The 236,348-nt window shown below is 44.7% G+C and overlaps 11 protein-coding genes and 1 long non-coding RNA gene across 18 annotated transcripts; 5 read left to right on the top strand and 7 right to left on the bottom strand.

Annotated features, from left to right (window-relative positions):
- The first annotated feature begins 31,835 nt into the window (after nucleotides 1-31,835).
- Nucleotides 31,836-33,833, top strand: ttc36 (tetratricopeptide repeat domain 36). Its single transcript, XM_037268135.1, has 4 exons — nucleotides 31,836-32,031; nucleotides 32,187-32,375; nucleotides 32,487-32,791; nucleotides 33,741-33,833. Exons 1-3 carry the CDS (start codon nucleotides 31,926-31,928, stop codon nucleotides 32,756-32,758), a joined length of 567 nt encoding a protein of 188 aa, XP_037124030.1. The 5' UTR covers nucleotides 31,836-31,925; the 3' UTR covers nucleotides 32,759-32,791; nucleotides 33,741-33,833.
- Nucleotides 33,834-33,929: 96 nt separating this feature from the next.
- LOC119132680 (F-box only protein 40) lies at nucleotides 33,930-37,776 on the bottom strand. Its single transcript, XM_037268134.1, has 3 exons — nucleotides 37,687-37,776; nucleotides 35,552-37,289; nucleotides 33,930-34,562 (listed from the first exon to the last, which is right to left on the bottom strand). Exons 2-3 carry the CDS (start codon nucleotides 37,283-37,285, stop codon nucleotides 34,395-34,397), a joined length of 1,902 nt encoding a protein of 633 aa, XP_037124029.1. The 5' UTR covers nucleotides 37,286-37,289; nucleotides 37,687-37,776; the 3' UTR covers nucleotides 33,930-34,394.
- Nucleotides 37,777-61,577: 23,801 nt separating this feature from the next.
- cntn5 (contactin 5) lies at nucleotides 61,578-107,926 on the top strand. Of its 2 annotated transcripts, none has more exons than XM_037267980.1 (24): nucleotides 61,578-61,885; nucleotides 72,563-72,681; nucleotides 77,243-77,449; nucleotides 78,849-78,981; nucleotides 79,051-79,226; nucleotides 82,216-82,311; nucleotides 84,248-84,451; nucleotides 87,456-87,558; nucleotides 89,926-90,107; nucleotides 92,368-92,504; nucleotides 92,599-92,728; nucleotides 94,055-94,199; nucleotides 97,572-97,699; nucleotides 97,817-98,004; nucleotides 98,498-98,615; nucleotides 99,332-99,490; nucleotides 100,052-100,201; nucleotides 100,319-100,389; nucleotides 105,171-105,405; nucleotides 105,482-105,591; nucleotides 105,833-106,019; nucleotides 106,113-106,225; nucleotides 106,308-106,476; nucleotides 107,235-107,926. In XM_037267980.1, the coding sequence occupies exons 2-24, from the start codon at nucleotides 72,627-72,629 to the stop codon at nucleotides 107,321-107,323; spliced, it is 3,285 nt and encodes a 1,094-aa protein (XP_037123875.1). In that variant the 5' UTR covers nucleotides 61,578-61,885; nucleotides 72,563-72,626; the 3' UTR covers nucleotides 107,324-107,926. The 2 variants fall into 2 exon arrangements, with proteins under 2 accessions (XP_037123875.1, XP_037123874.1); XM_037267979.1 differs by having other exon boundaries at nucleotides 98,495-98,615.
- Nucleotides 107,927-117,054: 9,128 nt separating this feature from the next.
- LOC119132218 (rho GTPase-activating protein 42) lies at nucleotides 117,055-146,168 on the top strand. Of its 4 annotated transcripts, none has more exons than XM_037267286.1 (25): nucleotides 117,055-117,345; nucleotides 123,724-123,819; nucleotides 125,463-125,524; nucleotides 131,721-131,792; nucleotides 136,568-136,669; nucleotides 136,800-136,910; nucleotides 137,605-137,709; nucleotides 138,153-138,282; nucleotides 138,378-138,478; nucleotides 138,943-139,052; nucleotides 139,545-139,601; nucleotides 140,386-140,464; nucleotides 140,588-140,627; nucleotides 140,913-140,975; nucleotides 141,043-141,117; nucleotides 141,235-141,319; nucleotides 141,378-141,436; nucleotides 141,582-141,687; nucleotides 141,779-141,938; nucleotides 142,007-142,157; nucleotides 142,334-142,684; nucleotides 142,803-142,965; nucleotides 144,060-144,113; nucleotides 144,212-144,291; nucleotides 145,312-146,168. In XM_037267286.1, exons 1-25 carry the CDS (start codon nucleotides 117,192-117,194, stop codon nucleotides 145,398-145,400), a joined length of 2,655 nt encoding a protein of 884 aa, XP_037123181.1. In that variant the 5' UTR covers nucleotides 117,055-117,191; the 3' UTR covers nucleotides 145,401-146,168. The 4 variants fall into 4 exon arrangements, with proteins under 4 accessions (XP_037123181.1, XP_037123183.1, XP_037123180.1 ...); XM_037267285.1 differs by having other exon boundaries at nucleotides 117,056-117,345; nucleotides 142,322-142,684; XM_037267288.1 differs by lacking the exon at nucleotides 139,545-139,601.
- Nucleotides 145,608-151,305, bottom strand: pgr (progesterone receptor). 2 transcript variants are annotated; one of them, XR_005099816.1, is made up of 9 exons: nucleotides 150,460-151,305; nucleotides 149,896-150,005; nucleotides 149,097-149,213; nucleotides 148,692-148,997; nucleotides 148,352-148,496; nucleotides 147,872-148,002; nucleotides 147,626-147,783; nucleotides 146,760-147,552; nucleotides 145,608-146,712 (listed from the first exon to the last, which is right to left on the bottom strand). XR_005099816.1 is itself a non-coding variant. In XM_037267291.1 (8 exons), exons 1-8 carry the CDS (start codon nucleotides 151,227-151,229, stop codon nucleotides 147,397-147,399), a joined length of 1,893 nt encoding a protein of 630 aa, XP_037123186.1. In that variant the 5' UTR covers nucleotides 151,230-151,305; the 3' UTR covers nucleotides 145,608-147,396. The 2 variants fall into 2 exon arrangements, 1 of the variants encoding a protein (XP_037123186.1); XM_037267291.1 differs by having other exon boundaries at nucleotides 145,608-147,552.
- A 766-nt stretch (nucleotides 151,306-152,071) lies between these two features.
- trpc6b (transient receptor potential cation channel, subfamily C, member 6b) lies at nucleotides 152,072-157,041 on the bottom strand. Its single transcript, XM_037267289.1, has 12 exons — nucleotides 156,905-157,041; nucleotides 155,315-156,046; nucleotides 155,081-155,245; nucleotides 154,834-154,998; nucleotides 154,549-154,765; nucleotides 154,254-154,481; nucleotides 153,915-154,179; nucleotides 153,627-153,822; nucleotides 153,314-153,523; nucleotides 153,173-153,229; nucleotides 152,591-152,666; nucleotides 152,072-152,509 (listed from the first exon to the last, which is right to left on the bottom strand). The coding sequence occupies exons 2-12, from the start codon at nucleotides 156,044-156,046 to the stop codon at nucleotides 152,388-152,390; spliced, it is 2,433 nt and encodes an 810-aa protein (XP_037123184.1). The 5' UTR covers nucleotides 156,905-157,041; the 3' UTR covers nucleotides 152,072-152,387.
- On the top strand, nucleotides 152,613-162,565 carry cep126 (centrosomal protein 126). The gene is made up of 9 exons (XM_037267290.1): nucleotides 152,613-152,685; nucleotides 157,322-157,421; nucleotides 157,908-158,017; nucleotides 158,141-158,377; nucleotides 158,608-158,776; nucleotides 159,185-160,328; nucleotides 160,488-160,606; nucleotides 160,678-160,750; nucleotides 160,824-162,565. The coding sequence occupies exons 3-9, from the start codon at nucleotides 157,917-157,919 to the stop codon at nucleotides 161,030-161,032; spliced, it is 2,052 nt and encodes a 683-aa protein (XP_037123185.1). The 5' UTR covers nucleotides 152,613-152,685; nucleotides 157,322-157,421; nucleotides 157,908-157,916; the 3' UTR covers nucleotides 161,033-162,565.
- A 1,224-nt stretch (nucleotides 162,566-163,789) lies between these two features.
- Nucleotides 163,790-183,371, top strand: yap1 (Yes1 associated transcriptional regulator). Its single transcript, XM_037267167.1, has 8 exons — nucleotides 163,790-164,545; nucleotides 165,653-165,888; nucleotides 173,280-173,398; nucleotides 174,554-174,667; nucleotides 178,919-179,076; nucleotides 180,131-180,264; nucleotides 180,811-180,923; nucleotides 181,063-183,371. Exons 1-8 carry the CDS (start codon nucleotides 164,345-164,347, stop codon nucleotides 181,296-181,298), a joined length of 1,311 nt encoding a protein of 436 aa, XP_037123062.1. The 5' UTR covers nucleotides 163,790-164,344; the 3' UTR covers nucleotides 181,299-183,371.
- LOC119132164 lies at nucleotides 173,539-174,546 on the bottom strand. The gene is made up of 2 exons (XR_005099803.1): nucleotides 174,472-174,546; nucleotides 173,539-174,024 (listed from the first exon to the last, which is right to left on the bottom strand). It is a non-coding gene; the product is annotated as an uncharacterized LOC119132164 (long non-coding RNA).
- Nucleotides 183,372-186,501: 3,130 nt separating the features above from the next.
- On the bottom strand, nucleotides 186,502-208,311 carry zmp:0000001236 (mastermind-like protein 2). Its single transcript, XM_037267872.1, has 5 exons — nucleotides 207,488-208,311; nucleotides 194,597-195,694; nucleotides 188,223-188,360; nucleotides 188,031-188,124; nucleotides 186,502-187,760 (listed from the first exon to the last, which is right to left on the bottom strand). The coding sequence occupies exons 1-5, from the start codon at nucleotides 207,899-207,901 to the stop codon at nucleotides 187,069-187,071; spliced, it is 2,436 nt and encodes an 811-aa protein (XP_037123767.1). The 5' UTR covers nucleotides 207,902-208,311; the 3' UTR covers nucleotides 186,502-187,068.
- A 362-nt stretch (nucleotides 208,312-208,673) lies between these two features.
- gab2 (GRB2-associated binding protein 2) lies at nucleotides 208,674-230,718 on the bottom strand. 2 transcript variants are annotated; one of them, XM_037267717.1, is made up of 10 exons: nucleotides 230,396-230,718; nucleotides 220,426-220,726; nucleotides 214,025-214,268; nucleotides 212,273-212,844; nucleotides 211,999-212,096; nucleotides 211,636-211,915; nucleotides 211,340-211,430; nucleotides 211,150-211,252; nucleotides 210,845-210,967; nucleotides 208,674-210,637 (listed from the first exon to the last, which is right to left on the bottom strand). In XM_037267717.1, exons 1-10 carry the CDS (start codon nucleotides 230,465-230,467, stop codon nucleotides 210,494-210,496), a joined length of 2,028 nt encoding a protein of 675 aa, XP_037123612.1. In that variant the 5' UTR covers nucleotides 230,468-230,718; the 3' UTR covers nucleotides 208,674-210,493. The 2 variants fall into 2 exon arrangements, with proteins under 2 accessions (XP_037123612.1, XP_037123613.1); XM_037267718.1 differs by having other exon boundaries at nucleotides 214,025-214,265.
- A 400-nt stretch (nucleotides 230,719-231,118) lies between these two features.
- Nucleotides 231,119-234,853, bottom strand: nars2 (asparaginyl-tRNA synthetase 2, mitochondrial). The gene is made up of 14 exons (XM_037267719.1): nucleotides 234,547-234,853; nucleotides 234,211-234,320; nucleotides 234,012-234,132; nucleotides 233,508-233,648; nucleotides 233,353-233,433; nucleotides 232,947-233,041; nucleotides 232,661-232,793; nucleotides 232,310-232,408; nucleotides 232,177-232,214; nucleotides 231,967-232,033; nucleotides 231,759-231,896; nucleotides 231,593-231,690; nucleotides 231,420-231,446; nucleotides 231,119-231,324 (listed from the first exon to the last, which is right to left on the bottom strand). Exons 1-14 carry the CDS (start codon nucleotides 234,700-234,702, stop codon nucleotides 231,180-231,182), a joined length of 1,449 nt encoding a protein of 482 aa, XP_037123614.1. The 5' UTR covers nucleotides 234,703-234,853; the 3' UTR covers nucleotides 231,119-231,179.
- Nucleotides 234,854-236,348: the final 1,495 nt, after the last annotated feature.

The following is a 236,348-nucleotide window of genomic DNA, read 5'->3' as shown; positions in this document are numbered from 1 at the left end:
TCAAACTCTGGCGAGTTTTAATATATTAGATAAACTCACACAATCAACCAAGCAATCATATCTGATAACGGTCTCCAGCTCCCCACATAGGATACAAATATTCCCCCAAGTAGCCAGAGGCAGTAAAATCACGGCAATTCTTATTGGATCCTTTAGGAGTGTAGCCTCCAGTTATATACATGCATAAGCACTTTAATAATACCCACACCGACTGTTGTATCGTTTCTATGTTCACTCTTTTTGCAACACCACTGGGAAGCATTACGTAACTGCACAATGACCATGAAAGTGGCACCGCCACTTTAAATGACCAAAACAAAATGGCCAAATTGGTTTGGTAGCTCATTACAGTTGCCAAGTTTTGTTGTCTCAAATGCCGCATGGCTGTCTTCAAAACACTCACCGGGGAAGCATTCGACTATCCCACCATGTGTGCATATTGTAAAGTTTCCGTGTCGGTCGCTGTAAAAACACAACGATATTGAGGAACAGGTGAGCGAGTTCACATTATACGCCAATTGTTGCTGGAACGCAAGCACAGCACGCCGGGGAAGCATAAAAACACTTGGCTATTCCGGTAAAGTTTTTCCCCCCCAAAATATAAATGAGGCCGTAAGGTTTGATTTTATATATGAATTAATGCAGAGCTCACAAATCGTTTTTTTTTTTTTTTTAAAAAGCCGCAAATAAAACGAAAGATAAATGCAAGCCAGAGTTCATTTCAAACTAGAGATGTTCAATAACAAATTCCACATTAGATTTGAGTCAATGGGATCTCAAGGCAGCAATGGATTGTGAGGATCAAAAGTAAAGAGTTGTCAGAAAAATACTCAAACCTGAAAAACCGACAGTATTTCTTCCCACCGGTTTTTGTGGCATATATTACATGTAGTTCGAACTTTTATTTTTTCAACTCAGCCTGTCTGGTATTTTAGGAAAGAGTTTCCACTTCAAGACTAAACTAAACATTGACTTGGCAGGATCGCAGCTTCACTTTGAAGTGAGTGTGCAGAGGTGTCACATTCATTTGTCGGCGTCACGGCTTTACATTAAGATGCCTCGCGATGTTTGCACGATGTCGACGTTGAATTCCAACAGGAACATGATGTAGCCTAATTAGCTGAATATCTTTGCAAGCGCTTTGGAGGTATTTGTGTGTGTGTTTTTTTAAGCAATACTATTTGCTTTGTTTTAAGGTTTTATAATGGCTCATATTGAAACCTGGAATGAACTTAATAAGAGTGATGGCGGAACATTTCACGGAGAGGATCTGTTGGGGTTTTCCGAGCACGTTTCCAAGCCAAGTTGTAACAAAATCACGGCTGATCCAAGCAATTCTGACGCCCACTTTGTGTATTTTCACTCTAAATTATGAGCTGCGACATGTGCCACTGCATGACAAGGACACGTGTTGGACGACATTTGTGGCGCCGCCGTGTGTGCTTTCGAGAGATCAAATGTCCCCGAAATCAAGTTGCCAAAAATCATTCTTTTATTTGAAATAATTGCTCCCTACCAGCACTTGAATCCAAACTGCCATTAGCAAGGGAGCATTAGCTTTTGTGTTAGCCGTGGTGAGTTTTAGCTTTGCTACAGTCAATGCTAGCTTTAGCTTGTTGCCAAAAAAAACTTTACGTAAAATTAAAAGCTTTCAAAAAAGGTATTTGTCAAGATTACCTGCTCTTACATGAGTAACTGACTGTTATTATTCTAACTTTGAGTTAACGGCGACTAGCCATTAGCTACTAGCATTAGCTTATGAATGTTAGCTATAGTGGGGACTTTTTCAAATCATTCAAGCCCAAACTTAGAAACCCTTTCGACCATTAAAGCACCCTGCAGTGCCACGTTTACAAATATGGAAAGCTCTAATGTAAATGAACGCAAGGCACAAAAACAAGAAGCTCCGAATGGATTGGTGTCGAGATGCGGCAGGAAGGATGCGGGAGCTATTTTCGACTCCCGCCCCGAGGAGAGTCGTTTTATTTCGATTATCCGAAAGAAGCCCATCAATAAAAATATTTGCATGAAGACACTCGGCACTGTATGCCTTCCATTTACGTCCTGTGATTTATTTAGCCTCAGTATGCATTTATCATCAAGGCTCACAAGGACACTTCATAGATGGCCATGTTTGCCCACTGCAAAATTAAAAAAATAAAATAAAGCATCCTTTAGAGTTGTTACCGTGCATAGTTTCATAGGAATAATGTCTAAAAGCGCACAAATTGCTTTTAGTAGTCACTTCATGGGCACTCTTCTTGGTAGGGAGTTGTCAAGTTAAGCAATCATCCAAATCTAATCAATAGCTTTCACGTGAAGATGTCAGTAAAAGCACAGCAGGTGGCGGCTTTAATGTACTTGTTTCATTCGAGTGGGGCAGAAAAAATACCACGCAAAAGACTCGATGGTCCATTACGACTTGTTTCAAAAAAGATTGTTGGGGCTATTTTGTAAAAAAATCAAATCTCTTATGACAACACTGACAGACGATTGCCTGAACTTGGCGGCATCGGGGCTAGCAAAAACAAATCGATTATTTTTGTCCCATAGTTGATCCACTCTGTAATTGTAACTTTTACCATTTTTGTTTGCGCCTTGTTTGTGTCAAAAACACATAAAAGTTGAAAGTTTGTTTAATACATTACACAGCTTTGATTGGGCCTTGGGAATTCACAAATAAGCTCCCACCACATTTTAGCGCTGTCCTTCATATTTATTCCGAATCACATTTCCAAGAAACTGCTGAGTGAGTCCATCCGCTGCCGTTATGCAAATTTTCAGCAGGGGTTGTGTCTCAGAGATAAGCCAAAAGTTGGTCTCTTCTCTTCCGACAGAAGCCGCCTCGCTGGGCTTATTCAGTCTGTATCGAAGCATGTATCAAAGTGGATTAATTAGCCGAGGTTCACTGTCACAGCCAAAATCCGGATTAGCTATTAGCGCGTAGCGTAGCTCAAGGACGGTTTGCGAGTTGCCGCTGATAAAGAGCGTCACTCATTTCTGTGATGTGACGTTCTACTCAAATCTTGGAGTCATGTCACCACAGAATGAAATCGCTGTCGGAATTACAGCGCAAGTTTGACATTTAAACCCTTTAGATTTTAATAAGCACCATCCCTTTTTGTGGAATTTTTCATCTGAGGTTTACAGTATATCCCGCTACTCTTGAGAAATGGAAACCAAGCCCTGCCCCTATAGTCCCTAAACATTACAATTTCAAACTCATATTTGGGGCAGAAGTGATTGTGCCCCATGAAAACTGCCTAGCAACAAGTGTCCATTCACGTTACATGACCAGAAAGAAGAATATAGACTATATGTTAAAAACACAACTGAATAGTCATTCATTCAAAGAACTAAAATCCAAATGAAATGAAGGTGATATGCGACGGGCGGGTGGGCCTGAGTGCAGCCAGCAATGGGCGGATGATATCTGCAGATCTTTAATTTCTGTCTCGGGCTTCAAAGAACTGCCGAGGGAAAATGAGAGCGCTGCCGAGTGACCGGTGGGCTATCGGTAAATGGGTGGGCAGTGACACCGGGCTCATCAGCAGAACCGTCGCAAGGCGAAATGATTCTGTCTGAACGATTCTCGCTGTGGGCAACAGAAGCCTCCACCTTATTTCATGTTGAGGTCCAAGCGTCGGAAAAATACATCTCGCAGTATGAACTCATTTATCATCCTTGATAAAAACTGTACCGTGAAACATGTACATTTTTTTCATATTGCCTGACATGAATGTCAAAAAGTTTCTTTTAAGCTCTTGGTGGAACGTGCAATGAAGAGAAAGGGTGAAACCATTTCATTTCCTTAAATTTGTTAGCATTTAGCTCCACTTCCAGCAGGTTCAGGGATTCGCACGACTAAAAAAAAAAACACTATTTTTTTTAAACCATGTGCTCCTGCTCTTGGACCTGCCTCACTTAAGACTCCGGGACCAAGTAACTGCAGTCAAAAACATCTGCGTTCTTCGATCCCTTTCAAGGCCATCAAGATAGTAAACAACTCGAGTCTTGCGTAAGAAAGTAGATGACCTTCTAAAAAGTGTCTCTTTGTGCCACTGTTATCGTAGTCGCTTCCCTTTGTCCGCCTCATCTGTGTAAACCAGCAAATATTTCTTACATTTAACCTCCCCGACGACCTGACCTGACTTTGTAATGGATGACACCTAAAAAAGCACCTTCTGGTGAAGGTGAGGAGATTTATAAATATTTTTTATTTTATTCATCTTCGTACTCGTACAGGGCTACATTTTTTTTTCAACTTTTTTTTTTTTGGGCTAAACCAATAATACAAGTCGGTCCAACATTTAAATAGACGTAAATAGATTTTTATGGCCACAATGTTAGTTAAAGTCTTAAAAAAATAAACGTAACTTTTCATCGTCAAGTCTCAGTGACTGGAGTAGATTTTCACCCGAGTTCACATCTCTGGTACACATTTTTTTTTTTCCGCAATACAAAGGCTGTTTTCAATTAGCCATTTAGCCAACGCTACCCACGCAGACGTCAAGCCGAGGTGCGGTAATGGCGCCGCTAATGTGCGACATGCCGATTGAGAGCTCAGCTGGCAGGACGACGGCCTCGGTGCAGTCTGCTCCGACCGATAAGGCGCAATCTGATTCAAGGAGATCAAGCGCGCCGGAGGAATATAAGTCGCCTAACAGCAAATAAATCCCAACCGAGATGAATAAATACACGCACTCAATTGGGCGGGAGGGAGGACGAAAAAAAAAAAAATCTGTGACAGTCCAGAGCCCAACTGATCCATCCAATGAAAGTTAGGTTATCACCACTCACCTTGCTGGTAACAAGCTGTCTCATCAAGTTGACAAAAAAAAAAAGTTATTTCCACCACAGGAAGCACCGTTTGAGAATTTAAAGATAGCGGGAGGGGAATAAATAAAATGGCAATGGAGGGAGTCGGTTGATGCTGGCGGTGGGGAGGATCTGCAAGTGCAGATAAGGCACCGCTAGCCAAATTGATTACATCCTGTTTTCTTCAGCCTGTGAATTTATGGCCAAGGAGGAGGATGGATTTTTGTCTCCTTGCATCACTGATGCTTGTCTAAAAGTTGAACGGCCACTTAAGAACAACGCGAGGTGTCGAGGGCCTCCGTGATGGCTGCCTTTGGGATCATGTATTGGAACATGAAAGGGTTCCATTTGTGTGAAAGTTTAGATTTGTCATTTCTATTTTGTTGAGGAGAGCTTCCTGAGACGCAACATCACGTTTAACGGCTGTCAATTTCAAAATGGTAGATTTAAAAAATAAATAAATATAGTATATATATTTATTTCTAGTTCATTTTTTTTTTTTCTAGTCCATATACCGTAATTTTCCATGTATAATACGCCCCCATGCATAATACGCACCCTAAAAATGGCATGTCGATGCTGGAAAAAAGCCTGTACCCATGTATAATACGCACCCAAATTTTGACTCTTAAGTCCGTAAACGTAAAATTATTTCAGAAAAAAGATCATCTTTGGGAACAACAGCAGAGAAGAAAGGAACAAGGCAAAGTGTTGTGAAATAAAATATTACCTGTAATACGCATTTTGTTATTTGCTGATTGAAACTGCTAATTAAACTGTGAATTGAAACTAATAGGTAGAGAACTGAACTCTCGCTCTTTATATAGCTGACGTGTCTTGCGCATCCGTTCTGCGCATACTGTCATGGCGGCCTCCGTATGATATCCGGTCTGCGATGGAGATTAAAAAACAAACAATATTTGACAATAACACACCATCAAGGATTGCACCATCGCATCAAACGATGTGTCGTCAATTATGAATTTTACTGACTAAGTGTGTTGGGCAGGATGGCTGAATGCGATGCGCGATTGACAACAAACAAGAAGAAAGGTGATTTCAAGTTTTATTTCGAGGGAGATTTTCTTCAAAAATTGTTGTACCCATGTATAATGCGCACCCCAGATTTTAGGACAATAAATTAGTTATATTTTGCGCATTATACATGGAAAAGACGGTAACATTTTTTATGCATTTACTAGGATGAATTAAGATTCAATGAATGCAATTTAAAAAAAAAACGCTTTCAGATATACATCATTCCATGCCATTTTTTCTTCGCAGTGTGACCTAGCGGAAAGGTGAGCTTTTGATACCACACTCTCATTGTAGTCATTGTGAGTGACTTTTTTTTTTTTTTTTCTGAGGCTTAACGTGTGTGAGCAGCAGCTGTCTGGCGCTTTCGCCAACACCGGAGCCTCGCTATCTTTTTGGCCGTGAGAGCTGATAAAACGACTTCAGCCTCCTCGAAGAAAGGAGGGGGGGAAAAAAACAAACAAAAAACTTCTTTAATCAGGCCGACGCGCTCGGCGAGCGGCGAATGCGGGAATTGAATTGAAGAAAAGTTGAGGTCAGATAATGAGACTTACATCTGTAAGACACAATACCCGCATCCAGCTGAAGGAGGGAGAAAAGCTCATTATCCTTATCGCTCGTCAGGAAGGCCCGATATCGATATTATGCATGTTTTCGGAAATTAGTTTAATTCTTCTTTTTCCCGCGCTTAGCGTCGTCCGTGTCCATTTTCACGCTTGCCGCTCAGAAATGCATGAGGCCACTCTTTCAATTGGTGGCCCCGGCGTTATCGACCAGCTTTATTTCGGTCTGTCTTTTCATTCATTTTGGAGAAAAGCTGACAGTTAATTGAACAGATGGATGATAATCGTAAACGTGGCCAGCTAGCGCACCCCCCTCCCGCTTCCCCCAGGAGAGAGTCCCTCTCCCTCTGCTGTCATTTTTTTCTTATTTTCTAATATCCTCTGAAGCAACGGACTAAATAAAATGCGAAGGCTGCCGCGAAGGAACATTTTAGCGAGCCATAAAGGAGACACGCAATGTTCAGAAACGTGCTAGCAATTAGGCTGATTAGCATTTAAGCTAATGTAGCATTTTGTAGATTTTTCATATCTGTTGGTCTTTAGCCACCAAGTTAATGAGTTGAACAGTCAATCCATTAGTCAATTTACTTCCTGGGTTAAGCAGACTAAAAAGTGAAAGAAATAAAACATTAAAAGAATCCTTGTGATGTAACGAGTTGAATGTTTGCGAGACGCTAGGCGGGCGGAATGATCGGTTAATTATAAAGTACATGCCGCCCGTCGCTTGCGGCCTGACATTTTGTCTGTCTTCAAAAATGAAGCCGACGCGATGCCTGTCTGTCGCTCTCCTTTCAGACAGAGCGGAGGGCGACAGCTTGATTTTGAAAGCGCACATATTCGGGTTGATTTGTAAAAGGGCTTGTCTCGTTTACATCAAGTTCAAGCGGTGAGACGAGGACTTGGGGGGAAAAAACGAGAAAAAATGCAAAGGCCTACGCATTCGACAATAAAAGGGGGGGGCTGTCCTATGCCCCCCCCAAAAAAATCAAATAAAAATGTGGCCCCCAAAATGTGACGATGCAGGGGCAAAATTATCTGCCAATAGTACGAAACATTTGACACAGCAAAATCCCTCAAAACAATTAGCTTGCCTCGAAACACACCCACTAATTCTTTAATTTAATTTATTTTTAATTCATTTTATTTTTTCAGGCTATTTACACATTTGGTACATATTTTTTTAAGATAACCTTGTAGTTCTATTAGCTTTTAATATCAAATCTGTTTTTAGTCATAAATGCTTGAAGCGAGTAAAACACTCTTGCACAAAAAGTGCCTGGTAGACAAAGAACAAGCAGATTTGAGTTATGTAATCTCAGTCAGATTTGTACTTTCTTTGCAGGCTGCTGCGAGTCTTATTTATTTATTACTTCCACATAGCAGCAGCAGCAGACCTTGATGCTTTCGGGTTTATTAGGTTGCAGGCACACGCAACACACACACACTTCCAATTTCCAGTCGATCATGCATATGTAACGTCTCACCTACATTTTGTATGAGCAGCACTACGGTAACTCGGGAGATGCGTGTCGGGGTCGCTAAGATAACTTGCAAATGGAGGGTTAGGTTTTCAAGGCTGGTGTAGTTTATAGGTTACAAATTCAAAAGTGGGGATTTAAGACTGGGTTAAGGTTTTAAATTAGGGTTGCGAGACAAGGTTTAGGTTTCCAAGGAAGGGCTTCAAGGCAACATTAGGATTTGAAAACAAGGTTTGGGTTTCAAGTCAGAGGCAGATTTTTTTTTTTAGCATGGACTTTTTAAGTTCATGTCAGGGTTAGGGTTGGAGATTAGCGATTGAAGCCACGGTTAGTATTTCGCGGCGGCAGGCATCTCCTCTTCCGAGCGTTACATAAGAGACGTCGAGGCGGGCCGGGCTGATGTGCCGTTGATGCGACAGGCAACTCCACTTACTGATTTCCGTTCATTCATGTTTCAAAAGCTCCCATGCTACATCGGAGACAACGACCAGTTTTAAAGCTTTGAGCTTTTTAGTTTATTAATTCAGGTAACGCAATTGAGAACAGATTTTTTTTTTTTTGCAATGGCTTCAAAAGTAAATTCGAATCAAGACCCTAATATACGTATATATGCGCCCAATGAGCCAAATTGTGTTACTGGTGAGAGAAAAAAAAAAAACCGGCATACGCTAGATGATTCAGCGCACTCGTCGGAAGTGGACCCGAATGCCGAAGGGGCTCGCCAAAACCTGGCGGGCAGCATTGCTGCTTCGGTGCCGATCATGTCATCATTCGCCTCAAGCGAGGTCGTGATGTCACCCGTGTGACGAGCCACCATGTTGGATGTTTTTGGAGGGAAGGGGGTGCTGGGGTGAAGCATCCTTGTCGTCATAGCGATGGAAAGTAGTTTTGAGTGCTATGCGCCAGTGTCACCAATATTAATAATTCAAATTAAAGTCCCAAACCGGGAGTCTGTTTCATTTCTTTCACAGGGCTTGTTTGTGTGAAGAACAAGATGGCGCCCAGTGTCAAATGCTAATGTGTGTGTGTGTGTGTATCCATGAAAACCGCCAAATTTTCTGCTCTAATTCCCTCCTTTAAATTAGGCAAGAGGCATAAAATATGAACAAGGCTGAGATATTTTGGAGAGGTCATGTGACATGCAGGGGGGGAAGGGAAGTGTGGGAAATAAATCCTTCAAAGCGCAGCGGCCATACATGACCTGGAACATGCATACTGGTCATACATGTGCACGTGATCTTGGTCTAAACTAGGGCCATTGTTTGAAAATTTGGATTCAAGCCGCAGTTTGAGGTTTTAGGACAAGATTGAGGTTTCAAGTTGTGAATTTAGACAAGGTGACTCTCCACTAACAACCCAGGCTAACCTCAATATGCGCATTCTGTAGCGACCTGCTAATGTTTATGAGGTTTTTTTTTTTTTTTTCGCAATTCATTTCCCTCAAGGCGGCTTTGTGGCAGAGAGGCCGGTGAGCTACGCGGGAGATCTATTACTCTGCGGCGACGCAGCGGCGACAGGCTAAGACCCGTCGCTGTGATTTATTCCAAATCCCCCCCCGCGCCTCGGACCCGGCGTCTTGTCAATCCCGCCGGCATCACCTCGGGGTCGCGTCAGCGCGCCGGCACGGAAAAATCCCAGACAGTTGTTTAGAAAAATCTTCTACTTTGATGCCGTTGAAGATTAGGCAGTAAATTGGGGCTGATGTTTTTTCTTTTTTTACGGACAAAGATGAAATGTGAGGAGAGGCTGACATAGCGCTAATGCCGCACGGCTTCATCAACAATTTGAATCCAAGGGTTTGCTGTTGCGCTAATGCTAATGCTAATGCTAATGGCGTGCATCCATTTTGTGTGTGTTCATACCATGTGTGCTCATATCCTGTTTGCAGAGACTGCTGAAGTGTCGCATCTCCATGTGAGGGAAGTGCGGACATTAAATCTCGACCCCTCCTCTCCCCTCCCACCGTAGTGTATTCCCGGTGGGAAGCATTCATCCCAGTAAGGTTTATTCATGAGGACAGGCGAGCGTCCCGCACTTTATAAATAGCACGGCTGCAAGCAAAGAGAATCTGGGCTCGTCGTTGCCGATTGCGCCCACGCCGGTCGTGCATATTTGTTGATGACTTCCGCCCACCGCCGCTAATGGGAAACAGCAGCCTACTGCTTGCGTTGATAAGCGACAGCCAAATTTGTGATTGACGCGTTCTGCTCAGCCATTTTCTTTAATTACGCCACCGCCTTGACTTCCGCGTCTCATCGGTGCCGTGAACGCGTTTGTAACTCAAAACGCTAAAGATCACCTTTGCCAGTTCAAACGAAAGACATTTTGTTTCGTGTAATTCGCCAATTTTACAATTATCCAAATCCGGCCTTAAGGTCCCTTCATATGAATATTTTTCCTTTTGTCCATAAAATGTCCAAGATTAAATTGTAAATTGTCTTTCTATTCACCGTCGCACCTTTGATGGTGTTACCCTTTAAGAGATAAAAGCCGTTTTAATGGTCTTTTTCTTGCAAAGCATCCTAATGTGCTATCGGATTGCCATTGAAAGGCATCTTTGTGCCTCATTGGGTGATTCCAGCTGGCGATATGGAATCACGCTGATTGCAGCTACAGAAAGCCAAGGTGATTATCCTGATGGACTCCATTGCTAAAGGTAGCCTTTAATTATCCGCACCCAGGAAAGGGTTGATTAAAATGGATAAAGAGTCGATTGCTTTCTTACATACGTTTTGATGCAAACTTAAGGGCAGAAATCATGAAAAAGACTTTGGTTGTGTACAAGTGAAGCCGTAGTTCTTCTATTTCTTTCATGCTATTTTTTTTTCTACAAAATTCTGTTGAATTCCTATAAATAAGTAAAAATAATATTTTTAAAAAAAAAACATTTCTATTTCTTTCATGCTATTTTCTACAAAATTCTGTAGAACTTCTATAAATAAGTAAAATAATATTTAAAAAAACAAACTAATATTCCTGAAATATTTTGTTAAAAAACAAAACGCAAAATAAATATATATATATTTTTTAAATTATTTTAAAAAAGGATTTTTTCATAACAGATTACTGGCATTTGCATTCATTTCAATGGGAAATGACATTTTCTGCTACAGCACAGCATAAGAACCAAACGGATGCAAGCCTCCGAAACACATTACAAGCATCAGCTTTGCAGCCCGCTCTCGAGCCTACTCCTCCCTCGACGCCGTTTGTGTTTTTTCCGCCCGAGATAAATAACAGCCAAAAGACATTAGCCAGCTCTCCTATTGCAGACACTGGAGAGGAAGCGCTGCCCCCCCAGGCCATGTCACCATACGTTAGAATCATCCGCAAATAGGTACCGAGGATAGGGGGTGAACACGTCAGGCCGGCTTAGGTCAGAAGGAAGACGGCCTTTGCGAGAGAGAATAAAAAGCAGCCCAAGTGCCTCCCGATATGGTTTCCGTACTGCCCCTTCCTCTCCATATTTCTGCTTCTTAACGTGGCTGACTTGCGTTTACTCGCCATTCGAGTGTCTTTAGTGGAAGATGGCATCATTCGGGGTCTGCTGGGAAAGAGACGGGGCGCAGATGAAGTAGTGAGTGGACGCCTTCCCAACGCCTTCAAATATACAAGCCTTCAGGCACCGGAAGACCTTTATAGGCCAAGCAAACCGTATTTGGTTGTGTTAAAATGGAACACTTGCAGCCAACAAACAAAGGAATGTGTATAATATTCAATAAATCCACCTACAGTACAGAAAGTTCAAAATTACATATATTTTTTGTCGGTTTAGCTCAGGATTTTCCCGACTATATAAATATATACTGTACATATCGATTTGATGGCATTTTACAGTATATGCTGGTGGTTATTGTCATCTGTTCTGTTTAAATGTGTTGCTCCACCATTTGTGTTCAAATGGTCAGTCACTTGTAGTTGTAACATGTAATTCGCTTTATGTTTAGCTTGACAAATTTAATAATTCATAAATCATCGCCCATCATAACAAGTCGACTTGGGGTGAAGCAAAGTCGTTTTTGTCCATTATTACTAACTACTAACTGAGTCTCAATATGTCCACTGGCTACTTTGCTTCAGCTCATCATTGTACAACACACCAAAGTAGTTTCATCTCTATTCTAATATCAATCACGCGGCCCCCTGCTAACAAAATGTGACGGTCGAGGCTGAGCCAACGGCGAAACTGACTCTTTAGGCCATTCCATGAAATCGTAATTCATGCAAACCGTCGGCCGATCATCAGCCATCCGTCTTTTATAGCGCCGCTTCCCTCTGCGCAGGTTGACAGCAACGGTAAAACACTCGGCCGGCTTTTTATATTTACCTTGTTAGCGCATAGAAAGGGCCAGCAAAGGAGTCAAGTGATTGAATATGGCTTTCTATTTCACCTCGCATATTCTTAATGGGAGGCCAAGCATTAGCTTTATAGCTAATGAGATAAAAGCAACGTTTTACTCAAGTGGTGTTTTTCATTCTCGGACTGCTCTCGTGTATTTATTCGCCTCTTGCCAGCTTTGAACGCCACGCTTGCATCATTGGTAAAAAATAAATAAATCAATGCTCGGATAGAGGAATTTGATTGGCTCGTGGGAGGAGTTACAATGATGATGGTCTCTATATTATCTAAAGTTGAAACAAAAAGTATATCGATTTCTAAATATCTAATTATTTTTTATCTTGAATAAAAAGCTCCCCAAAAATAAATCAAATAAAAATGAAAGCAGAAAATTTGAATTTAAAATAAAATTTGATCTATGACTTTTTTATGAAAACATTTTTCCTTTAAAAACAAAAAATCTGCAACGTTCTCAAAAATTCTAATCTTGCAATTTTGTTTTATTGGAATCATTTCCAATTCAAGGGGTGAGTGAGTGGGAGTTGTCTCATTGCTTCATCGTATGCGTCCTGCTGGCTTCAGTAGAGCTGTAACACGTGGGATGACAATCATCTCATCAGACACGCACGGAACAACAGGATAGTCTAGCTCGCAGAACATGAAAAATGTCACAGCGCGTGTCACATGACTAATCAATGGTGATGCTTGATGGCCGCCGGCGAACGTCTCGCGCCACCGCAGACCAATCAAACTAAAACAAGGTGGAGAGCTTTAATCAGGTATCACAATTTTGTCACATAGCTTGATATGACAAGAGGATCACAAAGCCTATGATCAACATTTTTTTTTTTTTTTAAACATGCGCTTTCTGTGCCGCCGAAGACGGTTTTATTTCCTTTTAGTTAGCTTGATGACTGAATAACAAGCGACCTAATTAGTATCCATGCCATTAGCAAGTTTAGCTAGCTAGCTAACAAAGCTAGTTCGTGGGACCAGAGCATTTCCAAAGTAAATAGAGAGATAGCTAACTCCACTGGAACATATTTTCCCCTTAATATTGCTGTCCAACGATAAAATACAGTATGTCCTTGCCTCAAGCGTTGTTCCAACTGTTCTAAATCAAAACCGAAGTGGTTTATAGGAACTAAACAACCTGAACCGCTAGCAGTCATTTGCTGCTGTCGAGAGCCCCGAGCAATTTGTAGCCACTGCCTGGTGATGACCGTTATTACCGTGACACCTTAAACGGAGGGCAAAGAAAATCAAAATCACACCACGAGTGACCATTTCCCAGGTGCAGTTTCTCACACTGACAAAAAAATATAGATTTCTTAACTTTCTTACTGTGTTAACTGTCCATAATACAGTTCATTTCCTTTCAATGTTTTCAGTCAGTAAACTTGGATAGGATTCATTTTCCTTTTGTGAAGAGGCAAAAGATTCAAGAAGACTACGCTATAACTTGAAAGCAACAATGAGACATACCATCAATCATCAAAGTCTATCAATTTCAATCGTATTGATGTAGATTGTTCCCAGCACAGCCGACAGAACCCCCGAGAGGTGCGACGGCCTGCTGAAAAGAAACCAGGGAAATGCCGACTTCACTTTGTCTACTGTAATCTTCTCTCGGGGAAAGTTATTCCAGAAGAAAGTAATCCCGCCGAACCTGGACGGGCGCCCCCTCGCCGCCCCGACAGCACAGATGCTCCAGCAGGCTGCGACTGGTCATAGAGTGTCAATCACAATCAGCTTCAGAGTGCCAAAGTGCATTCAACCAGAGAATGCCAGATTCCACTGTAATCACTTTTTTCTTATTCCATCTCCTCGTCTTCATCCTCATCCTCCGGCTTTCTCGGATTCCGAGGACAGGCTGTCGCTAAGTTTGACCTTGGGGTCTGACTGACAGCCCTCGTGACAAACATTGGCAACGGTGAGCGCCAATCGAATTCTGTTGATGAAAACGTCTATACGTCGCTCTCACCTGTTGGCGTGTGGCAATTTCCACACAAATTAAATTCTCAACAATATCAGAGCCAACAGCACGAGTTGAAGCTGTCCCTGTTTTCTGGTTTTTGGCAAACGGTCTGTATGATGTAGTCTTTGTTATGAAAGTCAAAGAGGAGTCGGACGAGCTAGGAGGAGGAGTGTGTGCGCATTAGTTAAACTTGGGTTGTCCTCTGCAACCTGCTAATGTCATTGTAAAAAAAAATAAATAAAAAATAATAATAATTGTGTCCATTTTGGAAATAAACGAGGAGAACAGAAAGTCATTTTGGCATTTCTGGTGCATAAATGGCCGCCGCAAACAGACTGCAGACGATCTCACGGGAAGCGCATAACAATAAAAATCAACTCTTAAAAAGGGCGGCATCTTTATTAACGCATCCTCGTTTTTTCGGCCGTACCGCCAGGAAAACAAAAACAATGACCTTCCACCGAACCGAGTCAAGTTTCTGCAAACAAAAGTTCCCATCTGCATGCAATCTAAAAATTCAGTCTGATTTGCATAATTACAATTTGGAGCTGCGAGAGAATCCTCCCCTCGCGTTTTAAAAGTTAGATGAGGCAGCCTTATGATACCCAGCACACCTTAAGCGTCCACATACAAGCGCTGCATAATGTAACACTCCTTATCTGCAAACTAGTGCGTGCGTGATCTCGGATAATGGCGGCATTTGATGAGAGCGCAGTTGGAAGATAACGCACGTGCGGGGATCCAGCTTGTCGTCGCGTAAATCAGACAACGACATGGGCGGAAAATGCCATTTGTAATCCGACGGCCGCGGTGTAATTCAGATTATTTCGTGTACGAGGCCGGCATTAATCACGGGGAGTACGTGTTTGAAATGGATGAGGGGTAAACAAAAGGCGGCTCTTTTCCCATCCAATAGGCGAGATAGAGATCATGTGATAGTGAATAAAACATAAGCGAATGAATCAATCTTTCCACGTGTGTGTGTGTTTAGCTGATAACAAAGATAGCGCTAAGGAGACGCTGCAAAAAAAAAAAAAAAGCAAATCATGAAATATGGAGTGCCATTAAATTTGCCTAGTGAGAAATGCGCTACGCAAACTGCTTAATTAAATCTTTATGCGATTCCTGATGACGCAAAAATAAAGTTACAATTGTATCATGTCGCAAAATCTTCCTAGCAACAGGTGAAGTTAGTGACTTCATAAATCCTTCTTGTTTTGTTTCTTAACTGATTTTTTTATGCTAATAAGCTGCAAAAGTTACGACAAATATTTTGTCGTACACGCTGAGATAACCTCAAGTTTGGCAACTGAACTGCAATTTAAGAAAGTAAGTCTCGGGAATTGCTTGGAAGTATCTTTCTCATTCCGTCCTGTCGCCGCTATCGCAACAATTGTCACAGTTGGGGTGTCGCGTCGTAATAATCCTCTTTGACAAAGCGGAAATGTACTTTATGCTCCTCCGACTACTTTTCCAGGAATGCAGCGGAAAGTGCTTCCCTTCCTTTGCCGCAAACGCAGTCAGCATGATCAAAACCGAAAAGCTCACGTTGGCGTGTTTGGGAAATCGAGTTTTTTTTTGTTATGCGTTTAAATGTTTGTTTTGGCCACTTGGATTGTCTGTGTTTTGGTAAATGGCACATGAAAAAAAAAAAAAAAGAGACAAAAGCAGTAGGAGATTTTTTCAACAATACAAAGCCTTCTTCCAACCATCCTCCATTTACACAAGAACTACAAATGAACTCAGTTTACGATATTGGAGCGAGAACGCGCTAAGTACGAGGCGTTGCCCCCCCCCCCCCCCCTTCATATAAACCTCCACACGGCAGTCCCGCTCAAGGACATCCGCGACCAGATCTGTTTTCTAGACGTCTTTCCGGCATTCCGGCATTCATCATCTCAGAAGCCATCTCCAGTTCCAATACGGTGGCGATGCTTCGCCCCGCCGGGCCACAGGCGGTGATTTACAACCCGCGCCGTCGGCCTGTCACCGCGTCGCCATGTTTGCAATTCGGCGATGGAGTGCGCTAACGGGAGATGTGCCGCCGACGCGCTTGACGGCCTAAAAGTGCGCCGATTTACACGCGGGCCAGCGCAAGCGACTCGCTTGCATGATTGAAGCAATTGTTGCTCGTCGGCCGTGTCGAGTCAGCGGGATGTTTTATCACTTACGCGGGCGGGATAATGCTCACTTTTGACACCGTTGTAGTTCTACCGGTGCGCACCAATGACTGTCTTGACATCCGAGGTGACGAACGGCGTGCGTGTTAATATTTTGTCCTCAATGTAGCTCACCTAACTAATAGGACATCTTTTCTTGGAAGTATCAATCAGTTGGATCGCTTTTGTTTTTTGGAAGGCAAAAAGCCGTAATGGATTTCCAGCCACCTGTGCCCGCAGGAAATATTTCCCCTCGCCACCATTTCAACTTGGCTATTGTTTGTGCCACACATTTGTTTAATAGCCTCTTCAGTCAGGAAGCATTTGGCCAAGTCCAACCACCCCGGGGCCAACGCAAAATGGATGTTTATTTGTCTTTTTAATGAAGGAAACCACTTTTGCAGTTTGAAAAGGTGTCACGCACACCCGTGTTTAGACGGCATTATTCTTTTTTTAATAGCTGGCGTTGTTGATGTGGACCAGCTGGCCTCAGGGCTCATTTCGTTTGTTTTTGTTTTGTTCAACGCTTAAAGAAGACATGTGATTCACCCCCCCCCCCCCCCCGCCCCATTTGATGTAAATCAATGTCGCGACTCGCCAAACATGGTTGACCCGTAACTGTCAAGCGTTTTTGCAATTTTAATCTTGTCAGATCAGCAGCCATCCATTTTGCCGCGCTGACACCTGTGAATAAAACAAAACATTTGGGCTGCTGACAAAGAAACAAGAGCATCAGCATCCTTGGGGGAATTCTGACGAGCCGCCGCATATCACGCTAATTTTCATTTCCATAAAGCCAAAACGCAAGACAGGAAATCGTTTCCCTAAGCATCAAAAATGCACAACGTCCTATAAATCACACGGTGTTAATAGTAGACCTGGAATAAAATATTCCGCTTCCCAATTAAGGTGCCGCCGGCTTTTAAACTGAAATGATCTTTGCGTACGTGTGAGCGAGAGTCGTCTCGTTTTGCCGAGGGACTACAGCGCGTCAGCAAAAAGCCACAATAACGCTTTTGAGAGATGTTGAAGAAAAGGAAAAAAAACTTGTCAAACTTCACACATCAGCGAGAATCTTCTGAAACAGGCAATTACATTTTTAGAGGGCGGCATGGCAACGAGGGCTTTGCATTTACGTCTGACTATTTCGTTCTACTTAAATATATTATACATATTTGGTACGATCAAAATTGCTTTAACAGACGTGCGCACACAAAATAAATTCCTGCCATTGAGTAAATAACCGCCAATGGCCGCACCTGCTAATTGCTAACTTCATTTGCTTCACACAACTGTGAAGTCTTACCACACATTTTGCAATTCAAAAAGTTGCTATCAAGTTGCCAGCACGATCAATAAAAGTGTTTAGGACAAAGTTTAAACCGAGCGTAAATCATTTGTATTTTGTTTTTTAAATATTTCTTACGAAATATGTACTTGTAAATCCAAACAAATTTCACAACAGGTCCCAGTTTATAATTGACTTATTAATTTAAAAAATGACAATACAAGCAGATCAATACGCAATTACACACACCGAGAAAGAATCCGTACAGCTATTGTCTGTCGCCCCCTCAATCATTTTTGTCCAATTTTGTGGAGCCTTGCTGGTTAACCAGCTCATTCTTTGTCATTATGGAAATGGGCAACGGCTCTGACAATTACGCGCCAACTGTGCCAACGTTGTTCCGTCACAATGTCATCAAGGAATGAGCAAAACAAAGCATCTGCTCGCCAATTAAAAGATTGTTTTTGTCTTGGTGGCAAACAGGAAAAAAAAAAAAAAAAGTCAAAGTAGCTCAGAGGACAACGAGATATTCATTTGCAGGTTTTTTCAAGAGACGCAGCAGGTGGCGCGCTCGGAAGCCGAGTCCGATAACTTTCTCGGCTTGATTTGCGAACTGCGGAACCAAAATTGATAAGGTTGGGTACACGCCATGATAATTTGGAACAAAGGACATCAAATGCCAGACGGCCTTGTCCTATAAGATTATTCCCTTTGGTGTGAGGTGTGTTTGTCTCAATAGTTTGCTTCAAAACGAGTCTGGAATGTCAACGTTGAACATTTACAAGCCAAGTTTTAATTGACTCGGTGGACTGTGTCACATGAAAGGAATGCAACCATCCAAAGAAGAACTGTGACTGATTAACAGGAGATAAAACAAAATATGTCCTACCTTTGATGCTGTTTTGTTTGGTTCAAATGTCGGTTCCTTGGTGAGAAAATTCCAAACCATTACTTGATGATGTCGTTTCCATTTTACACCTCTGGTCCTCTTCAAAAACATCTGTTCTTGTTGTTTTTGAGTGCTCACATGCAAGAATTCTGCATCAGAGGAATGTCATTCTGTGGGACAGAATTTATGAAAAATAAGGTAAAAGACCAGAACTTAATTTTGTTTGGTCATGTTTTCCTTCTCAGCGCATGTCACTGTCTATTCCACCTGATTTCCTGAGCCCGGTTCTTGTGTCCACCAATCAGCTTCCTCCAGCCACTTGTTTCTTCTCCATGTGTGCCTCGTTGTCTCCTTGGCGTGCTTTTGTTTCCTCTTTGTTGGTTCGTCATGTTTTGCCGTTGTAAGTGTGTGAATTAAGTCATGGTATTACAGTATGTGACTTTACTCCCTAATGTTTTCTTTTATTTGTATTTTGCTGTTTTAGGGTAGTATGCTGATATAGTGATTTTTTTGCACGTTTTTTGCTTCAAAAAAACGTCTGCACTCCTGTAAAAAAAAAATTTCAAAGTAGCTCAGAGGACAATGAGATACTCAGACACAACAAAACTACCTAAAGGTATGTGTTATATGTTGGATCAGAGATGGACAACTGGCAGCGTCTCAATTTTTTTTTTTAAACATAATAAAATCTGAAAAACACTGATAAATATTCAATGTTCGATTTCCACATAAACAAGAAGAAAAGAATACGGTGGTAAAAAATTACACAGATGCAAATAGGCCGAGAACAACTGCAGCATTTAGGTGTATTTTCACCAATCACCACTAGATGGCAGCCAGGACTTAGTTTACTTCTAATGGGTCTTGCAATGCTTTGAATGTTGTAAAGAAACATTCCCGTGGTTAAAATGTCTCATAAATTGTGTTTTCATCAAATACTTCAGCCTCCGGATTAAATGTGCCACACACCGTGACGATATGCGTCTTTTGCTTGACACAGTCTCGTAGCCCAACAACCTCATCATAATAAATATCATGTCCCGAAGTCAATCCAGCATCGCGAGGAATTTAAATGGTAATGAGACCGACCGGGTCGCAGTTTTTACACAATTAATCCCTGTACAAATTAATCTTGTTGACAGCATTTAAAAAAAAAATAACGTCAGACAGCTATCATCTGATTTGCATGATTACCACGTGAACTTTATTTACCTCTGTGTCATGAACTTTTCCTTTTCTTTTTTGCTTCCAGGCTTACTTTGTAAAGTGGAAAAGTTTGGAAAGACCCGGTCAAGCCAGTAACATCGGCTTTACTTCTGGCGGGTGAGAAATGCGGCCATCTTGACATATTAGATGACATTGTAGCACGCTAATTATGGTATAATTTCCTGCTGTCTTCACTTATTATAGATACGAGGTTGTCCAATAAAATGCATTACATCTAGGTCAGGGGTGCTCACTCTTTTTCAGCTCGCGAGCTACTTTTAAAATGACCAAGTCACAAAGATCTACCCATATATATATATATATATATATATATACCTGAGTTTAGTTTAGTTTGATGACTTGCACTGAAGTGAATCAGCCAGGGACGCATAATTGACAGAAATGACGTTGTGGAAAAAAACTCCAACTCACATTCCGTATGAAAGTTTTACGTTTTTGGCTTCTTACTTAGTCCAGAAACCCCACTCACTTTTGACGGTCATAAACTTTCTTTAGTTTAAAAGAAAAAAGCGAGTACTTACTATCCGTGCGTTGATGCGTCGTGCGTTGATTAGCTTGTTAGCTTTGGCGCCGAGTTTGTGTTTGCGCGGCCAAACTGCTGGGGTGAAGGGGTGTGGTCACTGTCTACTGCGCATGTGCGGTTCACTGTGATTGCCTCCTGACAGGCTTACCTGTATGTCAATCAAGCGATGGGATGGATTCTAGCCAATAGAATTGTCTTTCTTTCTTTCTTTCTTTCTTTCTTTTATTTTATTTTATTTTATTTTATTTTATTTTATTTTATTTATTTTAAATGTCATACGATCAACAGGTCGATCGTGATCGACGTAATGAGCACCCCTAAAAACCTAAAAAAAACTATAAAAGAAAAAAAAAAGAAAGTAGCTCTGCTGTACTTTTATTGTCCAGAAATAACCCCCCCTAAAACCTGAAAGGCTCATTTTTGGTTATGTGAAACTTTTGGCTTATAAAAGGACGATATTAAACCTCCCGTTGGGTTTGTTTCTCAGGAACAGCAATAATGTCCCCGGGTCTGAACCGTTACAATAAAAGTGCCATAAATGGGGAGCCATTATTAACTCCATTACCGCTCACACATCATGTTTCGATGAGAATAATCTTCACTTCCTTTATTTTATTTTCCTTTATTTGTTCGAGAAGGATAATGAACACTAATGAGCATCTCAACAATGAAATGTAAATGCATTCAATAGAACCATAAGGCTCATTTCCATTGGGAGTCCCCGTAACAGAATGCACATTAAATTTGTTTGGAGGCAATTGTTTCTTTTGTCATTGATTATTCAAATGTGATTTATTTATTAAATAAATCACAGGAGAATTTTTTTTCTTTTCCTTTTTTTATTTTTTATTTTTTTTTAATAATTCAAATAAGACGCCTCTTCTTATTCTGGGTCAAAATGACCCACATACTCAAAATGGTGACAAAATGAACCATTTTCATTGAACAGTGATCACACTTATTAAGCCAAGCAAAAAATGTTGGGTCAGTTTGACCCGCACAATAAATATCCTTTAAAGCAAGATTAATTGGCAGGATGAAGCAATTTACAATGTTTGGATTTTTATTTATTTTCTATAAAAAAAAAAAATGCTAGGTAATGTTAGCAACCCCTCAACCCCCCTCAATTGAAAGGCACATTTTACACGTGTTTGACACTTTGGGTTTTTAAATTGGCCTATAAAATCCTCCTGTTGTGTTGGTTTCTTAGGAACAGCAACAATGTACCCAAGTTAGATTGACACAAAAAGTGTTAGCAGTGAAGACAGGTTTTAAAAAAGATAATTATCCATTACCTCTCACGGAACATGCCTCGGTAATTATTATTCCATCAAAAATGCATGTTAAAAATTATTTAAATGTACTCATTCTTTTACTCTTGTTTATTTATTAACTGTTCAATTTAAACAGGACACCTTATTTTTTCATTCTGGGTCAAAGCGAACGAAGGACTGCAAATTGTGGCAAATTTTCTTGGAATATACTTATCACACCAAGCAGACAAAATTGCGTCAAATTGACCCGCAACATAATAGGCGGTCTTTAAAGCAAGATTTCCTAGTACTGCTCTCTTGACACATTTAGTTGTATTTTTGCACAAATGAAAAAAAATATATAAAGAACTAAAAAAAAACCGTGACACATACCAAGGGGTACACAATTATGATAATTACGTTAGAACTATGAAGGGGTCTTTTTCTCCTTTCAGGAGACTTTTCCCCCCCCTGGCATAGCAACAGCTTGTTTAGATTCCAGCGTGCTGGCATAGAAATGGAGACAAATCCTCACGGTGTGTTTTGCCGGCTAAAGAAATCCATTTACCAAATGAAGTGTAACAACAAATGTGTGTGAATGTAGAGAAACAACTGTGCTGCAGGCTTTCAAGCTTAGCAGAGGCCTTAGTGAGGCGCGTGACCCCCCCCCCCGCCCCCAAAAAATGACAGAGTAAATTCAGTAAACAAATTACACTGGCAAAAAGGCAACGTCATTTGGCCCGCTGAACACCAGCCAATTTATTATTATTAATTTTAGCGGTTGCGTTTACACCAAACGGTTTTACAAGGCCGGTTGTAGGTTTAGAGGAATAAAGTGTCTGATTAAGAACATTAAATTATGGAAACCTTTAGGACTTAATTGTAATTTATGACTAGCCAAAGTATATATTTGTAACAAAGGAGAACATAGCTTTCCTCACGAGCGATGCTAACTTGGCCTTGCTAGCATGTTAGCTTGTAAGAACCTCATGAATATTGCTTACCTTAAAGCAGACAAAGGTATGCCTGCAAATTTTTGAAGAAATTACTAAACCGACGTGGGTTTATTTGGGGAAAATTAAATAAAAACTATGAAAATATTTCAATACAACAAAAGCCAAAGTCAACAAAGCACGTAGCTAGCTAAGTAGCGCTGTTGTCATGACCGAAAATACCTAGGCCTTTACGTGCTAATACGTAAATGGTACACTTTGGGCATTTCAACATTCATTATTTTAAGTTTTTTCCTAGCATTAGAAAATGAGAGAAACGTGGCTAAAGTGTGATTTAGTTGTTGTGACTAAGCTTGTCTGACTTATGACTTGCCTAAAGTAAAGTCTTAACTCAACTTGCTTGAAATTTAGTGGGTGCTCGACTCGACTTGTCTCGTTTGATTTGTGCGGCGGTAACTTGGGGATGCGCTTGAAACTTGAAGGTTAAGACTTGAGACTTACTTATGACTGGCGAATATCCGACTTACTGCCACCACTGGATAGCAGAGATGAAGCACAAGTTATTGATCAGTCCAAGAGATCAGAAGGTGGTTACATTTCAGAGAAGCTTCAGCGACTGCATGTTCTCATCATCGGAAACGAGAGTGACTTCTCAGCGACATGAAAGCGGCAATCAGCAATAACCATCTCAAGCATCGAGAAACTCTCAATTAGCGCCGAGTGCGAGGTAATGCAACGGCACTTCTCTTTAATTTTGAGATTAAAGCCTAGTGGATTCTTTCTCTCTCGCTCTCTCTCGGTCATGTCTTAACGACATGGAGATTCGCCGCGCCAGCGCAACGGTGACAATAGGAAGCCTGACAGCCACGAGAATCAAACAGATGACAAAAGAACAAAAAACATCTAAGTGCGTGCGTTGTACCTCAAAATGGTGCTTTAATCTCGGCAAAGAGAACGCTTGTGCTCCACGCGCCTTGAAATCCTTTTTCATCTTATTCGCCAAAAGACCTGAAAGGCCCATCTCTGCCCCCCCCAAAAAAAATGACATCAAAAAGAAAGAAAATGACACTTTCCTTGAAAAATCATCTCCCGTGCCTAAAAGCCCACCACGAAAGAAAGCGGTCCTAAAAAGTGTCCCTGGAGAAGTTTATTTTCCGCAGTTCTGAGCTGCGACGCCATCGATCGGCTCCGTTTCTAAATTCGTCTTTGTGATAGGTGACAGTTGCCCCTGAAAGTGCTTTTGATGAGCTTCCAGTTGCGCAGTTAAAAAAAAAAAGAACTAAAGTAAGACATTTGTTGATATACTTGATGTGTCACAGAAAGCCAACAAAAAAGAATGAAAAGCGATTCAGGGCCCAATGCACGTGTCTGGGACTGAGATCGAGTATAAGTCGGACAATTTTGTTTTGTGTGACGTTCCTATTTTAACAAACATGTAAAAAAAAATCCAGAGATGTATGAAAATTGCTCCAAATGTAAAACAGTTCCCAGTTTATATAGAGTCCAGTGCAAAAATATGTGGACTTAATATAGAGCCTTGTGGAACACCACGAGGTCTTATAATGATAAAATGCTTTTATGCAATATAAAGCATGATCAAATGAAAAACAGTGATGAAAAGCTGGGACATGGTCACAAAGAGTGCTAAAATATGTGGACTTAGTATAGAGCTTTGTGGAACACCACTTGGTCTTATGATGATAAAATGCTTTTATAAAGCAGGATCAAATGAAAAACAATGATGGAAATCTTGGATATGGTCACAAAGGCCGTCGCTTGAACCCAAAGGTCTGCGTTTCGAAATGACCAGACTCCTACTGAGCCATCCCGTCCGTCTCTTGTGCAAACAATTCAAAAATCCACTTCTCCGTAATACATTCCCTTAATGTCTAATTAGCTTCAGCGTACTTCATTAAGGCAAATGGAGGGCAGTGGGAAGCTCAGTCATGTGTAAGAGAGACGCCGTTGTTTATCGTAGAACTCAATGCTATCCGGGACCCGCCGAATCGTACCCACACTTTCCCGAGAGCCGAGGCAGGCGAGAAGTAAACAGTTATGCTTTTAACATCCCAAGAGAAGCTTTCAAGGTCAAAGCCATCCAGGAAAAATGGATTACTTTGGTGTCTAAACACTCCCCAGAAGCGTACCGAAGCTTTTATTCAATCTCTAGCCAAGTGTCTTTAAATGTTCCATCAGGGAGCTCACGTGTGAGCACGTCATGCGTGGCTTACGTAACGGCCAACATCCCCTGCAGTCGGTCGCATGGAAAATGTTGTCTTCAGCTCAGTGAGGCGTGCTAGCCTCTGACAGCCATTACTGCCGCTTCCTTGTACTACTCTGAGCACAAATACCGTTTCAATGCACTGCAAAAGTGGTCTTAAAAGCAAAATAAAATGCATCAGAAACATCTGCCGATATTTATTTGGTAAGATTCTTACAACAAGTACAGCAAAATCTAAAATCAAACCAGGATGATAAAAAGAAATGATTTGACCCTCGCCATCCTGTTGTGTGGCAAGACGTGGCCGGTTAGAAACGCTGACCTCAGCAAACTTGAAGTCTTTGACAATGACCGCCTCAGGCGCCTCCTTTGCTGCCGCCATCTTTACCGTATCCGCTCAGCAAGCCTTCGCCGGGGATGCTGACTTGACGCTCTCGCTGCTATTCTCCTTCAATCTCGCCCCCGGTGGTTCGGTTATGCAACCTTACCCATCCTCCCCTTTCAACCTGGTGAAAGCTCAGGCAGTCGGGTTGTTTGCACTTCAAAACATCCACTGGCTTGAAATCCTGACGAGCACCCCGCCCCCTCCCCCCTCCTGTCCATATTCAGGGAGCTATTACTGTTAACCCCCACGTATTTGTGCTTCACTTCTTACAAATTCAGCTATTTGTGTTTATTTGTTTTCTGTGGCACCTACCTAAAAACGAATAATGAAAAATAAAAAAATCATAAAAAATAAATAAATAAAATGAAATAAAATGAAATTAAATAAATAAACAAACAATCAATAAGCTAATTGATTTTAAAACAATTTTTCATTACAGCCTCGATGCCCCTATTTATGAGGGAACTCGGCTTCGAAAAGACATATTGCTCGTGTTGGATTTTCCTCCCTCTTTCACTCAAATGCAGCCATAAGTGCACAACTGATAGTGGCTTCATCCTCAAGACTGACATTTGTGCTGTCATGTTACTCCCCCTCCCAAACGGCATTCAGGTAGTACAAGCTTCAATTTTCTGCTCCAACTGTTCATCTACACATTCATCAAATCGGCCCGACACTTGCTTTGGCACAACGCCGTGACAAGGCACAACTAAGACACCATCTCGTTTAATAAATGTCAAAAGTTATGTTGGAAGCTGAGTTTAAATTCTCAGACAAGAAATCCAAAACATAAAGTCAATAACACTCAGAAGGGCGTTTAACATTAAATGATCTCTGAGTGCAAAAAGATGACTCGCTCCAATTCGTTAATGAAGGCTTACTAACAGCTTTTTTTTATACGACCGAAATAAAAAATTCCTAAAATCAAGCCAAAAAACTCAAAGCGAGTCTGACATTTCAGGTTGAGTTGTTTTGGTAGTGCGACGTGTTCTTTGTTTGTTCAATAAGATAAATTGCATTTTCCTCCGCAGCACACAAAGAGACAATAACATTTGAAGACAAACATTTTATATCAAAGAGCAGTTTGTTTATGAGCAATAAATAGCTGGGAAATGAAGCAGGTGTACTTTTCTGCTTCCCTCGGTTTTGTTTTCGCTCTAGGCGGTGGAGTAATGAAGTGGAAAGCCCTTTAAAAAAAAAAAGTAGTAAACTTTGCAAGTGATGACGCTTGTGAAATGTCTAAAAAGAATTGATTGGAATTCTACATCCAAATAGATTTAGATCTTTAATTAGGTTTGCCGGCGTTTGGCCAAATGTAAATGAGACATCTGACTTGTGATGGCATCAAGATGTTGATGAAAGATTCCCACGGTGCCCCCTGGCAATGGAACGCCATTATGTTAGCGAATCTGATTATCGCCACAGAATTGTGGCTAGCAAAATGACTGCGCGTTATCCGTGGCCAAAAGCAATCGAACGTAAATCTAAAGCCATTACAGCACTTTTCTCTGTTATATATTCGTTAATTGAAGTCTAGAATATTACCGCACTTTATAACTGAGAGGACTTTAAATTAAACTTTTTTATACCAGTACTGTTATTTTTGAACGGTACTGAGGTTATAAAGCCAATCTGTGGATTTCCTTCGTATTTTGGACCCGCCGGAGAGTCTCGGGGACTTACTGCTGAGAGAATTACAATAATTCAGTCTAGAGGTCACAAAAGCTTGGGCTACTTTTTCAGCATCGGTGAAAAATGCTGTCCTTGAAACTTTGAGGTGGGAGTGGAACGATAAATTTGATCAAGGTTCCCTTAGGCGCTGCTGGAGGCGAGCCCAAAGTCGTCGAGAGCAGCTATGTCATTACAGGCATCAGGTAGTCGAGGTCTATAATTCCAGTTTTATCGGAATTCAATGGAAAGAAATTGCAGGTCATCCGAGATGCGGTGGGAGTTTTGATCGTGGGAGTTATCTACATAACAGTGCGAGTTCACAAGAGTTCTTCTAATAATACTGCAGAAGAGAAACTCGTTAAGACGGATGAGTAGTGGTTCAAACACGGACCCCTGTGGGACACCGTGATTGACATTTACACAGTTTGTATTGCTGATATTTACAAATTGTAAATGGAACAAATAATGACAAATTCCTGAATTCAATTCCTAAATTATCAACAGACATCCTCTTTAACACCCTTTGTACATTTTTTTTCATTTTTTTTTTATAGAATGTCAAAATTGACGGAGAACATAAATGCAACGTACCGCGCTCCATCAGCCGTTTTATAAAGTGTCGCCGTTGTTGTTTTGACACGGACACAAGCCAACGCAGCCACTTGGGCCATTTAATCAATCTTGGCAAACCCTCAGAGGCTTAATGAATGTCCCTGCCAAGTTTCATAAATGGGGATCAATTATAATTGATTTGCCAGTCTGATACATTTATTAAAGTGACATCCATTTATTCGCCCGCTCACCTGCCCGTGCCGCCGGGCCAACCAGCGCAGCATCTCATACGTTATTCCAGCTATCACGTTCACATATTTGTGCGATAATTGGATGAAGATTCAATAGCCCATTTCTCAAAATGTTTATATGGTTCTATGATTGGCCCCGCAAAGTGACATTTGGTGATATATGGTGGCAAGATCCGACAAAGGCGATTATGGTCAACATGCTGCAAAAAAAAAAGGTCTTCATCTTCAAGTTCCAAGTCATCTTTCAAAACCCTAAATGATAAGAAATTGACTTTTGTTCAACACGATTATACGATTTGTTTGCAAAAATAAATGTAATTTTTTCATGCAAACACAAAAGTACTGGAGATGAGAAAGTGTTCACATAAAAAGTGCCGACCACGCTTCAGTGATTTCTGTGTGTGTTTTTTTGTGTGTACACTGCAAATTGTCTTTTTTCGCGCTGAGATGAGCCAAGAGCGAGACAGATGGTTGGCTCTCCTAAATCCTCTCCGACCGGACGAGCGGAACCGCACCGTGACTTGTCAAGGGCGATAATCAAGATGTCATTCCAAACGCTTTTGAATCAAATTACCACAATTTAGCCTCGTATTGGTGATTCAACATTTTTTTTATTTTTTTTTTTTTATAACACTTACCCTTTCATGCCTTGTTGGCCAGTGCAGTGAAGCACTCAAGTCGGTCAGTCCTCGAGCAAAGTGAACTGGTCAAACAAAACATAAAGCATAAAGTTAAAACATAAAGTAAGCAAAAATGGAGCACATTAAAACAGTGAAACTTTGCAGGACTGACTTTCCAGTTACCGATTGACCGTGACCCCAAATGGCCAAGAATCTACACGAACAAATCAGATTTTGTTCCAGCCGGCGAGCACCAAAGCTATCAAATTTCAAGGGTATATAACCGAGGTCAAATAATGAAAGCTGCACCTGTTCTTTTCCAGCCTCAGAAATTGTCCAATGTCGGAAAACACGGTACACAACTCGTTGCTTCAATAAGAATCAACTCATTTTGCAGTTATTCTCAGCTGACGCGGTTTTATGACATTCATGTAGTGTATAAAACCGCTAAGCGTCTGTGGACTGAGTAGCGAGCCCTGTGGTACGCCATCAGTTTTCTACTGTATCAGCGAGTGCATATACCGTATTTTCCGCACTATAAGGCGCACCGGATTATAAGGCGCACCTTCAATGAATGACCCATTTAAAAACTTTGTCCATATATAAGTCCATATATTTGGACACGCCTGCCGTAGTGGCTCAATATTGGTCCATATATAAGGCGCACCGGATTATAAGGCGCACTGTCGGCTTTTGAGAAAATTTGAGGTTTTTAGGTGCGCCTTATAGCGCGGAAAATACGGTAACACTTTGGAAGAATATAGTGCTAAAATATGAGGACCTAGTATAGAGCCCTGTGGAGCCTCAACAACAGTAAATATTTGTATACAAAAAACTGCTTAAGCGATAAATATAAAACGATCAAAATTAAATCAAAACTGTGGTAAGTGAGCATGCCTTCTTGTTCCCTTGATGATTCATCGCTCAGCAGTCATAACCTTGAAACAGATTATGTCGACACTGCTGTAAATCAAGCACCCGCTTCTGTTTGTGTTTTTGGCACAAGGTTGAACGAATGCAGAAAGCAGCACACAGTAAAGGGATGCGGCATCTTTGCCTTCAGGTGCCTATATCTGAACATCATGAAACTGCTTTCTGGTTCCCTCCCTCTCTCTGGCACCATTTTCTAAGCGTCTGCTGCCGCGTCCGTTTGTGGGTCGTCGCGTGGCTCTCGGTGATGAATTTGAGCAGCACTGAGGTCAGCGCCTTAGCCTTTAGCTGACTCTGAAGCTTCACCAACAATATGTGAGGATCTGCGGGGGAGGGCCGAGTCCTGTGAGAGATGTAAGAGCAGCATTAATGAGCATCATTCTATTAATACCTTGTTGGTTAAACGGTAGCCACTATTTATGGCTCGTGAGAATTACAGGGATTAGATGCGCACAGAAAGGAATGATTCTTCAAAACATCATTTGAATTATATGTTGCTTTTATGTCAGGAAATTTGGAAAAAGAGTGAAAGAAAATGAGCCAAGGCCAACTACACCCCATGTCATGTTGCAACTTTATATTTGTATTGTTTCCTTCCAAGCTGTCACTATTTGTAATAGCAATTTGATTTTCTTATTTCAGGCTATTTCGTGTGTTCCATCATTGTCAACTCAGATGTGTCACTTGAAATGTACAGTACACGGGAAAAAGACATAGCATGCAGTGTAAATTCAGACTAATACAAAATGGCTCCTCTCATCCAGACGCGGCTTGATGTTGTTGTATTGCTGAAAGCATACAGAAGAGCCATGTTTTATTCAAGCGCGAATGTGCGTGTGTACACGAACGCCTCATCCGGAAGATCTGGCTCAAAAGGCTCAGTGTGATAGCTCCCCCTGTCGGCGGCTTCACGTCACTGCACAGAGAAGAAGAAAGTGACCATCCGAACGTGAGGCCGTCATATTCTTTTTCGTCACGATACCTTTCTCATTTTTCAAATGCGCAAAGCTCGTAGCCGCGTGACATCAAGTGTTAAATAAGCTTCCCGGCCGCGACTCGGTTTTGAGGCGAAAAGCAGGTGAAAGCGTCTCCTTGGATTTCCCCCGTGAGCTCATTTCCCTTTCAAATGGAGGACATTCAAAGACCTGCTTGAACGCACACGCACACTCGCTAAACCCGAGAGCAGTTTCTCGAATACATCCTGCCATGACAACACTTGACTGGGGGCGGATGGAGAGGGGGCAACCATTTTGTAACACTGACTAAATGAAGCTCATCCCTTTGACTGCAACACAGTTCCCTTGGCACCTAGCTGCCACAAGGCGGCGCCAAAAACAATAGTTTTAGATTAACTCGTTTAGTGCACTTCACTCAAAATGACGTCAACGGGAACCCCGCCCCTTTCCCCATATCTTGTCACGGGAGTATTCTTGGGGGGGGAAAAGAGCTTGTTTCTTGCTAGTTGAAATTTGCTGCCTTTTTTTTTTTAAATTTCATTGGGGACAGGTGAATCCGAGGATTACATACTGTCTGCTTTTTAGTGATATTTGGTGGTTTCCCATACGGATTTCCCTCGTAAAATGTGTGCCTTGGCTTTGTTAAGAACGTCGTGAAACACCGTTTGAGCACATGTGCTACTCCTTAAATTGAACAGTAATCTGTTGTGGCGGCCTTGGCGGAGGTAACGATCCCCAGACTTCAAAGTGAACCGATGCCAAAATGGACTAAGCTGCTTATGAAGTGACACATTTTTAAAACGTCTGCTCCCTCCTGGAAAAAAACATGCAGTGTGAATTCCATCTGGCGTGTCAGCCAGTCCTTGGAAGCTCAGCGGGATTCTCGTCCTCGGGCCTCCGAACTGGAACACGGCTGACAAATAAAAGTGTGATGACACAGCTGCATGCACTGCCCGACATGCTCTCGTATGAATCATCTGCAGACTTTCTTATTTGACTCCCTTTCAAATGGAGCATTGGCTATTTATAGGCAATTGCGGACATGACTGGACAAATGCACGCTTTTGAAGGAGAGACAATACTCAAGAGGTCAACTGATGGCGCCTGACTAAACTCTTCTTAAAACGCCAACCAAGGTTTGAAACCCTAATTTGTTAATCTGGTAGTACTTGGAGAACTTTTTTTTTCCAGTCCTACTTGGTGTTAATTTTCAAGGTGTTTATGAACCGTCTGAAAACACAGTCCGTAAAAGCAACATGCTTCAAAAATTGTACTGTGCAGTGCACACTGGAACACGAGCAGAGCCCCATACGGCTGAAATACGAAAAGAAATATTGCCCTCTAGTGGTAGACGATGAAACTACGAGTGTTTTATTTAATTTTACTTTTATAAAAAAATATAAATCCTCCAGGTTTGAGGTTTATTGTCCTAATTAACTCAAATAAAATAAACTCAAATAAAACTGAAAATAAATATTAAAAATAATATTGAATGAAATTTAAAAATAACAGCTTTAAGAGTTAATCTGACATTTAATTTAATTACATTTTGGGAAGAAAAAAACAAGTTTTAATAAAACTCTCTTTGATTTAACAAGTAAAATGTCTTTAGTCAAACATTTAAAAGCCTAATTAAAAAAAACAAAAAAAACATAAGACTTTGCAGCGTCATTGCAGCTAACCACACACAGATGTGCTCAAAGTCCACCTCCTCTCTACCGCCCCCTCACCCGATTGGCCAATCCACTTTTTGTTCACCAGGCCCAAATCATCACTTTCTACTCCTGCTGCAAACGTAACTGTTCTTTTCTTTGTTTATTTCTCTCCACCTTCACGATGGCATCGGAGCACGACCGAGCGGTGCTGCAGGCCATCTTCAGCCCCAACACCCCATTTGAGGACGTCCCCGGCCTGGACCAGGAGCAGGACCTAACAGATGACGGTGAGCCTTGATGGACCAACATATTCCTTCCTTCCTTTATTGTTTATTATTCTATATTTAATTTTCTTGTCATGTTTTTATAAACCTGCCAAAATCTTTCGGGTCCTGTGTCAGAATGCCCACTTTGGAAGCAATTTATCTTCCCCTCCTGCCAGACGGCCCCTTTGACGCAGACTCACTGAGGCAAGTAAAGGACTTGGAGAGTCGCGGGGTGTCTGCGGCCGAGGCGGGGGATTTGCAAGGAGCCCTTGAGCTGTTCGGACGGGCCATGCAAGTTCTGCCCCGCCGGGCGTCACCCTACAACAACCGGGCGCAGACCCTGCGACTGCAGGGCAACACGGCAGGTACAAATAATAATACAATATTTGTCATTTTCACACAGGATACAAAATATACTCGGTACTCAGTATCAATGCAAAATATGTCTTTTTCAATATGATCTTGCGTGTCCTCAGGTGCTCTGGCGGACTTGGACCGAGCTGTTTCGCTGAGCGGGGGCCGCGGGCGGACGGCCTGCCAGGCGCTGGTGCAGCGGGGCCTCCTGCACAGACTGGCGGGACAGGACGACAAAGCGCTCCAGGACTTCCGGGAGGCGGCGGAGCTCGGCAGCGAGTTTGCCCGCCAGCAGGCGGTGCTGCTGAATCCGTACGCGGCGCTTTGCAACAAGATGCTACGCCAGGTCATCGGCAAGCTACGCAACCCCGACGGGTGCGAGCCGTCACTTTAGACGCAATCAAGAAATGAAACTTTTGATATCAAATACCGTTTTTTTCCGTGTATAATACGCCCCCATGTATAATACGCACCCTAACAATGGCATGTTGATGCTGGAAAAAAGCCTGTACCCATGTATAATACGCACCCAATTTTTTTTTTTTTTTTTTTTTTTTTTTTTAAATTTTTTTTTTTTTTTTTTTTTTTTTTAAAGTCCCAATGATCGTCACACACGCAGGGAGGCAATGGGTCCCATTTTTATAGTCTTTGGTATGGTCTTAACTAGGCTGGATGTATTTTTTTTGTTGGCGTTGATTTCTCCGACTGCCCGTAAAGGCACCACCGCGATCAGATGAAAAGAGAGGAAAGTGACGTGCGGACATGTGAAAAAGGCGGCTCTGTATGGGAGAGACGTTGAAGAGGAATAAAAACACCCTTGGAAACCAAAACTTGCCCCTCGTCGTGACTCGGAGCCGCAACAAATGTTTCGGATTTGTGTAGGGTACATTGTGACAGCAAACGAGCAGGTGATCGAGCAAGCGTCTGATACGAGAGCATTGCGTTCGTATGGAGCGTGTTTGAAGTGAACAGCAGAGACGAAAGGAACAAGGCAAAGTGTTGTGAAATAAAATATTACCTGTAATACGCATTTTGTTATTTGCTGATTGTATTAAACTATCACATTCATTGTCAGTCAAGAAGAGAAGAGGACTATTATCCCTTCTTTGACGAAATGACCAGAGCACAGTACAAACACACTATTGTTCTTTCGGTATTTATTCAACCCACATTCTTTCACAACATGACAAGAAGAGAACAATACATAAATCAATACTCGTACCAGTACCATGATTTTCTTAAAAAAAAAAAAAAAAAAAAAAAATTAAATTAAAAAAAAAAAATTTAAAAAAAATTGTACCCATGTATAATGCGCACCCCAGATTTTAGGACAATAAATTAGTTAAATTTTGCGTATTATACACGGAAAAAAACGGTATGTACTTTTTAATTGTTTGGATACAAATGTGTTAGTCCCAAGTGTGAAATCGAACAACCAAGTAGACGTTACGTGAGCTGCCGATTCCCAAGAATGTGTTCTTCATTTTGTCAAATTGTGACATCACTATCCAGCTGACTTGTATTATACAGCCCAGGACTGGGAAACTAGGCTGGGCAAAGATCCAGAGCTACTTTCAAGCAACAGCCGCTCTGTCTGATAGGCCAAAAGGTAAGCTGAGCTGCACTGAGATTTGTGTTGTTGCTTTGTGAAATCTCACCGCACTGACACTTGGTCTGTATTTGAATTGCCAGGATTTTCCTCTCATTCTTGAACCTTATTTGAACAAAAATGAAATTGAAATTATGACCACGTCTCTGTCATTTCAATGTAGTGGAACCAAGGAGATTTGTTCAAATTGCACTTTCGTTTTTCACCGTTAGATGGCAGTGTAATCAACAATTACAGGCATGCGTGTGTAGCAGTGACTAACCGGACATTTCATTAGGTACACTTGCTCAATCAATCTTTTAACACTATCCTTTAATTAAAATGTAACATACATGCACTGGTGAAAGGACATCTCGCAAAGACTAAATAATGTGGTTTAAGAAAAAGCAGGTAAATGAAAGTGGAGCGAAGAATTACTTCACTAATGATCTTCCTCCGTGCAGACTTCCAGCAGGCCACTTAAAGCCACGGGCTCCGTGCGCCGCTCCGTCTGGTAGTAGGGGCACGTTCGGAGGTGCACCGCCACGGAGGGCGTGTCGCTCAAGTGCCATCGCTCCACGGGGCAAAACAGCGAGCTGAATTCCCAAACCTGCCGAGCACATCACATGACAGGGATGAAGGATTTGATGGCTTGTAAGCGGAGGTGCACTCGAGTTTTACTATATTCAGTACAGGTATCAGGTATTTTTTTTCCCCTCAACAACGCGCAACAATTTACGACCTTGATTCGGGTGCACATGCTCAGCTGTCGGTCACGTCGCGTTATCATCGTTCCAAGAGCATCGCATCAGCGAATGCACGCGCTGCTCGTCCCGTGATCCCCGTCTATACATAAACACAATATGCCTTTGCACCTCATAAAGTGAACCCGGTCCAACTTTTTATTAAAGTCACAGCAGAACAACTTCAAAGTGTGCCACAACTTTTTCATACAGTCCCACGAGAGAAATTGTCCCAATATTTTTGTCTATCAGGTGTATGTCACGTGAGTTGGCGCATATCTTAAACATGACCTAGTGAGGTCTATAATTGTGAAGTGATGAAATGTTGCCAGCATAGTTTGTATTGTTACTGAGGCGTACCGGGCCTTGCCGAGGGTCTGGCTGGCTGCTGTTTACAATGCGGCAGCTGTTAAATATGGCTGACATTTTCCACTGCCAACTAACGAGGCAAGCGTTAGCAGGGGGGGGAAGCCATAGGGACATTTAGGCAAAGACACATTTTGTCCCAAATTAAATCCAAAGACGGACATTTTGATGCAGGGGAGTCATTAATTCTCATCCTGAGGTCCAATCGTGAGTTTGGTTTCTTTCCAACATGCAAAAATGTTCAGTTAATTAAAGAACTGCATTTTTTTTTCACAATAAACTCACTCCAAATTTTGATATGATTTTTGTCCTGCATATCATACCAAATATTGGCCCTACTCCCGTTGCAGTGTTAAAATGCAATGGATGTCTGCCCTCTAGTGGTGAGACCGCCCTCTGATTGGCTGAGGACCAGCCCAAAGTCAGCCGTGGTTGCCCGGCGACCCAAACGAGGACAAGAACTCCAGAAAAACGATGGATGGATACTTACTTTCTTTCGGCTCTTCCAGGAACTCCTCCCGTGGGAATACGTCTTCTTCTCCCACTTGAGGGAGACCATCCCTCGGCTCTGCAATAAAGTGCCGCACACCTCTCTCATCGGACGCGACACCTGTGACAACTGCGACAAGGCGAACGAGTCCAAGTATCCGGCGACGTGCCGGAGGATCTCCACAGGCAAGTGGCTCAAACGATCCGGGGGATTTGACGCTTTGGTACCCTCGAGCAGCTCCCGCGGGACGTCTGGCCGGATGACCATCTTATCCACGCCGCGGTGGTATTTGACCTCAGCCGGTTGGCCGTCCGGGCGAAACCTCGTTTGGGCAAAAGTGCAGCCGAGGTAAGCCAGGGGGCAACGTTGCAGGAACCAGCCGCCGAGGCCGGCCTGGATTTCGGAGTGCACGTTGCGGAAGTGCGAGGGGTACTCGTCGCGGCGGAAGAAGAGGCCGCACGTGTAGCTGAAGACCGAGCTGGTCCTGTTGTGTCTTCTAGTCACAGACTCGGTTTGCGTACGGACGTGGAGACACGCTGCTTTACCGGCGACCGCGTCTGCGAGCGACGCCTCGGCCTGGAACGGCGCGCCGTCCAAGTTGTACGTTTGCGTCCCGACGTTGACGTAGAGACCGTCCAAACCGGTGCTCTCCGAGATCTGATGCCCTTTGAATTCTTTCTCCAGACAGCACAGCAACGTGACGCTTACCTCTTCGCACTTTGGGAGCTCCTCGAACGAGACGTCCAGATCGGCCGTGTCGGCGCTCCGGTGCGCCACTTCTGTTTTGCGGTTGGGGTCCTTCAGGTGCCAGCGCTTGGCTCGGTAGCTGCTAGGGACGTTGAAGGAGCGGACGGACTTGACTTCGATGGGTTCCAGGCTCCCGTAAACAAAGTCCTTCTCCCTAGGGGTGCAGGCGGCCAGCTGTCCGAAGTTGATGAGCATGGCTCCGTTGTGCACCAGGTACATGTTGTACTCGCCGATGTTGGCCTCCTTGCCTAACTTCTCCAAGACGCCGTCTTGCCAAGGTGCCAGGCCGGATATTCTGTTCTCGCATGAGGAACTTTCTCTCACTGCCTCCATTTTCTTCCCGCTCTCCTCCGTTTTAGCTGCATTTTTGCTGGTCTGCTCACCGTTCATCTCCTTCTTGAGTATTCTCTCCCAGGAGCTGTACTTCTGAAGACTTTCCCTGTCCAGCTCATCACTCGCTTCCTCTTCCATCATCTTTGCGCAGACATTCTGTGTATCTCCAGCAGAAGCCGAACATAAATCCTCCCTCGTGACCCCAACGTCGATATCTTCGGGATCCGTCAACTCCGGGAAAACGCTCTTCATCTTGATGGACTTGAACAGCAGCTCTTGATCCCTCAGCGCCAAGGCGACATCGAGCTGCCGTTGGCTTTCTCGGGACACGTTCCTGTAGAACGTCAAGTCATTGTCCGGAACGGGCCAGCGGTTCCACTGCTGAGAGCAGCCGACCACGCTGGCGGGACACGCCTCCAGGTGGCGGGCCCGCCGATGCCGCGGCATGCTCAACGGGCAGCCGTAGCCGGCGTTGAGGCAAGGAACCGTCTCGTTGGGGCACAGAAGGCGGTGCTCGTCCTCTTTGCAGGCGTGAAGGGAGGCGCCGCAGTCGTTGGGGCAGCGGACCACCGCGCAGCCCAGGGAGAGCCACGACGGCGCCGGGCAGCGGATGGCGTAGCAGTGCTCGCAGTGCTCGTGGCGGACCGCTGGCATCCTCCTGAACATCAACATTGGCTCACATTCAGTGGCGGTAATCAACAGCACAAATATTTCAAATAAGTCTACTTCAGACATTTTGTTCTTGACGTGAGGATTTCGTTTCCTCACGACTTCTTACAATTGGAAAGCGATGCGTCTATTCCTTACTTTTGTCCAAATCGGCTTGCTATGTTTTTCAACCTCCGAGGCTAATGTGCCAAATGGAGCCACACTTGATTTGTTTCAGTTGTTAGTTCATCCGACACGTCTCCACGTTAGCTCAGCTACGCTATCCCGTTCTTTTGAGCCAATGCTAAAAAGCGCATCTTCAAAATGAATCAAAAGAACATGTCAAATCTTTTCCGCCATCAAAAACATTAACAGCCAGTGCAGCGAATGCAATAAATATTTCTCACCTTGTGTTCTTGAGTTGATGTCACCTCGCGTCGACTGACCTCTTGCACTGTGTGCGCTTTTATAAATAGATGAGAGTGGACCGCGATGGCGATAGGAGGGTCTGGACGGGGCGCCATTGTCACAACTTTGCAGAAGGGCTAAGGTCAAGTTACAGCCGCCAGTGGCTCTCATTTGTGTGCGATAAGCCCACCAGTCACTAAACACTACTGCGACACGCTCGTGCTGGAAACTGTCACCGCTGTGGAATTTTGGTGATGTCACTCTAAAAATAAAACAATAATATGTATTTGCATATCAAATCATTCAAAACAGTTCCTTGGCTGTTTTCTTACAGCAATAAAGGGTCTTTTGTTTTGACAAGATGAGAAGGATTTTTTTTTTTCCATAGGAACAGTTTTCATTTAAAACAAAAAACAAAAACACATTTGGTAGTAAAGCAGTTTTGTTGAGTTTTCAGCAGCCACAAGGGATTTTCACGTTTTTTTCCACTAGGTGACAGTCTCACCCTGTTAAAAGAAAGTACAAAACAATACAGCAATCATTTTTCGACCAGATCTTTTTATTTCAAAATTAATCACTATATCATTTGTATGCCCCCTAACAGATAAGTTTCAGAAGTATGTGTATGATTTCTTTTTAGATTTGGTATATTTTATGTTTGTATATTCCATGTTTTGAACATAACACTTTTTTATATAGCTGATAGAAAACCAATACTGCATATTGTACTTTATAAAAGCAAGAGAAACCACATCATTGAATAAAATGCAACACATTAAACAGTTGCGCATCACCATTGATAGCAGCATTGAATTGTGCGGCTTCTTCTGTTGGCCACCAGGAGGCAGTATAATACAGGCATGCAGACAAACGAAGAAGAATAGCACCGCTGTCGACTCAACTCAGGTGTCGTAATTAATTTGTCCTTTTTCATTAAGGATGAAGATTATAAGACAGTGAGTATTGTTATATCATATGTCTAAGTTTGGTATTTGCTTTTCCAAATATTCATATCAATGAAAATATCAATATCCAAATATTTGTTGTTTAGCGTTTTATACCCGCCATTACATCTGATTCTGATTATTGATGCTAAATGTTAGCATGCTAACGGCGTTTTCTATTTTGAGTTAGCATTGTTTCCTGGTTTTAATTACACAACGCGCATTAATTCTCTTTTGTTTCAGGTTTAGTTTTAGAGTAAATTTCAACTAGGACTGGCTTTATATAACCTGAAGCCTTATTTTTGATTAATTCTTAACTATTAGCCAAATTGCTACTTATTGTGAACTGAATTGATTTTCCCCTCTCTCCTCAAGTCAAAGCCAAAAAAAAACCCCCAAAAAAAACAGCTTGTAATTCGAAAATGTTGTACGTTGGGGCACTTGTATCTCAAGGCACCACTGCGTATGTAATACATCTACTGTGTTGGTCACATTTATGTGCTGTGATTTGAGGCAGCATGAAGATTCATCGACCCGGTCCTGTAAGCTGACTAATGGCACTGATTTGCACCGACTGCACCATCATCTATTCCCTTGCATGGACCTCCTCCTCAAACACACACACGCACACACTGGAGAGCCACAATCTACAGTGTGCATCATGCAAGTCTCCACCGGCCCCGACACAACCACAATGGAGACGCTATCAGAGGCAGATGCTTGCCTGGCTCTCCTGTGTGTTGGCGCCGCAATCGGCATATATTTGATTTTTATGGGCAGGCTTTCTTGCTGTAGAACTGCGTGGCGGTTCTGCGGGCGTCCGACGATTGAATTATGCAGTTTAAAGGTTCAAAGGCAGTAGTGGAAACTAGTCGTTTCTGAATTTGCCATGGCTTTGAAGTCGGATAAAGATCTAGCTTACGCATGTCGAACGGAGTAGAGCTTCGGGATCCAGCGGATGGCACTGTGGTACAAAAATAAAAAAGTTCTTGGCTTTTTTTATATGATTACAGAAAGCCCTCTCCATGCCTCTCTTGCGAGTTCGTAATACCTCTATTTCGCAATTTTGGTGCAACTCTTGACGGTATTGGGTTTATTTACACGGTGGACCACTAGATGGCGGTACACTGTTTAGTTTGAGGTAATGTAAATTTGAAATAACGACAAAAAAACCACAAATCCGAACATTCCAGCTTGGACCAAAATCTACATTCAGAGCCAAATTGCTCTATTAAAAAGATCTAACTACTGCAAGTTGCTAATTTGATGAGCCCGTCTGCGTTGTTTGTTAGCATTAAGCTAGCATACCTGTCAATATTCACATTGATCATTTCATTTTCAGGGCATTGGATGGACTGCAAGTGGACTGTTGTGGTTGTCTTGGAAGATGTTTCTCCTCTCATCTGAGCAGGCTTCATCATTTCATGCAACAAGGGCTAGTTCGGACTGTGCCAGCCTGAAAGAGAATTTGGTAAGTCGTGTGTATGTGTGTTGTGTTTAATAGTTTAATAGTTGTATACATTAATTAACATTATATAACCTGCCAATATTTCATTCATTCATTTATTGTCCTGTTGAAGCACATATAAACTGTGAAACAGATACTCATGATGTCATGCGCCATTGCAAAAGTAATCAAATAAGATTTTGTGTCTAACATCCATAGTGCGGCGCTAACATCCGTCTCTTGTAATGCAATTAATTTCCCCGCTCATCTCACGGAACGCGGCATCCCCAAAGGAGAATCATTCCAACAAGTCCATTTTGTAGGCCACAGGTTAAGCGCTCACAGAGGCTCTGTGTCATGTTATTTAATGTCCTGAAATATGACCGCGCGGAGTTAGTTAGATGGCAGCGAATTGCAGAAGGGGAAAAAAAAAAAGAATCCCCCTTTATTAAAATTCAAAGCCAGTCATAAGGTGTCAGCGTCACGGCAGGACTAATAAAAGCGTCTCTAGTTGAAAGTTTGGGAAGCGAGCACATCCTTTCCGGTCTGCAGAAGCTCCTATAAATCTCCTCCAATTCCTCTTATTGCCATTCCTCTTAAAGATTGGCCCCGTTTGGGAATTTCCATTTTTATTAAAGCCGGCAAACGTGTTAATAAAGGGGCCAAAGTGACGGGACAACAGAGCTGAGGCAAAAAGGAGGATGCAGGGTTGGGGAAAAAAAAGTGACTTTATCACACAGCTCAGACTTATGAAAAGTTTTTTTCTCGACAGATTTTTCTCCATATTTTCAAATCCAAATATTATATATCAAACTATCCTCACTATAAAGCCTGTAATAGTAAAGGAGAATTAACGGAAATTTGAAAATGCATATTCGAGAGGGTGTCGTCAATGATCACTCTGTATTTTGGGAACAGTGACTCTACACGCTTTGCTTTTAATTTGCATATGAAATTCAAACTATTGTAAGGTATTGTTGTTCAACACAATGTTTAAATGTTGAATTGGAGAGATATTTTTTTGTGAAAGCTCATGGCAGTTTTTTTTTTAGCGTTGTGGGTTTGTGTCGATTCCAGATTTGAAGTTAGACTTGTGAGGTTTTCAAGGCATATTGTTCCTGAAAACTTTGTCAGGATTTAGGAGTTGTACAACCACAGCTTGACTTGAAAGGCTCTTCTCAATCTCAATCTGAGAGGAGTGCAAAAGGTCTTTACAACTAATTAAAACGGGAAATCATTGGCTGATTACGGTCTATTTAACCCGCCACCATGAATCACTCCGACGCTGTTGGCTACGTTTAATAGGAAATGCTTTGAGCAGAATATGACATGGGCGCCTTCTGGACTCCATCTTGTGACATATGGTCGCCCCAAATAGGTCACAGGTTCCAGCCAGCCGACTTCCTTATTAAACACCCCCCGTCAATTTGTCAAGATGGCCTCACGCGTGTCTCCTCGCCATCCTTCTGCAATTCAAGCCTCGGCGCAAGCGAGACCGTTGACCAATTAACACGGAAATGTTTATTGGCATATCAGTTTTGCTGTCGGCTTTTCTTCGGCACCCTTGATTCGTCTTTTAATTACAAAGACTAATTAAAAGTAGCTTGTAATGAGGCCCATGTAGGTTCCCCCTTGGGGCAGGAAGTGCGCTTGTGTCACTTTGCATCATTAATGGAGAGAATGGAGCCCAAAGTTGTAAATGAGATATTTCCCTTCACTCATTTGCAGAGCTAATAAGAAGGAGCCGCCATGGAAGTTGGCGACAGCAGCGGCACGCCATTTCACGCCCGATATACCACCGTTGTAATAAATGACAGCTCTTATAAAATTCATGAAAGCAGTAAAACAACTTGTTGTGAGCGAGTCCAGTGATAAAGTGCAATGACACAATTTATCTCTTTGCTCTTGTTCCACCCCAAAGAACTTTTATATGAGGGAAAGTTGCTCAGGCAACCAGTCCAAGCAACGGCGTGCAACCGGAAGTCAAAAAAAATATATATATGGGCGTAAAGAAAATGAGTGAGCAGATCACCGTGACAAATGAAATCAAAAGATATTTTCTGCTATCATCCTGTTACTTGCGCTCCTTTAGTTGACAAGTGTCGCTCCGGTGACTTGAAGCTAATATTTGAAACTGCTAGAAGTCTCACCCAACATTGACACGTTAAGCAACGCCAAATGTGTGGCGCATGTCAAGAAGCTGCCACCCAGCACTACGGCGTTTACTTTGGAAACCATTGAGTAATGTGCTCGCAAAAGGTACGAAAACTTCCCGCTGCGTCGGCCTCCAATTACCGCCAGCCATGTTTACTCGTGAATCAGCGCCGATGAACACAGCGTGGCCTCTCGCCTGCAGCTCCCATATAGGGGCTGTGACTCAACGTGCCAAATAGAGAGGAGGGGACGGGGCGCGGTGAGGTGGCGGGGGGGGGACCGTCACTCTCACACTCCATTAGGCCTCGCGTTGCCAGCGGATGAAGAAAAATGTCTTTGCTTCCGACGTGCCGCAGCACGGACGTCTCCACGTCGGCCGCTCGTCCTTTGCGCGATGACCTGGTGACGACGGGATCCCGATTGTGGTCGAATGGGCGGAGTGAAGCGCGTTTATTTGGCACGTCATGGAAGTAATGGGAGGTCATGAAATACAAAGACTCGCCGTAACTTCACTTAATAATTCAACTTAGCTCCTCCCCCCAACATTCACATTCCAACAATCTGCTCTCATATGCACAAATGTATCTATTAACTCCTTCACTGCCATCTCATCTTAAGATAGACCTTTGACGTCTTTATCCGTCATTGGCAGTGAATGAGTTTAAAAAAAAAAAAAAGCCTTTTTCTAACTTCATTCAGCCGTATTCTCGAAATTTCAAAGGAGCGGCGCCGCTTTTTTCATCTTATACTGAAACCAACAATCAGAAGAGGTCCGTACACTGCCCGTCGAACTCGTTCAAGCCTAAGGCAGCAAAAGAGCGAACGTGACACCAGGAAGCGGATGACGGTGGCGGGCAGGAACAGCGTGACCAGAGAGCAGGCGGATGCGCGGCCAATTCCAGTGGGAAATCACAGAACGGCCCAACTCGGGCCCGAAAGCGTTCCGCTCTAAATGGGACGCATGACGGCACCAGCCATCACTTCACTGCCGCAGTATCGATTACCAATGCGAGGTGTCTGCTTTTCTTTCCCAAGCCGCAGCGCCGTGCTCCACGATTGAACTCGTGAACGTCGGAAGACCAAACTAGTCAGGCGGCGATTGCCTCGAAACAGTCGAAAACTCGCCGGGGGGCTTATTGAAGGCCCGACCCCCATGCAGTGCTCATTAAATTGATTCATGGATTCGATAAGTGGGGCGCAGGTGTGCATGTCGAGGGCTCGGCGGCATCCATCACTCCGATCAAGTGGCTTCTCCGCGCAGATCTTGCAGTTTTGGTTGCATGTGCATAGAAAGAGCCTGATAGGGAGAGGGTGTGCACACTTGTGCAACCACTGTAGTTTCTGTTCTTTATTTCTTCTTCCAATCTCTAAAATATTTTTTGCAGTTGTTACACGGGTTATAGGTTAAGTTTCGAAATGATTTCTTGATTTAAATAAAAAAAGAATAAACCAGCCATTTGATCTTTTTATATACACTGTCGCCATTGAGCCCCAAAAAAAAAAAAAAACACCGGAGTCCTCATCCTGACTTGATTACCTGCGTAGCGTTGAAGGCCAAGCGAGGCTACGGAAAGAGCCGCTTCATCTCACATCGGAAGCGAAGTGCCTAATCTAATACCTTGGCTGTTTTTTTTTTTTTGCTGGTTTTTTTTTTTTTTTCTGAGACTTTCTCGCCTCCTTTGAAGAAGTGTGAGGAAAGAACAACAAACAGCCTCCAGTTAAACCGTCGCATTTATCCGTCACCTTGTTTGACTTTTGTTTTAGCGCAACCATCGCCGCAAGAACATATTTTGGATATTTTTCTCTCTGATTGAACGGCCAAATGGATCCAAACAGGTAAAGTGAGCGAACACGTTCCAATGCCGCATATTCATCCGATATTATGAAATCTCGGGATGGAGCCCATCTGGCCCCTTCACATTTGTGAGGTCACGCTCGTTGCTTTGGCATTTCGTTGCACATTGCTTGTCGCGATCTCGGCCAGCCAAAACAAGACCGTGAAAAGCGGAAGGCCGCGACCTGCTGCCTTCATACCGGAGAGCGTTTCACCTGCCGTTCCTGCTCTTCGCTCACTTTTAATGTCACGCAAATGTCACTGACCAAGCACTTCATGTCAACGCATTCCTAATGCAGTGAAATGACGGAGGTCATGATGGTTCAACTTAAAATTCAGCATTTTGATTCGTCTGCGTTTACCGTTTTGTTTGAAAATATTTTCTTTCTTTCCGGAGCTTACTCCTGCCTTTTGCTTCCACCCCAAAAAATCGCGACAGGGTTTCTCCACTGTCAGATGTACCCCCCCCCTCATGAATATATAAATAAATCCCACAGACCATAGAAAAATGCGATATTGGAAAAAGAAAAACTCGGATAAGACAATAAATGAAACATCTGTGCATGTCAGTTACAGGGTCTAACTTTAGCTCATGCATGAAATCCATATGTACAATCAAGATATTACAAAAAACACTTTTCATCCCCTAGGAGCATATGCGCCTAAAAGTGTGTGTGTAGTCGAGCACCTGGAGTCCAGGGACACTCCATCAACATGACGGCTCTTTAAGGCGCCGTGGACGACTAAACTCTCTAAAAATATATATCAAAGTCAGCGTGCTCAGATCACAGCAAGGCGACGGGTTCTTCGCTCCGCTCGCTTTAGAGGGAGTGGAGAGGAGAAGAAAAAAAAAAAAGGAAACTTGGGCGCAATGAGAGAGAGAAATTAACAAAGTGACGTTAGCATCGCTCAGCCGGTGGCGTTGACGTGACTTGAAATAAACTCGCAGTCCCATGCTGTGAGCGTGCGGGCGCCTCAACTATGCTGGACTGAATTTGGAGTTTAACAGCTTTGCCATTTTGAGTGAGGAACATTTAAAAAAAAAAAAACAATTCTTGGGTTAAATTTTAATGTGAGTTCTGAGTTGTTGCATTGTCTCTTCCTTCATCAAGACCATCTTGCAGCATGAATGAATTACTGCTCCCTCGTGGATCATCAAGGCAATACAAGTATATCGTAGATTCTGGCTTTTCAAGAAAAAAAATAATAATTGGAAGCCTCAAAACGTATCACATTCGATTCAGTGTTTTAAAGTGTTTAGTGTTAATGAAAGTGACAGCTGATATTTTCCTCATCGCAACTAGCAAATTAGTATGCAACATAATCATAGCGAAGAAGAAACACAGTCAATAAATAAATCACTGTCTCCAAAGGCTGCCCTCTGACTTAGCGGCCTCATCATTCATGCCGGCGACTGTAACATGCGTATCCTGGCCACCATTCTGGTTATTGATGACGGCGCCACCGCCGCTCATTATGCATGCTGGGAGCGAGCGTGTGCTCTTCTCCGTGCTCTTGAAACTCATCTGGGCTCAAACAACTCCTGATAGCACTTGCGTAATGCAAAATGCCACAGATGGGCTAACAAATAGCATCTTTAGCACCGTGTTCTAACCTTACGGACTTTTGCACACAAATGGTGGCGCAACACCTGTAGACAGATTATATCTTATTTTATCCTCTGCTAAGAATAACAGCAGTTTACTCAGGGGTCACCAACTGAGAGCGACTTCTGCGTACAGTGGCTTTTCTGTATTTAAATTTTAAAAGCCGCGTCGCGACAAAAGTGTCACCGTGTCACACTCCAGAGAGAGGCGCACTTAGCATGCCCCCGAGCAAACAGCCGTCAAGGACGAAGATTAGTTATCGACTCGGTCGCAGAATGTCACGTCGGCACTGTTATACTGTAAGACGTCGTAAAATTATGATAGGATAAAAAAAAAAAAAAAGCCTTTTGGCTTTTTAGGACATCCTCTGGTAAGAATTTATTTCTACTGGCTCTCCTTTGTTTCTTTTTATGGACATCAATATGTGAATTGTGGCCTCATAGTTAATCATACCGAGCGATTCACAAAGTTTGTGGGAACAGTGCGTGATGCCGAAGGTTCTTTTCAGGAAACAGCGTGAACCACGAGCAGCTGGCGTGTCAGCACATTTTTAATCATAGCAAAGAAAAAAAAAAAACAACAACAACAGCATGCGCCTGGTGAAACAAAAGCCGTGTGAGATGTTGTACTCGTTTCAGCAAACTGTCAAACTGCCTTTCAGCGTTTGGTCAAAACGACATGCGGATCATTTTTAACGACCGGGATATGTCAGTGAGAACAGTTGCATAGCTTGTATGGCAGATTTCCAAACTGTTTTTTACACATCCACGCTTTTTCGCACATTTTTCCTCCCAAATGTGTTTTTAACAGGAAAAAGTTCGAAATAGCAATCGGGGAACATTTTGGTTGTAAATCGACATGTCTATGGCAACGGTGCAAAATTGGCTGAAGTAAATGTCACATTTGCATTTTGGTCACATTTGCAATGTGGGCAATTTCGTCTCTTGTTTTGATCACATTTAATAGAATGCCTCCCTCTAAATAATTTGTATTAAGAGTTCCATCTTTTGACAATTTTTTACAATATTGTAAGTATTTTCCTAGTTTTTGTTTATTTCTTCACCGAAGTATTTATTGATGTTATGTTGGGGAAAACAAAATAAGATCCTAAAAAAACAGAAGAGCAAACAAAAAAAATGTAAATGCATTTGCAATGTTTTAACTTTTTGTTTTACGATGAAATGTCATTTATTTTGTAATTCTCTTGTGTAGCATTTGAATTATTCAAAAATTTTAACTTTGAACTTTTTAATGAATTCCGGAACCGAATTTGTTGAAAACAAAGTTTGTCGAAAAAGATATATTTCGTAACCCCGTATCAGTAAATTGCTTTATAATAAATTATAATAAATTAATAACTGAAGAAAGGAATAGTCTCGCATCGTAGACTGGCGCAGCTATTTATTGATGCATCGTTTTGTTGAAGTGGAGGAGTGAAGTGAGTGAGCATTCAGACAAACACGTGCACTCGCGGGAGCGTGTTACCATGGGGACAACAGTCGGTACGAGCTATTAATCACCCTCGCCGTTGATTAGCGGGTTGGGAATGTCAGGTGCATCACGTCCTCTGGCTTTCCTTACACCAGAAATTTCTGCAGCGCTTTCTTTTACCGTCCCCTCCTTATACGATGCGTTCACCTCGGAGAGAAAGCAACACCCACACGTTGGCGGCCGCAGCTCCAAACCTCGACATCAGACAGGCCGCGCGGAATGCGTCGAGTCTCCGAGGCCCAATTTATTGGCAATGTGAACATGCTATCGTGTCTTCTTTGTGATGCTGTGAATCAATAGAGGGCAGCGTGTCTCCGGAATGTTGAGCGCTGAGCGTGAAACGCAAACTTCCTTCGAATCAGCAGGTTGCGGTGTTACAATGCAGCACGCCGTGAAATGTGTCCAACAAGCAAGACGAGAAAAACTCAAGTTGCTGACGCTTTTTCCAATTGTTGCTTAAAGTAGCCATTTTTAGCAATAAAAATCTATCTGGATGGCTAACTGGCTTTTTAGCTATCAAGATGGTTAACTGCTATCTAGATGGCTAACTGGCTATGTAGATGGCTAACTGGCTATCTAGATGGTTAACTGGCTATCTAGCTATCTCGATGGTTAACTGGCTATTTAACTATCTAGATGGCTAACTGGCTATTTAGCTATCTAGCCAACTGGCTTTTTAGTTATCGAGATGGTTAACTGGCTATTTAGCTATCTAGATGGGTAACTGGCTACTCCGCTATCTAGCTAGCTAGCTAGCTATATATTGTGTTAGGAGTGTGGAACCTTTTTTAGGGGGGCTTGGTGAGGAACGTAACTCCTGTGATTAACGAGGAGTTGATTTTACATATGATTATAGTCGAAGCTTCTCGAGCCGCCACAAGTGAGCGCCTCAACCATGTGACGTTCCGTGGAAGGATCTGGCTGCTGTGCGCGTCCCTCCACGGGTGTCTGCAGTACCCCTGGATGCACCAAGTTGACGGCTATTGTTGGGGCACTGGTGCAAAGCGCCTGGGCAGTCAACGGGGCGCATCGCTTGGCATTTGGACGCATGATTAATTGCTCCCCCCAACCCAAATGTCAGCCCAGGAGCATTAGCACAGACGTCAACAGCTATTTCGAAATAGTTCCGACGGGTAAAATGCTTCGTTTTTCCGTCGTATTCGCACCGTGCACCGTAAACATTTGCGCTCTGCCAGACGTGTGATTGTTTCCGAAGAGTGGCAAATTTATCCTCCCGCTGCCAACGAAGCCCGGGCCCTATTTTCTTGTTCAATGGAGTGCAAGTGGGCGGTTCAGCTCTGTTTGCCGGTGTGTTACCAAAAGAGATCTAATGCAAACACAATTAGAACAGCAGCCACGAGTTCTGTTATGCATAAAATTGATCGACAATCGGAAAGGCGGCTTTTGCCAAGCGCGCTCTGTAAATCTAAGGAAACAATCGCATTGGGTCGGAGGAGGGAAAAGCAGAGTTGCGTTGACTTCATCCTTTGGAGCTGCGGGTTATTATTCTGGATCTCCGCACGCCTCCGGGGGAATTCGACTTACAGGTCCGAGCAACCCACAGACGACTGTCGGATTTCTTGGCGCATTGCTGCATATCTAACCATTGTTAGATCTCATGTTCTTTTTTTAGAACAACTCGCGCATCGCCGCTTCCTCACACTTTTCTGTTGCGGCGGCTTAGAAAGCTCCCCCCCCGCAGTCCGAGGCTTTGATGCAGGGCAGCACTTTCAAGTGGCCCACTGATACGTTTATTGATTGTTCTGTAGCGCAAATACTCCCCTCTGCAGTTGTGCGTTCCCTTCCCCTCCGCTTGGCGGGTGACAAATAGCGAAGTTACGCTTTTAACAGCACAATCGAAAGTAGCTTTCAGTCTGTGAGTATTCTTTTGGTTCCACAATGCGAGCTGATAGATTGAATTTGGCTTTATGTGGGCTTCTCCTTTTGAAAACCGTTAGCTTGTTTGACATAGGGTTGCGTTCCTTGTCGGATCATTTCACCGTCAGCCGTCCTTGTACAGTGCTCTGCGTTTTTTTCCTCAGCCTTTATTGAGCCGAGGAGCACGGTTTCTAGATCGGTTGCCAATCGCAAAAAACAAAGACAAAGCATTCACGCCTATGTGAAATTAAAAACGTAAATGAAGCTAGCTAGCATGTACCTGAAGTACCTGAGGAAAACAAGCGGCGGGAGAACATTCAGATGAGAGCCGGAAGAACCGCTGAAATTAATTTGTGAGAGCAGCTGGGTTGTACAATATGACACATTATAACAATATTGAAAGGTAGCTAATGGGAAGAATTGCATCATGCTATCATTTTGAATTTAGCAACAGACAATTTTGCACCCCGCAGGTGATGATTGAAGTGGGGAACATTTGCGTGTTCGTCTTTGAATTATTGAGCACAGGGCCCTTCATCCGAACGCCGCCGCTGTCTTTAATTCACTCGGGCTGACCGGGAGATCGCCGTGACAACCCCAGTCAAGACGCACAGACATAATGCGGCGCTCACGCCTGCATATAAATGAGCCTGTTACCGCTGCGGTCTATCCAAATAAATTGGGGTTGACTTTGCCGGGGCCCTTTATGGGCGCAGCCGGTCAAGATGGAGAACGTGTAATATTCAGATGAGAGGCGACACTCGTGAGCGTAGGGAAAACCATCGTGAGGCCTCTTCTGTCCTTTTATTAATCTGAAACAGAAGTAATGGCTCACGTACCTCTCCTCCGATTTTTGTATTCATTCTATGACATTGAAGAGCAAAGCCTAATTGAAATCGTCATCACGTCATATCGCTGCAAATAATAACGAGAGCAGTGCAAAGCATCCTGAAGGTGATCATTAAATTTTGAGCAGACTTGCGAGATTTATCGTGATGCTCAATTAGTCATCCAAGGGCAAGGAACGTGGCTATTTAGCATTGCGCTAATTAGTGTCGTCGCAGTACTCAAATTTTGAATTTGATACAAAAGTACGTTCATATCTATAATGATACGATAACGTCGCAAAAGTCTAAAACATCCATAAAAGCAGCGATGTCATTGATGGCAAAACTTTTTATGAATACCAAATAAGTAGAGGAGCATCAAGCTAGCATCATCATTAGCATTAAGCTAGCAGCCTGGTTAAAAAACGTTATGCTCGTGAGTCGCTACGCCAGCATGAGAATAAGCGGTCAGCCGAGAGACAGAGGAAGTCCGGCTCCTGGGACTGACATGAGCCATGCGCGTGTGCCGACAGCATGATGAATGAGGACGAAAGACTGAGGAGCCCATAAATCAATATCACCTACATCCTTTGTGAGCTTTAAAATCCCGAGTGCGTCTTTCTCGTTTCGACGATGATGGCGGGACACCCGGAATGTTAGCGGCGGTATTCCCCACGGTTCCCCCGACCCGCTGTTTGCCGCTCCTCCCACGGAATATCGCGGGCTCGCGGCAAAAGCAAACTCGACTAATGAGTCTTCCTCCGGGGCCAGTCGCGTACTACCTCTAAATGCATCGCTCCGACTCCATGAATGATTTATCGCAGGAGGCTCCCATGAGCCAATGAATTGCGAGCATTAATTCCATACAGGCGGCGTTGAATATGGACGTACAATATTCATGCAGCTTTGGGTGTAATATGCACCCCTGGTCAAATGGCAGGTTTTTGTAGAGAACAGAATGAGACCAAGATAAATCATTTTACAGCCACCAATAACCTATACGATCCAATAAAAATAAAAATAAACAACTGTGTTAGTTTTGTTGCCCAATGTGTATACCTTCTTATAACTGAGGATGTGTTGCATTGAAACTAAATGTAAGCTACTAAACGTTTGAAATCTGATTTCAATAATGCTTTCGGTGTCTTGGATTCAAAATCATTGTATTGGTCGGTACCCACCTCTTTTATCCGATCCTGTCGAAACCAACACATAGAGTAGAAGTTTTCCGTTCGTCTTGACAGTCAGCGCATTTTGTTGTCGCTGCCTGATGTCAAGAGGCAGAGTGAAAAGAATTGACCCAGTGCGCCACATGACAAGGATGTGAGCGCCATTGACTGACAGCCGCCGAGTGAAGATTAAATGTAACGTACATCCCTTTTCCCGAAGCTGCGACAACAGAGCCGCCATTGAACCTCGCCGTCGGCGGGAGGGAATTTGTCACGCTCCGGAGGAGCCTGGATTGACTCCAAAGAGCTGCCTCCGTCACTTTTTAGTTACACTCCCCTGACAACATCGGAGACCAAATATTTGTTCAGAGATGAGTCGGGAGAGTGCATCGGGGAAAAGGTTCTTTCGTGGTTTTTTTTCGAGGGCCGTGGACCTCCCGCTTCAGGCTCCGAGAGAGATAGCCATCCCACGGTGTTGCTGTCAAAGACGACACGAGTGAAGAGAAGGTCAACACGGCGAGTGGAAAACACACTCCAGGATCAGATTGTTTGGGGAGGAGCTGAAAGAGAATCCAAGCTGTGACAGGGGTTAACCCCTTTTTATAGAAATAGACTGACAACTACCATGTAAATTTATACCTTCAAGTGTATCGATGTGGCAGTTAGCCGAGGCTAACACCGGTAGCTGATGCTGCATCTGTGGTTAGCTTTAGCCTATGACATGTTGTGATCTGGCATTTGGTCCAGACCCTGTCGGGAAGGAGCTTGGTTTAACCTGGGTTGTCAGTGAAAGTTAGTTCCGTGTTTTATAGCGACGTAGCATCACCTAAAAACAGATACTCACCCTAAGTGGGACTTGAACCCACAACCCCCAGCTCCGGAGGCTGATGCCTTCTCCATTAGGCCACTGGGTCATACTTTTGATTCTGAATGTTCAAAGTAGCATAACGGACAATAAAGTGGCAGATTGTCAGCCTGCTCATGGTTTTCATTCTTTCTCTTTACAATTGAAAACCATCAAAAATGTTGTTTATACTACTTAGTTGTTCTATCAACACAAATGTGTTTTTCATCCCAAAATGAGCAAACAGCATCATAGCTTCATCCTGCATGTTGAAACTATTCTTTTTCATTAACATCCTCTGCAAACACCATAAACAAGCATCTTGTCAACAAAACCTCTCGATGGCCGCCGAGTCGATTGTCTCATTTGCAATTTGGGCTATTTGACTGCGAGCGCGAGCAGCAGCAGCAGCAACAGCTGCTGCCGCATTGCCTGATTCCCAGACCGGAGAAATTCATTCAGATCTTTGCTCTGATTTTCCATCGCATCTCTTGCCGGCGCCTCCCGCCCGATCCAGTCTGCTGAACGTCCTTCAAGAACAATCCAGGGCTGATTAATGAAGCCAAGCCGTTTGCGAAGGCGCAAATTGAACCTTGCATTCTTTTCGGAATCCATCTCCTTCTCGAAAGCAACCACGCTCCTATTAAAATTTACTTGCAGATTTTCCTCAGTGCGCAAATACGTGACCAGATGTTGTCTGACAGCTTCATGGTGCCACAAACAAGCTGTAGGCATTTGAAAGCGTTTATTGCAGACAGATAGAAAACACAAAGGATCAAGCTTCATAGCTCTTAGTGGTACTGTCCGATACAGGAACCCACATAACTGTACATATTAGCATTCTACCTCCCTTCACCGCTGCTTCTGCTAATCAAACATACTTCCTGCTCAAAAAAACGGATGCAGCCACTTAATAAAAAAAAAGACAGTTAAAACAATAAATTAGGGGCAGCAACGACAATGTAAACAGCAGTGGCCCTAACAGTGAACCCTGTGGAACACCAGAAAATATCGGGGCGGGGTCCAGCGTGCCAATTAAACCACTCCAGAGCACTACCAATAAATCTAAAGATTTCTGCTGTCCACCACTTTTTACAGAAAAAAAAGCCTTTTTGGAAATGGGGTTGCACCACCCTGGTGGCTTAATCTGGCAAACCACATTCTCTTAAAAAGAAAAACAGCTTCAAAAGAATTCAACGATGTTCCAATAATAACGACAACCAGGATCATTTTGACAGCAATAATCATGTTCCGAAACGATCACCGTTTCATCAAGACTTGCAAACTAATTAGAGCTCATCGGCAAAAAAGAAAACATGGCAGGGGCCACCTGTGTCATTCTGATGGAGAGCATGTGTCTACGGCAACCCGTGACCTTCCCTCCCACGCTTCTTAACCAGATCAATTACGCGTCGGGAACAGACGCGGCGAGAAAGGCGAGACAGTAAGACCGTGACCTTGTCACAGCGCCGAGGGTCACGATGAATAATTCCTTTGGAGCGCTATCAAAAGCTAAAGGTTGAGCTCAGGGTCGGTCGGGGTAGGGTGGAAAGGAAGTCGAACAAAATAAGAGCAGAAGGGCGTGATAAAGTCGTGAACATTTTCCATCAGAGGTTTCCAAAAAATAAGTGGCTTTTTCCCCAAGGACTCCCACATAATCCTCACGCCAGTTAATCTCAACAACCTCTGGTAAATTTCCATTACAGATAAAATCAGAAAAATAAAAATCGGGCGTCAATCACATGACGCCGTAGACGACCCCTGACGCTCGACACTTAGTGTGGAAAATTAGGCCGCCACATTTGTTACAGTCCAGCCCTCCGCGGCCATGTAAACACCGTTAGGGCCACTTTCCTCGGCAATGATTAATGTCGGCTCTCAAGACTTTCACCTTCAGGTCGCCCCACACGACTGCCAACCTGCGCCTCCGACAGACCGACCGACTGGTCGTTTACGCCGCCCCGCCAGCTTTGGCGCACTATAATCACCTATAATGGCTGTTTTATACACTCATTGAAAACCTGAATATGAGTTTAAAGCCATACTTATTAATCCTAAAATGTGTCTCCGAGGCCACAAATGCTACTCGGAGCCATTTGAACAGCTTGCCGCTGTGTGAATTCTCCTCTTTTAGAAGATATTATTACCTTTTGCTGCTACATTACTGCTTAAGATGGGGTTTGCATATTTGAGATGGTTTTTAAAGGAGACAAATTATACTTGTTTTTGTCTTCCTGCCTTGTCAAACCGTTCCAGGTGTTTTGCTTTAGTGCATAGGTGTCAAACCCAAGGCCAGATACGGCCTGCCACATCATTTTATGTGGCCCGCAAAGACAAATTTTGCATCAACTTTGACATTACTACATATTGCTAGCAATTTTTTATGACCATTCATCTTTTTAAACTATTTGAACAGTTTTAACTAGTCTCGGGTTATTCATCAACTTTTTGTGTAGTCTATACTGTATGTAGACGTTGACAGTCTTAATGGCCCTCCGAGGGAAACTATGACGACAATGCGGCTTGTGACAAAAATTAATTTGACACCCCTGGTTTAGCGGCATGTTTGTGGCTTTTCGTCCCTAAAGCTTCCCTGAAGAGTCTTTGCTGCATCTACATTTGCTTTTCTCCAATAGCTTCCTAATCCATGTGCCATTTATCACGAAAGACGGTTTTGAAATGAAAATGTTTTTGAACAATAGCAGATAAGATGTTTTTTTTTTTAAAATACGGGTGGGCAGGCACTACAGCGCGAGCTATTTGTATGCAAGCTATTAGCAACTCCAATCTCCATAATTTGTCGCCTTTAAGTCTAAAAATGCAGATTAGCACAAGAGGTGTCTTTTCACGTATGGCCTTTAGCCAGCTAGTCAACCTGCTGTCTTATTTATGCTAATTGCCAACAGACGTTTTGTCTTGTTTCACAGACCACAAGCTTTCTTTTTTTTCCCCTTTTCTTCCTTTTTTCCTCCCACTTCAGATAAAGTTAAGATCATATCAGCTCGTTATTAGTACTTATTGAATTTACTGCATTTACGAGCATAAAAAATAGTAATCTGCAGGATCCATCGCCAATAATCTGGAAATTTGGTTTGAAATGCAAACGGAATACAAAGTAGCCAACCAAACTATTTGGCGAGCACGGTCATTCTGGCTGCTTGTTTATTTCCGACACATCAATCACGATCGCCTCCCGATGACTTATTCATTAACTTGTGCAGAGCGGCCCGTCGTGATGATGAGAGCGTTAAGAAGCGTGTTTTTCAGGACGCGCTATTCGCCGAGCGGCGTGTCAGCATTCCTGTGGAATTAGAACCACTGTTAATCAATTCTAGCAGACCTGGCGCACGTCCAAGATGCAAAAAAAAAAAAAAAAAAAAAAGATATTTGCCGTCAAGGAGAGAAGATGATGGAAAGCGTAATACCTTCTTCTTGACTACAAATCACTCCTGATAGTCTTGCTCAATCTGATCAACAATTAAAATCTGGAATTTGCCTCCATATGCTTTGTTACACGTTAAAAACGATTCATTTTCCAATTAGTCGATCGGCCGCGTTAATTTACCTGAACTCCATCGGGATGAAAGCTGAGACGTCGAACGTTAACGCAAAGTGACGGCTACCGCGGGGAAAGTCATGTCTTGCGTGTCCTTATCTGGAGCGGCGTACACGCGTGATCAAGGTTGCTTTCAAAGTGCTGCTGCGGGATGCCCCCCCTCCCCGTCTATTGCCCCCTGCAGGGATAGGAGGCCAACGTTTGCCCAGCTGTCAGGCGCTTCCTCTGAAGCCAGCACGACCTATTGGAAAAGTCTATAATATCAGCGGGTCTTTTACTTTGCGCCACTGAGCATTTTCTATGAAACTCTGTTTATGTCCGTAGGGGCACTTTAGCTTTCACAAATGTCCTCAGAGTGTAAACAACAGGACAGTTTCAAGTACACGCTATGACCAAAGTGCTTTATATGTAGGTCGCAATCGTGTCATGGAGCCAAAATTCTGTTTTGGCCCGATGGCATTTAAACGCCCGTGACCATTTGGGCACGGCAATTTTACTACTCTTGTGATTCAAATTGTACCGCTACTGTCCTGGATGGCAGGAACAAAGGCAGATTTGTTTGCAGGCACTTTAATTTGTCTGAAAGTCAACAGTGGTGGGAAATTGAAGTTGGATTGAAGGTTTGCTTTTGATGAACGGAACATGAACAGACGCTTTTTGGACGTTAAGTCACAATCAAGTTTGATGGCTTGACCTTGGCGGAGTTTAAAGACATTTACTACAGCACTGTGACTGGTCAAGAAGATCAAATAAATGTCAATTGGAGATACTTGAAATTCAATCTTACCTTGCCCTTGGACTTTTTTTTGTTTGTTGTAGATTATAGTTAGTCTTGCTCAGGACACTAACTCTTGAAGGTTTTCGAACAAACGGGATGGAGACTTGTAGAATTGAGCGATGGCAGCGAGCAGCGACCCGACCTCGCTCGGCTGTCTTGCGACACATCCGTCCGCTTGCAAAGTGACGGCGAAAACAAAACAACAGACCTCAGCCAAATTCAATCGAGTCGCTCGGCTTTGCCGGTAAGCGCGCTGACAATTCCTCTTGTCTCTGTAACCTTGACGACTGAGCTCCTCTTTGTCGACCCCATCCTGACTTTCATGTGCCGGCGAGACCGCCCGGCGACCCGGCGTGACAGCTCGACGCGATTGTCACCGCCGGGCTTTGACGACGACGCGGCTTCCGCTTTATGCCATGTTTATCTCCTGTGATTCGGAACTTGGACACAAGGTAGAAAGAGGGCCCCGGCCGGCTTCCATTAAAGAGGCTCTTGGCGGCCCGCTGACACGAGGATAATCCAAACAGAAATCAATCATGGCATTGTTATCGGGGTAATAGGTGAGCAAATATGTTTCCTGCTGGCCGTCCTTATTATTCCAGGCTTGGCAGGCCCCCGGGAACCGGTGAGCCAGATGGAATTGAGTCGTTGTCACTACCGGGTGAACGGGTAATGAATTACTACAGGACAAATGGGACGCTTCACAAGAGATGAGGAATCCTCCCACAAGGACTGCGAATGACAGCATCCACAAAGCCTTCTTTAGCAACTATAAATACATCAATGTTGGACCAATGGGAGTTCTTTGTCATAAACAATATTTTCCAAATCAAAACAGACAGTCCTGCCAAATTTGAACATTTTTCTCTTTTTGTGAACGAGCTGTGTTTGTGATTTTTTATTTATTTTTTTGACGATTGTGACTGTTCAAAATGTCGACTATTAACCAAGTCCTAAAGTGCTGTCCATATCAAGTTTGGCTGATCTGCTGATTATGATTACATTCAGAATAGATGGGAAATAACGATAGCCAAGAAGCTAGCTTGTACTGTCCGGTTAGCCTAGCCTAGTTGTAGCATGTCTTCCTTGACTCAACTTCTCTCCGATCATTTTTAATTGTTCTTCCTGTCGCTAGGTATAGCCTAGCCTGCTTTAACTTTTTCTCCACACAAAGCAAACCTTGAAACCCCGCGACCGAGGCTTCCAGCGGTTGACGAGCCAATTGGTGACGGCGTCCGGCTAATGGAGCTTCTCCGGTGACACTCATCGCCGCAGGATACGATTACGCCTCGATAATTATGAAGGCGATTTGCCATTCCGGCTGAATGAAGTCGGACTGTATTATTTGTGACAGCGGCGCGCTGACTGTCTGCGGACGACGAGTTTGATGGGGAGCTTCGATGATTGGTGACACAAACCTTCTGCTGGCACGAGCGCTGATAAATGCGCCCGCGTGTTTCAGAGGTGATGCCGCGCGCAATTTCTCAAGCAGACAGCTCCGCGCGTTCGCCGAGGCAGATGGCCAACTTTGCGAGTCGGTTAAGCAAAACGCTACCGAGCGGGGTAGATACTTTGCACTTTGTGTTCAAATCAGAAGTGAAAGTATGCGGGGGGAAGGCTTTCGGCATATGTTTATAACGTTTCAAGGTTGGGGAGTGCAGCGTTGATGCCGGGTTGTCTTGACAAACCAGACATACGACTGTCCTTGCAGTTTTTCATGTTACTGTTTTACGCGTATGGCCTGGAAGTGTTTAGTGTAATAATCCATTGTTATTAAGTCTCCGAGTTTTTTTTCTTCCCCATTTCCGCCATCATTGCAACGCTTGAATTATTGATGCAGCGTTTGTGGCCTATGCGTCTACTGTGCGCAATAATGTACATCGGCGATGTTTTGCTGACTGCGTTTGCGTTGTTTTGTTGACATGATGTTTATGCAAATGTTCTCGTGAGGCACACCGTTCGTTGTATTTCATAGCCCGCTTGCTAACCCAAAAGTTGTAAACAGCAACGGTCACGGATGAATAAAACAGCGGCCGCATTACTTTTACGTATGCCCATCCCTCCTAATAAACCCCCGTAATGTGAATTTAATACAAGACAATGTACAATATAATACAAAATAATACAGTTCAACTTTTTACTCAATTGTTATTTCCCCGCACGCACCCATCAGGAATATCCCTCAAAGTGACTCTTTGCAGCTGCACGTGTCGAAAGCAAGCAGATGTGGAGGCTCCCAATAATGAAAAGCATCCGTCTAGCAAACAAATTCTAATTTACCGCCGCCTATATAGTCGGCATCTGCTGAGCAATAAATATGAAATGCTCGCATTTGCTAAGCATGTTAATGCAACGCGCCATCTGCACCGGCGTAAACGACAATTCTTAGCCCACGCTTAAACGTTGAAAGACAGACACGCTCGACAAATTTAACACACATATGAGCTCACGCTGGAGTGCATTTTCACAATATTCCAGACATTTTGTACTTTTTGTTTCTCTCCCCCTCCTGTCTCGGTTTGGCACTGACACCGCCGAAGAAGCCTCACGTCTTAAATGTTGACGTTTTCACTCCCCGTAGATTTTTCTGCAAATGTGTCGCCCGTCGCAGATGTCAAGAAATTTGTGTTGGCTGGAAGTGTGAAATTGTGCGCGCGGAAGGATTACGTAACGGGGACACTCCGTGTTGTTGTCGCTTTTTAGATTGACGTGCATCTTAAGTATGCTCTGAAACATTCTCAGTCTGGAATCTGCCAAATGCCATATGGTCCCTTTGTTATTTGACTGAAATTTTTTTTTGATCAAAACTTGAGGACAACTAAACACGTAGAACTGATCTCACTTCAGAAAATCCCAAATGACCGACATTTGAAAAAAGAAAAATCGAGTTTGGTCTTCGAGGATACGCCATTGCTTCTCTGTGATGTTCATAAGTTGGGAAGAAAGTTGCTTCCCACACGCCAACCCTTTCGGTCAGCCTCTAATTTATTTCTAAGCCGCTTGCAAAATGCACGGCGCTGGCTTTAATTACGTGTGGCTGGTGTCGTCTGGCGGCTAACAACCCGCTCTATACCGCATGACAGCCTGAGCCCGAGGTTAGCGTAGCCTTCTTTGCTTGTGATATTTCAAAAGGGACTTAGCAGGTAAACTGCGTCAAAGGCCAAAAAATAATTGCGACTCGTCGGTAAGACTACAAGCTCCCACCCGATGTTTTAAGAAAGCAACTTTATTTAAAACAATCAAATTGAGGAACCCTTGCTAACAAAAGCAACAAATTTAATACAACTTGACTGGCTTTGGCACGTCTGTGTTGTAGCGAACTTTGCAAAAAGCTGCCATTACGTTGTCAACACGCTCGACAGAGACCAATTTTTGTCCCGACGTGCCAAAAAGCATGGCTACAAAAAGCGTCTCCAAACACTCTCAAGCAAAAACATTCCTTCCTTTGCTAAGATAATTGCTATTTTTGTTGATGTCAGCCAAATGTATCCTCCCTATCAGCTGTCACCTGTAATGGCGTTATTTGCGTGACGTGTCACACCCATGACACGCTGAGTCAGCAGCAATGAGCAAACAACACTGGGGACCATTTTACATTTCTGATTCTCCTATTGTCCAGTTCGACGATTCCTCCATTTTTTGTACTGGCTCGTTATGTTTGCACCACGGAGATGATGCTTTCAAAGGATGACGATACATCTAATGGAGCAGTTTTGGCGCACAACAGCAAAGGGGAAACACCGTTTCATCTGCAAGACTTTGAAAGTCGCGTCCTCGCTAACTACCAAGCCAAAGACACCGCCGACAATGCGGACCGTGATGTGTTTCTTCGCCGCCTGCGATTTGCAAAATTCTCAAAGGATATCGACGTAAAAAACAAAAAAACAGACCCCTAATTATCGCTCCTCAAAAGTTGGCATCAACTCGCCGATAAGAAAGCGCCCGAATTGGTTATTTGCGCAATAGGAAACGCGCTCCGTCGCGGGAACTGTTTAATTAATGATGGCGGACAAAGATAGGCCGTTAACTCCGCGATGTCAGTCAAACGCTCGGAGGCAACTGGAGCTTGTTAAGTGATGCCAGAAACAGAGGGAGCGGATCTACAGGATATCCGCTAGTTTGAAAGCGTTAACGATGGGCCCGAGCGCGGACTGGTGCTGTCAAACTTAAAGCCCAAGAACCAAATCTGGCCAGCCACATTTTTTATTTGTGTTCCACTCAAAAAAATAAATAAAATAGTGGGTCTACTTTATGTTTGATTTGGCTTTTGTTTTTGGTCGGGAACCTGTCCCAAAATGGCGACCGCGAAACAGCAGACCGGGCTTCCGTTTCCCCAGCCACTTCGTCGTCCAACCAGATGCCCGAGCCAGCTCCAATTTTCCGACTCTGATTTCAAATTCAATTTGTTTCCATCAATCCATCCTGCCATTCATCCAGTAGCGATGAAAACACAAGGGTAATTGTGTTCTCGCAATTATTTGATTAGGTTTTTCCATTCATGTGATTCTCATAGTCTTAAAATCCCTCTGAGGGAAAGCGTAACTACAACGGGGGCTGTGATGAAAATTAGTTTGACACTCCAGCTCGCAAAAAGTACATCAAGGTCACACTGAAGAGAAAATGAACTAACAATGCCTCGAAAACAGTTTTGTAAGACTATTACGAGCATGAATGGATTTTCAGCGTCTCGTTGAAAAATTTCACAAATATTTAATTATATGACATGTCTCTTGAGTGCCTGCAATTAGGTGCACATGGAAATTTGGGCGTTTTATGAATAGTTTTACGAGACAAAAGTACATATAATATCAATTCCAATATAGATCCATTATGACACATTTAAGTATATATTCTTTTACGACTACTACTGCAAACGTCTGTATGCCTCCAGAGTGTAATTGAAGCATGTGTTCAGCAGCAATGTTTCATTTATAATGTGACATGTTTGCCCTTAATCAAAGGAAATTAATTGCTTCACACAGTCAGGATTTTGCAGAAAATAATAGATTGATTGTGTATTAATTATTCCCCGCCCCCGTAGATCAATCTAAGCCCCTTTAAAAAGAAAAAACCGGACAATTCATTGCTTCTAAGATCCTTTTTGGAAACCTGTTGTCCCTATAAAATTATTAACACGAGGATGTGCATTATATTTGAATCATCAGTATCGACATGATAATCTTACGGTGCCAACAAGGAGTGGCCAAAGGTGTCGTTTATGCCACGCCAGACGCCACTCCTTTTCCCTCACTCGCAGCGGGTGGAGGACCACCGTCCTCCCTCGCTACTCACCCACCAACCCACCCACTCCCTCCCTACTCACCCACCAACCCACCCACTCCCTCCCTCCCTGCCTGCCTGCCTCACTCAGTCAGTCAGCGGCTGGGATGCAGCCCTGCAGAGGGACTCTAACCGGCCACAGCGGCGGAAGCTGACGAACGAGCGGACTTGAACCGAAACCGTACTAGTTGGACTCAAAAGTGGCGGAGAGCTCGTCTACTATTTCGGGAATGGACGTGGGTACCCGCTGAGCAGCTTCTCGGACTTCTCTGGTAATTTTCTCGGCTTGAGGGTGGACGCGACGGAAGCGACGGTGGAGGCGACGGAGGTCCGCTCAAGGAGCCGAGGAGCCCGGCGAAGGGAGGCGGACCGTACCCGCTGCTTTCCCGGTGAGTCGAAGCACTTTTTTGTGTGTGTATATGTTGCGAAACTGTTTCATCCAAATCGAGTAAAAAGGAAAAATTAACGATCGCGTCATGATAATAATTATTTTTATTTTTTTTACCTGCTGCTCCTGTCTGGAGTTAATGAACTTGCTCGTTATCGAATGAAAGATGGAAATGTGAATTGCTTTGAAAAGCTTGGATACACAACCGATCGTTTTCCACTTGCATCAACACATCGGAACACTTACGTGCACAATGAGAGTGGCTTGGGTGTGCAATTAATGCAGATGAGTTCGCGCAAGAGTGCTCAGGATTTTTTTTTTTTTTTGCAGGTGTTCTTGTAGTCCAACCAGTATGCAATTTGATGGCTTCTTAATTTTGCAGTGTTGCCTTGTAGTGCTATTGTTTGGGTTCCATGTTAGAGGCAGTTAGTTTTAAAGGGCACAGAATTTTTATTTTTATTTTTTTTAACCAGCAGTATTCTTTATTCCCCAGACATTTTATACCGGCCGTCATCAGGCTTGGTAGCTATGAGTAAAGTCAACCAAGACCAACAACTCGGGGAGGGTGGGGGAACCAAATTAATTATGTGCTACCAGGAAATCCTCCTTCAGCTACCATGTGGTTTTTCTTTATGTATAATGCAACGCCACCCAGACGTGCAAGAAAGTAAAAGATTAAAGACTCTTGAACGTTGTAGACCAGGAAGCTGGCCCAAACATGAAGCGGAATTAATTCGACAGCGGGGGCCTCGTCGGAAAGTCCGATCTCTTAACCTGTCTTTGTTGGATGACGTTATCAGGTCAAGGGGAAATAAAAAAAAAAGCTCACGACAGACTGCCCTTGATTTGGTTTTGAGTGTGAAGCTGCACAACTGCTCAGTGCACGGTCAGAGCCACACATTTCGTGTGATGTAGCTTCCCCAAAGAAATCCGAAAAATAGTACTGCAAGTACCTGATGCGCAGGAATGATCACGCGTGCTGGCAAATTGCACAAGCCTGACCTCCGCTCTCCACGGCGCACACGCAGCAGGTGCATCATTTCAGCGTGACTAGTGACCCTCCCGCCTGCTCAAATGAGACAAATATCGACGTGAGTCCTCTAGCGAACCGAATACGGCGACGAAAGCTGTGCCACGTGCATGAAAACATATTGCGGCAAAGAGAGCGAGCGATCCCACTGAAGGGTTGGGGAAGGAAGCGTCTCGCCAAGACAATGGCACCCGAGGGGGTCCGCTTGTCACTGACAAATCTGAGTGGAAACAGACATAAAAGTCCCCCGACCCAACAAGCCAACACGTCCCCGAAGCTTGTCATCGACTTAGATGATGGCAAGGCGGTGATAAATTGTCACGCTCAACCTCCGAGGCAGCGGGGGGGGGGGGGGGGTCTCAAACTTACTTTACGCCATTTTCAGAAATATTTAGCTTTCTAATTGCTACCATAACGTAACATCAGCGCAGCTTCAGGAATCCGGTGAGCCGCGATTGGTTGTGACTTGGCAACTGTGATGTCATATTCAGTCGACAGCAAGTGGCAAAATGGCCGCCCCCTGGGGTCGCTGATGTAGTGGTAATGAAAAGAAAAGAAAAAAAAAAAGGCTGCCCCCTGAGATGGGGAAAAATGAGAAAAGAAGATTTGGCATCAAGCTTTCAGGGTGTTCCATGGAGGAAATGTCTCCTGCATAAGAGAACCCAACAGCTTGAGATCCGTCGTTCTAAATGAATGAATGATAAATGATGACATCTGTAAACACGGTAATTAACTTTCTACAATTTGACATGACTGACATTTGTTGGCTCAAAGACCACGTTTCATAACTATTAATAACAAGACATGTCTGTCGGCCTCACTCGTATTTCTACTGTCGCGAGGTTCCCCTAAGTGCCTGAGCGACAGACATCCCCTCCAGGATTAATCTGACATCATAATTGGTATGATTGGCGAAACGGCTGACGTTCAGCACCCTCCCCTCCCCTGTCAGCCTCAGCGACGACTCCAATGCGAGCAGACAATCCTAAAGGCGACGCCGCTGTTGACGTGCTGCGGCCCGCAAGACAAAAATAGGGTGGGATAATTGTACAAGTAAAAAGAACTAGTAGTCTCGGTGCTTGGTATCGGCACGAATGACCACTCAAGATCTGAGGGCTTGAAAAAAAAGTGGTATCGGACTTCTGTATTTTTTTAGTTTACGTGTCCTTGTGGCACATGTAGTTCAAGTTGAAATCAAGTCGAGTCTTTCCCATATTTTAGTCCCAAGTCCAAAATAATCATATGACTGGCACGCCTCACCCTCTTCTCCGTAGTTTTATATTCCACCAGCCCTCCCTGAGAAACGACCACTCGAAATAAGATGGCAACCGTTATAGTTTAAGATGGAGCGACTTGTCTGAACAAGCAAGCATCCAGAACCGAATCAAATCGAAGTCCAAAACAAGCAAACGAATGGAGCTGTGCGTCCCATCAGTTTCCGTTAGCATTGCAGAGTGTACGGTGACTCGCCAAAAAACAGATTGCAGCATACACGTTACTTACTCAAGGCAAAGAGTTTGCCATGAATTGAGCGAGCGGCAGCTGGAGGAAAGACCTCTTGTTGAAAAACATGAACAGGGAGTCGGCCATTTTGTTTTTGAAGTGGCTATTTTGGGCAAATTCCAAGACCGCTACTTTAACGGAATTTTTTTTTTTATATGGTGGAGTACTAAGGTTGAGTTGATTTGAGTCATGGCTGGATCGATGTTGGCTTCATTAGGCCCATGTGCAAATGAAATTGTGTACCTGTTATGAATATGTGCGAAAGTCAACCTAATTAACACTCGTGACACGACAGCACCAGGAAGTCACAAGTCGGCCTTATGGTGAGACCTCACACTCGATTCTTTATTATTCTTTATTTTTCTCGTCTGTAAAGCTGGAACAAGGGTGTCGGGGTGTGCCCATGCGTCAGGCAGCTTCATTACCGCTAATTAAGCCGTTCTTTCATCAGTTTCCCCTTGTGCTGCCTCATCCAGTCATCTGCAAAAAACTTGATTCCTTTTGTTGTCTGCGGCAGGAAGTTGAAAGTTGGTCGTAATGAACAGTTTCAGTCCAGATCGGTCGATTCACGGCTCGAGTCTTCCAGCCTCCCTCGGGATTCAACAAAGAGAAAACACGGAGAACGTGTGTAGCGTACTCGGTCATTTGGGCTTTTGATGGAATACGTGTCAAATTATCCCAAATTAATTGGTGATCAACAACAACAAAAAATAGAGTAAGAAAAAAAAAATCTTCCTGAAGGCTTCAAATTATCCCAAATTAATTGGTGGTAAAAAAAAAAAAAAAATAGAGTAAAAAAAAAAAAAACGTCTCCTAGAAGGCTGGCTGACTGTATGGGCGGCCATGTTGACGCTTTCTGTTTTGAATTCATCATATTATATATATTTTCATATATTTATGTATATGTATATACTTTTTTTTTAATCAGGCAGATGCCAGATTAGAGAGATGAAGGTGTTTTGTGGTAGTCAGGGTCTAAAAGGCAAAATATGCAGCCTGGCTGATAGTCGCAAACCCAAACATTAGCGCAAACGAGTCTGATAGCTTTTGACATCTGAAGGCGGCTGGAACGTGATTCCTGGACGTCCTACACAATGGAGTGTGTGGAAATGAGATAAAAAAGAATATAGATGTGTATTGAGGGATGACTTGCAAATTGCTTGCTTAAACCTGAGCTGAACTTGTCGCGACATCTTTCTGCTTTTTGCCTTTGGCGGACTGCTTTAGGGGACAGGCGGGTCACATTCACGCATGTGTGTGTGTATTTTTTTACAGCGCAAACCTGTGATGTTGGCATCCTTGCTGTTGGCAGGAGGGTGATTTTTGCACATCCCGACTTCCAGATTGCTCACCTTTTTTTTTTTTTTGTATTAACCCTTCCCTCACATCTTGAAAGTTTCAACTATTGATCTTTGAGTCTGCCAGAGAAAGAATTCCAAAGAGTGTTTCTTACCTTTATTGTCTGTGATCTGAGTCAACAACCAGTACATTGACACATCAGCACAAATCTTTTTCCAATTTATCCTGCCAATATTTCGGACTATATAATTGCATACATTTTTATTTCAGAGCGAAAACCCCTTTTGAGGAGCAAATAAAATGTGCTCAAGTTGCTGCTGCAGTGCTGAGATGTTGACTGTCAAGGTCTTCAGAGTGCATTGAAAAACGAGAAGCATTTTATGGGGTCTTCTATAATGTCAGAGAACTTCTCTGTTGGCGTGAAGGGAAAATAACCTGACCGGTTACTATGATGCTAATTTGCCGTCCACGTCTGATGCGCCTTGCGAGCTGGAACAAGTTCTTGGTGACATCACAAAGCCGTTTCCAAAGACCAGCCTATTATATTAATATTTTCCTGAAATCCATTTTCACTCACTGCAACTTCTCCCTCTCACTTCTCGAGTGAAACAGACGCAAAGAATCTCGGAAAGTCCGCCTTGGCCCTCCGATCAGATGCCGTAGCGAATAATAACACCGTTTTTGTTTATAATTCTCATCTCAATTGATGACTTCCCCGGGATCGGCAGCTCCACGTCCTCAGCTCGCTTCCTGTGGCGTCTCGCCCTCCGACAGCCGTTGGATTTATTCCGCCCCGGCCGGCCGGGGGAGCGTAACTCCTTGAATATATTTTGGATATGCGATGGCAGACCCCCGGTGGAGGGATGAGTGATTTAATAACACCCCCCACCACCTCTCAGTGTCATTCCGGTGACAATGAACCCTGCGCACAGTATGAGTCCGATCCATAAAAGTACATTTATTTAGCCCAAGCGTGTACGGCGGCAGATCTAACACGTAATGCTAAGCAACGCGTCCTCCAGATATTAGGCCGATGCGAGGCTCCATTAAACATTGAGATGAAACGCGAGCGGCGAGGCGACGGGCTGGAAATGTGGGAAAAGAAAGCAGCTTTATAGCCATCTGAACTTGCGCTTGTTAGCTAGCGCATTTTTAATCAGGTATTTTTAAACACATAGTCGTCACGTTTGAGCAGCTATCTGTGGGCTAATTTGAAGATAACCTAGCTTAGCTGTCCATGTGGATTTTATAGTGATGGATGACGTTCCATAGCTCTTGAATTGGAGCTCATTAATTGTGTGTTCAGTGCCCACAGAACAGCAAGTACGATAAAAAAGAGTTTTGATTCTAAAAAGCATCGGGACATGGAGCTAATCTCCCGTTCAATCATACTTCATTATATCATCAAGTTCCCATTGTTTGCTTCTATTGTAGGCCGGCTATCACGTCACCGTGTGAATTTAAAAGCTTGCGTTGGCTCTCCGGTTCACCCGTTGGTCATTCTCACCGAGCACAATGTCGCTTTCATGCATAAGTGGGCATGTTAACCAGGCTGACCCGAGGTGTAGGAATCTAGCGCGGAGCCTTGAGACATAGCCGCATAACACATAGCTCATTAAAGGCCAATTTCTTGACGGACCCTTTGAGATGCGGTTTAAACACTGGATGTCACGTCGCTTTGTAATATGAAAAAGAAAAACTAAAAGGGAAAGTAACTCAGTAGAGCTACATAATGTTAGCAAAACTGTGGTAGCATATTTTTACAGCAAAAATGTCATGCTAGCTAGCGCTTGCTAATGACAACATGCAGCATGTCACCCCTTCATGTCTGGACTGCAACTAAACGAACCATCGTGAGATTCAACGATTAATCGGCACCTAATTAGCACATTAATTGATAAAAGCACATTTGGTTTAAAAAACTTATTACTTTTATTTTTTGATTCTGATTCAAAAAACGTCTCGTACATCAGGTGTTTGACACATTTACATTAAGGCTTACGTATTTTTCCATGTTTCCAATTCATAGCTATTTCAGATAGATAATTCCTCCACTTTGTGAACCTAACTCTTAATTGATCAATATTACTAAATATTGATTAAACCATCTTGTTAGTTCAATAATATGGCTGTTTCTTTTGCTAAAGAGTATTCTCACACTTGTGTCAATCACAATGTTTTAATAGTAATTTTCAATTCCACTGTCCCTTTTCTTCGGGCTTCCAATATCTGCCTGAAACCAAACATGAATTTCAACGCGGCCCGACTGTTTTTAAATCAAAAAGATTGCGCCATCAAATAAAGCAAGTCTCCTCTTCTTTTCTCGCTGCCTTTCGAGAGTCATTAAGTCGCCGCTATTGGATTGTTAATGGATTCTGGAAAAGGCTGATTACAGCGCGAGTAACGGGCCTTCATAATAAGGCAAATGTGTTTATATGCGGCACGGGCCGGGTAAAAGCTTCCTGTACTCTGCATTGGCGTGACATCACTCCAATGTTTTATCATCACGTACTGTTGTTTGCGTACGTGGAGATGCATTAATTTACTTTTTTTTTTAAGAGTTTCAGACAAAGGAGGTAAACAGCATCACGGAGAAGCTTGTACATATTTTCCTAGCACGTTTATTACTTGTAAAACGTGTTTGATCATGCCAGTCGACGTCGTTTTCAGCTATGGGGAACATTTTCAACGCTTTGCCAGATTATTATTATAAATCTAGCTATTATTCTATTCTATTCTCTGTCTCTCTCCCCCTCTCCTTTTAGCTATAATCTATGACTAGTGCTCTCTTATTAGAGCGCAACCGATTAATCGGACAATATTAGGGCAAAAATCGGCAGATTCCCCCCCCCCTCATTTTTTTCTTTTTTACCACGAATACATTGCAACATAAGACAAAAATAATACCATTCAAAGATCCTTCCCCAACTCCGCAATGAAAACAATTGGCATAAAAATTGGACGATTCTCCTCTGTTGGAAAGTTCAACAAATAATAACGAAATGTAAGACAGCCAACTGTTCTGCATGTAATCAACATTTTCTGAATTTATTAATAAAGTGTACTGTCTGCGTTCTCCGTCCATTCCACCCGTTCCATTCTACTTGAGTGACTCCTTGTTATTCAGACTCTCCGTCACAATGAAGAAAAACGGCATGCATAAATGTTCAAGCATGGTTAGACTATTCCCCAGCAATTTTTCTTTCCCTCTAAGGATGAACAGTATTTGCATTTTGAGGCAAAATAAATGAAATGCAAGAAGAGTTTCTTTGCATGTCGCCTCTGTGATTTGTAGAAGGACACATTGCTGTGGTGCCATAATACGTCAGCGCTAATGACAAGTTGTCTCATACGGAATTGTGCCTTCATGGGAAAATTGCAGCTCTCACCATTTGGATATTCTTTCCCCCCAGAGAGTGTTTTTTGACATATTGTGTATATGCGCCGTGCTCCCCCGGGGGAGAGAAAATGGCGCCTTATTTAAAGTAACAAAAAAAAAAAAGTAGTTCTTCCTGAAAGATCAGGTTTTTATGAATCTTTCAAAGCCTAATAGCATAATTGGTCAGTTTTCAATATTTTTATTTTATTTTTATTATTTTTTTTAGTTTCAGGCACTGCTGAATAATTACACACGAATCAGGTAAAAAACTGTTTTTGTTACGCTCCATCTATTAAATTTGACTATTTTGTCGATTAATTGCATGGATTTGAATGCATTGGATTTTTTTTATATATATATATTTTTTTACATTTTTTTTTATTGTGTTATTTGTTTATTTATTATTTATTCATCACTCTTATTTATTCATTGTTTGTGCCTTCTTCTTTTTTTGTGTTGTTTACTTGTATGTATATTGTGTACTATGTCTTGTCACCGTGGGATAGTGGGAACGTTATTTCGATTTCTTTGTGTGTCTTGGCATGTGAAGAAATTGACAATAAAGCAGACTTTGACTTTGATGTTGGACCTCATGGGCCCATGTAGGCAGTTCTTCCAATCCACGTAAAATTAGGTGGACATGTCGAAAATAGCAAGAACCACTAAAAAAAGTTTCGAGAAACCATCCTGAACTTTTTTGTTTTGAAGCGGCCATTATGAGCAAATTCCGAGGCATGAGCTTTGACCACCTGCTACTTGGGAATTGAAATTAATGAGCCCTGGAATTGTGACGCTTTTATGCTTTTGCCGTCTGTCTGATGTGGGCAAAAATGAGCGATCATTTTGAAGATTTTTCAAACCCGTGTCCGTTTGATGCATCTAAACCCGTCTCAGGACCTTTAGGGGCGCCTGGGGTGCCACGCGTGTGATCTGCGGGTGTCGTGACGGCCGAGACGATAATTGCCCGCGCTGCGCTCCTCCTTTGGTAATTGTCTTTTGATTGAGGTCAGCGGGACAATTAAAAGCATTGAGGGGTGAAAAAACGGCGAGGAGAGAGCCCAGACGCCCGACGTCGGCGACAGGGATGAGCGCCGGGGATAATTGTGCGCGGGAGCCGGCCTCAAATGTCAGCTTAATGATCATATGGACGTTTTGAATTTTTTTTTTTGTAAGATAGCCACACTCCGCCATTTGGTGACTTGGGCGCGATCTCGCTCGCAGCGGGAACAAAATCTGCTCGCGGAATTTGATGTCGCGTGACGCAGCTTTGCATAATCGTCAAGACAGACAAAGCTGGAGAAATGTGAAATTCTGCGGGAGAGATTTTGCACATTTGACGACAGCGGCGGTTTTCGGTGACGTTTTCATGCGCCTCGATGCGGCGTGGGTGTGCGTACAAAGAAGGGATTTGCGGCTTGCTGATTAAATGTCATGTTATTCAGATCGGAACATTTTTTTTTTCAAAATGGATATTTTCAATTATTTCAGCCAAATATTCTGTCTTTTTGGTTCTGTTTGTTTGTAATTGAGTCTTATTATTAAATATTTTGTGGAGGGAGGCCAATGTGAAATCACAAAATATTGTTTTGCCTTTTTGTGTCTCACGGGGTTCACAAAACCAACCAAAAAAAAGAGACAAACCCCCCAAAAATCTTCATAAAATGCTGATAATGATTCTTAATCTGTCTCCAGTGCATGGAACTTCTTGACAACGCATTTTCAGCCACGTGATCCGTCCATCGGGACAAAAAACAAACATCATCGTCAACGTGGGAGCGTCATTTCTCACAATTGCCGAGGTCGCAACAAAGCCGAGCAGCCGGGAATGCAATTTGTCGTATTCGCTTTGAGGCCCATTAGAGCAATCATTGTGATCTCCTCCCCCTCCCCTCATTGTTTTGCCCAAACGGGTCAGTGGTTTCAACACTGCTGACACCGTGAAGACACAGAGGCAGAAAATCACCTTTAAAAAAAAAAAAAAAAAAATCATTAATCTGCTTGAGCATTCACGCTATGTAAGAGTCGAGGTGTGAACAATTCTGCGTTGATTGACAGCGCCTTTTACTCCTGCATACGACGCTCGGCACTGATCTTCCACCAGCGCCAAGGAGGCTGGCGGGCACACTAACGAGCGCAGCGCTTGTCCGCTCGCCTTTGATTTATTACACAGCCACAGAGCGTCACCTCGGCCTTCGCCCTTCTCCTTCCAATTTTTTGGGACACAACTGGATCAAACGGGCTTTTTTTTTTCCCCCGACTGAATGGACGGTTGAGCATCGGGAAGAAGCGACAAGCCGACGCTCGAAGATGTGGGCCGCGTTCTCGGGTTCCTCGTGACGTCACAGTAGTGGATTTCCATCAATCCAGATTCTGTTGTGTCATCGCATTTCATTCATTAATTAGCAGCTATGTTCATGCCCACCACAGCGCAAACGCCCCTTTCCACAAAAATATGTCCGAATGTGATCTGGCTTGTTTTTTTCTTTTCCCTTTTGTTCCCTTGTTACCCAATTTGTTTGAAACTTTGAATTCAAGCTATATACCCGAGCTTTCGGTGTATTGTTGCGCTGCTGGCGGCCAATAATGATTCATCCAGTGTGTGTATACGGCGAGGCAACACTTGCAGCAGGGTGGACAAAACAATTGCAGTAATTTCAGGGCTACTATCCTTTCTCCGCGTGATTGCGATCAAAACATCCGAGGCAGAAGTAGAGCAGTGCGGCACAGGGGGAAAGAAAACAGGGAGGGAGGGAGGACAGGCAGACGAGTTGAAGCGAGATCTCTGCTTCCATAAATGATAAATGCGGGACAACTCCCGCTGGATGTGGACATGCTTGCCTCAACCTTCGGCGTTCTCTTAACGATCCCAATCACCATGCGAGGGAGGAGAGAGCCCGGGAACGAGGAGAGAGCCCGGGAGCGAGGATCCCCGTTGCACCTCAGTAGAGATAAACACACACCGTGACACAGGTGATTGACGAAAAAGGTCAGCGCTGTTTGGGAAACAATACCTGATCTTGTCTACCTCTGTCAAACATAGTTGAGTTTTTTTGGGGGGGTGGGAGTACACAAGAAATTGCTCGGAGCCAGCTGGTTGCTTTTTTGACAAAACTGCTTTTCACGCCATTCCATTTCCGGGGTACAGTCCACATGCATCGGGGGCCCAAATTGAGACGGCGACTCACCTCAAGTGGTCAACCTATTGGTGATCCTTGGGGTAGGCCTCCACTCAACTGCATAATGTATCGTGTTGTGATGCCGAGGCACCGGAGCGCAAAATGGCCACCCGGGTGTCGGAACGCTTGAAACTTGTTTACGTTAGAGTGCTGCTTTCACGGCGCCGACGGTCGTCTGGAATCTGAGCTGCTAAATTTCAAGACGATCAAGTCGGGGTGCGAAAGTGATGTCTGATGATATTGCACATCTGCGCTTATGGTTAACCACGTCGTCGTGTCGTTTGCGTGCAGGTGCAGCTTTAATGAAGAAGACCAGTTGCTGACCTTCTCACCGAAGGGACCCTCCTTAACAAGTATGGGGTCACCATGGAAACCATTTCTCATCCTCTCAGTCATCAGTGGCCTTTCAGGTGAGACAGGCTCGCAGAATAATCTCCTTTGAGACGGAAAGTGCCGTATGTTTTTTTTTTTTTTTTTTTTAACGCTGGGAGGATGGTATGCAAATGCAGGTGGGGGGGCAGTCTTCATGCGAGCAAAAAAAAAAAAAATGCATTTGCATGTATATGTGAAGGAAATATAATTGCAGTCATACGGTTTTTCATCTTTATTGAAGGATTAGGAATATTTGATGTCAGTATCCATAGCAATGCTTCAAAAATGCAGAAGAAAAGTTGATTTGTGTTGCTCAATGAAAAAATACACATTTTCTATATTGATATATATTCCAGCCACGGGTCTTTGGAACATGATTGGTCGACATGATTGGTGACTGAAAGCTGTCGAGCTGCTTTTTACTTTTAGCCTCAGCGCTACATGCAACAAAAAAAAAATCAATGCATTTTGCCTTAAGGTAGCAACATTGAGAACAAATGTGAGACAAACAATGAAGTCACACACTCTTTAGTGTGTGTGTGTATGTGTGTGTGTGTGTTTACTTATTAAAGAGCCGCCTGCCCCAGGACGCATTGATCCATCTCGCTCCCGGCCGCCTCACACGAATCGGACGGAGAAAAATAAAATCCTGGATCATTGTTGTCACTTTCAAATGCCATTGTCAGAAGTCGTGGGACAATTTCCCGAAAGTGTTTTTTTTCCCCCTCATACTTGCATACCACCCGTTGTAGCCCGTTGAGTCTCACATTGAATCATTTTGAACAGATTCAATTTTTCAATTTCGATTCCCTGAGTCATGACTTCAATTTTTATTCAAGGCTTTTTTTGGGTGAACATTTTTTTTTACAGCTGTTCCTCGACTTGCATTATATAGGAGTCACTCATAAAATACTGCCTTATTTATGTTCAACTTTATCAGAATATTAAGAAAAAACAGTAAACCTCATTTTTGGGAAATGACAATTCTTTGAAAATTTGTCTTTGTTAGCCAACTTTGACAAGTGACCACAAACCTCCCGTGGCCTTTACAGCATGGCCACACATTAGTTTGACATATTTAATTGCCATTCGGATTGTCCTTGGAACAAAACAAAAAATCTTTTTTAAGGACTCCCCGGGCCCCCAAAATGCGGAGCACCCCTGCCCGGCCAAACGGGAAAGCGGCGCCTTTTGCGCCGAGTTTAGCAGCGACAGCTGTCACAAAGGCTCCATAGGCTTGAGCGTGCCGCTTCAGACGGCCCCGGGGGTGTGATTGTACCTTTTATGCACCGCCATACTTCCGACATGACTGCCGTCGTAATGGATTATTGCCCCATTGTTCTCGTGGAACATTCCAAAATATCCCCACTTTGGAGGACGCCTGCGCCTCTCTTCTTTCCATCCCGAATTATAATTTGACTCTGTCGCTTGGCTATCCGCTCCTTGTTCGCCCACGTTTCTCCAGACGAGCGTACGGCGGCGGGTTTTTTAACGCGCCTCGCTCATGTTTACAAAGTGGCAGCAGCATCGGGGCCAGTTTGCTCTCTGGCCCGATGCCGATTGAAGCGGGAAGCATAATTGGGCTGTCCCTCGGAGGTGTCTACATTTCAAAGAAGTGGCTTCCAGGGAATAGAGACGCCTCGCGCCGCACAGCTGATGCGCGACGCCACTTTGGCCAAGGGCGAAGGTGTCACTCGCCGCAAATACGCTTTGGGAAAATTGATGGATTTTGACGTAGTACATGTGAAAGCATGATGGACTCTGATCTGCAGATGCGCTTGCGCTATTGAATGAAATCCCCCTAAAAAATCTCTCGTTAGTCTTTGCCTGTTGTTGTTTTGCTTTTTATCCACAGCGTCATCATTAATATTTTCTTCTTACATTATTTCCTTTCGCTTTTGTAACGGCCCGCATTAGATTATTCTCGCCGTGTCACGCTTCATCTGAGGCATAGAATAAAGAATCGGTTGCCATTTCCCACACCTTGGGTTCTATTTTTGGTGGCGCCACCAGGGGATAGTGGCCTTCCTCCAACTGGCAGGAGGACCCTTGTACTCACAACTTCAGCCCAGTAAATAAAATCGGCTTTGGATTCGGAATCTAACATTTTTGGGTGGGTGTCTGTGTGTGGATGCCAGCGCCGGTTAAAACATTTTCATGAGCCGCACAGCTTTCAGCTGGAGCCGGAAGCATGAAGCAGGTGTTGCCATCTTTGTCCACCATGTCGAAAACAAATTCGACATTAAAAGCCTATGTTATCTCCAGTCAGTTTATTAAAACAGAGTAGGAGTGACTATTTTCATAGTTTCTGTCTTTTTGCCCGAGGGATTACTACAACAAAGAAAGCGTGATCCGCCCTCGTCTTCTCTGTCAAAAGATGTTTGCCTTATCATTTCATTTAATGTAAATTCCCAGCTGTGTGTTTTGCTCGGCCCGGCCCGGCCTCCAAATAAAGCTCCGTCAAGCTAGCGGGGCAACCTTTAAGCGAGCGTGAGGATTGAGTCAAAAAAGATTTCAACAGCCGAGGAGCCCAGATGAAAATGATTCATGGCCGGCAACTCTATGGAGGATATTTCACTGAATAAATGTACTCCAGCCTAATCAGCTTCAGTCAATAGATTCTCCCCCGTGAAGGTCTTCATTAATCTCACGCTCCGTCGACTAATCATTCTCATCTGCTCGGGCTCCCGCCAGCTTCTTACGTACTTACTGTACGTAATTCCCATTAATTCTTTGCTCCCGAGTCTGGAGCCGCCACCTAGTCGCTAATCTTGTCCGTAGGTTTCCCCCCCCCTGACGTGCCGTTTTAGCCTCATCTCTCGCCATGGTGGCTAATTTGCATGCCTGGCTTGGATGGATGGATGGATGGATGGATGGATGGATGGATGGATGGAAATTAGTCACAACGTAATATATGTTCCTTTAGCCTTGCTAACGTTGTCATTTGCCTAGCAAAAAATGCTAAATGCGCTAATGTCTCGCTAACCTTGTTGTTAGCCTAGCTAAACAATGCTAAATGCGCTAATGTTAACTGAAGTAAAGTACCAAGAAATTTCTGTTTAAAAAAAAAGTAGCAGATATATGGTCATCAGATTTATATTGCTCAAAAAGATGTTATCACGAAGGCGGCGTTATCAAGACCTTTCGTCAACAATGGGCACAAATTGAATTCGGTGCGTCCTTTTACATCGCCATCAGCATTTTTCCACTTTGCCGCCGCTTCTGAAAGGTACGGATCGACAAAGGGTCGACAAAGGGTCGTCGCTTTTATCAGATGAAGGTAACAGTTTTCACAAGAGTAAGAGGGTGGACGTGAGCTTTAATAGCGCAACAAAAGAGGGTGTTCTTTTTTTTTTTTCTGCTATGATGTATTTGTCAGGATTTAGCTTTAGCCCACCCTGACGTTCTTGACGCGAATAAATCAAATGACCTTTTGCCGCTTGCTCTTTCACGGAACACAATGCTTACACAATAGGCGACAATCTAATCCGTGCTTGACGCCAAAGCGTCAATGTAAGAGCAAACGGTCTACAATTACAAAAGCTAAGTGATGCAATTTACCAAAGCGCTTTGCTGGTCGGGGATACTGCGGTTTGTAAGACATTTGTCTCTGGAGCTGTTTGATGCTCTTTTTAGGAAATCCAGTCAAAAAGTCGTCAAGTCGATTGGAGATAAAAGTTTGATATAGCGTTTTCCAGATTTACTATAGCACAAAGTATTCATTTCTTAATTGTTGATGTTATTTTCTTCAGTTAAAATTATTTGGTTGTGTTTTTTTGTGTTTTTTTTTCATTATTTGTCGATTGTTTTTTTTTTAATTAAACGACCGATTGTTGAAGTTATTTTCTTCAGTTCTGATTTGTTAAAATTATTTAACTGATTAATCTTTGTTAATATTTGAGAGATTAACTTTCTTATCCCTTATTTGGCCGATTAATTGTTTATTGGAATTTTATCTTGCCAAATATCGAAAACGGCATCTGTCTCAGAAAATAATATCGGTCACATTTCTTGCTCTGAACGAGCTAATTTTCTTGTCCACGTGAAGTCTCTTTGGTGTAATACACGGACGGCAGTAATCACACGCTCTGTTTTGTTCTTAGCCCAGGCTTACCCGAGAGTCTCGAGATTACTACTTGGCTTGTGTTGCGTTCTAATCACATCCCACTCCACCTCCTCACACAACTCTGACTGCGGCCCAACTCGGAATGTTTTGCGTGTATCTCGCGGCGTTCCGTGTTCCGCCGCTCATCGGCACCATCTGTGACTTTCCAGCTTAGGTCATTTATTCTTGTTATATTCATAGTGACAAAATAACACGTTTGGCGCTCTTCCACTCGGGATTGAATTTCATTGCCGTCTCGAAACAAGCGCCAAAAGGTTTAAATTGTGAAAAAGGTGTCGCTTATCATTCATTTAAGGATAACGATGTGGCGGCATATGTTGAGCGTAAAACCTTGTTTGAATTTGTAACTATTTAATCCTCTTTTTATTCTTTTGTTGCACTTTTAATTTTTTTATTAATTATCTTTTTATGATTTTATTTATTTATTTTATTTCTTATTTTTATTAATTTTATCGGGTTTTTCTTGGTGGCAGACTTGGCGTGGGCGTCGCGGCCCATCTCGTACGCCGCCGTGCTCCGCATGAAAACCGAGAGCTCGTCGTCGCTGTCCAACCCCCGCGGACGAAACCGGCAGCAGTACGGCGGCGGGCTGGCGGCGCCGCCCGACTGGCCCGTCTTCGCCGGTCACCCTCATCCGGCGCTCAGTCTCCTTGGCTCTCAGGAGGACTACCGGAGTGAAGGTACGCCTTTCAAAAAAGTTTGTAACTGCCTTTAAATATTGTTATTGTAATTATGTTCAGTAGATTGTCACGTATGAAACGCGCGGTTAAATAACGTCGTTATGATGGCGAGCCGGCGCAAAAACAAAATTCCCGTCTTGCGAGCATCCTTCATTGCATCTTCCAAGTTGGCACCACCGCCACCATCTTCAACTTCACGAGCTGCCCGCCGAGATCCGGATTTGAATCCCGCTCATCCATCACAGCCGGCGCTCAGGCTGCCGTCGCTTGTCAGCGCCACAACCGCCCGGATGACTAATATCTTGGTCGGGATCGGTCCGAGCAGGGGCCGGAAGCACTCTGTCATAAATCTCCCCGTCTGCCGTCGTAATTCATTTAGCGCGGCCCGTAATGACACATCGATCCATTAATGCCGAATTAATGGCATCCTACTCATTGCGTCTGGAGCGCTTAATTAACGGAAATGTCAAGTGGCTGCATAAAAGCGGACGGAAGTCTCCGATAATGTCCTCTCCTCGTGAACCCCCCCACCCCCCTCTGCTCTTTTGACCACCGTGCTTTTTTCGCCCCGCCGTCATGTACCTTTTAACGGCGTCTGGTGAGTGACAGACGACCACGACGTTCAACTTCAAATGAGTCACACGTCTTCTGGTGAGACCAATTAAGGTCCTTGTCAAGGAATTGTGCGGACCGGTCATTTATTGGCTCTCACCGGATCGTTTAAGTGTCCCTATTGGAGTGTCTGCTTAGTTTTAATTTTAGATACAGGTCTCTAAAGCAAAAAAAAAAAAAAAAAAAAGATTCTCTGAGCTTGTTTCAAGGGTTGGTTATCATCAATAAATAGCTGTCAGTCTGCCAGCGACGATTTGCAGGAGGCCCGTTTTTCCAGGCGGACAAATAAAAAGCCGTGTCTGTTTTCTGTTGATTCTGCAAACAGATCAGCGGAAGGAGGGTGAAAATAAAAAACAAACAAAAAAATCAGACACTTTTTTTAAATGCAAACACGGCCGTCTCGAGCGGCTGCTTCGTCACCGGATGCTCTTTAATTCCAAATGCGGAATGTGCTCGGAATGGCAAAACCAAACATTTTATGCATCTCGAGGGGGAAGTAAAGTTGTGCCGAGGCATCTATTCGCCGCCGCATACTGCAGCCCACCCAAGTAGAAGAACATCACGGGTCGGTAGAAAACCTCAAGCGGTTTTTCATTGGATTTGAGTTCCAATCGATGGTGCGCCACTAACAATCATGTCCTGCAGACTTGGGAATTACTTGACCAGTCAGAAGGAAGACGTGCTTTTTCCGCTTTGGGCTCCATTTTCTCTCGCCAGGTGCCGTGACAGAAATGTTGTTCAAAATCGTACTCGTCTTAATGTGTGTACTTCCGTCTTGTCTACATAGAGAGCGAAGAATTCGGGCCCGTTTTCATCCAGGAGCCCGACGACGTGATTTTCCCATTGGACGGCGGCGGCGGTGGTGACAACAAAGTGATGCTGCACTGCGAGGCGCGAGGGAACCCACCGCCCGCGTACAGGTCATCGCAATTTTCTGCCTCGTTGTCAGAAGGCACGCTGCGGACACCAACTTGTGCTTTCACCCGCAGCTGGTACGTCAACGGCACGCAAGTGGACACCGGGGCGGATTTGCGCTACAGGCTGGCCGAGGGCAACTTGATCATCGCCAACGTCAGCAAGAAAGCCGACTTCGGGACGTACCAGTGCCGCGCCCGGAACAACTTTGGCACCGTTCTGAGTCGGGATGCTCATCTACAATTTGCATGTGAGTAAAAAAACAAAACCCAAAGAGTCTGTTTTTACGAGCAAAGACCATAACGACCTCATTGGTGAGCCTGGAGGGTGTGTTGGACTTGCGGGAGGAGAGAGCGAAGAAACAAATGGCTCAATTAGCCTGGAACTATGTGCACAGAGGGGAAAGAAAGAAGAGGAGGCAAGTGAGGTCTTTTCTTAAAAAGCCATTTCTTCTTCAGGCCAAAAGAGCATTTGGCGCTTTCATTGGACCAAATAGCTTTTAGTGCACTGTGCAGAAATGTGGCAATCACGTTTGGGTCATATTCTGGAATACGTGCAAAGAACTTTGCTGACATTATTTTCCTTTTATGTGGGGACGGACTATTTGTACAAGAACTTGTTATAAAGTTGCGTTTTCACAGTGAAAGGCAACATTTGACGAGCGCTGCCTGGTTTTTGTCTTTGCCAAAATTCCAGACTCCATAACTTCCGCTAGCAACCCAGGCTAAATCTGGCTCCTCCCAAGACATACAAAGATCTTCTTACCATCTGAGTTGTATTTATTAAGCTCCTCTTCCCAAATATCTATATTTTTCACAAATTCAGCAGCCAATGTAGCAAAGTACACTTTCCAATTCTTCGGCAGTGGAAGAGAAGCGTGACCTTCTCAGAAGGAACGCCTCAACTGCTCCACGCGGGTTACGGCGGGTCGAGTCTAGCTAGCAGAATTTTTGCTGGGTCAGGTAAAGGCTGCGCGGCACCTCTCAAGTGACGGCTCACCGGCCAAGCGGCAGCCGGAGGGCGCCGGGAACGCTTCAGTCACGCTGCCTGCAAAAAGATGTTCTGCTCTCAGCCTTTTTTTTTTTTTTTTTTTTTGTCGGAGCTCCCAGTCGCACTTGGGCTGCTTTGAAGGCACTCAACTCAGCCCCAGCTTTCCTCCATCTGCGTATTGAGGCCGTATGTTTGTCTCAATCACCTTCGAGTGAATTGAAAGATTATTTACTTTATGTCAATGGTGCCAGACTGGGTCTGTTTTTTTTTTTTTTTTTTTTTTTTTTTTTGTAAATGACAAGTGGTGATTAGCTCGGAGCCGTGGGAGTTGCAATCCACTCAGGAATGCGGCTATCAGTCAGAAACGACCGCTTACGTTAATGCTTTCTGATTGAAGCCCGCCGAAGCTAATTAGCATCAAGCACCTGCTGCTATTTGCCGCCAGTTGCGTCACGGCCATTTTAAACATTCATGCGGACATATGTTGACTTGTAATGTCGGACGAGTTCTTAACGACCGCGCCATGGTTGCTGCATTATTAAAAAAAAAAAAAAAAGTCATGAATATTGATTGGTTCATAACTCGTTTGCAGATGCCCCCATCGCCTTCTGCAAACTAGTTCTGAAAATGGATCGAGAGGGATTTTTCTTTTTTTTTTATACGTCTCACACAGTGGAGGAACTGGAACACGTGGATTGCTTCTTTTTCCACCGTCACCAGTGATTATTGATCATCGATTAATCGAATAATGTCTTGTCTTCGCCAGCGTTTTTGAAATTGATAATTGCGTCGGGGCTTCAGCTTCAACTCTCAATCTGCTTTCATGACAAATTGCTGAAATCAAAGAAAATCTACCGTCGAGGGGCTAAAATCCGATGATTTGGGCCATTTTAATGGTTCTAAACGATTAATCGATATTAAAGTAATTTTTGACAAATTTTAATTTTGATACCCTTAATTTCATCTTCAAACCGCTGAATAAATGAATTTTCCCGATTCATTGACTTTCATCCCTCACAGCTTCCACTTTGCTGCAACTCGGTTTTCCCGCTGCTCGTAATACGTTGTAGTGAAATGACGATCGTGCGTTTTCCACTGTGCAATATCGAAGTGCAAAACCCAATCGTGGAAAACGTTTGTTTCATATGCAAATGTAGCGCCGGTCATTAAGGCTACTTACAATGCGTCTTTATGCCAGGTAACACAGACCGGTTTTTGCCGAGGCCCGAATAACAAAAATGCATCGCCCGCAGATGTTTTCCCATTGCAGTGATTGGATATTCCGAGCTACAATGCTTCTGCTTCTGACGGCCGCGTTATCGTGCTCTGCCAGTGGGAGACCCGCTCCCATTCAGGTCCATTCAATATTCATTAAATTAGGACCGGACCGACTCCACAGCATGTGGGCTATTTATAGCGGCGTGCACCCCATCTGGTCTTGCAAGTGCAGCAGTTGTGTTGTAGCCTTGTAATTACCGCGCTTGTATATTACCGTATACTGTTGATCACGCCGCTGACGCGCACTAACCTTTACGATCGCAAGACGACCTCATTCCGGTCATATCGCCACCTTCTTAGTCCATTAAAGCCCCGATGAGCAATAAACGGGGATTTACGCGTGGCTTTCCGAGACGAGCAGAGTTGACAGCCGCTCGTCTATCAAGCGCGACGACGGCGACGGGTCGTTAGCGCCTCCGATCGATACTCGTCGCGCGGAGCAAATGAGGCATGATTACGGGGGATCAAGCGTCTCTAGGTCGGAGACGGCAAGCGGCCAGATGAGCGCCGAGAAGCCACACGCGGAGTTTAGTCCGACGCTGGGAAATCAACGGGAGGTAAAGAGGAGAAGACCTTCCGTCGCTTGATTGAAGCTTTGCGGCGCCGCAAGGGCAAGCTCGTGTCATCGCCGCACCGATGACATCTTCGTGTCCTTTATTGTTTGTGGGTGTGCTTTCTGCAACATTACACCGTACGGTTAAAAGATGATTCTCAACCTTTTATCCGAGTTTGACATGGAGAATCTCATCGCACACCATTAAACAAACACAATTGTTCTGCCTGTCACGGGCATAGACAGATGAACAAATATTTTTAGTAAATAAATCGTTTTTAGGTTATCGTTTTTTAATACTCTATTCCTAGTAAATCACAATACCCAAGAATTTTGTGATTGCACAATCCAATGACGACGGCTGCTGCGACAGATGGACGGACACTCGTTAATGACGCTCTTTGTTTGTGTGTTGCAGACATCGGAGAGTTTAGCGCAAAAACCAGGGGCGGCGTCTCGGTGCGTGAAGGCCAAGGTGTGGTGCTCATGTGCACGCCGCCGCCGCATTCTCCAGGTAAGAGAGTCGCTTGATTTACTGGAACTTGGCCTCGGCCGTCATTTAACACTACAAATATTGAACAAAAAACTACCAGCGGGGTACTTTAGTTTCATTCCAGTTTTGGAGGGGATGAGGTCCTCTTTTCCCCACGGCTCAGCTTCCCTCGCAGCGGCCTATCCGAGCATGCGGCAGAACCCGGCATCCCGGGGAGGCAATTTGCAGGATCATTAGCAACGAAAGGCAACATCGCTCGGTGTGTAAAAGCATATCTGGCTCGACCCGTCCTCTAATGCACGCTCTTGTCAGTGAGAGTGACTCACTCAGATACGTCGGTCCAGTGGGAGTGCTTGCAGAGTACTCTTCAGCCCCCGTTCGCACTTCCAGAAGCAATTTTTTTTTGACACCATCCAGCGAGGCTTACCGAATAATGACGTTCTCTAAAAAGGTGTCGCCAAAGTTTTTTTTTTTGCACCACATTTCATGTAAAGCAATATTTTCTGCGCAACACATCCTGTTAAACGTCAGACCTTCAAAATAAAAGCATGTAGTATATGTATATATGTATAATATTATTTTTTTATAATTTATAAATACATTTTATTTGACTCGTTTTTCTATCTTTCAGACCGAGCTGACCACTAAAATATTTTTTGTTCCACATCTCTCTGTTAGACCCGCTATCACGTGGCTCACCGAGCGGCGCGCTTTGTCAGTGCACCATTAGAGCCTTTTCTATGAACGGAGCTGTTTCTTTTTAGAGCGGTCAGAGCATAACAACAGGAGACGGCAGCGGCAGGACGTCCTCAGTGATTTTTCTGTCCAGCCGGATTGGTTACAGACACGGGGCTCATATCACATGAGATGGATCAATGCAGATTTGATTTTGCCACTACTACTAATTCAAGTGAGCGAACCACAAAGGATCTCAGCCCGTGTAAACAAACCATTGCCCATTCTATTGGATGTAAAGCTTGCATGTCTGGTATGGTGACAAAAAAAGCCTTCAATTAGGTCAGCTTGGCGGATTTACGGCGATATTGATCAGAGACGATGGCAAAATGACCTTGCATTATGGTGGCGACGAGACTTTTATTGCACTTTCAGCAGGAAGATTTACTAACCAAGCAGAAATAAGTGCGCACGCGCGTGGGAGAGGTGGTGTGCACGTGTGTAAACCGACGGGCTAATCCCTCCCTCCATCCCTTTATCAAATAGTCCGTTTAGCCGATTAAAACGCCACCTTGTTAAGCTTCAAGCATCGAATTGAGTTCAAGTGTCTCCAGATGCGATCGACGCTGACACGGCACTTTATTCATTTTGAAATATGTTTCACTTTGAATCGCCGACGCGCACCTCTCGCTCTCGAGTGGTGACCCATAACGCATCCAAATTGCTGACTTTTGTTTTCTCGCCCTTTTAAGTCTATTTAAGTGTATTTGATTATGATTTCAAGTAAATGAATTCACAGCACAGGCAGTTTTTTAAAGAACATTTTGAATGTAAAAAATAATAAGCAATGCAAACATGGCCGCAACCAAACCTGAATTTGTATGTTGCCATTTCCACAGAGTTATAATCCAACTCTTGATTATACAAGATAAGCCGCGTTTTTATTCGACTATCCCCTGGAAAAGCTTTGCGATGTATCACAAGTCCGTCTTATCTCATATAGAAAGTTCGAGAGCATTGTTGGTTTCGGTAAACGTTCAAGCATTCACATTCCCCGGAGGTGCGATGCTCCTGGAAGCGTTTCTGATATTGTTGTTTGCACTTCCTTCTTTGCGAGTTTGAGACCATTTTTGATAACTAAGGCTCAACCAAGCCTCAGAGTGAGCAATTGGACGTTTTGGGGTATTCCCGCCGGGCCGGGCTGCAATATACATATATAATATATATTTTTATAGAAGCAGGATATGGAATAAAACATGGGTCTGTGGCTATTGTGTGGCAGAGATCATCTACAGTTGGGTGTTCAACGAGTTCCCGTCCTTCGTGGCCGAGGACAGCCGCCGCTTCATCTCGCAGATGACGGGCAACCTTTACGTGTCCAAGGTGCAGCCTTCGGACGTGGGCAGCTACATCTGCCTGCTCAAGAACACGGCCACCAATGCCCGCGTGCTCAGCCCGCCCACGCCGCTCACGCTCAGGACAGACGGTGAGACCTTTGATCGTCGATATTATATTATGACAGAAATAAATGCAATTAAAAAATATATATATATAAAATAAAAATGTAAAATACAATAAAATAAAAATATGTCGAAATAAATACCTGTACAAAAATAAATATAGCTCGCTATAATGTGAATTACACATACTAAAATAGCATCTGTAATAAACAAAAAGTACATTTGTTCTGGACAGAAATATCACTATTTTATCCAACTTCATCCAATTATTTTTGATACAGACCTCGGGAATACGTGGCTCTAAAATAACGCCCCCTCCAGGGGCTGAGCCATGCGCGTGTGTTACAATCCACCTGTGGGCTCCTGAAGCCTCGCATCCTCGTCCAGCACGCCTCCTCACGGGAGCCCGTCGAGGCTTTGCGGCGGTCCCCAGGTGATGGAGGTAAAAGGGCCTTCATGCCTGGGAAGCACACGACGACGTCGGCTCGCAGCTTCATTACATTACGACATTATTAAATCATGACATTATTGGATAGCCTCCAGGAAAAAAAAAGTTGAATTCTTTAACCTTTTCCAAAATGATTTGCTGAGGCTTTGCTGAATCTTAGCTGCGGCACCTGCAGATGCATAACTCTGCCAACATGCTTGCAGTCAGTCGGCCGCTTTCTGATCCATGTTTTAAATGACAACAAATTCAAAAATCAACCAAACGCACGTTTACACTTATTTTGACGAATCCATTTATGAGCAAACATGACAGAGTTTAGATTTCCAAATGAAAGTCCGTAATGCCAAAGCAAGCCCCGCACCACCACCCGCACACCTCGAGCGAGCCCAAATCACATCCCCCGCCCCCACCCCCCTCGGTGGCCTCATGCAGCCCTCTGCCATATTGCGCGTCCCAATTTTAAAATGGGGAAAATTGCTTTGGCACACCTCACGACAGACGGGTCCAAATGCTGGCGCGTCGGTCACGGGTGGCGACCAATCGCACGGCGCAATCTGTGTCTCGCTAAAAGTGATTACACAGTCTACGCTCCGAAACTGCTGTTTGCGTGTTGTGTCGTGTGTGTGTGTGCAGCCCACTGTTGTCAGCCGTAACCAAGGCTCTTAATCCAAACAAGCATCTGGGCTCTATTACGGCCCGCTGGACGCCATTGATCGTCAGCTCGCATGCCATCTCCAGCAGGGTGTGCCGACAGATCTTATCTTTGCAGCACCTGAACGTAAAAAAACCCAAAAACATTTGGAGAAGTATTGAATAAACGACAGATTCTGAAACGTGGTCCAGTACAAAAGTTAAAATGAATTTCTACTGTCAATTCTGTACCCATTTTGACAAAGCACAGTGTAATCAAAAGTTAGCTTGACTTTTATGCTATCAAAACAACCCGTTGGACAAAGACGAATGCGCCCATTCTTTATCCTCGACGTAAAATTTATTGCAGGCTACTGAGTCATTTAGAGTAGTTGTGAAACTGTCATGTCATACCTGAATTGTCGTGTCATACCTGAATTTAACGGAACAGCGTAAGTGCTATCGACACTATTAGGTAATATTCATGTCATGTCTTTTCATATTTTTTTTCGATCGACAGTCGAACAAAGCAACAGAGGAGAAAAAAGCATTTCGACCTTGCCCAATCTGACCGCAGACGTTAAGCGCCGTCGCAATGACGGCTGATAATGCTCTCGCCTCACACCTGCTTCTCGCATTATCTCTTTGATTCCCATCAAGGCTGAGGCCCGCAGATTGAATTTATATGATTTTTAAAATATGTGATAGAGGCAAGAAATGAAACAATACAAATGTATTACTTTGAGACCATGATTGCGCATGTAGAATGAAATGAGTACTTATACAGAAAATGGTGGGGGGGGGATTCGGCGCACCAAAGGGATGGGCCACTACCGATACCAGGTATCAGTATCAATCCAATACCAGTCTTATTTTGCATATAACAGACACCAATATATAAGGTTAACAAAACCTGACGTCTAGTAAGTGCTCCTAGGCAATAGGTGGCGCCGTACTGTGGCAGTTTTACACATCAGTGAATCATCGTTTGTGTTCGAAAGAAGACTTAGTTCACATTTTTTTTGTCATTGTGTTAAACGAAATGAGAGGTATCGGTACTAGGTATCGGTATGAGTAAATACTGGTAGAGGTTGTTGTTGTTTTTATCCAAATGAGCTGGAAGCCGTACGGGGTGACATGATCGCCAATGGATATTAATGGCCGCCTTAAGCGCTTGGCAAATAAACAAAAGGACGCCCGGTCCTTCCTCGAGTGCGAGTGGAGGGGGCGTGCCATTCGTCATGTCGCCACTTAGCTGGACTGATAGCACCTTATCGGCCGGCAATGCGGATTGTCGAGCAGATTGGTTATCCCGGCCTACATTCGCACATTGTGTTAGTACGTCATCTTAATGGCGCCTTCCTCGGCTACCGTTTAACACGACTAACTCAGGCCGGCGTTAATGCGCTACACCTCTGCGAAAATATCCAACGCACGTGCCGAGGTCGATTACCCTTCTCAAAACAAAGCACCGGGTGCAAAAAGGACGTTGTGGAGATAAAGTGGAAAGTGCAATTATCCTCTTGGATGTTAGAACCAGGCCACGTTTAATAAAGTGCGATCAGTAGAAATGGATGGTTGAAAGAAAAGACAGACATCTTTTGACGAGATACATTTATTGTACAGATATTTTCAGCTGAAATCCCCAAATGAAACTGAGCTTCGTCCCTGACGCCATACAGCTGACGTTAGCTAGCATGCTAGCTGTTTACTTCTGACTCAACGACAACCCAAACGGACGTTTTAAGCGCTCACCTGTGAGAAAATAACATCCACAAACCAGATTGATGAAATATTTGGATTGACCCAGATGCTTAATATTTACAAACATTATGAAGTGCTCTCTCTGCTCACCACACATTCAAGCAGCACTATAAAACAGCGCTCTTTCGTGATTCGGAATCCAGCCATTATCTTAATCCCCGCGCTTTCTCTTCCTTAACCTTTTCCAGGTATCATGGGTGAATACGAGCCCAAAATTGAGGTGCACTTCCCCACCTCGGTGTTGGCTGCCAGAGGCGTCACCGTCAGACTGGAGTGCTTCGCGCTCGGCAAGTAAGTAAACAAGGACATATTGCGCAAATAAACTCTGGGTATTTGCCGTGGCGGCTGATAATAAAATCTGATTTTTAACAAAGAGCAGCACAGCTCATCACAGCTCGGTTAATGTTCCCTGTCTTTTTCCTGTCCTCTTAAAACGTCTTTATTCCATTACATGACTTCTTCAGGCGGGATGTTAAGAGAGTGGGTGTGTTAGATGTATCCACCCTTAGGGATAAGGCTTAATGTATATGTGTGTGTGTGTGTGTGTGTGTGTGTGTGTGTGTGTGTGTGTGTGTGTGTGTGTGTGTGGTGTGTGTGGTGTGTGTGGTGTGTGTGGTGTGTGTGGTGTGTGTGGTGTGTGTGGTGTGTGTGGTGTGTGTGGTGTGTGTGTGTGTGTGTGTGTGTGTGTGTGTGTGTGTGTGTGTGTGTGTGTTTCCAAGCTCTGCCTTGAATGAATGAACGGAGCGGGACAAGGTTATATCGGCACGGAAAATAAATGACATTGTAATAGTCGTCTGCCAGGAGGGGAGAGTCCATAGAGAGTGCACTTAGCACACTTACTAAAGTTAGCATCGCGGGAGCTGTCGGAAATGCTGAAACAGTTCTGGCCGCGTTTGCGGGGGCCAGGGGTTGTTGCTTTTCATAACACCAACATTGAGAGGTTTTATGATGCTAGCTTGTTCAATCTCGGTGAAAGCTTATCAGGCTCTCAGTCAAATGATGACAAGAAGAAATTTAAAAAAAGATGTGACTTGATCAAAATGTCATTACGAGTATTATCAATAAGTCAAAGTGTAATATTACAATGATGACGTTTGAACATTAGATGAAAGAATGTAATATAATAGTCATTTACAATGCAGTAAAACATTGAAATATTAAACAGGAAAAAAAATCTATGAAATCAAATAAAATCAAGTGCTAGTTTTTTGGGGGTTTTTTGGGATCTGACCGAAGTTGACTCATTCATTTCACAGATGACAAGTTTAAGACTTGGAAAATATCTGATCTGATGACTGTAACTAAGTTTTTCTGTTAATTTTACAACATTTAAACAAACAAACAAACAAAAAAACATGCCGTGACATATTTTCAATCTTCTCGAGAGAAAAGTGATTTGCTTTTGTGCAAAAATATGCTTGCATCACACACTCCATTATGTTTATAATTAGTCAGCATGAATTATTCATGGCTGTCTGTCATCCAGTGTCTCTAATCTAAAACAAATCACTGAAAACCTCATCGCCGTTTACCTAGATTCCAATCAGCGTCGCTCATTACGCCAAATTCCTTCCCAAACATCTCAACGCCGGGGACTGAAAATTCTACCGACAAAAAAAAGCCAAACAGCAGCTGTGCCTGGCTCTCTCCTCACTAAACTCAATTCCCTTTGATAACTTTCCATCAGAGAGCCATTTCCAGTTAGTTGAGACGGATGATGGTGCTTAGAATGGCGTCGGGAATTTGGCGAAGGACGCCCTTCGGTTTTCTCGGCGCTCATGGTGACCATGATTGGCGCGATGACATCACGTTCTGTTCAAGAACAAAATTTCGCAATATAAGAAATGCGATCCTCGTTTCGAGCTGCTTGCACATTTTGCTCCAAAGTCCAATTTCATCACTTTCAAGTCATGACAAATTTTTTGCGGAGGTGTCAAAAAATTCTCAGTCCATCTGTGTGCTGTGATTGACCGTCGACCAATCAATCCACGGTGCGCAGTCAATCTGGAAAGACTCCAGCCAACTTCCCAACACGAAACGGAATGCATGGACAGATGGATCAAAGTTGAAACGCCGTCTTTTTCATTCCAAGAAAAAAGTGGCGTCGGTTCAAAGACTTTCATCTCCCCGCTTCCTTTCACTTGCGCCCTGAAACGTTTTGGAGACTTTTGCCTAAATTGCCGTACAGCAGCCCACTCGCTTTTTAGTTTAACTGAGCCCGAGGGGAATCAAACTCTACAAATCCTGGCAGATGCTTGTTCAGCCTCGGGAAGGGAAGGAGGGGGGTTAGAATGGCGAGGGCCTTCACGTTGAGCGGGAGTAGAGTGGCTTATTATAACGGCGGGCCGTGCTCTCGAGGCAGACGCTTAATGTGTCTGAGAGACGGATGTTTCTGGAGAAAGAAAAAAAAAAAGTAGCGGGTAGACAATACCTACGTGCATCTTAATCAAGTGATTCTTCGTGAGCAGCCCGGCGTGGAGTCAATGCCGACTCTTAATCACCGAGCCGTTTTGAAGGTCGGCCCAGAAATTGCCCCGAATGCTAATTGAGATGTCATCTGCGCTGGGAGGAAATAAAGTGAAGAAAGAAAGCACAGACGCGTTCCTCTTCCACAACATTCGAAACTCTACTCCTTACCTTTTTTTTTTCTCGTCACAGTCCGGTGCCCACAATCACGTGGCGCAAGATCAACGGCAATATTCCGAAAAAGGCCAGACTCCGCAAGTCTCAGGCCGTCTTGGAGATCCCCAACATCCAGCTGGAGGACTCGGGGACGTACGAGTGCAAAGCTGAGAACCCGAGGGGAGGGACGGCTTTCAAGGGACATCTGCAGGTCTATAGTAAGTCTCAAGCATGCTTCTCAGTCTTTGGAAAGAAAATCTACTTCATGTGGAGTCCAAAAAATGAACGCCTGTACACTAGAGATGAGTTGGCTGGTCTCAGCTCCTCGCAGAGGATAAAGAATGTATCCTCTTTTTTTCAGCCTTGCTGTTTTTATTTGTTTTAGGAAATATTGCCTAGTCAAATTTTGGCTTCAATCAAATATTTTATATAATATACTCTTCCCATACCTTTTTTTTTTTTATGTGCTCAGTTTTTGCACTGTAGTGCTCCTCATTTCTGTCAGTCATGTTATGATTTGTATCTCGGGATGGGATGAGTTCTGTCAGTAATAATCACCTAGCAAACATCCAACCGCTGCCCGTTTTCATTAAATGCGGCCATTATCGTCACCGTGCCAATTGGGCCGAGCACTCCTTAATAACGTTCTTTAAAGGAAAAGCTGGGCAGTTACCAACATTTTCTTGACTGGTGGCAGGATTTAATTTTAGCTCCAAGGCGAGAAAAAAAACAGTGTCAAGAAAAGTGTAATTATGTTGCTGACTACCGTAGCCAATTAGCCGGCGCTTTTCTTTTAGGACGTGGGTGTGCAAACTTTTGTGCTCAAGGGCCGCATCTGATTTTTCAAAAATAGCGATATAGATCACGTTATTTGTAGACAAGGTTAAAAAAAGAAGGGAAATTTGGTATGCTGAAATTTTTGTATTTTTTTTCCGCCGAATGTGTCAGTGACCAACCGCTATGTAAAAAATGTTTATATCCTAACTTTGCAACGATTCTTGGGGAAAATGCTAGCGTAGGCACGTTGACTTGTTTTGCAAGTGATCATAAAGGAAGCGGCCACCCAATTCAAGCCGTGCCACACGCACAAGGCCGACGTAATGAAGTACCGCCAGCTATGGCGCGGGACACACTTCCAAGGTCCTGTGCCGCCGTCGCCGCCGCCTTGATTCAGTTGACAGCACAAGGAGAAAAGAAGCCCCAGCTTGTTGTGGCTAAAAGTAATTTCCTTGAGGTCATCTGATACTACGTTGGGCTTTTATTGTGAATTGGACATTCCTGGCCATAAAGGAGCAATCAGACAACAACATTGGGCCAAACTGAAATTGCACGAAATAGACAACAATGGGAACAGCGGTGCATTCGGGAAACCCCGAATTGCATTAGTGGACATGAAAAGCTGTAAATCTAACGTATTAATCACATCGGGCACATAAAAAAACATCTTATTTGGAGAAACTTTATTGAACTCCGCTTATTAGGGCTGGTGCACCCAATAAGCAAAAGCCCCTTTGGAATTTTTTATCGTTCCAATTATTCTCAATAAATTCATTACCACTTCATAAAACCAAAAGTTTTGCCATGTAGATATTTTGGAGCATTTTGACTAATCTTTCAAGACCAATCCACCAAAATGAAGAGAGGCCTTTTTTTGTTCTTTTGTAGTTTCACCAGAAACATGAAACATGAAAAAGTTCTCCGGCCTGAAATTGAACAGGCAGTCGGCCATTTTGGGACAGAGCCAGGGCTGGTCCTTTGACGAACTCGTACTCGGGAATTGGCTTAAAAACTCCTAGCCGGACGTGTAATGCAATATTTTAGCGACGGCATCTCGTGTGGGCGGAGTTTAAAGTTTGATCACTTCAAGGATTGCGCTTGAAAGAAAAAGCCACTTGCATCTTTCATTTTCTTTGAATTAATTTGCATTTCTTTCATTTCAAAAGATCAGCCCTCGTCGTTTGTGCATTATTAACATAACTGAGAAAAAAGTTTAATACAAAAAAAAAAGACCTTGAAAGATTAAACTAAAAGAAGGAACGGGCGGGCCAGCGCTGGTTACTCAGTTCTCGGTGGCTGATTAATATTCTCGCTCCCACGCAAGACGAACGATCCGACTCCAACGAAAGGTCCTTGTAAATTTTATAATCTCATGAATATACGTTCACGTATTGAAAAATGCATTGAGTAGATAGACAGAGACTTCCAGATGAAAAGGAGAGCGCCAAAAGCGCACATTTCTTGCAAGTGATGCTGTAAGCGCTGGAAAAATATAAAATCCTACAAGATGGGCTGATAAAGCATCCAAACGTTAGTGCAAAAACATCAACATGCACTCCTAGTGGATACAACAAACTGCCTTTTGAGTTTCAATATCGGATCTGATTGAGGCTAACTGAGCTCAAAGCTAGCAAAATGTCACATTAGGGATGTTTCAGTGATGATTTGATTTTTTTTTTTTCTTCCTTCTTTCTCTTCCAGCACTGCCGCAGTGGGTGCGGATGATTAATGACTCTCAGCTGGATAGCGGCGAGAAGCTCCATTGGGAGTGCAAGGCCACGGGGAGGCCCCGGCCTACCTATCGTTGGTTGCGCAACGGTTTGCCCTTGACGTCGCAGGTACAAGCACCTCTCCGCTTCTTCTTTTTGCCGAAAGAACCGTGTCGCCATGAATCATCATCAAGCGGCCATTCTCTTCTTCTTTGCGTTCAAGGGTCGAATGGAGATCGTGAACGGCGAGCTCTCTATTCACAAGCTGCAGCCCGTGGACTCGGGAATGTACCAGTGTGTGGCGGAAAATAAGTACGGCGCCATTTACTCCAATGCCGAACTCAAGATTTTAGGTACACGCTTTTTTTTTTTGCTCTATAGCACCTTTTAAGTTTTTTGATCATGACATCAGGCTGAGAAGGTCCTTCCGCGGAGTTTAGTCATGTGACATTTGCCAGCTGAGCCGTGATTGGTTGTGAGCCCCGAGCAACAGTGATGTCATTTTCAGTGGACAGCAAGTTGCAAAATGGCCGCCACAAACATATTAATCCGAATACGGTGAGGATTATTGCAAAGAAAGTTTTTGAGTTGACTTTCGATTTAAATACACAAGTCGAATGAGTCATTGGACTTCGGCGACTCGTAGCCGGAGATGGAAGACGATTTGGATTCAGCAAGACACGGTTAGGCTGGCCGCCCTCTGCGCTCGCTGTGTGTTGCTGCGCCATTTTCTCCTTGTCATCTTGTATAGTGGAACGCAGCTGGTGACACCCATTCCCCTTTTCGTGCTCCCCCGAGGGAGGCTTTGATTTACTGTCAGTGTGGCATGCCCTTTTTGAAGGGGAATCGCTGGCATTTGGGACAATCAAAAGCACCTTTTTGTGCTCGCTTTTTTTTTTTTCTCGACTCCCTAAACAGGGTACAGACGCTGGCAACTGTGTCACACTGTCCAGAAGATGTTAATGAAACTTTAACAAGACCTGACAAGGATGGATGGAATTTCTAATCCGGTGACGCCCCCGCGCAAAAACTCAAGAGCGGCTAAAAAACAGTCGGCGGATGAACGATCACTCGAGGCTGGCTGTTGCTCGGCGCCGTGGGCCGCGTCAGCCCATTGCTGACAAGTGGTGGCCGACGCCACCGGCAGCGGGTCGCGCTCCGACTCTGATGAAAGCGCACAGACGTCAGCGCTGGCAAGGGGGCGTCCGCCGCTACGGCCCGGAGGGTGGCATGGAACCGGTCGGCCGGGTCAGCCCGCAGCTACGGCCGCGATTGGATTGTCATTGTGTGTAATGTCACTTGGGAAGTGTCACTCAGCATTTGAATAATGCTGGCTGACAAAGCCTCGCAGCCTGGACGTGGCCTTGATGTGTTGTAATACACATGATGAGGATGATGATGAAGATGCGGCCCCATTTCACAATTACGCCTTCATTTCCAGTCTTGTGTACGTAACAGGGTTGGAATAGCTTTTTTTCTTTTTTTTTTCATAATTTTTTATATTATTAATTTTATTTTTATTTCATGTTGCCTTTTTGTTTTTAAATTCATTTGATTTTAACTTGTTTTTTATTAGTTTTAGTAAAAAAAAAAAGAAGAAATATAAGTAAATATTACGTAAGTAAAGTAAATGACCTTGCTGAAACGACAAAACCACGTCACTGCTTGGTGCCTCACAGCGTCGGCGCCCATCTTTGTGCCCAATCCGGTGCGAGTCATCGCCACGCTGGGCAAGGACGCGTCCATCGAGTGCAAACCTCGGGCGTCGCCCAAGCCGCGGATCACGTGGAGGCGAGCCGATCGGAGGATACAGCCCACCAAAAGGTAGGCGGGAATTACTAATGAGGCCCCTTTTTTTTAAAAACTGACTCCCCTGTTATAAAATGTAGTTTTGGAATGGTTTTATTGGGCTGTAATTTCAATTCATTTCAAAAGGGAAATATTGATTTATAATAATTTGACATACACTGCACATGCGCGGCTCCACTGACCGATATTTGTTTACGGACTGTTTTAATAATCACAAGTTCCAAACGTGCATGTTTAAAAGCATCAAAGTTTATTTTAATTTCCCTGGGTTAAAATATTCATAAAGTCGAGAAAAGTTTACCTCTCGCCATATTTTCACTTCGTTATTTTTTAAAGCGTTCCCCCCACGGCAAGGGCCTTAGGAGGCGTGCCGGTTTTATTAGTGTGACTGAAATGAAGTGTCAGTGTGAAACAAAACACTGTTGTTGCTACTTCAGAGACTCCCCTCCCTCCCTCCCTCCCTCCCTCGCGGAGCCCACTATTGCATTCGGAGGTCTCGTGCACGTTGAGGCGTGGTCCTTTCACCGGGAGCATCCGTCGGGCTCCGTCAATCAAAGTGAGCGACGTTGTGAAAAATGTGTACCCGTCAGCGTCGGGACCTTTTCTGTTTAGCCGGCGAGATTCCGCCCCGGCTTGATGATCAGAATCCTCCGGAGTGTCGCTGCTCACGTGTCAAAAGTTCCTTTGATGCGGTCATTTGAACAGAAATATGTCATCTCTAAAATAGTCCGAAGAGGGAATCGAGCTGTTGTTTGAACTCGCCGCCGCTGCAGAAGATTGCCTTTTTGGCTTTGCGGAGTGTGCGAGCCTATAAAATGATGATTAATGACTCAGGCTCGCCTGAACCTGATAAAGCCTCGGAGGCATTCGTCAAAGCTGCAAATCTATTTTTCTGTGGCAGCCGCGGGAAAAGTTGTACCTGCGATCGGGCTCTTATCTGACCCGAGATAAAGTCAAGTGTTCTGGGAGCAGAAAACTCTTCTGAATTGTACCTCTGAAGCAGACTTTGCCAACTTCTTTCAGATCGAGACACGTATCACAAACAACCAATCACAGCTCACCGGTTTTCTGAAGCTGAGCCGTGATTGGTTGTGACAGCAAGTGGCAAAATGGCCGCCTCCCGAGATGGATAAAAACGGCTAGATTTTGCCCCTTAACTCAAATTCCACAAACGCAATATTAATCAGAACGTCATGTTTATACTCGTGTGGGTACATGCAACATTTTATTGTCAAGAAAATTAATGGGGGTTGACGTCCTCTTTAAGTTTTTGGCCTACATAATACAAATACGTTCAAAAATGAAGTAAACTCAAAAGTTTGCCAGTTGTTGCCGACCGAGGATGGCTCCTTTGCGACCCCGTCACTCTGCTGGGACGAAATCAATAGGCAGCGCTTTAAAAAGGTCAGTCCTGATCCAGCGTGTGATAAAGGTGATTCCTATCTGGAAACAAAAGCGGCCCGGCGTTCAGGTGTTGACCCGACCCGACTGCGGCAACGATTTTGTGACATTGGCCTTTGTAGAGCGGCGAGGTTTACGGGCGGCGAGGCCATCGTTCTTTTTCGGGGTGAATCGAAAAGGCCCGCCCGCGTTTATCTGTCATTGACAGCTGTCCCGACTTAATGAAGGTGCGTAATTAACATGGATTTCCGCTAATGTTCAAGCTTTTTGTTGCCTAAACACAAAGTATTAATCCTTTTTTTTTTGTAGACAATGATGGGTATTTATTTATTTTTTCTCCTCGGTGAGAAACGGGTCAATGCAGCTTTTAAATCTTCATCATTCTTGCTGAATGCCATGCCTCCATTTTGTACACCTGGGACAGGTTGCCAGTCAATCACGGGACAAAACAATATAAACAAAACAACCTTTCAGTCAAATTCACTAAGAAGTCTTTAATGAGTGTTTCGGAAAGAACTGACAGCCATGGATTTGTTATTTAAGTATTTACTTAAACACCCTTTTTCTTTCAAATAGGTCACCTCTAAATTGTTTGCTTTAAATATCCTACACTCAGCTCAATTTGCATGTCCCGAGTAGGCGCCGGTCGCCGTCTTGTCCTCTGTATGTCGACGTCCTTGTGGGGGGGACGTGAATTTGCTAATGCCCTCGTTTGAAAAATGTCTCCCTGGCTGCAGATTGCCTCGTGAATTCCGCTTGTCATGATTCGGTCACGCCTTCCCGGCGTCCTCTTTGCCAATTTCAATGAGCTTCGCGCATTATGAAGGGGGGGGGGGCGTTGCCATTTAAATACCAAACAATGTTAATTAATTTGAATGGCATCGATGACTCACAAGCCTGAAATAGATGTCGAGAAAAATATTTTTTTCCTGCGCTGGGGTGGATGTAATTCACACGTACAAGTCATAAAGTCTAAATCTCGAACCTTCAAGTCCCAATTACTGTTGTCAATTCAAATCGAGTCATTACTCCAGTTAAAAAAGTCTGTGCTGTCACAAAATATTTTCACCCATTAGCTACTTTGAGTATCTATCCTTAATTTTTATATTTGTTATTTGCGATGCCAAAGCTGCTAGCAAGACCAAGCTAGCATTAGCTTCTTATTGTGAAACTAGTTAAATTGCGTTCACATCCATCGCACAGCGCTCACAAATAGCAAAATAAAATCCAAAAATCATCCAATTTAAAAAAGAATTTAATTGTAAACGCCACCAAATTCTAAATCATACGACCGTAGTCCCCCACTTGTTCTTTCTCTGCCCATTCTTCAGCAAACATTCGGCGCGTCCTTCAGCAGGTACTTAGGAGTCTCGGCATGTTCACCTGTTTGTTTTTCCCGTCGATTACACTTCGGCGTCTCCCCAGAGGACGCGGCGGTGAAATGCGAGACTCGCTTTTGACAGCTTTTGTTAGGCGGATGCATGAGTGTAACGCTCCGCCGTACGTTGATTTGAAAAAGAACTGCCATGTTCTTGAAAAAGAATCACTCCCCACCCCCCCCGGCCGGAATTGATAGTCAGGCGACGGACGCGCCGCTTTTGTTCTCGACCTCAAAGGCAAAAAGCGGTTGAAGTCAAAGTGTCGTTAACGGATTTTTTTTTTTCACCCGCCAACCCCCATGACTAAAACGTTCTGAGCGTCGCCTCTATCTCGAGAAACATCTGCGCTTTAAATCCTCCGGAGATGCGAGCCAACTCACAGCGTTACCTGCGGTTCAGCCTCATTCACATATTCAAATTGCTCATTGATCTGCACCGAAAGGCTTTCACGTCAATGTTGCGTCACCATCAATAAAGCAAACATGGCGTCCAAAAGTACACGGCCCAAAACGTCCTTTGTTTTGATGTCGCAATCGTATTTACATCCAGTGCACCTCCCCGAGTGTCACCATAGCGATGAGCGACTGGTGTTGTTGCTGTGCGGCAGGCTGATGCTGTTGAGGAACAACACTCTGAGGATCGTCAACGCCAGCCGCGCCGATGAAGGCGACTACGTGTGCCGGGCGGAGAATCAGCTGGGCTGGGCCGAGATGACGGCCACGCTCTGGGTGAAAGGTAAGCGATGCCCCGGCGGGTGGCGGCACGCTCCGTCGAGTTTCTACTCGACCTGACGACTGATGACATCACAGCCGCTCCGTCTGAGGTGACAGTGCAGCAGCTTTGTGCTTGCAGAGGCCATGCGCGTGGAGCTGAGCCCCAACCGGGTGGAGGTGACGGTGGGCGAGAGCGTGGTACTGAGCTGCAAGGCCACGCACGACACCTCGCTGGACGTCTCCTTCCAGTGGCTGTTCAACCACAAGCCAATCAGCTTCCAGCAGGGCGGCGGCCATTTTGAGTACATCCAGACTGTCCGAGCCAAAGTAAGCAGAAACGTCGCGTTCGAGATAGTGGAAATTTATCTTGCCGGGGTGGAAGTTTGAACGTTACCGGAGACTTTCTTCCAACTTGCGCAATACGGGATGTAACTCACTCCCGTCTCTGGTGGCATGCAGGAAATGCAGAAGCCTTGTTTTAAAGTCACATCTGTCCCGACAAGTCATTGTCTCACCATCAAACGACATTGAGCAGCAGCAGCTCGCTCCCTCCCTGTTGGCGGGCGGCGGAGACGTACGCTCTGCACTTTTAATCGGCAGCCGCGAAAGGAGCTCACGTGGCTTTGTAGCCTTCGGCACTTCTTATTTCCCACAGCAAAAAGGAAGAAGGGGGGGTGGGGGCAGGTACCAGCGGCTGAATTTAACAGGAACCCTTTTTTTCCCCAGCCGCTTGAGCTCTAACATGTAAAGGCATCGCACGCTTTCCTTTCAAGCGCATTCCGAATCCTTCTCATGTCTGACTTGTATGTCTTTGCAGCAGTCGTCCACGGTGGATTTGATGATTAGGAGCATTTTGCTGAAGCACGCTGGCAAGTACGGCTGCAGGGCCCAGACCAGCGCCGACACCATCGGCGCCGAGGCCCAACTTCTTGTTCGAGGTGAGCCACTTTCAAGTCGCAAAATCTCTGTTGGCGCTGCGAGAAGAATAAAGTTGAAATGATTATTAAAATGATGACATATGGACATGTGACCGCGGGATGATGGTGGCGTTGCTCCAGATCGGTTTTGAAACGGCAGCCTGGCACATTCCGAGCGTCTTCTCATTTGTCAGTGAGCCACTTTTACGGTCACCTTCTAACGGGACACCTTGCTGGCGACACAGCACATTTGCCTTTTCGTCGGAGAGAACGCCAGCTGTTCGCTCCACCTCACCTTTCCCTCGAGTCCTCGCGTTTGCCGCCACTAAACAAGACGGAGGTAAACATATGTTGGCTTTTATTGGAACACGGCGAGTCCTGACACCTAAAAAAAAAAACAACGTTGGAGCATTTCTCTCTCAGATCAGCGCCGATTGTGTTTGCAGTTTAGTCGGCTTTGTTTTTCAGATTTCTGCTTTTCATGCTAATTCGTTTGTCTAATTGCCTTCGTGGAGCAGCTGCAAACTGTTACCGACCGGAATAGAATGTCGTTTGTGACGGCAATGCGTTCTGCAAAATTTTCTGTGACTTGCCTTTGTGCAAGTGGTTGGCACATTTGCCTCGCAGCTCTGAGGTTCTGGGTTCCAATCCAGTTGTCCAGATGGCGTCTCTTCCACAACCTTAAAATGATGCAACCACTCATCTCATTTCGGCTTCTCTCACTCGCAACCTCGCAGGTCCTCCTGGCCCTCCCGGTGTGGTCATCGTGGAGGAGATCAGCGAGACCAGCGCCACCCTGTCGTGGACCCGCGGCCTGGACAACCACAGTCCGATCAATACCTACCACCTGCAGGCCCGCAGCCCGTTTTCATTAGGATGGCAAACGGTCAAAACGGGTAATTCATACGGAACCTGCCATGCGAGACGAGTGAACTTGAAACCTTTTGACTCCCGAAGCAACTCATCAGAAGACATTTTAACAAGTTGAAAAAATAATTGGGGCTTGTATAATGTGCCATGCTTTGTATCTGCGAGTAACCTCTTTGGCCTCAATTAGGAGATAAAGCGTATCGGTGCTTGTTTAGCATACGTGCTGATTTTTTTGTATTTTGGCACCAAAGGCATCAATTAGCATTAAAGCGTAGTCGGCTGTTAATAATTGATGAGAATTAGCTTCATCGTAATGCCGTCGTCCGTCGCGCAACACATGGGTGAGATAACAAGAAGAGCTTTACAAAAGCTGAGCTCCGTGTGGAACTTCGCCGACGATTGATTGAATTGTGCTTTGGAAACAAATGTTAGAAAGCGGGTTGTGACCACCCGCTGTTGCAAAACTACAGCTAAATATTTCATGCTTTCTTTTGTCTTGTTTTGGCTACACTAAACAGTGGTGGGAAGTACACATTTTTGTTCTTGTACTCAAGCGGATTGTTCAGTTCTATTTTTGCTCGTCGCAGACCCGGAACCCGTCACCGGGGACCTGGAGTCGGCCGTGGCCGTAGAACTCAACCCCTGGGTGGAGTACGAGTTCCGAGTTGTCGCCAGCAACGCCATCGGCACAGGAGATCCCAGCGCTCCTTCCCGAGGAGTCCGAACTAAAGAAGCTGGTACCCTTCAACCGCTGCTGCATATAAAATAGAAAATCTTTTTTTTTTTTTTTTTCTTTTTTTAAAGTGTGCCTTCAAGGTGTGTAATGTGAAAACTTTCTTTTTTATGCTCTTCAGTGCCCTCAGTGGCGCCGACGAATGTGAGTGGCGGGAATGGCCGCAGGCACAAACTGGTCATCTCCTGGGAGGTAAGCGCTGCAACAATTTTATTTTATCTTTATTATTATTTCTTTTAAAGCACGGATTTGGGGCTGGAATGTCACCGTGACCACTGTGGCTTTTAAGACAAACGGCTTCAAAGAAACGTTTTAGTTCCGTCCAACTATTGCTACTCACGTTTTTCAGTCAGTGTGTGACAAATGTCTTGAGAAACATAATTCAGTCGAGCGGGCCAATCAGGTGGCCACGTTTCAGACCATTCCACCCCTTTCAGATCTGCGTTGGGAGCTCCTCGTGAATTCCACAGCCATGAATGCGACTTAATGGGTACGCGCAAGCTGCCGCTGCTGCTGCTAGCCGGGCCATTCATTAGCATTTGTCACTTTCTTACCTGGGAATACCTGTCACGCATTGGGAGGGTAGAATGGAATTGGGGAGGGGGGGGGGGGGGGGATCAAGCGCACTTGATGGATGTCGCTGCCTCCAAAGCCTCGAAGGAAACGCTTGAACGATTTTGAACGTTTTGCAAAATAATCACAAGCGTTTACACTCCGCCGGGTTTGCTGTCGCGGAGAGTCGATGAGCGATGTCGCGTCCGTCTTGCAAGCGTCAAGAGTGGTCTCTAATTAAAACTCAGAGGAAAGTTTTTTAGTGTGGGGTGGAACCTTGACAAGTGTCTGGGGTTGTTACGCCTAAAAATGGATCTAAAATGAAAATAGAATGACACTCAGTGGCGCACAGAGCGGCACCGAGGCCCCGCCCATCCCCGTCCCGATCAGGGACACCATCACACACACACGCACACACCTTCTGCATGTCAGAATTTTTATATTAAAGTTCTTGAATTAATCACAAGTAATGAAAGGGAAGAAGGATATGTATAGATTTAAAAAGTCTACACACCCTCGGTCAAATGCCAAGTTTTGTCCTAGATAATAAAGGAGAGCAAGACAAATAATTCCACAAATCCCCAAAACCGCTAAATTGTAAATGTTAGAAAAAAAACGTTTTGTCACCCGATCCATATTTTGCTTCAGCAGTTCGACCGTACCACCCCAGCAAACCCTTTTATAAATGCGAAGGTAACAAAATAGCATTGAGCACGGCGTAATTAAAAGCAAAGACTGTCGAGATCGATTTGAGCAAAATGCAAAGCAGCGTTTTTATTCTAAACAAACACTATCAGGTGTGCGTGCCTGATTTACTGATAGAGTCGGACGAAGTTGCTGCGTCCCTGCGAGGCAAAATCAATAACAAATTAGCTCGGAATAAAAACAATAGTATTAGTATGGACACGCACTCGATATATGCTCGGCCGCTCGCAAACACAAAAGCTGTGACTTTATCCGTGTGTTACTTACAATGAATGTCAATGACAAAAGAGATTATTTTACTGAAAAATCTTCTGCGGGGGGCGGGGTCAAGACAGGGATATTTTTCTTTCTTTTTTGCTAAGAAACCCTGGGAGCCAGAGCAGCGTGCTAAAGCACGATTGTTTTCCGCCAGAGCAGAGGTAGAAGTGATTACTGTAATAAGACGCTCCCGTCCGAGATAAAGAGGATTATCTCATTGGGCCCAGGGGATGTTGAGCCGTGGCGCTATACACGAAATGTAATAAAGACGTTTGAGAAAAAAAACAAAAAAAAACGAATGACATGTTCTGTATTTAACACAACCGCATCTTGTAGCTTTGAGCATCGAGGCTCACTTTGGTCACAGTTGACAAATGTGCTGACGAGGCGGTCGGTCCCCGCAGCCCACCTGGGACCCGTGATGAAGATGTAGTGAATATGCAATTGGGTGCCAGAAGAAGAAGGTGAAGAAAGCAGCGGGTCGGAACGGCTACGGATGAACCCGTCGATGTGTATTAATGTGTTTGTAATCTGCCGCTAAAGCTAATCAATCTCACGGCAAGCGAAGAGGAAATTGACGGCAACTTCTCGCAGGCTCAGCCCGCAGATGGGTTGGGAGTCGGCGGGTTATGGGGCCAGTCCCGATTGACTATGAGCAAGGCCAAGAATTTGTAATTAAGACGGGTTGAAGGACACTCTCGCAAAAGGGGGAAAGGTGAACAGATGTGCAATCAAGTTGTTATTAAGTAGGGCCTGGCAGCCCAACTGCCACTGGGAGAAGGAGTGGAAACGTAGGCCGTGGAGGGGCGATGGGTGGAGGGGCGAGCGTCATCCAGATGGAATGGATGCCTGTTGGTGTCAATGACCGAGGCGCCGATGAAACATATTGTTGGCTTAAGTCCAATTAGCATATTAATACAGTGGTCCACTTTAAACTCGAATTTAATTCATTCCTTGACCACAACTCACTCGTACCTCGGGTCAACTTTCTCCGTTGAAATGAATGGAAATGACATTAATTCCTTACAGATACCCCAAAACATCACTAAAACATGGAGTTTTTTTTTTTTTTTTTTTTTTTTTTTTTTTTTTTTTATAAGAGTGTATCATAACTTCTCTTGCAATGCAATGAAAACAGCAGAGGCCCCAAGATTGAACCCTGTGGAACACCATGGACAGTGGGGCAGGTTTGTAGTCAGACAACTAAGGCTAAAACCAAAAGATAAAGTAATGTAGCATTGTTTGATTAAGTCAAAGCAATCAGATTTGGTAGTGTTAAAATGTTTTTGGTATTGTAGAGGACCAGCAGCGGGTGTTGGATGGACCTTTAAGATTGTGTCTGTACAACTGCACTGCATCACACTGAGAGCTGTTTCTAATATTTTTCTTCCCTTTACCGGAGGAAGAACTCGATTTAGTACGTTGGGTGCAATTGGTGCTTTCCATTGGCCTTGGTGGAGGTTTTCACTCATGTGAGCGAGTGATAAGAAATATGAATGTGATGATGTCTCTCCACTCCGCCTCACTGTCATCCATAAATTTGACAAGCTCCTCTCTCTTGCAACCTCAACTGGTTTCCCGCCGGTGCGCTCTTTCCTCCGGTCGCCGCTCAACACGTTTGGGAATAAATCAGCAGCGGGGGCCAGGTGATCGATGGAGGCCCTTATGAAAGGAGACGCGGCCCTTTTTGCCGGCGGCGGCGGCTCGTTGGGCAAGGCTTCTGCAATCATCTGCGGAAGGGTCGTCGACGGCCGGCTGGCCGGACGGCGTCCGAGCGGGATGAATGACTAAACAGTCGGCTGCTTTTCCGCGGGGGCGTCCATTAGGGTTGGCCTCACAGTCACCGAGCCCATTAGCGCTTGGTCGGGAGTTATCAGGCGCTGTCCACGTGTGCCCACTGGAGTGTCTGAATAGTTTTTTGTCCTTTGACAGCCTACACAAGTATCTACTTACTTTATCAGTCCGCATATAAATGATTTATGCCAGGAATGGTAAAACCCAGAACAGGCTAAAGTCTTTCTGACCCAGGAGCATGATCCACTCTGGGCCTGATTTACGAAAAGCTTTGACTTGATTTTGGAAGCTAATGTTGCAACTGGGCGCATTCCGGATTGTGCCTGCCAAACACGCTAAATTGCCGTTGTGGGAGGAGTATATGCAAATCTTGGCGATGAAATTAGCAGAGGGAATGAGATTGATCAAACCTGATGCAAATTGCCCTGGCTGATTTTTTGGTGTCAGGTGAAATTAAAGTAAGGCGTGTTTGCAAGAAGTACACAATATTTTCGAAACGCCACAAACAAAAATTGTCTATTCGGAAAAGAAATTTCGGAGCTTGTGAATGATTGAACCCCATCGAGACCCGAGCCGTTTTGCTCTGTCCACGTGGCTGCCCCACGCCGTCGGTTCACGCCGCTTCTAAAAGCGTCACCGGCCGGCCCGGCCGTAATGATCCACTTTGATGACAGCTCATTTAGCTCTGCGGATCATCCCTGTAATGAGCGCGGTCACGGTGATTGGTCAGCGCCTTTTCATCTCCCGCCATTAGCACCGGGGAGGACGCGGCTCATTTGAGCCAGGAGCCGATTCACTTGGAAGCGGCCGAGCTGTTTGTATGATTTTGATTCATATTTTTCATTTCCTACTTAAAGTGCATTTTGGAACCAACCTGAATGCAAGTACTTGATAGAAAAACCCGGCCTCAAAGTTGACATGTCATCGTGTTGCGACCGACGATGCGGCTCGTCACTAAAGGGCTCCAGGTTCGATCCCCCCGTTTGGCATCGTTACGCTTTTCGTGTATTCCTTCCAGAGGAACCGACTTCAAATTGTGTAAAACACATGCAAATGTGAATTGGTGGCACTTCAAGTCACTCTTGATTAATATTAATATTGGCTGTCACGCACCGTCATTAAAACATATTCCATTAAACGCAAAAAGGCGGCGGCTCCTTTCCATATATCGCATTTAGCCAGACCCTTAAGCCGCTCGGCTCGCATTAATTAATTGAATTCCGTCCTAATGAATTGCCGTTTGATTGGATGGAGTTGCTGGAAGACAACTCGGGAGCCGTCATCCAACAGAAGAAGAAGAAGAAAAAAAAGTCCTCCTGTCAGGGATGCCGGGAGACAAATGTCTCGCTGCAAATGTGCCGCCAAGCCGCTCGCCTTGCAACAGACGGCGGCTTTATGAACACTGGCGGCGAATTACAGTAAACGGAGAGGAAATTGCTCCAGATGACAAAAGTTTGTTTCTTCAGTGGTTCTTCCAAAAGTGAAACTGCTCAATGTGTGTTTCCGTTTTAAATTGGTTAAAAAAAAAAGTGGCAATATGAGTTTTGTGTTGTTGTTTTTTTAAAATAGTCAAAACTAGATCTTCATGATTTCATGGTTGTTGTGGCCTCGCAGTAAAATAATTATAAAAAAATTAATCTTTTTGTGCTTTCTTTCCGTTCCAGCCCGTGTCTGAGGAGTTCCAAAATGGCGAGGGCTTCGGCTACATCGTGGCCTTCCGCGCCAACGGCACCCGCGGCTGGAAGGAGAAGATGGTGACGTCGGCCGACTCCACCACGTACAAGTACCGCGACGAGACCTTCCCGCCGCTGACGCCCTTCGAGGTGAAAGTGGGCGTGTACAACAACAAGGGCGACGGGCCCTTCAGCCCGGTCGTCGTCATCTACTCGGCCGAGGGCGGTGAGCTCAAACTTGTGGCTTGTTGTTTTTGGAAAGAAAGAGAAAAAAAAACCTGTCAATATGTGTGCGTGTGCAGAGCCCAGAGAGGCGCCGTCCGACGTGAAAGCTTACGGAATCTCGGCTTCGCAAATAAGAGTCACGTGGAGGCCGCCCAACCCTGGACCCGGAAGACCCAAAGGATACGAGGTGCACTTACGCTCAGATGAATCAAGCAGACACTTCATTAGGTACACCGCGCACAGTTATGTGACTGGAGTCCCTTGTACTAGACTTAAGTTGACAGTTTTAAGACTTCATTGCCTGACTTGGACTTTTTTTTGTAGATGGTTGTTGACAGGAGTTACAAAAGAATCTCAAGTGTTTGGAATCATTCACTCATTCCCTTCTCCCGTTGAGATTCAAGTTTTGAAATTTTAACCGTGACCAGGTGAGCTGCTGGAAAGAGTCCGAGAAGGAGGACTCCGGCTGGACGCAGAGAACCGCAAAGAACGAGACCTCACTGCTCCTGGGGGGTTTGGAAGGGAACAGCCAGTACGTGCTCAACGTCAAAGGCTTCAACAACATCGGGCAAGGACCCGCCAGTGCCTCGGTCATGGCCAAGACCAGGAAAGCCCGTAAGTTCAAGCATACCGTGTACCCCGCCCCATTTTTTAAATTTTTTTCTTATGCTGATGTTTTTTTTTTTTTTTTCCTTTGTGGCTCTTCAGCGCCCGTGCAGCCTCCAGGCAATCTGCAATGGATTCAAGAGGGCAACAACGTGTCTTTAAGCTGGGACCCGGTAAAGGCCAAGGAAAACGAATCCGACGTCATCGGCTACATGGTAACCGACCCGTTTTCCGCGTCGACGTAAAATCCACACGCGCACACGTGAAAAGGCCTCTGGTGTGGCTGCGGCGCCGCAGGTGTTACTCAAGCAGGAAGGCCGAGGCCACAACCAGGTGACCCGCACCATCAACCCGTCCACCACGCTGTCGCTTCCCGAGGGCGGCACGTACGTCATCGAGGTGCGAGCCCTCAGCGAGGGCGGCGACGGGGCGGTCAGCTCGCAAATTCGACTCGTCACCTCTTCCGGTAGGCTGCCGCGCTCGCTCGCCGTTCGTTTGCTAGCTTTGATTTTACAGGTGGGAAAAAGTACACAGACATAAATAATGGCAGATGCTTACATTCCTTTCCTACTTAACTAAAAGTCAAGAAGTACAGACTCTGAAAAAGCAAAACTGAATTTTTACTCTCAATCATTAACAATTTTGATACAACAGGTAGCATGCTAGCATAGCTCCATGCTAGCCGTTGTAATTAAGCAATCCGAGCTCTTGCCTGAACAAAGTTTTCTTTGGCTAATGCTCTTTTAATTACCTCGCCCACACTCACAACGCTTCACGGACGCGCTCGGCCAATTAACCTGCTAGCGGCACGTCGGCGAGACAAGACCGCCCAGCAGATGTTTTATCCTCGTGGCCGCTTAACTGGCTGTATTGTTTGCACCCGTAATTACTTGGACAATGACACAGTTGTCTCAACACACACAACACAACACAAAATATGTTTGGAAATGTAGTGCAGACGTTCAGCTTCCATCCAACAACTCCAATCAACTAATTGACTTGCTTTAAAATTGGGCTGTCTAAAAAAAATATATATATATAACAATGCGCCCTCATTCTCATCCAAGTCAAAATGGCTATAAACAAAGGCTAAAAAATACTTTGTCGTAAGTGTGACGTGGCAACAGTTGCCCGCTCTCAGAATGTTAAGTGAATTAAGTAGTATGATTAATTTGATAATGATTTGTTGCTACTCCTAAATCTCCCCCCTTTCTTTCCTGTCAGGTGTGCGAGCAAAGAGCGGCGAGTGCAAAGCGAACCTGGCGTGGCCCGCGTTGCTCTTGGTTCTGCTGGTGCCTTCAGCGTCCTGGTGAGGCCGCTTCACACTCATGCTTTTTGATCGGAGAGGAATGGATTCGACCTTTCTTTTTTTCTTTTTTTTTGGGGGGGGAATTCTCTTTGACGCCGCCGCACGGCGTTGCCGCGGAGGAGGAAAGGTCCGGACGGGGGGAGTTGAGTCATCTCGTCACCCGTTTAGTTTCGTGTCCAACATCGCGCTAGTGTTGTGCTGTCGTGTGTAATGTGAGGAGGGAGTTTTTTTTTTATTTTTTATAAAGTGCTCATCTCATTGACTCCCGGGGTCTGCGGAGCACGAAAACCTCTCGGAAAAATGCAGCGGAAGCACGAGCAGGATCATCTGGGACGTGCGCATCGCCCGCCCCCACACCGCCTCTTTCCTCGGGCGGCAGAAAACTCTAATTTTTTTTTTTGTTTATTGACCATACAAGGACAACTCGGACTACTTTTCGAGACTTGCTTTTTGTACACGGTGTTACTTTTTAGAGAAGAAGACGGTGGCGTGTGTCAGCTTCGTTTCTGTTGGTAGCAGCACTTCGGTGGTCACGTTGATGGAAGTACAGTAGGCAGAAGTAGCGACTCCTGGTGACCAATAAATGTGATGTCTATTTTTAAAATCATGACTTCTTGTCATCTATTTTGTTCGGGTCGGAATGCCACGCGGCGCAAAATGTCTTAAATCAATCTCTGTGCTGCGCTCGTATCAAAATGAAAGTAACAAAATCACTCAGCGATGTTGTCGTCGTTCCAAACACAAAAGGCTTCCAAAGTGGAGCCGATGGACGGGGACCTTTTCTCGCTGGCCCCCGTTGCAGCTGACTTTAAATGTCAGCACTCAGACACGGCAAACATTTCATTTGTCACACGGCGCTGCCATTTCATTTGCCAACATCCCGTGCGGGAGCCAAACGGGACCCGCGCCAACATCGCTTCCCTCTCCGAGCTGACTGAGAGGCGGCATAAATATGTGCGGCCAACTTCCTTCGCAATCCTCCACCTTGCCGTCCCAACCATCCAAATTACCCAAGATAGACATTTTTTTCAACTTTCTGCAAGAAGCACAGCTCAGCAGGTCGACCACTCGGGAGCCGCATTGCTCCGAGCGCTTTTTTTGTATTTTGGTTCACTAGGAGGACATTGATGCTAAGGTGCTCCAACTTGTGTCTGGACTGCACAAACATTGATTTCTTTTTACGTATTCAGTTTTTATGATTGTTTTTGTTGCTTTTGGACACACGCACGCAGCCAAGCGCTCGTGTTGCAACCTTTAATTATTCATGCAGCTGTTGTCTGTGTTGGCACATGTGATTTATGATAATGGATTGTGTTTTCTGCAAGGGAGAGCCACGAGCTAGCGTGTCAGCAATTAATGCTTGCCGTGCATTTGTGTGTGTGTGTGCGGTTAGAATGTCAGACCATTTCACACCACCGCATTAGCTGAGTTTACAACTTGAATAAGCGCAAAACATGATTTTGGCGCATGCTAGTCCTGCGGGCTTAGCAGCGGAGCTAACAAAAAGGTCAGAACAGACGATGGCTGGCTTTCAGCTGTTTAAAGTGGGATTGTTGTTGTTGTTTGGAGCGTTGCTTGCTCATGCTAATGCGCTTCTTCCTCCTCCGCGACGTTTGCTTTTTTCAGCCGCTCGCTGCTCGGGAATGAGAATTAGGGAGGCGCGCCATGTGCCGACTAATGTGAACAAAAGGATTAGCGCGGCAGCGGCGGCTTTGGAGCCGGAGTCAACACGCTGACTTTTTTGTTCTGTTTTTTTTCCCGCCTTGCACCCGAGCGCTAATCATGGCCGTCTTAATTGAAGCCGTGTTGAGGCCTGTAAAGCGAGTGAAGCCCAGCGCGGGAAAATAAAAGCAACAGCGTGACCTGTTTGACTTTGACATTCATTTATTTGCTTCAACTTATGATTTGTGTTCCTCAGCAACTTTTGCTTGCTTTTTGGAAAAAGTTTAGCTACCTCCCAATCGCATGCTCTGAGGTTGAATCTGGCTTCCGTTGCGGACTTTGTATTTGATAATGAGGACATTAAGGATGATGATTGAGAACATACTTGTTGAGGCAGGCCCTCGTTTGCGCGCAGAAATGCTTTCATTAACGCCTCGCTCTCGTCAACGATCGCCTCGCCTTTTTAATTGCAGCCACTATTAAAGTAGCAGCCAATTTAAAAGGCACCGCGCTCGCCGCCTCCTCGTAACAAAATTAAAGCGCAGAAGCGTCCTGCTGCGAGTCCTCATTAGGGAGGACGTTCATGTGCAAATGTGTGAAAAGTAAAAAAAGCCCAATCTTTTTGGACACGCTGGCTTTTTTTTTTATTGAGACTCGGTTGCTTAGTATCGGCCTCTTGTTTTGCCAGTTGACTACAGATATGCACGTTGCTAGTGTAACCAACATAAAAACTCGGTTTGTCGGTTTCTAATTAGTCTAACCATCAAAGGCTGTCTCTCCTTCATATGACGGGCAAAACTGAGCTCTACAACTGCACTTTTCATTGCGTACATGATTCGATTCACCTTTAAAGCAGGTTCTACAACCAAAATAGACGCAGAGTGTCGGCAAGTTGAATGCTGGCGGATGGGTCTGAGTGCAAATCCCAGCAGGGACGTTAAGAAGTTAGCTTTTGTTCTCAACTCAAAGGGGGGGGGGGGGTGAAGATGAGAGAAGCCAGAGGGTACGGCGAAAATACAAAGTGACAAACAGCACGGTAAAAACACAAGTGGCAGGTGGCACACCAGAAGAAAGTGTGTTTTATTCCTTTTTTTTTTTTTAGTTTCCATAGTCGTTGACAATTTTTTAATTTCTGTGTATTATTAGATTAAAAAGGAGAGCAGAAATGGTCATGTTATTGTCAAGAGGTATCACTGCAAAAACAAAAATTCTCAAATCAATTTGCTTCTATTTTAATCTTCATCAGCTACCATTTACTTAAATCTTTGAAGTTTTTTTACAAAGATTGCATCAATCTTAAAAATGTCAAACCTAGAAAAAAAAAAATTACAACATTTTAAAAATCTGATGCGCTAAGGAAAAAGCAAAGCTATTTTTGAACTCTGTATCAACAAATAGATTAAGGGACACATCGAGCCATCTCGGTTTCAAATTTGCTGCTGACCACTGTTACTTTGCAGACCCCCAAAGTACAGCCGGAGGCCCCTGTGGGCCCCCGACCCCCATTTTGAGCATCAATGGGATGCGAACATGGTGTTTCTTTTTTCAGGGGCGGCCTCAGTGACTGGGTAGCCTTCCTACGAGAACCGAAACACAAAATGTGGAGGTGCCCTCGGTTTTTCAAGAGAAGGTAATCATCTCCCTCAAGGTCACGCTCGGAAGGGCGCACTTGCCGTCTGCCTGGACTGGAAATGGCGTTTTCTGCCCGCTAAATTACGAGCGTTCCTTGCAACCTTGCCTTCTGTCCGTCCTCTGCTCCGCTCAGCTTTTAAGACCTTAATAACAAGTGGATCTGAGCCTAATACCAAATGTTTTATTCATTGCCTTTAGATTCGGACGGATCAAAGTCTAATCTGTTCCTCTAATGCACTGGCTCCTCCGCGGATTGAACCGTCCTGACCTGTCGCCTGGCCGTCCAATCTGCAAGAAAAGGTAAACGTCGAGGTTTATCCTCAGGGGCGGTATCCGGTTCACGGCTAGGCCCTTTTTTTTAAAAGGGCTGCAGCCGAGGATCAGCCGAGGCCAATCCGAGGGTTCCTTTAAACTGAAGCGGAGTTGTTAAACAGTCAAAGGGTCGCACTGTGCTCATCTGGCGGCTTCCTCTCCGCGGCCAATCTCCGCCATTAAATTGGCTTTTGTGAAAGCTCTGCAATTGGCCGTCCCCGCGCCGCACACGGGACGAGATATGACAACCAACAGTGGCAGCCGGCAGAATGGTTATTCCCACAAGTCCAAACAAAAGCCAGGTACGCACATTTTGAACATCTGAACCGATTTGTCAGTGAGCCAACTCACACGACAATAAAAAAATGTCCAGGTTGGTTTTGGAGCTTACTGCTCTTGTCAGATGCGATCTGCTCAAGCTAACCAACACGCAAGAAGATCTCGATTTATTTTGATCGTCACAAAAGATGGAGGGGGAGAAATCACTCTTAATACAACCCACACAACATAATCTTTAAGAGCCATCCGATAATCAATTCTCTCAAATTAGAGCCAGTCAATACACACATCCTTTACTGGGGGAAAAGAATCTCAATTGGAAATAGATATTTTTAAATAACACTCAGACTCTAACAAGACACACTAAAGTTAAAAGTTTCATTAACAAGACAGCCAAGTGAGACAAAATCCCAAAGCTTCTGCCGTGATGCTTGGTTGCACTTTGCTAATTTAAAGACAGCCCGGAAACCTTCGACAATTAAACCGACAGCTGCAATTTGTTCAATATTCAAATTATTCCCTCTGCCCAAAATGACCTGAATGCTTTCTATGTATTCCGCATTTGGTCTTAAAACAATGTCACAACATTTTTAACAAGGATCTCTGGATTGCTAAAATGCTAAGGCTAAAATACAAACATTTAAATGACGACAAATTAATGAATGTGAAAACCTTCCAAAATATCACGAACATTTCGATTTTGGAATTGTAAGTAAGTGGAAAATATGGAAGGCTACCTTTCACGGCTATTAATTACCACAAGACCTCTTTTTGCTGACATAGAAATGATTTGAATGAGTCTAGGAAAAGTTTCAGAATAAAACCAAATATTTTTCAGTTTCAGAAGAAAATGTGAAATTGAAGCGGCCCTCCAAAATGTAGCACGCTAAAATCATCAGCCAAGGATTCCCTCAGTCATCAAGCAGGTCCCGCAGGCAGGTTACCGACATCTAACGGCTGATAGTTGACCAATCAATGACCCGATCGAAAACCCTACACTCCCCTTGACCCACCCTGCCCATGTTCACTTTCACGCAATCACCAAAGTGAGATGATCCTCACATCACACCATCCTGAGCCGCTGCCGCCCAGGCAGCAAACCTAAGAAACATACGTAAGTCTCAAGTAACGTTGGAGAAAATCTGATTGGACAAAAAATAAATGTCCCTATGAAGTACTGAAGGCAGTGCAGCCAAGAGGAAGGCAAATTGCAGATGGCAACCACAACGTGACAAACAGCGGCACGTCAGCTGTGACGAAGACTTGTGTCGATACGTTCTCCTAATTGAAGGCCAGAGGAGCTTTGCACACCTCCAATTGCACGCAGAAGTGCAATGCACGCAGAGATTCACACTTAATGAGCTCGTACCGAGATGCTGACTTTCCTTTTTTTTGTTAGCCCCCGTGATTAATGTTGTGGGTTTGACCTTATCGACTTTAAGCTCAAAGGAGGAAATGGCTCTTGGGAGTTTAGCCCGCACTCGAGCTTGCGGTGCACATTGACAGAGCTCACTTATTTTATTGTTTTTGGGTGTATGGAAGGAAAACTAAGTACAAAAAAGTTGAGAAAATGCTCAGTAAACAATTACGCCTGTTAGCGTTTACATTGGCACCAAACGGGCAATCTGAATCGGATCCAGATTCAAAACAGCTTCTAGTACCTAGAATAGTCTGTTTTTCCCACATTTGTAATGATTCTAAAGACTATTTAAGCATACAGTAAATGTAATAATAGTAATTAGAAACAATCATTAATTGAATTTAAAATTGAAAAGCCCCTCTCCCCTCCATTTTGTCAAAATGTGAAATCCTGAAAAAATATGGTAGTTTAGGGAACGAGGAAAACGCACAACTCAGTATGATTTGAATAATTGAACAAGTGGAGAAATATGGAAGGAAGAGTTCAATCTGAAATCTGTCTCTATTCCCTTTAATGGCATTTTTACATCAATGAATAATTAAAAACATAAATAATCAACAGCAAGTTGGCTGTGCTCACGGATGACATTCCTCACAGGATGCCATGACTGTTTCTCCTTTTGAACAGCCACCACATTTTATTATACATTATTTATTATTCTCACGCATCGAGCCAAATGGCTGAAGTGGCTCTAATTCAGACGACAGTCGCGCGGCAATGAGGGTAAAATCGACGTGCCCCCCCCCATGAGTCTGATAAAGCGTCAATGGAACATCCCCGTTTCCATCGCGAACGGCCAAATGTGACATGATGCTGCAAAGATTTCCTTCCGTTGGGAGGAGATCAATAGCGTGTCGCGCTCTGGCACAAAATCAATGCAAAGTGGCTCATCTCGACTGCGACCCGACGTCTGAGCCCGACGCTCCTCCGAGGCTCATCTCGATTTGCTGCACAAAAAGCACATTTACACAGATGCTAACATCTGGACATGACAAGTTAACGCTGAGAAGATGAACCTGTAAAAAATATTTTAACTGGCAAATTGATTGAAATGCACTCGCAGGCTACATGCTACAAACGTAGCATTTTTCGCTGCCATCTGAGATGGCTTATTGTCCCAGCACGCCAAAATGTGTGTGTGGCGGCTACCTTGATGCTTTTCCTAGACAACAACTGGAAGTTGAGCTTTCTTAGTATTCCGCCGGCGCACCTGGCGATGCGGCGGAGACGCTCTTGATTAGATAAATCACTCCGAGCGCTTTCCATCAAGCGAAAAGAATTACGTAGGCCACTGCCGAGCTTTCTTGGGAAAGGCTGAAATGCCTTTATTTGCATTTGGGCTTTTGGCTCCAAATGAAAAGCCCTTGAGTGTCATTCATTTTCTCAGTGCCGCTTGAATCGTCGTCTATTGCGGAAAAAAGAACTCTCGGGTTGGAAAATGATGTTGCATCCAAAACTTGTTTGCTAACATTCTTTTTCACAAAAAAAAATACGTTTTGAGGACTCAAACTCACCAATTTGAGCAAGCGTGTGTACCCTGGCAAATTGATGTATTTGCTTATTTTATTGCTTTATAGATTTGCCCTAAGTGAATGCAGGCATTTTTCAATGTGCAACGGCGTCCTTCTCCACTTGCATTTTTCAATTGCAGCTTTTTCAAAAGACAGCTGAACCGCGCAAGGTTTTTATTTTGTGGAGTGCTGTGCATTTGCTGTCTGAACAACCACAATAAATTGTCTGAAATCGCCATGGAAACGGCAAATGCGAGGCCAGCAGTGGGCCCGCCATGTAAATGAGCAACATGGTGATTCTTATGTTCTGTTTTGATCCTTTCTTTATCTTTTTTTCATTTTGAGTGACTTAGATTTCGTGTACATAAACTGTAGGTATAATCAATAGTTGTTTATATTCCTAGTTTCAATGCAAAATGTAATACTAAACCACAAATATCATTTCAAACTCATTTTACAAACATCCTCCTCGGAACAAATTGTTTTACAGATTATTTGATTTTGAAATAAAAAAAAAAAAATCAAATACACATGTAACAAAAATTCTCGCTAACAACCCGGGCTAAGATTGTCTTATCTCTAGATTTACCAAAAATCACAAATAGGTGAATTTGTGAATCAGAAATGAGATAACTGTATTCCACTAACATTGGTAAACTTTTTTTTTTTTTTTTTTATTCGTGACATTTCACGCCACATTCGTCTTCCAAACAGCCAGGCCGTAACACATTCCTCCCCTCTCATTACAGCAAATGTCAAGTTGTTCGACTGCAGCGGGTCCAAATGTGAGGTGGCCAGCTAGCGGTCGCCTCCGAAGACGGCGCTAGAAGCGGCCACCCATCCATTTTGCACCCAAAGCGCGGCTCGTGACAGAAACTCAATAATCCAAGGTCGCGCCATTTAACGCGCACAAAACAAAAAAGTGTCTCATCCGACCGCTCGGGCCCAACTTCGAAGCTGCTTGACGCACGTCAGGTCCCAAAGATTTATGCAAATCGGCAAAGTTGTGTTTAACATGCTAGCTCGGTGTCGTTTGCCCTAAGAGCAAACAACCAAAGTTGCACTCAGAGACAATAATTAAACAAATGAAACAAAAATGCAGACCTTTAAAGGTGTATTTCATCTTAAATAACAAAAAACAATGTGGGTGGAAAATTTGTGAAACTATTTTCCAACTTTTAGCTTGAAGAAAGGTCTGCAGGCGGAACGACACATCCAAAAGATGAATTCCTCAAGAGGGCTATGTCCCCCCACCTGCCAGCACCCACTGTGTACAAAATTAAATTCTTAAAGGCAAAGTCACGGCAAAGTGTTTACAAAGCCGCCCATTATTCATCACCCGAACTGAAACGCCTAGAGGGAGCACGTCAAGGTCAACAACAACAAAAATTGGACAAAAATATCCAGCGAACTTGTCAGCAGTCTGATACATAATTGACAATAGTGGCCAAGGTTGCATGCTTCAAACTGTTTCTTGCCTCATTCAGTTGAAGCGAAAAAGCAGATTTAACAGAGATGACCTTTGTCTGACAAGCATGCTAACGCACAATGCTAAAATGCCATCAAAACCAGCATCGCAGTTTGGAAACCAATTAACGGCATTTCAACCAACATTGCAAATTCACGTACGGACCCCTTAGCTACGTCTTGCCGACCCCCGTGGCGGGTCCACGAAACCCAGTTTGAGAACCACCGCCCCAGCAGGCCGCTTTGGCCAGGCAGATGCGTTTGTCGAGGCGGAGGTAATGGTGCAGAACAGCTCATCGGCTCGCTGGAGTCATAAAGCCCAGGGACGCCAGCGCCGGCGAGATTGCTCTGTCAAGAGGTAAACAACGCGAAAATGAGGAAGGACTCATTTGATAGGAAATGTCACAGCATGATTGGATTTATATATATAAAAAACGTGTAAATTAGGGTCATTAATCATTAGCTGGGAAAACAGCGGCGGCTTGTGTTCTCCTCTCAGAAGGATCCATGCGTCAGCCGGCAACAACCTTAAAGATGCTCGACGCTAATTTGACGGAAGACTTTTTAAGTGGACAAAACACCTGAGCAGATTCTGATTTGCACCTTTTAAATGCAGCCATTTGCCTCGCAACCGATTTATGCCGCTGTCAAGAAACCTTCAGATGGGAGAAACTAATTTACTGGCAGCAACAAATTTAAATCAGAGATTTTTTTTTATGTCCCTGAACGTTTTAAGCATCAAAAAAATATTTTTTGCCAGTAATCAGTCACGACCTGCTGCCATTACACAACAAACAAAATACATCGTAATCCCTTGAGAAGATTTTTATTATTTTTTCCCTCTCCTGGCAGTTTGGTGACCTTAACGTGGAGCAACAATGTCCACGAGCTTCATCTGTCCCTGATGATTTATCTGGACGCTACCTGCAGCCAAACGACCAATGTGGCTCGACTTGTTGGTCGTCCGGCGTCAAATAAACCAAAGCTCGCACTCCTCCAAAGCAAAGCCAGCGATTCTGAATTTCTTTCTCTTTATTTGTCTCTGCTCCAGCCTTAATTGAAACCCTTCAATAAAATTCTAACCTTAGCAGTCATTGTGGTTTAAAAACCTAAATCTGCCTTGGAACCCGACTTTGATACCTGACTTAAAACTCCAAATTAAAACCCTACCTGTCTTCAGACTCTTACTTTGAAAGTTGGAACCTTACTTTAAAACCTAAAGATTGAAACCGAAATCTTGCTTGAAACTTAATTCTTAACCCTTTCTCATTATCCGAACCGTGCTTTGAAACCCGACTTGACTTCTATTTTGTTTCCCCACACACCTTTCTTTCCTTTGGCAGCAAGGATGGTGGGCGTGGGGCCATGAGCCACCAGCAGGAGTCACACGACCACCGTGATGAACCTCCAACTTCCAACCCCCAACCTCGAACCGCAGCAGCCAAGGGACCCGGAAGTGAGACTCGGAGAAGACGAAAGTTAGTCGCCTGCAACTCTCTTTTCCCCCCCGCCCCCCATTTTTATGTTTGTGCGGCGCGTCCACGCTAAGGAAGACGTGAGCGGAGGAGACCCTTCGGGCAAGGACAAGCATGGGACTCCCCACGCTGGAGTTTAGCGACTCTTTTCTCGACGGGCCCGATTTCCGAGAGCGTCTCAAGTGTCATGAGATCGAACTGGAGAGGACCAACAAGTTCATCAAAGAGCTCATTAAGGATGGAAATATGCTTATCGGCGCGCTCAGGAGTAAGTACAAAAAAACGCACACGCTCGATTTGCAAGCACGCGCTAGACGCGTCAATTTGCGTGGCGCGTCGCAATATACCCACGCAGATTATTAAATGTCATTTATTCCATGTGAGAACACGCGGAATTGTTTGTTCGTGCTTCTCGTCGGTTGCAAGATGAGACTTGCCTCGCGGAGAGGAGCGCGTTAACTTATTAGAGGCCCAAAGAGGAGTTGGCGAACTTTGCTTTTGCGCCCATAATGTGTGAAGATTGTGGTTTTCAAAGTTTTCACACGAAATAACATCTCCAAAAATAGCAACGTTAATAATATGCAGCAGCGTAATGGGCTTTTTAAAGTCATGATACTCAAATGAGTCAGATTATGTGGCTCAGAAGGTAAATAAATACGCATGCAGGATTTGTCACTGTTTGACTGAAGTCTAGTGGAATTGTATGCACCTTATGATCAAATTGTCTAACCTGGGGGATGTTGGTGTTTGACGCAATCGTGAGTCAGCAAAGTCACGACTCAACAAAAAGACATCCTGCTTTTCTTACCGCTTCATTTGTCAAAATTGGCCAGCTTGCTGATAAAGTTAACTTCTGGTTACCTTGTTTGATTTGCGCATGTATATTTTTTTTGCACTTTTTTAAAATTATTATTATTATTATTATTAAAGACTTACTAGACTTACCAGACCCGATTTGTGTACAAAGGGATTGAACTAGATCACCTGCAGTTGGAGAGAGGCGAAGTGCTGAAAGTAAAAATCAATCATTGATGGTCTTCAACTTTGGGTGCCACACTGATTTGAAGAGCTTGCAATCAATAGGAAGATTTGTTAGAGAGCCTGTTTTTTCTCTCTAGTCATGTCCTGAACGTCATTGTCTGGTCTTAACATAAACAATCATTTTTTGTATGGCTTTATAAATGGCAAATTATGTGGAATTGTCTCCATTAAAGATGAATAATTATTTTTGAAATTGGAGAAATCAACCTTTTGAATTAACCATCTGCCAGCCATTATCCTAACCACTTACAAATAAAATAAAGGATGAAAAAAGAAAATTCAAGTAAAAACAAGGTTATTAAAATAGATAAATAGCGAAAAAACACACACTAAAACGTCCTAATGTATTTTTGATGGGCATATCATCCTGAGCATGAACCCGGTTAATTTTGGAAAAATAGCCAGCAAGAGAATAAAGAGATGCAGGTGGTAACAGAGGTCAAACGTGTTATTGGTCCTCGTCGACTCGCTATCACTCACAACTGTCAGCTGATGTTCAGCCACCGCCCGCGGCTTAGTTTCTGTGTCAAGAGAAGAGAACACTTGATTTTGGATGACATCTATGTCAAGATGTTTGAGGACAATGGTTATTTATCCCCCTGCAAATTTGCTCCCATAAGATGCCACTAGATGGCGCCAAACGTCGAGGCTGATAGGAAAGTTGTTGGTATCAAGGAAGTACGTTGTGATGATTCGTTTCAACTGACTAAGCTAGGTAGGTGCTAAGTTTAGCCAGAGTTGTTAGCAGAAGTTTTGGAGACTCTTTCCTATTGTACCCTTTACAAACCTTATCTTTTTCCACGTTGTATTTATATATTCGCTGGTGGCAGGAAACGTTTGCATCGCAATTGACGACTAAAAACATCAATGGCAGCCAATGAGTTAAGGTCCAACCTTCAGTCTGTTTAAAATTCTTGCGGAACGGTTTAAAAATTACCCCTATCTTTAACACCGTGGTGATGATGTAGCTTCGGCCCTGGAATGGCCTCGTTGGAGCGCCGGCGGTTTGTGTTGCGGCGTTTAATGAATGGCAGTCCAAAGCATCCTGAACTTATTGTGCCACGGATAATTGATTCCAGCTGCAAGTGAGATCCATCTGCATCTAGCCAGCTACTTGATATTCACACCTGGTCCGGTTTCTATAACCACCGCCGCCGACTTGTATTAATTCCCTGGCGTTGGCCGCGCTAATTGAATACACTAATTACGCCTTTGCGAGGCGGGGGAGGGCCGAGGAGCGTGACGGCAATGACAGTAATGATGCATATTCGGCGGGAAGCCAGGTGAGTTTGTCTAAGCGAGGCCTGCGAGGCACACAAAGACAGTTTTGTCACAATTTAGTTCTTTGCTGACAAAAGGCAACTCGTGCCAGATTATTTTGTGTTCATGAGATGATCCTAAAATAATTATCTTAGGTGTGTTGGGAGTAGCGTTGGGCATCGCTCAACTTGATTCGATTCGATTCTGGTTCCTTGGACTTGACTTGACTTGACTTCCTAGTGACTCGTCTCAGTTTTTTAATTTCATGAATGGTTTGTGAATTTTACTGCCAATTCCTTAAAGGGTTGCTGCTGTTGTTGTTGTTGTTTTCTTCGCCACACTGCCATCTACTGGACACCGCTGCCATAAATCGACCCTCGACCCTATGTCCCGATTGCGTGCGACTGCCCCCGTTGCTTGCCCGTGCCTGCTCGGCAATTCTAGATAACAATAATGAAAGGCTGGCGTTATTATATACGCTGTGTCTGTAAACAAGCTTTTCACTTGTCGCGACACAGTGCATATTTTTCCTCCTGCAATGCGATACGAGCACACTTATTAGAATAATAATATGTTCCGTTATCTCCTTGTCGGGCTTTGGGACTCTGGGACGTCTCGGCGTTGATGTGAGCCCAGATGACGCTTGTGAGGCACAGCCACGGGAAGTGTCCTGTAAACACGCTTGCTTGTGTAACCATCCGAACGCCCCCCCCCCCCCTCCCACTCCCACTCTTCGCATTGCGTTTGGCCTGACATCTCTGGGTTGCTGCAGGGGGGGGGTGCGCTCTTCCGCCTTTGTGTGTGTGTGTGTGTGTGTGTGTGTGTGTGTGTGTGTGTGTGTGTGTGTGTGTGGCAAGGACTGTAATCTGTGTAACACATTGGATGAAGTCATGTCGCAAAGCTGAAGTTCTGCATTTCATATTAGCTGTACAGTAAGCCACAACATTCTTTTTTTCTAAGTCAGCAAAGGTCCGATTGTCTTGTTTCTCTCAGAGAATATTCTGGCCGATTTCTGTGAATGTTGAGTAAAGATTGCCTGTTGCAATATAGAGATTAAGAGAATGGAATGAGTAAAAGAAGGTTTTGAGATTCCCAAGCTACATGGCGGTGAGAAAAGTTGCGTACACTCTGCGATCCTTCAGGCTTGTCTTTTAGACTCCGCCCCCCCGCTGCGTGACTGACAGGCTGGCGCAACGTGGCGTGCCAGCGGTCTTACCTGAAAGCAAGCCTCTGTCTTTCGTTTCAGAGTGGCACAATGCACCCCGTCGTTTCTAACCCCGTCAAGCCGGGGCGGCGGAAAGGAAAGCGAACCCCCCCCACCACCACCGTTGTAAAACATCTTCGTCCCCCAATCACACATGATGTCATTTTATTTCGTTTGTCCTTTTCACGATTCGACAGCCTTTATGATTTCAATATTTATCTAAGAACGCAACATGAAATAATGTAAATAAAATATACTCCCGCAGAGGTACTGATTATTTAATGTATTCATGCGAGCGGATTGCTCGGGCATGTTTTGCTTGTTGGATAGTGTTTGACATTCTGCTACTCCTCAATTCAAATCATTATTTTAGGTAGCATTTGTGTACTTGGTGTATATACTATAATTAATATTTAGGAATTAAGTATTTCATTTAAGAGAATGTAGGTAACTTTGGAGTATTTGAGTAGCTTTTAATGAGTATTTTTGGTCGATTTTAAAAATATTTAGGCTACTTTAATCCTCCCTATTTGTGTACTTTGACTTGTATTTAAATATTTAGGTAAGTTTTGGGAGTGTTTAGGTTACGTTGTCTGGGAACACTTGGGCCTACTGCGCAACTGTATTTTAATGTTCGTCATTATGGTGGTCATTGAAGAGACAAGTGTTTTTATTTATTCATTCATTCATTCATTCATTGAGATGTTACTTGGTGTATAAAGTTTAGAATCACTGGATTGAATCAAATTGCCCTGCCCTTTTGATTCCCTAAAGCGGTCGATTAGTTTGCCATGGCAGCATGTAGAGGCTGATATCTGATATCAGGAACAAAAATTAAAAAAAATAAAAACCTTGACGTACAGTGCTGCAAGCAGTTCAATCAGAAGAAAATTTCATGGAGCAAATATTAGAGATTGCAAATATAGGTTAGTGGCCTCAGTCTTTAAGTTTTCAGTAGCTCCTCGCGCGATGTTAGTGGCAACGTTAGCACATTGGAGAACCAGTTTTCACCGATGGATCAATAGTTGCCTTTTGAAGGAGAATTCCAACACTGAAGTAGCATGCGGCGTGTTTGGACAGGCATGCCGTTGCCCTGGAGACGAGATTGCGGCGGCCTCCCGGGGAGGGGGCGTGGAGAAGAGGCGTCTCACACGTCGGCCGCTAACTAGCGTAGCCGTTTCACGCGCGAGCCGAGAGCATCTCTTTTGTGATTAAACCCGGCCACACGTGCCGATGCCCCCGATGGCTGATATTATTCTTGCTCTGCCGCCGCCCCCCGCTGTGCCGGAGGATCATTTCAGCACAAAATAATCACACGCTGGCCTCGATCAAATGCTTGTCGAGTGTAATAAAATTAGAGGTGTCTATTTTAAGACCCTGAGCGTTTTTCTAATAAGCGTAAAATGTTTTCTTTTGCCCGCGACTTGGTGCTTTCATCATATCGCTCCTCTCATGTCGCACTCGGTATGCTCAGCAAGACACTTCAGACCTTTGCCAGCTCATGCGGCTGTCTTTATATTTTATTTCTTTTTTTTTTATTACTCCTCCACACCCGCCTGGCTGGCCGCAGCTCCTCTCCGCCACATATAATCAAAGTGTAACGCAGCAAATTCCCTCCTCTGTCGGCGCAGATGAAGACGAGCTATCTGGGGAGCCGTGACATCTCTACTTGGCCATGAGAATGAGTGGCCGCTTTATTTGGGGCTTTTATCCCTTATTTCCCCGCTGTCTTGTAGAGTGGAAGCTAATGGGGTCTCTTGTGTTTGCTGCTATGTGTCAGCGAGACCTTTCCCTCGTGTTTACTTTATGGCGTGGGTTATTAAACGTGCAGGAAAATGTAAATGGAGACAGAAAAACAAGAAATTGGTATGATTTGTTTCATTAGAATAACAAATATTTTCCTTTTTCAACATTGCTTTAACAAGCTAGCTTGTTTTGACACCTGGTAGCCAGAGCCTGAGCTGCTCTGTATTTGTCTGCAGTTGATGTTTGTTTATTTATTTTTTTAGTTTTTGGTGGCTTTTCAGAAACAACGCAAGCAACATGTATCATACGACCTCCAACTTGTTTCTGAGGTTTATGCCTGTTTGAATGTCAGGGCTCAAAGATCATCCGTCATTGTTGGGCCCGCGAGCGCGTTTCGACCGGCGGTGAGGTATCGATCCCAAAATCAGCAGCCGCGCGTCGGCAGCGTAATACATCTTCTGGAAGCTTTGCGCTTAACAGCACTCAGGGTCGGGCGGCCTCTGCAGCTTTTACACGTGAGCATCGTTCAATGCGGATGCCTCACGAGAGGCTTTCAATCTGAGGTCTGCACAACTGTATCGTGTAGCAACATTGTCCATGTAGCGTATGAATCGAGTTGTAATTATAATGAAATAATTTTAAAGTCATCAGGGGTATTGGGACTGGCTGAGCCCTGATCTGAGTTGAGGTTATTTCACAGCCGTAAGAACAGAATTCTGTTCTGGTGTTCCGCAAGGGTCGCTACTCAGTCCACTTATTTCTACAGTATATACGCTGCACATACATTGCAATGTAATAATAAATGTACAACATTAATCTTGTCACTTTTCTTTCAAAACCACTTTATAGAAAGTGTCAAATTCTGAGCACTTTAACTCATTTAATTAGCAAAGATTTTCCAGTATGTGAAAGGTAATTGTTCCACAGTCTGAAACTATTTTCTCCGCCGCCACTCACTAATGAAGGCTGCGAATAGAAGATTGAAGGGAATAAACGCGGCTGTTCGAGAGCAGCAGAGCTCAAATGCAAACATTTTGTATGGAGATTATAATGATTATAATTACGATGTTAGAAAAAGGGGGAAAAAATGCACTTTTCGCAACTGCTTTGACCCAAATAGCAAGTCGCTGAAGGCTTCATGAAAAGTAAATCAGCAGCTAACTTGCTTTTTTTTTTTTTTTTACTTTTTTTCCATGCAGACATGATTGATTATTTTAAGACTACTTTAGTCCACATCGATGGACAATAAAATGTTGATGATCTAAGATCAATAAAAAGTCAACCTTGTCATGGCTCAAGTAACGAGCAGATCATAAATTGGAAAAAGTTGGTATTCTTCCGTTTTTAGCTTAGCTTAGCTTTAGTTTTCATCTTTCCTGCTCTCCTGTCGTGCAGATCTTTCTGTGGCCGTCCAGAAGTTCTCCCAGTCGCTGCAGGAGTTCCAGTTCGAGTGCCTCGGTGACGCCGAGACGGATGACGAAGTCAACATTGGTGAGTTGAACCAAAATCGACCCAGCGTGTGTAAGAGGAGAAGTACCGATTCAAATCTGCATCAATGAATCGATTGTTCCGCTAGCCTCGAAAGTGAACGGTTCCGTATCGCAGCCCTCGGACAGGCTCTAAGTGTTTGCCACATGTATAATTGATGCGATTGATCGGCTTTCCTCTATGGGAGGGGACTAATTGTCTGGCCGCTATCGGAGATGAACGAAGATCTGAATTGTCGAGCCTCCAGCAGGAATGTGAAAGCATCTGTGCAGAAAAGCAGCCAATCTGGATTTTTTTTTTTTTTTTTCTGTCTTGGGATTTTTGCGCGGCGGTTGCAGAATTACTGTCCATCTGCGAGGGTCGCCCTCCTCCACATGAAGCCGTTGGACTGAATGCAGAGCAAATAGTCGCCGCCAAGGCAGATTTCTGCGAGAGGCCAATTACGCTCGCCCGTGCGGAAAGAGACAACGTGCTCACTTTTTCGCTCATTGTAATGACATCAAATGTGAGAATTCCTCAAGATTATAAAAATATGCCCCGACCAAGAACAAACTAAAAATGTTTCCACGTGTGAACTGAAGACCCCCCCCCCCACACACACACACACACACAACTGCAGATGGGGAACAAAAGGCCACGATTCCTTTTTGAAACCAAAATCAATCTGCGCCCGACCATGCAAGTCCCGCAGCCGAAAGCGGCGGCCTCTCGTCGCTGACCCGCCTTTGATGCTCCCGTCTTCCGACGCGTCACGCTGGAATGTGCTGCCACGCCGCCACACCTGACCTTCCTATCGATTCGGCTCCATGACATTCACATTCTCCAGCAAATCGATGCCACCAAAGGACTGATGCGATGACATTTTTTGTTTTTAAAGTTTGATGCCCTTCTCCTGAAAAGTCGATTCTCGATCCTCCGCGTGCGAGGCGAGTTGGAATCTCTATCAACCGGCTCACGTCTTGCAGAAAAATGTATGAAGTCACCTGGCAATCATTTAAAATTGTGACAACATGATATCATTTGTCTCCTTTAAGCAGGCAATCACGTTTCTTTTTCAAGGTTATTTGCACTTATCTTTTCTTGATCGGCCACCGAGTGACGGGCGAGTCGTAAGCACCCTTGACTCCTATTGGCTGTCAGCGGCTCCCCTGAAAGCTTTTGTGTGCTTGATAAAGGAGCCGCTGCATTTAATGGCAGGCCTGGATGAGCAAAAATCATGGCTTCCTTCACTTGAAGGCTTTGCAGCGTAAACGGGCCAATGATGATGCACGGCCGGTCGGTAATGGCGTCGGGGCGGGGCCGGCCGCCAGGGAAGCCGCGGGTGGCACCGGAGAATCGTAACGGCATCGGCTTCCGATCGGCAGCAGCACGGACGAAAAAAAACAATGTAGTCAATGGTCAATTTGAAATATTTTGTTTGTGTTCCTTTGTCTTCGGACAGCTGTGTGATTTTATTGCGTTCTAAATTACGCGACGGCGAAAGCTCAGGGGCTGCCGTTCCATAAAGCTTTTTAGGGCCACGCTCACGGCGAGGCGGGAGCATCTGACGTTTAACGACTGCGGCGCCACGCATTGCGCACAGCGTTGGTGCCGCTTGTTTAACTCACAGCGTCGCATCTGAAAGTTTCTTCTTGATTCCGTTTCAGCCCAGTCCTTCAAGGAGTTCTCCAAGCTGCTCAACACGGTGGAAGAGGAGAGACGCCGCTTGGTAAGAAAGCCGTTTGGAAACTTTGACTGTTCTGAATGGCAAAATGACATGAAATTGCTTGACATTTAAAAAAAGAACACTCTGCTTACTGTTCTGGGGCTGCTTTGCTACATCCGGCGCGAGTTGTCCTGAATCTTGGCAGGGTACACAGAATTCTCTCGACTATTAAAGCATTTAGCAGCAAAATGGGTTTTCGGAACAAAAGGTGGGCTCGTGAGGTGCTGTGACACAGTAAAGCAAGTGAACAAAAAAAATGCTTTTATTTTTTCAATTTAACAGATTTATTATATTTAATTATTTTTTTAAAAATAAATTTTATTTATTTATTTTTGTGTTTTTATTTATTTTATTTACTGGTGAGCAATTTTGATAGCTACTCATGTTGTCCTCTAGTAGCTTCCTTCTGGCCCTCTGATTGGTCTGCGACCAATCTCGGGCGCAGTCAGCTGGAATAGGCTGCAGCTCTACCGCAACGCTGGGTGGGCTCAGCAAAATCGAAAATGGACGGACGGATAGATGGTCTCAAATCCCCAAACCATCCGCCACTGATTTTACTACCCATCACCCGGCCACCTTGGTGAAAATCGAGCCGTCGTTAATAATTTAAGATGCTTTTTTATTTTATTTATTTATTTATTTATTGTTAGGGGGGCAATGTGTGTGTCTGGGCCACATAAATATAGAGCTGGCATTGAAAATGCGCGCCATTAACTGATCCTATTCCGGCCCGAGTGATTTAAACGTCCATTAGGCGAGAGGTCGGAGACTCTTATGAAGCAGTTGTAAATCCAAACAAGACGAATGTGCTTTTATGGAATTTACCGTTAGATTAGCCACTCGCTGCCAATAAAGTGCTGCCTCGCTCAAATGTAATTTGCACCGTTGGTTCCTTGGCAAATTTAAAAAAAACAACAACAGATGAACTCAGACCGAGACCAACTTTTTATTCGCGATTCAAATGCCGACTGGCCGCCCATCGCTTACACCATTTGTTCGTTCGTTCGTTTTCTTTTCATTTGAATCATGTTGTAAGACATTTGGAGGGCAACGTGGGGGTGGAAGCTTCTTCCTTTTAACTTCCTTTTCTGTTTTGGCTTTGTCAGAGGAAGCATCTGAAATCAAATTCAGGTTGGCCCCGCCCCTTTTACTCCCTTTTCGCATCTGGACTCAATAAGTGGCCTAAAAATAACAAGAAAGACTTGAAAGACTGATAAGGCTCCTGCTGAAAGCCAAACATCTGACAGCAAATGGGGAGGAAACCTAATTTTTCATCAGTTTTTGGAATGGACTTGTTCCATAAGTCCAATTTGCTCAGGCATGATGCATTTTATTGTCTGAAAAAGATGAATGGCAATAAAAATTGCTAATAATATTTCTATTTTATTATTATATATATATTCTTATATTATTATTATGTATATTATATATTTTAGTATTGACACATGATGCGCAATTTGTCTCTGCGGGCCACATTTAATGATGTGGTGGGCCATATCTGGCCCCCGGCCTTGGGTTTGACACCAATGGTCTAATTTAGGCTCGCCGATCCATTTTATGTCAAAGCACCTAGGACAAAAACTTTTTACTAGCAACTAGCCGTGTAAGGCCACCAATAAAATATAAAGTAAAAGACTACAAAAGAAAGAGTCTTTTCTTTTTTCTTCCTGTGTAAACTTTGGAAAATCGATGTTTGTACGCAATGAAAAGTATCTGTTCTTTTTTTTCCTTTATTGGCGTTTCCATTGTTCAAATGCATTTTACTCTGAGTGCGGCTTTTAATTCACATTGTAATTCACGTTGTCTTCTCCCGCTGCTTTTTAAAATGAACAACAAAAACCTCCTGATCCCTTAAGTGCTGTTTGGCTGTGCAGCCTTCTATTTATTTCCCACGTTGACACTTTTCTTTAGGTTTACATTTCCTTCAACGGCCTTTAAACACATTTTAAAAATCGACCGCAACTATTTTACGCCTCAGACAGAGACACAGATGAAAGTTTTTTTTTTTTTTGTTTTTTTTTTTGTTTTTTATTGTATTTTTCTTTTTGTGTGCAATGACTCTGGGCACTGCCGCGGGCACCTTGTGTGCCGGCCCGTGAACGAAAGAATGTTTCCAATGACCCTGAAACGAGAGTGCCAAATAAAGGCAGCCGTTGTTCTCGGCAGAGTGAGTGTGTTTGATGAGTGTTGGGAAACTATTTGGAACTGATGATAAAAACTGGCAGGACAATGAGCCAGATGAGAATATCAGCCTTAACCTCAATCATGCAAAGAAAATGTCAGATATTCGCCACGTAGCCTCGTCTCAGGTGCGTTTGTTTAACGGCTTCTTCGCCAATGCAACAATGAGGCAAGCGTGTCTCGTCGACGGTCCGTGTTGTAGCGCAGCAACGGCGTGTTTTTTTTTTTTTTTTTTTGACGCCTCTTCTCGAGCCGCTCATGAAGTATTCATAGTGGGGAGGTAGTGCCTCACATATAAAGAGAACCAGCAGCACAGCTTGACCTTTCTGACTCTGATAGCGAGGGGAAATGTAGGAAAAATAATTGCATCAAATTAAACTGAGCCAAATAGACTTGTCCTTACAAACTGGACAGCTAAAGCCAGTTTTTGTTTGGATGCTCACATGGCGTGCTTCTTGTTTTTATTTGTATTTTTTTTTAATTGGCAGTACACCAACTGAAGCTCAATCGACGCCGTCCTTGCACTTTTGCGACTGAATCGCTCCCGGTTAGCTTTGGTGGCCTTGCTTCCGCTTCCAGATAAATATTTTGCCGTACGATCAGATTGTTCCACCTCCCTCGTTTCCCACCCTCCCGCCAAAAGCAATTACCACGCTGCTTTTTTTAATAAAGGTCATTTCACACCCTCGGCATGAAATGGAGGATTTTATTTGATCATAATGACGAAGTTGGAATGTTTATTAGATGTTCATTTGTACAACGCACGCCTTTAAGATTACTTTAACGAGCGAGGCCATTTTCTTCGGGGCGCGGCGGAGGTGGTGTCTGTCATTGGGATTATAGGTGCGAGCGCTGCCGATTTTTTTTTTTTTTATGCCCGCCGCTGGCGATCATTAGCGGGAATGTGGCTCAAGATGAAGAGACGGGGAAACGGTTTTGCTATTTGGCCGCCGCCAACATTAACACGCAGCGCAACACGTTGACGCGGCCGCGTCGAGATTCATAAATGCAAACCCGCACCTCACCGACGCCTAACCCAGAAAATCTTTCTTTCTTGCTTTCTTTCTTTCTTTCTTGCTTCCTTCCTTCCTTCCTTGCTTTCTTTCTTGCTTCCTTCCTTGCTTCCTTCCTTCCTTCCTTCCTTGCTTCCTTCCAGTATTCCTTCCCTCCGACCTCTCGTAATGGAACGGCGCTAACGGCATATTTAGCTTAACACATGCTATTGAGTTTGTTTGTTCCCGCAAGATGCTGTTGTTTGGTCACCTCTTGACTTCTCAGCAATTTATTGGCTCAGCAGACCCGACTGCTCGCAGCAACCACTACGACCCTAAAAAAAAAAGGGAAATCAATATCAGACTGAGAGCTTGCTCCTCGTTACAGATAATGACTCATAAATATGCCCTGGCCAACGTGGCTAATAATGGATTTGAAAAAGGCCGTGTGGAGTGTGCAACGGAATTATCGTTATTATCTTGTATAAAGATGCAATATCAAATTCATTCTTCATAAATTATGAAGATTTTGAATCATATAAGCAGTATTTCTCACGATGTATATGAGGTGCTCCTTGGAAAAAATGTCCTCCCCTGTTGGGCGTCACCAACCACGCGTTTCAATCTACGCTCTTGTTTCAAAACCCTTCCTGGGTTGCATGTTCCGAGCACATCGTAAGCTAAGCAGAAGTCCATATTCTTCCCATTTTGGGCGTGCTGCTGCTTATCAACATACCTATTTAAGCGTCCTGTCTGTTCGAGTGGAATTGGACAAGTGAGCGCTATTAGACGTCTCCATTGGAAAGCGCAACGACGCACACCGCAGGCTCAATTAGACCAGCGAGATAAAGCGGAGGAAATGACATTACCGCACGGGCAGATTACTCCCGCTGCACGTAGATAACGCCGCCACTCGGAGGGGGGATTACAGCCGGGCGTCGTTTGACGACCGCCAAAAGTCCTCGCGTGCTTTCAGATGGAGTGGCGCACAAGTGCTCTCGTGGTTGCGCCGCCATTTGGTGATTTAAGACCCCCCATCTCGTGCTATCCGCCATTTCTCGCTTTTGAATGGATTTTTTTTTTTTTATTATACACATACCGAAATGAAAGTGTCACCCCCCCGGCGAGGAAAACAAGTGAGGAAAGGGCTGACCTTATCTCCAATTGAGCGCATGCATCACACGCTACGCTAATGAGCGCCGGGCCGGACGATATTCCGACGTGTGTAGAGAAAAAGACTCCGTCGCATCAGCCAATTTGTCACCGGAGTCGAGCAGTTTAGAACCCAGCCACGTTTTAATGAGTGCTCCAGTGAAAATGAAATATATATATTCTGTATCGTCTCAAATGTTAATCACGAAAAAGCAAATTAAGCAGTTTGAATGTCAAAAATATCTTCTGTTCTTTGTGCTTTTTGGGAATTGTAATTGGAAGCATACGCAGCTAGCGTGCATTAAAGACAAATCAGCTTTTGTGTTAATTATTAGTAGCCAGGTCAAAGCAAGTTTATATGCTTCTCTTTATCTACTTAATTTGTGCTGGATTCGGGACTTCCTGTGGGATCAGGCTTCCTAAAAATCTCCCCTCATAACATTCAGCACAGTGTGTTGGATTCCAAATTGCATTTTTTTTTTTTTTATGTATTGCTTTCACTCGCACCTCCGGGGGCGAGCACAATCTTTTCCGAGGACGGTCCTAAAGGGATTCCCCAGGGTTCCGTCTCGGGCCCGCTGCTGTTTTGCATGTATATGAATGACCTATCTGACAGACGTCCCGGGGTTAACCGGCAGATGCATGTGGATGATAAAGTGATTCATACATGCTGGAAAAGGTCTGGCAAGGACATTTGTAGCCCTTTCGCTTGTGTCGCCGCCGCCACCGTTTCAAACTGCATTGATGGCGATTAAAATAAAAATTGGGGCAAAGCTCCTTTCGGAGTGTCCGTGTAGTCCCCGACAGATGTTTTGGATGCTAAAATTACACGGTGATTAATGATGTGAAACAAAAACTCGGGAGTCCCCAATCACCCGGCCGTTTGCTACGAAGAAAAGAAAACTAGTTTTTAAAATGTCATTTACATTCTTGTGCTATTTATCCTTAAAAAGTGGAGCAAACTTAAAACCGTGACTCTGTCGTAAAACCCAAACCGAGCTTCAACCATATTTTGAAAATTGTAAAAAAAATATTTTGAAATTTGAACCCAAATCCTGGCTTGAAGCCATACTTTGAAACCCTAACCCTGTCTTAAAACCTTAATTTCAAACCCTACCTTTGTTTGAAGCCCCAACTCGATTCTACGCCATATTTGGGACTGTAACCGAAGCTCGAAACTGCCTTTTGAAAAACCATCCTGCTGCTGCCTAGATGAATTATTTCACTTTTCTCTCCGCACAAAATAACACCTTCCATCAAGCTAACAGCCGTGTCGTTTGCGCCCCCCCTCCCCCCTCGTTCCTCTGATGTCATCGACTCACCACGGGCGAAATCCTATTCCGCGGGAATTTTTCCAGGCCGTAACGGCACCTTCAACGAACGCAGTCACCCGAGGATTGAACGTGAGCCGTAATTGAGGCAATACATCTCCGGCTTATCTGCTCCTGGGCCCAACCGGTGGCGAGACGCCCCGGATGGCGAGTCTCGATTGAGCGGGGGAGAGGTCGCCGCCGCCGTGCAGGCAAACAAAAATGACTCCAAAATGTAAAAACGTGCTTGCAGGGTTGTATTTCTTCCAGCCGGAGGTGGGAGAAGGTCACGTATGTGCGAGGCATACGTATCTCCTCAAATCTTAACTTGAAACCCAAATCCAGATTTAAAAGCCAAACTTTTATTTAAAGCCCTCATCATTTTTAATAGCCGACAATTGAGCGGCTCATTTCTGCCGCATGAGCTCGCGTGTCAGTCACGTCGCCGTGATGCCGCGCAATGACAACTACATCAAGCTTTTTAATTAAATCCCCCCCACACTCAATTTAAAGAACACAGCCTGACATTTGTCTGCTTTTGTTTTGCCCCCCCCCCCTGCCCAGATTCAGAACGCAGATGACGTCTTGATCACTCCCTTGGAAAAGTTTCGCAAGGAGCAGATCGGCGCCGCCAAGGTAAGCAACCGCTCTGTCATGTACGATTAGCTCGTTGACAGCATCGCGCTGTGCGAGATGGAAATGAAGCCCAAAAGTGAATTTCCGTATACCTACTTTTATGATCATGCTTCTGCACAATCCTGCAGAGCAGCATTTTCTTTAACAAGCTTTGCTATCGTATTGTGCCAAGCCATCACTATCTCATTTTGAGTATTAGCCATTTTTTTTTTCTTCTTCTAATCAGATTACTCTAATCCGGTTACGCGCTCCACAGCCGAGCGGGCCGCACGGGACTGATCGAAGCCAAAGTTCTGCTCGCTGCAGGGCATGCATGGGCCCCTGCGGACGACTTGTAAAGAGCAGAGTTGCTTTGTTGCGCGGTGGAGCCGGCGAATGAAAGCGCGGCGGCTTGTTTGCGCCGGTTCCCATGGCGTCCCGCCGAGTCTCTGAGCTCACTCCAGCCCGTCGGCATCGTTACGATGTGGTCTTAAGCGTCGTGAGGCCCGTCAGAAATCCCCACTTCAATATGTACTTCGTTACCTCCACCAGAGAACCCAGAGGCTACCTTGAAGCCTTAATTTGAAACCCTAATCATGGCTTGAAACTGTACAAAATGGAATCCAAACTCAGTAACTCTGAAAATTCTACTTTGAAAAGCCGTGAGTAACACTAAAAAAAAATTCAGTCTACCAGACGCTTGAAATCTTAAAAGCCTAACCTTGGCTTGAAACCGTCATTAAAGCTAACTCAGGTTTAAAGCCCAATTTGAAATCTTAAACCCTGACCGACCTCGAACCATTGAATTCTATTGCAGCATGACCGCATGATATGCTTATTTACATTCCATTTGCCTTTTCTCTTATTTCTTTCTCTTATTTCTTTATTAACTCATTAACTGCCAGCCAAGTTCAAATTGACGTTTGACGTCTATATCCGTCAATGGCAGTGAATGAGTTCATAAACATCAAATGTTTTTTTCATTATTAAAAAACAAAAATCGGACTGTTTTGGTTATTTACATTCCATTTGCCTTTTCTCTGTTTTTATTAACTCATTCACTGCCAGCCCAGTTAAACTGGATATTTGACGTCTATATCCGTCAATGGCAGTGAATGAGTTCAGTTCAAAAATATCAAATGCTATATATTTTTTAATTAGTAAAAAAACAAAAATGTGTGCATTCCATTCCCCCCACTGCACTTGTCGGTGTTATTATTATCCACGTTTGTAGAGCGGCTCCTTAAAAGCCTGCCTGCCACCCACATCACTCTTCCTCCGTCCACTTCCTCCTAATGGTCCCCCCCCCCTCCCGTACGGCCAAACATTAGCTCAAACTGGAGGGAGATAAAAGGCGGCCATCACCAGTGGCGACTTTTCCACTCTTCCGTGAATGCGCAGCAGTGCTCTGCCTTTCTGACCCCGCCCCCGCATGACCCCCCCATCCTCTCCTTCCAGTTCTCGCCTTATTTGGCTGCACAGCGAGTAATCCCTCGAAGTCACGTATGGATGCTTCGCCCCGCCGGGCGCTGACGCGTGACGTTGCACCGGCGCAGGGAAAACCGCATACATCTCGTGACACCTTGCGAACGAACACACACTGTCAGCATAACAATGACAAGCGCGCAGAGCACGTTCATGCTAAAAGGAACATATTTTGGAAAAGGGACTCAATATTCCGAGGGTGACCGTTGAGGTCCATCTCTGGCTGAATGTGAATACGTGACTACTGCTAATTAAAACATGTCAGCACTCACACCTGAGCGAATTCCGTCTCTGAAGCGTGACATGACATTTCGTTTTTTTCACGTTAGGTTTGACAAATGTGAAAATACTGTACATGGAATATATTACATTACCATGAACTTTTAATGCCTACACACATATCGTAAATCTACAGAATTCCATGCTCATAATGATCCGGAAAGATGTCGATGATAAAATGAATCTCCTGTAGGCGTAATTGAAGTCCAAATTTGGCTGTTCTTGAAAGAGGCCTTTTTGTACAGTGTTCCACCATCTAGTGGTCAGACGTGGAATTACATCAGAAATAAGCGACCCTCTATAAGGGAGGATACAAATACTGTTGGATGGCACCTTTGCCGCAAATTAGCTCCCTGTAATGAGCTGCCTGAGCTCGAGCTCCCTCCCCCGCTTTCATATTATCGTTCCGGGAAGACATTTCAAACGAGCGCAAGTGACACCTAGTTCGCCGCAGTTGTTTGCTTTACTGGCAAAATCTTACAGTAAAAAAAGTTGCATATTTTCCTTTAGTTACTGCACACATTTGCAGATACACACAAGTCAACGTTGGCCCTCCCTCTGTTGCCACGGTGATGAGAAGCGAGGTGAGGCGACAATGGCCCCGTGGCTCATTAGGGCCTCTGTCAAGAATGTTAGCGAGGTGTGAGCTTTCTTATTATCGCTGACTGGCCACAACATTAGGAACACCTGCACCGTACCCAAATGCACTTTCAACCAGGCAGCATCAGCATTTATTTATTTATTCTGTATTTATGTATTATTTGTATTTATTTATTTTATCATTTATTTATTTATTTTAAATTTGTATTTATTTATTTCTAGGTGCGGCTCGCAAACTCTCTCGATCGCCACATCTTGTTTTGAGAATAGCCACAATGCTGGCGCTGTTTCCAAACATTCACATCTTGTGAATTGAAATACATTTGCGCTTGGAATGATATTCGCTACTGCGGAATTTTGTCCAAACAGCTCTTGTATTGGATCGCATTCAAATACTAAAATACTGCCGGCGAGTGCGTTTTATACTAAAGCTGGCATCCAAACACACAACAGGCATTCCGAAATATTCTCTTCCAGTGCGCAATTTATTCACAAGAGAGTACAAAGCCATCAGATGGGGAAATCTCGAAGGTGCTGCGGAGTGTGTTGTTGAGTGTGTGTGTGTGTGTGTGTGTCGTTTTTTTACGAGTGCTTTGTTTGCGTTGTTTTCCCAGCCAGCTGATTACCCTCGGGCACTCGGGATCAGTTTGGGTCAAAGATTCCTTCTGCGGTGGACTGTTGGGGCATAAACGCATATCTAATGCTTGCTTAACATGGCGGCGCACCGTGTTTGTTATTAACGAGACCAAAGTGTCGAAGAGGTCGACTGAAACGTTGTGCGAGAATTAAGAGCGGCAATTTTTACTCTTAGCTGGCTACAAATTCAGTTTTGCTTCGAGTGGTGGCAAAACGTCCTGCATAATGTTTCAATTTTCACCTTGCCAAGTTTTTCCCCAATCTCGGCTGGGATGGACTCCAGCTCACTTGCGGCTGTAATTATTTTATTTTATTTTTTTCAAGATCCATAAAAGATGCACAGTTAAAAGCAAGAAAAATAATCATACTGTGAAACTCTTTGTGAACTGCGCAGCTTCGACTCCGGTCAATTAACTAAATTCCTTTGACGGACAAAAGTATTTGTACTTAATTACTTGCCACCACTGGCTGGCAAACAGACAAAACAGCGTGACAGAATGCGACTTGCGCCTCGTCACATCTCGAGTCCCCGCAGCGCTAAATTGCTTGTCGGGAGGGAGGTGGCGAGCAAGCCGCTAGTGGCGTGCGTGTGCTGGTCGGACTCCCGCTTTGGCCGCGGGGGAGCCTCGGATAAAACGCCACTTCTTAATTTATTCTGATTCCCGTCGTGTGTGTGCGTGCGTGTGTTTTTGCTTTCCCGAGGGGAGAATTCACTCATATGCTTGCTTCCAAAATAATGTCATGTCAACGTCACTTTTCTTCTTTTTCCCTCAAAAGAAAAAGTACATCCCAGGTTCTTGGGGGAAATATATTTGCTGTCAGCGTCGTATCATACTTTTAATCATGTTTATTTAGCCCGACACCTGTTTGTGTTGCCTGTCGTTGTCGACAACAGCACCCCCTTCATCCTCTGCCGAGAAAAATCAATTGCGTGCCAGACACCACCGCCGAGATGGAAAGAAGAAGCCTCGTCAAATTATCTATTGATTTCTGTCTCTCTCGCTCCCGTGTGGGATTGTTTTGTCGTGGAGTATCGCGGTGAGTTTCAACCCGCTCAGGCGGAACGTTCTTGAGGGTCCAGTCGGCTTGCTGAACATCAGGGCCATGGGAATGAAAACAAACAAGCAGGATCTGGTTTCAAGCCCCCCCCTCCCCCTCCCTTTTCTGTTAAAGTGGTTCGGCCCAAGAGGTCAGTACACAAAAATGCCTTGGTAGAGGAGAAGCCTCTGATTTGGATCATATTTGGCGAGGGTGTTAAAAGTTGAGCTTTGTGTTCTTACATGCTTGCGAGATGGCCGTCTGGTATGAAAAGCCCATTTCCTGTTCCTCTCCCGGGAACCTTTTCTCAGACCTCGGGGACCATCTTGGAAAATATACAAACGTCATCCGTCCTCTCTCTCTCTCTCTCTCTCTCTCTCTCTCTCTCTCTATATTTCTACCCCCAAGCGGAGCTGCTACTAAATTTATGCTGCTGCTGAGGGTTTACTGTAAAATAACAGAATCATTCACTCTTTTTTTTTTTATAGTGGACCACAAAGTTCACTAAAAAGTCAACAACATTTGCGTGTGTGTGTGTGTGTGTGTGTGTTTGTTTGTAAAACAAAACCGCTGCTGATTCCACCACCATTAAAAAAAAAACGTGCTGCTTTTCTGTCTCTGAATTCTGCCGAGCCAACGCGTGAAGTCCAAATGTGGTTTGACTTCCACCTAGTGGCAGCGACATCAAACATTTCCCAGGACCTCAAACGTTCCGTTTCTAAGCTCTCCTTTGATTTATCTATTCCTTTTTATTTGAGGACGGGAAGAAGAAATTCGATAAGGAGACGGAGAAATATTACGCCACGCTTGAAAAACACCTCAGCCTGTCATCCAAAAAGAAAGAAGCTTATCTTGAAGAGGTAAAACCCAAACTTTTTTTTTTTTTTTTAAATCATAAAGCGTTGTCTGTCATCTGGAGAGGACTAAATCTCAGGCTCACCTTTCTCTGACTGGACGCCGACCCGGTTCTTTTATTTTGCTGGTTGGCAGGCCGACACACAGATTGACAAAGAGAGGCAACTGTTCTACGACGCGTCCCTCGAGTACGTCTTCAAAATACAGGAAGTGCAAGAAAAGAAGAAGTTTGAGTTTGTGGAGCCAGTAAGTTTAAATTATTTTCATTTTTAGAGTATGCCTGAGATTTTTCTTTTTTTTTGGATCCAGTTCAGATCTTATTAGATAGGTGTTCCTAATATTGTGACCTGCCAGAACAACCTGTGCGGTCATTCCCAATATCTCCATCGGAGAAGCTGACAGCTAATATGAATCTCTCGCCCTCGTACGCATGGGAGACGTGACTTGAGAGTCAAGTATTTCTTTCCACTGCAAAGCAAGACACCCCATTACTCCCCCCCTCCCCCACCTGAAATGTAAATTTCTTAGCCCCGGGGGTCACCGCGATGGGACTCGCAACCTTGCGGCCCCGTGATGAATCTCTCCGCAGATGAGTCTTTGATAGAGCCAAGCTCAGACCGAAAATCAAATCCATGTTGGTGTGTTGATTTCTTTTTTATTTTTTTAATTTTTTTTTAAGGTCCTCATCCCATATATTTTTTTGACAAACAAAAGCAATGGCTTAATCATTGTTACAATAACAAATGTATGTGTGAGTGTGAACATGATTCCGTCATTGACATAACATAACGCTACTCAAGCATGGAGCAGTTGCGAGCACTCGTCTCACACCGACGTGAACTTCATCTGCAACTTTTCCGTGCACTTCAACTTGTTTGTGTTTTGGATGCGCTTTCCGTGTGTGTGTGCGTGTGTGTGTGTGCCGCTGGCTCGTCCACAGCTGCTGGCCTTCCTGCAGGGCTTGTTTACGTTCTACCACGAGGGATACGAGCTGGCGCACGAATTTGAGCCGTACAAGCAGCAGCTCCAGTTCAACCTCCAGAACGTAAGTGCTGACCCGGATCTCCCCCCACCCCCGCCCCGTGTGCTCGGCAGGCTTCTCTGCTGCTGCTGTTGCTGCTTCCAAAGGAGACACGCGCTGCATTTTATAGGTCCTATTTTCTTATATATTTATATAGACCAATTTAAAAAAAAAAAAAAAAAAAAGATTTCTTTTCACTGCATTCTGACTTTTTGGGGGGATTTTTTATTTTAACTGTCGTAATCTGCCCTGAGCAATTTAAAAAAAGTCATTTTTCCATAACATCCACTTTAATCCTGCCCTTAATTAAAAAAAAATAAAATGGAAAGAAAAAGGTTAAGAGTCAAAGACGAGCAAGCTGCGCTTGACAGCAGCCGCAGGGAAGCCGCAAATCGGACAGATGAACTTTTGTCGGCTACCGAGCGAGCGCAAGCTAGCAGCAAACGTGTTCCTCTCTCACCACGCAGACGCGCAACAACTTTGTGAGCACCAAACAGGAAGTGGAGAAGTTGATGAGGAGGATCAGGTCTGCCGAGCAGGACTACAAAGCTCCGGGCCGCTGGAGCATGGAGGGCTTCTTGTATGTGCAGGAGAAACGTGAGTAAAGGTTGTTGCGGAAACGTACAATGTCAACAAAAAACACGCCAATGAGAATTTCCAATGATCATGTCGTTTTTGTGGTTGCGTTGTAGGTCCTCTGGGTTCCGCTTGGACAAGGCACTACTGCACGTATGAGAAGGGCGGCAAAAGTTTCAACATGAGCAATAGCGACACTAAATTGGCCAATAAACAGGTAGCTCGTTTACCCTCACCATTTTAGCTAGCATAGTCTTGTTTGTTTGGTCTTAGTTTAGCTAATTTAGCTGGCTTGCTAATTCTAAGATTGCTAGCTTAGTTTTACATTTCAGTCATAGTTTTGTTCTCCTTAGAGTCTTACTGATTATTTTCATCTTAGTTGGCTTATTTGTCCTACTTGTTGCTGTTGTTGTCTTAGTTTTCATTTTAGACGAATTTGTTAATCCGGTTAGTTCCATCTTATCTAGTGTAAGGTTTGTTAGCCTAGCCTAATGTGGTTTAGTCGTTGGTTTGGCCTTGGGTTTGATCTTTGGTGAGTTTACTGGATTACCTGAATTGTTTTTTCGGTTTGTTCAGATTCTTCTTCTCTATCATGGGATTTGTTTTAATTTTAAATATTGCTAGCATTGTACATTTTAAAATTGAATCGTTTGGGTGAGTTTTCTAGCATTTATCTTTTAGAACGGTCTGGTCCTCAACCAGTCCGAGATGTTCAAGCTCAAGTCGTGCATCCGGAGGAAAACGGACTCCATCGACAAGCGCTTCTGCTTCGACATTGAGGTGGTGGAAAGGTAGGTAACTTATTCGTTAAAAAAGTACAACCATTTTGTGAGGAAAATGCTCGATCGAATTGCATGTGAGATGTTTTGCGTTCCATCAAACTCCATTAACCCCAACGTGTCCCGGCGGCGACCCTCCATGCCAACCCACCGACGGTGTTCGGCTTCCATTAACATCCTGGAAGGCTTCCATGTTTTCATCTCCTTTTGAGTCTGGCACGAACTCCTCTTTGTTGCATATCCAGTACCCCCCCCGCAATAATCTTGAGCTGGAAATTGAGTATAATCCAAAACAGTTTTACATCCGTCATTTTACAGTACGTGTACATGAAAATAAAATGACTTCCTTACTGCTATTTAGGTTGGTAAAAACTGCGAATAGTTGAGTTTTTCAGCAAATTTGTGAATGGCAAATATCTACAGGGGGAATTACTGTAATCTTGACATTTGAACCCATTCCCAGTCCTTTTTATTTCTACTTTTTCTGTCTCCATGTCCACGTAGAAACGGCGTCTGCCGCGGAACTCTTTTCAGGCCGCTTTGGTTGTTCTATAAAGTCCGGTACGTGAAGGGATCCTCGTCGCTTGTGCACGCAGGCGCGCGTGTGTGTGTGTGTGCGCTGCTTCCGTGTGATTCACGCCTTCTTTAATGCTACTTTTTTTTTTTGCTGGCTCGCTGGGTCAAATTGTGCCTCTGCTGCCTCTGATTATTCTCCTCATGAGAATCAAACTTTCCAATTTCTACTTTGAATGATCAGGTCACACTAAAAATTGAAACTATATACTACAGGAAACCAGTTGAAGGGGGAAACATTTTTGAAGTCTGCAGGGAGGAATAAAGTCACATTTATTTGAAGGGGAAAAAGGTCAGCCTATATAAAAAAAAAAAATTATTATTTAATGGTACCGGAGAAAGCTGTATTTTGTCGAAAGGAAAAAGTCGTAATGGTGCCGGAGAATAAGGTTGTATTTTTTTTTTCTAAGAAAAAGTCATCATCTTGCAAGAATACGGTTGTATTTTTGAGAAAACTACAGAGAAAATAAATCCAGATTCTCTAAAATAGACTTCTTCAAAAAATGCAGGTGGGCTTCATTGTAATAAGAATTCTTGAATTGAGCGACGCCCCGTAATCAATCAATTTATTCCAGCGCTTTTTGTGTGATAAAAAGGTGAGGTGATAAAAAGCAGATGCATGCTGGGAGCGTTGTGGTGAATCTGGCTGGCACTGTGCAGCTTTTCATCAATCAAGCGTGGAGTGTGAAGCACCGGCAATCGACCACAGCAACTTCAAACAAAGGCCATGACATTATTCTGAAGCCAGCATTTTTTTCCCCCCTCCACCCAGGCACGGTCACATGACACTGCAGGCGCTGTCCGAGTCCAACAGGAGGCTGTGGTTGGAGGCCATGGACGGCAAGGAGCCGGTAAGGAGTCCAGATGCTGCACTGAACTTGTGCTAATAGCGCCCTCGTGTGGTTCTAGCTAGAAATTACAACCAAGCTCAAATTAATTTATTGCCTTGATTCTTTTTTTTTCCATTGGTCTAGATTTACAACCTGCCTGCCATCCTGAGCAAGAAGGAGGAGAGTAAGTTTGTGTTTTATTTGTGAGATGAGCAGATTTATTGTTTAACCAATAATTATAATAATAAGGTAACCAAGATAGTGTATAAGGCACACTTGAGTCAAAACTGAGCATTATTGTCTCGGAATTATTGATCTAGTTTTTTTTAATGAAATATTACAAGAATGTACCTAATGAAATGGCCACACCCACCAAAATAGTAAGTTACTTTCTGAGATATTTATTGTGATCTGAATTGACGACTGATGCAAATGACGTCCCTTCACCGCTCTTAATGTCGTCATCCAGCGTTCCTTAACGAGGCCGGCTTTAACTTTGTGAGGAAATGCATCGAGCTGGTGGAGAGCAGAGGTGAGGCATGTTCAAAGCCACGACACATCATCCAGAAGATGTCTTGACGGTGTCGCTCTTCACACAGGCATCAACACCATGGGGCTGTACAGGATCGGAGGCGTCAACTCCAAAGTGCAGAGGCTGATGGCGACGGTTTTTTGTAAGTAAGGATTGGGAGGCCATTTTGTCTTCACGCACTATTTTGGCGGCAGCAGGGTGGCGATTTGCATGTCTGCCTCAATGTCGAAAACTTTCCAAAAATCATGTCAACTCCAAGCATCCAAGGCGCCCGTGGACATGGACCTGGATCCCGAGACGTGGGACAACAAGACCATCACCAGCGGCCTGAAGAATTACCTCAGGTTAGCATTTATTTATTTATTATTATTATTATTATTTTATTTATTTCCTTGTCTCCAGGTGTCTGTCGGAGCCGCTAATGACCTTCAAGCTGCATAAAGAATTCATCATGGCTGCCAGTAAGTTCATGAAAATAAACGTTGTGCCAAAATGAGCCCAATTCTCAGTTCATTTCAGGATTAAAAAATCAAGTCCAGTAAACCTGCCGCTCTTGCTGTTTGCGATATGAACCATTTATAATTTGCAACTTTTTCAACATCTCAGAATCGGACGACCAGAACTACAGAGTGTGCGCTGTCCATTCTTTGGTCCATAAGCTCCCTGATAGAAACAAGGAGATGCTGGAGATGCTCATCAAACATCTCGTCACGTATGAGTCCGCTCTTGTCTCGTAGTAAATATAGTCAATTGATTATCAGGTGTGCCATTGTCATACTTGTTGTGTTCCCTCCTCCCTGCAGCGTGTCCACGCAGAGTCAGTCCAACATGATGACCGTATCCAATCTGGGCGTCATCTTCGGGCCCACGCTGATGCGCTCGCAAGAGGAAACCGTGGCCGCCATGATGAACATCAAGTTCCAAAATATTGTGATGGAAATTCTGATTGAGAATTTTAACAAGGTGTGACACAGTCAAATTCCTCAAGAACAAAAAGATGCATTCAAATGATTATTCTCTGCAATTACCAGATCTTCCTTCAGCCTCCGGATCCCAACGTGCCACTTCCGGAGCCTCCGAGCCGGCCCGGTTCCCGCCGAAGCAGAGCTATTTGTATGTCAAGCGGCCCCCGGAAGCCTCGCAGCCTCTACACTCCTACCCTGTGCCTGGCTGACGCAGAAAGTGAGTACCAAGACACAATACGACTTGCGTTGCTGCAACTGTTTGTGCTTTGTGGCATCCCACAGGGATCTGTTCTTCGACCGCTTCTATTCCGATTGTATGCTCCCTTTTAGACTATAAATCAAGGCTGGATTTTAACGTGGGCCTGTTGTGCCTCCCCTCTGGTCCCTGCATAGGCGACGCCTGCAGCAGCAGTCCAGGCAGCACCCCCACGGGCAGCACCGAGTCTCTGTCCTCGCACTCGTCGGAGCACAACGGCCCCCCCAAGACTGAGACTTTGTCCTGCATCAAAACTACGAGTGCAATCCTCCCTGACGCCGCGTCCTTGCGCTCCAGCGGGCCCCGGAGCACCGAGTCTAGTTCCAGGGAGGAGGCCGGCCCGACGGACGTGGAGTCGGAGGACGCCCTCAGCGTACCGTCCGTCACCGGTGTTGCCCCCAGAAAGGCCCCCCATCAACGACACCCTGGACCCGGACCACCCGATCTCACAGCTGCAACCTCTCTCAAGTCTCTACGTGTGTCTGAAGGTGATCCAGAACCGCCCGGCCATTATTCTGTGGATATTGTTCTTACCTGCGTTGCAGGCAATTGTGGCGAAACATGCTTTGGTCCAGAGTTCCTTTTCACTCTTTGTTTTCCCTCAAGGTCAAAGGAGCTACTCCAAATCCGCCCAAAATCTCTCCACGCTGGATCTCATCGATCACTTGAAGCCATCGGCGGACCCCCCGGACATCCCGCCCAAGCTCGTGATCCGGCGGCGGGGCACCACAGCCTCAGCCAGCAACGGATACCAAAGACCAGGCTCGGTGTAAGTACGCCTGCCACATTGAGTCCCGCCATATTTCAATAGTCGTTCATAACAAACCCTGTTGGATGACTTATAACCCTTGCAATAAAGTCTTGGCTCACTATTTGGCAAGTACGACCTGCTGTCAGATTTTAGAGCGCAGCACAATCGACTTCAGGAGATTGGAATTTTATGCTCGTCAAAACAATGCAAGAAGGACATTTAAGGAAATTTGGCCTGATGGTAAACAGATTTTGCGGGGCTTAATGAGTGCCCTAATAAACACGTCCAGTAAGTGTTGGTGTGTTTCTCTCCGTTCTCGCTCACATTGTATTACTGATTTAGCGTGTGCCGCACATCAATAAGGGCAATCAGGTCAGACGCATTTTTGCCACCGTCGCGCCGCCTGGGCACCTTCTTGGCCCGTGTGCGAGCGCCGAGACGATTTATGTCATCTCCTCTGTGGTGGGAGAGCTGCTCTTAATTCTCGGGGTTAACGTGACCCAGCAGCAGAATGCGCTCCTCCTCCTCATTTGTGTGCACAAAAAGTGGTTTAAAAAAATGTACAATCAGGAATATTACTTAATCTAAGCAACAATATCTGCCAGTCAGAAATTAACTAGCATTAAAATAATTTGTTTGTTTGTTTTTGTGTACGCATCTACTGTATGTGTGAAAGCACTCACATGGCCTCTTGACTCATCTTGTCACCCTCACAGCTCTGCGTTACCTTGACTCCCAGGTCACGGTGGCTCACGGGAGTCAAGTGCGCCCTTGTAATGACGTCTCCTCACTTAAAAAAAAACAAATATTCCAAGGAAAGAAGGAAACGTCCCGTATTGTGTCGTTCTGACTTTCACTAAGGGTCCAAAACAATCAAGAATGCTGCCGTTGTAAAGCCAGTGTGTGTGTTTTCATTTAAAGTGTTACGTTGAAAAATAATATAAATAAGGTTGTTGTGGAAAATTCGAGTTATGGAAAAAAGAAAAAGGAAGCCAATTATTTTTTTAGTATTTGCTATCAGTTCTGTACTTTTGGTGGTATTTTTGTTTGTTTGTGTGTTGAGTTTGGAAAGTGTAAACATGCAGCTATTGCTCTTCTTGCTTCTCTCACAGGGTGGCTGCCAGAGCGCTGCTTTTTGAACACGCCGCCGCCCCGCAGCTCGGGAGGTACCCGACACTCTCAAAGACGTCCAAGTCGTGGGGTGCTAAAGCGAACAGCCTGAATATGGTATAAATGCTTTGCATAACTTGTGTGCTTCCAACAGGGACGCCCAAGCTGTGTACTCGTGCGAAGCTGAACACAGCCATGAGCTCAGCTTCCCCCAGGGGGCGCACTTCTCCAATGGTGAGTGCTACCAATTTAAAATCAATAGCAACTTTAAAACAAAAAGGTGTGGTTGTTTTTTTTAGATTAGAGAATTTTTGTGTTGCCATGGAGGTTGAAAAAAGGAATGAGCTAGGGGAGTTCTAAGATATCCAATTTCAAAAGTAGGGAGTCAAAGTCACAAGAAAAATGAGTACTCAAGTACAGCTACCTGAAAAAAGTACTGTAAATAATGATTGCTTATCTGCTTTGCGGCGGCTCATTTGAAGCCGTTTGGCTTCATCCCAGCTTTCAGTGTGAGCGCCGCTAAAATACAAACAGCGCCTTTTTTTTCTGTTTTTATTGCCTTTCCGTGACGAGCCCGCTTGGCTCGCGAGCAGCGGGGAGGCAGGTCACAGTAACCTAGTGATGGAAGGCACCCGGGCCTGTTAACCCCCCCGCGCCTCTCCGGTTCAGCAGAGCCTGCAGCCAGAGACGCGGAGAAAAAAAAAGACACAAAAGCAACTCGCCATTTAACAGAAGGCTTTTTATGGCTCCGCATTAACGAACCTACAGTGCTTCATCATTTTTAGAGTTGCTCTGAATGAGCTCCACAATCTACCTTCCATGTTTTACTGGTACTAAAAAAAACGGAAAGTGGTGAAAAAGTTCCGGTAAATTTTTGGAAGGTTTCGGTAGATTTCCATAGGAAATTCAATTGCAGAATTTTTTTAATGTTTCAAATTACTATAAACATTTGGGCAGTCCCTTATGCTCGTCACAAAAGTAGAGCCCTCGCTGCTAGCATAGTTAGCAATTGTATATTTTCCAACCGTTATGTCCTCGATGTGTGCAACAAATAATTCATATTAATTATCTTTCATTATAATCATTCATCATAATTATCTATTTCATTTAATCCTGCTTTCAATTGTTATTTGTCTTTGTAAAGCACCATGGATTTGTTTTGTGTGTGTGGTATGTAAGTTGATCCTGCTTTTGTAAAAGCACGCTGACCCACATTGTCACTTCTTCATCTGTTTTCTTTTCCCTCTGCGACAGTGTACCCGTCCGTCGAACCGGGATGGCTGCAAGCAACCTACCAGGGAAAAACGGGTTTGATACCAGAAAACTACGTCATCTATCTTTAATTTTTTTTTGTTTTTTTGTCTCCATGGTATCCATGGAAAAACCCACTACTGGTGAATGCGTGTTTTCTATCTGCTTGAACGAGGGCTCCCACATGACAAATATACCTCTTTTTCTTTTTTGATTTGCAAAACAAACTTCTTCAAATGTGTTTTTAATAAGACATCTTTTCGCAACATGTTTTTACGACCTCCAATGACACTTGAGAACCACTTGACTAGTTTTATTGGCCTGAAATATTACCTTCAGCAATTTGTAATTATTTTTTATGTAAAAAAAAACATCACCAAAAGAAGCGGGCCCTCGCAAGTCGGCAAGGTTTCCCGTCATGATCCACTCGCACACAGTTGCGAAATTTCCCGTCGCCCATCTGTCTCGTGTACATAATTAAAATTTGATAACAATGGGAAAATATCTGTTGGTCAGTTCCCATGTTGAAAGACATTTTATAGCTTGAATTCCTGAGGCTCATTTGTAGCTCTGCTTGGCTAATTTCATGTTGGGGCAGAAAATTCTTACACCACCTTTACCTAATAATAATAATAATGCACCTTACATTACTGCGGTCATTACACTGGCCGTACACTTTTTGCTGTCACTGTGTTTGTAAATCATAGAAATGATCATACCCTGTAAAGCATGGGTTCTCGAACTTTTGGGGTTCAGAGGAAACGCCAAAAAAAAAAAAAACAGCACGCATGTTACGAATTAACCACTGCACTTAAATATAGTCAAATGAAAACTTTACATTATGATTCAATTGAAATACACATACGTATATAAATTCTACCAATAAACAAACTGGCTTAAAGGACTTAATGAAATTATTTCGGGGTGACTCTTAGAATGTGTCCTGGTCAAACATATTCAGGACAGACTGAAGGACAGTTTGACCTTATTTTGAAGAAGTTTATTTTTGGGCTCTGATGTTACACTCCTGGACCATACTTTTTGAGAACCACCCATATACTTAAACAAATGTAGCCACAGGAACATTTTGTAGCCTGGCCATTTAATTCAGTGATTCCTTTGCGTACCACAAGAGGGCGCTTGCACTTTGATACCCACAGCTCTACATAAGCAAACTGTATATTCATGATACCACATAATCCTTTATTGCAAATTGATTTGCGGACCCCCACCCTACGACTCATGGACCCCAGTTTGAGAACCACTGCTGTAATTGTTTTTGTGTTATCAAATTGCTGGGCAGGATGACTTCAGCATACGTGTTTGTGGTACACGGGTGTACCAGCATTTTCTTTTTTTTTTATTACTATTAATATTATTGTTGTAATCTTAACATTTCAAGGGCTTTAAAAAAAAAAAAATCCCCTTCGGTTATCCAACTGAAACGTGACTGTACTGTAGGAGGGGAGGGACCGAAACTATATTTCAGGAATGTCAGGTGGCCTTGGCTGCTTATGAGTGACGTGAGAAGAATGATGAGAAAACTCCCTAAAAGTGAAGAGTTGCAAGGGTGTGTTGCGGAAATTTGAACCATGTCTCGCATTGTGTAACATTTCCACACGTGGGGAGGTTGTTTCCTCTGCAAGCAACTGCTGTCTGCACGCTGCATTTACACCTTTTATAAATAAACACAATGATTTATGAAGGCTGAGCTACAAGTTTTTTTTCCCCCATTTTGGCTATTGTGTTATCGCTAGCTGTATTTCATGGGCCACTTACAACGACAAAGCGGAACAGACCTGGCCCCCAGCCCTCGTGTTTGACACCACTATTTCAGATTCAAACATTTTAAATGACGTTGCTCCGTTTCTAAAGAGCAACTATGCCGCCTGCATGTTCATCCGCCTCGGAAAATAGTTCTAAAAGCTACGTCGGTCGGATGATCTTTTTGACTGTTGTTTTATTGATTGGTTGTTTTGATTGATCCCGCACAGTAAAGCGTAAAAAGGCAGAAGGGGGCGCTCAAGGCAGCTTTGACAAAAAATGCACTTGAAGAAGAAGCGAAAAAGGAGTCCAGTAAACACGTGGTCACTTGGGGTGGAATAGCAGCGGCCTCACCATGCCCGCCAGGACCTTGGGCAGCTGCGAGGCGATCACCTCGGTCATCATCTCGGGAAACTCCACCTTCATGGCGTCGGCCTGGATGAACGTGCTCAGGCAGAACAGGTTGACCTTCTTCACTATCTGTCAAGAGGGCAGGAGACAGAAGGTTAGAGTTTTTTTGTGGCGCCACACCGGCGGTTTTTGGCGGGCGTACTTCGTGCATGGCGTCCATGAGCTTGGTGAGGTGGTAGAAACGCTGAGAACTGGCCATCACGCCCTTCTCCTTCCCGTGGATGGCCTTGGTCAGCTCGCGGATGTAATTCTGACGCATCTCCTCAAAGGCCCCCTGGCTTTTCAGACCCTCCAGAGGCACTGAGGGAACAAGGACATTTGGCACTCAATCATGAAGATTGTTTCCCAAACCTTTTTTTTTTTTTTTTTTTTTTTTTTTTTTTATTACCCGTGTTGAGCAAGATGATGGCCTTCATGCAGAGGAACTCCTCGCGGGTCACTTGAAGGTTGGCAAACTCCTGCGGGATGAACTGGATGGCCAGGCACAGGTCGTAAATGGGAGATCTCCTCATTTGTTCCCTGAGGCGCAGTAAAAAACCAAAACAAATTAAGGCGCTCTTTGAATGGCCATTACTTCAAATGATTTGCTTTTCTCGCATGTGCAAATTGGCCAACGTAATGGCAAGCAGACGATTACATTTTGGAGAAAGGAAATATGTCAGTCAAACTTTTGAAAGTTGTGTTCCAATAGGAAAATATTTTAGAGAAAAAAAAGCACAATCTTTGCAAAAGCCGTAATTTGTTGTGATTAAAAAAATAATAATAAAACCTCAAATCTATTGTAAACTCAAATGAAAATTTACATGATCGGAAATGGCGACTCAAAGACTGTACATGGGTTTAAAACAAAATTCATACTCGTACTCACAGACTTAAAACGAGGTCAGGCGCAAAGTATATATATTCCCTAGTGACGTTTTGAAAGGAGCGCCAGCCGAGAGAAAACACCATCAGGTTCATCCACGAGTACTGGATGAGCGTCATCTGGTCGGTGATGTGAAGATTACGAAAGCCTTAGCAAAAGAAATCACATTTTCAAATGGTAGCATCGGAATCATCATTTTTCTTCGACTATATTTTCTGCCATCGCCAAAATTGTCCACATATTTTATTTTCAATTGCCCAATCCTGCTTTTCATCTTTTTTTTTCAGCGCATCAGGCTGAGACTTGGAGCAAATCTGTGATTTGGCGTCTGCAGAAAGGTTACCTGGCAAAGACTTGGACCACTTGACGATCCACAGCAGTTGCTTCTCGCACAGATTGTTGAGGCTGTTGAGCAGCGCGTGCGAGACGTCGGTCTGCGCGCCTTCGTAGCCCGAAAACACCACCTCGGGTTCGATGTTCTCCAAGATGGCGATGATGTGCTGAGAGAACTGAATCTCCTGGATGCCCGGCACGCCCGCCATGGCGCTCAGGGCCTGGCTGTCACCCGACACGGACATGTGCGGCGGGAACATGACCGACTGAGACAAGCCCAGCGCCTTGAGGGCTCCGAAACGCTTCAACTTCCTGCCTGAGGGGGCGGAGCAAAAGGTTTGCATTTTCTGCACTACTGCAAAATATGCTTTTCAAGTTCAATTGTTTTGGGTCTTATTGATTATACAGCAATTACCTCCAAGCATCATTCCCGCTTGATAGCACTTCCGCAGGCGACATGCCGGGCAGTTTTTTCTCCGGATCTTGTCCACAATGCAGTCATTGCGCCCAGCGCACAGGTAGCTGTGATGACCTTTGAAACCAGAGGTCACCAACAAAAAAAAAACCCCATCATTTAAAATCTCAATTTTTTTTTTCAAATGCAAGTAAGGGAGTGTAGGGAGAAAGGAAAAAAAACATGTTCAAGGGCTCCTTAGTGTTCCGTGAAAAGCTCTGAAGGAGAACATGAGATAGTGGCAAGGCTGTAAGGACGGAGTGACACGGCCAGGGTGAGACACGGTGGCTCTCGTGTATCCGCCGTTGTGCGATAACAAGCAAAACAAATCCAAAAAGGCCCCGATAGCGTCGCCAACCATCTCAGGCAATTACCAAAGAAGGTTAGAGGATGCTTTTTTTTTTTTATTAAGGGAGGGGGGGGAGCATGAATCCCCACGACCATATTTTTCTTTTTTTTTTAAACTTGTCTGCCTGTCTGCGTTCCAAGCCCTGATGTTAAAGACTAACTGGACCAACATGCCGATTTCAATATTTGGCAGTAGAAAATTCGGATGAATAATTAATTCACTCATCACTCATTCATTCATTAACTATTTTCAATTGCCCAATCCTGTCCTGTGTGTTGTTGGGGTTTTTTCTTTCCTTCAGCGCATCAGGCTGAGACTTGGAGCAAATCTTGGACAATTAATTCAAAAAGTATAAAAGGGCCATAATTGAGTAATTGTGTTGAATTGATTGAAGTAAATGAAGCACCTCACCTTCCACTGCTCTTTTAAAAAAGACCTTGCAACTGCCGCAGGTTAGAACTCCGTAATGGCACCCGGAGGCCTCGTCGCCACAGATCACGCAAGACCTCTGAGGGGGCATGCTGTGGAAAAAAGAAACCACTTCATTTCTCTTTAGACAGTAACAACTACTTATTAGTTGTTTTTCACAGAGGATAAAGAATATATGTCTGAGTATTGTTATATTGCCTTTCTACATGTGCTACTGCACCATTTGTGTTCAAATATGAATTATAACACTGATGCTATGTGTTGGCCTGTGTATAGCATTTCACATTGATTGTTAGCTAAGCAATGTTGCCAAGGCATAACAACTCCAATTCTATTTTGGTTGGGCACCATACGGTGCAGATACATTTAAGTGAAGTCCATTATGGTTAGTTTAGCTCAATTGTTTTGTCCGCAAGTCAAAGTAAAAAGTCAGTGTCAATAATGATTTTATTAATAATAATTTTAACATGTCATTTTCATCATCAATCCCCCAAAATTGTTTAAATAGTGACACCTGTGGCCTGGAGTGTGGAGGTTCAAATTTACCTGGCAAAGGCGTTGAAAGGCGTATGGTTCCGCTGGGCCACGGCCTGGCTGTGCATCCCATTGTAGCCGAACGGGTCCTCCGTCACCCCGGCCGATTGGCACCAGAACTGCGCCTCCCCGGGCCCCACGGCGGGCACCTGCCAGCGGCCCACCTCGCTCTTGTACACGGCCAGGTGAGCCGGCGAGGGCGCGCCGGCATCCAAGTGGAGCGCTGCGCCTTTCCGGGCGAAGCCTCCGCGGGGGTCGGCCTTCGCCTGGCCATGCTGGCCTATCTGCTCCGCCGGGTTCATGTGCACCAGGAAGTTGGGCGAAGCTTCCTGCGCCGGCCGGGGACCCACCGGGACGAAACGCGCGCACTCCGGCTCTTCGAAGCCGAAGTGGGGCTGCTTGCGGCCGTCTTGAGCGCATCCGTCCAGCGCGTCGAAGGCCGGACACGGCGTCTCCATAATGACGGACGCTTCTTGCTCGTCCTTGATGAACTTGGACACGTTCGAGCCAACCTGCTCAACGTTATCTTTGACATAGTGCTGCCACTTTAAAAAGTCATTTCCACGCTCGTACGGAGTCTCCCCCTGCTGCGGCGGGGGTTGCTGCTGCTCATCTGGCGGAGGAGCGTCCAACAGGTTAGCGCAGTCTCTGAACACCGAACCGTCGCCCTGGTTCGGCGGAACGGCGGCGGCCGCGTAACCATCGTCGTCGGGGAGCTTCATATCGTTGAAGTCGATGATGTCACCAACGGACTCAAGTATCTTCCCGTGTACTTTCTCCATTTTGGAGTGCGTAAAAGGAGCCACTCGCGCGAGTCCTGCGCGCCTCCAAGCAGAACGCAGAGTGCGGAGTTGAGGGCTCAAGGGAGGTTCCTGTGATCACACCCCCTCCTCTTCCAAAATCCACGACCAGGGAGACGAAAAGGAGGGCCAAGTAGGGCCTTCAACACCCCCCCAAATCACAGAAGAACATTCAATATATATATATATATAAAATACATATTGTAAGCCACTGTTAATTAGATACACTGTGCTTAAATATTAATAAAACAGAAGCATAAAAACGGCACTTATATATTTTAATAATTCAATTTAAATGCATTTCACATGAATTAAAATCATTCTGAAAGCTAATGTATAGTCCTGAAAAGTTGAATATAACTGAACTGTACTTAACAAATGAACTACGCTGGATATATGAAAGGTTCACAACAAATAACATGATGCAGTTTGAACATTTGAGTAACTGATTCTCACATGCTATTAGTTAAAGGCCAAGCATCACTTAGTGCCACACTTTCAGAATCACTCAGTTGTTCCACAAGAAAAAGAAAAAAAAAATCAATCACTTAGTTGTTCTACAAGAAATACCAAAAAAAAAATCAAAACTTTAAAAACTGGTCAATTTGACCTGCAACACAACAGGAGAGTTGAACGTATCTCATGAGAAAACTCCATTTGGATGACGTCACTGCTAAATTGATGTCAGAATATTTATTTTACCTTGGCATCTCCCCATTTTGTATAATACTGTCGAAAATAATCTGGCTCCCTAAACTAGTCCAGCAAAAACAATGATAATGAGACTTTGCCAAATATGAAAACCAATTGTTTTGCTCATGTCACACGTAGGCCTTGGCCCTATCTCTTGCGTCATAACCATGTCGCTATCAGTAGTATATGTATGTGTATGTGTGTGTGGGGGGGGGGGGGGGGCGTAGTTGTCCGTCACTATCCTTGATTTGAACCTCCTGTATGAAACAAAACAATTTATGATTGTGAAAACCACATGAGAGGTCATTGGGCGAAAGTTTGAGAGCCCGGCAGTGCCACCTTGTGGTTAACTCTGACATTGACATAATGTTGCGATTTTTCGGCTAAACTCAGGCTTTATTTTTGATTGTTTAACTTTGAACTATTGACGTAAAAGATGGTTGCGACTCATTGTGTCACTTCATTCAGCTGCCTGACGAGCTGAGCCAGGGTCTTCACTTCCCGCTTGCCCATCGCCAGCAACTCGAAGCGAAGGCTGGAGATGTCCCTCTTGATCGTTTTCAGTTCGCCTGCGGGACAAGATGTTTCGCAACCGAGATGCTGAGAACACGATGTGCGTGTTTTTGTGTGTGGGTGTGTGCTCCAATCACCTTCATTCACTTCGTCGTTTTCTTTGTCCCGTTGCGCTTTCAGGATGTGTCTCTTGACGAGGCGGCTCATGATCTTCTGGAAAATGGAAATAGAGGTGAGTAATTGTATAATGACAGGCTGATTCAGATCCAGCATGTCACCGTGCTCGAGGTAAAATCACTTAAATGAAATTGAAGAGGACCGTAATGGACAGTAATCTTGCAAGACTGACACAAGATAAGATAAAACACGAGATTAAATCCCAAATAGAATAGAATAGATCTTTAGCAATAGTGTAGCACAATCGTAGGAGTGTTGGGGGAAAAAATATTGTTGTAAACACACATCTTGGTATATTTAATTTTACAATGTATTTTTTGGAAATAGTCATTTGAGATTGGTAATTAATGTTGACCCTACAAAACGTCAGAAACTACAAAACTAGATAGACGGGTAGCTAACTAGCAATATAGCTAACAAGCAAGATATCTTGCTAGCGAGCTATATTGCATTTTATTTTCATTTCATAAGTGGTAGTGTAGGTTTTGGGAAGTGCAGCTGGTGGTAGAAGTAGACAGGCAGGAAAGTAAGATATTGTTTACTTGATAACGTGTTGGGCAAGTGGTTGCGTCCACTCTGGAGTCTTCTTGTTGACTTAACTAAGACCCAAAACAAATGAAGAAACATGAGGCGGACGCAGCTAACTTTGCAAAATGAAAATTCAGATTGATGATGTTCCCTACTTTGTTGTGTTCCATTTCGTCACGCTGCATATTTTCTCTGACTTTCTCTGGAGCTACATCCAAAAGACATCCTTTGAGTTTTTGCAAGAGTGAAGCAACCGGGCCGAGACTCGGGAGCAGGTTGAAGGGGACGGGCAGTGAACCGCCTGGCTCAAAGTATGAAAACCACAATTTGGCTCGGGCGAACTTCCACTCCACGTCAGCGTCACCCTGAACAAGACACAAAATTATTATTTCAATCTGGAGTCATCAAACTTTTTGGAATGCGAAAGGAATCCAGTGAAAGTGGAAAACCTTTGGCAACCAAGCGCACCTGAATCTCCTGAAAGGAACTATTGAACATGGCGATGAGCATGTTGAGCAAGACGATCACCATGATGACGTTGTAGACGCCGTACAGGATGTAGCCGATGTTCTCGATGAACTTGTGGTCGATATCGATCACCACCGACTTCACTTCCGACAGGCCGAAGATGGCCCAGAAGAGCGTTTTGAAGCTCTCCTCCAGTCTGTGATGAAGAATGGCGGAAATGAAGAATCAATACTTTTCTACTTTGTTAGGTATCTCCACAAAAAGAATCAGAACATAACCGCAACTCACGTGGTGAAAGCGTCGTTGTGCTTGGCCCCGAGGTAGTACGAGTACAAGTTGAACATCCCCATCATGAAGGCCACAAAGACTGTGATGAAAATCACCAGGAACTTGAAGATGTCCTTCACCGTCCTGCCTAGCGAGATCTGCAACGGGCCAAAGCTCTCGTTGGCCGGCAGCACGTAGGCGATGCGGCAGAAGCTCAGCACGACCGCGACGGCGTACAGGCCCTCGGAAATGAGCTGCGGATCTGATGGAAGCCACTTGACTCGGGCTGGAAGTGAGGAACGCGACAGTGCAGTCATGCTAGCAGTCCCTAAAAGTCTGAAACTCTGCTCTGTGACTTACCGAGCTGAAAATACCGAATGTCCGAGGGCAGAGTGGCGCTGGACAGGTTAGTGTTGTTCTCGTCCACGTAGCGCTGAGCGGCGTACACGTGCCAGCACGCCATCAGCCGCGCGATGAACGAGCCATTGAAGATGGCCAAAATGTTGAAGTCCAGAAAGTTCCATGGTTCTGCGATATATTCCCTGATGTCCTGCGACCAAATTTCATTGCATTCTTTCCAAATTTTCCCTGTGGACGGAGAAAGAAATGCGATGAGACGCCGCTCCTAAGAGTTCTCATGACGAGAAGATCGAACCTAGCACCCAGGACACAATGAGAATCTCAATCCAGGTGAAAGGCGTGGTCTTCATGCGGAAGAGCTGCGAGGGTGGACGGTGGGTCGTCATGTTGGGCAGAAGCGACGGACCGTTGAAACGGTCGGCTGCGTTCAGAACCAGGAGGCACAAGAAGGTGACAAAGGAGGCGGCGTGGGACACAAACTTCAGAAACGGACCACTCATCAGCTTCCCGAGCTAATGGAGTGAGGGAAACAAGATCATTTTAGATCATTGGAGACATGACATATCCTCTGATGGCCAACCTTGCTGGATGGCGCAATCCAGGACACCAGAGCTAGAACTGGCAAGCTAACTGTCATCCCGAAGACCAGGAGAACCTTAACTGCCGTAGTCTGTCGACGGAGTCCGGAAACGTTCTGATACCAGATGGAGAGCAGCTGTTGCTGGCAGTTGGGATGGGCCACAAACTGACAAACAGGCGAAGATTTAAGACTCACTACAGCGGATAAAGAATATATCAAGACTGCTTTTATTTTGTCAAACACTCACTTTCTTAACGTCATACTTGATTGCAAGTTTTAACCTGGCCAGCTTTTGCCCACTCTCCAGCGAGTCGCCGTGCAAGATGGCCGCCACTTCCTCAGTGTTCTGACACAAGTCCAAGAGGCTCACCGTGAAGTCTTTGCACTGCACGGACAGTTTCTTGTAGTCGTTCTGACGCAACAGGATGGAAGATGCGGGTCTTAATCATCATTAATCAATCATCGTACTCTGTATTTTTACCTTGAACTCCATCTCGGTGCTGGCTAAGACCGCCAGCTCGTGGCTCAGCTCCAGCGCCGCCATCATGGGATCTTCGTTGGAGAGCGACAGATAGGCCGGACTGGCGAGACCTTTGTAGGCGTCGATGCGGGACTGCGAGTGTCTGAAGGAGTCGGCGGCCTGCTGCCGGCTGCAGGCGCCGCAGCAGCAGAAGTAGTCGTGGGGCCGCTGGATGCGAGCCCCCCTGGCGAGAAGCAAGTGCACGATCTCGTAGTCGTGGCACTGGGAGGCCAGAATGATGGGCGTGATGCCGTTGGAGAAAAGGCCGCAGTTCTCGTCATCGGTAAAGAGGTCTCCGCGTACATCCACCTGACTAGAGCTAGAAGACAACCTCTGAACGTCAGCAAAGTCTCGCTGGCTCAAGATGGCCTCCACGATGCGCACGTAACCTTTACGGATGGCTAAGAGCAACGCGTCGCCAGTCCCGGTCAGGTCTTTCCTCTCCAGGAGTAACTTGGTGATCTCCAAATGCTCGTTGGCCACGGCCAGCTGCAAAGCGTTCTGGCCCGTGAAATGGACGCCGCTGACGTTGATGTCCGGCAGCTCGTCCACCAAGCGCCTCACTTCGGAAACGTTGCCGTGCACGACAGCCTCTAAGAAGGCTTCCTCGGTCAGGGAGAGGCCGGAGCCGGGATGGTCGCGGAAGAGGGGGGCGGCCTTCCACGTGGCCGACCCTAAGAGTTGAGCTGTCATCTGCCCGTTTGCTAGGGAAACACATGGGAGCCATTGCTTGGGGTGTGGCGGACATTTTGTATTGCACTGGAGCAGACCAATTTCTTATGTAGTCATGTGAAGGTTAATTTATTTTGACCAAGTCCTGCAGAGAGCTTCAAGGAAGTGACAACTCTGCAGAGCTGAGTTATTACTCCCCCCCCGCCCACGAAGGATACCACCCACAGACTCGTCATCTGCCCTCCTTGACACCCTCAAGCTCAACCTCGAAGGAGGCCAAACCCGGGGAAGGACACCCACAGCATGTCACCAAGCTTTTTATAGACTACACCTGACCTGTTTACATGTGAGAGTCCCTCCAGATCAGCATATGGGGTTTTACAATGAATCAGCCACCAAACTAAGAAAATCTGGTTTTCTATTCAGTAATTTCATTTGAGTGATGCACTCAAGGCACCCGCTAATTGCTACTTACGATGACTGAGCGAGACTTCCCCTTTCATCCAATTGTGCGCATTGTTGGAAAGGATTAGCTTGCGCGCAACTGACTTGAGCGGATGTGGAGTCACAGGTCACATAATTAGGTCAAGCCACAAACAAAGATGGTCACTTTTAAACTGACACTGTCGGAAAGCTATTGGTTTACACATTTGTTTATTATGGTGGTTGTAGTTTGCAGTTCTGCAAAAAGTATAAACCAAGCAAGGTTAAACATAAAGCCAAATAATAAAATAGGTTCCTTGTATTAGTCCAACTTTTTTTAGTACATACACTAGTTTTAATTTCATTTTCTACTAGCAGTTAAACAAATGAAAAGCATGCAGCCCATTTTGGTGAACATATATAAAATGACATAATCCTAATCAATTTTCCACTCACCTCAAAGAAAGTCTGATCTGTCTGTCACTTTCCATCCACCAGTCTCATCGCGGTAAAGTAATATACGATAACGTAATGAAGCTTGTCTCTATCCTGCCAGCCTGTTGTTTGCCCGCCGCCTGCTTAAGTGACCAAGAGGTTGTGGTCATCGCACTGTTTTGTGTGAGGTCACGATTGGGAGGTGGGCGGCAAGTGGGGACAAGCGGATGAATGGATGGAAGATTGGGAGGGCACATATTTTAACTTGGATTTAAAAGCATTCTTACTTTGTGTGTGTATATATATATATATATATAAATATTATTATTTTTATTTTTTTTAAAAAGCTATGGGGACATGGACATGTTTTCTTTCTTCTCAGGCATTATGCAAATTTATAGTACTTATATTGACCATATTAATTTCCTGCGTCTTTAGCGGCCTCTGCTGGACAATCTTGGTATACGCACAGCAACCGTTGCCACGGAAGTGCGTCTTGAGTCGTTTAATAATGGCTGCACCGTTCATAAACATCCAGGTAAGTGCTCCATTTCTTAACCAAAGTACTTGAATAAGTTAAACACAAGTCACCTTAATCCACAACACTGACGCCATATTGATCAGTGTGACACAACATTTTAGTGGGCGTTGTATAACTAGTATTATCTTTCGCGAATTGTTAGCAAACCGAGCTAAACTTGACATGTTATCCCGCCACCATTTTATATAATGTTTACCTCACTTATTTTGTCATTGACATATTCAACACAGTGCAAACACACATTCTACATCACTGTGACATCATAAACGTCATGGCTCTGCAGCAAGGATGTAGGTATACATGAAAAAAAATGCACAACTAGAACGGTTTTTTTAAAGCAAATATATGACGTCACGTCAACTATTACAAAGCTAACATGGCAAAGCTAATATTGGTGTGATTCAGGAGCAGCAGCAACATTATTGTTGCTCCCAAATGACTGAAAGACTTAAAAAAAAAAAAAGGCTTGTTGTCCCCACACAGAGATGAGTGATGTCGAGCCTCCAGCAGGAGAGAACAGCACTGGTTGAGGAGCAGAAGGTCAACAGAGAGCGAGCTCGCAGATGTGTGCAGGAGACCAACCGCAGACGCAGGTATGATAATGCAAGGAAAATTCTCTTTTTTCGCCGTTAAGATCCTCATCAACCACAATCAACAAAAAATATACATTTCCTCTGCGACAGTATCAAATTAAAAGTCTGCTCTTTCTGCGTCAGGGATCTGAGGGAGAAACAGCGGCTGTGGGTGCTGCAGGAGCAACAGCGGCGTGAAGAAGTCCTGCAGCAACGCCGCCAGAAGATTCATGCTGTCACTGAGCACTTCCAGAGGTCTTTCGTGCCTCCCTCTCAGAGGCCGACCCAATGCGAGCGACTCGACTTGGGAAAGGACTGTCCAAATTTGGAAGATGCCCTCAGTCAAATCCGAGGCCCCAAGCAGGTGTCCGCCATCCACAGGTATTGTACAGAATACAGAAAATTTCAAGATTGTTAACCTTGTTATTTTGCCAGTCAAATTATATTCAAAACATTAGGAAAACAATATTTTTTTAAATGGAAAAAAAATCTAAACACGTTTGGTGAAAAAAACAGAAGATTGTAGAAAACTTTTTTAGTAGTAGTATTTTTTATATTTTTTTGTTTATTATGAAATGTTTTAAAATTTTTGTGTTTGTGTGTATGTTAAGTCAAACAAGCAACGCCCCCGCTTCCAGACCCCCCGCCGCTGCGTTGTCAGAATCGCCCCGACACCACACTCCCGCCGCGGTGCAGGCGTACGTGGGACGTCAGGAGCAGAGCACCTATGCCCGCAAGTGGCAGGAACTTCCAAAGAAGCAACTGGAGCATAGCGGACAGGTATATTGCACGCTTGTTGCCATCTCCAACCTGAAAATGGCCTCCTCAAATTGACCAATCAAATTTTAGACTTTTTTTTTTTTATGTTTGTTTCTTTTCAAAAAGTTTCTTCAGTAGAGTGAATAAATGTCGCCATCTGTTGGCAGCTGGAAGCAATGTAGCCTCTTTTAGGTTAGTGCACATCTGCCTGGCAAGTACATTCCATCCATCCATCTTTCCCCAGCTTCTTAATCAAACCAGAGCCGACCAATGATTTTTCTTGCCCATATAAACCGTAGCTGATGACAATTTTCATTGATGCCGTTCACGGCATTTTACGTCAACATCGCTCAAAGTGTTAATATACGCCACTCTCTACATCACCCCCCCCCCCCCCCCCACACACACACACACACCTTCCCATTTCAGGATGACAACATGTCCTGCTGCTCCAAAACCGACAGTGTGTGCAGTCAGGACAGCTTGGAGAATGAGGAACCCAGCAAGAGCACCTTCCTGCACTACTCTGAAAAGCCCATCCAAGACCTCAAGTGCGCCAACGACATGCGTCATCTGCTGTCGGTGCCCGGGCCCACTTTGGTGGCCGTGAAGCCGCACATCCACAGGCTCCCTGCCGACCTCAACTACAACCTGCCCACCCAGAAGGAAACCTGCGCCTCTGTCAATAACCTCAACAAGTTCTCAGCGGACTTCGCCATGTGGAAGCACATCAATACGGGAAGCCCAAAGTGCCAACTGAGTCACGAATCCAGCGGGTCCGTGGCGTCCTCACCTGCGGCCTGCAGAGTCCAGTTCACCAAAGGCATCCTTAAAACTACGCCCGGAGAAACGCCGGCAGAATCCCCGCGGGCTCACCTCAACGCCGTCAAACCCGTCCAGTTCTTGGTGTGCGACAGCATCGAAGTGGCCAAAGCCAGGTCCAAGCCCGCGGAGTCCAAGAACTCCTGCAAGAAACTGCGCTGGCTGGACGAGGAGGCCGGCGAACCCGACGGGACGCGAGCCAGAGACAGCCACTCGCAGAAGTGGGCAGATGTCGGGGTTCAAGTCAACGCCGATGCCATGGGCTCGCACGTCCCTCGCGGGGACTACTCGACGAGAGTCGGGACGGCTCTGCTTCCCTCGGGCTCCGTCGCCCAATCCCCGGTCCCGGTGTCCAGGATCCGGGGGGAGTTGCAGACCACCATGAAGCACGGGGGCCCCGCCAGGGGCTCGTATGGCAGCGACCAAACCCGCGCCAGCCATCAGCTCCTTCTTCCGCCTCCTGAGGAGGCTCCGCACAAAGACACCCAGCGACTTATGACGGGCGACAGTTCCGCCATCAATGCTCACCCGACGCCCGCATTTCCCCGCCCTACGCCTGACAGCATCTGGAAAGGCTCGCCCGCTTTCAGTCAGCCGCCCACACCCGGGGGCGGCGGTCGAGGCCGGAGGGTGTTATCGGGGGAAAAAGTGTTGGACCGCACCCCCACCAATGAGGAGATCTATCAGCTGTGCCAGGATGTCCGCAACGCCTTTGTCAGCACCGCGGGACAGCAACTGGACACGTCATTAGGTACGCCTGCAATCTAAAAGCCGTTCCAAAGTTGATAAAAAAAAAAAAACATTGCTTCAATTATGTCATTAAAAAAAATACTACATAGTTTGGTCAAAACAATTATACATATCTTGCCTCCATTTTCTAAGACAATTTTTTTTATTTATTTTTTCTCAGACAAAGCCACGACCCCCCGATGTCAGGCTTTCACGGGTGGGCGGGCCACAAACAAATCCGCTGTGGATCAGAATCGCCGACCTTCTGGGTCAACCAGTAAGAAACCTGAATTCTTTAAGGTAAGTTTGTTTTTTTTCGACTTCATTTTAGAATACAACCTTTAAACAAATCTAACACGTAAACTTTACAGATAACAAATCTCCAGGCTACAAATCCAGTAGGACTCTCTCCCAAAGACCACTACACGGATCAGCCAAACAAAGGTGGGTCGCCAGAAAATAGTCACAGTCCAAACCGGCAAGTCACTGATGCCGTCACTCCCGTTTTTTGTCGCAGGCGTCAAAACCGGCAGTCAACGCCGCCTCAGCGACCTGTACGCCTACGACAACCACAACAAAGCACACAAGATCACCTCGCAGCCACACCAGCAGCAGTACCAGCGCCGACACCCGGCGCCGATGTCCATCTCCATGGAGGAGCAGAGAATCTTTCAATCCCTGAACCGACTCAACTGCCAGCTGTTCCGCAAAGGTGGCTTGCATTGACCCGAGTCCAGCGGTAGCATTTAATTTCTAACCAAACGTGCCTTATCAAAGGACAAAAACGGGTCAGAGAGCCTGATTTCAATTTCAAGCCTGCATAGTCAGCGTTTTTTTTGTTTTTTGGTGGAACAATGTGGGCAATTATTTGTATCTTTAATGTACATAGTACAATCAAAAGTAATATTTGTAACAAGCTCAAACTTACTGTTGGCTCAATTAAAAAAAATAAAAGCTTTCTCTAGCTAAATAACATGAGCCAAAGTATTTCTGATGCAACTCTTGAACTGTTTGAAATGATCCTAAAATGAAAGCGCTTAGGTGGGTGGGGGTTCCAGCTTGACTTGGGGTTACCTCGCTCCTCCTCCCAACATGTCTGATTTTGCCCTTTTGTCGGCCTGCTCATACTTGCTCCAAAAAGTAAACGTGGAGGAAGCCCACCTAAAGTGTCAACGGCTCTTCGCCGTATGACTCTAAAAATAAAAACTGCTCAGCACAAGCCCGTGCATGTCCTTAAATCCCATCCAAAAACCACATGGCTTATTTCCATTTTCTAGATGGTGATTCAGTAGCCCGTAATGGCTCATTTGTTGCCCGTTTTTCCTGAACGCTGACAGGAGGTGGTGTGCTTTCATGACATTTAAGCCCTCGGCCGGGACAACACCCAAGAAAGACAGACGGAAAATAAGGGAAGACGTTTCCACTCGGTTGCAAGTTGCAGCTTGCGTGGTGGCGGGGCCCTAATCTCCAGCGTTTTGTCACAGTCCATTTGAAAATACTTGTTGAGAAGGTGAAGCTTACTAGCTAACTTGGAGATTTAACTCCAGGCTGCTATTAAATAGACTTAATTGCGCAACTTGTTTCTACTTAGCAGAGCCAACACAAAAATTAGATAGTCAGGCAATTTTGTTCTGTTGCTTAATATGAATTGTGCTGGAAAGAAATTAATGCCAGTGGGAAATAGCCTAAAGGACAACACATGGGTCTGTTCTAAAAATAGCTGACCAGTGATGCGACACTCTTAAACATTTCTTCATGTACCAAATATTCTTATTTTGTTAAAAAAAAGAAACTCAGAATATTTGTTCAACGAGAAAAAAAATGCTTTTATTTACCCTTTTTTTTTGTAAGCTCATGAAACAGCTTGTAGTTACACATGTCAAACTGTAGGGGGCGCCCGATCTCTCCTTTGTGCTGTAACACGATCCAACCCATAATACAATCACATCAGGCTAGCGTAATACAAGTGACCCGTAGATTGATTGACAGTAATACAGTTTGAAGACATGAGAGGATATTGGAAGAGAGCACACAAATTTTAATGGAGGAGTCGGGTTGGGGGGAGGACAGATGCCTGAAAAGATGTTAACCAAACATGAGACCACCTCCAAGTGGGTGGTCCACTCGCATCGCTGCCGACTGTCCCTTTAATATGTCTCACTGCGTTACAGTGACGACCACAAGCAAGACTGCTGGCTACTTTTAGTACTTTCATAATATTAAGAAAAAAAAAATTGCACTATATACAAAGATCCAATTGAGAACATGTAACAATGAATACAGCCTTTTAGAACACGCATAACACAAAAATGAGCATGTGATTGGTGGCTCCAAAGCCCTTAATCTGCTTTACATTGTTTCAAGGCCTTTTAATAGGGCTCCATCCTAATCATTCATTCAGCGAGATGTATGGGAAACAGAGCCTGCGCGTCCACAGACACTGGATCTTGACAAAATGATTTCTCAATGGAAGAGGGGTCTCATTAGCATGACAATTGTGGGAACTCCATGCATCACTTTTCATGAAAGACTGTAAAAAAAGAGTGAAAGGGAGAGAAAACTAGTGCCATTATGTGTCACGCTTGAAAGAAAGGTGGGATTTTTTTTTTGTAAAAGGACGGATTATGCTAGGATGTCATATTTTGTACATTGTCACATACAGTCAATAATGGCTTTACAAAGAAAATAATACTGCTATTTTTTTTAAACTTTTTTTCAATAGAGATGCAAGTAAACAAGTTGGCGGTTAGCATGTGACCTAACATAATTTTAATTCAATTACACAAGTACGCAACAACACAATTCAACTTCTGGTTGACCGGGAGACAAAATGTACATTGGGAATAAAGCAAACAAATACACAAAACCATTTGGACGCATTGGTGTAACACTTTGCAAATGGGCCGCATGTCACTGTTGTTTGACCCACGGGAGGTCTTCCCGGGTGGCTCCTTTGGGCACCTGACATAACAACTGTTTTCATATGAATGATGTCATTCTTGTGTGTGTGGCCTCAAAATTTGACCACAGTTGCCATATTGGCGGATGAAATAATCTAATAGGCCTGCATGACTCTCATTGTGGTTTGGTCTTCCCATTCAACATAAAATTTATAACCGTATAAATGTAAAATAAGATTTGTTATTTATTATTAAAAAAAAAAGTGGCAATTCATTTACATAAGATGCTAATAAGTATTATATTATGAGCTACAAGCATTTAAGAAAAATGTTAAAGCCGATTATGATTCATGCATCAATTTAATATAAATAAATTATTGTCAGCGTTTATGTGAAACCATCCGTATTATATCTCTTCCTAAATAACCAAGACTATCTCAGAATTGAATTTAAATATTCATGCTCACATACGTGTCAATCTACTATTGAAGGCGTTTCCTGAAGGAAAGTTGATGGAGTTGGAGTCCCCCCCCCCGAACCAAGCTTGTACCTTTAAAGAACGGCTCCTGTCCCGGTTGGAGGCTAGCCCCGCCTCTGGAGAAGCCGTCCCATAAAGTTTCATGTCCTGCCCAAAGTTTAGATTTGACTGGGGCGAAACTTTTTTTTCTCTCTCTCTCTCCCTCCTCCAAAGTGAGCAGCGGAGATTGATCCTGCCAGCAACGAACGGGCTCATTTCGGGCCCAAATTACAACATTTCGGACGTGGTGGGGAGGGGGGACTTGTGTGTGTGCGTCGACATTTTGTTTGGAGTGGAAAAGTTTTTGGATCGGGACGACAGCAAAATACTTCCAGATATGCGCTTTGTTGTCTCCTGGAGAATGCCCGCAAGTAACAACCACAATTCGTCGACTTTGTGTGCACAGTTCGACAGCTAACAACTTTTCGGTTGGGGGGGAAAGTTTAGGATGAATCGGGACAACTTTTTCTGAGCAGCGTCGACATTTTTTTTTCTCTTTTGCACATTTCCTGCTGGGTGAAAAATCCAAGGAAAACAAGTTCGGGATTTGTTTTTTCCCCCTTTTTTCCACGGGGGGGTTGTTTTTTCCTCAACTTTGGCTCGGCAGATTTTTTCTGGACAATGGATCCGAGCCAGCACAACCCTCCGGCCGGACACCAGATCGTCCACGTCCGGGGCGATTCGGAGACTGATTTGGAGGCTCTCTTCAACGCCGTCATGAACCCCAAAAACACCATCGTCCCCCCCTCGGTGCCTATGAGGATGAGGAAGCTGCCCGACTCGTTCTTCAAGCCGCCCGAGCCCAAGTCCCACTCCAGACAAGTAAGTCGCCCCTGCCTGCCCCCCACCCCCCCAGGGGGCCTCCGAGGCCCAGCTCGGTGTCGGTTCCGACCCAGACAGCAGGCCCGTCCTGTTAGGGAGGGGGAGCCACTTCCCCTCGACCCATTTTATCCCTTGCCAAATCTCCTTAAAACTGTCAACATAACGTGTAGTGTTTGTTGAAAATGTCAGAAAATGACAACCCAATCACTGCAGCTCAATTGTGTTTAATGACTTGGCAGACTGAGTTTTGCTTGTGGAAATGTTACTTTTTTTTGGTGCTCTTTTTATCTACACAAAATTGATGTTTTGTTGAGTCCACTTTGCAGCCCACAATTCCATTTTGCCCTATTTGTGCCTCTTTTCCTCCCCCACCCTCATCTCATACCCACAACTGTTGCTGCTCCTCTTTGGAAGTTTGTTGGCCAGTGCGCGTGCGTGAGCAATTCCCAACCCCCTTCTCCCCTCCCTGCATCCCTTTCTGCCTGCACCCCCCACCCCCCTTTTCCCTTCCTTTCCCTTCCTTCAAGGGCCGACTACAAGCTTGCCTCCACACGCAAAGCTTCCTAACATAGATACAGTATAAAGTTGTAATTAGAACATAAAGAATGCTTGTGGAAAAAAAAACTTACCACTGCTGTTTTGTCGCATTTTAAAAATAGAGCTATGCTGCTAGGGGGTCATTTATGTCCCATCAATGTACAATCTGCATTTGTGCTAAATCAAAATGTGGTTTCTGGTTGGATCTGAAAGAATCGGTCGCACAATGCTATAATGTTGATGTACACATACCAATAAAAAGAACAGGCAACATAAAAGTCCTGGAAAGTATCACGTCGGGCCAACTTGGACAGCTACATTTTACGTGAAACTAGTTTGTCCAGTCACAATTGAGACAAGGCGGCGAGAGGTGTGTGTGGCTCACTACTATCAATATCTGCAAACCGAAAGTATAGTAGCACTTTAAAAACAGCTGACCTCCACTTAAGCAGTCATTCTTTTGCGTGTCACTAGAGGGCGCGTGCATACCACTCATGGTACACATTCATACTACATTTTTAAGAATCACCGTTGTAAAGTCGTGCTTCTCGTTTTTGTCGCCCCTCACAGGCGAGCACGGACGCGGGCACCGGCGGCACGCTCACTCCGCACCACGTGCGCGCCCACTCCTCGCCCGCCTCCCTGCAGATGGGCGCCGTTTCCGGGGGCTCCCTGTCCGGCATGCCGCCGGCAGGCGCTTCGCCCCAGCACCTGCGACAGTCGTCGTACGAGATCCCGGATGACGTGCCCCTCCCCCCGGGATGGGAGATGGCTAAAACCGCTTCGGGCCAGAGATACTTCCTCAAGTAAGAGCGTCAACTCAATCCAACTTGTCGTGTTATATTTTGTAGGTTTTAATTTGGCATGAAAACGTAACTCCACCATAAACCAAAAAACCCTTTCGTTGGGTTTCCCAAACATTTTTTTGCCCACGAGCAAACATATCTGGTTTCAAAACGCGTTGTCATCGTCTAGCGCTTAAGGTGTCCTACCTCGGAATGTGCCAAGTGATACGGTTGTATTGACACAACCAAAGTCTTTGAAAAGTTGGGTGCGAAATCAGAGCCGCTGTACGTTATGCCGATTGCAGCCTTGCGACGGCCCACAATGGCGACCAGTCCTCCCAAACGCAGTCAATTGCAGGTAATTACATTTAGCTAGCGAACAAGACGAGTCTTTAGCGGGCCGTGTGCGGAGTTCCTCAGGGCTCGCCGGGGAGACAAAAGGGCCAGTGTGGTGGCCTCGGCAGACACAAGTACGCCAGCGTCATCTGCTAACCTGTCAATCTGGACGCTACTCCCTGTCGCCAATAACGTCAATCTTATAATTAAATGTATATTATTTTCTATATCATTTGATAAGAAAAGTCAGATCAAAATTCATAATATTATGTTCATCAAATGATACACTCAGTATAACATTTTATTTTTATTTATTTTTTCCATTTTAGTCTTGGCTTAGTACTCCTTTGTCACTTTTCAAGGCCCATTAAAGGGTGTCAGTTTTAACAGGAGTCACCTAGCGCTTAGCCGTTATTGCATAATCACTCTGGAGCAGCTCATTTTGACGCCAGAGCTCGGCCCATCTCCTGTCTCTGCTGCAACAAACTTAACAACAACAACAACAAAAACAGCAACCGCACAAATCTGATCCATTCCGATTCACTCTGGATCAAAAAATAGATTTCGCTGCCAGATGTTGAAAGGCTTCACACATCTGGACCACATCTGTAGCATTTCAAAGAAATATGTGTGTGTTTAGGATCAGGGGGTTGGTGTTTTGCAAACTCTCCCAGGATCGCTGCCGTTGTTAAAAACCTGATAATTATTCACTTTGACGGGATAAATTAAGTTGAGCGAAAGCCAGTTTGTGTGTACTTGAAGCTATTTTGTCTCCGATTCTTGGATTCAAAGCTGGGCGCCTTCTTTTCATGTGGAATCGTATGTTGGCTGGCTGTGGAAGAAAGCCCGAAAAACGTAATTAAAAGTAGCGCTAGCAAGAGTCAAACAATAGTGAAAGGAAGGAAAATCACAGCACTCGCATTCGATGGAATCATCGATATATCGATTCTGGAATGATTCAACCGTTGGAGCCCCTACAAAAAAAAAACGCACCTCCTGAAAGACACCAAAACAAAGTTCAAAGCAGGAAGCAAAACTTTGTATTGGCTTGCAACCCGCTAAAATGTGAAAGAAAATCGCGCATCAGAGCACCGACATTCGATCTGGAGCACAGACGGCCTTCGGCTGCCGCTGCTGGAAAAGACACTCCCCTATTTATAAACAGGCCGGCTCTTGACACCCAAGTGTTGAGGCCGAGTGGCGAAGCCCAGAGAGCGAGCGAACGAGGGGCCGGGGGGCCGACGGACAAGCGGCGCGTCGGCTCACGTTTCGCTCAGTTGTCTCCATCGGCCTTGTGAATCCGGGCTGGACCGGGAATTCCCTGGGCAGTTGTTTATGAGCAATCTGTCGGACGGTGGGTGATGGGCCTCCGAAGCTCACGTCAATGGAGCGCCATCGGCCCTCTTTTAGCCGAGTTAAATAGCGGCCACGTGGAGATTAGCAGAAAATTGCAGGGAGTTTTTTTTTTTTTTTTTTATATTTAAACTTGCTTCTTAAAAGCAACATATTTTATAAAGTTTGCCCAAATAAATACAACAGCAATAATTAGTAGCGAGGGCTTCAGGAGCAATTATGATGCCGCTTGAGTTGCCCAATTGTTCCATGAGAAAGAAAAACACCTCCAATTTAAAGAGAGCTCCAACGTCAACAAAGTCTGTTGACCTTTCCTCCTCTTTCTTCCAGCACTTAGCTGTGGCTTTTGATTTATGACAGCGGGGAGGTTGGGTCACCTTGCTTGGTGCTGGCTGACTGGGGGGGGGGGCGGTGGTGGGGGAGGGTCATAAACTAATGAAGGTTTCTAATTTAGACGCACCGGCCAACTCGGAGGGGTAATCACTGTTTCCGGACGCTTATTAAATGCAGCTTTTAGTCCGTGGGAAGTCGGCCCTAAGCTGGGGTGAGCTTCTTTGTAGGGCGAGGGAGTGGGGGGGGGGGCGAGTGTTGGTTGTTATTATCCGGCCTCAGGGGCAGGTAGAGCCATTCGCTGAAGGCCGATTGTCTCTTCCCAATTGGATTTTAAACACTTTAGAAAGGGCGACCTTTCCCACATCCGCTTGTTTTTTTCTTCTTTTTCTAAGCATCACGAAACAATTTCATTTTTCAAGTCACAGACCCTGAAACAAGGTTGAGGCGATTATTTTTGCTTCTAAATATGGCAGCAAATATCTCCATCGCCATCTCATTCTGTCAATTGTGGAATATTACTGAGGCTTGTACGTGTATTTTTCCGCCTCAAAAGTAGCCCAGTGCGTCCTGAGCTTGTAATTTGATTTCACTCCAGGCTGTTCTGCGCAAATGATGTTGGGGAAGGCGGCATCGTGAGCCTGTGTGAAGAGCTCATTTGGACTAACTTTGTGTTTGACAAACTTTTGCTTTATTGACCACACACACAGACAAGACCCTTCCTGTTCCACGGCGGGGGCTGTCAGCTCAGTACACAAATGGGACTGTGAGAAAGTCGAGCCCCGTGTTTACCAAAGTCTTGATGTAACACCTCTGTCCCAGACATCAATGCTTCCACTGTCAGCTGAGGGCATCTCGGACTTGGGAAGTGGGTCTCATCAGGTGGCGTCGGGGGTTAAACTTACCCAAAGATTGGGTTGCTCAAATCCCCAGAAAAGATTGTTGCTGTTCAAATGACCTCCAACACAGAAACAACTGCGATGAAGTCAATAAGTTTTTGGCTTGACAAAATTTGCCTAATAGCTAAAAGTGAAAGTAGCTTTTTACTTTAAGTTGTCCTTACAAATTCAAATTCATGGCTAAAATTTGAACTAAAGTACATTTCAAAACAGAGCTTAGCTGGACAAATCCAAAGTTAAAGCTCAAAATTAAACTTGGATTGATTAAATTGTAATTGGCTTGATGAATCGAAGCTAATGGCTAAAACTGAAGCTAACGTCGCTATTGAATTAGATGACTGAATCTTTGAGGTTCTTGAATGGCGGCCGCATTAAACAAAATTGTTTATTACGTGCAATCAACTAACACCTTCAAGGAGTAACCCATTAAAGCTGACAAATACACATTTCTGTTTTGGAGGTGAACAAAAACAGCAGTGGCGCTAAAGCTACACACTCGCAGTCTTTAGCTGCATCTTGTCGAAACAAACGCCTCTTCAAAGGGAAACTTAAAGCCACAATGGGGTCACGGAGGTTGCCCCAATAATCTCTCTTGATGATGTCCTGCTGATAGAGAGGCAACCAGGCATCCCCCGGCCTGACCAGAGCTGAGGTGGTCATCCTCATTTTAGGGGCCTGATTACATCGGCCCCCCCTCGGTGCCCTCTTTAGTCCCTGGCTTCGACCACCTTCTGAGCGTGTACCCCTAGTCTGGGGGCACCTCGGGACCACCATTTCTAAAATCTGACAACTCCTCTCTATGGGGGCCTTTTTCATTAGAGACACTCACCAAGTGGAACGCATTCAACTTTCAGTTCTGGTCTAACTTTGTAACAATGGAGTGTTAACACTTATGAATTTTCAGATGTGATCATTCTCGGGCGGATGCGAGGTTTTATGGTTATTTTCCATAAAAACATGGAAACAACTCAATGACCTAGCTATTGTTTTGTACGCTGATGATTCTGAAGCTCTGAACAACACCCCCCCACCCCCCTCTTTCACAGCAGGACATTATAAATAACACCCGCGCAATAAACGCCACATTGATTAGTGGCCCGTCCGTCAAGGACACGTCGATGGTCCGGGTGAATCCAGAGTCGTCAGCTGAGCCACATGAGACCGCAATGACGGTTCAAATGAGTATCTTAACGACCAATCCGTTTTCATATACTGGAGCTGGTTGTGCATGTAGTGTAAAGACAAATGAATAGAACAGAGGTGCCCATGGGTTCAAAATCGTGACTTCACTTCATTCTTAACAACAAGCGGGCCTTTGAGTGGACGGAAATAGCACAAGGCTGCCATCTCATCCGCCGCCTAAGTAAAGTCCGCTTACTCATGATTAGTGTTGCATTTGTAGTATTTCCACAGCAAAATACCTCAAGCTAGCCACAGAGCTTTGGGTTTGAAAAACACATTGGTTTAACGTTTTTGATCTGTTTGTATGACCAAATTCCGATGAAACTTATCAAGTTGAAACCAAAACAAAAGTAGCTATTCAAATGTAGCTTGGTTTGATAAAGTCACGCTAAAAGTCAGGTCATAGCTAGCTTAACTTGTCAAATTAAAGCTAGGTGCTAAAAGACAAGCGCATCACCAGCAATTCCTCGCGGCAACTGGTGGGCCGCCCCACCCCAGCAGTTGTCGCTGCATTTTTTTGTTTCATGTTTCGCCCGCAGGAAGTGGTATCCGTCCCGGGCCATATCGGGTTGGCTGAATGGATTATCTTTTAGTTTTACAGCTCGGTGATTAATCACAGACGGCTTGTAACTCATTGACCCGCTCGCCAAGTTAGTAAATGTTTCAAAGACGGAGTCGTGGTGAGGCGGAAGTGATTTGATTTTCTCACTTCTTTTGATCATCAACTGTTTTTTTGTCCAACAACTATCTTGATAGAAAAGTCAATTGGATGGCAAGAAAAGCACTTCTAATAGCCATGTCCTAACTTTACCTTGTGTTTATGAAACACGATAAAACAAATTCAGTGTGTTGTCTGTAAACTTATGTTAAGCAATTGAGCCTATCTGAATAAATATAGTGTGAAAGTTGACAAAGCAAATAGTCATTAGGGTGATAAAAAAATAGCAATAGTGATCACATGTAACACTTTTAAAAAAACGTGTGACATTTTTATTTAATTACAATTTTGACTTTTGATGTGGGCCAACAAAAAACATGCAGAGGGCCCATGTTCGGCCCGCGGACCGGATTTTAGATACGACAGCTTTACAGGGAGGCAAAGAATGGAAAAACCTAAATATTTGTAGTTCCGCATGCTGCTGTACTTGGATCGCATCAAAACCTCCCTTCCTTATCCAACTGCTTCTCTCCCATTATAATAAATGTCATAGTTTCCATAATGGGAAGCAGAGGTCAAGGCGAGGGGACCACAGCAACTCGGGCAGCCATTCGCTTTCCGAGGGGGGGGGGGGGGGGGGGGGGGGGGGGAGGCTTCCGTGGATGTTTTTTTCCTCTCTTTCAGTCCTTTTCTCTATTGGACAGTTGTATCTGGCCGCTCCCTGTGACCCCTCTTTCTCAAGGGGGCCCCTTCGGTCTGAGCAGTTCCAGCTACTTTGCTTGCTTTGCTATGGGTGTGTGTGTGCGTTTGTGTGTGTGTGAGGGCCACGAGGGGGGCAGGGGGTCCGGGGTCGGGGATTTGGCAGCTCCTTTGATCAGTAAAGCATAAACAAGAGGGGGGCTTCAAAATGGGTTGCATTGTGCAGTGGAGGGTGGTTGGGGTTGGGGCTGTGGGGCTCCAGGAGGAGTGCTGAGTCAGCCCCCCCCCCAAAAAAAACAAAAAAAAACCGAAGGGCCTGACCGGCAGGTTGGGATTATGGCCGAGGCTAAAGAGAAACCTAATAGTCAAACTTTATCTGACATTTTTGCTTGGATTTGGCGAGTCGGGAACTAATCTGATAGCGTTACCATTGGATTGAATTTGTCAAATCAAGAACTATTTTCAGAGAAACTTTACTTAGCTTCAGTTTATTTAGCTAAGATCCATTTCCATTGCAACTATACTTTTTGCTTGTCTGACCTAAAACTATTTTCATAGTAACTTTTCTGCGAATTATTTGTACGTTAGCTTTTTGCTTGAGTTCATTAAGATGACTGACTTCGAAATGATTAAACTACAAACTAACTAACCCACCCATGAGTTGCGGCCCCCACGTAAACAAACTGCTGGAATCCGCCGCCTGTTTTGTTTGAGCCGAGGGACGTCAAAAAAAAAAAAAAAAAAAGAAGAGAACATGTGAATGCTGCGGGGTTTTAGGTCGTAGCTCAGTCTGCGCTTTTGTCAAGCAGGTGAAAGCTTTGTAAATGTGGCGCCAGATTGTTAAAGCCCCTGACACTCCACAGTGTTTAAGGGGGCTTCCAGGAAAGAAAAAAAAAAAGAAGGACCCCCTGCGTTGAGCCCTGGGACTGACCCTCCCTCAATAGAGAGGGTCCCGCTCAGGAGAGGAGGGCTTCCTGTATTAGCTTTCCATCTTAATCAAGCAACAAGTACCAACAAAGCACTAATTATCAATGCCTTCACAGAATGCGACACAATACCCCAACCCCGACACCCACCGCAATCCTCCCTAAAGCCCCTCCCGCCCCCCTCGCTGCCAGGCAAAGAGGAGCCGTGAAATAGATGCAGAAACATTGTTCCGCCCTTCACTTGTTGTTTTCAAGGCTTCGGGACCGGCGCCTCACCTGAGGCTTGCCTCCGCCAAGGCGTTCTGTTGTGATTTGCTCTGGTAACGTCACTTAATGAGCTCAGTCATTAGTTGTAAAAAGGGTAAACATAACTTTCCAAAATACCGAACTATTCAACAATTAAGTGCAGATTTTTTAAATTTTCGTATCAAATGACTGAAAATTCCTTAAAAATGTGCTTGTTACAAAACTACAAAAAAATGGATGCAAAACAAATAGAAAAAAACATTAGCAAAAAAATACCAAAATATTACACTAAAATATGCACAATGAGAATTCTGATAGTTGATAACTATTTGTCAAAATAACCAAATATATAGGGAAAAAAATATTAGAACGAGCCACAAAATATTAGACCAAAACCAGCTTTTAGCTTTGAAACATACCTTTAGCGGTAACTAGCTGCTAGCAAGCGCTACCACGTAGCAAAAATCACCGGTTGCCATGTGAAAGCGTTTTCTAAATAAAGTTGTGTTGTATTGTATCTGTTGCCCCGGTGAAAGTGCAGAACCTGTCTCTCACCAGACTAAGTGTTTTCACACTGCCGATTTCCAGAGAATTAAAGGCCAGCGTGTTTTCCAGGCGTGCGTAAGCTGATTTTGGAAGCTAACTGTATCGCTCCCATTGTTTATTTGAAAGCTCTGCGACTGACTCATCAGTTCCTGCGCATCGGCCGCTTCGCAGTCGGCCGACCTCCGCGTTGAACTTTCCCCAAACTGATTGTCTTTATCTTTCTTTGTCTCCCGGCAGCCACATTGATCAGACCACCACTTGGCAGGACCCCCGCAAGGCCCTTCTCCAGATGAGCCAGCCTCCCCCGCCCAGCTCCCTGCCGGTCCAGCAGCAGAACCTGATGAACCCAGCCAGCGGTGTGTTCCCCCCACCTCCCGACACTTTCTTTTTACTTTATTTTGATGTCGAAAAATAATCGTGTTCAAGATAAAAATATCCTTTTTTTTTTTTTTTAAACGGGTCAACAAAATCTTATTTTTACAGGTGCATTTTTTTCTGAAAGGTGAAACTTAAAATTGTAATAAAATCCATATTGCGCAAGATTTTGTAGGTCAGAGTTAAAACCAAAAAGAAAAAAAAATATTTAAAAAAATTTGATGTGATGGTAAAAAAATTCTATCATATTTTAAATCAACATTAAAAAAAAATGCACGCGAAAGCCACACCCCGATTAAAATGTGTTGTAATTTCTATGAAATTAAATAATCAACCCCTCATTTCATTTCATTTTTCCATTATGCTTGAGATTTTGCACACATCTCCTTGCACTCGACTATCGGTACTTCTGTCGAGGCATTTCTGCGCTACACGCTAGTCGCTACTCGTAGCTCGCTGAAGTTGGCGTTGGTGGAATTCGCCTGGGGTGAGGTGAGACCCGGGTAGAACGTGACAGGTCCTGTCTGACATGTTTTTCCGTGCACCGCAACTCCCAGATTACGCAGGAAGCGTCAACTATCATATCGCTGCCTTCTCATGTTGACAGCTGAAAAAAAAAAAAGATTTAGAAGACAATCAGAGGTGACCATTTGTTCCGACGCTACAGTAGTGTTTCCGATTTAGTGCGACAACCATTCAATGGTTATGTCACAATGTGCATCAGAGTTGCAGCAAGTCAATTAAAAGTCAAACTTGTCTGTCTGTGGTGAAAATGTCGAGTTTGGGTTTCCGGCTTGAAATGCTTAAAAAGTGTCTTTTTATAAGTTTAAAGCAAATATTTGAAAGCTTATTAAGAATGACGTGCAAACATAAAAAAATGACACTTTATAACTTGTAATCATCATCTAATTGCGCGTCATTACGCCGAGATGCTATCATCAGCGTAACCGCTGCCAATCAAAGGTGTGGTCCCCCACTTTATGTATTTTTTTTTTTTTGGCAACATAATAACCGGTGTTTGGCAACCAGAAGCAGATCTTTGTCAAATACTTACTTGGGTGTTTAATTTCACACCTCGGTTTGTGAGCAGGCCATTTGAAGAATCATCGTGTGTGTTTATGTCCGCCCTCCCCCAGGTCCACTCCCCGAAGGCTGGGAACAAGCCATTACATCAGAAGGTGAAATTTACTACATCAACCACAAGAACAAAACCACTTCCTGGCTGGACCCGCGGCTCGACCCCCGCTTCGGTGAGTCCCGTCGCAAAGTCGCTCCGACGTTTATCGTAAACGGGGACTCAAAGTTGTTGTCATAGAAACGCAAACTCCCCCCTGGTGAAGTTCCTCGCAGCTGTAGCGGCCCGAGCGGTGCTTCACTTTGATTTTATTTTGGATGTTGCACCTCCCCTTTACCCCCTCTTTGCTCTGAAGCAGCACCTAACCTTTTGTCAACCATTTTAGTGTTGGAACAACAGCTGAGTTGCTCGTTAATCCTAGCAACACACACACACCAGCCGCCCTCCCTCCCCCTTGTCCCGACCCAAGCTAAAGTTTGACAGGAAGTTTTCTGCCCGGTTAGGAAATCAGCGACAGGACCAGGTATGTGTGATAAGACTTTAAAAAAAAAAAAAGTACCATCACATCATCATGGAGCAGACCAAAGCCTGCGTGTCTGGTCAGCCAATGTGTGCAGAGTCCAAAACAGAGTTGTAAAGGGAGCGGAGCAGCTGGGAAGGGGAGACGGCGCCTTTGAACATTGAGAAGTCATGAACACACGCATGCACACATGGCTCGCGGGCGCCTGATACTGAGTTTCACCATGTTAACTGTTGCCGTGCCGCCACTGCAGTCGCAAACACGCAGTCGGACCTTGAGGTGGGCGTGACTTTTGCATAAGTCTTCACCTTCAAGTTTCTTGCGAGTGAGCGGCTTGCGTTAGAGCCGAAAGCCGTAAAATGTTGCTTTGTTGGAACTCTGCTGCCATGCAGGTGTCCCGTCGTCGGCCAGCCGCTTTGATAATCGAGGCTAATTTGAGCTCTGAGGAGAAAAGCAGCACAGCACCTTTAACGGAGGCCTCTTGCTGGCTGCCTCACACACACATGCACATGAACATCTAACGCCCCCTCCCAACTCTTTTCGTGAGGCCCAGTGCAGGCACGGCCTCGTTGTGCTGTCGCTCCAGACAGACTTGAATCTCTGCCAATCCTTTTTATTCTGCACTCCAACTCTTAATCTGTTCCAGACCTTTTCAGTCAAAGAAGTCCAATATGTGTGTGTGTGTGTTTGGGGGAGGCAAGGGAGAGGAAAAAGGGGGCAGGAGTGGGTTCAGGTTTTAAGGGGGGGGTGGGGGGGAGAAGGAAAAGAACACAGAACATTCAGACGAGATAAGCATGCATCCTTCCTGGAGATGGCGACGGGAAAGAGGAGGAGTTCTATAAAGCAGCTAGCTAACTAGCTAGCCCGCTAGCCTCTTGGTTCTAAGGCCGCTTTGTCAAAGACGGCCTACGTGTCATGTGACTCTCTTCCGCCTCTTCTGAAAGTTGCAATGATGTCATCTGGAATGTTACTTCATGAGATTTTGGGGTAAAGAGCTCTGATTGCCGTCAAAGTAGTAGCGACAAGAAAGCCGCGCCAAAATGCTAATTGTGTAAAGCCGGCAAACAAAAACCAACACTAAGTCACGTACTCCTACTTCAGCATGTGGTGAATTACATCCATGTCTCGACTTATGAGGGACCATATTTTAAATTTCAGTGCCAAGCTGTTTTATGGATTTCTCTTATTTAATGCTTTTTCAGATTCTTCAGATTTTCTGACCTCCTGTGAACGTTTTGCCTTGTTTATGCTAGTCGGCCATATACTTGACAGCATTTGTTGGTTGCACATAACGAAACAACATTTTTAATCATAGTCTGTTAGCATTTCAAGCGTGTGTGTGTGTGTGTGTGTGTGTGCGTGTGCGTGTGTGTAGCGTAACGCGGCTCCTGGCGCGATGGCCTGATAAGCGCCGGTGTTGCTGGATCGTTGTGTTGCGGGCGTGCGTGAAGAAGACAAAAGGCAGACGGCATTAACTTGCTCTCTTATCTCTCTTGGCTCGGCAGCTTAGGCCGCCCTCATGTGTTGCTAACACAAACCCTCTGAATCACACACACACACACACACACACACACACACACACACACACACACACACACACCAAGTCGGCGGCCTCCTTGTGTGCGCGCTATCAGGCTGGCCCTGAAATGAACCTGTCCTTCGCTCCTATCTCGTCCTCTCACGCTCGGCTCGTTCACGCCGGCGATCTTTCTCATTGTTGTCGCATATTCGCCGCGCTTGTTTTGCTTTACTGTTTGGTCTGCGAGGCGGACCTTTGTTTTCTTTGATCACGTCATTTGGACGCTAAATTCGAGCCTCGAAGGACATGTTTGAGGACTGTTTAGTTCAAGTGTTTGGGAAGGTTGACCTCCGTCGAGGCCAAACGAGCTGAATTTAGATCGACGTTATAATTAATAATTAACGTTGGCGCAGGGAAAAGAATGTCGTGATGGTAGCTCAAGTAAAGGCATTTTCAGGCCTGTTGTGAGGGAGTAAAATCACATGATTTCTCTCATCCAATCAGTGACAAAAAAAATAACACAATATACTCGTTGAAATTTTTTTATTTGTAAAAAAAATATATACTGCAATTTTTGTCATTTTAGATTTGATATAATTTCACGATTGTTCATTTATTGTAGTGATCAGTAGTAAAACATATTTTTCCGAAAGCCCAAAAGAAAATTTGGTAGTTTCCATGAAACAAAACCTAGTTGAAGTTTCTAAAAAAAAAAAAAAAAAAACTGTCACAAATTTTAACGATGATGCAGAAGTATTTGAATCCGTTTGAGTGCTGTCGCCGAAAGCTGTTGAACGCCCTCTAATTCCTTCTCCAAAGTGCCGTCGCCTCGCCTTTGGTGACCACATGACAAGGGTATAAATTTTGGACTGTGGCGGGGGAAAATATGTAACTGTATCATCTTAGGGGGAGGGTCAACTAGTGCCTGAGTCGGCGGAGGGATACGTGCGAGGCTTTCACTGTGTGTGGCGGCGGCGAGAAGAAGTGACGAGAAGTAGCACTCTCTCCATGACTGCATGTGTGTGGGAGGGCAGAAGAAGAAGAAGAGGAGGCGGCGGCTCAGTCACTGTGTGGGTGGTTAGGGAGAGAGGGAGTGGGAGGCGGATAGATGGATGCGTTCGGGAGTCGGGCGGGGGTGTCATTGCTGCTGGGGCCGCGCAGCTTCCCAGGGAGCGCCCCGGGCTGCGATCCATTCAGCTGCGGGATAGTGTAAACAGACATTGATTGAAGGTGCCGGGGTGGCGGGCGGGACAGCGCGGGGAGGGCGAGCGAGACGAGCCCCCCATCGTCCCCACTGCATAAAAATTGTGCCCCCATCAGGGCTTTGTTGTGGTTGGATGCATAAGCAAACACGTCCTGGCATTTACACTTGCGCTCCTTGTGGTCAGGCTGATGCAAATACAACTGTGAGCCACTTGGCATGCGAAGATTAGCACTGCTCATGTTTATTAGCCCCCCTCCCAAAACCCCCCCAGAAAATAACAAAGATGTGGCCGGAATTTGGAAAAACAAAATGACTGACTTCAAGATCAATTTCTGAGACGTTGCCATGAGTCCTATTGTCATCGATACATTCGCCAAACTTGATCCATTGGTGAACGTGTACGCCATGATGAATCACTGCAAGTCGGTAGATTGCGTAACCAAATGTACTGCGGGTTCTGTGGAAGAGCCTGAAAGTGAGATAAAGAGGCAGGAGCCTGCAGGCTGCAGGGCTCCACTCTGATTTGTTTGGACGGAAAGAAAAAGAAAAAAAAAAGCACAATGAAGAGGATAAGTCATGACTGATGCAACGTGGCTGAGCAACAATGCCCGTCTTAGTCAGCCAGTGGGCGGGGATCAGGTCTTACAGGAATTGGGACTGCGCGTGCTATAAAACTTGTGTCGGGACTTCCTGTAGCCTACATAACCTGCTGCACTGGCTCGCCTCCAGCCTTTTGGTGAACTTGTAAGTCCTGTTGTGCTGTTTTTTTTTTCTCGAGACGTCACCAAACACTGAAGTCATTACGCACGCACACAGTTTCCGCTCACAAGAGATGGAGAGATGTACTTTATGAATCCCGTAGTAGGAAATGAAGGACATTTGGCTTTGTTTACGTGACGTTGATTATCTATGGGCTATTTTTACAACAGTACCGGACGCACGTGCGCAAAAACGGAAGTTTGCATCATAATCAGCCGCTTTTAGGTTTCCAATTTGCTTTGACATGCGAGCAAAAGATGGCCGTCAAACCAAATCGGCTAACGTAAAGCAATGCTAAAAAAAAACGCTACGCAGACCTTGTCAAGATTTGTACATAGCGCCCGTGTAAATAAACCAACCGTGACGAGCTGCTAAAGTCTTAATCTTTAAACAAGCCCTCGTTCTTGTTGTGTTCCCTTCCCAGCCCTGAACCAGCAGAGGATCTCCCAGAGCGCACCAGTGAAGCAAGGCGGCGGCCAGCTGCCCTCCGCCACCCTCAGCAGCGTCAACCAGCTCAGGCTGCAGAAGATTGAGAAGGAGAGGCTCAGGCTCAAGCAGGAGCTGCTTCGGCAAAGACCTCAGGTCAGGACTGGGGATTTTTAAAAACTAATTTGAGTCCATCCACTGTGGCTGGGGGAGAAAGAAATAATGATGTCGCAATATTACCATCATAAAGTTTCAAACTACAGAAGAAATTCCGATTTTAAGTGAATTTCAAAAATACATTACTATTCCACTTTTTACTCTGGAAAAGGCACAAAAATAAAACAGCCTTTGTTCACGGGGGAAAAAAATTGACTTAACAGGCCTTTTGTTCTAAATTTAAATGACTTTATTCACGCAGAGATGTCAATCATATCAGCATTTTTAATTATACCAAATCTAATGATAGGGAGGAGTAATGCAAAAATAATACGACATAATTTCTAAGTTCAGAAATTGGGAACATCATAAACTGCAATGACAATTTGACAGAATGTGACGGTTGCTCAATTTCGAAGACGCACCGAAAAGCAGCAATGTTGTTTTGCTCTTAACAAGCCAAATCTGTTCTAAATTAAAAAGCGTGTCGTGTAAACATCCGCAAAAGCGTGCAGAGGTTTTTCTTTGCGTCTGTTCGACTCATGTGTGAGTGTGATTGGGCAAACGGCTTTCGTTTTAGAGCGCTCCATCTGGAATAACCTTTGAAAGATGACTCATCTCACTTAGAGGTTCAAACTCTCAAAGCCCGCTTTGATGGGCTTCCATTGTTGGGCCATCGAGTCCCGTGACTCATCGGCGGTAATTTTACCACTTCCTAGTGACGCATCGCCGCCTCCACGCTGGGTGTGCGGCCCGCCGAGTTCAGGAGTTTACTCAAGGCAGCATCCCGGCACCGACACTTTTATGATGACCGTCGTGATGATGAATGGGAGCGGCGGTGGACTTGATAAACAAGTTCAAAAGTGTCGGGTGTGACCCAATTTGACTAAAATTGAAAACAAATTCATTTAATGAAAAAAATAAATATATCTTCCGAAACGTTCAAGGTTGCCGGACCAGCCTCTTGACCACACCCCAGTGATGCTAACGTAGCAGGCTAAGCAGTTGATATAACGTGACACAAAACCAATGTTGCTCTTTTGGGGGTCCGTAGGAGCTTGCTCTGAGGAACCAGCTGCCCACCAGCATGGAGCAAGATGGCGGCGGCACCACCAACCCCGTGTCCTCCCCGATGGCCCAGGACGCCCGGACCATGACCGCCAACAGCTCAGACCCATTCCTCAACAGGTTGGTTCCGAAAGGCTTTCGCTAGCATTTTATAAATTGCCAAATGGTTTTAAATTAGGTCAAGGGTTATTCAAAACATATTTTCCAAAATCTTGTTTTTAAGTTCTTCCAGTCTATCTTTTTTTAATTGTTTTTTTTTTTTATAAATGTCTAACTAGTCAAATCTGTTCAATATATTTTTAACACTGTGAAACTGCCTCGCATTGGTTTGCCTTTGCCATGTGTAGCGCCCCCCACTGGTCGACATGAGCAAAAGTTGATTATGAAGCAGGCCGGGAGCTCGAGGTCCAATGAGTAGACGACCTAATCTTCCCCCACCCCCCCCCCCGCCCACCGACACCACTCCCCAACCCCCAACGCTCACAATGGCCTCATTCATGCCGTCTCGGCTGAACTCTGCCTACATATTTTTCCTCGGCTAATAAGTGCAGCTTGTTAAATGTCGCCCATTCTTTGTCCCTCTTGGTCCGCCCCGCCCCTCACCATCCGATGACATCGGCGTTCAACTTTTAACGACAGCGTGTCGGTTTCCTGTTTGTCCCTCAGCGGGACGTACCACTCCAGGGACGAGAGCACAGACAGTGGCTTGAGCATGAGCAGCTACAGCGTCCCTCGCACTCCCGATGACTTCCTCAACAGCGTGGACGAGATGGACACAGGTGAGCTAATAGTTAGCTTAAGTCAGGGTTCAAAGTACGGTCAATGTTTGGAGGTAGGGTTTTTAAAGTTGGGTTAAGGTTTTAAAGTAGGGGGAACTGCCATGTCGCACCGCACTGAAGCCCGCTTTGTGCCTCGCAGGAGACCCGCTTCCGACCTCCATGGGCACGCAACCCAGCCGCTTCCCCGACTACCTGGACGCCATCCCGGGGACGGACGTGGACCTGGGCACCCTGGAGAGCGAGAGCATGGCGGTGGAGGGCGAGGAGCTGATGCCCAGCCTGCAGGAGGCGCTCAGCTCCGACATCCTCAACGACATGGAGTCGGTTTTGGCCGCCACCAAGATCGACAAGGAGAGCTTCCTTACGTGGTTATAGAGGGGAAGCGGGGGGGTCGGGGGGGTCCCCTCTTCATCCTCCTGCGCCTTCACCAACGTGCTTTTGACGAGACATTTCAGCGAGCCCGTTTGGACTTTTCCCGTACTCTGCGGCGGCAGTATTCTTCTCGTCTCTCTCCTTTTTATTTTGTCTGTGTCTTCAAGGCTGGCCCATGAGCAGACAATAACGCAAAGGCTCCCCGAAGCTCCATCTCGGGCCTCTGACCCCGTTTGTCTTTCGACGCCTCATTGTCCTGCAGTTACTCACCTTCTGTGTTTGTTGCACCTTTTTTCTGCCTGAGGAACCTAACATGATGTATTGGACAACCGATACGGATTTGGAGCCAAGGTATCAAAAAGGCCTCAATATTAGGACAGGTGAAGGTTTTTGGCGGGGGGGGGGGGCGACCACATCGCTGCTTGGCTGTGCCAGCGTGTCTAAGTTAAACTTTTTTTTTTTTTTTTTTTTTAGATCAAGTGCCTTCAGCTTTTGTTTTAAGACGGCGAGCGACACAAACAACTTTCTTCATTTTCTCGTACTTTCAAATTGATTTTTAAACGCATTCTAATGGGATGTAGGGATTTTTTTTAGCATCTTTATACCGCAGTCTTACTGGCTTTTATCTTTTTAATGTTTAGTATTAGACTTTTTATAGATAACAGGGCGTGTATAATAGATTAGTTTTTTTTTGTTTTTACTCTTTTGTTGTCTTTAACTTCACCACATGAAGAAACAACTAGGGATGGGCGAGTACCGATAACCCAGCCTTATTTCAAGGTATCGGGTACTTCCGGAGGCTGCCGATACCAACCACCGATACTTAAGGCAGAGGAGTCGTTGGGCAGTAGTTGGCGTTATACTGCAGCAGTTTGACATCATGTGTGTCAAGAAAAAATAGGTCTATTCACAATTTTTTGTGACCGTTACGTTAAATTTTATGCATCAAAAGTACTAGAGGTATCGGTAGTCAGTATCGGCGAGTATCCCCTAGAAACAACGATTCGCATGCAACTGTGCGGCCCGTTGTCTCAACACAAATATTACAAGCTTGTGTCTTTTAGCGACCAATCTTTTTGAACATTAACCAAAAATACAAAAAAAAGAGGACAAGCAGATTTGTCGATTAGTGATATGAAACGACAGCTGAGATGTGTCGGAGCAGGTTGAATAGTCATGTCGACGGTGAGGTTGAGGTGAAAGAACGCTTTGGAGAGTTTTCTTTCTTTCTTTCTTTCTTTTTGGCAGGACTAAATTGAGAAACAATCCGTTCTGATCTCAGTCAGGACTTGTGGCCGATTCCAAAGATGTTTTGTTTGTTGTTGCTAATTTTGCTGTCAGTTTCGCAGTGATTTGTCAGTCTGAACAAAATGTATCATAAGCTAGCGAGAAGAGAAACAAATCGTAGTCAGTTTACCTTGTCTTTTATTTCTTTGTCGTTTTTGCGGCCGCGCCGGTCATTGCGATTGACTAACCCTGAGATTTGAAAGGATTTTGTGATTTCCGATGTTTTTCCCCGATGTTTACACCACAGTTTGATGGCTAACCTTCAGTATCCTTTGGTAGCGTTAACTTTGGAACTTGATGGAACAATTTTTCGAGCAAGAAACCGTTTTGTATTTTTGCCTCGTGTATAATTGATTTAACTGATGGGTTTAATCGATGTATTCCAAGACGGACAAATAGTGTTGGTGAGAAGAAACAAACAAAAAAAAACAACTAGTGGTACACTACAAGTGCTTGTATTGCATGGCGACGCTTTTCACTTTGGTTGCGACTCGGCGTTGATTTTATGCTTACTTTAGCACGTGGCCGTCAACGGCAACTTTAGCTCGTCGACGGTCATCGCAGTAGCGGTTGAACTAATCACACCAATTTAAAAAAAACATTTTTGTGTTTAGAGTTGTCTGAATGCACATGAAATGAATTTATATGCAGCGATGATCTGTTTTGTTTTGATAGATACATGCATGTGTTTTAGAACCATAAAATCTGTTACATTATATATAAATATATATCCCTTCATATACAAACATTGAAATTTGGCTTGAAATAAATATATACTTTGTCGTAAAAGTTTGTGGGTGTGGCCCTTTATTTTTTTTTAATAAATATTTATGCTGAAACTTGTCTGGTGTTTTATACTTTGTTTTAATATTCGCCAATTAAAACATAAAAATCAGATATTAGGTTAACTGCTTTATATGACAGTGTTATACGTTGTTATGAGTTGAGGTCCCTCAAAATACCAAATGTCGGGATAAGGGAATTTTTTTCAACCTTTTATTCAAAGACAAACACTTTCGGTATAATACCATCAACTACAATCCAACAAATACAAAATTAAAATGGCGGTGTACCTAATGGAGTGTCCGTGTGACGTCACAGATCAAACAGCCAATCAGAAAGTGGGGGTGAGGGCGGATGTGGCACTTTTCAACCTTTTATTCAAACACAAACACTTTCGGTATGATACCGTCAACTACAATCCAAATACAAAATTAAAATGGCGGTGTACCTAATGGAGTGTCTGTGTGACGTCACAGATCAAACAGCCAATCAGAAAGTGGGGGTGAGGGCGGGTGTGGCACTTTTCAACCTTTTATTCAAAGACAAAAACTTTCGGTATGATACCGTCAACTACAATCCAACAAATACAAAATTAAAATGGCGGTGTACCTAATGGAGTGTCCGTGTGACGTCACAGATCAAACAGCCAATCAGAAAGTGGGGGTGAGGGCGGGTGTGGCACTTTTCAACCTTTTATTCAAACACAAACACTTTCGGTATGATACCATCAAGTACAATCCAACAAATACAAAATTAAAATGGCGGTGTACCTAATGGAGTGTCCGTGCGATGTCACAGATCAAACAGCCAATCAGAAAGTGGGGGTGAGGGCGGGTGTGGCACTTTTCACTTTCATTTAAGCTTTGACCATGATTTTTCCCTAATGAAGTGGCCTGTGATTAGGTACACCTGAAAATGGGGGTGTACCTAATCGAGTGTCCGAATGACGTCACAGATCAAACAGCCAATCAGAAAGTGGGGGTGAGGGCGGGTGTGGCACTTTTCACTTAAGCCAGGAGTGTCGACCTCCAGTCCTCGAGGGGCCGCGTTCAAACATGTTTTTCAAGTGACCCTCGTTAAGCGCACCTGCGTGAAAAGTTTTAGCCTCTTTCACGTTCCGCAGGAGCTAAAACTTTTCACGCAGGTGCGCTTAACGAGGGAATCACTTGGACACTCCATTAGGTACACCGCCATTTTCAAGTGTACCTAATAACAGGCCACTTTATTAGGGAAATATCATGGTCAAAGGTCACAGGTGTCAAGCTCTGTTCCTCGGGGCCGCGTTCCAACATGTTTTCCAAGTTACCCTCGTTAAGCGCACCTGCGTGAAAAGTTTTAGCCTCTTTCACGTTCCGCAGGAGCTAAAACTTTTCACGCAGGTGCGCTTAACGAGGGAATCATACGGACACTCCATTAGGTACACCGCCATTTTCAAGTGTACCTAATAACAGGCCACTTTATTAGGGAAATATCATGGTCAAAGGTCACAGGTGTCAAGCTCTGTTCCTCGGGGCCGCGTTCCAACATGTTTTCCAAGTGACCCTCGTTAAGCGCACCTGCGTGAAAAGTTTTAGCCTCTTTCACGTTCCGCAGGAGCTAAAACTTTTCACGCAGGTGCGCTTAACGAGGGAATCACTTGGACACTCCATTAGGTACACCGCCATTTTCAAGTGTACCTAATAACAGGCCACTTTATTAGGGAAATATCATGGTCAAAGGTCACAGATGTCAAGCTCTGTTCCTCGGGGCCGCGTTCCAACATGTTTTCCAAGTTACCCTCGTTAAGCGCACCTGCGTGAAAAGTTTTAGCCTCTTTCACGTTCCGCAGGAGCTAAAACTTTTCACGCAGGTGCGCTTAACGAGGGAATCACTTGGACACTCCATTAGGTACACCGCCATTTTCAAGTGTACCTAATAACAGGCCACTTTATTAGGGAAATATCATGGTCAAAGGTCACAGGTGTCAAGCTCTGTTCCTCGGGGCCGCGTTCCAACATGTTTTCCAAGTTACCCTCGTTAAGCGCACCTGCGTGAAAAGTTTTAGCCTCTTTCACGTTCCGCAGGAGCTAAAACTTTTCACGCAGGTGCGCTTAACGAGGGAATCATACGGACACTCCATTAGGTACACCGCCATTTTCAAGTGTACCTAATAACAGGCCACTTTATTAGGGAAATATCATGGTCAAAGGTCACAGGTGTCAAGCTCTGTTCCTCGGGGCCGCGTTCCAACATGTTTTCCAAGTTACCCTCGTTAAGCGCACCTGCGTGAAAAGTTTTAGCCTCTTTCACGTTCCGCAGGAGCTAAAACTTTTCACGCAGGTGCGCTTAACGAGGGAATCATACGGACACTCCATTAGGTACACCGCCATTTTCAAGTGTACCTAATAACAGGCCACTTTATTAGGGAAATATCATGGTCAAAGGTCACAGGTGTCAAGCTCTGTTCCTCGGGGCCGCGTTCCAACATGTTTTCCAAGTTACCCTCGTTAAGCGCACCTGCGTGAAAAGTTTTAGCCTCTTTCACGTTCCGCAGGAGCTAAAACTTTTCACGCAGGTGCGCTTAACGAGGGAATCATACGGACACTCCATTAGGTACACCGCCATTTTCAAGTGTACCTAATAACAGGCCACTTTATTAGGGAAATATCATGGTCAAAGGTCACAGGTGTCAAGCTCTGTTCCTCGGGGCCGCGTTCCAACATGTTTTCCAAGTTACCCTCGTTAAGCGCACCTGCGTGAAAAGTTTTAGCCTCTTTCACGTTCCGCAGGAGCTAAAACTCTTCACGCAGGTGCGCTTAATGAGGGAATCACATGGACACTCCATTAGGTACACCGCCATTTTCAAGTGTACCTAATAACAGGCCACTTTATTAGGGAAATATCATTGCTCGTTCATGTCTGTTCTTGGTGTTGGATTTTGTCAAATAATATATGTTTTTTTGTCACTTTATTGTGCATTTTATGGCTAATGCAACGTATATTCCGAGCGACTTTTAGTCTGAAAAAAATGGTAGATAGATAGATAGATAGATAGATAGATAGATAGATAGATAGATAGATAGATAGATAGATAGATAAACTATATTGATCTGTGCGCATTTGACACCAGGCTCCCCATTGCAAAGAATGAACTTCACTGGCTGCATCAACCATTTAATGTATATAATCACAGTATCATAAATTCTGACATACAGACATTAGGGCTACATTATAATTGCATTCAAACTGAAGAAATGTGTCTGTAGTGCCCTTCCCAGACCTATAGGTACAACCATATGCCACACACATTTTTGCCATAGAGACGGAAAATATAAAAACACCATGAAGAAATCAGTGTAGTTGAGATAGGCACACCCAGCAAGCGGCAATCCAAGATGGCTGCCACTGGCTTCACCTTTCATTATGGTGAGTAGGTGACATTTTGGGTCTCATATTTCTCTGTGGATTAACGGCGAAGTGCTTTTTTTAATGCTGAAATGAGAAGCCAGCGCCGACATAGCCAGCAGGCTAACCATAAAATTTTGCTAAACTACAAAAAGGCAGCAATTTTTCATCATTTTCAGTTTCAGTCCACAAGACAGAATGTGGGCAGTAAAAGAATCCTTTCACAGTGAAAACAAAACATTGAAGTCTACTCGTAAAAAAAAAAAAAAAAAAAAAACGTTTTGGAGTGTATACATTTAAAATGAATCATAATTTCTGCTTATGCGTGACTACCCAGAATCTCATCCAGGTTGATGTCTTTCATCCAGTCGTCGTTCCCTGAGCCCGACTTGAGCAGGGAGTCTATGAAGTCCGAGTCCGTGTTAATACCCGGGACCGTGTTGTCTCCCTCGGGCAGGAAGTCGAAGGTGACACGGTTGGCGCGACCGCTTTGGTAGCCGCCCAGAGTGGTCTCGGCAAAGTTCCCCACTGCTGGAACCCGCTGCTCCGGAGAGGGCTGGTTCAGGTTGGGCTGGGGGGGTCTGGACCCAGCCTCTCTGATCAGCATTTGGAGGTCCGGCGCCACCTGGTTGTGAGGTCCGCCGGGTCTCTGCTGGTAGTGATGGTTCTGCTGCGAATCTAGTGTGTCGGTTCGCCGTCCGAGTCCGGCGGGCTTGCCGGTCGAACACCAGCTCACATTTGTCATCACGCCTCCCGGGGCCCTTGAGGAATGCGAGTCGAGAGTGGGCCTCGGGTGTGGCCCGCCTACTCCGTTACTCATCCCGAAGGAGTTCCCTTGCGTGTTGGGGCCCAGGAATCGCACCGCATTTTGGTTCACAGCCATTCGGCCGGTAGTAGGGAATTGTCCGATGCACGACGGCGGCTGACGGTCGAAGCGGTGGTCTGACGAGCACGATATGGAATGAAGGTCCTTCTCTGGGACAATGCTGGAAGACTGGGATGGATTTGCACCTGAGCAGAAAAGAGAAATACACACATAATTGATGCTTATTAATATATTACAGTGACAAAAAAATATTTTTCAAAAAAGCAAATGGTGGAAGGGGAGAAACAAAGTTGCATTTTTCCAACAAAAAGAGAATATGGTTGTACTTGATGGAAATGAAATAGGGACTTGTAATTCTATGTACGTGCCACAAGATGGCACTAAACTCTCTAGAACAGATCATTCTTCTATGCTGTAGTCATTCTTTTTTGTGTGACATGAGAAACAAAACTTACCTTGAAAGATATTCCCGCTCACCACGGTTCTTTTGTAATCCGGAGGCGGCCTGGTGAGGTGACGGCTGAACTGATCTGGTGAGTTGTCTTTCTCCTGGAAAGACATTTTTTGATTTTCTTTCGAGTTTGATACTCAAGTCGAGTGAATCAAAATAAATAAATCAACTCATTTGAAAAAAGTGAGATGCTTACGGCTTTGAGAGGTTGTTGGGAAAGTTGTCTGTGCATGGCCGGAGATTTGGTAGGACCTCTCAGCGGGTGGGGGGGAAGCGGGGGGCGCGGCTGGCCCACGTTTCCGTTAGTGGCCAACCTCGGTCCAGACGGGACACCCTGACGTCACATAAACGCACATGACATACCGTTAACTCACAGATACATTAGGCTGGGAAATGTAGCTGTTCTGAATTAGTGTGTTGTGTTTTAAAGGACAACAGTTGTATTATTGTGTTTTTTCTTTCAAACACAAGGCCAAATTTGGGGGAAGAGTTTCACCTAGAAAAATTGCCTGCACCTTCAAGTTGTGGCCACTAGAGGAAGACAACGTACAACAAATGTCTTGCTCTGCCTTGCACATTGTAATTGAGACAACTCCCCTATGCAGATAAAATACAGAGGCTTGCTTCTCTTTTCATCAACGAAAAAAGGGCTAAAAATCCTGAGACAGCAGGAAAAATGTGCCAGCGCCAGAATGCTTTTTATTGAGCTTTTATTGCTACTGCAGCTGTCTGGCATCAACAGGAACAAGTGACACCATCACACTGATGAAAAGCACACGGGATGCCAATCCGACATAAATAAATGTCTGATACATTTCAGTGGAGTTCCTCAGGGAACTGTATAAGGTCAACTATAGTTTTCCACATGGGGTGGAACAGTCGACATTGCACATTGATGTGACCCACGAGTGAGCTTGCTCCACCTTGGTTGAGCCCACTTTGGTTTGTACAAGCGTGTAATCCCAATGTGTCATGAAGCTCCCCCCCAAAACACACACCTCCTTTCTCGATTTTTTTCCTCTCTTTCTCATCACAAATGCAAACCAGATGCGGCATGAGCGGGGGAGCCCGGCGGGTAGGCGCAGGCGGCCGACAGCAATGGCGGACTGCGCTGGGAGGACCCCCTTGCCCGCTCTCACACTGCACTTGCTCAGTCGCCGTCCCCAGGGAGCGCCTCGGCATCTGCGCTTGGCCGCAACTCGCTTTCCCAGGAAACAAGCGCTGCCTTCACGCACTCGCCCCCAAACAGGGCCCCTAGAATCCGCTGCTAACAAGCCGCAAGTTTATTCACAGGGTCAGGATACATAAGATCAAATATCGTTGTTGGAACTGATGTCACACTGACACAAACTGTCAAGTGAGAATCATTTCATGCTTCATTGTGCTGCTCATTTAGGTGTCTCCACCTTTGCCAGCAGGGGGCAGTATAATCTACTCAAAAGCCCCTTCAGTGCAGAGGATAAAGAACATATTCTTTTCATAATGAAGTATTGTCTGTCTCCACCACGAGTCTAAATTTCAATTGCTGAAAGGGTTTTAAAGCCAAGCCGTTGATGCTAATCAAGGCCTCGTTAGGGCGATCGTTATTTCAATAACGAATCCTTTGCAGTTTACTGTTTTTAAAGGACTAAGATGAATTAAATTGTGGTGTGTTGCAACAAGTGTGGGAAGAGTTCAAGCCAGCATGTTGTGCTTCTAACGTGACTGTACAGTACAGTACGTTGGCTCTGACATTCCCAAAGCGTTACTCATCATCTCCTTCTGCTTGCCTTTGTTGCGCTGCTGTGCCCTGCTCCACTTTCTCAAACACCATTTTCACGCAGTTCACTATGAAATGTGGGAGGAAAAAAAATAAAAAATACAGCAGCGGGGGTTCACGACTGGCTTGGTGGGAAGAATCATTTGTGCTGTTGGGGAAAAGGGAGGCGGGGGGGGGGATCTCTTTCAGGACCTTGGTGTCTGTCGCATTACTAATTCACTATAGTGTGGGAAGCAACGTCTCTCTCCTCATTAGCCGGACTTTTTAACCCAGCACATGCTGGCTACTCAAGACAATCGCTGGCCCGATTATTCCTTTGGAGAGCTAAATTGCTAAACAAAACATTGTATGGCGGACGTCTTCTTTTCTCGCTGCCAGAATACCCTCACGGGACACTTCATTAGGTACCCGTCATGACGTCCAATGCAAGTGCCTGTTCAAATCTTTTTCGACTCGTTTGTTCTCACTAAGGTCAAAGTTCAGATGGCTCACAGCTGACTGAGTCCGGTACACTGTGGACTGGTCGCCGGCACAAATAGACAAACGGTCATTTTAAACTCAGTCGTACCGTTTGTTTTCTTTGTAATCACGGTGTTTGTATTGAGTTCACACAAACGCAGCAACAGATACTGTAAGCTGGGATGTGTGTGTGTGTGTGTGTGCGTGTGTGTGTGTGTGTGTGTGTGTGTGTGTGTGTGTGTGTGTGTGTGCCACACACATCATCATAAATTAGCGATTCAACCTCGGGCAGCAGGCTAAGCAGATTACTGTCATTTTCCACCACTTGTCCCTCGCAGCCAACAACCTCCAATTAGCAAATCCTGCTGCGCATATCAGCGGCCTGACAGCCAGTCGGCGCCCACAAATGAGAAGTCTTGCATGTTAATGTACCGTGCGCTGGCAAACTGCGTCAGCGTCAAAAAGCACTGTGAGGGGAGAACAGATATTCGGGGAGGGGGGGGGCGGCAAACGTGCCAGGTCTGAGAAATATACGCTACAGTAGGTCTTTTGTCAAAACAAACCTAGATGGAGATCAAGAGCCAAGTTTAGCACGGGTTGCTAGTAGACAATCTGGAGAGTCTTGACATTTTTTTTTTTTTTTTTACTGCTCAGTAGGGGTGTAAATCGCGGGTTTTGTAACGATACGATATATCGATACAAAGAGCCACGATACGATATTTGCCGATATCATAAAGCCTGCTGTGATTCATTCACGATACATCACGATATAGAGCTCTACGATCGATATAGAACAATATCCTGATTTATAACAATTCATACGCAAAATCAACAAGGTACTGCAAACTCTTTATTTAGGAAATTACAAAGTGCTTCCAAACGAATGACTTGAAGCCCAAAGGGGAGCGAATTTCCTCGTCTTCTTGGACAGACACTAGCCATAGCACCAGCCCAGGAGCCGCGTAGTTGTCGGCTCCCCTTTCACGTGCCTGCTCTGCTCACAACACAACACACCGCGCACTGCTCCCGGAAAGAGGAAGCAATCAACAATGAACTGGATTTCAAAATAAAGTCGCGGCTAATGTCCGAGGTCAAAAACGGGCGATATAGATCGATGTTTACGTTTAGCATCGATGCCAACAAATCGTAGAGCATTATATCGATTAATCGATGTGTATCGATGAATCGTTACACCCCTAGTTTCAAACTACTTTTAGGGTTTCTAAGAATAGGGTTTCTAACTAGGCTTTCAAAACTAGGGTTAGGGTTTCCGACCAGGGTTTCCAAGGAGTTTTGCCATTGCTAATTAGGGTTTCAAACTAGGGTTAGGGTTTCCGACTAGGGTTTTAAACCAAGGTTAGGGTTACAAACTAGGTTTTAAAGGTAGGCTTAAGGTTTCCAACGAGGCTTTCAAACTACTTTTAGGGTTTCTAAGATTAGGGTTTCTAACTAGGCTTTCAAAACTAGGGTTAGGGTTTTCGACTAGGGTTTCCAAAGTTAGGGTTAGGGTTAGGATTAGGGTTGGGGTTAGGGTTTCTAACTAGGCTTTCAAAACTAGGGTTAGGGTTAGACTTAGACTTAGAGTTAGGGTTAGAGTTAGAGTTAAGGTTAGGGTTAGAGTTAGGGTTAGGGTTACTAACTAGGCTTTCAAAACTAGAGTTAGGGTTAGGGTTTCTAACTAGGCTTTCAAAACTAGGGTTAGGGTTTCCGACTAGGGTTTCCAAGGAGTTTTGCCATCGCTAATTAGGGTTTCAAACTAGGCTCAGGGTTTCCGACTAGGGTTTTAAACCAAAGTTAGGGTTTCAAACTAGGTTTTAAAGCTAGGGTTAGGGTTTCCAACGAGGGTTTCAAACTACTTTTAGGGTTTCTAAGATTGGGGTTTCTAACTAGGCTTTCAAAACTAGGGTTAGGGTTTTCGACTAGGGTTTCCAAAATTAGGGTTAGGGTTAGGATTAGGGTTGGGGTTAGGGTTTCTAACTAGGCTTTCAAAACTAGGGTTAGGGTTAGAGTTCGGGTTAGGGTTACTAACTAGGCTTTCAAAACTAGAGTTAGGGTTAGGGTTAGGGTTTCTAACTAGGCTTTCAAAACTAGGGTTAGGGTTTCCGACTAGGGTTTCCAAGGAGTTTTGCCATCGCTAATTAGGGTTTCAAACTAGGCTCAGGGTTTCCGACTAGGGTTTTAAACCAAGGTTAGGGTTTCAAACTAGGTTTTAAAGCTAGGGTTAGGGTTTCCAACGAGGGTTTCAAACTACTTTTAGGGTTTCTAAGATTAGGATTTCTAACTAGGCTTTCAAAACGAGGGTTAGGGTTTCCGACCAGGGTTTCCAAGGAGTTTTGCCATTGCTATTTAGGGTTTCAAACTAGGGTTAGGGTTTCCGACTAGGGTTTTAAACAAAGGTTAGGGTTACAAACTAGGTTTTAATGCTAGGGTTAGGGTTTCCAACGAGGGTTTCAAACTACTTTTATGGTTTCTAAGATCAGGGTTTCTAACTAGGCTTTCAAAACTAGGGTTAGGGTTTCCGACCAGGGTTTCCAAGGAGTTTTGCCATCGCTAATTAAAGTTTCAAACAAGGGGTAGGGTTTCCGACTAGGGTTTTAAACCAAGGTTAGGGTTTCAAACTAGGTTTTAAAGCTAGGGTTAGGGTTTCCAACGAGGGTTTCAAACTACTTTTAGGGTTTCTAAGATTAGGATTTCTAACTAGGCTTTCAAAACGAGGGTTAGGGTTTCCGACCAGGGTTTCCAAGGAGTTTTGCCATTGCTATTTAGGGTTTCAAACTAGGGTTAGGGTTTCCGACTAGGGTTTTAAACAAAGGTTAGGGTTACAAACTAGGTTTTAATGCTAGGGTTAGGGTTTCCAACGAGGGTTTCAAACTACTTTTATGGTTTCTAAGATCAGGGTTTCTAACTAGGCTTTCAAAACTAGGGTTAGGGTTTCCGACCAGGGTTTCCAAGGAGTTTTCCCATCGCTAATTAAAGTTTCAAACAAGGGGTAGGGTTTCCGACTAGGGTTTTAAACCAAGCTTAGGGTTACAAACTAGGTTTTAAAGCTGTTAGGGTTTCCAACGAGGGTTTCAAACTACTTTTAGGGTTTCTAAGATTAGGGTTTCTAACTAGGCTTTCAAAACTAGGGTTAGGGTTTCCGACCAGGGTTTCCAAGGAGTTTTGCCATTGCTAATTAGGGTTTCAAGCTAGGGTTAGGGTTTCCGACTAGGGTTTTAAATCAAGGTTAGGGTTACAAACTAGGGGTGTAAATCACGGGTTTTGTAACGATACGATATCGTATCGATACAAAGAACACGATACGATATTCGCCGATATCTTAAAGCCTGCTGTGATTCATTCACGATACATCACGATATAGTGCTCTACGATCGATATAGAACAATATCCTGATTTATAACAATTCATACGCAAAATCAACAACGTACTGCAAACTCTTTATTTAGGAAATTACAAAGTGCTTCCAAACGAATGACTTGAAGCCCAAAGGGGAGCGAATTTCCTCGTCTTCTTGGACACTAGCCATAGCACCAGCCCAGGAGCCGCGTAGTTGTCGCCTCCCCTTTCACGTGCCTGCTCTGCTCACAACTCAACACGCCGCGCACTGCTCCCGGAAAGAGGAAGCAAGCAACAATAAACTGGATTTCAAAATAAAGTTGTGTCTAATGTCCGAGGTCAAAAACGGGCGATATAGATCGATGTTTACGTTTAGCATCGATACCAACAAATCGTAGAGCATTATATCGATTAATCGATGTGTATCGATGAATCGTTACACCCCTACTGCTGTCATGCACACTAGCAAAATAAATAAATAAATAAATAAATAATGTAAGTAACTAAAAATAAATTTAACTTAAATAATTAAATAAATGAATGTTGATGATAATTATAATGAATAATAAAAAAATCAAAAAAATTATTTACATGTCCAATTTGATAAAATATTAAAGTGTTTTGGGATCATCAGCCCCACTGTTAATTTCAACCTCATCTATTTGGCTCGCTATCTATGGGCTTGTTTTGACAACACCATGGTCTTGATTTACACATCCTGGCGGACTCTCGTCCTTCACAGCATGCGAGTAATGACAAGCCCGCCCTCCGGTTCCAGCGCGCTTTTTCCTGGAGAGGACGACTCCTCCTGACACGTGAGGCATGAATAATACAACGGGACAGTGGATGTGTGGCTGAATAGAAACTTCTCCCACCACTAGGATTGCAATTTCATATGCGGTTCTATATTCTGTATAGCTTCACAAATATGAGCAATTCATGACTGTATTGGACTGTTTCGTAATTGTCAGCAATGACCACTGGATGGTTGCTCGATTTATGAACGGCGCCCTAACCTGGGGATGTTGGCCCAGTTTGAAGGGCAGAGCCCCACCGAGCAGGAGAGACGGCGACGACGACATCTGCTGATTCTGGAAATGAAGAGGCGGATTGGTGTGGTTCTGGCTATCTGGAGATGAAAGCTGCTGTGGATGCTTGGCGGTCTTGTTGCCCGCCATCATTGGCATCAGGTGCCCCGAGGAGGGCGGCGGCGGCAGTGCCGCTGCCACCTTGGGGCTGAAGTGCAGCGTGGGCTTGCTGGCGTGCGGCTTCATGTCCACGTGGTGGACGCCGTTGGGCTTGAAGAGGCAGTTGTTGACACCCTTGCTCTGCTGGGGGAGTCTCGGCCGTGTCGCCGCCTTGTCCTGGAAGGCGGGGCCCCAAGTGGCCAGACCTGCGGGCGGCGCCTGGTGATGCTGCTGGTAGTGGTGGTGGAGAAGCGAGCCGGGCTGGTGCTGGTTGGCCGCCATCTGCTTCAGCTGCTCCGCGTGGGAGATCTCCGGCCAGCAGGGCAGGGACCTCGGCGGACCCGCCTGGGAGCCCGAGGGTGGGGTCAGCGCCAACGAGGGACCCGCCGAGGCCGGTCGCAGCTGCGGCGAGCCGGCGTGGACCGGAGCGTAATCGGGCGAGCGCTCCATCTTGATGGGCCTCTCCGCAGGGGAGCACAAGCCCGCCGAGCCGGGGCGGCCCAGGTCCAGACTGAAGGCGTCGTCCTGCTTCAGCATCTTCTCCAAGTCCAGGTCGTTGAGGGGCGGCACCGACTTGGTCAGCTCGTCAAAAAGGTCCTGCAGCTCCGGGTCAATCTGACCGCCGCCCTCGTCCTTGAAATCGAAGACGGCGTCGGCTCGAGAGCGGCCGCACGACGACTGAGACTCGACCGGTTCCTTCTTCATCTCCTTCAGGGTGGCATTGAACACCTCCGGCATCACGTAGTTTTTCCCGTGGGCTGAAAGCGTATGCAGGGAGTGGGCGTGGCTTATGTCACGGTTGCACGGTTGCCCCAGACCGCGGCCGGCCTCCAGCCGCACTCGCTTGAAGTCGGACCCGGAGGAGAAACCGCAAGAGTTGTGCTTCGGGGCGTGTCCCTCCAGCTTCCGCCGTAAAGACCCTTGAAGCTGTAAAACACAAAAGGAAACACTTTCACCTCAACTGATTCGTTCATAGCCCGTTTCACATACAGCATCAGTAGAAGAGGCTCGAGCGTCACGCGCCGACATCTTCACCTTGATTAAATTGTGCGGATGTAGCTGTTAAGGATGCAAACAAAAGCGCGGGCTCCAGAAGCCCCCCGGGGCCGTGAGTCATCTCCGCGTAACGTGTGCCAGCTGGCGGGAATGTCTCCCAACACATGAGCAGCGCGAGGGTCTTTTACTTGATCAGAAAACATTTATCTACATGATAGCGCCACTGGGTAAACACTTTCGCACTGCAATTTGGCCCGCTGAGTCCCGGGAGCGCTGCTGTTACTGTGTTGCTATGGCAACAAACACGGTATATCATAGCAGGAAATATGAAGCTTCCACTTTTGGGTGTGATTAGTGCCACGGCTGTAAACGAGTCGAGGAAGAAGGATGTAACGACGCACGGAGGAGAAGGAAGCTTTTAATGTATGCAAATGAGCGAGGCAGACAGAAGCCCCCGTTGTGCCTCCCGCGGTGCGCCGACACTATCTATCGTCTTCCTCCCCGTAGCCATCAAAAATAACTGACTCGCAAGTGTTGAGATTAGGCATGAAACGGGAGCTTCGTGGCTCACTTGAATACACCCTCCTCGTGGAAATACAGCAACCTAATAGTCGACACTGTGTCCCGAAAGTCACGATATGCGTCCCTCAATTAATTAGTTACATTCAATATATGCGCGATGGCGTGAATTTCTAAAAACTGGTCATGCGAGTGACGCACTGAGCTGAAAGCGATGGGAAAGCACAACAAAAGCATTTCAACAGTGCTTCAGAAAACGTGGATCACGAACCTAACTGAAACGTTTAAAGCACTTTGCATTTTCATAGGAATCTGTGTCAAGGTTGGCAAGAGGGAACTTGCGGGGGGAGAAGCAAAGTCTAGCCTGGGTCGTTAGACGTTACAGTCTTCATCACACGGATCTATTTTTCATCTAGAAAAAAAGACATTTGGAGTTACTCTGACCAGTATTCATTTTGTGGAAATATAGACTAAATTTCAACATTTACATTCTGTAATTTGTCTGTAATTTTTAGAATACAGCTCACTCTATTGATACATCATAAAATAGACAAATACGCAAAAGTGATCCTTTTACAGTGGTCATTGATTATTTTCCCGAGTTGAATATGAAAATATTCCTCATAATTCCCCCGCTAACCCCGTCAGATAATCGGGCTCGCGAGTGCTGGCCTCAAATCCTCATGATAGATGTGCAAGTCATCTGAAAATAGATTTTTTGATGAACATTTAATGAGCTCGCTCTCTCTAAAAGTCCAGGAGTTCACGGTCGAGTCCAAGTCCTGCCACAAAACACTCAAACGCACCAAATCGTCAGCTTTTCATCTCGGCGACACGCTCACGGACGCAATTTTACAGGAAATACTACGTGGAAATGTTTAACCCTCGTTTGTCTGCGCAGCTTCCAAGCCGCCTCGAAGCTGATGTGTCAAGTCGAGCGGTCCGGACTGACGCTGAGCGGATGGGAAGGGGCTCCGGGCCGGTGACACCACCCGAGCCTCCAGGTGGCGTCCGTCCGGGCGTTTCTTTCAAGGTGAGAGAAAGATCGAAGAACGTTTAGGACAATCATTGGCCTGCATTATGGGCAAAATGTTGGTTTTTTTTGTGTCTGGTCAACACAAAAATATCAAATTATATTAATGAATTATATGAATATATTAATATTATATATATATATATATATATAATATATTAATAAATAATATCAATAATTGTGATAATTATGATGAATATGAAAGTGTCTAATTCCTGAGGTCGAATGAAAGCTCCTTGATAACGTGAGCTACGTTTGAATTATTGAAAGGGAGCGAAGCGAAGCCGCTCCCAGGCACATTCAGTCAAATCGGGTCACGTCGAGGACGCCCAAACTCTACTTTTTGTCCTTCCTCTCGCCAAACACCCCTGTGCATGTAAAACAATATGAAGATTTGCCATGATTTTTAAGCCTCATTTTACATAGCTGGAAATTTTTGTATAATCTTCTCCCCCCCAAAAAATGGAGTTCTTGATGTGGAGTAGAACAAAAGAGACGTGTCGAGAGGGTTCACGCAGGTTCGCGCTGCGCTTTTGTGCTAATCAGGGCACTGCAGCGGTGGGCTACTTCTGGCCTCATCAGCACTTTGCCTCCCCACACACTTCCTGACACACTTGTCTCTCATGGAAGCCACCCTCGGGACACAAGGATGAGCAGCAGTGGAGGGGGGGAAAAAGAAAAAAAAAAGAATATATATATATATATATACACAGTATATTGGGGGGAAAAAAGGGCGGGAGAGAGTCAACCTCTGGGAAATGAGAAGACACGATAAGAGCGGCTTTGAAGAGAAATTGTGCATTATATTTACCCTAGGCAAATCTTTTGGGGGTACATTAAATATTCAGCTCGACACATTCAAATATTAGTTCTCAATTATCCCAACGCGCAAGATTAGACGGCGACATTCCAATTAGTTCAAGACTCTTTGTTTCAGAGTCAAACAAATGAATTGAAGTCGTGTCCCTCGAGGGGCGCATCGGGGAGCAGTCAGAATCAATACGACTCTTGTTCTTACACTGAGCAATAAAAAAAAATTGCCCCAAAGTCTCCAGAGTATAAAAAAAAATCATATTTTACAATTAGCATTTCATTTAACATGTCCCGGAGTTTCCTGCTCTGACCTCTGAGAAGCGACAGCCGCAAAATTTGTTTGGAAACACCAGCACCAAAACATGAAAGCTAATGTTAGCAACAACTAATGAAAAAATAGTATTAGTATATAAAGTACATTTATATCAAAGAAGTAACAGACTGACTATGAATTAACTGATTGGCAACCAATGATGCAACTCATTGAATAAACTTTTATATCAACGACCTAGCTAGTGATATGAAAGTTTACGAGCTAGCTAGCTAGCTAACTGACAGGCTAACTACAGCACCTCGTGATCATTGCCAATCAATAGTATTTCTGATTTTACGTCGACTTCAAGCTAGTGAGAACTCGCTGGCGGTGACAAGGCGTCACTGGGCATCAAGCGAGGCTTGCCGAGCGTTCTTGACGCCGCTGTCACCTCTCATCTGGAAAGCTCGCTAAAGCTCACCACGAGATTTTTGTTGAAGGACGCCGCTGTACCAGCAGCTGCAATTCACTAGCACAACAGCAAGAAAGCGGCGGTCACAGTCGCCGCCCCCGACCCCGCCACAGGAAAAGGCCGGTGAAGCAGGAGAACAAAAAACAACAACAAAAATTCCCTTCCTGTTTTCAAAGACGAGTCCGAAAGGACGCAGAAGCAGTTTCCTGCTCGTCGGGGCATCGTCTCCGCATGTTTGGCTTGTCGTGGCGATCCGGACCAGCAATAACCGTGGCCGGTTTGCGCAACATGCGCTCTCCTGCCCCCGTGGACTTCCACCAGGAGCTTCATTGTCTCACCAGCACTCCAGTATCTGCTTAGAGAGCTTTGTTGTGCTGAGAAAATCTTTAATGGCAGCCGAGCAAGGACGCTCCAAAGCAGGATATGGATAGTTTGTGTGAATGCGGCGCAGTGCTCTTTGCCATCCATTTGGCGTCCCGCGGGAAAATCGGGGCTAAGTGCTTAATGTCGTGCTAATGCTAATTCACTCGGCTCCGGCTTTTAGACTAGAGAATGATCGCACAAGATGACTTTGTTTTTCTTACACGGTATAGACCAAATACGGGGCAAAGGAGACTAACTAACTAACTAACTAACTAACTAACTGGCTGTCTGAGATCAGTGACAGTGTGTGAGTAACTATGGAAGCAAAATGTGTGTGTTTCCCCCGCCACCGTACGTGTCATGTTGTACATGATGAGTGCATCATATGATGTTGTCTTTTGGCCACTGGGAAATGTCAGACACATGATAAATGTTTAGAGGCCAAATATTTCCCGCATCCCCCGCAGTTGTTGCCCCTCCTCAGCGCCACGACCACGCAGAGGAAAAAAAAACAAAAAAAAGAAGAACACTTTCCCTCGCCAAAGGGTGCGTCCCGAGACTGTCTCCACCAGCGCCGTTCCGCTCGGACCTTATTTGGAGAGTTATAGCATGGCCGAAACAAAAAAACTTCCCAAAGCTCTCTGTGTTTTGTTAATTCTAGCCACCAGTGACCTCAAAAATTGGCACAGAAGTTAGCCACTCAGCTTGTGATTCCGTTACCTAATAACATAATTGATGTAAATCATCAAGTTCGTTAAATGTCATTTATATAAACATAAGTAATCATGTTGGCTTGCGTTAGCATAATATTGATAGGATAAGTTAGTCACGATTGGAGTTGTGCGCTCTCCGACATGACCTTCTGGTATGTGCGCCGCACGGCCCGAAGGCATCGTGTTGCCGAGCTAGCAAGTCGCTTCATGTGGGCCGCGAGCTAAAGCTGCACGCAAAGGTTAACGTGTGTGAGCTAACGAACTGCGCGTCACCGACTTGTATAAAAGACAGGCTAAGTGTTCCTATCAATGACATAACTAACAAGCCGTCCCTGCACTCTCAGGTGAACAAATGTGGGGGGGAAAAAAAACTTTTGCCTCAAGTCAAAGCAAACACGGCGTTCTCCAATTCAGACGCTCACCATAACACACTCTCTCCTAAGCAACACCGCCTGTGTATTCAATAAACACGAGCCGTCGCTCGGAAGTAGACAAAGCCATCTTTTGCACGATAGCCCATTCAATTAGCTTGAGAAGCTTCAAACTAATGAATTTGGAGCAGAAGAAAAGCCGCAGCCGCCCCAGCTGGCTTTAGTGTTCCTAAAAGGACACGAGCTTCCCTCCCATCCGAGCTGACGGGGGATTACTTTGCTTGCTTGTGCGGATTTCACAGCTCAGCTGGCGAGTGTGTTGCTTCGCCGATTCCAGCTGTTTTCACCTCTTCGCCCACGCGCACGCACGCACGCACACGCACGCTCGCTGTGACGACTTGGAGCAAAACACATGAGCCCACTTGGCAACGGTTAAAGTTCCCAAATAACAAGGGAATTCATTCATGGCAAGAATAAGTGTCTGCCGACATGCTCAGATAGGGAGTGCACTTTACATTCATTTATATCATATTAATATATATAAAATTATAATTATACAGTTTTTAATGGCTTTTAATTATGCTTTTGTAAATTTTTATTAACTCCCAAAACAAGAGGCTTGGTACATCTTGGAGAGGTCACAAGTCAAAAAAATGAATTAAATAAATTATAATTAGGCTCCAGAGTTTGTCAAATCATTTTCATATTATTTTCTATTTGAAAAAATTAGGGCCTACAATCAACAAATAATTGCAAAAGTTATAGCTAAGGGCTTCAGGTCTAATCTCGTCTCGATTGATTCCAGTGTGTTTCCTTGTGAGGCGAAGAAGCTGCGAGTCCACCTCCAAAAACGATCGTTGTGGGTCCGTGGAGTGAAAAAGGGCCGGCTTTGTTGCCGGATGAGAAAAAAAACAAAAAAAAAACACATCCAATGGACTCTAAAAAAAGCCCAGGAAGGAAACCGGGGATAGGGTGGGGTGCGTGGCAGCGTGCCTCACTGATGGTGGAGAGTGGGAGTGAGAAAGGAATGTTCTCTCTCTCTCTCTCTCTCTCTCTCTCTAACAAAAAAGCCGGTTTGCGCTGTATGAAACAAATCCAGCATCACAATTAACTTCCCCTCGGTGAGACCAATATTTGCTAAGTGATTTTACACCAATTGATCACTTGGCGTGCCAAAAAGTCAAACTTTTCCATGCTTGTATCCTGGTGGAAAAGTGCAAGGGGCTTAAACAAGATCCCTGCTGAACGTCACTTGGTCGCACCTGCCGACCACTCAATTTCCTTGACATGCCATGAATCCTGACAAGACAAAAAAGACTTCATGCTGCTCACATTGGACCCTCCTTCACTGGTTCCACATTCCGACCGGCGCCAGAGTGAAGCGCCACATCGTCGACAACCGGCCGCAGCCCAGCACCGGCGCAAACATGGCAGCCGCCGCTCCTCCGGCCCATTGGCAGCGCAGAGGCAAACAACAAGAGATTCTGTGTTGCACTTGTCTCAATCAGGACTCGAGACTTGTCAACTGTCTAGACTTGCGGTCCCCGGACCGCCACTTCATGGGCCATTTAGTGCCAAGTCGCCCAGGGACACTCAACACAAGAAATTCTCTTGAACAAAATTACAGAGTAGACGAGGCATTCAGCCCCATTACGGATTGAACAAGATTGAATTAAAATTGAACACATATGATTCAAGTGCAATTGATAAAACTAAAATATTGCCGCCGCAGTGTTTCTGTAGGTGTAAAAAGCAGGATCCAAGAGATTTGCCAATCACTGATCATCAGCAAAATAAATAAATAAATTAGTGTCAATGCCAGTCTGTCAAAATACTGCTTGAAGGAACAATAAATAAATAAATAAAGGAACTGTGCCACTTTTAAGTTTACATGTAACTGCAACCGTTTTGAGGAAATTGCACAAGACATCTTGATTTTCCCCAAAGTTGAAAATAACACGAGCCCAACAATAACAACAGTGTGATCCAACCGATAGCCATCTTTGATAGCAGTGCGGGGAAAAACTCCCCAGGCCTGTACAATGGGTCAAAGTAGACGTGTGATTGACAGCCGCGATGAAGACAAGTTGACAAGTTAGGCTTTGTTTTGCATCCCGATAGCATTCACACATTTATTATGAAATAAAACTTTCCGTTATCTTTGAAGGTTAGTAGCGGCGTCATCACATTTCGTAGCGCTCACACAGGGTCACGTGTGCAACCCGGGGGACTTCCCGGCCGGACGGCAAACAGAACCCGAACAGAACTTTTAGTTTTGCGCACTAGCGGGTGGGAGGAGGCTGAAAAAGTGCAAGCTCGCTTGTGCCTCCCTCCGCTCGGGAGCCTGGGAAATTGTGCAGCTTGGCCCGGCTCTGAGAAATATCCTGAGCTTGAAATGTAAACATGTCTGAACTCTGATCTAACAGAACTGCCCCCACCCACCCCCTCCTTATTTTCCCAGTCCAAGCCGCCATTCCGGGCCCTGCAGAGGGGCTCGCCAGTGACATCACAAGCCCACTCTCTCGTTTTTAACGAGGCCGTGGGGAAGAGAGGGGACTTGTTTTTTTTCTTTTAAGTCCTAAACCCGATTGTTCCGACATAGCTGCCCGTTTGCATTTTAAACTGGATGAAGGAGTTTTGTTGTGAAGGAATTTGAGTGAGGTGAGAACGGAGGCATTGTGCTGGTGCCTAAGTGGACCTTCACGCCCAGTTCAAACGGACATTGCGAGGAGGACAACCCCCCCCTCCACAATATTAGGTACAGCGGCATGACTTCCAACACAAGATTGTTTAATGATTTTACAATTTATTATTTTAATTAAAAAAAATTATTTTCATTATTTTCTAAATATTTGAAATGATCTAAATGATTTAAAACCATTTTACATGAATACTTTATTATTTTGTTTGCATTGTTTTAAATAGTTTATTTTGTTCGATATTCAAAAATAAAAAAAATTACATTCAAAACAGAATTTTTTTCTTTATGTAAACAAATTATTTTTTTCATAAGCCACCAATATAACCACTGTTAAAATATTACATTTTTGTTATGTTCGATTTTATTTTAAATACATTCTTATCATATTTCCATATTTTTAATTTATATTAAACATCTCTGCCAATATTGTGTATTATTTGAATTATTTAGATTCTTTGTACTAACTTGATCTATTTCCAGTAGTATTCATGTATTTTACCCACGTGTCAAATTAAAAAAAACTGTGTTGATATAAATCTTGGTGTCTTGTTGTGGTCCCGCACAAAAAAAGGGGAGGAGGTGAGAAGGGGGGGCACCGTTTGGCCCCGCCCAGTTGAAGCGAGCTAATCAAACCTGTTTACTCTGACACTGTGAGAACATTTGAAGATAAGCTGGCCCCCTTTCACTTTGCACCAGCAAAAGTGGCCGCTGACGTTGCGAAAAGTTGACAAACACCGATGTGCATGCGTGGGCGCCCAGTATGTGTGTCACACCTTGAACGGGCTAGTTCCCACAGGGTTCCAGTTTCAGGAAAGCACACAGAGTTGCGAGGGCCTCCGTCGTGTGCCAGCAGAAGCCCCCACCCACCTCGCCTTGACAGAAGCCAGGCAGGAAAAACCAGACCAAAAGCGCAATAAATCTCCCGTCAGGCATGTCGACCTTGGTCTCTAATACAATATAAAACACTGAAGTTGTCTTTCAAAATCAAAACGAGGGTTATTGATTTCTCACGTGCAGTGGAGCCTTGGGAACCCAACACGAGTTCTTCAAGAGACAAGCCTTCATTGGGTTGATTTTTACGACGGATATAAACGTCCTTGGCAGTGAATGAACTCATGACAATAAAAATGAAAATTTATAATATGCTCATCTCGACATGCACGATTCCTGCCAGTGTGCACAACAGAAATGAACATTGTTAGCAGTACTGCACGCTTTTTAAATGTAGCCCACCGAGCGTGGTTGCTATTATGCACCTGTCCCAGATAACACCACGGCGTTCCTTGAAGACAGAAAATCGGCAGGATTTTTTTTTTTTTTTGCCCGCTGTCTTCAAAGATGAGCGCAGACATCCCATAGGCTGATGAATAAAACATGAGCGTGTGCACCGCGGGGTGGTTTGTGTGTAAAATGGATGGAAAGTAGGAGATCGTGTACAATAAAAGCCAAAATGCTTTTGAGTGAAGAGCAAATCCCGGGCTGGTCTACAACGAGTCTGGAAACTTCCGTGAGTCACGTCTGCTTCACATTGAATCATTTTCATGTGCACGTGTGTGTTCTGTAGGAGGGGGGGAGTAATGCATCTTTTGAAGTCAAAATCTTAATGAGTCCACAGAAGAATAGAAGAAGGAGGTGATGAAAATGCAAATGTCCACGCTTTGAGAGATGGCCCACATTCACGCATCATTAGAAACCAACACAAAAGATGCTCAGGTTGACTCAAAAAAGCGACTCAGGATCGCACTTTTTCTTCAGGGTTGACCTCACATCCAAAATGTTGCTCCCGTATAACATGTGAGCATTGATCGTTCGCAAGTGTGGATATTCTTTCCTCTACGTAATCAATTGAAGGCGTTTTGGCCTGAGCGCGTGTCTCCAACACATTTTGGAAGGAGCGCTAATCCCAAATTGAGCCGGGAGATTAACGGAGCAGTGTACGCGGGCCTTGTTTCGATGTCTTAATTGCAGATGCTCGCCTGGAGATCGTCTTAGTCCCATCAAACCTTTGCGGCAAACTGGTTGTGCCGTACTCCTAGAAAAAATTATCACCAGGATCATCATACTTGCACAAACTTCCAAAAGTGAGTTTGAGACACATTATTGCGACATGTGATAGCTTTTTAGCATAAAGCTAATCAGTTGATCACAACAGCTTCTTCTTCCTCTTTATATCATGACGGTATCTCACTATTGCCGCCCTGGTGGTGGTGGTGAATATCTCCTCTTATGCAGGTGGGAAAGATTCTCCACATCTAAATTATTTTGTAATCCTGCAAATAATACCCTAACGCTGACTTGTTGGTGCGTGGCGGAGCTAAAAAGACAAAGATGCAAAAGCATGATGGGAAATCCCTTCATGGCTCCTTCCCCGAGCTTCTCAAATTCCCTCCCAAAGAAGATCCTTTGTTAATCTGCTCTCAACCGGCGCCGTTGTCCAGTGCCGCCGCTCCCATAATCCTTTGCGCCCGTGCGCCAACTCCGATGTGAACAGTCGATACCTGCATGCCCAAAAAAGACCGCAAGCTACTCTTGCTTTTTTTTTTTTGCAATAATAAACAACTAACTAGTGTGAAGGCTGAAAACCGACGCTGACCTGAACTGCTTTGAAAGTCATTCAAAGGTTTAAAACGTGAGACAGAGAAAAACAAAGTGAAATGATGGAGGTACAAAATGTCTCCATAAAGCGATGGAACAATGTGTGAGTGAGGGAAAAATCGCTCCCAAGTGAGCCAAACGGTTTCAAGTTGGAATGGTTTGAACTGGTGAAGAAATGTAGCAGGAGAAGGATGGCAAAGGTCCAAAAACAACAAAACAACAACAACTTGTCTCCTTAAGTTTTATACTGATGCGCGTTGTCTTGAGTGACGAAGCTTTCCTGCAAACGAACCAAAAATAACACCGACGAGGTTACACCAGGAGTTGCTCAATAAAATGTGCCTCAAGTTTTAAGAGTAAGTCAGAGCCACTCCAAAGAGGCAAGCCGGGCAAAAACGGCTCTTGGTTCTCAACGAGGTCTTGGAATGCCCACGCGGACCCTTGAAGAGCTTTAACAATCGAGCAAGGTGCTAACGGCTAACCGGCAGCCTAACATGGGCGTTTTAATTTAATTCACGCTTCTGGGCATCTCAATCAATACTTTGTAAAAACGTTTCAGGCCTTCATTTTCACAAGAGACATTTAATGAGGTTCAATGCTTTTTTTATGAACCCCGCATAATGCTGAACAACATTGTGTGTTGTTGCCGCCTAGCTTCCATCACCACATGTTGTTCAAAACATATTAACCTCCACAACACGCACGCCAGCGGCTCATTTCCTGCCTGCTCGCATGTCTTTTGCTGCACTCAGCACTTTCCTCGCACACACAGGACATGATAATGATGTTGCCTGACCTCGTTTAGACAAAACATGGTGGGATGCTGAGATGCCTCCCATCGTATTCTTCAAAGCACAACAACGCGTTCAACACGCGTGTGGGGTGGAAAGTGGCGGTAAATGACCGTCAGTGGAAAATTTGTTTTTTTTTCCTGAGTCGAACACTGCTGTCAGCTTTCAGATCCTTTTTTTTTTTTTTTTTTACTATGCTAATTTTTTTTTTTTACTATTGATATAATTATTCCACCTGCCAGTCCGAGCTTGGGGGTCCAAAAAATAATTAGGCATATGTCAAGTCTAAAACTACATATGGGGACAATAGCACACAAATAAATCAATGAGTTGTGTGGCTTCTCGTCAATTAAAAGTTCTCATGAGAGTGCAATTTCTCGTTTTATAAATCTGACATCCCCAAGTGGATTAAGTCAATTCTTTTATAACATGATGAGAGCAATAAAGCGGCCTACAAAGAAAAACCTTTTCACTCCATTGTATGTAGTACTATTTTTTTTTTTTATTGAAAATTATTTTTGGGCAGTTGACGTTTTTGGTGCACTGGAACAGATTACAAAATAATGCCGTCGACGCTCTTATGAAAAAGGCAATTTAACAGAAGTGCTTTGAATTACGATCCATTGTGATTGCCTAACACATTAAACTCATAAATCAAGGTTAGGAGTTTGATCAATGACTGTAAAGCAAACGCTTCCTCCACATTGCAGGTCTCACAATTTGGTAGATTCTTCTCTACTTCGTTATTTGTGCTGTAATTCCTATATTGACCATTAGATGGCAGTACACTATTAAGTTTGTGCATTTCAAAACAGGAGATAGTTTTAACCCCAGCTAGTTTTTGCTGCTTAGTTTGTGGAAAGTCAATCATAACTTGATTCAATCCTGCTTTATGCTCCTACATAAATGCAAGAAAACGTTAAATGTGGGATTATTTCTACATCACGGATTCTCAATTGGGGGTCTGGAAGTAAACCCCACGATGGAGGGTGTAGGGGGGGGGGGGGTATTGTACGTTTAAAATGACATCACACAATGGCCCTATTACTAAACAGTGTTTCTCAGACATTCGAAATAGAGTTTAAACATGCTGGACTCACCGCGATGCGCGTGGACATCTTGTGGTCCCCTTCGGCACCCCTCAGCTCGCCGTTGGCTCCCCTGGCGCCGTAGTCCGGCGGCGGCTGGCCGGCAGCCCCGCGGCCACCCTTACTCTTGCGCGTGCCGGGTCCCTGCTGCACGACGTTAAGCAGCTGCAGCGTGCTCTCGTGCTCCCGGTCCGAATTCTCGGCTTGGCCGCGGCGGTAGCGGTCCTCGCAAGTGGAGTGGTGCCGCCTGCACAACTCAATCCGGGCACGGAGCCGTTCCACAATGGCGCTGTGCAGCTGCGGTACCGCCGTGCCTCGGACGCCCGACGAGGGGGCACCGTGCGCGGCGGCCATGGAGCCCATACCCACCGACAGCATGGGGGCGAAGGTGCCGGTGGCGGACTGAGCCGGTGTCGCCTCTCCCATCCGGGGCGCGGGGGGTTAGCTTAGAAGGAGAGCACTCCGCTAACTTCCCATGTGAACGAAATGCTGCAAATAAGGACTCAAGTTGGCTCCAAAGTGCGATAAAGACACGCTTATAAAGTCACACGATGAATTGGCGTCCCCCAAAACGAAAAGGTCTCCTTAAAAGCATTTAATCCACTCTCGGATTCAATTAATTCGTCATTGACAGCTTTTCCACGCACGGTCACATGTTTGTTCCCCACGGGGTCACCCATAAAAAAATTGCTATGGGGTAGGTGAGTGGAAAAAAACGTCGAAAAGGACACAAAATCCACTCGAAGTTCTTGTTCTTTCCTCGCTCGGCGTGTCCGTAGATTGAGCGCCTTCTCAAACAATCCATTGACAGGAGCCGTGTATGCGCGTGCGTGCGTGCGCGCGCAAGAGGCAACAGAGTTTCATTGTGTGCATACACTCGGAAGTAGCCGAAAGCGCTCTGGCGCCACCTGCTGCACGAACAAGAGAACTTCTCAATTTTCAATCTGCAAGAACAGCAAGTTATGCAAAAATGGCTGCACATGCGCATTCGAGGTTCAAATAAGTTCACGTATAAAGGCTCAAGTGTATTTTATGCTCATCCGAAGATTTAATCACAAATTCGAATATTACCAACCATATGTGAGTAGTGTGCAATAATTCTGATGACTAAGCGAGCATTATTATATGAATGTTCTCATCTGTAAAGTTGTGCTTTGTGCATCTGTGAGTGAGCGTTGAAAAAAGTCTTGCACCAAAATGTTGACTCGTCGATTTATTCTACATCCACAGTTGACCATAATACATCAGGAATAAGAAAAGTTTCCATGAGCTGCACCACACTTGGCTTCTTCTCTCGTATTGCTTCACACCATCGGGACATGCGCACTCGCTGGACACTTCATTAGGTACACCTGCACCGGTTAGTAGTGAGATCACCTAGCAATGTGCTTATTATTTGCGGTGGAACGGCAATAAATTTCCCGCCACGTTTTGCATCAGAACTCTTTTTCGATGGCACAGGTGTACCTAATAATGCGACCGGCAATTGCAGAAAGAGATGCCTTTCGACTTTGGGGAGGCATACAATAAATTAATAAATTAACACACACATACACGCACATACACACACGCGAACGCTTTTACAGTAGTAGCAATACCAGTGGTTAAAAATGAAAGAATAAGACCCAACATCAATCATCATGTCTACAAGTACAGTACGTACGTGGTCCACCCCGCCCGCCATCATCATATCACACACTAGCACGATCACAGTCTAACACGACACACACGCACGCCTTTTCTGCTGGATTATAAAATACATCATTAGCGGCCATTTCGTTTTCCTTCAGTCTTGTTTTTTTTCCCACTTATGCTTGCTCTGCACATGCAAATTGCTCTCTTGCCTGTTTTTTCATCGTTAAAAACAAAAAACAATCAAATGGAATGGAAAAACTAATTCTCTTGTAAATAAAAATATCACCTAATTTTCATAAAATTATGACTTCAATCACGTCGTGTAAATTTTTTGTCTTCTCATTGAGAAATTAAAACTACTTCATACAATATGCTTGCTCGGGGGATAAAAAAAAAAAAACCCAACATATTAAAAAATGTAGAAAATAGTAAAAATGGTAGAAAAATCATGAAGAGGCAAGTGAAGCGCTCGCAAAGTGGCCTCCAGTGAGAATCAAACACTAGGACTTATCCCTGAAGGCGGCAAAAAGACCAATCAAAGGCAAATCAATACTATACGAATAAGGCAAGTCAAACCAACGGACTGACGCGATGACTCAGAGTGGACGGCCGTTCTCTTCCTTCCATGAGTGCACTTTGTCAACATGGCTAAATTGTATGGCGGGGCAGCGGCCATCTTGGTAAGGTCAGTGCACGTGCAGCAAGTGAGATGCGACTCGCTTCGTCAATCGGTTCGAGCCTCAAATGCAAACTGAGGTCACCCACAAAATCGTTCACCGAGGAACCCCGAAGATTTCAGAACTAGAGTGTTTTAATCAGTCACGCAACACTGTTTGGGTTCCAAGTCACAATCCAAGATGTTGGATTGTTTTTTCAGTCTACAAGAATCATTCCTCCTTGTGGAAGTCGAAATTAAATGAGCCACATAATGGCAAAGTGTTTTTTTAGAATTTTGTGTCCATAACTAGTGGCGTCTCTCCAACTTCCCACACATGAAGTGTGAAAACCAACAACCAAGTTTGTGAGCTCACTTTGCTATTCTCAATTTTGCCCATTTGTGACAACACAAAGTTTCTCTGTTCGTGGCTTGACGGCTGGGCGGTGCCAAGATCCTCCACTTTGGACGGCGGGCGTGATGAGTTCATTTGCATGAGACAGGACCATCCCCTCAAAACGGGCTCATTTCATAAAGAGTGTGAAAAGTGTAAACTTGCCTATTATCTATTATCTGTTGATTCTAGCAGGGGCAGCTGTGAAAAATCCCCGAATGGGACTGATATTTGGTCCATTGAAGTAGTAGGAGAGGACAGGCACGCTAAGTTATGGCTTCTTTGTGGTCCAAACAGTCAAAGCGCGCCCTCTACTGGTCACATGTACTCAGTGTCAAGATTTGACCCCCTTGGCGGGCTCAGCAGACTGGCGCACATCGGTCCACTCCTGCATGGTGTTCTGCAGCGCCTGAGTCTTCTCCTTGTCCACCAGCACGTAGTCCACCTTCTCGTCAGACGTCACCGATGACGTCGACGGCTGCCGAGCGACAAAAACACAAGAGCGACGACAATGAATGAATGATTAAATAAATAGGGTTACATCATCTGCTTTATATTTGCTCTCTTTTGAGTTTTATCTTTTAATGGCATATAAAACATACACACAGAAGCACAAGCTAAGGCAATGATGACTTGGTAGAAAAAAAAAAAATGCAGTTCTCCATCCGGTAGAAGAAGAGTTTACCTTTCTGTGTGCGCAGGGCGAGCCAGGCTGGAAGTCGAGCGCCAGATAGTCCACATTGCCGCTCTTGCGAAGGGCCGGACTGCTGGTGCAGCTCACAGCCGGCGAGGTAGATGCTGGGTTTTGCTGTTGGGGGGGGGGGGGGGGGGACAATCATTACATCATGACAGAAATCATATCTTGCTCAGTCATAACATACATTATATATTTTTCGTCATGAGTGCGAAAATTGTCAACGAGCAAATTTGATGACGCGAGTTATGTCAAAGTCCTATCCTGGTTTAATCCCAGCCCCTGGAGGCACTCACCATAGCCACGTAGTTCTCTTCGCTGTCCGCAGAGTCGGTGCTGGTGATGCTTTGCGTGGAGATGGGGCGACATCGCTGCGAGGACATGGTGTTCATGGCGGGCCTGTGGTCAAATCCAATGAAGCCATTCCATGAAAATATTCCCTTGCGTAATATTCACGTGTGTTTGCCACACTTAAATGAGACTCACATGGGCCGTGTCCAGGACATGGTGACCGGGCTCTTAAACGGCAGCTCGTCAATGAAGCTGTTGTTCTTCAGGTCCAGAGGTGTCGGCTTGGCTGTGGAAAACAAAAGGCGCACCGTCAGCACAATTTCAGTGTACAATTTCCAGCTGGCCTGCACGGTCGGCAGAAAAAGACAACGCGGCTGATCTTCGACCGTTTAAAAATCGTTGCTGGGAAATTGCGATCATGGTTTCGAAAATCATGGCTGTTACTCTTGTAGATTCAGAAAATGCTCTTTGTTGAGCTTGCCGCCACTCACACTTCCTGTTGGGCTTGAGGTTGCGATTGATGGGCGGTGGCGTGACGTCGCTGAGGCGGCCGGGCCGGTGGCACAGCGAAGCAGCGCTGCCCTTGCGGGCGGGCAGCGTGGCTGAGAAGCCCGGGAAGTCAAAGTGATGCGGCCCGGGGCTCATGGGGATGTACACGTTCTTGGGACTGTCGGCCCGGGCGGCGCTTAGAGGTGACGAGCCGGGATTCATCGGCACGTAGTTGTCATCCGAGTTGCCGCTGTCCGAGCGGGTCAGGGGGGTTCTGGTCCTCTGGAGTGGGTTACAGGTTGAAGATGAGAAACAGCCACTGCTGCAGGAAATACTCCGATTTCTTTTTTTTCTAAGAATCTTACCAGGTACGAACTAAAGCCGTCGTTAACCGACTCCACCGACTGGCCCGTGTTGTTGAAATGGATGGGACGCTGATGGCTGCTCGTTTCAAACGAAGAGCCTGAGAACAACAAAGTGCAGTGAATCTCCCCCTATTGGTTCTTTTTATATTTGATCTTTTTGCCAAAGCTAACCATTTTTGGGCTATTTTTTTTTAAATAGCACGAATTGTGAGGTTAAAAAGTTGAATTGTCATTTGTTTAGGCAGTTGTTGATGTGAAGCGCCACACTAGCTACCTCTGTGCAGTCTGATGTTCTCCACAGCGGGCAGCGTATTCCTTCTGGGGATGACCGACACGGCGGCCGGAGCGTCGCCGTTCTGGCTTCCGAGCGAGTGCGGACTCCCCCACTGCCCGTCCGAGCCGGGCTTGGGCGGCCTGGGCGGGGGCGCGCACGACGACTCGGAGCTGGAGGGCGTCAGCGAGTTGTGGTTCTTATCAAACGTCCGCGGTATTTGGTAGAAGGATCCGGGTGGCGTCGGGAGGTCGTAGTTGTCGGTGGGCCGTTCGGTGGCCAAGGTGTTGCAGGGCGTCTGGAAGGAGTACACCTCCTCGTTCTCCAGGTCCAGCTCGGACGGGCCGCCGTGGGCCTCGTAGCCCCGGGGCAGCACGTAGCAGGCCTCCTGAAGGGAGTCGTCGGGCGCGGCCGGCAGCTGCTGCTGCTTGCCGGGCTTGGGGAGGCTGTAGAAGCCGTGCAGCTGAGCGCCCATCCCGTTCAGGCAGTGCGAGAAGCCGTGCGACAGTTTCTGGACGGCCGAGTCGCTGCCCAGGAACACGTTGCCTCTGGTGGCCTGCGAGAAGCTGGCGCTCCTGCCACAGCAAAACAGAAACATCGATGATGACGCGCAAATTAGGTCAAGTCAAAACTTTAAAGTCTCTTTAACGCGGTTTAAAATCTTGTAGTTGCACCAGCGTCCAGCAGAGGGAGCCACAAAGCTGCCATAAAAACTACAAGCAGCAGTAGAAATGTGATGACTTATTTATGGCTGTGTTTTACAAGCTTCTAATTGAGATGCTTTATAAATAAATAAATAAAAATATGGACACTGTACACATCCGCCTCTGTTTGCCCTTGAGCAGAGGCCTGTTTGACCTCAGTTTGATGAGCGGCTAATTCCGACCTTCAATCGCGACGTTAACGATTTTCACGTAGGTCATCTGTCATTGAAAGACGATTAACATCGACGAAACGCTTTGCAGTCTGACATGGCAGGGGGAGGGGGAGGAGGATTTGATACCGATGAAATCATACAGCGAGCGAGTGATGGGGAACATATGAGTCACTGAGGAAAGGTTTCTTTTGTGTGCAAAGCTGATGAAATGGATGGCGAGCTTTTTTATTTCGACCGACTCAGCAGATTTACGCCGAGGAGGTGGTTGTTGTGCCTTTGGCGTTGGTGGTGGTTGGAGGGTGACGGGGGGCGGGGCGCAAACGTATAGCAAAGTGATGGATTACAGCCTTGCCCTCATTGATCATCCGCTGCTCAGCGGCTTGTTGTTGTTCTTGTTGCTATTAACAAACACTTTCAGGTTCTGGAAGCTGAGGCGCATCGTGATGGTAAAGACGAAGGGAAAAAGATGCATTTGTGTCTACTTAAAGCAGAGTAAGGAACAGTTGCTTTAATTGTTTTTGTGTTAATTTAGTCAAATGTTAATTGTCATGTCTTTAATAAATAAACTTGAAATGAACAATATTAGCACTGATGCTAACACGGTTGTGTCCAGGCTGGTTTGCCACTGTGGACAAACAAATATGACTTAAAAAATATTTACTGTTAATTTAATAAGCATTAAATGTCACGTCTTAAAATGAAATAAATAAACAAGCAACATTAGCGCTGATGCTAGTGTGGAGGCTGGTCCACTTGATTATTTTACCGAATTGATCACAATGAGTTGTAAACAAGCTGTATCCTCGGATGTTTCCAGCAGCAGAGGAAGGGCGGTGAGCCTGTATGTTGACCCGGAAAACAGGAAGTGTGACCCTTACCGCGCGCTCTCCGTCTTCCTGCTCATGCACTGGTGCAGGAGGAGGTAATCCTGCGGCGCGCTGTTGGACAGGGCGTTGAGGTGCGAGTGGCGCACGGGCACGTCAAAGGTGAACAGGACGGGCTGGCTGGAGTGGACGGGCGCCGACAACTTGCCGCCGCCAGTGACGGCGCTCAGGGGGGCCGCCGCCGAGCTGGAGACATCTGCCCCGACGGAACGCGGCATATGCTGCAGGCGGACATCTGCTGAGAGGACAGAGGACACGTTATTGATTGGGACATTGAAGGTGGCCTGGGCACAATATTTGGATTTGAATCCATCATACTGGCTTAACTATGGGATGGTTTAGGACACATCACAAATATCGGTCGGCAGAAATCTTTTTTCCTTCCAAACTATAATTGATCCTTTTAAAACCATATTTGCAATGCCCGCATCCATTAATACGAACAGTTGATTAGTTGAGTAATTGTTGGAATAATCGACAGGATAGTCGATTTGTTTGTGACAGCCCTGAATATGAGCATATTATTGTGTAAATTGAGAAATCTATTTTTGTTTAGATTTTTGGTAATATTATAGATTAACATGTTGATTTATTTAGACATACACATTTCATTTTTTTATACTTGTGCTGCTCATTACAATATATTTATTTATACTGTACAAAACTATTCTGAGTCAGTACAACAGTTGTAAGAATAAGACTAAGAATCAATAAGAATAATGAAATGAGAAGGGCGTGAAGGTAACGCACTATGCAATCAATTACGCTAGCACACATGCTAGCATAGCACAATTACCATTTCCATCCATCGTTCTGGAGTGAAAGATAAAAGCAGCTAGCAAGATGCACGGCTTGCTCGTCAACCGCCGGCCTGATGCGTGACATTTATGTGTCACGTCACGCAGATGTTGGAGTGTGTTATGTTTTATTGGAGGCTCTGCTTGACCTTAGCGCGCATCAGTCTGCGCTCTGATCAATAACTAAGAGGGATACGCCCCAAGGGAGGCAACAACATATTTTCTTTTTCTGTTTGGGTGATGGTGGGGGGTGTGCATGATCTGAAGCCCGCTTCGATCCTGCGCAGGCAACAAGGTCGCTGGTTTCTCCCCTGCCGTGTGACAAGCGAGATCGCTACATCAGAGCGTGCTGGGGGAGGCTGCGAACAGACCCGGGCGGGAGGCCAAGCTAGTGGAGAACGAGGAAGAGCAGGGGAAAGCGGGGCGGGTGGCAAGCTGATCCATCCACCCGAGGTGCCGCATGCAGTTTGACTTCTTCATTTCTGCTTGGGTTGGAAAAAACAAGCCCGGTATTTCTTTGTCATCTACAAAAATAACACGCGAGGGCATACTGCACAAAGCTGCTCTGTGAGTCAGACATATCAAAGAGGCGCTACTCTGCTTTGCTTTTCTTGTACAGTAGCCTCCCTTCCCAAAGACATCTCAGAGGTCAAGCTACTCCTTTACAACGTTCCAGATGAGTCACGATGACACACACACACACACACACATGCTATACATGCTGTGTGTGTGTGGGTGTGTGTTTGGGGGGGGGCACAAAGTGGAAGGGGGGTTATTCCAGTCAGACCAAAAGGTGATACCCTGAGGGCGGAAAGCCTCTGCAGTGGGATGTCGAGGGGGCCAGTGGACAGCAGCCATCACGCATTCAGGGAAGCCCCCCCCAACCAACCACCCACCCACAGCCACACACACACACACGCAGCAACCGCCCCCCCTCAGCGCAGTGATCCTCAATTACGCCATTGTTGTGAGTGATTCTACTCTCCTCTCCCCGCAAAAAGCTTTTGTAAAAAGCTTTCATGCAACGTCGTGAGTGGGAGGCGCACTAACATGGGGAGATATATTGATCACAGTCCCCACCCCTCCCTCCCTCCTTCCCTCCCTCATGGGCGCCCTCCCTGCCTGGCTGCCTGATTCAGTGATGAGCGTGCGTGGAGGAGAGTGAGAGAGAGATGAAACCCATCTCTGGTCTAATTCCCGTTTTTTGCTTCATGCTTGACGCTAATGGGTTTGATGATGGATGCCGAGGCTGGGAACCCATTCCATCGACTCCCTTTGAGAAAAAAAGCTCAACAAGTAGAAGACGGTCGAGACTCAAAACAAATGCAAAAATCTTCAATGTTTTGCTTTTATGTCTTTATGCCACAAATCAGCTTAAAAAAACATGAAAACCAACTGAAAACGATCCCACATGGAATTACGATGAAATATATTTACGTTTGTCCACTAGATGACGCTGTTTTCCCCCATTCAATGCATGCGGCCAGATTTGACACCTTATACTTTTTACAACAAAAAAAATTATGCATCCATTTTTACAAATTGGTGGAGTTGTACATAATGTTATAAAGGCCCTCGAGGGCATTCAGGGTAAATATTTATAAATAATAATGAAAGTAATAATAAAAAGGATAATTTATTGCTGTACCTATATTGCCATGAGATTTTTCTTCTCAAACCCAAAAAAAGGGAAAGACTTGGGTGGGGGAAAACAACACATGTCAGACATTGTGGGTCTGCGAGTGCCCAAGTTCACAAGCTATTTTGCCCAATTATGTGCCGTAATACAGTATACCAGCTAACTGGCTCATCTGCTCTTTGGACGTAATCTAATCGAGCGTCGTTGCTGGATCTCGGGAGGCCACAATTAGAAGCCAGCTGGTTCACCGAGGACAACCGAGGTCTTTGTCGCAGAGACGCTCATTTCCTTCCAGAACTGGAGGAAGATGTGAAATAATCTCATTTGAAAGGAGATGTATAAATAGAAGAGGAAGGAGACAAAACGCTAGCTTCAGCGATGTGAATAAAAGCATTTGGGGAGGCTTTGAATTTTCTCAATGTTGCACAAATTGCAATCACGCTTGAGAAGGCAGTCAAAGGTAGATAATGATCCAAGTACACGCGCAGGCGCACAAACGCACGCACACGTTGCAGACTTGGTAATCAGATAATTAATCCAACGGTTGTATAAAGATGCACGGGCCTATTTATTTTTAGCACAAATTATTAAACAAAAATAAATGTCCCAACATGAAATTGTGTTGAAGACATTTTGATACATTACATTTTTCTAAAAACAATAATTGCATGTCATACAAAAGGTAACTAGATAAGGATCAGTATGCTTTGCAACTGCCCGGGTTTGCAATTCAAACAAAAAGGAGTGGGGGAGCAATTTCCTTAATGGTTTCACAAGCGGTTGCACTTGGAAGTGGGGGAAGAAAAAAAAGGCCACTGTCAGTTTCGCAAATTAACTTCAGTGGCCAAGTGGCAGCCAATTGTAGGAGGGACGTCAAGGTTAGCACACGCCTACACACGCCTCAGATCAGTCAGAGCAGCACTTCAATTTGCACATGTGAGGTCATGGGGGTGAAGGGGGGGGGGGCTGATGTGAGCCATGTCACACATGTAACTCCGGCGGAGTTTGACGTGATTCCTTGACCTTGTTGCGTTTTTGCTACCGCGTGACCAAGCTTAGCAGCCGTGGCGACTTTATCACGACTTGACACAGGTCGGACTTGTGTTGCCTCTTTCGCGGACAACGACAAACGGGCACAGTAAACTATTTTGAGGTTCAGATGTAATCAAACGGCAGTTACATTTTAACTAAAGGAGATGGGAGGAGAATAAAAAATAACAGCCGCTCGACTTTTCAACAGGTGCAGCGGCAGCTTCCTCTGCAAGGCCAAATGTCCAAGCGTGTTGCGCAATCCTCCTTAGTGGGAAGACGCTCACGTTTGACACAAGTCGGAACTGATAAATTCCGGCTATTTTTGACCTCCCGGCTGCGGCTGCCAAGTTAATACCAAATTGGGTTACGTTCTCACTGGCATTTGTTTATGAGCAGGATTGCACAAAAACAACTTTAGCCATTCCCATGATACTTTATATTTGGGTGAGGCACGGGTCAAGGAAATAATCGTCGCTTTGGTGAAAGGTCCTTCAAGTTAAACTTTCTTTCCATCCATTTATCATCCTCTAAAAATTGTAAAACAGCTTAAGTCGAAAAATCACGGTCTATTTTTGTACACGGAGCAGATTAAATCAAGAGGAGCTCATATAAAACAAAGGAACAGCCTGTTCCGTTAAAAAGAAAAAAAAAATGGTCAAATGTTCAGACGAGTGAGGGCGCGCAGAACAAAGACGGGGATTGACGAGACGATGCGGCATTCATTAGATGAGTGAGTGGGGACGTGCTGGAGGTGCGTTCCCTGAGAAACACTTTGCAGCCACTCGCTGTCTGATAACACGAGGGCAACACGTCCGAGTAGCATTTGGTGATGGCCGTGCACGGCGCAGCATCTGCAGCCTCATTTCAAAGCGCAGCAGTGGCAGCAATGTTGATTTATCCTCGGTGGCCACACACACACACACACACATCAGACCTCCCAGCGGCTCAAAAATCAATGGCAACATTTGGTACTTGGGGGAGGATGCGTTCATAAACAGTGAGCTGCTTCTCCTTACATGGACAAATGTGTGAGAATTTCCAGTGGAGAAAACTATAGTGGACCGAGAACATTTCCTTGAGGATCGCCACATCTGAGTGTCTGTCATTTTTTGATCCGTTGCTGTATAAAATCATGTTTTGGTTTCACAAAAGTATTTGAACAAATTGAGAAAACTAGTGGGCCTAAAACATTTCCTTGAGGAACCCCAATCCATTTGACTGACATTTGATGATGATGATGCGCATTAATTACTCTCGGGACCTTGCTTTGGTGAAACTTCACACAGACTTGGAAGCATATCAGGATCATAAATGTTTCAAAATAAAACTCATGGCTGGAGTCCAAGCACTGAGGGATCCATAACTGATAAGATGGCCCCAAGTGGAGCACAGACAATCTTGATACGAATCTGACTGCGCAGCTCCACCCAACTTGCTTGTTATTTTTCTTATTAAAAGTTGGTGCTTATTCAACCGCAAACCGCAGCGCTTCTTGAAAGTCACGTCATCTTTCACAGAAACAAATAACAGTCAAAACTAAAATTTCCTCAATAGTGGTTCAAAACCAAATAGGAGTTCAGCACATGCGTCTAAATATAAGTCGAAAAGAAATGAAACCTCATCATGATGCTTGCCAGTAAGTCAAGTCTGCATTTAAGGAACAAAGCCAGTTACGTAACAATGACTTGTCATGCCTTCACTGAGTCAACTCTTCCTCGCCATCCCACACAGCGAGCACCGACGAGCGTGGCCGACCTCCCCAAAAAAGCCTCCTTCATCATCGGCCAACGTGACATCACGTCGGCCGCCGTCTCATCATGACACACATCTTGCGTTGTGCACGACAACAACAACAACAACAGCAGTGAAGCAACATCTGCTCGTCTTGAATGAACTGACTTGACTTATTTTTTTGGTGGTCCTGTGCCAGTTTGTTGTTTCTCACAGAGGGACTTCCCCTGTCTGTTTGGTGTTTTGGCTGCAGCTGCAAAAAAAAAAAAAAAAAAATCTGCCAAAACTATCTGTTTGCTTGTCCTGTTTAGGAAGCAAACTAATCTGTCTTAGTTAATAAACATTATTAAAGCAATTACTAGCTTGATCAAATTCCATGTTAATTGACTTGCTATTTTAATCTTTGCCTTTTGAGAGTCAAATTCTAAACTAATAAAAGCCCCCCCTCAAGTTAACTCATTGAAGTATGTGCAATGACTGTTAATCTCCCAAATTACACAACCTGCCATGACATTTAGCTTCCTCCACAAATACGTTTGTGTGGTTTTCCACTCGTCAAAGAGAAACTGCCTAAACAGTAGGCCCATTAACATGAATATCAAAAATACATCATTAACATTTAGAAGAGGTCAAGAGCAACAAAAAAGATGCAATTTTCAGATTTTTTGCTTAAGGGGGTAAATTTCTGATTAGCGCTGGAGTGCAAACTAAAATTAAAATCCGTCAAGATTTTTCGAATGACCAGCTAATTTTTGCTTCAAACTAGCTATGTTAACTTGTTTTGACATCGAATTTTCCTTCTATTGCAGGACTCAAAGTACACAACTAAACCAAGGTAAAAGCAACCAAGTTCATTTTACGTCCACCCCTTTTCATAAAACCACAGTTAACCGTTGAGCGAGGCGCCAAACTGTTGCGTGTGGTGCTTGATTGCTCAGTTGCGCGTATGTGCGTGTTAAAATGCAAAGTACCAGACAGAAGTATTTCAATGTAATGTAAAAAATAAATACATGTATAATTGTATAAATAGATAAATGTATAAATAAATAAATGTATAAAGAAATGTATGAATAAATAAATAAATGTATAAACAAATGTATAAATAAAAACCAAAAAAAACAAATAAATAAATAAATAAATAAATAAATAATAAAAGTGCTAAAAGACAGTGGAAGGAGAAACAAAAGGCCCGTTACCGTGGTTGTCGTCGGACTGGTTGAAGCCGCACAGCTGGCAAATGGCACGCACCCACTTGTTCATCTCCTCCTCGGTCTCGGCCACCAGGTAGAAGGTGCGGTCCGAGGTCTTGATGTCGAAGACGAAGCTGTCCTGGAATTCCTTCCTCTTGAAGGTCAGGCCGGCGTCCACCTGCTCGCAGCAGTGCAGGTCGATGACCCGGATGGGCTTCTTGGAGTGGTCGTTCTTGTAGTACTCCAGCACGTCGGGGTCACCGCTCATGCGCCCGCTGCGCAGAATGAACCAGCGCTTCTTCCATGCCTGGCGGGGGGAGATAACACTTTGTGACGCAGCACTACTACAAGTAGTACTACATAAGATACTACTTGGAACAAATTTTGCATTGAAAAGAATGGCCACACCTTCACTTGTGAGCACAAGACAGTCAGCAGCTGGACTTTGTTTGTGCTGTCAAATACTTTTGCTGTCAACACTATTAAAAAAACGTGTGTGGTTTTTGTGTGTGGCAGGTGTTTACGCCCACAAGCCCAACGTATTTCCTGTGCTGTGCTATCCCTTCCACAGCTCAAAAACAGCAGGCAGTGCTCCACCGCCGTGACAGTTGTGCCCCCCCCCGACGACCACAGCAGGCACACGACACACACGCTGCGTGTTTATTTCCAGTCAAGTGTTGCTTTCAATGCTGCGATGGCACTGCAGTCCAAAGAATGAGACAGCGAGTTGAATTTTGCTCCGTGAGTCGGCTTGTATTTTAAAATATTCCTATCTTCAATCATCTTTCCCCAGTAAAATAAATGGAAATCCCATCAATTCGTTATGGGCAACTCATAAAAAAGTGTAATTTTATTTTAATCAAAATATTACCACTCTACATTATTGTATGTATATTTTAAGAATATAGAGGACTAGGGACTAGGAATTATTTTTTTAGGCCGATGTCAATTGGAAGAATGAGCTAATTGATCATCTATTTATCAGCCAATTGGTTTTAAAAAAAAATAGCAATTAAAATAAACTATATAATAATTTAAAAAATGTTGGTCTTAAGCTTGGAAGAAACAAGGAACTTATTCTATACATAACGCCCTTGGTTACAAATAGCGGCTTGCAAGAGGAAGAACCAGGAAGAGCGATGGGGGGGGGGCGCTTGTGGAGGTTTTTGGACATCCGCCAGCGATGCACTTCCACAAGGCCGTGTCTGCTGACACACAGGATCCTGCAAGGGCCCCCCACTTTTGGCCCCACCCCCAAATTGACACAATGCAGAACCCAGTGACAAGTCTTGTCACAGATGTTCCTCGGGAGAAATAAAGACTATCCTGCTTTGAGGCCAAATAAAGACACTTGACTGTCATGGAGATGTTGAGCTTCCTGTTGACCACAGTTCATGAGGGCTTTCCTGCTGACTCCAGCACCCCCCCCCTTCCCCCATCACGTCACTCAAAAAGTAAAGTGTACCTAATATAATGTCCAGTTAGGCTTTTTTAGCTAGTTTGAGTGTACTTCGCGGTCAACTTTGAAACCTCGAGGGGGTAACCTTAATATCGTTGCCGCACGCATGGATGCACCCGTCGGGCCGGAAAGCAGAAGAGCGAACAAAGATAAGCGTCAACGTGACAGTGACGTGCGCTCCGGCGTTTCTCGACAAGGGGAGATGTCTATGAGGACTAAGACGTGGGTTTTCGATAAAAACTTGTTTCCTAAGAAACTGAATGTGAACTTGCCAATTTTTCTGAGAAGCCGACAAATTCGTTTCAGTCTTCATAGCTTTCACTTCGACAAGTACAGTAGAAGTTAAATGGCTGCAGCTCGGGCCAGATCTCCTTTCAAATGTTCTGTCTTTGAATTAGGTTCTGGAGCAGTGCCCGCTTGCAAGAGGTCAGCGCGACCTGGCTCCGTTCCTCCTTCGTATTAACTTGGAGACATCTCCAGCCTTATCAAAGTCAATATACAATCGGGAGATCACCATGGGAAACCGGTTCAAAACAGACACGACTGACAAAGTGCAGAGCTCCATCGTACCAAAGCTACCAGTCAAATTCAGCTGGCTCACATCCAGATTCCTCAATCTGACTCAGGAGCAAAGGAATCATCACACCAAACCTCATTTTCATACAGAGCCATTAATCCAGGAGCCGAAACCAGTTCAGTGCGTTTAGACCATGTATTAGATTCTGGCCAGGATTCTAATCAAAATCAGTTGAGCGGTTCTCTGAAACAAATCCCAGATTATTTGTTGTATTACTGCTGTCCTACTTTCTCATGCGCTCTCCCGTCGGGAAACAATTCCCCAATAAAAAGTCACTCATGAAAGAATGCCACACACAATAGAATGAGCTCAGCCAAGCCAACCCAGCGACCCGGCCCGGCCCGTCTGAGCCCAATGATCACTGGAACTGTGGGAAGTGAGGCCCGCAGCTTCACAACTAGGCTAACCTCCCCCGTCTCTCCCACACGCAACCCCCCAGCCCGAAACCCGTCTGATCCTCCCACCGCCTTCAGGCGACACAGCTCGGCGAAGACGCTCTGGCCTGGTTACCAACTGGGCTGCATCTCGGCGTCAAACAAATAGAGGCTGATAAACCAAGACACCCATCTCTGACTGTCCAAAATAGCCACCGTTTGTCGATAAGCGGGCGTGTTTGTCTATTTTTAGCAGACGTGTATTGTGGGAAGATAAACAATGGCCGCAAATACTTTGCTGAAATAATAGACGCACCATGCGGACACAAGTTTCCGGGAGACAGACGACGGCAGCTTGCCAAAAAAAAAAAAATCAATCTTTCACATCCTGATCATCATCATTGCACACATTATTATTATTATTATTATAAGCTTGGTGGTACTTTTTTTGTCTTTATTGTCAGTTATCTTAGCCAGCTTAGCTCATATCCGTGCAGAGGTGGCAAAAATACTTAAAGGGGAAGTCAACTTGAATCTTGAAATTAGTAATCTTGAAACTTGAAACAGTAATATGCGGCTCAACAAAAGCAACAGATGTTTTTAAAAGTCAATAGAGCGCCTCCTCTTAACGAAAACAAGTAACTGTTTGAAATGCAAAGTACTGCTTTGCTTATAAATGAAAAACAGTTTTTTTTAGTTTGCTTTTTAACTTGGAAATGATGCTTATGAAAATGAGACCAGGTTGAAATTGGACCATATCCGACCTTTGACTTCAACTAACTTCCAAATTGAGCTCAGATTCCCTCAGAAATCGATAGAATTTCTACCCTGGCATGAAGAAATGAATCCCAGAACATTCCAACAATGAGTAGCTAAATCGCTAACTAGCTGCACTCAATGCTGTGCTGAACGTCCTCCATTTTTCCCCCCATCAAGTTTAAAAAGAATCATCCAGTAGATTATATCTACTTAAAAAATGTAACACATTTTTTTTCCAGCTGAACTCATACTTTAGATTCAGTAAAGTTCAAGAAAACCAACTTTTCAAGAACATTTCAAAAACAAAATTGCATAGCGCAAAGCCTTGACCAGGAACAAATCGGCACGATTAAGTTCTGACATTTGAGCCGACTGAGTCAAAATCAATCTAACGATTGATATCGAAGATGTTTTTCTGTGCTTGACCGCACTTCAGCGCCTGATTGAGAAGATTTACGACGACTGTGACCCCGTTTCAACACACAATAATTTATGTGACGCATGGCAAGTTCTCTTCAAGTAGTGCCAGCCTTTGCACTACATAAAAAAAAAAAAAAAAAGTCACTGCTTTGGTCCTCCTTGAGGGAGGCAAGAACCCGGTAAGAGTTAAGAGAATCTTCTCTCTGTCCTTGGAATGCGGGCTGCATTGCGTGTGACCGCCGCTGATGACCAGGGCGATTGTTGCTATCTGCGTCGTCCCGACCAACAAACAAGGCAGCCTTTTGTGCTTCCTTTTTGACACTTTTTTTAAAACAATAATGCGCCGAAGCGGTTGTTGGTGCAGTTTTGTGGTTTTTTTTTTCTTTTGCACGGAGCAGAAGGCTGGCGAAACAAAAAGTCACACGCGTTGTTCTTGTAGAGGAGTGAAGCTGTGATGGATGATGCAGCCCACACACGCACTTTTGGTTCGGGGACGCTGCCAGATTGTACAAGTGTGACAAGCTGTGGTCTGCTAGCATTTCCAAAACAATATCTTGGAGTTTTAGCACTCCAGTCAAACTAGACTCTTTTCCCCCCTCGGGGGGTTGCGAGCCAGCGTTCGGCCCAAATCCAAAACCTGACGTGGTAATACATCGGCTGGAAATAAACTAGATGGAGTGCACCGACGGGTTCTCGTGTTTGTGCAGCTGTGTGTGTGTGTTGTGTGTGTGTGCTCGCTCCAGGTTATGAGTCCCCCAACCCCCGTGTCCTCCTATTGTACAACGTGTTTGGTTTGGATGTTTGCTCATGCACGTTTGAAAACACGACGACTGACGCGTATCAGCTCATTTGTTGAAACAGTTTGCCACACTAGTGGCACACACACACACACGCGCACGCACACATTCGCACACACACACATGCACGCTACTACAACAGATACACTCCGCATAATTGTTCAGCACACAAGCACCTCTGATGTCATCAGTGGGCGTGACTGATGTTAAGTGGGGACTTGCATGACCTCTGCTGCAAATAGGGAACACCTTGCCCTACAATGTTTACAAACACCTATTTAAAAAATAAAAACAAGGTTTCAAACAGAAATACACGACAAACTATGACCCCAAAACATATCAATTTCAAATACATCTAAAAAACGAATTATAAATAAACGGCTGTCATGAGATTTGATGTGTCAAGCAGTTATAGGATAGCCATCGTTAATTAGCTTGGACTTCTTAAAGAACTACTAAGTAGGACAAAAATGTACGCATCCAACAAAGATCCTTCATAACTCCCACTAACGACCCAAGCTAAACTTAGAGCCTCCCTAACATTTTAATCGAGATGTATCACTTCAACGTGATTTGTGGCATCAAAGAGCGGGGGAAAAAAAAAAAAAAATCACACATCATTTTATGTGGCACATAAAATCAAATCGTGTGTCAATTTCATGATGTGTGCTCAAATATGTACCAGAATTTAAAACGGTCATGAGCAATAAACACTGTGTCATCCCGCTGGTCCCTAATGGAGCTCCCTTTGCTTGAACTTACTCATCAGTTTACACAACAGCCAGCGAGCTCAAACCAAACACGAGCAGAGAAGTCGCACAGTTTACACAAGCTGGTGTCGTAAGAGACGTTAAGCAGACGGCGCGAACGGATGCTGGGCGTCTCTGGTTGTTCTCCAGTGCCGTCCGTCCGAGCAGGTATCACAAACAAAACAAAGTGCACGGGCCGAGCGCTAACAAGCCCGGACAGACGTTGGATGTTCATCACAATCATGTCATGCATTCATCTATGGTGGCTTAATTAGTCAAAATCAATAGGGAGCTTTACCGCAAGCAACTTAGCGAACCTAGCTAAGATAAATTAAGCTAGCCTCTAGCCTTCAAAAACATCATCTTCCTTTTGATGTAGCCTGTTGCTACCTTCAGAAATTCCTCAGTGGTTTTGCTCCTCTAAGTGTGGACTTGTAAGATAAAGGCGGCATTTTCATGCCAGCTCTTAAAAACAACTTTTAAAGACTCAAGTGTGCTGGTTATGAGCAGTGAAATTGCATTTTTTAACAAGCCAAGCGTGCCCTGCGGCTCTGCAGACAAAACTGGGTCTTGAGTTTTTGCGGCTTTGCCGTACAAACGTGCCTTCTGTTGATCTGAGCGAGTCTACATAGACGTCATCTAGCGGTTCTGTCGTGCTACTGGCTGCAGCATCCGTTATCATATGACTGTCATTCCATTGACCCGCTGACGTAGTTCAACTGGCTGGTCTTTACAAGAGTTTCAAATAGTAGCTTTGTTTTGTCTTGTTATTAATTGAAACGCATGTTGAGATGCTGCTTGGATAAAGGTGAACTCCTGTGAGTGTTCTTTGCCAGAGGGCAAGAGAAGAAAGAAATGGCAAAATATCCCTTTGCAGTCTGAGGGAACATCTGCCGTTTCGTAAGCACCCAAAACTAGCTAGCGCTAGCTAACAGCCGCCACAACACGGGCTGATTATTGGATTCGTTTGGTTAACTAAATAGAATTAATGTAATGAATGAATAAATAAATAATAATTTTTAAAAAAAAAACTAACATCCCAAGCAAGCCACATTTCAAAGTCCAAATATGAAACCCTTCCACTTCATCAGAATCCAACTGCCTGCCAATAAAAATGGAACAAGGCAAATGTCAAAGCAGGAAACGACGAGGCGCTCCCGCCTGACCTCTGAGGGCAAGGACTTCCCAGAGCAGCCCCCCCCCCAATGTGCAAAACAGCATCCTCGCTGGCAGCGCGACATGAGTGGCAAACAGCTCTGTGCCTTCTTCCCTCGCACGAGGGCAGGAGCGCTATCGTTTTCCCGATAGCATCACTCTGGAATGTAGCAACTCTTTTGCGTATGTGAACAGACACGTTTGAGCAACGGACAGGTGGGAAGGCGTTTTTTTTTTCCCCTCATCTTGACGTGGGAACAGGATTTCGAGTGTTTACAGTATGTCACTCGAATGATTCATGTGGTATTCGCAGACTGACGTGAGTTTGAGTCACACTCATATTTACAGTGTACACAGCAGCTCCCGGCTGACTAACTGACTAACTACGTCAGGTAAATGGAAAAAAAAAAAAAAAAGTAGAGGTAAATAGAACACCTAAGGCATGGCAATTTTTACGTTTTTTTTTTATCATCTCCTGACTGGTCATCACAAAAAAATTTATTCACACATGAATGCTCTGAGCTCTGCCTAGCAACGAGTGATAACGAAAACATGAGGTCACCAGAGAGAAGAAGCTTGCTGCGCCTGTTCTTATCGTTTTCTTGGTATGCGGTTGAAACTACTCGGACAAAAGTAGTGAGACATTCAAGGACAAAAAAAAAATATCAAATTGAATGATTTTAGGGGTGTGTGTGTATACTTTTGTTTCCCCAACATGACATGCATGCACCTTGATGAGCAAACCTGAGCTGCTCCGATAACAACAATATTTCAGCAAGGGGGAGGCAGCAAAGTTTGCAGACTCATCGAGCGTTTGTGTGCTGCGGAACTAGTGAGTCACCGCCGCCGAGCGTTAATCCCATTGGTAAACAATTAGGAAACATCCCGGAGAGCCTCGCTCCCACGTAAACACATCGACCTCCCTCGGCCCCGCCCCCAAACCAACGGTTGACTTTGCATACCATTTGCATGCCTGACCTGTTTTTACCTCCTCCGTCACCTCTCACGAGACAAAGCCTCAAAACCAACGGGTCTCGAATTTAGGATCCGGGAAGTTACACACACATTGTAATCTGACAGGGCAACACAAACAAGTAAATAATGATGAATATTATTTGCCGTGTACAACAGACTCGTTTGTTTATGCTTCATTTGTATGTTTTGGGTAACTGTTATGCGTTAAGTTAGCACTTCGTGCTAAATGCTTAACAAGTGTAGCACACGTTTACGCAATCAGGATTTTAGTCCTTGAGGAAAACATTGTCTCCTCTATTTGGAACCCTTGCGCCAAACAAAACCCAGAAGTCAACATTTCAACAAGAAGCAACTGATTAACACACTGTGGCGGTGTCCGGATTAGGGAGGATTTCACGGTTGGGTGGGACGGACGGCTGGACGGGTGCTGGGGGGGGGGGGGGGGGGTTACTCTGGACACCTCGTCCATTGTTGGGAAAAAGAGACAACACTCATTCCGATGCCACGAAAGGCCTCCGGCACTATCCGAGACAGCGTGGCGCAAAAAGACTCGCTTAAGCCAAGGCTTCGGCAACAAATCAATTGCTTGTCGACTCTTTTCATTATGTGTGGTATCAAATTAGTTTTTTTCCATAAACAAACAACAAAAATATTCCACAAGTCCCACTCAAATCACCAGGCGGAGATGATTTGTTTGATATCCTGTGTCCATAACGAACAAAAACTGTTGAGGAAAATTCTGACGAAACTGCAGTTAGCGCTCTCGCACATAACTGACATTTGTTTACTGACAATTCTCACTAGCATGTTTGCCCAACTTTGAATCTCTGCTTGACTTTCGATGGGGTTTTGCTCTAAAACCAATCGGTGTAAATGGCAGCTGCGGCGTGGCATCGTTTTTCAAAAACCTCCCTGTTTTTTCTCTTCATTGTTACCCAACAAAAATGCGCTCTTATCTATTTTTGGTACACTAACCTACCGTATAAAAGATCACACTTGGCGCATTCTTTCCAATTTCCACAAACATTTCCAGACAGACCAAATAGCTTGTTGATTAGCGGAGAGAACGACGGGGCCCGCGCCACGACCCAAATGTCACCTCGGTCAGCTGACAGCAATAGCGGCGTGTAAAATAGTCCCAATTGTTCCCCACACTTGACTTTAAGAGGAAGGAATTCCAAACGCTTGGATGATTGTGTCCACATGTTTGCTTGTTGTGAACATCTCATGACATGGACGCCTAGCGCCCGCCCTGCATAGGTGGCAAAAATACTAGGCCAGAAATATAGAACAAATTAAATATGGCAGTATTTTACACGAAGAACCAAACTAGTTAATCGTGTCCTATCACTAACCTCGATACGTCAGCATTGTTGTAAACCGAGGACACCTTAACTACCTGAGACCCACCCACCCGCAATGGTCCACGACCCACGTGTTGAGAACCACTGTCTTATTAGCTGTGGATGGGAGTGGAGATGTGATTTTATTCTCACTCGCCTCGCTCTTGTTTAGACAGAAGAGCTTCTTCCTAAGTACAATCGCGGCAGCAGCTGCTCCGCGGTGGTCTCTGTGTAAACACGCCGAAGACAATGGTGGAAGAAGACATTCTCCGATGCTTTTCCCAGATGAAGATACACGCGCACACGCGGGGATGACATCACAGTAAAGTCAAAGCGGCCCAGTAGTAATGCAACACCGCACATAAACAAACGACAGCTGTATTTATAGATTGGCTCATGCTTTCATAAATCCTATTATGTGAGTGGCGGCTGCCCCGTGCTTGACGGGTGACCCCGCCCTGACACCCGGCCGGCTTATGGGAGCTTTATCGGGCCACTCAAGGAGAGAGCCCCAACCGTTGCGATGACACGGACAAGATGGAAATGACTCGCATCAGACGCGACCTCATAGTGATTGGATGATGCCGGCGTGAGTGCGAGAGGCATTTCGTGGGGAGCGTAGACAGCTGCAGGCGTGTATACGTCATATGACCGCCCCCTCCCCCCGCCACTCCAATCTGGGTGGCCGTCTGTGTGAAATTTGCATGTTTATAGCACTAAAACAAAAAAGCTACTGATTGTGCGTCTCGGTATTCCTGCGGGGATGTGTAAAGTGGACCAGATGTTTTGGGGGATGCACCTGCTACCACTTGAAATACAGTCAGACGGGTCAAAACACTAAATGGCTGCATCACAGAATGACACCCAAACAAGTTTTGTTATTGGAAAATCTTCATGACACACCACTAAATCAAAATATTGCAAAAGGGGATAAATGGGTTAATTATATACTTCATTAGGCTTGCATCGAAAGGAAAACTGAAAAACATTTCATTGTTGTGTCTGTCACTATGCATAAGTGACAGCCATATTAGCAAAGATACAATATTGGGTAATTTCCTGTCACACATTGATTGTGACTTACTGGTGTTCCTAACATAAATACCACTACTAGTAATAGTAGTAGTAGTAGTTGTAGTAGTAGTAGTAGTTGACAACCAATGATGCAGCAGCATAGGCTAACCATTATTTTTACTATATTCATAAATTCAGCAGATTACGGTGCTATTTGCACTACTCCAACCACCTTTATGTTCCTGTTTCCCGGAGAGTGTCAATTTATAAAACTGTATAGGACACTTTTTAATACAGTATACTGTGCAGGTGTGCTTAACCAAGTACCGGCTACAATTCGGAAGAAGCACTCACGTATCTCCGCAGTTTCCTCTCCGGCGGCGACTTCCTCAGCCAGCCTTGGAGGATGACTTCCCCGCCGCTCATCTCGCCGACAACAAGCCCCGTCCGTCCGTTCCCAACAGGCGGCTACACACGCAGGACGCCCCCGGTCGGCGTGCACTTCTCCCCCATCCGAGCCGAGGCGGGATAATTAGAATCAGGGGGGGAAGAAAGACGGAGAGGGGGCGTCTGGCGCTCCTGGTGGGGCAGATGTTATCGGACGAACCTGGGCTGCTCCTCCGCGGAGAAACTCGACTGATGCGGGCCAGCGTCACGGGGCAGTTGCGGACGCTTGTTTTGTAACTCGACAACCACGCCCACGGCCGGCTTGCTGAGGGATGGGCAGGCACCGGGAAGCTACAATATTATTTTAAACGGTAGTCTAAATTCTTTACATGTTTTACAACAAACCCCGAAATTAAAATACTTAGCGGAAGTCAACAAATAAGCAGTGTGAGTAACATGCTTTAAAAAGTCTCGTAGTCAAACGTCCCACAGTTGGATTGGACGAAGAAACAGCACCACCCTGAGGCGCTTTGAAGTAATTACATGCATTCGAACGTTAACTCGATTTTGGTTAGGGCGGAAGAAATGGATGGAGGGTCTTACCACAGTTGGCAGCAGTCTGGAAAAGGTGTAGGAATCCTCACATCGACTAGTACAGTACAGTTCCATGGAAAACTCATCATGGGTTTTATAATTTATGACAAATTTATTCATTTAATAATATTCATTTCGAAAGGAGACTCAAATGAGACTACAGCAGACAAGAATGTGAAAATCTGGGGAAAGGAATCACATCTTTGATGTTGTCTACTCCCAGAATGCATTGCAGATATCGCTCGAACCCCATTCCGAAGCCACCATGAGGGACGGAACCAAAACGCCTCAAATCCAAATACCTGAAATTAAATTTATTCTCATTGGATCATGTGGCCATTTACACCAAAATGTCCTTTATGAACGTAAGCAATAAATATTTGTAATTTTTTTTTACCAGTCATAGGTGTCCTCTAATCCGACCCTGAGAAGAAAAAAATAATTGAACCCTTTATGGAAAATTGACTTTAAGACTTGCATTATTTAGAGATGTGTTCCTTGGCTCAAAAAAAAGCTTGAGGGAAAAACTGATCTACCACCCAAATGAAAGGGGTGCGAAGGTGCGCTTACTCTTCCAGGCGAGCCCTCAGCAGGTCCAGCCTCTCCTCTCTCAGCGAGCCCCCGCACAGCTCCCCAACGCCGGGCACCAGAAGGTCCACAGCAGCCGCCTGCGCACCAGAGCGCCGCATTACAAATCGGCTTGCTCGACCTTTGGTCCTGGCCGGTTTGAACCCACCGTGTGCTGGGGATGGTCCCGATTGTCTCTGGTGTAGAACGGCTTGAGCTGGTACGGATAATCGGTGACAAAGAGTGGACGCGTGCCACAGTGTTTCACCAGATACTTCTCGTGCTCCGTGTGAAGGTCGCAGCCCCACTGAGAAGCGAAACCAGCGCAGGTCAAGGTGCTGCTCGGGCGGCTGAGATGTTTAGGAGATCATACGCACGTTTGTGGGGAAGGCGAACGTCTGCGAGCTTCGCTTAAGGATTTCTATTGCCTCACTGTAGGTCATCCTGGAAGTACATTAGATGGACTTCCTTGAGCACTTATTAAAAAAAAAAAAAAGACCCAAGCCAAAGAGCGCAAAATCCCATCAAATGAACTCAACTGTATTTATAGAGCCCTTCAAAAGTGCCGATGCTGCAAAATGACTTACACGTGGAATTTCTCCTTCAGCATGGCCTCCACGGCATCCTATTCCGGAGATGCAGAAAGAAAGCCGAGTGAGACGATTGGCCAGCCGGTTACCGGGCAGGACGGGAGTTGGAGAAGCAAAGCGACTCACTCACCCTGTGTCCCGGTGTCACATGCTTATGGAACAAGTCCACGTCTTGAGCGCAGCGCTCCAACACGTGCTCGGTGGTCCATTTGAACATGTCCTCCATGACCTGAGGCGCATAAAATTCAGACCATGTCAAATGGGCCAACTTTCAGTGGCGGTTAGGTTCATTTTTTTTCCCCCCACCTTGCTTAGTTACAAATCATTGCGCATTATCGAGGATGGACCACCGGCGGCCACTCCGAGTGGTCATTAGATTAATTATGAGAAAATATCCACTTTAATTTTGTTTTTGTTACAATAATATTATTGTCTTTCAACATTGTTATTTTTTGCAAGTATCGTACGACGACGGGCGCACCTCCATGAGGTCCTCGAGGGAGCGCGTAAAGGCCACCTCCGCCTCCACCATGTAAAACTCCGCCAGATGGCGTCGGCTCTGGGAGTTCTCGGCGCGAAATGTCGGCCCGAATGTGTAGACTCTGGAAAATGACCTGAAGGCAAAACCACGGAGAGACACACTTGACGATGTGCTCTGTGTGTGCGTGTGTGTGCAGAAGCTCATCTTTTGCCTCGAGGCACAAACTGCAAAGCAATTCCACGGAGGGAGATACTAAAAAAAAAAAAAGAATAAAATGACATCTCACCCTGCCATGACCTCCAAATGGAGCTGCCCAGACACGGTCAAGTAGGCCGGAACCGAGAAGAAATTCTCATCCTTGCTGTTCTGCGGCCAGGAATGCTGCAGAGAAACACATTGGCCGGCCACTTTATTAGGCACAGCGCTCTGTTGACATCCAGAACAAGCACAACATCTTTGGAGACGGCCACAGTACAACGTTCTCGCTATGTTGTGGATCTTCTCGTTACATGGATGACCGCACCATTAAGTTATGGCGCTACCTAGTGGTGGTCGTCTAAAGTATAGTTAATTAACATGTCATCATTTGCTCCAAATTGGGGGAGATAAAAAAATTGAGATCTGAACAATTGTGGGGAAACAAATATGAAATGTCCAGAGTATACGGCAAAAGCCTCGTAACGCACTCTCACCTCGATCTGAAAGAGCTCGCCGGCCCCCTCGCAGTCGTTGGAGGTGATGATCGGCGTGTGAATGTGCACAAAGCCATTTTCCTGGTAAACAGGAAAGCGAAGCAAGCATCGGTCAGGGTCTGACTTTGCAAAACTCTCCGCTGACTTGACCTCACCTTGAAATAGGAGTGAACGGCCGAAGTGGCCTCGCCGCGTATCCTCAGCAGGGAGCCGAAGGCGTTTGTTCTGGCGCGGAGGTGAGGGAACTGGCGGATGTACTCAAGCTTGTGGCGCTCTTTGATTTTAAACGGGAAATCCTGTGAATGAAAACAAGGGATGACGAGTTGTGAAGCATGACAACACAAAAAAAAGGAACAAAGAAATAGTGGAGCCACAAGAAAAGAAAGAATCACAGATTGAGGTCAGAATACGATCATATATATATATTTGTGATAGAAAGTCTTGTGTTTGAAAGATTCCAGGTCATTTCGTTCTTGAAGATATGACTTTTATGCAAAATAAATAAATGACAAATGACAATCTTGATGAAAAGAAATTGAAGTATGCAAAACCAAGAATATTATTCTTGAAGTTTTAATATCCGAAATATATCTAACTTTTCATTTGGAAAACACACAACAGGTTTCTCATAATTATTTTTTTCCTTTTTGGGTGCTCACCAAAGGGTTACATTGTCCAACTAGGTCGATGTGCTCCGCTTGGAGCTCCACGGGCTGTTTGGGGTGCAGACTTTTCTTCAGGATGCCTCGAACCTCAACGGCGCTCCCGAATGTGAGCAGCCTTTAATTGGGGGGAAAAAAAAAAAAAAAAAAAGATTAGTTTTCTTCTGGGCAGTTGACACAATATGAAAGTCCTTACGGATGGTTCAGCTCAGGACTGCCGACGATCTGCAGCGACTGCAGACAGCTGCCGTCGTTGACATCCAGGAATACATTTGCCTTCTGCGATCTGACGGAGCGAACCCATCCCTGACAGAAAACTGCTTTGTGTTATTTGTAGATCCACAACTCAATGCAACATTACGGTGAACTGCAGACAGTCACATTTTGTGTGGAAGTCCGGACAAGATGTGCTCATGCACCCATTCCCAGAAATGTAGAAAGACACTCACGATGATGTTAGTTGCGACAAGCTGGAAGTGTGACACAACACACACGCACGCACGCACACACACAGGACGATATTAAACGCTACCTGCACTTGGACGTTTGCTTCCAAGCCAGTGCCTGAAATTGCTTCAGCGACTCGAAGCTTCCTCGGCGCCTTTTTGCAGAAATGTCTCAGAGTTTTTAGCAAAACTCTACGAGAGGCGGAAGCAACATAACACGTTTGTGCGGCAGTCCGAAACATCTTACTAACATCACGACTTCTAAACCACTAAAGCATACGCGGCGCCAAGTTTTTAAGACATAAAACCATAAGTTTGATGGCGATTTAAGCATGAACCGGCTTGCTTGGCTTTCACCTGACATTCACGTTGATTCCTCTGTTTCACTTCCTGGTTGAGTCTTCCGCTATTGGTCCGATGAAATTACGTATGACAATAAGTATCCAATCAGATTAAAGACTGTCACAGCGTGCTCATGGGAGTTGTAGTTTTCTTTTCAATTCTCAAAATGCACGTTTTTGTTCATACATAAAATTTAGACTAGAACGCGTTTCTTTCTTTTTATTTACATCATCCAGTTAAACAGATTAGAATAAACAATTTTTATGCTTCAGTTTGGGTTTCCTGCGAGTGTGACATGCGTTGCAAGTTGTTGTAACGTCTTGGTGAGAAAACAATCATCCACATCCAAGTCTCCTTATGTCGGACACAAACTGCGCCCCCCCCCCCCCCCCCCCCCCCCATTCTGCAGAGTACTAAAACCGTCTCCCATCTGCAGGAAAGTGCTCTTGAAATTAATCTGGCGTGATGAATGGATCGTCAGCGTCAGGTCCATTTGCGCTTAAAGCCTGCTCATTCACCGCCCGCCGTGACACCGGGTGCGCGCGCCCGACCGCCCATGGGTGCCGTACATCAGGATGCCAGTTTTGGAATAAGATGCCAGGGACAATTATTCACCTGCCCCCCGGTACCCCCGTTAGCCTCACGGAGCCTGGTGGTCTGAGAGATGCGACAGGCCAGCTGCGTGCAACCTCTGTCTGCCTCCTAACACATCATCATTAAAAGCTTACCGTGATGCATGGCTGATATTAATAATCTCCATCTTGGTGATGGGAGCAATTATGCACATGCGCTCATCTTAGTGGGGGAAGCGGAACAATTCAATTCTCCTTGGTGATTCACTGACAAGAGAGTGGAACGCTAACTGAGGGCATTTGTCAGAAATGTCACAATTTTCTCGCACCAGAATAGAAGCTTAAAAAAAAAGATAAAAACAATCCTGCACGTTTGTTGGAGTATACAAAATTAGAACTACAAGCAAATAAATTAGCAGTAAATAGAAACATCGAATTGACTTAAAGTAATTAAAAAAATACTGTAATAGAACAAAATGTTTTGATGAATAAAGGAATAGAATTAATGTGAGCAGTTAAACGGGTGAATGCAGCGAGGTGACTGAACTACTGTGACTGTACCACAAGATGGCGCTGTAGCTCCACATGACAAAAAAAACGTGGCAAATTCAAATTCCTTCTGATGCACGCTCCTGTCGATTTATTATTATTAAGATTTATTTATTAAGTGCTCAACTGAGACCGCTCATGTCCCTCCTGGACCTTGTGACTACACTTGACTACACTTTCTTATTTATTTATTTTTCTTTTTTTTTAACCTCATGTAGTGTACCTATTGAAGTGTCCATGAGGTGTACCTAATAACAGGCCACTTCATTAGGGAAAAATCATAGTCTTAACTGCTCATAAGCTTAACTGAAAGTGAAAAGTGCCACACCCGCCCTCACCCCCACCTCCTGATTGGCTGGTTTCTTTGTGACGTCACTTATGGACACTTCATTTGGTACACCGCCATTTTCAGGTGTACCTAATAA

This window comes from Syngnathus acus, chromosome 13, assembly GCF_901709675.1.
Source record: "Syngnathus acus chromosome 13, fSynAcu1.2, whole genome shotgun sequence".
Lineage (NCBI taxonomy): Eukaryota > Metazoa > Chordata > Actinopteri > Syngnathiformes > Syngnathidae > Syngnathus > Syngnathus acus.
This window is presented reverse-complemented; position numbering and strand designations above follow the sequence as displayed.

Bases quoted from the DNA above. Each gene is read 5' to 3' on its own strand.
- LOC119132680 (XM_037268134.1), bottom strand. From the start codon at position 37,285: ATGCCAGCGGTCCGCCACGAGCACTGCGAGCACTGCTACGCCATCCGC. The intron at 34,563-35,551 runs GTAAGTATCCAT...TGTGCTCGGCAG, and splicing joins CCTGGAAGAGCCGAAAGAAA to GTTTGGGAATTCAGCTCGCT.
- gab2 (XM_037267717.1), bottom strand. From the start codon at position 230,467: ATGAGCGGCGGGGAAGTCATCCTCCAAGGCTGGCTGAGGAAGTCGCCG. The intron at 212,845-214,024 runs GTAAGGGTCACA...TTGCTGTGGCAG, and splicing joins AGGAAGACGGAGAGCGCGCG to GAGCGCCAGCTTCTCGCAGG. The intron at 210,638-210,844 runs GTAAACTCTTCT...GTCGCTCGGCAG, and splicing joins CGCCCTGCGCACACAGAAAG to CCGTCGACGTCATCGGTGAC.
- trpc6b (XM_037267289.1), bottom strand. From the start codon at position 156,046: ATGACAGCTCAACTCTTAGGGTCGGCCACGTGGAAGGCCGCCCCCCTC. The intron at 153,230-153,313 runs GTAGGGAACATC...TTTGGGTCTTAG, and splicing joins ACGAAATGGAACACAACAAA to TTAAGTCAACAAGAAGACTC. The intron at 152,667-153,172 runs GTAAACAATATC...TCCATTTTCCAG, and splicing joins CTTGCCCAACACGTTATCAA to AAGATCATGAGCCGCCTCGT.
- nars2 (XM_037267719.1), bottom strand. From the start codon at position 234,702: ATGTTTCGGACTGCCGCACAAACGTGTTATGTTGCTTCCGCCTCTCGT. The intron at 232,034-232,176 runs GTAAGTCATTTT...ATGTACTTCCAG, and splicing joins CTGAAGGAGAAATTCCACGT to GATGACCTACAGTGAGGCAA. The intron at 231,325-231,419 runs GTAAAAAAAAAT...ATTTAATTTCAG, and splicing joins TTAGAGGACACCTATGACTG to GTATTTGGATTTGAGGCGTT.
- pgr (XM_037267291.1), bottom strand. From the start codon at position 151,229: ATGGAGAAAGTACACGGGAAGATACTTGAGTCCGTTGGTGACATCATC. The intron at 149,214-149,895 runs GTGAGGTGCTTC...CTGGTTTCAAAG, and splicing joins TTTTAAAAGAGCAGTGGAAG to GTCATCACAGCTACCTGTGC. The intron at 147,784-147,871 runs GTAATAAAAAAA...TTGTTCCCTCAG, and splicing joins CATCATCTTGCTCAACACGG to TGCCTCTGGAGGGTCTGAAA.
- ttc36 (XM_037268135.1), top strand. From the start codon at position 31,926: ATGGCATCGGAGCACGACCGAGCGGTGCTGCAGGCCATCTTCAGCCCC. The intron at 32,032-32,186 runs GTGAGCCTTGAT...CCCTCCTGCCAG, and splicing joins GCAGGACCTAACAGATGACG to ACGGCCCCTTTGACGCAGAC. The intron at 32,376-32,486 runs GTACAAATAATA...GCGTGTCCTCAG, and splicing joins ACTGCAGGGCAACACGGCAG to GTGCTCTGGCGGACTTGGAC.
- yap1 (XM_037267167.1), top strand. From the start codon at position 164,345: ATGGATCCGAGCCAGCACAACCCTCCGGCCGGACACCAGATCGTCCAC. The intron at 180,265-180,810 runs GTTGGTTCCGAA...TTTGTCCCTCAG, and splicing joins TCAGACCCATTCCTCAACAG to CGGGACGTACCACTCCAGGG. The intron at 180,924-181,062 runs GTGAGCTAATAG...TGTGCCTCGCAG, and splicing joins CGTGGACGAGATGGACACAG to GAGACCCGCTTCCGACCTCC.
- zmp:0000001236 (XM_037267872.1), bottom strand. From the start codon at position 207,901: ATGGGAGAGGCGACACCGGCTCAGTCCGCCACCGGCACCTTCGCCCCC. The intron at 195,695-207,487 runs GTGAGTCCAGCA...TGTGTTTTACAG, and splicing joins AGATGTCCACGCGCATCGCG to CTTCAAGGGTCTTTACGGCG. The intron at 188,361-194,596 runs GTTAGGGCGCCG...ATGTGACGTCAG, and splicing joins AACTGGGCCAACATCCCCAG to GGTGTCCCGTCTGGACCGAG.
- LOC119132218 (XM_037267285.1), top strand. From the start codon at position 117,192: ATGGGACTCCCCACGCTGGAGTTTAGCGACTCTTTTCTCGACGGGCCC. The intron at 131,793-136,567 runs GTAAGCAACCGC...TTTTTATTTGAG, and splicing joins AGCAGATCGGCGCCGCCAAG to GACGGGAAGAAGAAATTCGA. The intron at 141,320-141,377 runs GTTAGCATTTAT...CCTTGTCTCCAG, and splicing joins GGCCTGAAGAATTACCTCAG to GTGTCTGTCGGAGCCGCTAA.
- cntn5 (XM_037267979.1), top strand. From the start codon at position 72,627: ATGGGGTCACCATGGAAACCATTTCTCATCCTCTCAGTCATCAGTGGC. The intron at 106,020-106,112 runs GTAAGTTCAAGC...GTGGCTCTTCAG, and splicing joins GGCCAAGACCAGGAAAGCCC to CGCCCGTGCAGCCTCCAGGC. The intron at 106,477-107,234 runs GTAGGCTGCCGC...CTTTCCTGTCAG, and splicing joins TCGACTCGTCACCTCTTCCG to GTGTGCGAGCAAAGAGCGGC.
- cep126 (XM_037267290.1), top strand. From the start codon at position 157,917: ATGTCGAGCCTCCAGCAGGAGAGAACAGCACTGGTTGAGGAGCAGAAG. The intron at 158,018-158,140 runs GTATGATAATGC...TTTCTGCGTCAG, and splicing joins GAGACCAACCGCAGACGCAG to GGATCTGAGGGAGAAACAGC. The intron at 160,751-160,823 runs GTGGGTCGCCAG...TTTTTGTCGCAG, and splicing joins CACGGATCAGCCAAACAAAG to GCGTCAAAACCGGCAGTCAA.